Source organism: Hippocampus zosterae, chromosome 9 (assembly GCF_025434085.1).
Source record: "Hippocampus zosterae strain Florida chromosome 9, ASM2543408v3, whole genome shotgun sequence".
In the NCBI taxonomy this organism is placed as follows: Eukaryota; Metazoa; Chordata; class Actinopteri; order Syngnathiformes; family Syngnathidae; genus Hippocampus; species Hippocampus zosterae.
In genome coordinates, this window is record NC_067459.1 from 1,499,987 (window position 1) to 1,788,344 (window position 288,358).

Below are 288,358 nucleotides of genomic sequence, written 5' to 3' on the forward strand. Positions count from 1 at the left end.
TGCATTTAAAGCAATAAAAACTGAAAATGAGTGTCACGCCTAAACCAAAGGACTTATGCACACATTTCAACATGTATTTAGTTCAGGTTGACCTCCTGAAGCCTAAATCACCATTAATTTGACTACACAACTTATTCCTATGAAGATACATTCAAAGTAAAAAAACGGGCTCAACTCGGACTGAAAGTGCATTTAAAGCAATAAAAACTGAAAATGAGTGTCATGCCTAAACCAAAGGACTTATGCACACATTTCAACATGTATTTAGTTCAGGTTGACGTCCTGAAGCCTAAATGAGCATTAATTTGACTACACAACTTATTCCTATGAAGATACATTCAAAGTAAAAAAACGGGCTCAACTCGGACTGAAAGTGCATTTAAAGCAATAAAAACTGAAAATGAGTGTCACGCCTAAACCAAAGGACTTATGCACACAATTCAACATGTATTTAGTTCAGGTTGACCTCCTGAAGCCTAAATGAGCATTAATTTGACTACACAACTCATTCCTATGAAGGTACATTCAAAGTCACAAAACGTGCTCAACTAGGCCTGAAAGTGCATTTAAAGCAATAAAAACTGAAAATGAGTGTCACGCCTAAACCAAAGGACTTATGCACACATTTCAACATGTATTTAGTTCAGGTTGACCTCCTGAAGCCTAAATCACCATTAATTTGACTACACAACTCATTCCTATGAAGGTACATTCAAAGTCACAAAACGTGCTCAACTAGGCCTGAAAGTGCATTTAAAGCAATAAAAACTCAAAATGAGTGTCACGCCTAAACCAAAGGACTTATGCACACATTTCAACATGTATGTAGTTCAGGTTGACCTCCTGAAGCCTAAATGAGCATTAATTTGACTACACAACTCATTCCTATGAAGGTACATTCAAAGTCACAAAACGTGCTCAACTAGGCCTGAAAGTGCATTTAAAGCAATAAAAACTCAAAATGAGTGTCACGCCTAAACCAAAGGACTTATGCACACATTTCAACATGTATTTAGTTCAGGTTGACCTGCTGAAGCCTAAATCACCATTAATTTGACTACACAACTTAATCCTATGAAGATACATTCAAAGTAAAAAAACGGGCTCAACTCGGACTGAAAGTGCATTTAAAGCAATAAAAACTGAAAATGAGTGTCACGCCTAAACCAAAGGACTTATGCACACATTTCAACATTTATTTAGTTCAGGTTGACCTCCTGAAGCCTAAATCACCATTAATTTGACTACACAACTTATTCCTATGAAGATACATTCAAAGTAAAAAAACGTGCTCTACTCGGCCTGAAAATGCATTTAAAGCAATAAAAACTCAAAATGAGTGTCACGCCTAAACCAAAGGCCTTATGCACACATTTCAACATGTATTTAGTTCAGGTTGACCTCCTGAAGCCTAAATGAGCATTAATTTGACTACACAACTCATTCCTATGAAGGAACATTCAAAGTCACAAAACGTGCTCAACTAGGCCTGAAAGTGCATTTAAAGCAATAAAAACTGAAAATGAGTGTCACGCCTAAACCAAAGGCCTTATGCACACATTTTAACATGTATTTAGTTCAGGTTGCCCTCCTGAAGCCTAAATCACCATTAATTTGACTACACAACTCATTCCTATGAAGGTACATTCAAAGTCACAAAACGTGCTCAACGAGGCCTGAAAGTGCATTTAAAGCAATAAAAACTGAAAATGAGTGTCACGCCTAAACCAAAGGACTTATGCACACATTTCAACATGTATTTAGTTCAGGTTGACCTCCTGAAGCCTAAATGAGCATTAATTTGACTACACAACTCATTCCTATGAAGGAACATTCAAAGTCACAAAACGTGCTCAACTAGGCCTGAAAGTGCATTTAAAGCAATAAAAACTGAAAATGAGTGTCACGCCTAAACCAAAGGACTTATGCACACATTTCAACATGTATTTAGTTCAGGTTGACCTCCTGAAGCCTAAATCACCATTAATTTGACTACACAACTTATTCCTATGAAGACACATTCAAAGTAAAAAAACGGGCTCAACTCGGACTGAAAGTGCATTTAAAGCAATAAAAACTGAAAATGAGTGTCACGCCAAAACCAAAGGACTTATGCACACATTTCAACATGTATTTAGTTCAGGTTGACCTCCTGAAGCCTAAATGAGCATTAATTTGACTACACAACTCATTCCTATGAAGGTACATTCAAAGTCACAAAACGTGCTCAACGAGGCCTGAAAGTGCATTTAAAGCAATAAAAACTGAAAATGAGTGTCACGCCTAAACCAAAGGACTTATGCACACATTTCAACATGTATTTAGTTCAGGTTGACCTCCTGAAGCCTAAATGAGCATTAATTTGACTACACAACTCATTCCTATGAAGGAACATTCAAAGTCACAAAACGTGCTCAACTAGGCCTGAAAGTGCATTTAAAGCAATAAAAACTGAAAATGAGTGTCACGCCTAAACCAAAGGACTTATGCACACATTTCAACATGTATTTAGTTCAGGTTGACCTCCTGAAGCCTAAATCACCATTAATTTGACTACACAACTTATTCCTATGAAGATACATTCAAAGTAAAAAAACGGGCTCAACTCGGACTGAAAGTGCATTTAAAGCAATAAAAACTGAAAATGAGTGTCACGCCTAAACCAAAGGACTTATGCACACATTTCAACATGTATTTAGTTCAGGTTGACGTCCTGAAGCCTAAATGAGCATTAATTTGCCTACACAACTTATTCCTATGAAGATACATTCAAAGTAAAAAAACGGGCTCAACTCGGACTGAAAGTGCATTTAAAGCAATAAAAACTGAAAATGAGTGTCACGCCTAAACCAAAGGACTTATGCACACAATTCAACATGTATTTAGTTCAGGTTGACCTCCTGAAGCCTAAATGAGCATTAATTTGACTACACAACTCATTCCTATGAAGGTACATTCAAAGTCACAAAACGTGCTCAACTAGGCCTGAAAGTGCATTTAAAGCAATAAAAACTGAAAATGAGTGTCACGCCTAAACCAAAGGACTTATGCACACATTTCAACATGTATTTAGTTCAGGTTGACCTCCTGAAGCCTAAATCACCATTAATTTGACTACACAACTCATTCCTATGAAGGTACATTCAAAGTCACAAAACGTGCTCAACTAGGCCTGAAAGTGCATTTAAAGCAATAAAAACTCAAAATGAGTGTCACGCCTAAACCAAAGGACTTATGCACACATTTCAACATGTATGTAGTTCAGGTTGACCTCCTGAAGCCTAAATGAGCATTAATTTGACTACACAACTCATTCCTATGAAGGTACATTCAAAGTCACAAAACGTGCTCAACTAGGCCTGAAAGTGCATTTAAAGCAATAAAAACTCAAAATGAGTGTCACGCCTAAACCAAAGGACTTATGCACACATTTCAACATGTATTTAGTTCAGGTTGACCTGCTGAAGCCTAAATCACCATTAATTTGACTACACAACTTAATCCTATGAAGATACATTCAAAGTAAAAAAACGGGCTCAACTCGGACTGAAAGTGCATTTAAAGCAATAAAAACTGAAAATGAGTGTCACGCCTAAACCAAAGGACTTATGCACACATTTCAACATTTATTTAGTTCAGGTTGACCTCCTGAAGCCTAAATCACCATTAATTTGACTACACAACTTATTCCTATGAAGATACATTCAAAGTAAAAAAACGTGCTCTACTCGGCCTGAAAATGCATTTAAAGCAATAAAAACTCAAAATGAGTGTCACGCCTAAACCAAAGGCCTTATGCACACATTTCAACATGTATTTAGTTCAGGTTGACCTCCTGAAGCCTAAATGAGCATTAATTTGACTACACAACTCATTCCTATGAAGGAACATTCAAAGTCACAAAACGTGCTCAACTAGGCCTGAAAGTGCATTTAAAGCAATAAAAACTGAAAATGAGTGTCACGCCTAAACCAAAGGCCTTATGCACACATTTTAACATGTATTTAGTTCGGGTTGACCTCCTGAAGCCTAAATCACCATTAATTTGACTACACAACTTATTCCTATGAAGATACATTCAAAGTAAAAAAACGGGCTCAACTCGGACTGAAAGTGCATTTAAAGCAATAAAAACTGAAAATGAGTGTCACGCCTAAACCAAAGGACTTATGCACACAATTCAACATGTATTTAGTTCAGGTTGACCTCCTGAAGCCTAAATGAGCATTAATTTGACTACACAACTCATTCCTATGAAGGTACATTCAAAGTCACAAAACGTGCTCAACTAGGCCTGAAAGTGCATTTAAAGCAATAAAAACTCAAAATGAGTGTCACGCCTAAACCAAAGGACTTATGCACACATTTCAACATGTATTTAGTTCAGGTTGACCTCCTGAAGCCTAAATCACCATTAATTTGACTACACAACTTAATCCTATGAAGATACATTCAAAGTAAAAAAACGGGCTCAACTCGGACTGAAAGTGCATTTAAAGCAATAAAAACTGAAAATGAGTGTCACGCCAAAACCAAAGGACTTATGCACACATTTCAACATGTATTTAGTTCAGGTTGACCTCCTGAAGCCTAAATGAGCATTTATTTGACTACACAACTCATTCCTATGAAGGTACATTCAAAGTCACAAAACGTGCTCAACTAGGCCTGAAAGTGCATTTAAAGCAATAAAAACTGAAAATGAGTGTCACGCCAAAACCAAAGGACTTATGCACACATTTCAACATGTATTTAGTTCAGGTTGACCTCCTGAAGCCTAAATGAGCATTAATTTGACTACACAACTCATTCCTATGAAGGTACATTCAAAGTCACAAAACGTGCTCAACGAGGCCTGAAAGTGCATTTAAAGCAATAAAAACTGAAAATGAGTGTCACGCCTAAACCAAAGGACTTATGCACACATTTCAACATGTATTTAGTTCAGGTTGACCTCCTGAAGCCTAAATGAGCATTAATTTGACTACACAACTCATTCCTATGAAGGAACATTCAAAGTCACAAAACGTGCTCAACTAGGCCTGAAAGTGCATTTAAAGCAATAAAAACTGAAAATGAGTGTCACGCCTAAACCAAAGGACTTATGCACACATTTCAACATGTATTTAGTTCAGGTTGACCTCCTGAAGCCTAAATCACCATTAATTTGACTACACAACTTATTCCTATGAAGATACATTCAAAGTAAAAAAACGGGCTCAACTCGGACTGAAAGTGCATTTAAAGCAATAAAAACTGAAAATGAGTGTCACGCCTAAACCAAAGGACTTATGCACACAATTCAACATGTATTTAGTTCAGGTTGACCTCCTGAAGCCTAAATGAGCATTAATTTGACTACACAACTCATTCCTATGAAGGTACATTCAAAGTCACAAAACGTGCTCAACTAGGCCTGAAAGTGCATTTAAAGCAATAAAAACTGAAAATGAGTGTCACGCCTAAACCAAAGGACTTATGCACACATTTCAACATGTATTTAGTTCAGGTTGACCTCCTGAAGCCTAAATCACCATTAATTTGACTACACAACTCATTCCTATGAAGGTACATTCAAAGTCACAAAACGTGCTCAACTAGGCCTGAAAGTGCATTTAAAGCAATAAAAACTCAAAATGAGTGTCACGCCTAAACCAAAGGACTTATGCACACATTTCAACATGTATGTAGTTCAGGTTGACCTCCTGAAGCCTAAATGAGCATTAATTTGACTACACAACTCATTCCTATGAAGGTACATTCAAAGTCACAAAACGTGCTCAACTAGGCCTGAAAGTGCATTTAAAGCAATAAAAACTCAAAATGAGTGTCACGCCTAAACCAAAGGACTTATGCACACATTTCAACATGTATTTAGTTCAGGTTGACCTCCTGAAGCCTAAATCACCATTAATTTGACTACACAACTTAATCCTATGAAGATACATTCAAAGTAAAAAAACGGGCTCAACTCGGACTGAAAGTGCATTTAAAGCAATAAAAACTGAAAATGAGTGTCACGCCTAAACCAAAGGACTTATGCACACATTTCAACATTTATTTAGTTCAGGTTGACCTCCTGAAGCCTAAATCACCATTAATTTGACTACACAACTTATTCCTATGAAGATACATTCAAAGTAAAAAAACGTGCTCTACTCGGCCTGAAAATGCATTTAAAGCAATAAAAACTCAAAATGAGTGTCACGCCTAAACCAAAGGCCTTATGCACACATTTCAACATGTATTTAGTTCAGGTTGACCTCCTGAAGCCTAAATGAGCATTAATTTGACTACACAACTCATTCCTATGAAGGAACATTCAAAGTCACAAAACGTGCTCAACTAGGCCTGAAAGTGCATTTAAAGCAATAAAAACTGAAAATGAGTGTCACGCCTAAACCAAAGGCCTTATGCACACATTTTAACATGTATTTAGTTCGGGTTGACCTCCTGAAGCCTAAATCACCATTAATTTGACTACACAACTTATTCCTATGAAGATACATTCAAAGTAAAAAAACGGGCTCAACTCGGACTGAAAGTGCATTTAAAGCAATAAAAACTGAAAATGAGTGTCACGCCTAAACCAAAGGACTTATGCACACAATTCAACATGTATTTAGTTCAGGTTGACCTCCTGAAGCCTAAATGAGCATTAATTTGACTACACAACTCATTCCTATGAAGGTACATTCAAAGTCACAAAACGTGCTCAACTAGGCCTGAAAGTGCATTTAAAGCAATAAAAACTCAAAATGAGTGTCACGCCTAAACCAAAGGACTTATGCACACATTTCAACATGTATTTAGTTCAGGTTGACCTCCTGAAGCCTAAATCACCATTAATTTGACTACACAACTTAATCCTATGAAGATACATTCAAAGTAAAAAAACGGGCTCAACTCGGACTGAAAGTGCATTTAAAGCAATAAAAACTGAAAATGAGTGTCACGCCTAAACCAAAGGACTTATGCACACATTTCAACATTTATTTAGTTCAGGTTGACCTCCTGAAGCCTAAATCACCATTAATTTGACTACACAACTCATTCCTATGAAGGTACATTCAAAGTCACAAAACGTGCTCAACTAGGGCTGAAAGTGCATTTAAAGCAATAAAATCTCAAAATGAGTTTCACGCCTAAATCAAAGGACTTATGCACACATTTCAACATGTATTTAGTTCAGGTTGACATCCTGAAGCCTAAATGAGCATTAATTTGACTACACAACTCATTCCTATGAAGGTACATTCAAAGTCACAAAACGTGCTCAACTAGGCCTGAAAGTGCATTTAAAGCAATAAAAACTCAAAATGAGTGTCACGCCTAAACCAAAGGCCTTATGCACACATTTTAACATGTATTTAGTTCGGGTTGACCTCCTGAAGCCTAAATCACCATTAATTTGACTACACAACTTATTCCTATGAAGATACATTCAAAGTAAAAAAACGGGCTCAACTCGGACTGAAAGTGCATTTAAAGCAATAAAAACTGAAAATGAGTGTCACGCCTAAACCAAAGGACTTATGCACACAATTCAACATGTATTTAGTTCAGGTTGACCTCCTGAAGCCTAAATGAGCATTAATTTGACTACACAACTCATTCCTATGAAGGTACATTCAAAGTCACAAAACGTGCTCAACTAGGCCTGAAAGTGCATTTAAAGCAATAAAAACTCAAAATGAGTGTCACGCCTAAACCAAAGGACTTATGCACACATTTCAACATGTATTTAGTTCAGGTTGACCTCCTGAAGCCTAAATCACCATTAATTTGACTACACAACTTAATCCTATGAAGATACATTCAAAGTAAAAAAACGGGCTCAACTCGGACTGAAAGTGCATTTAAAGCAATAAAAACTGAAAATGAGTGTCACGCCTAAACCAAAGGACTTATGCACACATTTCAACATTTATTTAGTTCAGGTTGACCTCCTGAAGCCTAAATCACCATTAATTTGACTACACAACTCATTCCTATGAAGGTACATTCAAAGTCACAAAACGTGCTCAACTAGGGCTGAAAGTGCATTTAAAGCAATAAAATCTCAAAATGAGTTTCACGCCTAAATCAAAGGACTTATGCACACATTTCAACATGTATTTAGTTCAGGTTGACATCCTGAAGCCTAAATGAGCATTAATTTGACTACACAACTCATTCCTATGAAGGTACATTCAAAGTCACAAAATGTGCTCAACTAGGCCTGAAAGTGCATTTAAAGCAATAAAAACTCAAAATGAGTGTCACGCCTAAACCAAAGGACTTATGCACACATTTCAACATGTATTTAGTTCAGATTGACCTCCTGAAGCCTAAATCACCATTAATTTGACTACACAACTCATTCCTATGAAGGTACATTCAAAGTCACAAAACGTGCTCAACTAGGCCTGAAAGTGCATTTAAAGCAATAAAAACTCAAAATGAGTGTCACGCCTAAACCAAAGGACTTATGCACACATTTCAACATGTATGTAGTTCAGGTTGACCTCCTGAAGCCTAAATCACCATTAATTTGACTACACAACTTAATCCTATGAAGATACATTCAAAGTAAAAAAACGGGCTCAACTCGGACTGAAAGTGCATTTAAAGCAATAAAAACTGAAAATGAGTGTCACGCCTAAACCAAAGGACTTATGCACACATTTCAACATTTATTTAGTTCAGGTTGACCTCCTGAAGCCTAAATCACCATTAATTTGACTACACAACTTATTCCTATGAAGATACATTCAAAGTAAAAAAACGTGCTCTACTCGGCCTGAAAATGCATTTAAAGCAATAAAAACTCAAAATGAGTGTCACGCCTAAACCAAAGGCCTTATGCACACATTTCAACATGTATTTAGTTCAGGTTGACCTCCTGAAGCCTAAATGAGCATTAATTTGACTACACAACTCATTCCTATGAAGGAACATTCAAAGTCACAAAACGTGCTCAACTAGGCCTGAAAGTGCATTTAAAGCAATAAAAACTGAAAATGAGTGTCACGCCTAAACCAAAGGCCTTATGCACACATTTTAACATGTATTTAGTTCGGGTTGACCTCCTGAAGCCTAAATCACCATTAATTTGACTACACAACTTATTCCTATGAAGATACATTCAAAGTAAAAAAACGGGCTCAACTCGGACTGAAAGTGCATTTAAAGCAATAAAAACTGAAAATGAGTGTCACGCCTAAACCAAAGGACTTATGCACACATTTCAACATGTATTTAGTTCAGGTTGACCTCCTGAAGCCTAAATCACCATTAATTTGACTACACAACTTAATCCTATGAAGATACATTCAAAGTAAAAAAACGGGCTCAACTCGGACTGAAAGTGCATTTAAAGCAATAAAAACTGAAAATGAGTGTCACGCCTAAACCAAAGGACTTATGCACACATTTCAACATGTATTTAGTTCAGGTTGACCTCCTGAAGCCTAAATGAGCATTTATTTGACTACACAACTCATTCCTATGAAGGTACATTCAAAGTCACAAAACGTGCTCAACTAGGCCTGAAAGTGCATTTAAAGCAATAAAAACTGAAAATGAGTGTCACGCCTAAACCAAAGGCCTTATGCACACATTTTAACATGTATTTAGTTCGGGTTGACCTCCTGAAGCCTAAATCACCATTAATTTGACTACACAACTTATTCCTATGAAGATACATTCAAAGTAAAAAAACGGGCTCAACTCGGACTGAAAGTGCATTTAAAGCAATAAAAACTGAAAATGAGTGTTACGCCTAAACCAAAGGACTTATGCACACAATTCAACATGTATTTAGTTCAGGTTGACCTCCTGAAGCCTAAATGAGCATTAATTTGACTACACAACTCATTCCTATGAAGGTACATTCAAAGTCACAAAACGTGCTCAACTAGGCCTGAAAGTGCATTTAAAGCAATAAAAACTCAAAATGAGTGTCACGCCTAAACCAAAGGACTTATGCACACATTTCAACATGTATTTAGTTCAGGTTGACTTCCTGAAGCCTAAATCACCATTAATTTGACTACACAACTTAATCCTATGAAGATACATTCAAAGTAAAAAAACGGGCTCAACTCGGACTGAAAGTGCATTTAAAGCAATAAAAACTGAAAATGAGTGTCACGCCTAAACCAAAGGACTTATGCACACATTTCAACATTTATTTAGTTCAGGTTGACCTCCTGAAGCCTAAATCACCATTAATTTGACTACACAACTCATTCCTATGAAGGTACATTCAAAGTCACAAAACGTGCTCAACTAGGGCTGAAAGTGCATTTAAAGCAATAAAATCTCAAAATGAGTTTCACGCCTAAATCAAAGGACTTATGCACACATTTCAACATGTATTTAGTTCAGGTTGACATCCTGAAGCCTAAATGAGCATTAATTTGACTACACAACTCATTCCTATGAAGGTACATTCAAAGTCACAAAACGTGCTCAACTAGGCCTGAAAGTGCATTTAAAGCAATAAAAACTCAAAATGAGTGTCACGCCTAAACCAAAGGCCTTATGCACACATTTTAACATGTATTTAGTTCGGGTTGACCTCCTGAAGCCTAAATCACCATTAATTTGACTACACAACTTATTCCTATGAAGATACATTCAAAGTAAAAAAACGGGCTCAACTCGGACTGAAAGTGCATTTAAAGCAATAAAAACTGAAAATGAGTGTCACGCCTAAACCAAAGGACTTATGCACACAATTCAACATGTATTTAGTTCAGGTTGACCTCCTGAAGCCTAAATGAGCATTAATTTGACTACACAACTCATTCCTATGAAGGTACATTCAAAGTCACAAAACGTGCTCAACTAGGCCTGAAAGTGCATTTAAAGCAATAAAAACTCAAAATGAGTGTCACGCCTAAACCAAAGGACTTATGCACACATTTCAACATGTATTTAGTTCAGGTTGACCTCCTGAAGCCTAAATCACCATTAATTTGACTACACAACTTAATCCTATGAAGATACATTCAAAGTAAAAAAACGGGCTCAACTCGGACTGAAAGTGCATTTAAAGCAATAAAAACTGAAAATGAGTGTCACGCCTAAACCAAAGGACTTATGCACACATTTCAACATTTATTTAGTTCAGGTTGACCTCCTGAAGCCTAAATCACCATTAATTTGACTACACAACTCATTCCTATGAAGGTACATTCAAAGTCACAAAACGTGCTCAACTAGGGCTGAAAGTGCATTTAAAGCAATAAAATCTCAAAATGAGTTTCACGCCTAAATCAAAGGACTTATGCACACATTTCAACATGTATTTAGTTCAGGTTGACATCCTGAAGCCTAAATGAGCATTAATTTGACTACACAACTCATTCCTATGAAGGTACATTCAAAGTCACAAAATGTGCTCAACTAGGCCTGAAAGTGCATTTAAAGCAATAAAAACTCAAAATGAGTGTCACGCCTAAACCAAAGGACTTATGCACACATTTCAACATGTATTTAGTTCAGATTGACCTCCTGAAGCCTAAATCACCATTAATTTGACTACACAACTCATTCCTATGAAGGTACATTCAAAGTCACAAAACGTGCTCAACTAGGCCTGAAAGTGCATTTAAAGCAATAAAAACTCAAAATGAGTGTCACGCCTAAACCAAAGGACTTATGCACACATTTCAACATGTATGTAGTTCAGGTTGACCTCCTGAAGCCTAAATCACCATTAATTTGACTACACAACTTAATCCTATGAAGATACATTCAAAGTAAAAAAACGGGCTCAACTCGGACTGAAAGTGCATTTAAAGCAATAAAAACTGAAAATGAGTGTCACGCCTAAACCAAAGGACTTATGCACACATTTCAACATTTATTTAGTTCAGGTTGACCTCCTGAAGCCTAAATCACCATTAATTTGACTACACAACTTATTCCTATGAAGATACATTCAAAGTAAAAAAACGTGCTCTACTCGGCCTGAAAATGCATTTAAAGCAATAAAAACTCAAAATGAGTGTCACGCCTAAACCAAAGGCCTTATGCACACATTTCAACATGTATTTAGTTCAGGTTGACCTCCTGAAGCCTAAATGAGCATTAATTTGACTACACAACTCATTCCTATGAAGGAACATTCAAAGTCACAAAACGTGCTCAACTAGGCCTGAAAGTGCATTTAAAGCAATAAAAACTGAAAATGAGTGTCACGCCTAAACCAAAGGCCTTATGCACACATTTTAACATGTATTTAGTTCGGGTTGACCTCCTGAAGCCTAAATCACCATTAATTTGACTACACAACTTATTCCTATGAAGATACATTCAAAGTAAAAAAACGGGCTCAACTCGGACTGAAAGTGCATTTAAAGCAATAAAAACTGAAAATGAGTGTCACGCCTAAACCAAAGGACTTATGCACACATTTCAACATGTATTTAGTTCAGGTTGACCTCCTGAAGCCTAAATCACCATTAATTTGACTACACAACTTAATCCTATGAAGATACATTCAAAGTAAAAAAACGGGCTCAACTCGGACTGAAAGTGCATTTAAAGCAATAAAAACTGAAAATGAGTGTCACGCCTAAACCAAAGGACTTATGCACACATTTCAACATGTATTTAGTTCAGGTTGACCTCCTGAAGCCTAAATGAGCATTTATTTGACTACACAACTCATTCCTATGAAGGTACATTCAAAGTCACAAAACGTGCTCAACTAGGCCTGAAAGTGCATTTAAAGCAATAAAAACTGAAAATGAGTGTCACGCCTAAACCAAAGGCCTTATGCACACATTTTAACATGTATTTAGTTCGGGTTGACCTCCTGAAGCCTAAATCACCATTAATTTGACTACACAACTTATTCCTATGAAGATACATTCAAAGTAAAAAAACGGGCTCAACTCGGACTGAAAGTGCATTTAAAGCAATAAAAACTGAAAATGAGTGTCACGCCTAAACCAAAGGACTTATGCACACAATTCAACATGTATTTAGTTCAGGTTGACCTCCTGAAGCCTAAATGAGCATTAATTTGACTACACAACTCATTCCTATGAAGGTACATTCAAAGTCACAAAACGTGCTCAACTAGGCCTGAAAGTGCATTTAAAGCAATAAAAACTCAAAATGAGTGTCACGCCTAAACCAAAGGACTTATGCACACATTTCAACATGTATTTAGTTCAGGTTGACTTCCTGAAGCCTAAATCACCATTAATTTGACTACACAACTTAATCCTATGAAGATACATTCAAAGTAAAAAAACGGGCTCAACTCGGACTGAAAGTGCATTTAAAGCAATAAAAACTGAAAATGAGTGTCACGCCTAAACCAAAGGACTTATGCACACATTTCAACATTTATTTAGTTCAGGTTGACCTCCTGAAGCCTAAATCACCATTAATTTGACTACACAACTTATTCCTATGAAGATACATTCAAAGTAAAAAAACGTGCTCTACTCGGCCTGAAAATGCATTTAAAGCAATAAAAACTCAAAATGAGTGTCACGCCTAAACCAAAGGCCTTATGCACACATTTCAACATGTTTTTAGTTCAGGTTGACCTCCTGAAGCCTAAATGAGCATTAATTTGACTACACAACTCATTCCTATGAAGGAACATTCAAAGTAAAAAAACGGGCTCAACTCGGACTGAAAGTGCATTTAAAGCAATAAAAACTGAAAATGAGTGTCACGCCAAAACCAAAGGACTTATGCACACATTTCAACATGTATTTAGTTCAGGTTGACCTCCTGAAGCCTAAATGAGCATTTATTTGACTACACAACTCATTCCTATGAAGGTACATTCAAAGTCACAAAACGTGCTCAACTAGGCCTGAAAGTGCATTTAAAGCAATAAAAACTCAAAATGAGTGTCACACCTAAACCAAAGGATTTATGCACACATTTCAACATGTATTTTGTTCAGGTTGACCTCCTGAAGCCTAAATGAGCATTTATTTGACTACACAACTCATTCCTATGAAGGTACATTCAAAGTCACAAAACGTGCTCAACGAGGCCTGAAAGTGCATTTAAAGCAATAAAAACTGAAAATGAGTGTCACGCCTAAACCAAAGGACTTATGCACACATTTCAACATGTATTTAGTTCAGGTTGACCTCCTGAAGCCTAAATGAGCATTAATTTGACTACACAACTCATTCCTATGAAGGAACATTCAAAGTCACAAAACGTGCTCAACTAGGCCTGAAAGTGCATTTAAAGCAATAAAAACTGAAAATGAGTGTCACGCCTAAACCAAAGGACTTATGCACACATTTCAACATGTATTTAGTTCAGGTTGACCTCCTGAAGCCTAAATCACCATTAATTTGACTACACAACTTATTCCTATGAAGCTACATTCAAAGTAAAAAAACGGGCTCAACTCGGACTGAAAGTGCATTTAAAGCAATAAAAACTGAAAATGAGTGTCACGCCTAAACCAAAGGACTTATGCACACATTTCAACATGTATTTAGTTCAGGTTGACCTCCTGAAGCCTAAATCACCATTAATTTGACTACACAACTTATTCCTATGAAGATACATTCAAAGTAAAAAAACGTGCTCTACTCGGCCTGAAAATGCATTTAAAGCAATAAAAACTCAAAATGAGTGTCACGCCTAAACCAAAGGCCTTATGCACACATTTCAACATGTATTTAGTTCAGGTTGACCTCCTGAAGCCTAAATGAGCATTAATTTGACTACACAACTCATTCCTATGAAGGAACATTCAAAGTAAAAAAACGGGCTCAACTCGGACTGAAAGTGCATTTAAAGCAATAAAAACTGAAAATGAGTGTCACGCCAAAACCAAAGGACTTATGCACACATTTCAACATGTATTTAGTTCAGGTTGACCTCCTGAAGCCTAAATGAGCATTTATTTGACTACACAACTCATTCCTATGAAGGTACATTCAAAGTCACAAAACGTGCTCAACTAGGCCTGAAAGTGCATTTAAAGCAATAAAAACTCAAAATGAGTGTCACGCCTAAACCAAAGGATTTATGCACACATTTCAACATGTATTTTGTTCAGGTTGACCTCCTGAAGCCTAAATGAGCATTTATTTGACTACACAACTCATTCCTATGAAGGTACATTCAAAGTCACAAAACGTGCTCAACTAGGCCTGAAAGTGCATTTAAAGCAATAAAAACTCAAAATGAGTGTCACGCCTAAACCAAACGACTTATGCACACATTTCAACATGTATTTAGTTCAGGTTGACCTCCTGAAGCCTAAATCACCATTAATTTGACTACACAACTTAATCCTATGAAGATACATTCAAAGTAAAAAAACGGGCTCAACTCGGACTGAAAGTGCATTTAAAGCAATAAAAACTGAAAATGAGTGTCACGCCTAAACCAAAGGACTTATGCACACATTTCAACATGTATTTAGTTCAGGTTGACCTCCTGAAGCCTAAATGAGCATTAATTTGACTACACAACTCATTCCTATGAAGGTACATTCAAAGTCACAAAACGTGCTCAACTAGGCCTGAAAGTGCATTTAAAGCAATAAAAACTGAAAATGAGTGTCACGCCTAAACCAAAGGCCTTATGCACACATTTTAACATGTATTTAGTTCGGGTTGACCTCCTGAAGCCTAAATCACCATTAATTTGACTACACAACTTATTCCTATGAAGATACATTCAAAGTAAAAAAACGGGCTCAACTCGGACTGAAAGTGCATTTAAAGCAATAAAAACTGAAAATGAGTGTCACGCCTAAACCAAAGGACTTATGCACACAATTCAACATGTATTTAGTTCAGGTTGACCTCCTGAAGCCTAAATGAGCATTAATTTGACTACACAACTCATTCCTATGAAGGTACATTCAAAGTCACAAAACGTGCTCAACTAGGCCTGAAAGTGCATTTAAAGCAATAAAAACTCAAAATGAGTGTCACGCCTAAACCAAAGGACTTATGCACACATTTCAACATGTATTTAGTTCAGGTTGACTTCCTGAAGCCTAAATCACCATTAATTTGACTACACAACTTAATCCTATGAAGATACATTCAAAGTAAAAAAACGGGCTCAACTCGGACTGAAAGTGCATTTAAAGCAATAAAAACTGAAAATGAGTGTCACGCCTAAACCAAAGGACTTATGCACACATTTCAACATTTATTTAGTTCAGGTTGACCTCCTGAAGCCTAAATCACCATTAATTTGACTACACAACTCATTCCTATGAAGGTACATTCAAAGTCACAAAACGTGCTTAACTAGGGCTGAAAGTGCATTTAAAGCAATAAAATCTCAAAATGAGTTTCACGCCTAAATCAAAGGACTTATGCACACATTTCAACATGTATTTAGTTCAGGTTGACATCCTGAAGCCTAAATGAGCATTAATTTGACTACACAACTCATTCCTATGAAGGTACATTCAAAGTCACAAAACGTGCTCAACTAGGCCTGAAAGTGCATTTAAAGCAATAAAAACTCAAAATGAGTGTCACGCCTAAACCAAAGGCCTTATGCACACATTTTAACATGTATTTAGTTCGGGTTGACCTCCTGAAGCCTAAATCACCATTAATTTGACTACACAACTTATTCCTATGAAGATACATTCAAAGTAAAAAAACGGGCTCAACTCGGACTGAAAGTGCATTTAAAGCAATAAAAACTGAAAATGAGTGTCACGCCTAAACCAAAGGACTTATGCACACAATTCAACATGTATTTAGTTCAGGTTGACCTCCTGAAGCCTAAATGAGCATTAATTTGACTACACAACTCATTCCTATGAAGGTACATTCAAAGTCACAAAACGTGCTCAACTAGGCCTGAAAGTGCATTTAAAGCAATAAAAACTCAAAATGAGTGTCACGCCTAAACCAAAGGACTTATGCACACATTTCAACATGTATTTAGTTCAGGTTGACCTCCTGAAGCCTAAATCACCATTAATTTGACTACACAACTTAATCCTATGAAGATACATTCAAAGTAAAAAAACGGGCTCAACTCGGACTGAAAGTGCATTTAAAGCAATAAAAACTGAAAATGAGTGTCACGCCTAAACCAAAGGACTTATGCACACATTTCAACATTTATTTAGTTCAGGTTGACCTCCTGAAGCCTAAATCACCATTAATTTGACTACACAACTCATTCCTATGAAGGTACATTCAAAGTCACAAAACGTGCTCAACTAGGGCTGAAAGTGCATTTAAAGCAATAAAATCTCAAAATGAGTTTCACGCCTAAATCAAAGGACTTATGCACACATTTCAACATGTATTTAGTTCAGGTTGACATCCTGAAGCCTAAATGAGCATTAATTTGACTACACAACTCATTCCTATGAAGGTACATTCAAAGTCACAAAATGTGCTCAACTAGGCCTGAAAGTGCATTTAAAGCAATAAAAACTCAAAATGAGTGTCACGCCTAAACCAAAGGACTTATGCACACATTTCAACATGTATTTAGTTCAGATTGACCTCCTGAAGCCTAAATCACCATTAATTTGACTACACAACTCATTCCTATGAAGGTACATTCAAAGTCACAAAACGTGCTCAACTAGGCCTGAAAGTGCATTTAAAGCAATAAAAACTCAAAATGAGTGTCACGCCTAAACCAAAGGACTTATGCACACATTTCAACATGTATGTAGTTCAGGTTGACCTCCTGAAGCCTAAATCACCATTAATTTGACTACACAACTTAATCCTATGAAGATACATTCAAAGTAAAAAAACGGGCTCAACTCGGACTGAAAGTGCATTTAAAGCAATAAAAACTGAAAATGAGTGTCACGCCTAAACCAAAGGACTTATGCACACATTTCAACATTTATTTAGTTCAGGTTGACCTCCTGAAGCCTAAATCACCATTAATTTGACTACACAACTTATTCCTATGAAGATACATTCAAAGTAAAAAAACGTGCTCTACTCGGCCTGAAAATGCATTTAAAGCAATAGAAACTCAAAATGAGTGTCACGCCTAAACCAAAGGCCTTATGCACACATTTCAACATGTATTTAGTTCAGGTTGACCTCCTGAAGCCTAAATGAGCATTAATTTGACTACACAACTCATTCCTATGAAGGAACATTCAAAGTCACAAAACGTGCTCAACTAGGCCTGAAAGTGCATTTAAAGCAATAAAAACTGAAAATGAGTGTCACGCCTAAACCAAAGGCCTTATGCACACATTTTAACATGTATTTAGTTCGGGTTGACCTCCTGAAGCCTAAATCACCATTAATTTGACTACACAACTTATTCCTATGAAGATACATTCAAAGTAAAAAAACGGGCTCAACTCGGACTGAAAGTGCATTTAAAGCAATAAAAACTGAAAATGAGTGTCACGCCTAAACCAAAGGACTTATGCACACATTTCAACATGTATTTAGTTCAGGTTGACCTCCTGAAGCCTAAATCACCATTAATTTGACTACACAACTTAATCCTATGAAGATACATTCAAAGTAAAAAAACGGGCTCAACTCGGACTGAAAGTGCATTTAAAGCAATAAAAACTGAAAATGAGTGTCACGCCTAAACCAAAGGACTTATGCACACATTTCAACATGTATTTAGTTCAGGTTGACCTCCTGAAGCCTAAATGAGCATTTATTTGACTACACAACTCATTCCTATGAAGGTACATTCAAAGTCACAAAACGTGCTCAACTAGGCCTGAAAGTGCATTTAAAGCAATAAAAACTGAAAATGAGTGTCACGCCTAAACCAAAGGCCTTATGCACACATTTTAACATGTATTTAGTTCGGGTTGACCTCCTGAAGCCTAAATCACCATTAATTTGACTACACAACTTATTCCTATGAAGATACATTCAAAGTAAAAAAACGGGCTCAACTCGGACTGAAAGTGCATTTAAAGCAATAAAAACTGAAAATGAGTGTCACGCCTAAACCAAAGGACTTATGCACACAATTCAACATGTATTTAGTTCAGGTTGACCTCCTGAAGCCTAAATGAGCATTAATTTGACTACACAACTCATTCCTATGAAGGTACATTCAAAGTCACAAAACGTGCTCAACTAGGCCTGAAAGTGCATTTAAAGCAATAAAAACTCAAAATGAGTGTCACGCCTAAACCAAAGGACTTATGCACACATTTCAACATGTATTTAGTTCAGGTTGACTTCCTGAAGCCTAAATCACCATTAATTTGACTACACAACTTAATCCTATGAAGATACATTCAAAGTAAAAAAACGGGCTCAACTCGGACTGAAAGTGCATTTAAAGCAATAAAAACTGAAAATGAGTGTCACGCCTAAACCAAAGGACTTATGCACACATTTCAACATTTATTTAGTTCAGGTTGACCTCCTGAAGCCTAAATCACCATTAATTTGACTACACAACTTATTCCTATGAAGATACATTCAAAGTAAAAAAACGTGCTCTACTCGGCCTGAAAATGCATTTAAAGCAATAAAAACTCAAAATGAGTGTCACGCCTAAACCAAAGGCCTTATGCACACATTTCAACATGTATTTAGTTCAGGTTGACCTCCTGAAGCCTAAATGAGCATTAATTTGACTACACAACTCATTCCTATGAAGGAACATTCAAAGTAAAAAAACGGGCTCAACTCGGACTGAAAGTGCATTTAAAGCAATAAAAACTGAAAATGAGTGTCACGCCAAAACCAAAGGACTTATGCACACATTTCAACATGTATTTAGTTCAGGTTGACCTCCTGAAGCCTAAATGAGCATTAATTTGACTACACAACTCATTCCTATGAAGGAACATTCAAAGTCACAAAACGTGCTCAACTAGGCCTGAAAGTGCATTTAAAGCAATAAAAACTGAAAATGAGTGTCACGCCTAAACCAAAGGCCTTATGCACACATTTCAACATGTATTTTGTTCAGGTTGACCTCCTGAAGCCTAAATGAGCATTTATTTGACTACACAACTCATTCCTATGAAGGTACATTCAAAGTCACAAAACGTGCTCAACGAGGCCTGAAAGTGCATTTAAAGCAATAAAAACTGAAAATGAGTGTCACGCCTAAACCAAAGGACTTATGCACACATTTCAACATGTATTTAGTTCAGGTTGACCTCCTGAAGCCTAAATGAGCATTAATTTGACTACACAACTCATTCCTATGAAGGAACATTCAAAGTCACAAAACGTGCTCAACTAGGCCTGAAAGTGCATTTAAAGCAATAAAAACTGAAAATGAGTGTCACGCCTAAACCAAAGGACTTATGCACACATTTCAACATGTATTTAGTTCAGGTTGACCTCCTGAAGCCTAAATCACCATTAATTTGACTACACAACTTATTCCTATGAAGCTACATTCAAAGTAAAAAAACGGGCTCAACTCGGACTGAAAGTGCATTTAAAGCAATAAAAACTGAAAATGAGTGTCACGCCTAAACCAAAGGACTTATGCACACATTTCAACATGTATTTAGTTCAGGTTGACCTCCTGAAGCCTAAATCACCATTAATTTGACTACACAACTTATTCCTATGAAGATACATTCAAAGTAAAAAAACGTGCTCTACTCGGCCTGAAAATGCATTTAAAGCAATAAAAACTCAAAATGAGTGTCACGCCTAAACCAAAGGCCTTATGCACACATTTCAACATGTATTTAGTTCAGGTTGACCTCCTGAAGCCTAAATGAGCATTAATTTGACTACACAACTCATTCCTATGAAGGAACATTCAAAGTAAAAAAACGGGCTCAACTCGGACTGAAAGTGCATTTAAAGCAATAAAAACTGAAAATGAGTGTCACGCCAAAACCAAAGGACTTATGCACACATTTCAACATGTATTTAGTTCAGGTTGACCTCCTGAAGCCTAAATGAGCATTTATTTGACTACACAACTCATTCCTATGAAGGTACATTCAAAGTCACAAAACGTGCTCAACTAGGCCTGAAAGTGCATTTAAAGCAATAAAAACTCAAAATGAGTGTCACGCCTAAACCAAAGGATTTATGCACACATTTCAACATGTATTTTGTTCAGGTTGACCTCCTGAAGCCTAAATGAGCATTTATTTGACTACACAACTCATTCCTATGAAGGTACATTCAAAGTCACAAAACGTGCTCAACTAGGCCTGAAAGTGCATTTAAAGCAATAAAAACTCAAAATGAGTGTCACGCCTAAACCAAACGACTTATGCACACATTTCAACATGTATTTAGTTCAGGTTGACCTCCTGAAGCCTAAATCACCATTAATTTGACTACACAACTTAATCCTATGAAGATACATTCAAAGTAAAAAAACGGGCTCAACTCGGACTGAAAGTGCATTTAAAGCAATAAAAACTGAAAATGAGTGTCACGCCTAAACCAAAGGACTTATGCACACATTTCAACATGTATTTAGTTCAGGTTGACCTCCTGAAGCCTAAATGAGCATTAATTTGACTACACAACTCATTCCTATGAAGGTACATTCAAAGTCACAAAACGTGCTCAACTAGGCCTGAAAGTGCATTTAAAGCAATAAAAACTCAAAATGAGTGTCACGCCTAAACCAAACGACTTATGCACACATTTCAACATGTATTTAGTTCAGGTTGACATTCTGAAGCCTAAATGAGCATTAATTTGACTACACAACTTATTCCTATGAAGATACATTCAAAGTAAAAAAACGGCTCAACTCGGACTGAAAGTGCATTTAAAGCAATAAAAACTGAAAATGAGTGTCACGCCTAAACCAAAGGACTTATGCACACATTTCAACATGTATTTAGTTCAGGTTGACCTCCTGAAGCCTAAATCACCATTAATTTGACTACACAACTTATTCCTATGAAGATACATTCAAAGTAAAAAAACGGGCTCAACTCGGACTGAAAGTGCATTTAAAGCAATAAAAACTGAAAATTAGTGTCACACCTAAACCAAAGGACTTATGCACACATTTCAACATGTATTTAGTTCAGGTTGACGTCCTGAAGCCTAAATGAGCATTAATTTGACTACACAACTTATTCCTATGAAGATACATTCAAAGTAAAAAAACGGGCTCAACTCGGACTGAAAGTGCATTTAAAGCAATAAAAACTGAAAATGAGTGTCACGCCTAAACCAAAGGACTTATGCACACATTTCAACATGTATTTAGTTCAGGTTGACCTCCTGAAGCCTAAATGAGCATTAATTTGACTACACAACTCATTCCTATGAAGGTACATTCAAAGTCACAAAACGTGCTCAACTAGGCCTGAAAGTGCATTTAAAGCAATAAAAACTCAAAATGAGTGTCACGCCTAAACCAAAGGACTTATGCACACATTTCAACATGTATTTAGTTCAGGTTGACCTCCTGAAGCCTAAATGAGCATTTATTTGACTACACAACTCATTCCTATGAAGGTACATTCAAAGTCACAAAACGTGCTCAACGAGGCCTGAAAGTGCATTTAAAGCAATAAAAACTGAAAATGAGTGTCACGCCTAAACCAAAGGACTTATGCACACATTTCAACATGTATTTAGTTCAGGTTGACCTCCTGAAGCCTAAATCACCATTAATTTGACTACACAACTCATTCCTATGAAGGTACATTCAAAGTCACAAAACGTGCTCAACTAGGCCTGAAAGTGCATTTAAAGCAATAAAAACTCAAAATGAGTGTCACGCCTAAACCAAAGGACTTATGCACACATTTCAACATGTATTTAGTTCAGGTTGACCTCCTGAAGCCTAAATCACCATTAATTTGACTACACAACTTAATCCTATGAAGATACATTCAAAGTAAAAAAACGGGCTCAACTTGGACTGAAAGTGCATTTAAAGCAATAAAAACTGAAAATGAGTGTCACGCCTAAACCAAAGGACTTATGCACACATTTCAACATTTATTTAGTTCAGGTTGACCTCCTGAAGCCTAAATCACCATTAATTTGACTACACAACTTATTCCTATGAAGATACATTCAAAGTAAAAAAACGTGCTCTACTCGGCCTGAAAATGCATTTAAAGCAATAAAAACTCAAAATGAGTGTCACGCCTAAACCAAAGGCCTTATGCACACATTTCAACATGTATTTAGTTCAGGTTGACCTCCTGAAGCCTAAATGAGCATTAATTTGACTACACAACTCATTCCTATGAAGGAACATTCAAAGTAAAAAAACGGGCTCAACTCGGACTGAAAGTGCATTTAAAGCAATAAAAACTGAAAATGAGTGTCACGCCAAAACCAAAGGACTTATGCACACATTTCAACATGTATTTAGTTCAGGTTGACCTCCTGAAGCCTAAATGAGCATTTATTTGACTACACAACTCATTCCTATGAAGGTACATTCAAAGTCACAAAACGTGCTCAACTAGGCCTGAAAGTGCATTTAAAGCAATAAAAACTCAAAATGAGTGTCACGCCTAAACCAAAGGATTTATGCACACATTTCAACATGTATTTTGTTCAGGTTGACCTCCTGAAGCCTAAATGAGCATTTATTTGACTACACAACTCATTCCTATGAAGGTACATTCAAAGTCACAAAACGTGCTCAACTAGGCCTGAAAGTGCATTTAAAGCAATAAAAACTCAAAATGAGTGTCACGCCTAAACCAAACGACTTATGCACACATTTCAACATGTATGTAGTTCAGGTTGACCTCCTGAAGCCTAAATCACCATTAATTTGACTACACAACTTAATCCTATGAAGATACATTCAAAGTAAAAAAACGGGCTCAACTCGGACTGAAAGTGCATTTAAAGCAATAAAAACTGAAAATGAGTGTCACGCCTAAACCAAAGGACTTATGCACACATTTCAACATTTATTTAGTTCAGGTTGACCTCCTGAAGCCTAAATCACCATTAATTTGACTACACAACTTATTCCTATGAAGATACATTCAAAGTAAAAAAACGTGCTCTACTCGGCCTGAAAATGCATTTAAAGCAATAGAAACTCAAAATGAGTGTCACGCCTAAACCAAAGGCCTTATGCACACATTTCAACATGTATTTAGTTCAGGTTGACCTCCTGAAGCCTAAATGAGCATTAATTTGACTACACAACTCATTCCTATGAAGGAACATTCAAAGTCACAAAACGTGCTCAACTAGGCCTGAAAGTGCATTTAAAGCAATAAAAACTGAAAATGAGTGTCACGCCTAAACCAAAGGCCTTATGCACACATTTTAACATGTATTTAGTTCGGGTTGACCTCCTGAAGCCTAAATCACCATTAATTTGACTACACAACTTATTCCTATGAAGATACATTCAAAGTAAAAAAACGGGCTCAACTCGGACTGAAAGTGCATTTAAAGCAATAAAAACTGAAAATGAGTGTCACGCCTAAACCAAAGGACTTATGCACACATTTCAACATGTATTTAGTTCAGGTTGACCTCCTGAAGCCTAAATCACCATTAATTTGACTACACAACTTAATCCTATGAAGATACATTCAAAGTAAAAAAACGGGCTCAACTCGGACTGAAAGTGCATTTAAAGCAATAAAAACTGAAAATGAGTGTCACGCCTAAACCAAAGGACTTATGCACACATTTCAACATGTATTTAGTTCAGGTTGACCTCCTGAAGCCTAAATGAGCATTTATTTGACTACACAACTCATTCCTATGAAGGTACATTCAAAGTCACAAAACGTGCTCAACTAGGCCTGAAAGTGCATTTAAAGCAATAAAAACTGAAAATGAGTGTCACGCCTAAACCAAAGGCCTTATGCACACATTTTAACATGTATTTAGTTCGGGTTGACCTCCTGAAGCCTAAATCACCATTAATTTGACTACACAACTTATTCCTATGAAGATACATTCAAAGTAAAAAAACGGGCTCAACTCGGACTGAAAGTGCATTTAAAGCAATAAAAACTGAAAATGAGTGTCACGCCTAAACCAAAGGACTTATGCACACAATTCAACATGTATTTAGTTCAGGTTGACCTCCTGAAGCCTAAATGAGCATTAATTTGACTACACAACTCATTCCTATGAAGGTACATTCAAAGTCACAAAACGTGCTCAACTAGGCCTGAAAGTGCATTTAAAGCAATAAAAACTCAAAATGAGTGTCACGCCTAAACCAAAGGACTTATGCACACATTTCAACATGTATTTAGTTCAGGTTGACTTCCTGAAGCCTAAATCACCATTAATTTGACTACACAACTTAATCCTATGAAGATACATTCAAAGTAAAAAAACGGGCTCAACTCGGACTGAAAGTGCATTTAAAGCAATAAAAACTGAAAATGAGTGTCACGCCTAAACCAAAGGACTTATGCACACATTTCAACATTTATTTAGTTCAGGTTGACCTCCTGAAGCCTAAATCACCATTAATTTGACTACACAACTTATTCCTATGAAGATACATTCAAAGTAAAAAAACGTGCTCTACTCGGCCTGAAAATGCATTTAAAGCAATAAAAACTCAAAATGAGTGTCACGCCTAAACCAAAGGCCTTATGCACACATTTCAACATGTATTTAGTTCAGGTTGACCTCCTGAAGCCTAAATGAGCATTAATTTGACTACACAACTCATTCCTATGAAGGAACATTCAAAGTAAAAAAACGGGCTCAACTCGGACTGAAAGTGCATTTAAAGCAATAAAAACTGAAAATGAGTGTCACGCCAAAACCAAAGGACTTATGCACACATTTCAACATGTATTTAGTTCAGGTTGACCTCCTGAAGCCTAAATGAGCATTAATTTGACTACACAACTCATTCCTATGAAGGAACATTCAAAGTCACAAAACGTGCTCAACTAGGCCTGAAAGTGCATTTAAAGCAATAAAAACTGAAAATGAGTGTCACGCCTAAACCAAAGGCCTTATGCACACATTTCAACATGTATTTTGTTCAGGTTGACCTCCTGAAGCCTAAATGAGCATTTATTTGACTACACAACTCATTCCTATGAAGGTACATTCAAAGTCACAAAACGTGCTCAACGAGGCCTGAAAGTGCATTTAAAGCAATAAAAACTGAAAATGAGTGTCACGCCTAAACCAAAGGACTTATGCACACATTTCAACATGTATTTAGTTCAGGTTGACCTCCTGAAGCCTAAATGAGCATTAATTTGACTACACAACTCATTCCTATGAAGGAACATTCAAAGTCACAAAACGTGCTCAACTAGGCCTGAAAGTGCATTTAAAGCAATAAAAACTGAAAATGAGTGTCACGCCTAAACCAAAGGACTTATGCACACATTTCAACATGTATTTAGTTCAGGTTGACCTCCTGAAGCCTAAATCACCATTAATTTGACTACACAACTTATTCCTATGAAGCTACATTCAAAGTAAAAAAACGGGCTCAACTCGGACTGAAAGTGCATTTAAAGCAATAAAAACTGAAAATGAGTGTCACGCCTAAACCAATGGACTTATGCACACATTTCAACATGTATTTAGTTCAGGTTGACCTCCTGAAGCCTAAATCACCATTAATTTGACTACACAACTTATTCCTATGAAGATACATTCAAAGTAAAAAAACGTGCTCTACTCGGCCTGAAAATGCATTTAAAGCAATAAAAACTCAAAATGAGTGTCACGCCTAAACCAAAGGCCTTATGCACACATTTCAACATGTATTTAGTTCAGGTTGACCTCCTGAAGCCTAAATGAGCATTAATTTGACTACACAACTCATTCCTATGAAGGAACATTCAAAGTAAAAAAACGGGCTCAACTCGGACTGAAAGTGCATTTAAAGCAATAAAAACTGAAAATGAGTGTCACGCCAAAACCAAAGGACTTATGCACACATTTCAACATGTATTTAGTTCAGGTTGACCTCCTGAAGCCTAAATGAGCATTTATTTGACTACACAACTCATTCCTATGAAGGTACATTCAAAGTCACAAAACGTGCTCAACTAGGCCTGAAAGTGCATTTAAAGCAATAAAAACTCAAAATGAGTGTCACGCCTAAACCAAAGGATTTATGCACACATTTCAACATGTATTTTGTTCAGGTTGACCTCCTGAAGCCTAAATGAGCATTTATTTGACTACACAACTCATTCCTATGAAGGTACATTCAAAGTCACAAAACGTGCTCAACTAGGCCTGAAAGTGCATTTAAAGCAATAAAAACTCAAAATGAGTGTCACGCCTAAACCAAACGACTTATGCACACATTTCAACATGTATTTAGTTCAGGTTGACCTCCTGAAGCCTAAATCACCATTAATTTGACTACACAACTTAATCCTATGAAGATACATTCAAAGTAAAAAAACGGGCTCAACTCGGACTGAAAGTGCATTTAAAGCAATAAAAACTGAAAATGAGTGTCACGCCTAAACCAAAGGACTTATGCACACATTTCAACATGTATTTAGTTCAGGTTGACCTCCTGAAGCCTAAATGAGCATTAATTTGACTACACAACTCATTCCTATGAAGGTACATTCAAAGTCACAAAACGTGCTCAACTAGGCCTGAAAGTGCATTTAAAGCAATAAAAACTCAAAATGAGTGTCACGCCTAAACCAAACGACTTATGCACACATTTCAACATGTATTTAGTTCAGGTTGACATTCTGAAGCCTAAATGAGCATTAATTTGACTACACAACTTATTCCTATGAAGATACATTCAAAGTAAAAAAACGGCTCAACTCGGACTGAAAGTGCATTTAAAGCAATAAAAACTGAAAATGAGTGTCACGCCTAAACCAAAGGACTTATGCACACATTTCAACATGTATTTAGTTCAGGTTGACCTCCTGAAGCCTAAATCACCATTAATTTGACTACACAACTTATTCCTATGAAGATACATTCAAAGTAAAAAAACGGGCTCAACTCGGACTGAAAGTGCATTTAAAGCAATAAAAACTGAAAATTAGTGTCACACCTAAACCAAAGGACTTATGCACACATTTCAACATGTATTTAGTTCAGGTTGACCTCCTGAAGCCTAAATGAGCATTAATTTGACTACACAACTTATTCCTATGAAGATACATTCAAAGTAAAAAAACGGGCTCAACTCGGACTGAAAGTGCATTTAAAGCAATAAAAACTGAAAATGAGTGTCACGCCTAAACCAAAGGACTTATGCACACATTTCAACATGTATTTAGTTCAGGTTGACCTCCTGAAGCCTAAATGAGCATTAATTTGACTACACAACTCATTCCTATGAAGGTACATTCAAAGTCACAAAACGTGCTCAACTAGGCCTGAAAGTGCATTTAAAGCAATAAAAACTCAAAATGAGTGTCACGCCTAAACCAAAGGACTTATGCACACATTTCAACATGTATTTAGTTCAGGTTGACCTCCTGAAGCCTAAATGAGCATTTATTTGACTACACAACTCATTCCTATGAAGGTACATTCAAAGTCACAAAACGTGCTCAACGAGGCCTGAAAGTGCATTTAAAGCAATAAAAACTGAAAATGAGTGTCACGCCTAAACCAAAGGACTTATGCACACATTTCAACATGTATTTAGTTCAGGTTGACCTCCTGAAGCCTAAATCACCATTAATTTGACTACACAACTCATTCCTATGAAGGTACATTCAAAGTCACAAAACGTGCTCAACTAGGCCTGAAAGTGCATTTAAAGCAATAAAAACTCAAAATGAGTGTCACGCCTAAACCAAAGGACTTATGCACACATTTCAACATGTATTTAGTTCAGGTTGACCTCCTGAAGCCTAAATCACCATTAATTTGACTACACAACTTAATCCTATGAAGATACATTCAAAGTAAAAAAACGGGCTCAACTTGGACTGAAAGTGCATTTAAAGCAATAAAAACTGAAAATGAGTGTCACGCCTAAACCAAAGGACTTATGCACACATTTCAACATTTATTTAGTTCAGGTTGACCTCCTGAAGCCTAAATCACCATTAATTTGACTACACAACTTATTCCTATGAAGATACATTCAAAGTAAAAAAACGTGCTCTACTCGGCCTGAAAATGCATTTAAAGCAATAAAAACTCAAAATGAGTGTCACGCCTAAACCAAAGGCCTTATGCACACATTTCAACATGTATTTAGTTCAGGTTGACCTCCTGAAGCCTAAATGAGCATTAATTTGACTACACAACTCATTCCTATGAAGGAACATTCAAAGTAAAAAAACGGGCTCAACTCGGACTGAAAGTGCATTTAAAGCAATAAAAACTGAAAATGAGTGTCACGCCAAAACCAAAGGACTTATGCACACATTTCAACATGTATTTAGTTCAGGTTGACCTCCTGAAGCCTAAATGAGCATTTATTTGACTACACAACTCATTCCTATGAAGGTACATTCAAAGTCACAAAACGTGCTCAACTAGGCCTGAAAGTGCATTTAAAGCAATAAAAACTCAAAATGAGTGTCACGCCTAAACCAAAGGATTTATGCACACATTTCAACATGTATTTTGTTCAGGTTGACCTCCTGAAGCCTAAATGAGCATTTATTTGACTACACAACTCATTCCTATGAAGGTACATTCAAAGTCACAAAACGTGCTCAACTAGGCCTGAAAGTGCATTTAAAGCAATAAAAACTCAAAATGAGTGTCACGCCTAAACCAAACGACTTATGCACACATTTCAACATGTATTTAGTTCAGGTTGACCTCCTGAAGCCTAAATCACCATTAATTTGACTACACAACTTAATCCTATGAAGATACATTCAAAGTAAAAAAACGGGCTCAACTCGGACTGAAAGTGCATTTAAAGCAATAAAAACTGAAAATGAGTGTCACGCCTAAACCAAAGGACTTATGCACACATTTCAACATGTATTTAGTTCAGGTTGACCTCCTGAAGCCTAAATGAGCATTAATTTGACTACACAACTCATTCCTATGAAGGTACATTCAAAGTCACAAAACGTGCTCAACTCGGACTGAAAGTGCATTTAAAGCAATAAAAACTGAAAATGAGTGTCACGCCTAAACCAAAGGACTTATGCACACATTTCAACATGTATTTAGTTTAGGTTGACCTCCTGAAGCCTAAATGAGCATTAATTTGACTACACAACTCATTCCTATGAAGGTACATTCAAAGTCACAAAACGTGCTCAACTAGGCCTGAAAGTGCATTTAAAGCAATAAAAACTCAAAATGAGTGTCACGCCTAAACCAAACGACTTATGCACACATTTCAACATGTATTTAGTTCAGGTTGACATTCTGAAGCCTAAATGAGCATTAATTTGACTACACAACTTATTCCTATGAAGATACATTCAAAGTAAAAAAACGGCTCAACTCGGACTGAAAGTGCATTTAAAGCAATAAAAACTGAAAATGAGTGTCACGCCTAAACCAAAGGACTTATGCACACATTTCAACATGTATTTAGTTCAGGTTGACCTCCTGAAGCCTAAATCACCATTAATTTGACTACACAACTTATTCCTATGAAGATACATTCAAAGTAAAAAAACGGGCTCAACTCGGACTGAAAGTGCATTTAAAGCAATAAAAACTGAAAATGAGTGTCACACCTAAACCAAAGGACTTATGCACACATTTCAACATGTATTTAGTTCAGGTTGACGTCCTGAAGCCTAAATGAGCATTAATTTGACTACACAACTTATTCCTATGAAGATACATTCAAAGTAAAAAAACGGGCTCAACTCGGACTGAAAGTGCATTTAAAGCAATAAAAACTGAAAATGAGTGTCACGCCTAAACCAAAGGACTTATGCACACATTTCAACATGTATTTAGTTCAGGTTGACCTCCTGAAGCCTAAATGAGCATTAATTTGACTACACAACTCATTCCTATGAAGGTACATTCAAAGTCACAAAACGTGCTCAACTAGGCCTGAAAGTGCATTTAAAGCAATAAAAACTCAAAATGAGTGTCACGCCTAAACCAAAGGACTTATGCACACATTTCAACATGTATTTAGTTCAGGTTGACCTCCTGAAGCCTAAATCACCATTAATTTGACTACACAACTTAATCCTATGAAGATACATTCAAAGTAAAAAAACGGGCTCAACTCGGACTGAAAGTGCATTTAAAGCAATAAAAACTGAAAATGAGTGTCACGCCTAAACCAAAGGACTTATGCACACATTTCAACATGTATTTAGTTCAGGTTGACCTCCTGAAGCCTAAATGAGCATTAATTTGACTACACAACTCATTCCTATGAAGGAACATTCAAAGTAAAAAAACGGGCTCAACTCGGACTGAAAGTGCATTTAAAGCAATAAAAACTGAAAATGAGTGTCACGCCAAAACCAAAGGACTTATGCACACATTTCAACATGTATTTAGTTCAGGTTGACCTCCTGAAGCCTAAATGAGCATTTATTTGACTACACAACTCATTCCTATGAAGGTACATTCAAAGTCACAAAACGTGCTCAACTAGGCCTGAAAGTGCATTTAAAGCAATAAAAACTGAAAATGAGTGTCACGCCTAAACCAAAGGACTTATGCACACATTTCAACATGTATTTAGTTCAGGTTGACCTCCTGAAGCCTAAATGAGCATTAATTTGACTACACAACTCATTCCTATGAAGGTACATTCAAAGTCACAAAACGTGCTCAACTAGGCCTGAAAGTGCATTTAAAGCAATAAAAACTCAAAATGAGTGTCACGCCTAAACCAAAGGACTTATGCACACATTTCAACATGTATTTAGTTCAGGTTGACCTCCTGAAGCCTAAATCACCATTAATTTGACTACACAACTTAATCCTATGAAGATACATTCAAAGTAAAAAAACGGGCTCAACTCGGACTGAAAGTGCATTTAAAGCAATAAAAACTGAAAATGAGTGTCACGCCTAAACCAAAGGACTTATGCACACATTTCAACATTTATTTAGTTCAGGTTGACCTCCTGAAGCCTAAATCACCATTAATTTGACTACACAACTCATTCCTATGAAGGTACATTCAAAGTCACAAAACGTGCTCAACTAGGGCTGAAAGTGCATTTAAAGCAATAAAATCTCAAAATGAGTTTCACGCCTAAATCAAAGGACTTATGCACACATTTCAACATGTATTTAGTTCAGGTTGACATCCTGAAGCCTAAATGAGCATTAATTTGACTACACAACTCATTCCTATGAAGGTACATTCAAAGTCACAAAATGTGCTCAACTAGGCCTGAAAGTGCATTTAAAGCAATAAAAACTCAAAATGAGTGTCACGCCTAAACCAAAGGACTTATGCACACATTTCAACATGTATTTAGTTCAGATTGACCTCCTGAAGCCTAAATCACCATTAATTTGACTACACAACTCATTCCTATGAAGGTACATTCAAAGTCACAAAACGTGCTCAACTAGGCCTGAAAGTGCATTTAAAGCAATAAAAACTCAAAATGAGTGTCACGCCTAAACCAAAGGACTTATGCACACATTTCAACATGTATGTAGTTCAGGTTGACCTCCTGAAGCCTAAATCACCATTAATTTGACTACACAACTTAATCCTATGAAGATACATTCAAAGTAAAAAAACGGGCTCAACTCGGACTGAAAGTGCATTTAAAGCAATAAAAACTGAAAATGAGTGTCACGCCTAAACCAAAGGACTTATGCACACATTTCAACATTTATTTAGTTCAGGTTGACCTCCTGAAGCCTAAATCACCATTAATTTGACTACACAACTTATTCCTATGAAGATACATTCAAAGTAAAAAAACGTGCTCTACTCGGCCTGAAAATGCATTTAAAGCAATAAAAACTCAAAATGAGTGTCACGCCTAAACCAAAGGCCTTATGCACACATTTCAACATGTATTTAGTTCAGGTTGACCTCCTGAAGCCTAAATGAGCATTAATTTGACTACACAACTCATTCCTATGAAGGAACATTCAAAGTCACAAAACGTGCTCAACTAGGCCTGAAAGTGCATTTAAAGCAATAAAAACTGAAAATGAGTGTCACGCCTAAACCAAAGGCCTTATGCACACATTTTAACATGTATTTAGTTCGGGTTGACCTCCTGAAGCCTAAATCACCATTAATTTGACTACACAACTTATTCCTATGAAGATACATTCAAAGTAAAAAAACGGGCTCAACTCGGACTGAAAGTGCATTTAAAGCAATAAAAACTGAAAATGAGTGTCACGCCTAAACCAAAGGACTTATGCACACATTTCAACATTTATTTAGTTCAGGTTGACCTCCTGAAGCCTAAATCACCATTAATTTGACTACACAACTCATTCCTATGAAGGTACATTCAAAGTCACAAAACGTGCTCAACTAGGGCTGAAAGTGCATTTAAAGCAATAAAATCTCAAAATGAGTTTCACGCCTAAATCAAAGGACTTATGCACACATTTCAACATGTATTTAGTTCAGGTTGACATCCTGAAGCCTAAATGAGCATTAATTTGACTACACAACTCATTCCTATGAAGGTACATTCAAAGTCACAAAACGTGCTCAACTAGGCCTGAAAGTGCATTTAAAGCAATAAAAACTCAAAATGAGTGTCACGCCTAAACCAAAGGCCTTATGCACACATTTTAACATGTATTTAGTTCGGGTTGACCTCCTGAAGCCTAAATCACCATTAATTTGACTACACAACTTATTCCTATGAAGATACATTCAAAGTAAAAAAACGGGCTCAACTCGGACTGAAAGTGCATTTAAAGCAATAAAAACTGAAAATGAGTGTCACGCCTAAACCAAAGGACTTATGCACACAATTCAACATGTATTTAGTTCAGGTTGACCTCCTGAAGCCTAAATGAGCATTAATTTGACTACACAACTCATTCCTATGAAGGTACATTCAAAGTCACAAAACGTGCTCAACTAGGCCTGAAAGTGCATTTAAAGCAATAAAAACTCAAAATGAGTGTCACGCCTAAACCAAAGGACTTATGCACACATTTCAACATGTATTTAGTTCAGGTTGACCTCCTGAAGCCTAAATCACCATTAATTTGACTACACAACTTAATCCTATGAAGATACATTCAAAGTAAAAAAACGGGCTCAACTCGGACTGAAAGTGCATTTAAAGCAATAAAAACTGAAAATGAGTGTCACGCCTAAACCAAAGGACTTATGCACACATTTCAACATTTATTTAGTTCAGGTTGACCTCCTGAAGCCTAAATCACCATTAATTTGACTACACAACTCATTCCTATGAAGGTACATTCAAAGTCACAAAACGTGCTCAACTAGGGCTGAAAGTGCATTTAAAGCAATAAAATCTCAAAATGAGTTTCACGCCTAAATCAAAGGACTTATGCACACATTTCAACATGTATTTAGTTCAGGTTGACATCCTGAAGCCTAAATGAGCATTAATTTGACTACACAACTCATTCCTATGAAGGTACATTCAAAGTCACAAAATGTGCTCAACTAGGCCTGAAAGTGCATTTAAAGCAATAAAAACTCAAAATGAGTGTCACGCCTAAACCAAAGGACTTATGCACACATTTCAACATGTATTTAGTTCAGATTGACCTCCTGAAGCCTAAATCACCATTAATTTGACTACACAACTCATTCCTATGAAGGTACATTCAAAGTCACAAAACGTGCTCAACTAGGCCTGAAAGTGCATTTAAAGCAATAAAAACTCAAAATGAGTGTCACGCCTAAACCAAAGGACTTATGCACACATTTCAACATGTATGTAGTTCAGGTTGACCTCCTGAAGCCTAAATCACCATTAATTTGACTACACAACTTAATCCTATGAAGATACATTCAAAGTAAAAAAACGGGCTCAACTCGGACTGAAAGTGCATTTAAAGCAATAAAAACTGAAAATGAGTGTCACGCCTAAACCAAAGGACTTATGCACACATTTCAACATTTATTTAGTTCAGGTTGACCTCCTGAAGCCTAAATCACCATTAATTTGACTACACAACTTATTCCTATGAAGATACATTCAAAGTAAAAAAACGTGCTCTACTCGGCCTGAAAATGCATTTAAAGCAATAAAAACTCAAAATGAGTGTCACGCCTAAACCAAAGGCCTTATGCACACATTTCAACATGTATTTAGTTCAGGTTGACCTCCTGAAGCCTAAATGAGCATTAATTTGACTACACAACTCATTCCTATGAAGGAACATTCAAAGTCACAAAACGTGCTCAACTAGGCCTGAAAGTGCATTTAAAGCAATAAAAACTGAAAATGAGTGTCACGCCTAAACCAAAGGCCTTATGCACACATTTTAACATGTATTTAGTTCGGGTTGACCTCCTGAAGCCTAAATCACCATTAATTTGACTACACAACTTATTCCTATGAAGATACATTCAAAGTAAAAAAACGGGCTCAACTCGGACTGAAAGTGCATTTAAAGCAATAAAAACTGAAAATGAGTGTCACGCCTAAACCAAAGGACTTATGCACACATTTCAACATGTATTTAGTTCAGGTTGACCTCCTGAAGCCTAAATCACCATTAATTTGACTACACAACTTAATCCTATGAAGATACATTCAAAGTAAAAAAACGGGCTCAACTCGGACTGAAAGTGCATTTAAAGCAATAAAAACTGAAAATGAGTGTCACGCCTAAACCAAAGGACTTATGCACACATTTCAACATGTATTTAGTTCAGGTTGACCTCCTGAAGCCTAAATGAGCATTTATTTGACTACACAACTCATTCCTATGAAGGTACATTCAAAGTCACAAAACGTGCTCAACTAGGCCTGAAAGTGCATTTAAAGCAATAAAAACTGAAAATGAGTGTCACGCCTAAACCAAAGGCCTTATGCACACATTTTAACATGTATTTAGTTCGGGTTGACCTCCTGAAGCCTAAATCACCATTAATTTGACTACACAACTTATTCCTATGAAGATACATTCAAAGTAAAAAAACGGGCTCAACTCGGACTGAAAGTGCATTTAAAGCAATAAAAACTGAAAATGAGTGTCACGCCTAAACCAAAGGACTTATGCACACAATTCAACATGTATTTAGTTCAGGTTGACCTCCTGAAGCCTAAATGAGCATTAATTTGACTACACAACTCATTCCTATGAAGGTACATTCAAAGTCACAAAACGTGCTCAACTAGGCCTGAAAGTGCATTTAAAGCAATAAAAACTCAAAATGAGTGTCACGCCTAAACCAAAGGACTTATGCACACATTTCAACATGTATTTAGTTCAGGTTGACTTCCTGAAGCCTAAATCACCATTAATTTGACTACACAACTTAATCCTATGAAGATACATTCAAAGTAAAAAAACGGGCTCAACTCGGACTGAAAGTGCATTTAAAGCAATAAAAACTGAAAATGAGTGTCACGCCTAAACCAAAGGACTTATGCACACATTTCAACATTTATTTAGTTCAGGTTGACCTCCTGAAGCCTAAATCACCATTAATTTGACTACACAACTTATTCCTATGAAGATACATTCAAAGTAAAAAAACGTGCTCTACTCGGCCTGAAAATGCATTTAAAGCAATAAAAACTCAAAATGAGTGTCACGCCTAAACCAAAGGCCTTATGCACACATTTCAACATGTATTTAGTTCAGGTTGACCTCCTGAAGCCTAAATGAGCATTAATTTGACTACACAACTCATTCCTATGAAGGAACATTCAAAGTAAAAAAACGGGCTCAACTCGGACTGAAAGTGCATTTAAAGCAATAAAAACTGAAAATGAGTGTCACGCCAAAACCAAAGGACTTATGCACACATTTCAACATGTATTTAGTTCAGGTTGACCTCCTGAAGCCTAAATGAGCATTAATTTGACTACACAACTCATTCCTATGAAGGAACATTCAAAGTCACAAAACGTGCTCAACTAGGCCTGAAAGTGCATTTAAAGCAATAAAAACTGAAAATGAGTGTCACGCCTAAACCAAAGGCCTTATGCACACATTTCAACATGTATTTTGTTCAGGTTGACCTCCTGAAGCCTAAATGAGCATTTATTTGACTACACAACTCATTCCTATGAAGGTACATTCAAAGTCACAAAACGTGCTCAACGAGGCCTGAAAGTGCATTTAAAGCAATAAAAACTGAAAATGAGTGTCACGCCTAAACCAAAGGACTTATGCACACATTTCAACATGTATTTAGTTCAGGTTGACCTCCTGAAGCCTAAATGAGCATTAATTTGACTACACAACTCATTCCTATGAAGGAACATTCAAAGTCACAAAACGTGCTCAACTAGGCCTGAAAGTGCATTTAAAGCAATAAAAACTGAAAATGAGTGTCACGCCTAAACCAAAGGACTTATGCACACATTTCAACATGTATTTAGTTCAGGTTGACCTCCTGAAGCCTAAATCACCATTAATTTGACTACACAACTTATTCCTATGAAGCTACATTCAAAGTAAAAAAACGGGCTCAACTCGGACTGAAAGTGCATTTAAAGCAATAAAAACTGAAAATGAGTGTCACGCCTAAACCAAAGGACTTATGCACACATTTCAACATGTATTTAGTTCAGGTTGACCTCCTGAAGCCTAAATCACCATTAATTTGACTACACAACTTATTCCTATGAAGATACATTCAAAGTAAAAAAACGTGCTCTACTCGGCCTGAAAATGCATTTAAAGCAATAAAAACTCAAAATGAGTGTCACGCCTAAACCAAAGGCCTTATGCACACATTTCAACATGTATTTAGTTCAGGTTGACCTCCTGAAGCCTAAATGAGCATTAATTTGACTACACAACTCATTCCTATGAAGGAACATTCAAAGTAAAAAAACGGGCTCAACTCGGACTGAAAGTGCATTTAAAGCAATAAAAACTGAAAATGAGTGTCACGCCAAAACCAAAGGACTTATGCACACATTTCAACATGTATTTAGTTCAGGTTGACCTCCTGAAGCCTAAATGAGCATTTATTTGACTACACAACTCATTCCTATGAAGGTACATTCAAAGTCACAAAACGTGCTCAACTAGGCCTGAAAGTGCATTTAAAGCAATAAAAACTCAAAATGAGTGTCACGCCTAAACCAAAGGATTTATGCACACATTTCAACATGTATTTTGTTCAGGTTGACCTCCTGAAGCCTAAATGAGCATTTATTTGACTACACAACTCATTCCTATGAAGGTACATTCAAAGTCACAAAACGTGCTCAACTAGGCCTGAAAGTGCATTTAAAGCAATAAAAACTCAAAATGAGTGTCACGCCTAAACCAAACGACTTATGCACACATTTCAACATGTATTTAGTTCAGGTTGACCTCCTGAAGCCTAAATCACCATTAATTTGACTACACAACTTAATCCTATGAAGATACATTCAAAGTAAAAAAACGGGCTCAACTCGGACTGAAAGTGCATTTAAAGCAATAAAAACTGAAAATGAGTGTCACGCCTAAACCAAAGGACTTATGCACACATTTCAACATGTATTTAGTTCAGGTTGACCTCCTGAAGCCTAAATGAGCATTAATTTGACTACACAACTCATTCCTATGAAGGTACATTCAAAGTCACAAAACGTGCTCAACTAGGCCTGAAAGTGCATTTAAAGCAATAAAAACTCAAAATGAGTGTCACGCCTAAACCAAACGACTTATGCACACATTTCAACATGTATTTAGTTCAGGTTGACATTCTGAAGCCTAAATGAGCATTAATTTGACTACACAACTTATTCCTATGAAGATACATTCAAAGTAAAAAAACGGCTCAACTCGGACTGAAAGTGCATTTAAAGCAATAAAAACTGAAAATGAGTGTCACGCCTAAACCAAAGGACTTATGCACACATTTCAACATGTATTTAGTTCAGGTTGACCTCCTGAAGCCTAAATCACCATTAATTTGACTACACAACTTATTCCTATGAAGATACATTCAAAGTAAAAAAACGGGCTCAACTCGGACTGAAAGTGCATTTAAAGCAATAAAAACTGAAAATTAGTGTCACACCTAAACCAAAGGACTTATGCACACATTTCAACATGTATTTAGTTCAGGTTGACGTCCTGAAGCCTAAATGAGCATTAATTTGACTACACAACTTATTCCTATGAAGATACATTCAAAGTAAAAAAACGGGCTCAACTCGGACTGAAAGTGCATTTAAAGCAATAAAAACTGAAAATGAGTGTCACGCCTAAACCAAAGGACTTATGCACACATTTCAACATGTATTTAGTTCAGGTTGACCTCCTGAAGCCTAAATGAGCATTAATTTGACTACACAACTCATTCCTATGAAGGTACATTCAAAGTCACAAAACGTGCTCAACTAGGCCTGAAAGTGCATTTAAAGCAATAAAAACTCAAAATGAGTGTCACGCCTAAACCAAAGGACTTATGCACACATTTCAACATGTATTTAGTTCAGGTTGACCTCCTGAAGCCTAAATGAGCATTTATTTGACTACACAACTCATTCCTATGAAGGTACATTCAAAGTCACAAAACGTGCTCAACGAGGCCTGAAAGTGCATTTAAAGCAATAAAAACTGAAAATGAGTGTCACGCCTAAACCAAAGGACTTATGCACACATTTCAACATGTATTTAGTTCAGGTTGACCTCCTGAAGCCTAAATCACCATTAATTTGACTACACAACTCATTCCTATGAAGGTACATTCAAAGTCACAAAACGTGCTCAACTAGGCCTGAAAGTGCATTTAAAGCAATAAAAACTCAAAATGAGTGTCACGCCTAAACCAAAGGACTTATGCACACATTTCAACATGTATTTAGTTCAGGTTGACCTCCTGAAGCCTAAATCACCATTAATTTGACTACACAACTTAATCCTATGAAGATACATTCAAAGTAAAAAAACGGGCTCAACTTGGACTGAAAGTGCATTTAAAGCAATAAAAACTGAAAATGAGTGTCACGCCTAAACCAAAGGACTTATGCACACATTTCAACATTTATTTAGTTCAGGTTGACCTCCTGAAGCCTAAATCACCATTAATTTGACTACACAACTTATTCCTATGAAGATACATTCAAAGTAAAAAAACGTGCTCTACTCGGCCTGAAAATGCATTTAAAGCAATAAAAACTCAAAATGAGTGTCACGCCTAAACCAAAGGCCTTATGCACACATTTCAACATGTATTTAGTTCAGGTTGACCTCCTGAAGCCTAAATCACCATTAATTTGACTACACAACTTATTCCTATGAAGATACATTCAAAGTAAAAAAACGGGCTCAACTCGGACTGAAAGTGCATTTAAAGCAATAAAAACTGAAAATTAGTGTCACACCTAAACCAAAGGACTTATGCACACATTTCAACATGTATTTAGTTCAGGTTGACGTCCTGAAGCCTAAATGAGCATTAATTTGACTACACAACTTATTCCTATGAAGATACATTCAAAGTAAAAAAACGGGCTCAACTCGGACTGAAAGTGCATTTAAAGCAATAAAAACTGAAAATGAGTGTCACGCCTAAACCAAAGGACTTATGCACACATTTCAACATGTATTTAGTTCAGGTTGACCTCCTGAAGCCTAAATGAGCATTAATTTGACTACACAACTCATTCCTATGAAGGTACATTCAAAGTCACAAAACGTGCTCAACTAGGCCTGAAAGTGCATTTAAAGCAATAAAAACTCAAAATGAGTGTCACGCCTAAACCAAAGGACTTATGCACACATTTCAACATGTATTTAGTTCAGGTTGACCTCCTGAAGCCTAAATGAGCATTTATTTGACTACACAACTCATTCCTATGAAGGTACATTCAAAGTCACAAAACGTGCTCAACGAGGCCTGAAAGTGCATTTAAAGCAATAAAAACTGAAAATGAGTGTCACGCCTAAACCAAAGGACTTATGCACACATTTCAACATGTATTTAGTTCAGGTTGACCTCCTGAAGCCTAAATCACCATTAATTTGACTACACAACTCATTCCTATGAAGGTACATTCAAAGTCACAAAACGTGCTCAACTAGGCCTGAAAGTGCATTTAAAGCAATAAAAACTCAAAATGAGTGTCACGCCTAAACCAAAGGACTTATGCACACATTTCAACATGTATTTAGTTCAGGTTGACCTCCTGAAGCCTAAATCACCATTAATTTGACTACACAACTTAATCCTATGAAGATACATTCAAAGTAAAAAAACGGGCTCAACTTGGACTGAAAGTGCATTTAAAGCAATAAAAACTGAAAATGAGTGTCACGCCTAAACCAAAGGACTTATGCACACATTTCAACATTTATTTAGTTCAGGTTGACCTCCTGAAGCCTAAATCACCATTAATTTGACTACACAACTTATTCCTATGAAGATACATTCAAAGTAAAAAAACGTGCTCTACTCGGCCTGAAAATGCATTTAAAGCAATAAAAACTCAAAATGAGTGTCACGCCTAAACCAAAGGCCTTATGCACACATTTCAACATGTATTTAGTTCAGGTTGACCTCCTGAAGCCTAAATGAGCATTAATTTGACTACACAACTCATTCCTATGAAGGAACATTCAAAGTAAAAAAACGGGCTCAACTCGGACTGAAAGTGCATTTAAAGCAATAAAAACTGAAAATGAGTGTCACGCCAAAACCAAAGGACTTATGCACACATTTCAACATGTATTTAGTTCAGGTTGACCTCCTGAAGCCTAAATGAGCATTTATTTGACTACACAACTCATTCCTATGAAGGTACATTCAAAGTCACAAAACGTGCTCAACTAGGCCTGAAAGTGCATTTAAAGCAATAAAAACTCAAAATGAGTGTCACGCCTAAACCAAAGGATTTATGCACACATTTCAACATGTATTTTGTTCAGGTTGACCTCCTGAAGCCTAAATGAGCATTTATTTGACTACACAACTCATTCCTATGAAGGTACATTCAAAGTCACAAAACGTGCTCAACTAGGCCTGAAAGTGCATTTAAAGCAATAAAAACTCAAAATGAGTGTCACGCCTAAACCAAACGACTTATGCACACATTTCAACATGTATTTAGTTCAGGTTGACCTCCTGAAGCCTAAATCACCATTAATTTGACTACACAACTTAATCCTATGAAGATACATTCAAAGTAAAAAAACGGGCTCAACTCGGACTGAAAGTGCATTTAAAGCAATAAAAACTGAAAATGAGTGTCACGCCTAAACCAAAGGACTTATGCACACATTTCAACATGTATTTAGTTCAGGTTGACCTCCTGAAGCCTAAATGAGCATTAATTTGACTACACAACTCATTCCTATGAAGGTACATTCAAAGTCACAAAACGTGCTCAACTCGGACTGAAAGTGCATTTAAAGCAATAAAAACTGAAAATGAGTGTCACGCCTAAACCAAAGGACTTATGCACACATTTCAACATGTATTTAGTTTAGGTTGACCTCCTGAAGCCTAAATGAGCATTAATTTGACTACACAACTCATTCCTATGAAGGTACATTCAAAGTCACAAAACGTGCTCAACTAGGCCTGAAAGTGCATTTAAAGCAATAAAAACTCAAAATGAGTGTCACGCCTAAACCAAACGACTTATGCACACATTTCAACATGTATTTAGTTCAGGTTGACATTCTGAAGCCTAAATGAGCATTAATTTGACTACACAACTTATTCCTATGAAGATACATTCAAAGTAAAAAAACGGCTCAACTCGGACTGAAAGTGCATTTAAAGCAATAAAAACTGAAAATGAGTGTCACGCCTAAACCAAAGGACTTATGCACACATTTCAACATGTATTTAGTTCAGGTTGACCTCCTGAAGCCTAAATCACCATTAATTTGACTACACAACTTATTCCTATGAAGATACATTCAAAGTAAAAAAACGGGCTCAACTCGGACTGAAAGTGCATTTAAAGCAATAAAAACTGAAAATGAGTGTCACACCTAAACCAAAGGACTTATGCACACATTTCAACATGTATTTAGTTCAGGTTGACGTCCTGAAGCCTAAATGAGCATTAATTTGACTACACAACTTATTCCTATGAAGATACATTCAAAGTAAAAAAACGGGCTCAACTCGGACTGAAAGTGCATTTAAAGCAATAAAAACTGAAAATGAGTGTCACGCCTAAACCAAAGGACTTATGCACACATTTCAACATGTATTTAGTTCAGGTTGACCTCCTGAAGCCTAAATGAGCATTAATTTGACTACACAACTCATTCCTATGAAGGTACATTCAAAGTCACAAAACGTGCTCAACTAGGCCTGAAAGTGCATTTAAAGCAATAAAAACTCAAAATGAGTGTCACGCCTAAACCAAAGGACTTATGCACACATTTCAACATGTATTTAGTTCAGGTTGACCTCCTGAAGCCTAAATCACCATTAATTTGACTACACAACTTAATCCTATGAAGATACATTCAAAGTAAAAAAACGGGCTCAACTCGGACTGAAAGTGCATTTAAAGCAATAAAAACTGAAAATGAGTGTCACGCCTAAACCAAAGGACTTATGCACACATTTCAACATGTATTTAGTTCAGGTTGACCTCCTGAAGCCTAAATGAGCATTAATTTGACTACACAACTCATTCCTATGAAGGAACATTCAAAGTAAAAAAACGGGCTCAACTCGGACTGAAAGTGCATTTAAAGCAATAAAAACTGAAAATGAGTGTCACGCCAAAACCAAAGGACTTATGCACACATTTCAACATGTATTTAGTTCAGGTTGACCTCCTGAAGCCTAAATGAGCATTTATTTGACTACACAACTCATTCCTATGAAGGTACATTCAAAGTCACAAAACGTGCTCAACTAGGCCTGAAAGTGCATTTAAAGCAATAAAAACTGAAAATGAGTGTCACGCCTAAACCAAAGGACTTATGCACACATTTCAACATGTATTTAGTTCAGGTTGACCTCCTGAAGCCTAAATGAGCATTAATTTGACTACACAACTCATTCCTATGAAGGTACATTCAAAGTCACAAAACGTGCTCAACTAGGCCTGAAAGTGCATTTAAAGCAATAAAAACTCAAAATGAGTGTCACGCCTAAACCAAAGGACTTATGCACACATTTCAACATGTATTTAGTTCAGGTTGACCTCCTGAAGCCTAAATCACCATTAATTTGACTACACAACTTAATCCTATGAAGATACATTCAAAGTAAAAAAACGGGCTCAACTCGGACTGAAAGTGCATTTAAAGCAATAAAAACTGAAAATGAGTGTCACGCCTAAACCAAAGGACTTATGCACACATTTCAACATTTATTTAGTTCAGGTTGACCTCCTGAAGCCTAAATCACCATTAATTTGACTACACAACTCATTCCTATGAAGGTACATTCAAAGTCACAAAACGTGCTCAACTAGGGCTGAAAGTGCATTTAAAGCAATAAAATCTCAAAATGAGTTTCACGCCTAAATCAAAGGACTTATGCACACATTTCAACATGTATTTAGTTCAGGTTGACATCCTGAAGCCTAAATGAGCATTAATTTGACTACACAACTCATTCCTATGAAGGTACATTCAAAGTCACAAAATGTGCTCAACTAGGCCTGAAAGTGCATTTAAAGCAATAAAAACTCAAAATGAGTGTCACGCCTAAACCAAAGGACTTATGCACACATTTCAACATGTATTTAGTTCAGATTGACCTCCTGAAGCCTAAATCACCATTAATTTGACTACACAACTCATTCCTATGAAGGTACATTCAAAGTCACAAAACGTGCTCAACTAGGCCTGAAAGTGCATTTAAAGCAATAAAAACTCAAAATGAGTGTCACGCCTAAACCAAAGGACTTATGCACACATTTCAACATGTATGTAGTTCAGGTTGACCTCCTGAAGCCTAAATCACCATTAATTTGACTACACAACTTAATCCTATGAAGATACATTCAAAGTAAAAAAACGGGCTCAACTCGGACTGAAAGTGCATTTAAAGCAATAAAAACTGAAAATGAGTGTCACGCCTAAACCAAAGGACTTATGCACACATTTCAACATTTATTTAGTTCAGGTTGACCTCCTGAAGCCTAAATCACCATTAATTTGACTACACAACTTATTCCTATGAAGATACATTCAAAGTAAAAAAACGTGCTCTACTCGGCCTGAAAATGCATTTAAAGCAATAAAAACTCAAAATGAGTGTCACGCCTAAACCAAAGGCCTTATGCACACATTTCAACATGTATTTAGTTCAGGTTGACCTCCTGAAGCCTAAATGAGCATTAATTTGACTACACAACTCATTCCTATGAAGGAACATTCAAAGTCACAAAACGTGCTCAACTAGGCCTGAAAGTGCATTTAAAGCAATAAAAACTGAAAATGAGTGTCACGCCTAAACCAAAGGCCTTATGCACACATTTTAACATGTATTTAGTTCGGGTTGACCTCCTGAAGCCTAAATCACCATTAATTTGACTACACAACTTATTCCTATGAAGATACATTCAAAGTAAAAAAACGTGCTCTACTCGGCCTGAAAATGCATTTAAAGCAATAAAAACTCAAAATGAGTGTCACGCCTAAACCAAAGGCCTTATGCACACATTTCAACATGTATTTAGTTCAGGTTGACCTCCTGAAGCCTAAATGAGCATTAATTTGACTACACAACTCATTCCTATGAAGGAACATTCAAAGTAAAAAAACGGGCTCAACTCGGACTGAAAGTGCATTTAAAGCAATAAAAACTGAAAATGAGTGTCACGCCAAAACCAAAGGACTTATGCACACATTTCAACATGTATTTAGTTCAGGTTGACCTCCTGAAGCCTAAATGAGCATTTATTTGACTACACAACTCATTCCTATGAAGGTACATTCAAAGTCACAAAACGTGCTCAACTAGGCCTGAAAGTGCATTTAAAGCAATAAAAACTGAAAATGAGTGTCACGCCTAAACCAAAGGACTTATGCACACATTTCAACATGTATTTAGTTCAGGTTGACCTCCTGAAGCCTAAATGAGCATTAATTTGACTACACAACTCATTCCTATGAAGGTACATTCAAAGTCACAAAACGTGCTCAACTAGGCCTGAAAGTGCATTTAAAGCAATAAAAACTCAAAATGAGTGTCACGCCTAAACCAAAGGACTTATGCACACATTTCAACATGTATTTAGTTCAGGTTGACCTCCTGAAGCCTAAATCACCATTAATTTGACTACACAACTTAATCCTATGAAGATACATTCAAAGTAAAAAAACGGGCTCAACTCGGACTGAAAGTGCATTTAAAGCAATAAAAACTGAAAATGAGTGTCACGCCTAAACCAAAGGACTTATGCACACATTTCAACATTTATTTAGTTCAGGTTGACCTCCTGAAGCCTAAATCACCATTAATTTGACTACACAACTCATTCCTATGAAGGTACATTCAAAGTCACAAAACGTGCTCAACTAGGGCTGAAAGTGCATTTAAAGCAATAAAATCTCAAAATGAGTTTCACGCCTAAATCAAAGGACTTATGCACACATTTCAACATGTATTTAGTTCAGGTTGACCTCCTGAAGCCTAAATGAGCATTTATTTGACTACACAACTCATTCCTATGAAGGAACATTCAAAGTCACAAAACGTGCTCAACTAGGCCTGAAAGTGCATTTAAAGCAATAAAAACTGAAAATGAGTGTCACGCCTAAACCAAAGGCCTTATGCACACATTTTAACATGTATTTAGTTCGGGTTGACCTCCTGAAGCCTAAATCACCATTAATTTGACTACACAACTTATTCCTATGAAGATACATTCAAAGTAAAAAAACGGGCTCAACTCGGACTGAAAGTGCATTTAAAGCAATAAAAACTGAAAATGAGTGTCACGCCTAAACCAAAGGACTTATGCACACATTTCAACATTTATTTAGTTCAGGTTGACCTCCTGAAGCCTAAATCACCATTAATTTGACTACACAACTCATTCCTATGAAGGTACATTCAAAGTCACAAAACGTGCTCAACTAGGGCTGAAAGTGCATTTAAAGCAATAAAATCTCAAAATGAGTTTCACGCCTAAATCAAAGGACTTATGCACACATTTCAACATGTATTTAGTTCAGGTTGACATCCTGAAGCCTAAATGAGCATTAATTTGACTACACAACTCATTCCTATGAAGGTACATTCAAAGTCACAAAACGTGCTCAACTAGGCCTGAAAGTGCATTTAAAGCAATAAAAACTCAAAATGAGTGTCACGCCTAAACCAAAGGCCTTATGCACACATTTTAACATGTATTTAGTTCGGGTTGACCTCCTGAAGCCTAAATCACCATTAATTTGACTACACAACTTATTCCTATGAAGATACATTCAAAGTAAAAAAACGGGCTCAACTCGGACTGAAAGTGCATTTAAAGCAATAAAAACTGAAAATGAGTGTCACGCCTAAACCAAAGGACTTATGCACACAATTCAACATGTATTTAGTTCAGGTTGACCTCCTGAAGCCTAAATGAGCATTAATTTGACTACACAACTCATTCCTATGAAGGTACATTCAAAGTCACAAAACGTGCTCAACTAGGCCTGAAAGTGCATTTAAAGCAATAAAAACTCAAAATGAGTGTCACGCCTAAACCAAAGGACTTATGCACACATTTCAACATGTATTTAGTTCAGGTTGACCTCCTGAAGCCTAAATCACCATTAATTTGACTACACAACTTAATCCTATGAAGATACATTCAAAGTAAAAAAACGGGCTCAACTCGGACTGAAAGTGCATTTAAAGCAATAAAAACTGAAAATGAGTGTCACGCCTAAACCAAAGGACTTATGCACACATTTCAACATTTATTTAGTTCAGGTTGACCTCCTGAAGCCTAAATCACCATTAATTTGACTACACAACTCATTCCTATGAAGGTACATTCAAAGTCACAAAACGTGCTCAACTAGGGCTGAAAGTGCATTTAAAGCAATAAAATCTCAAAATGAGTTTCACGCCTAAATCAAAGGACTTATGCACACATTTCAACATGTATTTAGTTCAGGTTGACATCCTGAAGCCTAAATGAGCATTAATTTGACTACACAACTCATTCCTATGAAGGTACATTCAAAGTCACAAAATGTGCTCAACTAGGCCTGAAAGTGCATTTAAAGCAATAAAAACTCAAAATGAGTGTCACGCCTAAACCAAAGGACTTATGCACACATTTCAACATGTATTTAGTTCAGATTGACCTCCTGAAGCCTAAATCACCATTAATTTGACTACACAACTCATTCCTATGAAGGTACATTCAAAGTCACAAAACGTGCTCAACTAGGCCTGAAAGTGCATTTAAAGCAATAAAAACTCAAAATGAGTGTCACGCCTAAACCAAAGGACTTATGCACACATTTCAACATGTATGTAGTTCAGGTTGACCTCCTGAAGCCTAAATCACCATTAATTTGACTACACAACTTAATCCTATGAAGATACATTCAAAGTAAAAAAACGGGCTCAACTCGGACTGAAAGTGCATTTAAAGCAATAAAAACTGAAAATGAGTGTCACGCCTAAACCAAAGGACTTATGCACACATTTCAACATTTATTTAGTTCAGGTTGACCTCCTGAAGCCTAAATCACCATTAATTTGACTACACAACTTATTCCTATGAAGATACATTCAAAGTAAAAAAACGTGCTCTACTCGGCCTGAAAATGCATTTAAAGCAATAAAAACTCAAAATGAGTGTCACGCCTAAACCAAAGGCCTTATGCACACATTTCAACATGTATTTAGTTCAGGTTGACCTCCTGAAGCCTAAATGAGCATTAATTTGACTACACAACTCATTCCTATGAAGGAACATTCAAAGTCACAAAACGTGCTCAACTAGGCCTGAAAGTGCATTTAAAGCAATAAAAACTGAAAATGAGTGTCACGCCTAAACCAAAGGCCTTATGCACACATTTTAACATGTATTTAGTTCGGGTTGACCTCCTGAAGCCTAAATCACCATTAATTTGACTACACAACTTATTCCTATGAAGATACATTCAAAGTAAAAAAACGGGCTCAACTCGGACTGAAAGTGCATTTAAAGCAATAAAAACTGAAAATGAGTGTCACGCCTAAACCAAAGGACTTATGCACACATTTCAACATGTATTTAGTTCAGGTTGACCTCCTGAAGCCTAAATCACCATTAATTTGACTACACAACTTAATCCTATGAAGATACATTCAAAGTAAAAAAACGGGCTCAACTCGGACTGAAAGTGCATTTAAAGCAATAAAAACTGAAAATGAGTGTCACGCCTAAACCAAAGGACTTATGCACACATTTCAACATGTATTTAGTTCAGGTTGACCTCCTGAAGCCTAAATGAGCATTTATTTGACTACACAACTCATTCCTATGAAGGTACATTCAAAGTCACAAAACGTGCTCAACTAGGCCTGAAAGTGCATTTAAAGCAATAAAAACTGAAAATGAGTGTCACGCCTAAACCAAAGGCCTTATGCACACATTTTAACATGTATTTAGTTCGGGTTGACCTCCTGAAGCCTAAATCACCATTAATTTGACTACACAACTTATTCCTATGAAGATACATTCAAAGTAAAAAAACGGGCTCAACTCGGACTGAAAGTGCATTTAAAGCAATAAAAACTGAAAATGAGTGTCACGCCTAAACCAAAGGACTTATGCACACAATTCAACATGTATTTAGTTCAGGTTGACCTCCTGAAGCCTAAATGAGCATTAATTTGACTACACAACTCATTCCTATGAAGGAACATTCAAAGTAAAAAAACGGGCTCAACTCGGACTGAAAGTGCATTTAAAGCAATAAAAACTGAAAATGAGTGTCACGCCTAAACCAAAGGACTTATGCACACATTTCAACATGTATTTAGTTCAGGTTGACCTCCTGAAGCCTAAATCACCATTAATTTGACTACACAACTTATTCCTATGAAGATACATTCAAAGTAAAAAAACGTGCTCTACTCGGCCTGAAAATGCATTTAAAGCAATAAAAACTGAAAATGAGTGTCACGCCTAAACCAAAGGCCTTATGCACACATTTCAACATGTATTTTGTTCAGGTTGACCTCCTGAAGCCTAAATGAGCATTTATTTGACTACACAACTCATTCCTATGAAGGTACATTCAAAGTCACAAAACGTGCTCAACGAGGCCTGAAAGTGCATTTAAAGCAATAAAAACTGAAAATGAGTGTCACGCCTAAACCAAAGGACTTATGCACACATTTCAACATGTATTTAGTTCAGGTTGACCTCCTGAAGCCTAAATGAGCATTAATTTGACTACACAACTCATTCCTATGAAGGAACATTCAAAGTCACAAAACGTGCTCAACTAGGCCTGAAAGTGCATTTAAAGCAATAAAAACTGAAAATGAGTGTCACGCCTAAACCAAAGGACTTATGCACACATTTCAACATGTATTTAGTTCAGGTTGACCTCCTGAAGCCTAAATCACCATTAATTTGACTACACAACTTATTCCTATGAAGCTACATTCAAAGTAAAAAAACGGGCTCAACTCGGACTGAAAGTGCATTTAAAGCAATAAAAACTGAAAATGAGTGTCACGCCTAAACCAAAGGACTTATGCACACATTTCAACATGTATTTAGTTCAGGTTGACCTCCTGAAGCCTAAATCACCATTAATTTGACTACACAACTTATTCCTATGAAGATACATTCAAAGTAAAAAAACGTGCTCTACTCGGCCTGAAAATGCATTTAAAGCAATAAAAACTCAAAATGAGTGTCACGCCTAAACCAAAGGCCTTATGCACACATTTCAACATGTATTTAGTTCAGGTTGACCTCCTGAAGCCTAAATGAGCATTAATTTGACTACACAACTCATTCCTATGAAGGAACATTCAAAGTAAAAAAACGGGCTCAACTCGGACTGAAAGTGCATTTAAAGCAATAAAAACTGAAAATGAGTGTCACGCCAAAACCAAAGGACTTATGCACACATTTCAACATGTATTTAGTTCAGGTTGACCTCCTGAAGCCTAAATGAGCATTTATTTGACTACACAACTCATTCCTATGAAGGTACATTCAAAGTCACAAAACGTGCTCAACTAGGCCTGAAAGTGCATTTAAAGCAATAAAAACTCAAAATGAGTGTCACGCCTAAACCAAAGGATTTATGCACACATTTCAACATGTATTTTGTTCAGGTTGACCTCCTGAAGCCTAAATGAGCATTTATTTGACTACACAACTCATTCCTATGAAGGTACATTCAAAGTCACAAAACGTGCTCAACTAGGCCTGAAAGTGCATTTAAAGCAATAAAAACTCAAAATGAGTGTCACGCCTAAACCAAACGACTTATGCACACATTTCAACATGTATTTAGTTCAGGTTGACCTCCTGAAGCCTAAATCACCATTAATTTGACTACACAACTTAATCCTATGAAGATACATTCAAAGTAAAAAAACGGGCTCAACTCGGACTGAAAGTGCATTTAAAGCAATAAAAACTGAAAATGAGTGTCACGCCTAAACCAAAGGACTTATGCACACATTTCAACATGTATTTAGTTCAGGTTGACCTCCTGAAGCCTAAATGAGCATTAATTTGACTACACAACTCATTCCTATGAAGGTACATTCAAAGTCACAAAACGTGCTCAACTAGGCCTGAAAGTGCATTTAAAGCAATAAAAACTCAAAATGAGTGTCACGCCTAAACCAAACGACTTATGCACACATTTCAACATGTATTTAGTTCAGGTTGACATTCTGAAGCCTAAATGAGCATTAATTTGACTACACAACTTATTCCTATGAAGATACATTCAAAGTAAAAAAACGGCTCAACTCGGACTGAAAGTGCATTTAAAGCAATAAAAACTGAAAATGAGTGTCACGCCTAAACCAAAGGACTTATGCACACATTTCAACATGTATTTAGTTCAGGTTGACCTCCTGAAGCCTAAATCACCATTAATTTGACTACACAACTTATTCCTATGAAGATACATTCAAAGTAAAAAAACGGGCTCAACTCGGACTGAAAGTGCATTTAAAGCAATAAAAACTGAAAATTAGTGTCACACCTAAACCAAAGGACTTATGCACACATTTCAACATGTATTTAGTTCAGGTTGACGTCCTGAAGCCTAAATGAGCATTAATTTGACTACACAACTTATTCCTATGAAGATACATTCAAAGTAAAAAAACGGGCTCAACTCGGACTGAAAGTGCATTTAAAGCAATAAAAACTGAAAATGAGTGTCACGCCTAAACCAAAGGACTTATGCACACATTTCAACATGTATTTAGTTCAGGTTGACCTCCTGAAGCCTAAATGAGCATTAATTTGACTACACAACTCATTCCTATGAAGGTACATTCAAAGTCACAAAACGTGCTCAACTAGGCCTGAAAGTGCATTTAAAGCAATAAAAACTCAAAATGAGTGTCACGCCTAAACCAAAGGACTTATGCACACATTTCAACATGTATTTAGTTCAGGTTGACCTCCTGAAGCCTAAATGAGCATTTATTTGACTACACAACTCATTCCTATGAAGGTACATTCAAAGTCACAAAACGTGCTCAACGAGGCCTGAAAGTGCATTTAAAGCAATAAAAACTGAAAATGAGTGTCACGCCTAAACCAAAGGACTTATGCACACATTTCAACATGTATTTAGTTCAGGTTGACCTCCTGAAGCCTAAATCACCATTAATTTGACTACACAACTCATTCCTATGAAGGTACATTCAAAGTCACAAAACGTGCTCAACTAGGCCTGAAAGTGCATTTAAAGCAATAAAAACTCAAAATGAGTGTCACGCCTAAACCAAAGGACTTATGCACACATTTCAACATGTATTTAGTTCAGGTTGACCTCCTGAAGCCTAAATCACCATTAATTTGACTACACAACTTAATCCTATGAAGATACATTCAAAGTAAAAAAACGGGCTCAACTTGGACTGAAAGTGCATTTAAAGCAATAAAAACTGAAAATGAGTGTCACGCCTAAACCAAAGGACTTATGCACACATTTCAACATTTATTTAGTTCAGGTTGACCTCCTGAAGCCTAAATCACCATTAATTTGACTACACAACTTATTCCTATGAAGATACATTCAAAGTAAAAAAACGTGCTCTACTCGGCCTGAAAATGCATTTAAAGCAATAAAAACTCAAAATGAGTGTCACGCCTAAACCAAAGGCCTTATGCACACATTTCAACATGTATTTAGTTCAGGTTGACCTCCTGAAGCCTAAATGAGCATTAATTTGACTACACAACTCATTCCTATGAAGGAACATTCAAAGTAAAAAAACGGGCTCAACTCGGACTGAAAGTGCATTTAAAGCAATAAAAACTGAAAATGAGTGTCACGCCAAAACCAAAGGACTTATGCACACATTTCAACATGTATTTAGTTCAGGTTGACCTCCTGAAGCCTAAATGAGCATTTATTTGACTACACAACTCATTCCTATGAAGGTACATTCAAAGTCACAAAACGTGCTCAACTAGGCCTGAAAGTGCATTTAAAGCAATAAAAACTCAAAATGAGTGTCACGCCTAAACCAAACGACTTATGCACACATTTCAACATGTATTTAGTTCAGGTTGACCTCCTGAAGCCTAAATCACCATTAATTTGACTACACAACTTAATCCTATGAAGATACATTCAAAGTAAAAAAACGGGCTCAACTCGGACTGAAAGTGCATTTAAAGCAATAAAAACTGAAAATGAGTGTCACGCCTAAACCAAAGGACTTATGCACACATTTCAACATGTATTTAGTTCAGGTTGACCTCCTGAAGCCTAAATGAGCATTAATTTGACTACACAACTCATTCCTATGAAGGTACATTCAAAGTCACAAAACGTGCTCAACTCGGACTGAAAGTGCATTTAAAGCAATAAAAACTGAAAATGAGTGTCACGCCTAAACCAAAGGACTTATGCACACATTTCAACATGTATTTAGTTTAGGTTGACCTCCTGAAGCCTAAATGAGCATTAATTTGACTACACAACTCATTCCTATGAAGGTACATTCAAAGTCACAAAACGTGCTCAACTAGGCCTGAAAGTGCATTTAAAGCAATAAAAACTCAAAATGAGTGTCACGCCTAAACCAAACGACTTATGCACACATTTCAACATGTATTTAGTTCAGGTTGACATTCTGAAGCCTAAATGAGCATTAATTTGACTACACAACTTATTCCTATGAAGATACATTCAAAGTAAAAAAACGGCTCAACTCGGACTGAAAGTGCATTTAAAGCAATAAAAACTGAAAATGAGTGTCACGCCTAAACCAAAGGACTTATGCACACATTTCAACATGTATTTAGTTCAGGTTGACCTCCTGAAGCCTAAATCACCATTAATTTGACTACACAACTTATTCCTATGAAGATACATTCAAAGTAAAAAAACGGGCTCAACTCGGACTGAAAGTGCATTTAAAGCAATAAAAACTGAAAATGAGTGTCACACCTAAACCAAAGGACTTATGCACACATTTCAACATGTATTTAGTTCAGGTTGACGTCCTGAAGCCTAAATGAGCATTAATTTGACTACACAACTTATTCCTATGAAGATACATTCAAAGTAAAAAAACGGGCTCAACTCGGACTGAAAGTGCATTTAAAGCAATAAAAACTGAAAATGAGTGTCACGCCTAAACCAAAGGACTTATGCACACATTTCAACATGTATTTAGTTCAGGTTGACCTCCTGAAGCCTAAATGAGCATTAATTTGACTACACAACTCATTCCTATGAAGGTACATTCAAAGTCACAAAACGTGCTCAACTAGGCCTGAAAGTGCATTTAAAGCAATAAAAACTCAAAATGAGTGTCACGCCTAAACCAAAGGACTTATGCACACATTTCAACATGTATTTAGTTCAGGTTGACCTCCTGAAGCCTAAATCACCATTAATTTGACTACACAACTTAATCCTATGAAGATACATTCAAAGTAAAAAAACGGGCTCAACTCGGACTGAAAGTGCATTTAAAGCAATAAAAACTGAAAATGAGTGTCACGCCTAAACCAAAGGACTTATGCACACATTTCAACATGTATTTAGTTCAGGTTGACCTCCTGAAGCCTAAATGAGCATTAATTTGACTACACAACTCATTCCTATGAAGGAACATTCAAAGTAAAAAAACGGGCTCAACTCGGACTGAAAGTGCATTTAAAGCAATAAAAACTGAAAATGAGTGTCACGCCAAAACCAAAGGACTTATGCACACATTTCAACATGTATTTAGTTCAGGTTGACCTCCTGAAGCCTAAATGAGCATTTATTTGACTACACAACTCATTCCTATGAAGGTACATTCAAAGTCACAAAACGTGCTCAACTAGGCCTGAAAGTGCATTTAAAGCAATAAAAACTGAAAATGAGTGTCACGCCTAAACCAAAGGACTTATGCACACATTTCAACATGTATTTAGTTCAGGTTGACCTCCTGAAGCCTAAATGAGCATTAATTTGACTACACAACTCATTCCTATGAAGGTACATTCAAAGTCACAAAACGTGCTCAACTAGGCCTGAAAGTGCATTTAAAGCAATAAAAACTCAAAATGAGTGTCACGCCTAAACCAAAGGACTTATGCACACATTTCAACATGTATTTAGTTCAGGTTGACCTCCTGAAGCCTAAATCACCATTAATTTGACTACACAACTTAATCCTATGAAGATACATTCAAAGTAAAAAAACGGGCTCAACTCGGACTGAAAGTGCATTTAAAGCAATAAAAACTGAAAATGAGTGTCACGCCTAAACCAAAGGACTTATGCACACATTTCAACATTTATTTAGTTCAGGTTGACCTCCTGAAGCCTAAATCACCATTAATTTGACTACACAACTCATTCCTATGAAGGTACATTCAAAGTCACAAAACGTGCTCAACTAGGGCTGAAAGTGCATTTAAAGCAATAAAATCTCAAAATGAGTTTCACGCCTAAATCAAAGGACTTATGCACACATTTCAACATGTATTTAGTTCAGGTTGACATCCTGAAGCCTAAATGAGCATTAATTTGACTACACAACTCATTCCTATGAAGGTACATTCAAAGTCACAAAATGTGCTCAACTAGGCCTGAAAGTGCATTTAAAGCAATAAAAACTGAAAATGAGTGTCACGCCTAAACCAAAGGACTTATGCACACATTTCAACATGTATTTAGTTCAGGTTGACCTCCTGAAGCCTAAATGAGCATTAATTTGACTACACAACTCATTCCTATGAAGGTACATTCAAAGTCACAAAACGTGCTCAACTCGGACTGAAAGTGCATTTAAAGCAATAAAAACTGAAAATGAGTGTCACGCCTAAACCAAAGGACTTATGCACACATTTCAACATGTATTTAGTTTAGGTTGACCTCCTGAAGCCTAAATGAGCATTAATTTGACTACACAACTTAATCCTATGAAGATACATTCAAAGTAAAAAAACGGGCTCAACTCGGACTGAAAGTGCATTTAAAGCAATAAAAACTGAAAATGAGTGTCACGCCTAAACCAAAGGACTTATGCACACATTTCAACATGTATTTAGTTCAGGTTGACCTCCTGAAGCCTAAATGAGCATTAATTTGACTACACAACTCATTCCTATGAAGGTACATTCAAAGTCACAAAACGTGCTCAACTCGGACTGAAAGTGCATTTAAAGCAATAAAAACTGAAAATGAGTGTCACGCCTAAACCAAAGGACTTATGCACACATTTCAACATGTATTTAGTTTAGGTTGACCTCCTGAAGCCTAAATGAGCATTAATTTGACTACACAACTCATTCCTATGAAGGTACATTCAAAGTCACAAAACGTGCTCAACTAGGCCTGAAAGTGCATTTAAAGCAATAAAAACTCAAAATGAGTGTCACGCCTAAACCAAACGACTTATGCACACATTTCAACATGTATTTAGTTCAGGTTGACATTCTGAAGCCTAAATGAGCATTAATTTGACTACACAACTTATTCCTATGAAGATACATTCAAAGTAAAAAAACGGCTCAACTCGGACTGAAAGTGCATTTAAAGCAATAAAAACTGAAAATGAGTGTCACGCCTAAACCAAAGGACTTATGCACACATTTCAACATGTATTTAGTTCAGGTTGACCTCCTGAAGCCTAAATCACCATTAATTTGACTACACAACTTATTCCTATGAAGATACATTCAAAGTAAAAAAACGGGCTCAACTCGGACTGAAAGTGCATTTAAAGCAATAAAAACTGAAAATGAGTGTCACACCTAAACCAAAGGACTTATGCACACATTTCAACATGTATTTAGTTCAGGTTGACGTCCTGAAGCCTAAATGAGCATTAATTTGACTACACAACTTATTCCTATGAAGATACATTCAAAGTAAAAAAACGGGCTCAACTCGGACTGAAAGTGCATTTAAAGCAATAAAAACTGAAAATGAGTGTCACGCCTAAACCAAAGGACTTATGCACACATTTCAACATGTATTTAGTTCAGGTTGACCTCCTGAAGCCTAAATGAGCATTAATTTGACTACACAACTCATTCCTATGAAGGTACATTCAAAGTCACAAAACGTGCTCAACTAGGCCTGAAAGTGCATTTAAAGCAATAAAAACTCAAAATGAGTGTCACGCCTAAACCAAAGGACTTATGCACACATTTCAACATGTATTTAGTTCAGGTTGACCTCCTGAAGCCTAAATCACCATTAATTTGACTACACAACTTAATCCTATGAAGATACATTCAAAGTAAAAAAACGGGCTCAACTCGGACTGAAAGTGCATTTAAAGCAATAAAAACTGAAAATGAGTGTCACGCCTAAACCAAAGGACTTATGCACACATTTCAACATGTATTTAGTTCAGGTTGACCTCCTGAAGCCTAAATGAGCATTAATTTGACTACACAACTCATTCCTATGAAGGAACATTCAAAGTAAAAAAACGGGCTCAACTCGGACTGAAAGTGCATTTAAAGCAATAAAAACTGAAAATGAGTGTCACGCCAAAACCAAAGGACTTATGCACACATTTCAACATGTATTTAGTTCAGGTTGACCTCCTGAAGCCTAAATGAGCATTTATTTGACTACACAACTCATTCCTATGAAGGTACATTCAAAGTCACAAAACGTGCTCAACTAGGCCTGAAAGTGCATTTAAAGCAATAAAAACTGAAAATGAGTGTCACGCCTAAACCAAAGGACTTATGCACACATTTCAACATGTATTTAGTTCAGGTTGACCTCCTGAAGCCTAAATGAGCATTAATTTGACTACACAACTCATTCCTATGAAGGTACATTCAAAGTCACAAAACGTGCTCAACTAGGCCTGAAAGTGCATTTAAAGCAATAAAAACTCAAAATGAGTGTCACGCCTAAACCAAAGGACTTATGCACACATTTCAACATGTATTTAGTTCAGGTTGACCTCCTGAAGCCTAAATCACCATTAATTTGACTACACAACTTAATCCTATGAAGATACATTCAAAGTAAAAAAACGGGCTCAACTCGGACTGAAAGTGCATTTAAAGCAATAAAAACTGAAAATGAGTGTCACGCCTAAACCAAAGGACTTATGCACACATTTCAACATTTATTTAGTTCAGGTTGACCTCCTGAAGCCTAAATCACCATTAATTTGACTACACAACTCATTCCTATGAAGGTACATTCAAAGTCACAAAACGTGCTCAACTAGGGCTGAAAGTGCATTTAAAGCAATAAAATCTCAAAATGAGTTTCACGCCTAAATCAAAGGACTTATGCACACATTTCAACATGTATTTAGTTCAGGTTGACATCCTGAAGCCTAAATGAGCATTAATTTGACTACACAACTCATTCCTATGAAGGTACATTCAAAGTCACAAAATGTGCTCAACTAGGCCTGAAAGTGCATTTAAAGCAATAAAAACTCAAAATGAGTGTCACGCCTAAACCAAAGGACTTATGCACACATTTCAACATGTATTTAGTTCAGATTGACCTCCTGAAGCCTAAATCACCATTAATTTGACTACACAACTCATTCCTATGAAGGTACATTCAAAGTCACAAAACGTGCTCAACTAGGCCTGAAAGTGCATTTAAAGCAATAAAAACTCAAAATGAGTGTCACGCCTAAACCAAAGGACTTATGCACACATTTCAACATGTATTTAGTTCAGGTTGACCTCCTGAAGCCTAAATCACCATTAATTTGACTACACAACTTAATCCTATGAAGATACATTCAAAGTAAAAAAACGGGCTCAACTCGGACTGAAAGTGCATTTAAAGCAATAAAAACTGAAAATGAGTGTCACGCCTAAACCAAAGGACTTATGCACACATTTCAACATTTATTTAGTTCAGGTTGACCTCCTGAAGCCTAAATCACCATTAATTTGACTACACAACTCATTCCTATGAAGGTACATTCAAAGTCACAAAACGTGCTCAACTAGGGCTGAAAGTGCATTTAAAGCAATAAAATCTCAAAATGAGTTTCACGCCTAAATCAAAGGACTTATGCACACATTTCAACATGTATTTAGTTCAGGTTGACATCCTGAAGCCTAAATGAGCATTAATTTGACTACACAACTCATTCCTATGAAGGTACATTCAAAGTCACAAAATGTGCTCAACTAGGCCTGAAAGTGCATTTAAAGCAATAAAAACTCAAAATGAGTGTCACGCCTAAACCAAAGGACTTATGCACACATTTCAACATGTATTTAGTTCAGATTGACCTCCTGAAGCCTAAATCACCATTAATTTGACTACACAACTCATTCCTATGAAGGTACATTCAAAGTCACAAAACGTGCTCAACTAGGCCTGAAAGTGCATTTAAAGCAATAAAAACTCAAAATGAGTGTCACGCCTAAACCAAAGGACTTATGCACACATTTCAACATGTATGTAGTTCAGGTTGACCTCCTGAAGCCTAAATCACCATTAATTTGACTACACAACTTAATCCTATGAAGATACATTCAAAGTAAAAAAACGGGCTCAACTCGGACTGAAAGTGCATTTAAAGCAATAAAAACTGAAAATGAGTGTCACGCCTAAACCAAAGGACTTATGCACACATTTCAACATTTATTTAGTTCAGGTTGACCTCCTGAAGCCTAAATCACCATTAATTTGACTACACAACTTATTCCTATGAAGATACATTCAAAGTAAAAAAACGTGCTCTACTCGGCCTGAAAATGCATTTAAAGCAATAAAAACTCAAAATGAGTGTCACGCCTAAACCAAAGGCCTTATGCACACATTTCAACATGTATTTAGTTCAGGTTGACCTCCTGAAGCCTAAATGAGCATTAATTTGACTACACAACTCATTCCTATGAAGGAACATTCAAAGTCACAAAACGTGCTCAACTAGGCCTGAAAGTGCATTTAAAGCAATAAAAACTGAAAATGAGTGTCACGCCTAAACCAAAGGCCTTATGCACACATTTTAACATGTATTTAGTTCGGGTTGACCTCCTGAAGCCTAAATCACCATTAATTTGACTACACAACTTATTCCTATGAAGATACATTCAAAGTAAAAAAACGGGCTCAACTCGGACTGAAAGTGCATTTAAAGCAATAAAAACTGAAAATGAGTGTCACGCCTAAACCAAAGGACTTATGCACACATTTCAACATGTATTTAGTTCAGGTTGACCTCCTGAAGCCTAAATCACCATTAATTTGACTACACAACTTAATCCTATGAAGATACATTCAAAGTAAAAAAACGGGCTCAACTCGGACTGAAAGTGCATTTAAAGCAATAAAAACTGAAAATGAGTGTCACGCCTAAACCAAAGGACTTATGCACACATTTCAACATGTATTTAGTTCAGGTTGACCTCCTGAAGCCTAAATGAGCATTTATTTGACTACACAACTCATTCCTATGAAGGTACATTCAAAGTCACAAAACGTGCTCAACTAGGCCTGAAAGTGCATTTAAAGCAATAAAAACTGAAAATGAGTGTCACGCCTAAACCAAAGGCCTTATGCACACATTTTAACATGTATTTAGTTCGGGTTGACCTCCTGAAGCCTAAATCACCATTAATTTGACTACACAACTTATTCCTATGAAGATACATTCAAAGTAAAAAAACGGGCTCAACTCGGACTGAAAGTGCATTTAAAGCAATAAAAACTGAAAATGAGTGTCACGCCTAAACCAAAGGACTTATGCACACAATTCAACATGTATTTAGTTCAGGTTGACCTCCTGAAGCCTAAATGAGCATTAATTTGACTACACAACTCATTCCTATGAAGGAACATTCAAAGTAAAAAAACGGGCTCAACTCGGACTGAAAGTGCATTTAAAGCAATAAAAACTGAAAATGAGTGTCACGCCTAAACCAAAGGACTTATGCACACATTTCAACATGTATTTAGTTCAGGTTGACCTCCTGAAGCCTAAATCACCATTAATTTGACTACACAACTTATTCCTATGAAGATACATTCAAAGTAAAAAAACGTGCTCTACTCGGCCTGAAAATGCATTTAAAGCAATAAAAACTGAAAATGAGTGTCACGCCTAAACCAAAGGCCTTATGCACACATTTCAACATGTATTTTGTTCAGGTTGACCTCCTGAAGCCTAAATGAGCATTTATTTGACTACACAACTCATTCCTATGAAGGTACATTCAAAGTCACAAAACGTGCTCAACGAGGCCTGAAAGTGCATTTAAAGCAATAAAAACTGAAAATGAGTGTCACGCCTAAACCAAAGGACTTATGCACACATTTCAACATGTATTTAGTTCAGGTTGACCTCCTGAAGCCTAAATGAGCATTAATTTGACTACACAACTCATTCCTATGAAGGAACATTCAAAGTCACAAAACGTGCTCAACTAGGCCTGAAAGTGCATTTAAAGCAATAAAAACTGAAAATGAGTGTCACGCCTAAACCAAAGGACTTATGCACACATTTCAACATGTATTTAGTTCAGGTTGACCTCCTGAAGCCTAAATCACCATTAATTTGACTACACAACTTATTCCTATGAAGCTACATTCAAAGTAAAAAAACGGGCTCAACTCGGACTGAAAGTGCATTTAAAGCAATAAAAACTGAAAATGAGTGTCACGCCTAAACCAAAGGACTTATGCACACATTTCAACATGTATTTAGTTCAGGTTGACCTCCTGAAGCCTAAATCACCATTAATTTGACTACACAACTTATTCCTATGAAGATACATTCAAAGTAAAAAAACGTGCTCTACTCGGCCTGAAAATGCATTTAAAGCAATAAAAACTCAAAATGAGTGTCACGCCTAAACCAAAGGCCTTATGCACACATTTCAACATGTATTTAGTTCAGGTTGACCTCCTGAAGCCTAAATGAGCATTAATTTGACTACACAACTCATTCCTATGAAGGAACATTCAAAGTAAAAAAACGGGCTCAACTCGGACTGAAAGTGCATTTAAAGCAATAAAAACTGAAAATGAGTGTCACGCCAAAACCAAAGGACTTATGCACACATTTCAACATGTATTTAGTTCAGGTTGACCTCCTGAAGCCTAAATGAGCATTTATTTGACTACACAACTCATTCCTATGAAGGTACATTCAAAGTCACAAAACGTGCTCAACTAGGCCTGAAAGTGCATTTAAAGCAATAAAAACTCAAAATGAGTGTCACGCCTAAACCAAAGGATTTATGCACACATTTCAACATGTATTTTGTTCAGGTTGACCTCCTGAAGCCTAAATGAGCATTTATTTGACTACACAACTCATTCCTATGAAGGTACATTCAAAGTCACAAAACGTGCTCAACTAGGCCTGAAAGTGCATTTAAAGCAATAAAAACTCAAAATGAGTGTCACGCCTAAACCAAACGACTTATGCACACATTTCAACATGTATTTAGTTCAGGTTGACCTCCTGAAGCCTAAATCACCATTAATTTGACTACACAACTTAATCCTATGAAGATACATTCAAAGTAAAAAAACGGGCTCAACTCGGACTGAAAGTGCATTTAAAGCAATAAAAACTGAAAATGAGTGTCACGCCTAAACCAAAGGACTTATGCACACATTTCAACATGTATTTAGTTCAGGTTGACCTCCTGAAGCCTAAATGAGCATTAATTTGACTACACAACTCATTCCTATGAAGGTACATTCAAAGTCACAAAACGTGCTCAACTAGGCCTGAAAGTGCATTTAAAGCAATAAAAACTCAAAATGAGTGTCACGCCTAAACCAAACGACTTATGCACACATTTCAACATGTATTTAGTTCAGGTTGACATTCTGAAGCCTAAATGAGCATTAATTTGACTACACAACTTATTCCTATGAAGATACATTCAAAGTAAAAAAACGGCTCAACTCGGACTGAAAGTGCATTTAAAGCAATAAAAACTGAAAATGAGTGTCACGCCTAAACCAAAGGACTTATGCACACATTTCAACATGTATTTAGTTCAGGTTGACCTCCTGAAGCCTAAATCACCATTAATTTGACTACACAACTTATTCCTATGAAGATACATTCAAAGTAAAAAAACGGGCTCAACTCGGACTGAAAGTGCATTTAAAGCAATAAAAACTGAAAATTAGTGTCACACCTAAACCAAAGGACTTATGCACACATTTCAACATGTATTTAGTTCAGGTTGACGTCCTGAAGCCTAAATGAGCATTAATTTGACTACACAACTTATTCCTATGAAGATACATTCAAAGTAAAAAAACGGGCTCAACTCGGACTGAAAGTGCATTTAAAGCAATAAAAACTGAAAATGAGTGTCACGCCTAAACCAAAGGACTTATGCACACATTTCAACATGTATTTAGTTCAGGTTGACCTCCTGAAGCCTAAATGAGCATTAATTTGACTACACAACTCATTCCTATGAAGGTACATTCAAAGTCACAAAACGTGCTCAACTAGGCCTGAAAGTGCATTTAAAGCAATAAAAACTCAAAATGAGTGTCACGCCTAAACCAAAGGACTTATGCACACATTTCAACATGTATTTAGTTCAGGTTGACCTCCTGAAGCCTAAATGAGCATTTATTTGACTACACAACTCATTCCTATGAAGGTACATTCAAAGTCACAAAACGTGCTCAACGAGGCCTGAAAGTGCATTTAAAGCAATAAAAACTGAAAATGAGTGTCACGCCTAAACCAAAGGACTTATGCACACATTTCAACATGTATTTAGTTCAGGTTGACCTCCTGAAGCCTAAATCACCATTAATTTGACTACACAACTCATTCCTATGAAGGTACATTCAAAGTCACAAAACGTGCTCAACTAGGCCTGAAAGTGCATTTAAAGCAATAAAAACTCAAAATGAGTGTCACGCCTAAACCAAAGGACTTATGCACACATTTCAACATGTATTTAGTTCAGGTTGACCTCCTGAAGCCTAAATCACCATTAATTTGACTACACAACTTAATCCTATGAAGATACATTCAAAGTAAAAAAACGGGCTCAACTTGGACTGAAAGTGCATTTAAAGCAATAAAAACTGAAAATGAGTGTCACGCCTAAACCAAAGGACTTATGCACACATTTCAACATTTATTTAGTTCAGGTTGACCTCCTGAAGCCTAAATCACCATTAATTTGACTACACAACTTATTCCTATGAAGATACATTCAAAGTAAAAAAACGTGCTCTACTCGGCCTGAAAATGCATTTAAAGCAATAAAAACTCAAAATGAGTGTCACGCCTAAACCAAAGGCCTTATGCACACATTTCAACATGTATTTAGTTCAGGTTGACCTCCTGAAGCCTAAATGAGCATTAATTTGACTACACAACTCATTCCTATGAAGGAACATTCAAAGTAAAAAAACGGGCTCAACTCGGACTGAAAGTGCATTTAAAGCAATAAAAACTGAAAATGAGTGTCACGCCAAAACCAAAGGACTTATGCACACATTTCAACATGTATTTAGTTCAGGTTGACCTCCTGAAGCCTAAATGAGCATTTATTTGACTACACAACTCATTCCTATGAAGGTACATTCAAAGTCACAAAACGTGCTCAACTAGGCCTGAAAGTGCATTTAAAGCAATAAAAACTCAAAATGAGTGTCACGCCTAAACCAAACGACTTATGCACACATTTCAACATGTATTTAGTTCAGGTTGACCTCCTGAAGCCTAAATCACCATTAATTTGACTACACAACTTAATCCTATGAAGATACATTCAAAGTAAAAAAACGGGCTCAACTCGGACTGAAAGTGCATTTAAAGCAATAAAAACTGAAAATGAGTGTCACGCCTAAACCAAAGGACTTATGCACACATTTCAACATGTATTTAGTTCAGGTTGACCTCCTGAAGCCTAAATGAGCATTAATTTGACTACACAACTCATTCCTATGAAGGTACATTCAAAGTCACAAAACGTGCTCAACTCGGACTGAAAGTGCATTTAAAGCAATAAAAACTGAAAATGAGTGTCACGCCTAAACCAAAGGACTTATGCACACATTTCAACATGTATTTAGTTTAGGTTGACCTCCTGAAGCCTAAATGAGCATTAATTTGACTACACAACTCATTCCTATGAAGGTACATTCAAAGTCACAAAACGTGCTCAACTAGGCCTGAAAGTGCATTTAAAGCAATAAAAACTCAAAATGAGTGTCACGCCTAAACCAAACGACTTATGCACACATTTCAACATGTATTTAGTTCAGGTTGACATTCTGAAGCCTAAATGAGCATTAATTTGACTACACAACTTATTCCTATGAAGATACATTCAAAGTAAAAAAACGGCTCAACTCGGACTGAAAGTGCATTTAAAGCAATAAAAACTGAAAATGAGTGTCACGCCTAAACCAAAGGACTTATGCACACATTTCAACATGTATTTAGTTCAGGTTGACCTCCTGAAGCCTAAATCACCATTAATTTGACTACACAACTTATTCCTATGAAGATACATTCAAAGTAAAAAAACGGGCTCAACTCGGACTGAAAGTGCATTTAAAGCAATAAAAACTGAAAATGAGTGTCACACCTAAACCAAAGGACTTATGCACACATTTCAACATGTATTTAGTTCAGGTTGACGTCCTGAAGCCTAAATGAGCATTAATTTGACTACACAACTTATTCCTATGAAGATACATTCAAAGTAAAAAAACGGGCTCAACTCGGACTGAAAGTGCATTTAAAGCAATAAAAACTGAAAATGAGTGTCACGCCTAAACCAAAGGACTTATGCACACATTTCAACATGTATTTAGTTCAGGTTGACCTCCTGAAGCCTAAATGAGCATTAATTTGACTACACAACTCATTCCTATGAAGGTACATTCAAAGTCACAAAACGTGCTCAACTAGGCCTGAAAGTGCATTTAAAGCAATAAAAACTCAAAATGAGTGTCACGCCTAAACCAAAGGACTTATGCACACATTTCAACATGTATTTAGTTCAGGTTGACCTCCTGAAGCCTAAATCACCATTAATTTGACTACACAACTTAATCCTATGAAGATACATTCAAAGTAAAAAAACGGGCTCAACTCGGACTGAAAGTGCATTTAAAGCAATAAAAACTGAAAATGAGTGTCACGCCTAAACCAAAGGACTTATGCACACATTTCAACATGTATTTAGTTCAGGTTGACCTCCTGAAGCCTAAATGAGCATTAATTTGACTACACAACTCATTCCTATGAAGGAACATTCAAAGTAAAAAAACGGGCTCAACTCGGACTGAAAGTGCATTTAAAGCAATAAAAACTGAAAATGAGTGTCACGCCAAAACCAAAGGACTTATGCACACATTTCAACATGTATTTAGTTCAGGTTGACCTCCTGAAGCCTAAATGAGCATTTATTTGACTACACAACTCATTCCTATGAAGGTACATTCAAAGTCACAAAACGTGCTCAACTAGGCCTGAAAGTGCATTTAAAGCAATAAAAACTGAAAATGAGTGTCACGCCTAAACCAAAGGACTTATGCACACATTTCAACATGTATTTAGTTCAGGTTGACCTCCTGAAGCCTAAATGAGCATTAATTTGACTACACAACTCATTCCTATGAAGGTACATTCAAAGTCACAAAACGTGCTCAACTAGGCCTGAAAGTGCATTTAAAGCAATAAAAACTCAAAATGAGTGTCACGCCTAAACCAAAGGACTTATGCACACATTTCAACATGTATTTAGTTCAGGTTGACCTCCTGAAGCCTAAATCACCATTAATTTGACTACACAACTTAATCCTATGAAGATACATTCAAAGTAAAAAAACGGGCTCAACTCGGACTGAAAGTGCATTTAAAGCAATAAAAACTGAAAATGAGTGTCACGCCTAAACCAAAGGACTTATGCACACATTTCAACATTTATTTAGTTCAGGTTGACCTCCTGAAGCCTAAATCACCATTAATTTGACTACACAACTCATTCCTATGAAGGTACATTCAAAGTCACAAAACGTGCTCAACTAGGGCTGAAAGTGCATTTAAAGCAATAAAATCTCAAAATGAGTTTCACGCCTAAATCAAAGGACTTATGCACACATTTCAACATGTATTTAGTTCAGGTTGACATCCTGAAGCCTAAATGAGCATTAATTTGACTACACAACTCATTCCTATGAAGGTACATTCAAAGTCACAAAATGTGCTCAACTAGGCCTGAAAGTGCATTTAAAGCAATAAAAACTGAAAATGAGTGTCACGCCTAAACCAAAGGACTTATGCACACATTTCAACATGTATTTAGTTCAGGTTGACCTCCTGAAGCCTAAATGAGCATTAATTTGACTACACAACTCATTCCTATGAAGGTACATTCAAAGTCACAAAACGTGCTCAACTCGGACTGAAAGTGCATTTAAAGCAATAAAAACTGAAAATGAGTGTCACGCCTAAACCAAAGGACTTATGCACACATTTCAACATGTATTTAGTTTAGGTTGACCTCCTGAAGCCTAAATGAGCATTAATTTGACTACACAACTTAATCCTATGAAGATACATTCAAAGTAAAAAAACGGGCTCAACTCGGACTGAAAGTGCATTTAAAGCAATAAAAACTGAAAATGAGTGTCACGCCTAAACCAAAGGACTTATGCACACATTTCAACATGTATTTAGTTCAGGTTGACCTCCTGAAGCCTAAATGAGCATTAATTTGACTACACAACTCATTCCTATGAAGGTACATTCAAAGTCACAAAACGTGCTCAACTCGGACTGAAAGTGCATTTAAAGCAATAAAAACTGAAAATGAGTGTCACGCCTAAACCAAAGGACTTATGCACACATTTCAACATGTATTTAGTTTAGGTTGACCTCCTGAAGCCTAAATGAGCATTAATTTGACTACACAACTCATTCCTATGAAGGTACATTCAAAGTCACAAAACGTGCTCAACTAGGCCTGAAAGTGCATTTAAAGCAATAAAAACTCAAAATGAGTGTCACGCCTAAACCAAACGACTTATGCACACATTTCAACATGTATTTAGTTCAGGTTGACATTCTGAAGCCTAAATGAGCATTAATTTGACTACACAACTTATTCCTATGAAGATACATTCAAAGTAAAAAAACGGCTCAACTCGGACTGAAAGTGCATTTAAAGCAATAAAAACTGAAAATGAGTGTCACGCCTAAACCAAAGGACTTATGCACACATTTCAACATGTATTTAGTTCAGGTTGACCTCCTGAAGCCTAAATCACCATTAATTTGACTACACAACTTATTCCTATGAAGATACATTCAAAGTAAAAAAACGGGCTCAACTCGGACTGAAAGTGCATTTAAAGCAATAAAAACTGAAAATGAGTGTCACACCTAAACCAAAGGACTTATGCACACATTTCAACATGTATTTAGTTCAGGTTGACGTCCTGAAGCCTAAATGAGCATTAATTTGACTACACAACTTATTCCTATGAAGATACATTCAAAGTAAAAAAACGGGCTCAACTCGGACTGAAAGTGCATTTAAAGCAATAAAAACTGAAAATGAGTGTCACGCCTAAACCAAAGGACTTATGCACACATTTCAACATGTATTTAGTTCAGGTTGACCTCCTGAAGCCTAAATGAGCATTAATTTGACTACACAACTCATTCCTATGAAGGTACATTCAAAGTCACAAAACGTGCTCAACTAGGCCTGAAAGTGCATTTAAAGCAATAAAAACTCAAAATGAGTGTCACGCCTAAACCAAAGGACTTATGCACACATTTCAACATGTATTTAGTTCAGGTTGACCTCCTGAAGCCTAAATCACCATTAATTTGACTACACAACTTAATCCTATGAAGATACATTCAAAGTAAAAAAACGGGCTCAACTCGGACTGAAAGTGCATTTAAAGCAATAAAAACTGAAAATGAGTGTCACGCCTAAACCAAAGGACTTATGCACACATTTCAACATGTATTTAGTTCAGGTTGACCTCCTGAAGCCTAAATGAGCATTAATTTGACTACACAACTCATTCCTATGAAGGAACATTCAAAGTAAAAAAACGGGCTCAACTCGGACTGAAAGTGCATTTAAAGCAATAAAAACTGAAAATGAGTGTCACGCCAAAACCAAAGGACTTATGCACACATTTCAACATGTATTTAGTTCAGGTTGACCTCCTGAAGCCTAAATGAGCATTTATTTGACTACACAACTCATTCCTATGAAGGTACATTCAAAGTCACAAAACGTGCTCAACTAGGCCTGAAAGTGCATTTAAAGCAATAAAAACTGAAAATGAGTGTCACGCCTAAACCAAAGGACTTATGCACACATTTCAACATGTATTTAGTTCAGGTTGACCTCCTGAAGCCTAAATGAGCATTAATTTGACTACACAACTCATTCCTATGAAGGTACATTCAAAGTCACAAAACGTGCTCAACTAGGCCTGAAAGTGCATTTAAAGCAATAAAAACTCAAAATGAGTGTCACGCCTAAACCAAAGGACTTATGCACACATTTCAACATGTATTTAGTTCAGGTTGACCTCCTGAAGCCTAAATCACCATTAATTTGACTACACAACTTAATCCTATGAAGATACATTCAAAGTAAAAAAACGGGCTCAACTCGGACTGAAAGTGCATTTAAAGCAATAAAAACTGAAAATGAGTGTCACGCCTAAACCAAAGGACTTATGCACACATTTCAACATTTATTTAGTTCAGGTTGACCTCCTGAAGCCTAAATCACCATTAATTTGACTACACAACTCATTCCTATGAAGGTACATTCAAAGTCACAAAACGTGCTCAACTAGGGCTGAAAGTGCATTTAAAGCAATAAAATCTCAAAATGAGTTTCACGCCTAAATCAAAGGACTTATGCACACATTTCAACATGTATTTAGTTCAGGTTGACATCCTGAAGCCTAAATGAGCATTAATTTGACTACACAACTCATTCCTATGAAGGTACATTCAAAGTCACAAAATGTGCTCAACTAGGCCTGAAAGTGCATTTAAAGCAATAAAAACTCAAAATGAGTGTCACGCCTAAACCAAAGGACTTATGCACACATTTCAACATGTATTTAGTTCAGATTGACCTCCTGAAGCCTAAATCACCATTAATTTGACTACACAACTCATTCCTATGAAGGTACATTCAAAGTCACAAAACGTGCTCAACTAGGCCTGAAAGTGCATTTAAAGCAATAAAAACTCAAAATGAGTGTCACGCCTAAACCAAAGGACTTATGCACACATTTCAACATGTATGTAGTTCAGGTTGACCTCCTGAAGCCTAAATCACCATTAATTTGACTACACAACTTAATCCTATGAAGATACATTCAAAGTAAAAAAACGGGCTCAACTCGGACTGAAAGTGCATTTAAAGCAATAAAAACTGAAAATGAGTGTCACGCCTAAACCAAAGGACTTATGCACACATTTCAACATTTATTTAGTTCAGGTTGACCTCCTGAAGCCTAAATCACCATTAATTTGACTACACAACTTATTCCTATGAAGATACATTCAAAGTAAAAAAACGTGCTCTACTCGGCCTGAAAATGCATTTAAAGCAATAAAAACTCAAAATGAGTGTCACGCCTAAACCAAAGGCCTTATGCACACATTTCAACATGTATTTAGTTCAGGTTGACCTCCTGAAGCCTAAATGAGCATTAATTTGACTACACAACTCATTCCTATGAAGGAACATTCAAAGTCACAAAACGTGCTCAACTAGGCCTGAAAGTGCATTTAAAGCAATAAAAACTGAAAATGAGTGTCACGCCTAAACCAAAGGCCTTATGCACACATTTTAACATGTATTTAGTTCGGGTTGACCTCCTGAAGCCTAAATCACCATTAATTTGACTACACAACTTATTCCTATGAAGATACATTCAAAGTAAAAAAACGGGCTCAACTCGGACTGAAAGTGCATTTAAAGCAATAAAAACTGAAAATGAGTGTCACGCCTAAACCAAAGGACTTATGCACACATTTCAACATGTATTTAGTTCAGGTTGACCTCCTGAAGCCTAAATCACCATTAATTTGACTACACAACTTAATCCTATGAAGATACATTCAAAGTAAAAAAACGGGCTCAACTCGGACTGAAAGTGCATTTAAAGCAATAAAAACTGAAAATGAGTGTCACGCCTAAACCAAAGGACTTATGCACACATTTCAACATGTATTTAGTTCAGGTTGACCTCCTGAAGCCTAAATGAGCATTTATTTGACTACACAACTCATTCCTATGAAGGTACATTCAAAGTCACAAAACGTGCTCAACTAGGCCTGAAAGTGCATTTAAAGCAATAAAAACTGAAAATGAGTGTCACGCCTAAACCAAAGGCCTTATGCACACATTTTAACATGTATTTAGTTCGGGTTGACCTCCTGAAGCCTAAATCACCATTAATTTGACTACACAACTTATTCCTATGAAGATACATTCAAAGTAAAAAAACGGGCTCAACTCGGACTGAAAGTGCATTTAAAGCAATAAAAACTGAAAATGAGTGTCACGCCTAAACCAAAGGACTTATGCACACAATTCAACATGTATTTAGTTCAGGTTGACCTCCTGAAGCCTAAATGAGCATTAATTTGACTACACAACTCATTCCTATGAAGGTACATTCAAAGTCACAAAACGTGCTCAACTAGGCCTGAAAGTGCATTTAAAGCAATAAAAACTCAAAATGAGTGTCACGCCTAAACCAAAGGACTTATGCACACATTTCAACATGTATTTAGTTCAGGTTGACCTCCTGAAGCCTAAATCACCATTAATTTGACTACACAACTTAATCCTATGAAGATACATTCAAAGTAAAAAAACGGGCTCAACTCGGACTGAAAGTGCATTTAAAGCAATAAAAACTGAAAATGAGTGTCACGCCTAAACCAAAGGACTTATGCACACATTTCAACATTTATTTAGTTCAGGTTGACCTCCTGAAGCCTAAATCACCATTAATTTGACTACACAACTTATTCCTATGAAGATACATTCAAAGTAAAAAAACGTGCTCTACTCGGCCTGAAAATGCATTTAAAGCAATAAAAACTCAAAATGAGTGTCACGCCTAAACCAAAGGCCTTATGCACACATTTCAACATGTATTTAGTTCAGGTTGACCTCCTGAAGCCTAAATGAGCATTAATTTGACTACACAACTCATTCCTATGAAGGAACATTCAAAGTAAAAAAACGGGCTCAACTCGGACTGAAAGTGCATTTAAAGCAATAAAAACTGAAAATGAGTGTCACGCCAAAACCAAAGGACTTATGCACACATTTCAACATGTATTTAGTTCAGGTTGACCTCCTGAAGCCTAAATGAGCATTTATTTGACTACACAACTCATTCCTATGAAGGTACATTCAAAGTCACAAAACGTGCTCAACTAGGCCTGAAAGTGCATTTAAAGCAATAAAAACTCAAAATGAGTGTGACACCTAAACCAAAGGATTTATGCACACATTTCAACATGTATTTTGTTCAGGTTGACCTCCTGAAGCCTAAATGAGCATTTATTTGACTACACAACTCATTCCTATGAAGGTACATTCAAAGTCACAAAACGTGCTCAACGAGGCCTGAAAGTGCATTTAAAGCAATAAAAACTGAAAATGAGTGTCACGCCTAAACCAAAGGACTTATGCACACATTTCAACATGTATTTAGTTCAGGTTGACCTCCTGAAGCCTAAATGAGCATTAATTTGACTACACAACTCATTCCTATGAAGGAACATTCAAAGTCACAAAACGTGCTCAACTAGGCCTGAAAGTGCATTTAAAGCAATAAAAACTGAAAATGAGTGTCACGCCTAAACCAAAGGACTTATGCACACATTTCAACATGTATTTAGTTCAGGTTGACCTCCTGAAGCCTAAATCACCATTAATTTGACTACACAACTTATTCCTATGAAGCTACATTCAAAGTAAAAAAACGGGCTCAACTCGGACTGAAAGTGCATTTAAAGCAATAAAAACTGAAAATGAGTGTCACGCCTAAACCAAAGGACTTATGCACACATTTCAACATGTATTTAGTTCAGGTTGACCTCCTGAAGCCTAAATCACCATTAATTTGACTACACAACTTATTCCTATGAAGATACATTCAAAGTAAAAAAACGTGCTCTACTCGGCCTGAAAATGCATTTAAAGCAATAAAAACTCAAAATGAGTGTCACGCCTAAACCAAAGGCCTTATGCACACATTTCAACATGTATTTAGTTCAGGTTGACCTCCTGAAGCCTAAATGAGCATTAATTTGACTACACAACTCATTCCTATGAAGGAACATTCAAAGTAAAAAAACGGGCTCAACTCGGACTGAAAGTGCATTTAAAGCAATAAAAACTGAAAATGAGTGTCACGCCAAAACCAAAGGACTTATGCACACATTTCAACATGTATTTAGTTCAGGTTGACCTCCTGAAGCCTAAATGAGCATTTATTTGACTACACAACTCATTCCTATGAAGGTACATTCAAAGTCACAAAACGTGCTCAACTAGGCCTGAAAGTGCATTTAAAGCAATAAAAACTCAAAATGAGTGTCACGCCTAAACCAAAGGATTTATGCACACATTTCAACATGTATTTTGTTCAGGTTGACCTCCTGAAGCCTAAATGAGCATTTATTTGACTACACAACTCATTCCTATGAAGGTACATTCAAAGTCACAAAACGTGCTCAACTAGGCCTGAAAGTGCATTTAAAGCAATAAAAACTCAAAATGAGTGTCACGCCTAAACCAAACGACTTATGCACACATTTCAACATGTATTTAGTTCAGGTTGACCTCCTGAAGCCTAAATCACCATTAATTTGACTACACAACTTAATCCTATGAAGATACATTCAAAGTAAAAAAACGGGCTCAACTCGGACTGAAAGTGCATTTAAAGCAATAAAAACTGAAAATGAGTGTCACGCCTAAACCAAAGGACTTATGCACACATTTCAACATGTATTTAGTTCAGGTTGACCTCCTGAAGCCTAAATGAGCATTAATTTGACTACACAACTCATTCCTATGAAGGTACATTCAAAGTCACAAAACGTGCTCAACTAGGCCTGAAAGTGCATTTAAAGCAATAAAAACTCAAAATGAGTGTCACGCCTAAACCAAACGACTTATGCACACATTTCAACATGTATTTAGTTCAGGTTGACATTCTGAAGCCTAAATGAGCATTAATTTGACTACACAACTTATTCCTATGAAGATACATTCAAAGTAAAAAAACGGCTCAACTCGGACTGAAAGTGCATTTAAAGCAATAAAAACTGAAAATGAGTGTCACGCCTAAACCAAAGGACTTATGCACACATTTCAACATGTATTTAGTTCAGGTTGACCTCCTGAAGCCTAAATCACCATTAATTTGACTACACAACTTATTCCTATGAAGATACATTCAAAGTAAAAAAACGGGCTCAACTCGGACTGAAAGTGCATTTAAAGCAATAAAAACTGAAAATGAGTGTCACACCTAAACCAAAGGACTTATGCACACATTTCAACATGTATTTAGTTCAGGTTGACGTCCTGAAGCCTAAATGAGCATTAATTTGACTACACAACTTATTCCTATGAAGATACATTCAAAGTAAAAAAACGGGCTCAACTCGGACTGAAAGTGCATTTAAAGCAATAAAAACTGAAAATGAGTGTCACGCCTAAACCAAAGGACTTATGCACACATTTCAACATGTATTTAGTTCAGGTTGACCTCCTGAAGCCTAAATGAGCATTAATTTGACTACACAACTCATTCCTATGAAGGTACATTCAAAGTCACAAAACGTGCTCAACTAGGCCTGAAAGTGCATTTAAAGCAATAAAAACTCAAAATGAGTGTCACGCCTAAACCAAAGGACTTATGCACACATTTCAACATGTATTTAGTTCAGGTTGACCTCCTGAAGCCTAAATGAGCATTTATTTGACTACACAACTCATTCCTATGAAGGTACATTCAAAGTCACAAAACGTGCTCAACGAGGCCTGAAAGTGCATTTAAAGCAATAAAAACTGAAAATGAGTGTCACGCCTAAACCAAAGGACTTATGCACACATTTCAACATGTATTTAGTTCAGGTTGACCTCCTGAAGCCTAAATCACCATTAATTTGACTACACAACTCATTCCTATGAAGGTACATTCAAAGTCACAAAACGTGCTCAACTAGGCCTGAAAGTGCATTTAAAGCAATAAAAACTCAAAATGAGTGTCACGCCTAAACCAAAGGACTTATGCACACATTTCAACATGTATTTAGTTCAGGTTGACCTCCTGAAGCCTAAATCACCATTAATTTGACTACACAACTTAATCCTATGAAGATACATTCAAAGTAAAAAAACGGGCTCAACTCGGACTGAAAGTGCATTTAAAGCAATAAAAACTGAAAATGAGTGTCACGCCTAAACCAAAGGACTTATGCACACATTTCAACATTTATTTAGTTCAGGTTGACCTCCTGAAGCCTAAATCACCATTAATTTGACTACACAACTTATTCCTATGAAGATACATTCAAAGTAAAAAAACGTGCTCTACTCGGCCTGAAAATGCATTTAAAGCAATAAAAACTCAAAATGAGTGTCACGCCTAAACAGAAGGCCTTATGCACACATTTCAACATGTATTTAGTTCAGGTTGACCTCCTGAAGCCTAAATGAGCATTAATTTGACTACACAACTCATTCCTATGAAGGAACATTCAAAGTAAAAAAACGGGCTCAACTCGGACTGAAAGTGCATTTAAAGCAATAAAAACTGAAAATGAGTGTCACGCCAAAACCAAAGGACTTATGCACACATTTCAACATGTATTTAGTTCAGGTTGACCTCCTGAAGCCTAAATGAGCATTTATTTGACTACACAACTCATTCCTATGAAGGTACATTCAAAGTCACAAAACGTGCTCAACTAGGCCTGAAAGTGCATTTAAAGCAATAAAAACTGAAAATGAGTGTCACGCCTAAACCAAAAGACTTATGCACACATTTCAACATGTATTTAGTTCAGGTTGACCTCCTGAAGCCTAAATCACCATTAATTTGACTACACAACTTATTCCTATGAAGATACATTCAAAGTAAAAAAACGTGCTCTACTCGGCCTGAAAATGCATTTAAAGCAATAAAAACTCAAAATGAGTGTCACGCCTAAACCAAAGGCCTTATGCACACATTTCAACATGTATTTAGTTCAGGTTGACCTCCTGAAGCCTAAATGAGCATTAATTTGACTACACAACTCATTCCTATGAAGGAACATTCAAAGTAAAAAAACGGGCTCAACTCGGACTGAAAGTGCATTTAAAGCAATAAAAACTGAAAATGAGTGTCACGCCAAAACCAAAGGACTTATGCACACATTTCAACATGTATTTAGTTCAGGTTGACCTCCTGAAGCCTAAATGAGCATTTATTTGACTACACAACTCATTCCTATGAAGGTACATTCAAAGTCACAAAACGTGCTCAACTAGGCCTGAAAGTGCATTTAAAGCAATAAAAACTCAAAATGAGTGTCACGCCTAAACCAAAGGATTTATGCACACATTTCAACATGTATTTTGTTCAGGTTGACCTCCTGAAGCCTAAATGAGCATTTATTTGACTACACAACTCATTCCTATGAAGGTACATTCAAAGTCACAAAACGTGCTCAACTAGGCCTGAAAGTGCATTTAAAGCAATAAAAACTCAAAATGAGTGTCACGCCTAAACCAAACGACTTATGCACACATTTCAACATGTATTTAGTTCAGGTTGACCTCCTGAAGCCTAAATCACCATTAATTTGACTACACAACTTAATCCTATGAAGATACATTCAAAGTAAAAAAACGGGCTCAACTCGGACTGAAAGTGCATTTAAAGCAATAAAAACTGAAAATGAGTGTCACGCCTAAACCAAAGGACTTATGCACACATTTCAACATGTATTTAGTTCAGGTTGACCTCCTGAAGCCTAAATGAGCATTAATTTGACTACACAACTCATTCCTATGAAGGTACATTCAAAGTCACAAAACGTGCTCAACTAGGCCTGAAAGTGCATTTAAAGCAATAAAAACTGAAAATGAGTGTCACGCCTAAACCAAAGGCCTTATGCACACATTTTAACATGTATTTAGTTCGGGTTGACCTCCTGAAGCCTAAATCACCATTAATTTGACTACACAACTTATTCCTATGAAGATACATTCAAAGTAAAAAAACGGGCTCAACTCGGACTGAAAGTGCATTTAAAGCAATAAAAACTGAAAATGAGTGTCACGCCTAAACCAAAGGACTTATGCACACAATTCAACATGTATTTAGTTCAGGTTGACCTCCTGAAGCCTAAATGAGCATTAATTTGACTACACAACTCATTCCTATGAAGGTACATTCAAAGTCACAAAACGTGCTCAACTAGGCCTGAAAGTGCATTTAAAGCAATAAAAACTCAAAATGAGTGTCACGCCTAAACCAAAGGACTTATGCACACATTTCAACATGTATTTAGTTCAGGTTGACTTCCTGAAGCCTAAATCACCATTAATTTGACTACACAACTTAATCCTATGAAGATACATTCAAAGTAAAAAAACGGGCTCAACTCGGACTGAAAGTGCATTTAAAGCAATAAAAACTGAAAATGAGTGTCACGCCTAAACCAAAGGACTTATGCACACATTTCAACATTTATTTAGTTCAGGTTGACCTCCTGAAGCCTAAATCACCATTAATTTGACTACACAACTCATTCCTATGAAGGTACATTCAAAGTCACAAAACGTGCTCAACTAGGGCTGAAAGTGCATTTAAAGCAATAAAATCTCAAAATGAGTTTCACGCCTAAATCAAAGGACTTATGCACACATTTCAACATGTATTTAGTTCAGGTTGACATCCTGAAGCCTAAATGAGCATTAATTTGACTACACAACTCATTCCTATGAAGGTACATTCAAAGTCACAAAACGTGCTCAACTAGGCCTGAAAGTGCATTTAAAGCAATAAAAACTCAAAATGAGTGTCACGCCTAAACCAAAGGCCTTATGCACACATTTTAACATGTATTTAGTTCGGGTTGACCTCCTGAAGCCTAAATCACCATTAATTTGACTACACAACTTATTCCTATGAAGATACATTCAAAGTAAAAAAACGGGCTCAACTTGGACTGAAAGTGCATTTAAAGCAATAAAAACTGAAAATGAGTGTCACGCCTAAACCAAAGGACTTATGCACACAATTCAACATGTATTTAGTTCAGGTTGACCTCCTGAAGCCTAAATGAGCATTAATTTGACTACACAACTCATTCCTATGAAGGTACATTCAAAGTCACAAAACGTGCTCAACTAGGCCTGAAAGTGCATTTAAAGCAATAAAAACTCAAAATGAGTGTCACGCCTAAACCAAAGGACTTATGCACACATTTCAACATGTATTTAGTTCAGGTTGACCTCCTGAAGCCTAAATCACCATTAATTTGACTACACAACTTAATCCTATGAAGATACATTCAAAGTAAAAAAACGGGCTCAACTCGGACTGAAAGTGCATTTAAAGCAATAAAAACTGAAAATGAGTGTCACGCCTAAACCAAAGGACTTATGCACACATTTCAACATTTATTTAGTTCAGGTTGACCTCCTGAAGCCTAAATCACCATTAATTTGACTACACAACTCATTCCTATGAAGGTACATTCAAAGTCACAAAACGTGCTCAACTAGGGCTGAAAGTGCATTTAAAGCAATAAAATCTCAAAATGAGTTTCACGCCTAAATCAAAGGACTTATGCACACATTTCAACATGTATTTAGTTCAGGTTGACATCCTGAAGCCTAAATGAGCATTAATTTGACTACACAACTCATTCCTATGAAGGTACATTCAAAGTCACAAAATGTGCTCAACTAGGCCTGAAAGTGCATTTAAAGCAATAAAAACTCAAAATGAGTGTCACGCCTAAACCAAAGGACTTATGCACACATTTCAACATGTATTTAGTTCAGATTGACCTCCTGAAGCCTAAATCACCATTAATTTGACTACACAACTCATTCCTATGAAGGTACATTCAAAGTCACAAAACGTGCTCAACTAGGCCTGAAAGTGCATTTAAAGCAATAAAAACTCAAAATGAGTGTCACGCCTAAACCAAAGGACTTATGCACACATTTCAACATGTATGTAGTTCAGGTTGACCTCCTGAAGCCTAAATCACCATTAATTTGACTACACAACTTAATCCTATGAAGATACATTCAAAGTAAAAAAACGGGCTCAACTCGGACTGAAAGTGCATTTAAAGCAATAAAAACTGAAAATGAGTGTCACGCCTAAACCAAAGGACTTATGCACACATTTCAACATTTATTTAGTTCAGGTTGACCTCCTGAAGCCTAAATCACCATTAATTTGACTACACAACTTATTCCTATGAAGATACATTCAAAGTAAAAAAACGTGCTCTACTCGGCCTGAAAATGCATTTAAAGCAATAAAAACTCAAAATGAGTGTCACGCCTAAACCAAAGGCCTTATGCACACATTTCAACATGTATTTAGTTCAGGTTGACCTCCTGAAGCCTAAATGAGCATTAATTTGACTACACAACTCATTCCTATGAAGGAACATTCAAAGTCACAAAACGTGCTCAACTAGGCCTGAAAGTGCATTTAAAGCAATAAAAACTGAAAATGAGTGTCACGCCTAAACCAAAGGCCTTATGCACACATTTTAACATGTATTTAGTTCGGGTTGACCTCCTGAAGCCTAAATCACCATTAATTTGACTACACAACTTATTCCTATGAAGATACATTCAAAGTAAAAAAACGGGCTCAACTCGGACTGAAAGTGCATTTAAAGCAATAAAAACTGAAAATGAGTGTCACGCCTAAACCAAAGGACTTATGCACACATTTCAACATGTATTTAGTTCAGGTTGACCTCCTGAAGCCTAAATCACCATTAATTTGACTACACAACTTAATCCTATGAAGATACATTCAAAGTAAAAAAACGGGCTCAACTCGGACTGAAAGTGCATTTAAAGCAATAAAAACTGAAAATGAGTGTCACGCCTAAACCAAAGGACTTATGCACACATTTCAACATGTATTTAGTTCAGGTTGACCTCCTGAAGCCTAAATGAGCATTTATTTGACTACACAACTCATTCCTATGAAGGTACATTCAAAGTCACAAAACGTGCTCAACTAGGCCTGAAAGTGCATTTAAAGCAATAAAAACTGAAAATGAGTGTCACGCCTAAACCAAAGGCCTTATGCACACATTTTAACATGTATTTAGTTCGGGTTGACCTCCTGAAGCCTAAATCACCATTAATTTGACTACACAACTTATTCCTATGAAGATACATTCAAAGTAAAAAAACGGGCTCAACTCGGACTGAAAGTGCATTTAAAGCAATAAAAACTGAAAATGAGTGTCACGCCTAAACCAAAGGACTTATGCACACAATTCAACATGTATTTAGTTCAGGTTGACCTCCTGAAGCCTAAATGAGCATTAATTTGACTACACAACTCATTCCTATGAAGGTACATTCAAAGTCACAAAACGTGCTCAACTAGGCCTGAAAGTGCATTTAAAGCAATAAAAACTCAAAATGAGTGTCACGCCTAAACCAAAGGACTTATGCACACATTTCAACATGTATTTAGTTCAGGTTGACTTCCTGAAGCCTAAATCACCATTAATTTGACTACACAACTTAATCCTATGAAGATACATTCAAAGTAAAAAAACGGGCTCAACTCGGACTGAAAGTGCATTTAAAGCAATAAAAACTGAAAATGAGTGTCACGCCTAAACCAAAGGACTTATGCACACATTTCAACATTTATTTAGTTCAGGTTGACCTCCTGAAGCCTAAATCACCATTAATTTGACTACACAACTTATTCCTATGAAGATACATTCAAAGTAAAAAAACGTGCTCTACTCGGCCTGAAAATGCATTTAAAGCAATAAAAACTCAAAATGAGTGTCACGCCTAAACCAAAGGCCTTATGCACACATTTCAACATGTATTTAGTTCAGGTTGACCTCCTGAAGCCTAAATGAGCATTAATTTGACTACACAACTCATTCCTATGAAGGAACATTCAAAGTAAAAAAACGGGCTCAACTCGGACTGAAAGTGCATTTAAAGCAATAAAAACTGAAAATGAGTGTCACGCCAAAACCAAAGGACTTATGCACACATTTCAACATGTATTTAGTTCAGGTTGACCTCCTGAAGCCTAAATGAGCATTAATTTGACTACACAACTCATTCCTATGAAGGAACATTCAAAGTCACAAAACGTGCTCAACTAGGCCTGAAAGTGCATTTAAAGCAATAAAAACTGAAAATGAGTGTCACGCCTAAACCAAAGGCCTTATGCACACATTTCAACATGTATTTTGTTCAGGTTGACCTCCTGAAGCCTAAATGAGCATTTATTTGACTACACAACTCATTCCTATGAAGGTACATTCAAAGTCACAAAACGTGCTCAACGAGGCCTGAAAGTGCATTTAAAGCAATAAAAACTGAAAATGAGTGTCACGCCTAAACCAAAGGACTTATGCACACATTTCAACATGTATTTAGTTCAGGTTGACCTCCTGAAGCCTAAATGAGCATTAATTTGACTACACAACTCATTCCTATGAAGGAACATTCAAAGTCACAAAACGTGCTCAACTAGGCCTGAAAGTGCATTTAAAGCAATAAAAACTGAAAATGAGTGTCACGCCTAAACCAAAGGACTTATGCACACATTTCAACATGTATTTAGTTCAGGTTGACCTCCTGAAGCCTAAATCACCATTAATTTGACTACACAACTTATTCCTATGAAGCTACATTCAAAGTAAAAAAACGGGCTCAACTCGGACTGAAAGTGCATTTAAAGCAATAAAAACTGAAAATGAGTGTCACGCCTAAACCAAAGGACTTATGCACACATTTCAACATGTATTTAGTTCAGGTTGACCTCCTGAAGCCTAAATCACCATTAATTTGACTACACAACTTATTCCTATGAAGATACATTCAAAGTAAAAAAACGTGCTCTACTCGGCCTGAAAATGCATTTAAAGCAATAAAAACTCAAAATGAGTGTCACGCCTAAACCAAAGGCCTTATGCACACATTTCAACATGTATTTAGTTCAGGTTGACCTCCTGAAGCCTAAATGAGCATTAATTTGACTACACAACTCATTCCTATGAAGGAACATTCAAAGTAAAAAAACGGGCTCAACTCGGACTGAAAGTGCATTTAAAGCAATAAAAACTGAAAATGAGTGTCACGCCAAAACCAAAGGACTTATGCACACATTTCAACATGTATTTAGTTCAGGTTGACCTCCTGAAGCCTAAATGAGCATTTATTTGACTACACAACTCATTCCTATGAAGGTACATTCAAAGTCACAAAACGTGCTCAACTAGGCCTGAAAGTGCATTTAAAGCAATAAAAACTCAAAATGAGTGTCACGCCTAAACCAAAGGATTTATGCACACATTTCAACATGTATTTTGTTCAGGTTGACCTCCTGAAGCCTAAATGAGCATTTATTTGACTACACAACTCATTCCTATGAAGGTACATTCAAAGTCACAAAACGTGCTCAACTAGGCCTGAAAGTGCATTTAAAGCAATAAAAACTCAAAATGAGTGTCACGCCTAAACCAAACGACTTATGCACACATTTCAACATGTATTTAGTTCAGGTTGACCTCCTGAAGCCTAAATCACCATTAATTTGACTACACAACTTAATCCTATGAAGATACATTCAAAGTAAAAAAACGGGCTCAACTCGGACTGAAAGTGCATTTAAAGCAATAAAAACTGAAAATGAGTGTCACGCCTAAACCAAAGGACTTATGCACACATTTCAACATGTATTTAGTTCAGGTTGACCTCCTGAAGCCTAAATGAGCATTAATTTGACTACACAACTCATTCCTATGAAGGTACATTCAAAGTCACAAAACGTGCTCAACTAGGCCTGAAAGTGCATTTAAAGCAATAAAAACTCAAAATGAGTGTCACGCCTAAACCAAACGACTTATGCACACATTTCAACATGTATTTAGTTCAGGTTGACATTCTGAAGCCTAAATGAGCATTAATTTGACTACACAACTTATTCCTATGAAGATACATTCAAAGTAAAAAAACGGCTCAACTCGGACTGAAAGTGCATTTAAAGCAATAAAAACTGAAAATGAGTGTCACGCCTAAACCAAAGGACTTATGCACACATTTCAACATGTATTTAGTTCAGGTTGACCTCCTGAAGCCTAAATCACCATTAATTTGACTACACAACTTATTCCTATGAAGATACATTCAAAGTAAAAAAACGGGCTCAACTCGGACTGAAAGTGCATTTAAAGCAATAAAAACTGAAAATTAGTGTCACACCTAAACCAAAGGACTTATGCACACATTTCAACATGTATTTAGTTCAGGTTGACGTCCTGAAGCCTAAATGAGCATTAATTTGACTACACAACTTATTCCTATGAAGATACATTCAAAGTAAAAAAACGGGCTCAACTCGGACTGAAAGTGCATTTAAAGCAATAAAAACTGAAAATGAGTGTCACGCCTAAACCAAAGGACTTATGCACACATTTCAACATGTATTTAGTTCAGGTTGACCTCCTGAAGCCTAAATGAGCATTAATTTGACTACACAACTCATTCCTATGAAGGTACATTCAAAGTCACAAAACGTGCTCAACTAGGCCTGAAAGTGCATTTAAAGCAATAAAAACTCAAAATGAGTGTCACGCCTAAACCAAAGGACTTATGCACACATTTCAACATGTATTTAGTTCAGGTTGACCTCCTGAAGCCTAAATGAGCATTTATTTGACTACACAACTCATTCCTATGAAGGTACATTCAAAGTCACAAAACGTGCTCAACGAGGCCTGAAAGTGCATTTAAAGCAATAAAAACTGAAAATGAGTGTCACGCCTAAACCAAAGGACTTATGCACACATTTCAACATGTATTTAGTTCAGGTTGACCTCCTGAAGCCTAAATCACCATTAATTTGACTACACAACTCATTCCTATGAAGGTACATTCAAAGTCACAAAACGTGCTCAACTAGGCCTGAAAGTGCATTTAAAGCAATAAAAACTCAAAATGAGTGTCACGCCTAAACCAAAGGACTTATGCACACATTTCAACATGTATTTAGTTCAGGTTGACCTCCTGAAGCCTAAATCACCATTAATTTGACTACACAACTTAATCCTATGAAGATACATTCAAAGTAAAAAAACGGGCTCAACTCGGACTGAAAGTGCATTTAAAGCAATAAAAACTGAAAATGAGTGTCACGCCTAAACCAAAGGACTTATGCACACATTTCAACATTTATTTAGTTCAGGTTGACCTCCTGAAGCCTAAATCACCATTAATTTGACTACACAACTTATTCCTATGAAGATACATTCAAAGTAAAAAAACGTGCTCTACTCGGCCTGAAAATGCATTTAAAGCAATAAAAACTCAAAATGAGTGTCACGCCTAAACCAAAGGCCTTATGCACACATTTCAACATGTATTTAGTTCAGGTTGACCTCCTGAAGCCTAAATGAGCATTAATTTGACTACACAACTCATTCCTATGAAGGAACATTCAAAGTAAAAAAACGGGCTCAACTCGGACTGAAAGTGCATTTAAAGCAATAAAAACTGAAAATGAGTGTCACGCCAAAACCAAAGGACTTATGCACACATTTCAACATGTATTTAGTTCAGGTTGACCTCCTGAAGCCTAAATGAGCATTTATTTGACTACACAACTCATTCCTATGAAGGTACATTCAAAGTCACAAAACGTGCTCAACTAGGCCTGAAAGTGCATTTAAAGCAATAAAAACTCAAAATGAGTGTCACGCCTAAACCAAAGGATTTATGCACACATTTCAACATGTATTTTGTTCAGGTTGACCTCCTGAAGCCTAAATGAGCATTTATTTGACTACACAACTCATTCCTATGAAGGTACATTCAAAGTCACAAAACGTGCTCAACTAGGCCTGAAAGTGCATTTAAAGCAATAAAAACTCAAAATGAGTGTCACGCCTAAACCAAACGACTTATGCACACATTTCAACATGTATTTAGTTCAGGTTGACCTCCTGAAGCCTAAATCACCATTAATTTGACTACACAACTTAATCCTATGAAGATACATTCAAAGTAAAAAAACGGGCTCAACTCGGACTGAAAGTGCATTTAAAGCAATAAAAACTGAAAATGAGTGTCACGCCTAAACCAAAGGACTTATGCACACATTTCAACATGTATTTAGTTCAGGTTGACCTCCTGAAGCCTAAATGAGCATTAATTTGACTACACAACTCATTCCTATGAAGGTACATTCAAAGTCACAAAACGTGCTCAACTCGGACTGAAAGTGCATTTAAAGCAATAAAAACTGAAAATGAGTGTCACGCCTAAACCAAAGGACTTATGCACACATTTCAACATGTATTTAGTTTAGGTTGACCTCCTGAAGCCTAAATGAGCATTAATTTGACTACACAACTCATTCCTATGAAGGTACATTCAAAGTCACAAAACGTGCTCAACTAGGCCTGAAAGTGCATTTAAAGCAATAAAAACTCAAAATGAGTGTCACGCCTAAACCAAACGACTTATGCACACATTTCAACATGTATTTAGTTCAGGTTGACATTCTGAAGCCTAAATGAGCATTAATTTGACTACACAACTTATTCCTATGAAGATACATTCAAAGTAAAAAAACGGCTCAACTCGGACTGAAAGTGCATTTAAAGCAATAAAAACTGAAAATGAGTGTCACGCCTAAACCAAAGGACTTATGCACACATTTCAACATGTATTTAGTTCAGGTTGACCTCCTGAAGCCTAAATCACCATTAATTTGACTACACAACTTATTCCTATGAAGATACATTCAAAGTAAAAAAACGGGCTCAACTCGGACTGAAAGTGCATTTAAAGCAATAAAAACTGAAAATGAGTGTCACACCTAAACCAAAGGACTTATGCACACATTTCAACATGTATTTAGTTCAGGTTGACGTCCTGAAGCCTAAATGAGCATTAATTTGACTACACAACTTATTCCTATGAAGATACATTCAAAGTAAAAAAACGGGCTCAACTCGGACTGAAAGTGCATTTAAAGCAATAAAAACTGAAAATGAGTGTCACGCCTAAACCAAAGGACTTATGCACACATTTCAACATGTATTTAGTTCAGGTTGACCTCCTGAAGCCTAAATGAGCATTAATTTGACTACACAACTCATTCCTATGAAGGTACATTCAAAGTCACAAAACGTGCTCAACTAGGCCTGAAAGTGCATTTAAAGCAATAAAAACTCAAAATGAGTGTCACGCCTAAACCAAAGGACTTATGCACACATTTCAACATGTATTTAGTTCAGGTTGACCTCCTGAAGCCTAAATCACCATTAATTTGACTACACAACTTAATCCTATGAAGATACATTCAAAGTAAAAAAACGGGCTCAACTCGGACTGAAAGTGCATTTAAAGCAATAAAAACTGAAAATGAGTGTCACGCCTAAACCAAAGGACTTATGCACACATTTCAACATGTATTTAGTTCAGGTTGACCTCCTGAAGCCTAAATGAGCATTAATTTGACTACACAACTCATTCCTATGAAGGAACATTCAAAGTAAAAAAACGGGCTCAACTCGGACTGAAAGTGCATTTAAAGCAATAAAAACTGAAAATGAGTGTCACGCCAAAACCAAAGGACTTATGCACACATTTCAACATGTATTTAGTTCAGGTTGACCTCCTGAAGCCTAAATGAGCATTTATTTGACTACACAACTCATTCCTATGAAGGTACATTCAAAGTCACAAAACGTGCTCAACTAGGCCTGAAAGTGCATTTAAAGCAATAAAAACTGAAAATGAGTGTCACGCCTAAACCAAAGGACTTATGCACACATTTCAACATGTATTTAGTTCAGGTTGACCTCCTGAAGCCTAAATGAGCATTAATTTGACTACACAACTCATTCCTATGAAGGTACATTCAAAGTCACAAAACGTGCTCAACTAGGCCTGAAAGTGCATTTAAAGCAATAAAAACTCAAAATGAGTGTCACGCCTAAACCAAAGGACTTATGCACACATTTCAACATGTATTTAGTTCAGGTTGACCTCCTGAAGCCTAAATCACCATTAATTTGACTACACAACTTAATCCTATGAAGATACATTCAAAGTAAAAAAACGGGCTCAACTCGGACTGAAAGTGCATTTAAAGCAATAAAAACTGAAAATGAGTGTCACGCCTAAACCAAAGGACTTATGCACACATTTCAACATTTATTTAGTTCAGGTTGACCTCCTGAAGCCTAAATCACCATTAATTTGACTACACAACTCATTCCTATGAAGGTACATTCAAAGTCACAAAACGTGCTCAACTAGGGCTGAAAGTGCATTTAAAGCAATAAAATCTCAAAATGAGTTTCACGCCTAAATCAAAGGACTTATGCACACATTTCAACATGTATTTAGTTCAGGTTGACATCCTGAAGCCTAAATGAGCATTAATTTGACTACACAACTCATTCCTATGAAGGTACATTCAAAGTCACAAAATGTGCTCAACTAGGCCTGAAAGTGCATTTAAAGCAATAAAAACTCAAAATGAGTGTCACGCCTAAACCAAAGGACTTATGCACACATTTCAACATGTATTTAGTTCAGATTGACCTCCTGAAGCCTAAATCACCATTAATTTGACTACACAACTCATTCCTATGAAGGTACATTCAAAGTCACAAAACGTGCTCAACTAGGCCTGAAAGTGCATTTAAAGCAATAAAAACTCAAAATGAGTGTCACGCCTAAACCAAAGGACTTATGCACACATTTCAACATGTATGTAGTTCAGGTTGACCTCCTGAAGCCTAAATCACCATTAATTTGACTACACAACTTAATCCTATGAAGATACATTCAAAGTAAAAAAACGGGCTCAACTCGGACTGAAAGTGCATTTAAAGCAATAAAAACTGAAAATGAGTGTCACGCCTAAACCAAAGGACTTATGCACACATTTCAACATTTATTTAGTTCAGGTTGACCTCCTGAAGCCTAAATCACCATTAATTTGACTACACAACTTATTCCTATGAAGATACATTCAAAGTAAAAAAACGTGCTCTACTCGGCCTGAAAATGCATTTAAAGCAATAAAAACTCAAAATGAGTGTCACGCCTAAACCAAAGGCCTTATGCACACATTTCAACATGTATTTAGTTCAGGTTGACCTCCTGAAGCCTAAATGAGCATTAATTTGACTACACAACTCATTCCTATGAAGGAACATTCAAAGTCACAAAACGTGCTCAACTAGGCCTGAAAGTGCATTTAAAGCAATAAAAACTGAAAATGAGTGTCACGCCTAAACCAAAGGCCTTATGCACACATTTTAACATGTATTTAGTTCGGGTTGACCTCCTGAAGCCTAAATCACCATTAATTTGACTACACAACTTATTCCTATGAAGATACATTCAAAGTAAAAAAACGGGCTCAACTCGGACTGAAAGTGCATTTAAAGCAATAAAAACTGAAAATGAGTGTCACGCCTAAACCAAAGGACTTATGCACACATTTCAACATGTATTTAGTTCAGGTTGACCTCCTGAAGCCTAAATCACCATTAATTTGACTACACAACTTAATCCTATGAAGATACATTCAAAGTAAAAAAACGGGCTCAACTCGGACTGAAAGTGCATTTAAAGCAATAAAAACTGAAAATGAGTGTCACGCCTAAACCAAAGGACTTATGCACACATTTCAACATGTATTTAGTTCAGGTTGACCTCCTGAAGCCTAAATGAGCATTTATTTGACTACACAACTCATTCCTATGAAGGTACATTCAAAGTCACAAAACGTGCTCAACTAGGCCTGAAAGTGCATTTAAAGCAATAAAAACTGAAAATGAGTGTCACGCCTAAACCAAAGGCCTTATGCACACATTTTAACATGTATTTAGTTCGGGTTGACCTCCTGAAGCCTAAATCACCATTAATTTGACTACACAACTTATTCCTATGAAGATACATTCAAAGTAAAAAAACGGGCTCAACTCGGACTGAAAGTGCATTTAAAGCAATAAAAACTGAAAATGAGTGTCACGCCTAAACCAAAGGACTTATGCACACAATTCAACATGTATTTAGTTCAGGTTGACCTCCTGAAGCCTAAATGAGCATTAATTTGACTACACAACTCATTCCTATGAAGGTACATTCAAAGTCACAAAACGTGCTCAACTAGGCCTGAAAGTGCATTTAAAGCAATAAAAACTCAAAATGAGTGTCACGCCTAAACCAAAGGACTTATGCACACATTTCAACATGTATTTAGTTCAGGTTGACCTCCTGAAGCCTAAATCACCATTAATTTGACTACACAACTTAATCCTATGAAGATACATTCAAAGTAAAAAAACGGGCTCAACTCGGACTGAAAGTGCATTTAAAGCAATAAAAACTGAAAATGAGTGTCACGCCTAAACCAAAGGACTTATGCACACATTTCAACATTTATTTAGTTCAGGTTGACCTCCTGAAGCCTAAATCACCATTAATTTGACTACACAACTTATTCCTATGAAGATACATTCAAAGTAAAAAAACGTGCTCTACTCGGCCTGAAAATGCATTTAAAGCAATAAAAACTCAAAATGAGTGTCACGCCTAAACCAAAGGCCTTATGCACACATTTCAACATGTATTTAGTTCAGGTTGACCTCCTGAAGCCTAAATGAGCATTAATTTGACTACACAACTCATTCCTATGAAGGAACATTCAAAGTAAAAAAACGGGCTCAACTCGGACTGAAAGTGCATTTAAAGCAATAAAAACTGAAAATGAGTGTCACGCCAAAACCAAAGGACTTATGCACACATTTCAACATGTATTTAGTTCAGGTTGACCTCCTGAAGCCTAAATGAGCATTTATTTGACTACACAACTCATTCCTATGAAGGTACATTCAAAGTCACAAAACGTGCTCAACTAGGCCTGAAAGTGCATTTAAAGCAATAAAAACTCAAAATGAGTGTCACACCTAAACCAAAGGATTTATGCACACATTTCAACATGTATTTTGTTCAGGTTGACCTCCTGAAGCCTAAATGAGCATTTATTTGACTACACAACTCATTCCTATGAAGGTACATTCAAAGTCACAAAACGTGCTCAACGAGGCCTGAAAGTGCATTTAAAGCAATAAAAACTGAAAATGAGTGTCACGCCTAAACCAAAGGACTTATGCACACATTTCAACATGTATTTAGTTCAGGTTGACCTCCTGAAGCCTAAATGAGCATTAATTTGACTACACAACTCATTCCTATGAAGGAACATTCAAAGTCACAAAACGTGCTCAACTAGGCCTGAAAGTGCATTTAAAGCAATAAAAACTGAAAATGAGTGTCACGCCTAAACCAAAGGACTTATGCACACATTTCAACATGTATTTAGTTCAGGTTGACCTCCTGAAGCCTAAATCACCATTAATTTGACTACACAACTTATTCCTATGAAGCTACATTCAAAGTAAAAAAACGGGCTCAACTCGGACTGAAAGTGCATTTAAAGCAATAAAAACTGAAAATGAGTGTCACGCCTAAACCAAAGGACTTATGCACACATTTCAACATGTATTTAGTTCAGGTTGACCTCCTGAAGCCTAAATCACCATTAATTTGACTACACAACTTATTCCTATGAAGATACATTCAAAGTAAAAAAACGTGCTCTACTCGGCCTGAAAATGCATTTAAAGCAATAAAAACTCAAAATGAGTGTCACGCCTAAACCAAAGGCCTTATGCACACATTTCAACATGTATTTAGTTCAGGTTGACCTCCTGAAGCCTAAATGAGCATTAATTTGACTACACAACTCATTCCTATGAAGGAACATTCAAAGTAAAAAAACGGGCTCAACTCGGACTGAAAGTGCATTTAAAGCAATAAAAACTGAAAATGAGTGTCACGCCAAAACCAAAGGACTTATGCACACATTTCAACATGTATTTAGTTCAGGTTGACCTCCTGAAGCCTAAATGAGCATTTATTTGACTACACAACTCATTCCTATGAAGGTACATTCAAAGTCACAAAACGTGCTCAACTAGGCCTGAAAGTGCATTTAAAGCAATAAAAACTCAAAATGAGTGTCACGCCTAAACCAAAGGATTTATGCACACATTTCAACATGTATTTTGTTCAGGTTGACCTCCTGAAGCCTAAATGAGCATTTATTTGACTACACAACTCATTCCTATGAAGGTACATTCAAAGTCACAAAACGTGCTCAACTAGGCCTGAAAGTGCATTTAAAGCAATAAAAACTCAAAATGAGTGTCACGCCTAAACCAAACGACTTATGCACACATTTCAACATGTATTTAGTTCAGGTTGACCTCCTGAAGCCTAAATCACCATTAATTTGACTACACAACTTAATCCTATGAAGATACATTCAAAGTAAAAAAACGGGCTCAACTCGGACTGAAAGTGCATTTAAAGCAATAAAAACTGAAAATGAGTGTCACGCCTAAACCAAAGGACTTATGCACACATTTCAACATGTATTTAGTTCAGGTTGACCTCCTGAAGCCTAAATGAGCATTAATTTGACTACACAACTCATTCCTATGAAGGTACATTCAAAGTCACAAAACGTGCTCAACTAGGCCTGAAAGTGCATTTAAAGCAATAAAAACTCAAAATGAGTGTCACGCCTAAACCAAACGACTTATGCACACATTTCAACATGTATTTAGTTCAGGTTGACATTCTGAAGCCTAAATGAGCATTAATTTGACTACACAACTTATTCCTATGAAGATACATTCAAAGTAAAAAAACGGCTCAACTCGGACTGAAAGTGCATTTAAAGCAATAAAAACTGAAAATGAGTGTCACGCCTAAACCAAAGGACTTATGCACACATTTCAACATGTATTTAGTTCAGGTTGACCTCCTGAAGCCTAAATCACCATTAATTTGACTACACAACTTATTCCTATGAAGATACATTCAAAGTAAAAAAACGGGCTCAACTCGGACTGAAAGTGCATTTAAAGCAATAAAAACTGAAAATGAGTGTCACACCTAAACCAAAGGACTTATGCACACATTTCAACATGTATTTAGTTCAGGTTGACGTCCTGAAGCCTAAATGAGCATTAATTTGACTACACAACTTATTCCTATGAAGATACATTCAAAGTAAAAAAACGGGCTCAACTCGGACTGAAAGTGCATTTAAAGCAATAAAAACTGAAAATGAGTGTCACGCCTAAACCAAAGGACTTATGCACACATTTCAACATGTATTTAGTTCAGGTTGACCTCCTGAAGCCTAAATGAGCATTAATTTGACTACACAACTCATTCCTATGAAGGTACATTCAAAGTCACAAAACGTGCTCAACTAGGCCTGAAAGTGCATTTAAAGCAATAAAAACTCAAAATGAGTGTCACGCCTAAACCAAAGGACTTATGCACACATTTCAACATGTATTTAGTTCAGGTTGACCTCCTGAAGCCTAAATGAGCATTTATTTGACTACACAACTCATTCCTATGAAGGTACATTCAAAGTCACAAAACGTGCTCAACGAGGCCTGAAAGTGCATTTAAAGCAATAAAAACTGAAAATGAGTGTCACGCCTAAACCAAAGGACTTATGCACACATTTCAACATGTATTTAGTTCAGGTTGACCTCCTGAAGCCTAAATCACCATTAATTTGACTACACAACTCATTCCTATGAAGGTACATTCAAAGTCACAAAACGTGCTCAACTAGGCCTGAAAGTGCATTTAAAGCAATAAAAACTCAAAATGAGTGTCACGCCTAAACCAAAGGACTTATGCACACATTTCAACATGTATTTAGTTCAGGTTGACCTCCTGAAGCCTAAATCACCATTAATTTGACTACACAACTTAATCCTATGAAGATACATTCAAAGTAAAAAAACGGGCTCAACTCGGACTGAAAGTGCATTTAAAGCAATAAAAACTGAAAATGAGTGTCACGCCTAAACCAAAGGACTTATGCACACATTTCAACATTTATTTAGTTCAGGTTGACCTCCTGAAGCCTAAATCACCATTAATTTGACTACACAACTTATTCCTATGAAGATACATTCAAAGTAAAAAAACGTGCTCTACTCGGCCTGAAAATGCATTTAAAGCAATAAAAACTCAAAATGAGTGTCACGCCTAAACAGAAGGCCTTATGCACACATTTCAACATGTATTTAGTTCAGGTTGACCTCCTGAAGCCTAAATGAGCATTAATTTGACTACACAACTCATTCCTATGAAGGAACATTCAAAGTAAAAAAACGGGCTCAACTCGGACTGAAAGTGCATTTAAAGCAATAAAAACTGAAAATGAGTGTCACGCCAAAACCAAAGGACTTATGCACACATTTCAACATGTATTTAGTTCAGGTTGACCTCCTGAAGCCTAAATGAGCATTTATTTGACTACACAACTCATTCCTATGAAGGTACATTCAAAGTCACAAAACGTGCTCAACTAGGCCTGAAAGTGCATTTAAAGCAATAAAAACTCAAAATGAGTGTCACGCCTAAACCAAAGGATTTATGCACACATTTCAACATGTATTTTGTTCAGGTTGACCTCCTGAAGCCTAAATGAGCATTTATTTGACTACACAACTCATTCCTATGAAGGTACATTCAAAGTCACAAAACGTGCTCAACTAGGCCTGAAAGTGCATTTAAAGCAATAAAAACTCAAAATGAGTGTCACGCCTAAACCAAACGACTTATGCACACATTTCAACATGTATTTAGTTCAGGTTGACCTCCTGAAGCCTAAATCACCATTAATTTGACTACACAACTTAATCCTATGAAGATACATTCAAAGTAAAAAAACGGGCTCAACTCGGACTGAAAGTGCATTTAAAGCAATAAAAACTGAAAATGAGTGTCACGCCTAAACCAAAGGACTTATGCACACATTTCAACATGTATTTAGTTCAGGTTGACCTCCTGAAGCCTAAATGAGCATTAATTTGACTACACAACTCATTCCTATGAAGGTACATTCAAAGTCACAAAACGTGCTCAACTAGGCCTGAAAGTGCATTTAAAGCAATAAAAACTCAAAATGAGTGTCACGCCTAAACCAAACGACTTATGCACACATTTCAACATGTATTTAGTTCAGGTTGACATTCTGAAGCCTAAATGAGCATTAATTTGACTACACAACTTATTCCTATGAAGATACATTCAAAGTAAAAAAACGGCTCAACTCGGACTGAAAGTGCATTTAAAGCAATAAAAACTGAAAATGAGTGTCACGCCTAAACCAAAGGACTTATGCACACATTTCAACATGTATTTAGTTCAGGTTGACCTCCTGAAGCCTAAATCACCATTAATTTGACTACACAACTTATTCCTATGAAGATACATTCAAAGTAAAAAAACGGGCTCAACTCGGACTGAAAGTGCATTTAAAGCAATAAAAACTGAAAATGAGTGTCACACCTAAACCAAAGGACTTATGCACACATTTCAACATGTATTTAGTTCAGGTTGACGTCCTGAAGCCTAAATGAGCATTAATTTGACTACACAACTTATTCCTATGAAGATACATTCAAAGTAAAAAAACGGGCTCAACTCGGACTGAAAGTGCATTTAAAGCAATAAAAACTGAAAATGAGTGTCACGCCTAAACCAAAGGACTTATGCACACATTTCAACATGTATTTAGTTCAGGTTGACCTCCTGAAGCCTAAATGAGCATTAATTTGACTACACAACTCATTCCTATGAAGGTACATTCAAAGTCACAAAACGTGCTCAACTAGGCCTGAAAGTGCATTTAAAGCAATAAAAACTCAAAATGAGTGTCACGCCTAAACCAAAGGACTTATGCACACATTTCAACATGTATTTAGTTCAGGTTGACCTCCTGAAGCCTAAATCACCATTAATTTGACTACACAACTTAATCCTATGAAGATACATTCAAAGTAAAAAAACGGGCTCAACTCGGACTGAAAGTGCATTTAAAGCAATAAAAACTGAAAATGAGTGTCACGCCTAAACCAAAGGACTTATGCACACATTTCAACATGTATTTAGTTCAGGTTGACCTCCTGAAGCCTAAATGAGCATTAATTTGACTACACAACTCATTCCTATGAAGGAACATTCAAAGTAAAAAAACGGGCTCAACTCGGACTGAAAGTGCATTTAAAGCAATAAAAACTGAAAATGAGTGTCACGCCAAAACCAAAGGACTTATGCACACATTTCAACATGTATTTAGTTCAGGTTGACCTCCTGAAGCCTAAATGAGCATTTATTTGACTACACAACTCATTCCTATGAAGGTACATTCAAAGTCACAAAACGTGCTCAACTAGGCCTGAAAGTGCATTTAAAGCAATAAAAACTCAAAATGAGTGTCACACCTAAACCAAAGGATTTATGCACACATTTCAACATGTATTTAGTTCAGGTTGACCTCCTGAAGCCTAAATGAGCATTAATTTGACTACACAACTCATTCCTATGAAGGTACATTCAAAGTCACAAAACGTGCTCAACTAGGCCTGAAAGTGCATTTAAAGCAATAAAAACTCAAAATGAGTGTCACGCCTAAACCAAAGGACTTATGCACACATTTCAACATGTATTTAGTTCAGGTTGACCTCCTGAAGCCTAAATCACCATTAATTTGACTACACAACTTAATCCTAAGAAGATACATTCAAAGTAAAAAAACGGGCTCAACTCGGACTGAAAGTGCATTTAAAGCAATAAAAACTGAAAATGAGTGTCACGCCTAAACCAAAGGACTTATGCACACATTTCAACATTTATTTAGTTCAGGTTGACCTCCTGAAGCCTAAATCACCATTAATTTGACTACACAATTTATTCCTATGAAGATACATTCAAAGTAAAAAAACGTGCTCTACTCGGCCTGAAAATGCATTTAAAGCAATAAAAACTCAAAATGAGTGTCACGCCTAAACCAAAGGCCTTATGCACACATTTCAACATGTATTTAGTTCAGGTTGACCTCCTGAAGCCTAAATGAGCATTAATTTGACTACACAACTCATTCCTATGAAGGAACATTCAAAGTAAAAAAACGGGCTCAACTCGGACTGAAAGTGCATTTAAAGCAATAAAAACTGAAAATGAGTGTCACGCCAAAACCAAAGGACTTATGCACACATTTCAACATGTATTTAGTTCAGGTTGACCTCCTGAAGCCTAAATGAGCATTTATTTGACTATACAACTCATTCCTATGAAGGTACATTCAAAGTCACAAAACGTGCTCAACTAGGCCTGAAAGTGCATTTAAAGCAATAAAAACTCAAAATGAGTGTCACACCTAAACCAAAGGATTTATGCACACATTTCAACATGTATTTTGTTCAGGTTGACCTCCTGAAGCCTAAATCACCATTAATTTGACTACACAACTCATTCCTATGAAGATACATTCAAAGTAAAAAAACGGGCTCAACTCGGACTGAAAGTGCATTTAAAGCAATAAAAACTGAAAATGAGTGTCACGCCTAAACCAAAGGACTTATGCACACATTTCAACATGTATTTAGTTCAGGTTGACCTCCTGAAGCCTAAATGAGCATTAATTTGACTACACAACTCATTCCTATGAAGGTACATTCAAAGTCACAAAACGTGCTCAACTAGGCCTGAAAGTGCATTTAAAGCAATAAAAACTCAAAATGAGTGTCACGCCAAAACCAAAGGACTTATGCACACATTTCAACATGTATTTAGTTCAGGTTGACCTCCTGAAGCCTAAATGAGCATTTATTTGACTACACAACTCATTCCTATGAAGGTACATTCAAAGTCACAAAACGTGCTCAACTAGGCCTGAAAGTGCATTTAAAGCAATAAAAACTCAAAATGAGTGTCACACCTAAACCAAAGGATTTATGCACACATTTCAACATGTATTTAGTTCAGGTTGACCTCCTGAAGCCTAAATGAGCATTAATTTGACTACACAACTCATTCCTATGAAGGTACATTCAAAGTCACAAAACGTGCTCAACTAGGCCTGAAAGTGCATTTAAAGCAATAAAAACTCAAAATGAGTGTCACGCCTAAACCAAAGGACTTATGCACACATTTCAACATGTATTTAGTTCAGGTTGACCTCCTGAAGCCTAAATGAGCATTTATTTGACTACACAACTTAATCCTAAGAAGATACATTCAAAGTAAAAAAACGGGCTCAACTCGGACTGAAAGTGCATTTAAAGCAATAAAAACTGAAAATGAGTGTCACGCCTAAACCAAAGGACTTATGCACACAGTTCAACATTTATTTAGTTCAGGTTGACCTCCTGAAGCCTAAATCACCATTAATTTGACTACACAACTTATTCCTATGAAGATACATTCAAAGTAAAAAAACGTGCTCTACTCGGCCTGAAAATGCATTTAAAGCAATAAAAACTGAAAATGAGTGTCACGCCTAAACCAAAGGCCTTATGCACACATTTCAACATGTATTTAGTTCAGGTTGACCTCCTGAAGCCTAAATGAGCATTAATTTGACTACACAACTCATTCCTATGAAGGAACATTCAAAGTAAAAAAACGGGCTCAACTCGGACTGAAAGTGCATTTAAAGCAATAAAAACTGAAAATGAGTGTCACGCCAAAACCAAAGGACTTATGCACACATTTCAACATGTATTTAGTTCAGGTTGACCTCCTGAAGCCTAAATGAGCATTTATTTGACTACACAACTCATTCCTATGAAGGTACATTCAAAGTCACAAAACGTGCTCAACTAGGCCTGAAAGTGCATTTAAAGCAATAAAAACTCAAAATGAGTGTCACACCTAAACCAAAGGATTTATGCACACATTTCAACATGTATTTTGTTCAGGTTGACCTCCTGAAGCCTAAATGAGCATTTATTTGACTACACAACTCATTCCTATGAAGGTACATTCAAAGTCACAAAACGTGCTCAACTAGGCCTGAAAGTGCATTTAAAGCAATAAAAACTGAAAATGAGCGTCACGCCTAAACCAAAGGACTTATGCACACATTTCAACATGTATTTAGTTCAGGTTGACCTCCTGAAGCCTAAATCACCATTAATTTGACTACACAACTTAATCCTATGAAGATACATTCAAAGTAAAAAAACGGGCTCAACTCGGACTGAAAGTGCATTTAAAGCAATAAAAACTGAAAATGAGTGTCACGCCAAAACCAAAGGACTTATGCACACATTTCAACATGTACTGTATTTAGTTCAGGTTGACCTCCTGAAGCCTAAATGAGCATTAATTTGACTACACAACTCATTCCTATGAAGGTACATTCAAAGTCACAAAACGTGCTCAACTAGGCCTGAAAGTGCATTTAAAGCAATAAAAACTCAAAATGAGTGTCACGCCTAAACCAAACGACTTATGCACACATTTCAACATGTATTTAGTTCAGGTTGACATTCTGAAGCCTAAATGAGCATTAATTTGACTACACAACTTATTCCTATGAAGATACATTCAAAGTAAAAAAACGGCTCAACTCGGACTGAAAGTGCATTTAAAGCAATAAAAACTGAAAATGAGTGTCACGCCTAAACCAAAGGACTTATGCACACATTTCAACATGTATTTAGTTCAGGTTGACCTCCTGAAGCCTACATCACCATTAATTTGACTACACAACTTATTCCTATGAAGATACATTCAAAGTAAAAAAACGGGCTCAACTCGGACTGAAAGTGCATTTAAAGCAATAAAAACTGAAAATGAGTGTCACGCCTAAACCAAAGGACTTATGCACACATTTCAACATGTATTTAGTTCAGGTTGACCTCCTGAAGCCTACATCACCATTAATTTGACTACACAACTTATTCCTATGAAGATACATTCAAAGTAAAAAAACGGGCTCAACTCGGACTGAAAGTGCATTTAAAGCAATAAAAACTGAAAATGAGTGTCACGCCTAAACCAAAGGACTTATGCACACATTTCAACATGTATTTAGTTCAGGTTGACGTCCTGAAGCCTAAATGAACATTAATTTGACTACACAACTTATTCCTATGAAGATACATTCAAAGTAAAAAAAAGTGCTCTACTCGGCCTGAAAATGCATTTAAAGCAATAAAAACTCAAAATGAGTGTCACGCCTAAACCAAAGGCCTTATGCACACATTTCAACATGTATTTAGTTCAGGTTGACCTCCTGAAGCCTAAATGAGCATTAATTTGGCTACACAACTCATTCCTATGAAGGAACATTCAAAGTAAAAAAACGGGCTCAACTCGGACTGAAAGTGCATTTAAAGCAATAAAAACTGAAAATGAGTGTCACGCCAAAACCAAAGGACTTATGCACACATTTCAACATGTATTTAGTTCAGGTTGACATTCTGAAGCCTAAATGAGCATTGTTTTGTCTATACAACTCATTCCTATGAAGGTACATTCAAAGTCACAAAACGTGCTCAACTAGGCCTGAAAGTGCATTTAAAGCAATAAAATCTCAAAATGAGTGTCACGCCTAAACCAAAGGACTTATGCACACATTTCAACATGTATTTAGTTCAGGTTGACATTCTGAAGCCTAAATCACCATTAATTTGACTACACAACTTATTCCTATGAAGATACATTCAAAGTAAAAAAACGGGCTCAACTCGGACTGAAAGTGCATTTAAAGCAATAAAAACTGAAAATGAGTGTCACGCCTAAACCAAAGGACTTATGCACACATTTCAACATGTATTTAGTTCAGGTTGACGTCCTGAAGCCTAAATGAGCATTAATTTGACTACACAACTTATTCCATTGAAGATACGTTCAAAGTAAAAAAACGTGCTCTACTAGGCCTGAAAGTGCATTTAAAGCAATAAAAATTCATAATGAGTGTCTCGCCTAAACCAAAGGACTTATGCACACATTTCAACATGTATTTAGTTCAGGTTGACGTCCTGAAAGCCTAAATGAGCATTAATTTGACTACACAACTTATTCCTATGAAGATACATTCAAAGTAAAAAAACGTGCTCTACTCGGCCTGAAAATGCATTTAAAGCAATAAAAACTCAAAATGAGTGTCACGCCTAAACCAAAGGCCTTATGCACACATTTCAACTTGTATTTAGTTCAGGTTGACCTCCTGAAGCCTAAATCACCATTAATTTGACTACACAACTTAATCCTATGAAGATACATTCAAAGTAAAAAAACGGGCTCAACTCGGACTGAAAGTGCATTTAAAGCAATAAAAACTGAAATTGAGTGTCACGCCTAAACCAAAGGACTTATGCTCACATTTCAACATGTATTTAGTTCAGGTTGACCTCCTGAAGCTTAAATCACCATTAATTTTACTACACAACTTATTCCTATGAAGATACATTCAAAGTAAAAAAACGGGCTCAACTCGGACTGAAAGTGCATTTAAAGCAATAAAAACTGAAAATGAGTGTCACGCCTAAACCAAAGGACTTATGCACACATTTCAACATGTATTTAGTTCAGGTTGACCTCCTGAAGCCTAAATGAGTATAATTTGACTACACAACTCATTCCTATGAAGGTACATTAAAAGTCACAAAACGTGCTCTACTCGGCCTGAAAATGCATTTAAAGCAATAAAAACTCAAAATGAGTGTCGCGCCTAAACCAAAGGCCTTACGCACACATTTCAACATGTATTTAGTTCAGGTTGACCTTCTGAAGCCTAAATGAGCATTAATTTGACTACACAACTCATTCCTATGAAGGAACATTCAAAGTAAAAAAACGGGCTCAACTCGGACTGAAAGTGCATTTAAAGCAATAAAAACTGAAAATGAGTGTCACGCCTAAACCAAAGGACTTATGCACACATTTCAACATGTATTTAGTTCAGGTTGACCTCCTGAAGCCTAAATGAGCATTAATTTGACTACACAACTCATTCCTATGAAGGTACATTCAAAGTCACAAAACGTGCTCAACTAGGCCTGAAAGTGCATTTAAAGCAATAAAAACTCAAAATGAGTGTCACGCCTAAACCAAAGGACTTATGCACACATTTCAACATGTATTTAGTTCAGGTTGACATTCTGAAGCCTAAATGAGCATTAATTTGACTACACAACTCATTCCTATGAAGGTACATTCAAAGTCACAAAACGTGCTCAACTAGGCCTGAAAGTGCATTTAAAGCAATAAAATCTCAAAATGAGTGTCACGCCTAAATCAAAGGACTTATGCACACATTTCAACATGTATTTAGTTTAGGTTGACCTCCTGAAGCCTAAATGAGCATTAATTTGATCACACAACTCATTCCCATGAAGATACAATCAAAGTCAGTAAGTGCCCTGCTCTGTCTGAAAATGCATTTGAATCAATAAAAACTAAAATTGAGTGTCACGCCTAAACCAAAGGACTTATACACACATTTCAACATGTATTCAGTTCAGGTTGACATTCTGAAGCCTAAATGAGCATTAATTTGACTACACAACTCATTCCTATGAAGGTACATTCAAAGTCACAAAACGTGCTCAACTAGGCCTGAAAGTGCATTTAAAGCAATAAAAACTCAAAATGAGTGTCACGCCTAAACCAAAGGACTTATGCACACATTTCAACATGTATTTAGTTCAGGTTGACCTCCTGAAGCCTAAATCACCATTAATTTGACTACACAACTTAATCCTATGAAGATACATTCAAAGTAAAAAAACGGGCTCAACTCGGACTGAAAGTGCATTTAAAGCAATAAAAACTGAAAATGAGTGTCACGCCTAAACCAAAGGACTTATGCACACATTTCAACATGTATTTAGTTCAGGTTGACCTCCTGAAGCCTAAATGAGCATTAATTTGACTATACAACTCATTCCTATGAAGGAACATTCAAAGTAAAAAAACGGGCTCAACTCGGACTGAAAGTGCATTTAAAGCAATAAAAACTGAAAATGAGTGTCACGCCTAAACCAAAGGACTTATGCACACATTTCAACATGTATTTAGTTCAGGTTGACCTCCTGAAGCCTAAATGAGTATAATTTGACTACACAACTCATTCCTATGAAGGTACATTAAAAGTCACAAAACGTGCTCAACTAGGCCTGAAAGTGCATTTAAAGCAATAAAAACTCAAAATGAGTGTCACGCCTATACCAAAGGACTTATGCACACATTTCAACATGTATTTAGTTCAGGTTGACATTCTGAAGCCTAAATGAGCATTAATTTGATCACAGAACTCATTCCTATGAAGATACATTCAAACTCAGAAACGTGCTCTACTCGGCCTGAAAATGCATTTAAAGCAATAAAAACTCAAAATGAGTGTCACGCCTAAACCAAAGGACTTATGCACACATTTCAACATGTATTTAGTTCAGGTTGACCTCCTGAAGCCTAAATGAGCATTAATTTGACTACACAACTCATTCCTATGAAGATACATTCAAAGTAAAAAAACGTGCTCTACTCGGCCTGAAAATGCATTTAAAGCAATAAAAACTCAAATTGAGTGTCACGACTAAACCAAAGGACTTATACACACATTTCAACATGTATTTAGTTCAGGTTGACATTCTGAAGCCTAAATGAGCATTAATTTGACTACACAACTCATTCCTATGAAGGAACATTCAAAGTAAAAAAACGGGCTCAACTCGGCCTGAAAGTGCATTTAAAGCAATAAAATCTCAAAATGAGTTTCACGCCTAAATCAAAGGACTTATACACACATTTCAACATGTATTTAGTTTAGGTTGACCTCCTGAAGCCTAAATGAGCATTAATTTGATCACACAACTCATTCCCATGAAGATACATTCAAAGTCAGTAAGTGCCCTGCTCTGTCTGAAAATGCATTTGAATCAATAAAAACTAAAATTGAGTGTCATGCCTAAACCAAAGGACGTCTGCACACATTTCAACGTCTAAAGTGTTGTTTCCGATGCCTGCTAGTGTATGTGTGCGTGCGTGTGTGAGAGTGTGTAAGTGTGTGCGTGTGTTTGTGTGTTTGTGTGGGTGCGTGCGTGTGTGTGTTGTGCGCACCCCCCCCCCCCAAAAAAAAAGAACTGTATTCGGATAAAAATGACGAATTACTCAGAGGTTTTAACTTTTGCTTGCACTTGATTTGTTCTGACACCGACGACGTCCACCAATGACAGCCCGAGTGGATCTAGCCCACGTGGTGTGAGAGCAGGGGGAGGTGAAAAGATGCAAAGCCTAGGTGATTGGCTGTGCATCTTTCAGTCTTCCACGTGGGTTAGTCTTTGATCTTCAATCAGTGTCCAAATGTTGTTTACATGCGTAGCGTGTGCGGATGTGTGTGCCTCTCATGAGTTTGTGTGTGTGTTTGCGCGCGCGTGATCGTGTGCCCATACATGTGTGAGTGTTTCTTTGATCTAAATCATCGTTGGCGTGTTGTTTACGATACGTGCTCGTCTGTGCGTACGTTTGTGTGAGTGTGTGTGCGTGCGTTTGTGTGTGTGCTTGCTGCGTGCTGGCGCGCTCGGAAGCGTGTGTGTCACAAAGAAAGAGAGGGAGCGGGATCGCTGGCCTGTATGTACTCTATGTGAAACACACAGGACATTTGTAATTTCGTCCCTTTCACATTTTTTGGCTTTTTTAAAAATAAAACTTATTTTCATCAATGGTTCATAATGAGTGTCACGCCTAGACCAAATGACTTATGCACACATTTCAACATTTATTTAGTTCAGGTTGACCTCCTGAAGCCTAAATGAGCATTAATTTGACTACACAACTCATTCCTATGAAGGTACATTCAAAGTCACAAAACGTGCTCAACTAGGCCTGAAAGTGCTTTTAAAGCAATAAAAACTCAAAATGAGTGTCACGCCTAAACCAAAGGACTTATGCACACATTTCAACATGTATTTAGTTCAGGTTGACCTCCCGAAGCCTAAATCACCATTAATTTGATCACACAACTCATTCCTATGAAGATACATTCAAACTCAGAAACGTGCTCTACTCGGCCTGAAAATGCATTTAAAGCAATAAAAACTCAAAATGAGTGTCACGCCTAAACCAAAGGACTTATGCACACATTTCAACATGTATTTAGTTCAGGTTGACATTCTGAAGCCTAAATGAGCATTAATTTGACTACACAACTTATTCCTATGAAGATACATTCAAAGTAAAAAAACGGGCTCAACTCGGACTGAAAGTGCATTTAAAGCAATAAAAACTCAAAATGAGTGTCACGCCTAAACCAAAGGACTTCTGCACACATTTCAACATGTATTCAGTTCAGGTTGACCTCCTGAAGCCTAAATGAGCATTTATTTGACTACACAACTCATTCCTATGAAGGTACATTCAAAGTCACAAAACGTGCTCAACTAGGCCTGAAAGTGCATTTAAAGCAATAAAAACTAAAATTGAGTGTCACACCAAAACCAAAGGACTTATGCACACATTTCAACATGTATTTAGTTCAGGTTGACCTCCTGAAGCCTAAATGAGCATTTATTTGACTACACAACTCATTCCTATGAAGGTACATTCAAAGTCACAAAACGTGCTCAACTAGGCCTGAAAGTGCATTTAAAGCAATAAAAACTAAAAATGAGTGTCACACCTAAACCAAAGGATTTATGCACACATTTCAACATGTATTTAGTTCAGGTTGACATTCTGAAGCCTAAATGAGCATTGTTTTGTCTATACAACTCATTCCTATGAAGGTACATTCAAAGTCACAAAACGTGCTCAACTAGGCCTGAAAGTGCATTTAAAGCAATAAAATCTCAAAATGAGTTTCACGCCTAAATCAAAGGACTTATGCACACATTTCAACATGTATTTAGTTTAGGTTGACCTCCTGAAGCCTAAATGAGCATTAATTTGATCACACAACTCATTCCCATGAAGATACATTCAAAGTCAGTAAGTGCCCTGCTCTGTCTGAAAATGCATTTGAATCAATAAAAACTAAAATTGAGTGTCATGCCTAAACCAAAGGACGTCTGCACACATTTCAACGTCTAAAGTGTTGTTTCCGATGCCTGCTAGTGTATGTGTGCGTGCGTGTGTGAGAGTGTGTAAGTGTGTGCGTGTGTTTGTGTGTGTTAGTGTGGTGCGTGCGTGTGTGTGTTGTGCGCACCCCCCCCCCAAAAAAAAGTACTGTATTCGGATAAAAATGACGAATTACTCAAAGGTTTTAACTTTTGCTTGCACTTGATTTGTTCTGACACCGACGACGTCCACCAATGACAGCCCGAGTGGATCTAGCCCACGTGGTGTGAGAGCAGGGGGAGGTGAAAAGATGCAAAGCCTAGGTGATTGGCTGTGCATCTTTCAGTCTTCCACGTGGGTTAGTCTTTGATCTTCAATCAGTGTCCAAATGTTGTTTACATGCGTAGCGTGTGCGGATGTGTGTGCCTCTCATGAGTTTGTGTGTGTGTTTGCGCGCGCGTGATCGTGTGCCCATACATGTGTGAGTGTTTCTTTGATCTAAATCATCGTTGGTGTGTTGTTTACGATACGTGCTCGTCTGTGCGTACGTTTGTGTGAGTGTGTGTGCGTGCGTTTGTGTGTGTGCTTGCTGCGTGCTGGCGCGCTCGGAAGCGTGTGTGTCACAAAGAAAGAGAGGGAGCGGGATCGCTGGCCTGTATGTACTCTATGTGAAACACACAGGACATTTGTAATTTCGTCCCTTTCACATTTTTTGGCTTTTTTAAAAATAAAACTTATTTTCATCAATGGTTCATAATGAGTGTCACGCCTAGACCAAATGACTTATGCACACATTTCAACATTTATTTAGTTCAGGTTGACCTCCTGAAGCCTAAATGAGCATTAATTTGACTACACAACTCATTCCTATGACGGTACATTCAAAGTCACAAAACGTGCTCAACTAGGCCTGAAAGTGCATTTAAAGCAATAAAAACTCAAAATGAGTGTCACGCCTAAACCAAAGGACTTATGCACACATTTCAACATGTATTTAGTTCAGGTTGACCTCCTGAAGCCTAAATCACCATTAATTTGACTACACAACTTAATCCTATGAAGATACATTCAAAGTAAAAAAACGGGCTCAACTCGGACTGAAAGTGCATTTAAAGCAATAAAAACTGAAAATGAGTGTCACGCCTAAACCAAAGGACTTATGCACACATTTCAACATGTATTTAGTTCAGGTTGACCTCCTGAAGCCTAAATGAGCATTAATTTGACTATACAACTCATTCCTATGAAGGAACATTCAAAGTAAAAAAACGGGCTCAACTCGGACTGAAAGTGCATTTAAAGCAATAAAAACTGAAAATGAGTGTCACGCCTAAACCAAAGGACTTATGCACACATTTCAACATGTATTTAGTTCAGGTTGACCTCCTGAAGCCTAAATGAGTATAATTTGACTACACAACTCATTCCTATGAAGGTACATTAAAAGTCACAAAACGTGCTCAACTAGGCCTGAAAGTGCATTTAAAGCAATAAAAACTCAAAATGAGTGTCACGCCTAAACCAAAGGACTTATGCACACATTTCAACATGTATTTAGTTCAGGTTGACATTCTGAAGCCTAAATGAGCATTAATTTGATCACAGAACTCATTCCTATGAAGATACATTCAAACTCAGAAACGTGCTCTACTCGGCCTGAAAATGCATTTAAAGCAATAAAAACTCAAAATGAGTGTCACGCCTAAACCAAAGGACTTATGCACACATTTCAACATGTATTTAGTTCAGGTTGACCTCCTGAAGCCTAAATGAGCATTAATTTGACTACACAACTCATTCCTATGAAGGTACATTCAAAGTCACAAAACGTGCTCAACTAGGCCTGAAAGTGCATTTAAAGCAATAAAATCTCAAAATGAGTGTCACGCCTAAATCAAAGGACTTATGCACACATTTCAACATGTATTTAGTTTAGGTTGACCTCCTGAAGCCTAAATGAGCATTAATTTGATCACACAACTCATTCCAAGATACAATCAAAGTCAGTAAGTGCCCTGCTCTGTCTGAAAATGCATTTGAATCAATAAAAACTAAAATTGAGTGTCACGCCTAAACCAAAGGACTTATACACACATTTCAACATGTATTCAGTTCAGGTTGACATTCTGAAGCCTAAATGAGCATTAATTTGACTACACAACTCATTCCTATGAAGGTACATTCAAAGTCACAAAACGTGCTCAACTAGGCCTGAAAGTGCATTTAAAGCAATAAAAACTCAAAATGAGTGTCACGCCTAAACCAAAGGACTTATGCACACATTTCAACATGTATTTAGTTCAGGTTGACCTCCTGAAGCCTAAATCACCATTAATTTGACTACACAACTTAATCCTATGAAGATACATTCAAAGTAAAAAAACGGGCTCAACTCGGACTGAAAGTGCATTTAAAGCAATAAAAACTGAAAATGAGTGTCACGCCTAAACCAAAGGACTTATGCACACATTTCAACATGTATTTAGTTCAGGTTGACCTCCTGAAGCCTAAATGAGCATTAATTTGACTATACAACTCATTCCTATGAAGGAACATTCAAAGTAAAAAAACGGGCTCAACTCGGACTGAAAGTGCATTTAAAGCAATAAAAACTGAAAATGAGTGTCACGCCTAAACCAAAGGACTTATGCACACATTTCAACATGTATTTAGTTCAGGTTGACCTCCTGAAGCCTAAATGAGTATAATTTGACTACACAACTCATTCCTATGAAGGTACATTAAAAGTCACAAAACGTGCTCAACTAGGCCTGAAAGTGCATTTAAAGCAATAAAAACTCAAAATGAGTGTCACGCCTAAACCAAAGGACTTATGCACACATTTCAACATGTATTTAGTTCAGGTTGACATTCTGAAGCCTAAATGAGCATTAATTTGATCACAGAACTCATTCCTATGAAGATACATTCAAACTCAGAAACGTGCTCTACTCGGCCTGAAAATGCATTTAAAGCAATAAAAACTCAAAATGAGTGTCACGCCTAAACCAAAGGACTTATGCACACATTTCAACATGTATTTAGTTCAGGTTGACCTCCTGAAGCCTAAATGAGCATTAATTTGACTACACAACTCATTCCTATGAAGGTACATTCAAAGTCACAAAACGTGCTCAACTAGGCCTGAAAGTGCATTTAAAGCAATAAAATCTCAAAATGAGTGTCACGCCTAAATCAAAGGACTTATGCACACATTTCAACATGTATTTAGTTTAGGTTGACCTCCTGAAGCCTAAATGAGCATTAATTTGATCACACAACTCATTCCCATGAAGATACATTCAAAGTCAGTAAGTGCCCTGCTCTGTCTGAAAATGCATTTGAATCAATAAAAACTAAAATTGAGTGTCATGCCTAAACCAAATGACGTCTGCACACATTTCAACGTCTAAAGTGTATATGTGCGTGCGTGTGTGAGAGTGTGTAAGTGTGTGCGTGTGTTTGTGTGTGTTTGTGTGGGTGCGTGCGTGTGTGTGTGTGTTGTGCGCACCCCCCCCCCCCAAAAAAAGTACTGTATTCGGATAAAAATGACGAATTACTCAGAGGTTTTAACTTTTGCTTGCACTTGATTTGTTCTGACACCGACGACGTCCACCAATGACAGCCCGAGTGGATCTAGCCCACGTGGTGTGAGAGCAGGGGGAGGTGAAAAGATGCAAAGCCTAGGTGATTGGCTGTGCATCTTTCAGTCTTCCACGTGGGTTAGTCTTTGATCTTCAATCAGTGTCCAAATGTTGTTTACATGCGTAGCGTGTGCGGATGTGTGTGCCTCTCATGAGTTTGTGTGTGTGTTTGCGCGCGCGTGATCGTGTGCCCATACATGTGTGAGTGTTTCTTTGATCTAAATCATCGTTGGTGTGTTGTTTACGATACGTGCTCGTCTGTGCGTACGTTTGTGTGAGTGTGTGTGCGTGCGTTTGTGTGTGTGCTTGCTGCGTGCTGGCGCGCTCGGAAGCGTGTGTGTCACAAAGAAAGAGAGGGAGCGGGATCGCTGGCCTGTATGTACTCTATGTGAAACACACAGGACATTTGTAATTTCGTCCCTTTCACATTTTTTGGCTTTTTTAAAAATAAAACTTATTTTCATCAATGGTTCATAATGAGTGTCACGCCTAGACCAAATGACTTATGCACACATTTCAACATTTATTTAGTTCAGGTTGACCTCCTGAAGCCTAAATGAGCATTAATTTGACTACACAACTCATTCCTATGACGGTACATTCAAAGTCACAAAACGTGCTCAACTAGGCCTGAAAGTGCATTTAAAGCAATAAAAACTCAAAATGAGTGTCACGCCTAAACCAAAGGACTTATGCACACATTTCAACATGTATTTAGTTCAGGTTGACCTCCTGAAGCCTAAATCACCATTAATTTGACTACACAACTTAATCCTATGAAGATACATTCAAAGTAAAAAAACGGGCTCAACTCGGACTGAAAGTGCATTTAAAGCAATAAAAACTGAAAATGAGTGTCACGCCTAAACCAAAGGACTTATGCACACATTTCAACATGTATTTAGTTCAGGTTGACCTCCTGAAGCCTAAATGAGCATTAATTTGACTATACAACTCATTCCTATGAAGGAACATTCAAAGTAAAAAAACGGGCTCAACTCGGACTGAAAGTGCATTTAAAGCAATAAAAACTGAAAATGAGTGTCACGCCTAAACCAAAGGACTTATGCACACATTTCAACATGTATTTAGTTCAGGTTGACCTCCTGAAGCCTAAATGAGTATAATTTGACTACACAACTCATTCCTATGAAGGTACATTAAAAGTCACAAAACGTGCTCAACTAGGCCTGAAAGTGCATTTAAAGCAATAAAAACTCAAAATGAGTGTCACGCCTAAACCAAAGGACTTATGCACACATTTCAACATGTATTTAGTTCAGGTTGACATTCTGAAGCCTAAATGAGCATTAATTTGATCACAGAACTCATTCCTATGAAGATACATTCAAACTCAGAAACGTGCTCTACTCGGCCTGAAAATGCATTTAAAGCAATAAAAACTCAAAATGAGTGTCACGCCTAAACCAAAGGACTTATGCACACATTTCAACATGTATTTAGTTCAGGTTGACCTCCTGAAGCCTAAATGAGCATTAATTTGACTACACAACTCATTCCTATGAAGGTACATTCAAAGTCACAAAACGTGCTCAACTAGGCCTGAAAGTGCATTTAAAGCAATAAAATCTCAAAATGAGTGTCACGCCTAAATCAAAGGACTTATGCACACATTTCAACATGTATTTAGTTTAGGTTGACCTCCTGAAGCCTAAATGAGCATTAATTTGATCACACAACTCATTCCAAGATACAATCAAAGTCAGTAAGTGCCCTGCTCTGTCTGAAAATGCATTTGAATCAATAAAAACTAAAATTGAGTGTCACGCCTAAACCAAAGGACTTATACACACATTTCAACATGTATTCAGTTCAGGTTGACATTCTGAAGCCTAAATGAGCATTAATTTGACTACACAACTCATTCCTATGAAGGTACATTCAAAGTCACAAAACGTGCTCAACTAGGCCTGAAAGTGCATTTAAAGCAATAAAAACTCAAAATGAGTGTCACGCCTAAACCAAAGGACTTATGCACACATTTCAACATGTATTTAGTTCAGGTTGACCTCCTGAAGCCTAAATCACCATTAATTTGACTACACAACTTAATCCTATGAAGATACATTCAAAGTAAAAAAACGGGCTCAACTCGGACTGAAAGTGCATTTAAAGCAATAAAAACTGAAAATGAGTGTCACGCCTAAACCAAAGGACTTATGCACACATTTCAACATGTATTTAGTTCAGGTTGACCTCCTGAAGCCTAAATGAGCATTAATTTGACTATACAACTCATTCCTATGAAGGAACATTCAAAGTAAAAAAACGGGCTCAACTCGGACTGAAAGTGCATTTAAAGCAATAAAAACTGAAAATGAGTGTCACGCCTAAACCAAAGGACTTATGCACACATTTCAACATGTATTTAGTTCAGGTTGACCTCCTGAAGCCTAAATGAGTATAATTTGACTACACAACTCATTCCTATGAAGGTACATTAAAAGTCACAAAACGTGCTCAACTAGGCCTGAAAGTGCATTTAAAGCAATAAAAACTCAAAATGAGTGTCACGCCTAAACCAAAGGACTTATGCACACATTTCAACATGTATTTAGTTCAGGTTGACATTCTGAAGCCTAAATGAGCATTAATTTGATCACAGAACTCATTCCTATGAAGATACATTCAAACTCAGAAACGTGCTCTACTCGGCCTGAAAATGCATTTAAAGCAATAAAAACTCAAAATGAGTGTCACGCCTAAACCAAAGGACTTATGCACACATTTCAACATGTATTTAGTTCAGGTTGACCTCCTGAAGCCTAAATGAGCATTAATTTGACTACACAACTCATTCCTATGAAGGTACATTCAAAGTCACAAAACGTGCTCAACTAGGCCTGAAAGTGCATTTAAAGCAATAAAATCTCAAAATGAGTGTCACGCCTAAATCAAAGGACTTATGCACACATTTCAACATGTATTTAGTTTAGGTTGACCTCCTGAAGCCTAAATGAGCATTAATTTGATCACACAACTCATTCCCATGAAGATACAATCAAAGTCAGTAAGTGCCCTGCTCGGTCTGAAAATGCATTTGAATCAATAAAAACTAAAATTGAGTGTCACGCCTAAACCAAAGGACTTATACACACATTTCAACATGTATTCAGTTCAGGTTGACATTCTGAAGCCTAAATGAGCATTGTTTTGTCTATACAACTCATTCCTATGAAGGTACATTCAAAGTCACAAAACGTGCTCAACTAGGCCTGAAAGTGCATTTAAAGCAATAAAATCTCAAAATGAGTGTCACGCCTAAATCAAAGGACTTATGCACACATTTCAACATGTATTTAGTTTAGGTTGACCTCCTGAAGCCTAAATGAGCATTAATTTGATCACACAACTCATTCCCATGAAGATACAATCAAAGTCAGTAAGTGCCCTGCTCTGTCTGAAAATGCATTTGAATCAATAAAAACTAAAATTGAGTGTCATGCCTAAACCAAAGGACGTCTGCACACATTTCAACGTCTAAAGTGTTGTTTCCGATGCCTGCTAGTGTATGTGTGCGTGCGTGTGTGAGAGTGTGTAAGTGTGTGCGTGTGTTTGTGTGGGTGCGTGCGTGTGTGTGTTGTGCGCACCCCCCCCCCAAAAAAGTACTGTATTCGGATAAAAATGACGAATTACTCAGAGGTTTTAACTTTTGCTTGCACTTGATTTGTTCTGACACCGACGACGTCCACCAATGACAGCCCGAGTGGATCTAGCCCACGTGGTGTGAGAGCAGGGGGAGGTGAAAAGATGCAAAGCCTAGGTGATTGGCTGTGCATCTTTCAGTCTTCCACGTGGGTTAGTCTTTGATCTTCAATCAGTGTCCAAATGTTGTTTACATGCGTAGCGTGTGCGGATGTGTGTGCCTCTCATGAGTTTGTGTGTGTGTTTGCGCGCGCGTGATCGTGTGCCCATACATGTGTGAGTGTTTCTTTGATCTAAATCATCGTTGGTGTGTTGTTTACGATACGTGCTCGTCTGTGCGTACGTTTGTGTGAGTGTGTGTGCGTGCGTTTGTGTGTGTGCTTGCTGCGTGCTGGCGCGCTCGGAAGCGTGTGTGTCACAAAGAAAGAGAGGGAGCGGGATCGCTGGCCTGTATGTACTCTATGTGAAACACACAGGACATTTGTAATTTCGTCCCTTTCACATTTTTTGGCTTTTTTAAAAATAAAACTTATTTTCATCAATGGTTCATAATGAGTGTCACGCCTAGACCAAATGACTTATGCACACATTTCAACATTTATTTAGTTCAGGTTGACCTCCTGAAGCCTAAATGAGCATTAATTTGACTACACAACTCATTCCTATGAAGGTACATTCAAAGTCACAAAACGTGCTCAACTAGGCCTGAAAGTGCTTTTAAAGCAATAAAAACTCAAAATGAGTGTCACGCCTAAACCAAAGGAATTATGCACACATTTCAACATGTATTTAGTTCAGGTTGACCTCCCGAAGCCTAAATCACCATTAATTTGATCACACAACTCATTCCTATGAAGATACATTCAAACTCAGAAACGTGCTCTACTCGGCCTGAAAATGCATTTAAAGCAATAAAAACTGAAAATGAGTGTCACGCCTAAACCAAAGGACTTATGCACACATTTCAACATGTATTTAGTTCAGGTTGACATTCTGAAGCCTAAATGAGCATTAATTTGACTACACAACTTATTCCTATGAAGATACATTCAAAGTAAAAAAACGGGCTCAACTCGGACTGAAAGTGCATTTAAAACAATAAAAACTCAAAATGAGTTTCACGCCTAAACCAAAGGACTTCTGCACACATTTCAACATGTATTCAGTTCAGGTTGACCTCCTGAAGCCTAAATGAGCATTTATTTGACTACACAACTCATTCCTATGAAGGTACATTCAAAGTCACAAAACGTGCTCAACTAGGCCTGAAAGTGCATTTAAAGCAATAAAAACTAAAATTGAGTGTCACACCAAAACCAAAGGACTTATGCACACATTTCAACATGTATTTAGTTCAGGTTGACCTCCTGAAGCCTAAATGAGCATTTATTTGACTACACAACTCATTCCTATGAAGGTACATTCAAAGTCACAAAACGTGCTCAACTAGGCCTGAAAGTGCATTTAAAGCAATAAAAACTAAAAATGAGTGTCACACCTAAACCAAAGGATTTATGCACACATTTCAACATGTATTTAGTTCAGGTTGACATTCTGAAGCCTAAATGAGCATTGTTTTGTCTATACAACTCATTCCTATGAAGGTACATTCAAAGTCACAAAACGTGCTCAACTAGGCCTGAAAGTGCATTTAAAGCAATAAAATCTCAAAATGAGTTTCACGCCTAAATCAAAGGACTTATGCACACATTTCAACATGTATTTAGTTTAGGTTGACCTCCTGAAGCCTAAATGAGCATTAATTTGATCACACAACTCATTCCCATGAAGATACATTCAAAGTCAGTAAGTGCCCTGCTCTGTCTGAAAATGCATTTGAATCAATAAAAACTAAAATTGAGTGTCATGCCTAAACCAAAGGACGTCTGCACACATTTCAACGTCTAAAGTGTTGTTTCCGCTAGTGTATGTGTGCGTGCGTGTGTGAGAGTGTGTAAGTGTGTGCGTGTGTTTGTGTGTGTTTGTGTGGGTGCGTGCGTGTGTGTGTGTGTTGTGCGCACCCCCCCCCCCCAAAAAAAGTACTGTATTCGGATAAAAATGACGAATTACTCAGAGGTTTTAACTTTTGCTTGCACTTGATTTGTTCTGACACCGACGACGTCCACCAATGACAGCCCGAGTGGATCTAGCCCACGTGGTGTGAGAGCAGGGGGAGGTGAAAAGATGCAAAGCCTAGGTGATTGGCTGTGCATCTTTCAGTCTTCCACGTGGGTTAGTCTTTGATCTTCAATCAGTGTCCAAATGTTGTTTACATGCGTAGCGTGTGCGGATGTGTGTGCCTCTCATGAGTTTGTGTGTGTGTTTGCGCGCGCGTGATCGTGTGCCCATACATGTGTGAGTGTTTCTTTGATCTAAATCATCGTTGGTGTGTTGTTTACGATACGTGCTCGTCTGTGCGTACGTTTGTGTGAGTGTGTGTGCGTGCGTTTGTGTGTGTGCTTGCTGCGTGCTGGCGCGCTCGGAAGCGTGTGTGTCACAGAGAAAGAGAGGGAGCGGGATCGCTGGCCTGTATGTACTCTATGTGAAACACACAGGACATTTGTAATTTCGTCCCTTTCACATTTTTTGGCTTTTTTAAAAATAAAACTTATTTCATCAATGGTTCATAATGAGTGTCACGCCTAGACCAAATGACTTATGCACACATTTCAACATTTATTTAGTTCAGTTTGACCTCCTGAAGCCTAAATGAGCATTAATTTGACAACACAACTCATTCCTATGAAGGTACATTCAAAGTCACAAAACGTGCTCAACTAGGCCTGAAAGTGCATTTAAAGCAATAAAAAACTCAAAAATGAGTGTCACGCCTAAACCAAAGGACTTATGCACACATTTCAACATGTATTTAGTTCAGGTTGACCTCCTGAAGACTAAATCACCATTAATTTGACTACACAATTTATTCCTATGAAGATACATTCAAAGTAAAAAAACGGGCTCAACTCGGACTGAAAGTGCATTTAAAGCAATAAAAACTGAAAATGAGTGTCACGCCTAAACCAAAGGACTTATGCACACATTTCAACATGTATTTAGTTCAGGTTGACCTCCTGAAGCCTAAATGAGCATTAATTTGACTACACAACTTATTCCTATGAAGGAACATTCAAAGTAAAAAAACGGGCTCAACTCGGACTGAAAGTGCATTTAAAGCAATAAAAACTGAAAATGAGTGTCACGCCTAAACCAAAGGACTTATGCACACATTTCAACATGTATGTAGTTCAGGTTGACCTCCTGAAGCCTAAATGAGCATTAATTTGACTACACAACTCATTCCTATGAAGGTACATTCAAAGTCACAAAACGTGCTCAACTAGGCCTGAAAGTGCATTTAAAGCAATAAAAACTCAAAATGAGTGTCACGCCTAAACCAAAGGACTTATGCACACATTTCAACATGTATTTAGTTCAGGTTGACCTCCTGAAGCCTAAATCACCATTAATTTGACTACACAACTTAATCCTATGAAGATACATTCAAAGTAAAAAAACGGGCTCAACTCGGACTGAAAGTGCATTTAAAGCAATAAAAACTGAAAATGAGTGTCACGCCTAAACCAAAGGACTTATGCACACATTTCAACATTTATTTAGTTCAGGTTGACCTCCTGAAGCCTAAATCACCATTAATTTGACTACACAACTTATTCCTATGAAGATACATTCAAAGTAAAAAAACGTGCTCTACTCGGCCTGAAAATGCATTTAAAGCAATAAAAACTCAAAATGAGTGTCACGCCTAAACCAAAGGCCTTATGCACACATTTCAACATGTATTTAGTTCAGGTTGACCTCCTGAAGCCTAAATGAGCATTAATTTGACTACACAACTCATTCCTATGAAGGAACATTCAAAGTCACAAAACGTGCTCAACTAGGCCTGAAAGTGCATTTAAAGCAATAAAAACTGAAAATGAGTGTCACGCCTAAACCAAAGGACTTATGCACACATTTCAACATGTATTTAGTTCAGGTTGACCTCCTGAAGCCTAAATCACCATTAATTTGACTACACAACTTATTCCTATGAAGATACATTCAAAGTAAAAAAAACGGGCTCAACTCGGACTGAAAGTGCATTTAAAGCAATAAAAACTGAAAATGAGTGTCACGCCTAAACCAAAGGACTTATGCACACATTTCAACATGTATTTAGTTCAGGTTGACGTCCTGAAGCCTAAATGAGCATTAATTTGACTACACAACTTATTCCTATGAAGATACATTCAAAGTAAAAAAACGGGCTCAACTCGGACTGAAAGTGCATTTAAAGCAATAAAAACTGAAAATGAGTGTCACGCCTAAACCAAAGGACTTATGCACACATTTCAACATGTATGTAGTTCAGGTTGACCTCCTGAAGCCTAAATGAGCATTAATTTGACTACACAACTCATTCCTATGAAGGTACATTCAAAGTCACAAAACGTGCTCAACTAGGCCTGAAAGTGCATTTAAAGCAATAAAAACTCAAAATGAGTGTCACGCCTAAACCAAAGGACTTATGCACACATTTCAACATGTATTTAGTTCAGGTTGACCTCCTGAAGCCTAAATCACCATTAATTTGACTACACAACTTAATCCTATGAAGATACATTCAAAGTAAAAAAACGGGCTCAACTCGGACTGAAAGTGCATTTAAAGCAATAAAAACTGAAAATGAGTGTCACGCCTAAACCAAAGGACTTATGCACACATTTCAACATTTATTTAGTTCAGGTTGACCTCCTGAAGCCTTAATCACCATTAATTTGACTACACAACTTATTCCTATGAAGATACATTCAAAGTAAAAAAACGTGCTCTACTCGGCCTGAAAATGCATTTAAAGCAATAAAAACTCAAAATGAGTGTCGCGCCTAAACCAAAGGACTTATGCACACATTTCAACATGTATTTAGTTCAGGTTGACATTCTGAAGCCTAAATGAGCATTAATTTGATCACAGAACTCATTCCTATGAAGATACATTCAAACTCAGAAACGTGCTCTACTCGGCCTGATAATGCATTTAAAGCAATAAAAACTCAAAATGAGTGTCACGCCTAAACCAAAGGACTTATGCACACATTTCAACATGTATTTAGTTCAGGTTGACCTCCTAAAGCCTAAATCACCATTAATTTGATCACACAACTCATTCCTATGAAGATACATTCAAACTCAGAAACGTGCTCTACTCGGCCTGAAAATGCATTTAAAGCAATAAAAACTCAAAATGAGTGTCACGCCTAAACCAAAGGACTTATGCACACATTTCAACATGTATTTAGTTCAGGTTGACCTCCTGAAGCCTAAATGAGCATTTATTTGACTACACAACTCATTCCTATGAAGGTACATTCAAAGTCACAAAACGTGCTCAACTAGGCCTGAAAGTGCATTTAAAGCAATAAAAACTCAAATTGAGTGTCACACCAAAACCAAAGGACTTATGCTCACATTTCAACATGTATTTAGTTCAGGTTTACCTCCTGAAGCCTAAATGAGCATTAATTTGACTACACAACTCATTCCTATGAAGGAACATTCAAAGTAAAAAAACGGGCTCAACTCGGACTGAAAGTGCATTTAAAGCAATAAAAACTGATAATGAGTGTCACGCCTAAACCAAAGGACTTATGCCGCGGTGAATATGTTGGAACGCGGCGCGCGTAAATAGAAGCGGCTGGAGGTACCGGGGGCGAAGCCCGCCCCGGCCCGGAGGCCGAGTTAAAAAAAATAATAATCCCCGTTCAGTCTCAATGGCGGGGTGCGGGCCGGCCCGGCGGCGAGTGCGGCGGGCAGCAGGCCTCTTGGACAGGTTGAGAGATAAAAAAATAATAATTACCGTTCAGTCTCAATGGCAGGGTGCGGGCCGGCCCGGCGGCGATTGCGGCGGGCAGCAGGCCTCTTGGACAGGTTGAGAGATAAAAAAATAATAATTCCCATGCAGTCTCAATGGCGGGGTGCGGGCCGGGGAATAGGCCTCTTGGCCGGGGTGAATAGTGTTGGAACACGGCCCGCGGAAATAGTAGCGGCTGGAGGTACCGGGGGCGATGCCCGCCCCGGGCCGGCGGCCAAGTTAAAAAAATAAATAATCCCCGTTCAGTCTCAATGGCAGGGTGCGGGCCGGCCCGGCGGCGAGTGCGGCGGGCAGCAGGCCTCTTGGACAGGTTGAGAGATAAAAAAATAATAATTCCCGTGCAGTCTCAATGGCGGGGTGCGGGCCGGGGAATAGGCCTCTTGGCCGGGGTGAATAGTGTTGGAACACGGCCCGCGGAAATAGTAGCGGCTGGAGGTACCGGGGGCGATGCCCGCCCCGGCCCGGCGGCCAAGTTAAAAAAATAAATAATCCCCGTTCAGTCTCAATGGCAGGGTGCGGGCCGGCCCGGCGGCGATTGCGGCGGGCAGCAGGCCTCTTGGACAGGTTGAGAGATAAAAAAATAATAATTCCCATGCAGTCTCAATGGCGGGGTGCGGGCCGGGGAATAGGCCTCTTGGCCGGGGTGAATATGTTGGAACGCGGCGCGCGTAAATAGAAGCGGCTGGAGGTACCGGGGGCGAAGCCCGCCCCGGCCCGGAGGCCGAGTTAAAAAAAATAAATAATCCCCGTTCAGTCTCAATGGCAGGGTGCGGGCCGGCCCGGCGGCGAGTGCGGTGGGCAGCAGGCCTCTTGGACAGGTTGAGAGATAAAAAAATAATAATTCCCGTGCAGTCTCAATGGCAGGGTGCGGGCCGGGGAATAGGCCTCTTGGCCGGGGTTAATAGTGTTGGAACACGGCCCGCGGAAATAGTAGCGGCTGGAGGTACCGGGGGCGATGCCCGCCCCGGGCCGGCGGCCAAGTTAAAAAAATAAATAATCCCCGTTCAGTCTCAATGGCAGGGTGCGGGCCGGCCCGGCGGCGATTGCGGCGGGCAGCAGGCCTCTTGGACAGGTTGAGAGATAAAAAAATAATAATTCCCGTGCAGTCTCAATGGCGGGGTGCGGGCCGGGGAATAGGCCTCTTGGCCGGGGTGAATAGTGTTGGAACACGGCCCGCGGAAATAGTAGCGGCTGGAGGTACCGGGGGCGATGCCCGCCCCGGCCCGGCGGCCAAGTTAAAAAAATAAATAATCCCCGTTCAGTCTCAATGGCAGGGTGCGGGCCGGCCCGGCGGCGATTGCGGCGGGCAGCAGGCCTCTTGGACAGGTTGAGAGATAAAAAAATAATAATTCCCATGCAGTCTCAATGGCGGGGTGCGGGCCGGGGAATAGGCCTCTTGGCCGGGGTGAATAGTGTTGGAACACGGCCCGCGGAAATAGTAGCGGCTGGAGGTACCGGGGGCGATGCCCGCCCCGGGCCGGCGGCCAAGTTAAAAAAATAAATAATCCCCGTTCAGTCTCAATGGCAGGGTGCGGGCCGGCCCGGCGGCGATTGCGGCGGGCAGCAGGCCTCTTGGACAGGTTGAGAGATAAAAAAATAATAATTCCCGTGCAGTCTCAATGGCGGGGTGCGGGCCGGCCCGGCGGACGAGTGTGGCCGGGGAATAGGCCTCTTGGCCGGGGTGAATAGTGTTGGAACACGGCCCGCGGAAATAGTAGCGGCTGGAGGTACCGGGGGCGATGCCCGCCCCGGCCCGGCGGCCAAGTTAAAAAAATAAATAATCCCCGTTCAGTCTCAATGGCAGGGTGCGGGCCGGCCCGGCGGCGATTGCGGCGGGCAGCAGGCCTCTTGGACAGGTTGAGAGATAAAAAAATAATAATTCCCATGCAGTCTCAATGGCGGGGTGCGGGCCGGGGAATAGGCCTCTTGGCCGGGGTGAATATGTTGGAACGCGGCGCGCGTAAATAGAAGCGGCTGGAGGTACCGGGGGCGAAGCCCGCCCCGGCCCGGAGGCCGAGTTAAAAAAAATAAATAATCCCCGTTCAGTCTCAATGGCAGGGTGCGGGCCGGCCCGGCGGCGAGTGCGGTGGGCAGCAGGCCTCTTGGACAGGTTGAGAGATAAAAAAATAATAATTCCCGTGCAGTCTCAATGGCGGGGTGCGGGCCGGGGAATAGGCCTCTTGGCCGGGGTTAATAGTGTTGGAACACGGCCCGCGGAAATAGTAGCGGCTGGAGGTACCGGGGGCGATGCCCGCCCCGGGCCGGCGGCCAAGTTAAAAAAATAAATAATCCCCGTTCAGTCTCAATGGCAGGGTGCGGGCCGGCCCGGCGGCGATTGCGGCGGGCAGCAGGCCTCTTGGACAGGTTGAGAGATAAAAAAATAATAATTCCCGTGCAGTCTCAATGGCGGGGTGCGGGCCGGGGAATAGGCCTCTTGGCCGGGGTGAATAGTGTTGGAACACGGCCCGCGGAAATAGTAGCGGCTGGAGGTACCGGGGGCGATGCCCGCCCCGGGCCGGCGGCCAAGTTAAAAAAATAAATAATCCCCGTTCAGTCTCAATGGCAGGGTGCGGGCCGGCCCGGCGGCGATTGCGGCGGGCAGCAGGCCTCTTGGACAGGTTGAGAGATAAAAAAATAATAATTCCCGTGCAGTCTCAATGGCGGGGTGCGGGCCGGCCCGGCGGACGAGTGTGGCCGGGGAATAGGCCTCTTGGCCGGGGTGAATAGTGTTGGAACACGGCCCGCGGAAATAGTAGCGGCTGGAGGTACCGGGGGCGATGCCCGCCCCGGCCCGGCGGCCAAGTTAAAAAAATAAATAATCCCCGTTCAGTCTCAATGGCAGGGTGCGGGCCGGCCCGGCGGCGATTGCGGCGGGCAGCAGGCCTCTTGGACAGGTTGAGAGATAAAAAAATAATAATTCCCATGCAGTCTCAATGGCGGGGTGCGGGCCGGGGAATAGGCCTCTTGGCCGGGGTGAATATGTTGGAACGCGGCGCGCGTAAATAGAAGCGGCTGGAGGTACCGGGGGCGAAGCCCGCCCCGGCCCGGAGGCCGAGTTAAAAAAAATAAATAATCCCCGTTCAGTCTCAATGGCAGGGTGCGGGCCGGCCCGGCGGCGAGTGCGGTGGGCAGCAGGCCTCTTGGACAGGTTGAGAGATAAAAAAATAATAATTCCCGTGCAGTCTCAATGGCGGGGTGCGGGCCGGGGAATAGGCCTCTTGGCCGGGGTTAATAGTGTTGGAACACGGCCCGCGGAAATAGTAGCGGCTGGAGGTACCGGGGGCGATGCCCGCCCCGGGCCGGCGGCCAAGTTAAAAAAATAAATAATCCCCGTTCAGTCTCAATGGCAGGGTGCGGGCCGGCCGGCGGCGATTGCGGCGGGCAGCAGGCCTCTTGGACAGGTTGAGAGATAAAAAAATAATAATTCCCGTGCAGTCTCAATGGCGGGGTGCGGGCCGGGGAATAGGCCTCTTGGCCGGGGTGAATAGTGTTGGAACACGGCCCGCGGAAATAGTAGCGGCTGGAGGTACCGGGGGCGATGCCCGCCCCGGCCCGGCGGCCAAGTTAAAAAAATAAATAATCCCCGTTCAGTCTCAATGGCAGGGTGCGGGCCGGCCCGGCGGCGATTGCGGCGGGCAGCAGGCCTCTTGGACAGGTTGAGAGATAAAAAAATAATAATTCCCATGCAGTCTCAATGGCGGGGTGCGGGCCGGGGAATAGGCCTCTTGGCCGGGGTGAATAGTGTTGGAACACGGCCCGCGGAAATAGTAGCGGCTGGAGGTACCGGGGGCGATGCCCGCCCCGGGCCGGCGGCCAAGTTAAAAAAATAAATAATCCCGTTCAGTCTCAATGGCAGGGTGCGGGCCGGCCCGGCGGCGATTGCGGCGGGCAGCAGGCCTCTTGGACAGGTTGAGAGATAAAAAAATAATAATTCCCGTGCAGTCTCAATGGCGGGGTGCGGGCCGGCCCGGCGGACGAGTGTGGCCGGGGAAGAGGCCTCTTGGCTGGGGTGAATATGTTGGAACGCGGCGCGCGTAAATAGAAGCGGCTGGAGGTACCGGGGGCGAAGCCCGCCCCGGCCCGGAGGCCGAGTTAAAAAAAATAATAATCCCCGTTCAGTCTCAATGGCGGGGTGCGGGCCGGCCCGGCGGCGAGTGCGGCGGGCAGCAGGCCTCTTGGACAGGTTGAGAGATAAAAAAATAATAATTCCCGTGCAGTCTCAATGACGGGGTGCGGGCCGGGGAATAGGCCTCTTGGCCGGGGTGAATAGTGTTGGAACACGGCCCGCGGAAATAGTAGCGGCTGGAGGTACCGGGGGCGATGCCCGCCCCGGCCCGGCGGCCAAGTTAAAAAAATAAATAATCCCCGTTCAGTCTCAATGGCAGGGTGCGGGCCGGCCCGGCGGCGATTGCGGCGGGCAGCAGGCCTCTTGGACAGGTTGAGAGATAAAAAAATAATAATTCCCATGCAGTCTCAATGGCGGGGTGCGGGCCGGGGAATAGGCCTCTTGGCCGGGGTGAATATGTTGGAACGCGGCGCGCGTGAATAGAAGCGGCTGGAGGTACCGGGGGCGAAGCCCGCCCCGGCCCGGAGGCCGAGTTAAAAAAAATAAATAATCCCGTTCAGTCTCAATGGCAGGGTGCGGGCCGGCCCGGCGGCGAGTGCGGCGGGCAGCAGGCCTCTTGGACAGGTTGAGAGATAAAAAAATAATAATTCCCGTGCAGTCTCAATGGCGGGGTGCGGGCCGGGGAATAGGCCTCTTGGCCGGGGTGAATAGTGTTGGAACACGGCCCGCGGAAATAGTAGCGGCTGGAGGTACCGGGGGCGATGCCCGCCCCGGGCCGGCGGCCAAGTTAAAAAAATAAATAATCCCCGTTCAGTCTCAATGGCAGGGTGCGGGCCGGCCCGGCGGCGATTGCGGCGGGCAGCAGGCCTCTTGGACAGGTTGAGAGATATAAAAATAATAATTCCCGTGCAGTCTCAATGGCGGGGTGCGGGCCGGCCCGGCGGACGAGTGTGGCCGGGGAAGAGGCCTCTTGGCCGGGGTGAATATGTTGGAACGCGGCGCGCGTAAATAGAAGCGGCTGGAGGTACCGGGGGCGGAGCCCGCCCCGGCCCGGAGGCCGAGTTAAAAAAAATAATAATCCCCATTCAGTCTCAATGGCGGGGTGCGGGCCGGCCCGGCGGCGAGTGCGGCGGGCAGCATGCCTCTTGGACAGGTTGAGAGATAAAAAAATAATAATTCCCGTGCAGTCTCAATGGCGGGGTGCGGGCCGGGGAATAGGCCTCTTGGCCCGGGTGAATAGTGTTGGAACACGGCCCGCGGAAATAGTAGCGGCTGGAGGTACCGGGGGCGATGCCCGCCCCGGCCCGGCGGCCAAGTTAAAAAAATAAATAATCCCGTTCAGTCTCAATGGCAGGGTGCGGGCCGGCCCGGCGGCGATTGCGGCGGGCATCAGGCCTCTTGGACAGGTTGAGAGATAAAAAAATAATAATTCCCGTGCAGTCTCAATGGCGGGGTGCGGGCCGGGGAATAGGCCTCTTGGCCGGGGTGAATAGTGTTGGAACACGGCCCGCGGAAATAGTAGCGGCTGGAGGTACCGGGGGCGATGCCCGCCCCGGCCCGGCGGCCAAGTTAAAAAAATAAATAATCCCCGTTCAGTCTCAATGGCAGGGTGCGGGCCGGCCCGGCGGCGAGTGCGGCGGGCAGCAGGCCTCTTGGACAGGTTGAGAGATAAAAAAATAATAATTCCCGTGCAGTCTCAATGACGGGGTGCGGGCCGGGGAATAGGCCTCTTGGCCGGGGTGAATAGTGTTGGAACACGGCCCGCGGAAATAGTAGCGGCTGGAGGTACCGGGGGCGATGCCCGCCCCGGCCCGGCGGCCAAGTTAAAAAAATAAATAATCCCCGTTCAGTCTCAATGGCAGGGTGCGGGCCGGCCCGGCGGCGATTGCGGCGGGCAGCAGGCCTCTTGGACAGGTTGAGAGATAAAAAAATAATAATTCCCATGCAGTCTCAATGGCGGGGTGCGGGCCGGGGAATAGGCCTCTTGGCCGGGGTGAATATGTTGGAACGCGGCGCGCGTAAATAGAAGCGGCTGGAGGTACCGGGGGCGAAGCCCGCCCCGGCCCGGAGGCCGAGTTAAAAAAAATAAATAATCCCGTTCAGTCTCAATGGCAGGGTGCGGGCCGGCCCGGCGGCGAGTGCGGCGGGCAGCAGGCCTCTTGGACAGGTTGAGAGATAAAAAAATAATAATTCCCGTGCAGTCTCAATGGCGGGGTGCGGGCCGGGGAATAGGCCTCTTGGCCGGGGTGAATAGTGTTGGAACACGGCCCGCGGAAATAGTAGCGGCTGGAGGTACCGGGGGCGATGCCCGCCCCGGGCCGGCGGCCAAGTTAAAAAAATAAATAATCCCCGTTCAGTCTCAATGGCAGGGTGCGGGCCGGCCCGGCGGCGATTGCGGCGGGCAGCAGGCCTCTTGGACAGGTTGAGAGATAAAAAAATAATAATTCCCGTGCAGTCTCAATGGCGGGGTGCGGGCCGGGGAATAGGCCTCTTGGCCGGGGTGAATAGTGTTGGAACACGGCCCGCGGAAATAGTAGCGGCTGGAGGTACCGGGGGCGATGCCCGCCCCGGCCCGGCGGCCAAGTTAAAAAAATAAATAATCCCGTTCAGTCTCAATGGCAGGGTGCGGGCCGGCCCGGCGGCGATTGCGGCGGGCATCAGGCCTCTTGGACAGGTTGAGAGATAAAAAAATAATAATTCCCGTGCAGTCTCAATGGCGGGGTGCGGGCCGGGGAATAGGCCTCTTGGCCGGGGTGAATAGTGTTGGAACACGGCCCGCGGAAATAGTAGCGGCTGGAGGTACCGGGGGCGATGCCCGCCCCGGCCCGGCGGCCAAGTTAAAAAAATAAATAATCCCCGTTCAGTCTCAATGGCAGGGTGCGGGCCGGCCCGGCGGCGATTGCGGCGGGCAGCAGGCCTCTTGGACAGGTTGAGAGATAAAAAAATAATAATTCCCATGCAGTCTCAATGGCGGGGTGCGGGCCGGGGAATAGGCCTCTTGGCCGGGGTGAATATGTTGGAACGCGGCGCGCGTAAATAGAAGCGGCTGGAGGTACCGGGGGCGAAGCCCGCCCCGGCCCGGAGGCCGAGTTAAAAAAAATAAATAATCCCCGTTCAGTCTCAATGGCAGGGTGCGGGCCGGCCCGGCGGCGAGTGCGGCGGGCAGCAGGCCTCTTGGACAGGTTGAGAGATAAAAAAATAATAATTCCCGTGCAGTCTCAATGGCGGGGTGCGGGCCGGGGAATAGGCCTCTTGGCCGGGGTGAATAGTGTTGGAAGACGGCCCGCGGAAATAGTAGCGGCTGGAGGTACCGGGGGCGATGCCCGCCCCGGGCCGGCGGCCAAGTTAAAAAAATAAATAATCCCCGTTCAGTCTCAATGGCAGGGTGCGGGCCGGCCCGGCGGACGAGTGTGGCCAGGGAAGAGGCCTCTTGGCCGGGGTGAATATGTTGGAACGCGGCGCGCGTAAATAGAAGCGGCTGGAGGTACCGGGGGCGAAGCCCGCCCCGGCCCGGAGGCCGAGTTAAAAAAAATAATAATCCCCGTTCAGTCTCAATGGCTGGGTGCTGGCCGGCCCGGCGGCGAGTGCGGCGGGCAGCAGGCCTCTTGGACAGGTTGAGAGATAAAAAAATAATAATTCCCGTGCAGTCTCAATGGCGGGGTGCGGGCCGGGGAATAGGCCTCTTGGCCGGGGTGAATAGTGTTGGAACACGGCCCGCGGAAATAGTAGCGGCTGGAGGTACCGGGGGCGATGCCCGCCCCGGCCCGGCGGCCAAGTTAAAAAAATAAATAATCCCCGTTCAGTCTCAATGGCAGGGTGCGGGCCGGCCCGGCGGCGATTGCGGCGGGCAGCAGGCCTCTTGGACAGGTTGAGAGATAAAAAAATAATAATTCCCATGCAGTCTCAATGGCGGGGTGCGGGCCGGGGAATAGGCCTCTTGGCCGGGGTGAATAGTGTTGGAACACGGCCCGCGGAACTAGTAGCGGCTGGAGGTACCGGGGGCGATGCCCGCCCCGGGCCGGCGGCCAAGTTAAAAAAATAAATAATCCCCGTTCAGTCTCAATGGCAGGGTGCGGGCCGGCCCGGCGGCGATTGCGGCGGGCAGCAGGCCTCTTGGACAGGTTGAGAGATAAAAAAATAATAATTCCCGTGCAGTCTCAATGGCGGGGTGCGGGCCGGGGAATAGGCCTCTTGGCCGGGGTGAATAGTGTTGGAACACGGCCCGCGGAAATAGTAGCGGCTGGAGGTACCGGGGGGCGATGCCCGCCCCGGGCCGGCGGCCAAGTTAAAAAAATAAATAATCCCCGTTCAGTCTCAATGGCAGGGTGCGGGCCGGCCCGGCGGCGATTGCGGCGGGCAGCAGGCCTCTTGGACAGGTTGAGAGATATAAAAATAATAATTCCCGTGCAGTCTCAATGGCGGGGTGCGGGCCGGCCCGGCGGACGAGTGTGGCCGGGGAAGAGGCCTCTTGGCCGGGGTGAATATGTTGGAACGCGGCGCGCGTAAATGGAAGCGGCTGGAGGTACCGGGGGCGAAGCCCGCCCCGGCCCGGAGGCCGAGTTAAAAAAAATAATAATCCCCGTTCAGTCTCAATGGCGGGGTGCGGGCCGGCCCGGCGGCGAGTGCGGCGGGCAGCAGGCCTCTTGGACAGGTTGAGAGATAAAAAAATAATAATTCCCGTGCAGTCTCAATGGCGGGGTGCGGGCCGGGGAATAGGCCTCTTGGCCGGGGTGAATAGTGTTGGAACACGGCCCGCGGAAATAGTAGCGGCTGGAGGAACCGGGGGCGATGCCCGCCCCGGCCCGGCGGCCAAGTTAAAAAAATAAATAATCCCCGTTCAGTCTCAATGGCAGGGTGCGGGCCGGCCCGGCGGCGATTGCGGCGGGCAGCAGGCCTCTTGGACAGGTTGAGAGATAAAAAAATAATAATTCCCATGCAGTCTCAATGGCGGGGTGCGGGCCGGGGAATAGGCCTCTTGGCCGGGGTGAATAGTGTTGGAACACGGCCCGCGGAAATAGTAGCGGCTGGAGGTACCGGGGGCGATGCCCGCCCCGGGCCGGCGGCCAAGTTAAAAAAATAAATAATCCCCGTTCAGTCTCAATGGCAGGGTGCGGGCCGGCCCGGCGGCGATTGCGGCGGGCAGCAGGCCTCTTGGACAGGTTGAGAGATATAAAAATAATAATTCCCGTGCAGTCTCAATGGCGGGGTGCGGGCCGGGGAATAGGCCTCTTGGCCGGGGTGAATAGTGTTGGAACACGGCCCGCGGAAATAGTAGCGGCTGGAGGTACCGGGGGCGATGCCCGCCCCGGCCCGGCGGCCAAGTTAAAAAAATAAATAATCCCCGTTCAGTCTCAATGGCAGGGTGCGGGCCGGCCCGGCGGCGATTGCGGCGGGCAGCAGGCCTCTTGGACAGGTTGAGAGATAAAAAAATAATAATTCCCATGCAGTCTCAATGGCGGGGTGCGGGCCGGGGAATAGGCCTCTTGGCTGGGGTGAATAGTGTTGGAACACGGCCCGCGGAAATAGTAGCGGCTGGAGGTACCGGGGGCGATGCCCGCCCCGGGCCGGCGGCCAAGTTAAAAAAATAAATAATCCCCGTTCAGTCTCAATGGCAGGGTGCGGGCCGGCCCGGCGGCGATTGCGGCGGGCAGCAGGCCTCTTGGACAGGTTGAGAGATATAAAAATAATAATTCCCGTGCAGTCTCAATGGCGGGGTGCGGGCCGGCCCGGCGGACGAGTGTGGCCGGGGAAGAGGCCTCTTGGCCGGGGTGAATATGTTGGAACGCGGCGCGCGTAAATAGAAGCGGCTGGAGGTACCGGGGGCGAAGCCCGCCCCGGCCCGGAGGCCGAGTTAAAAAAAATAATAATCCCCGTTCAGTCTCAATGGCGGGGTGCGGGCCGGCCCGGCGGCGAGTGCGGCGGGCAGCAGGCCTCTTGGACAGGTTGAGAGATAAAAAAATAATAATTCCCGTGCAGTCTCAATGGCGGGGTGCGGGCCGGGGAATAGGCCTCTTGGCCGGGGTGAATAGTGTTGGAACACGGCCCGCGGAAATAGTAGCGGCTGGAGGTACCGGGGGCGATGCCCGCCCCGGCCCGGCGGCCAAGTTAAAAAAATAAATAATCCCCGTTCAGTCTCAATGGCAGGGTGCGGGCCGGCCCGGCGGCGATTGCGGCGGGCAGCAGGCCTCTTGGACAGGTTGAGAGATAAAAAAATAATAATTCCCATGCAGTCTCAATGGCGGGGTGCGGGCCGGGGAATAGGCCTCTTGGCCGGGGTGAATATGTTGGAACGCGGCGCGCGTAAATAGAAGCGGCTGGAGGTACCGGGGGCGAAGCCCGCCCCGGCCCGGAGGCCGAGTTAAAAAAAATAAATAATCCCGTTCAGTCTCAATGGCAGGGTGCGGGCCGGCCCGGCGGCGAGTGCGGCGGGCAGCAGGCCTCTTGGACAGGTTGAGAGATAAAAAAATAATAATTCCCGTGCAGTCTCAATGGCGGGGTGCGGGCCGGGGAATAGGCCTCTTGGCCGGGGTGAATAGTGTTGGAACACGGCCCGCGGAAATAGTAGCGGCTGGAGGAACCGGGGGCGAAGCCCGCCCCGGGCCGGCGGCCAAGTTAAAAAAAATAATAATCCCTTTCAGTCTCAATGGCGGGGTGCGGGCCGGCCCGGCGGACGAGTGTGGCCGGGGAAGAGGCCTCTTGGCCGGGGTGAATATGTTGGAACGCGGCGCGCGTAAATAGAAGCGGCTGGCGAAGCCCGCCCCGGCCCGGAGGCCGAGTAAAAAAAAATAATAATCCCCGTTCAGTCTCAATGGCGGGGTGCGGGCCGGCCCGGCGGCGAGTGCGGCGGGCAGCAGGCCTCTTGGACAGGTTGAGAGATAAAAAAATAATAATTCCCGTGCAGTCTCAATGGCGGGGTGCGGGCCGGGGAATAGGCCTCTTGGCCGGGGTGAATAGTGTTGGAACACGGCCCGCGGAAATAGTAGCGGCTGGAGGTACCGGGGGCGATGCCCGCCCCGGGCCGGCGGCCAAGTTAAAAAAATAAATAATCCCCGTTCAGTCTCAATGGCAGGGTGCGGGCCGGCCCGGCGGCGATTGCGGCGGGCAGCAGGCCTCTTGGACAGGTTGAGAGATATAAAAATAATAATTCCCGTGCAGTCTCAATGGCGGGGTGCGGGCCGGCCCGGCGGACGAGTGTGGCCGGGGAAGAGGCCTCTTGGCCGGGGTGAATATGTTGGAACGCGGCGCGCGTAAATAGAAGCGGCTGGAGGTACCGGGGGCGGAGCCCGCCCCGGCCCGGAGGCCGAGTTAAAAAAAATAATAATCCCCGTTCAGTCTCAATGGCGGGGTGCGGGCCGGCCCGGCGGCGAGTGCGGCGGGCAGCATGCCTCTTGGACAGGTTGAGAGATAAAAAAATAATAATTCCCGTGCAGTCTCAATGGCGGGGTGCGGGCCGGGGAATAGGCCTCTTGGCCCGGGTGAATAGTGTTGGAACACGGCCCGCGGAAATAGTAGCGGCTGGAGGTACCGGGGGCGATGCCCGCCCCGGCCCGGCGGCCAAGTTAAAAAAATAAATAATCCCCGTTCAGTCTCAATGGCAGGGTGCGGGCCGGCCCGGCGGCGATTGCGGCGGGCAGCAGGCCTCTTGGACAGGTTGAGAGATAAAAAAATAATAATTCCCATGCAGTCTCAATGGCGGGGTGCGGGCCGGGGAATAGGCCTCTTGGCCGGGGTGAATAGTGTTGGAACACGGCCCGCGGAAATAGTAGCGGCTGGAGGTACCGGGGGCGATGCCCGCCCCGGGCCGGCGGCCAAGTTAAAAAAATAAATAATCCCCGTTCAGTCTCAATGGCAGGGTGCGGGCCGGCCCGGCGGCGATTGCGGCGGGCAGCAGGCCTCTTGGACAGGTTGAGAGATAAAAAAATAATAATTCCCGTGCAGTCTCAATGGCGGGGTGCGGGCCGGGGAATAGGCCTCTTGGCCGGGGTGAATATGTTGGAACGCGGCGCGCGTAAATAGAAGCGGCTGGAGGTACCGGGGGCGAAGCCCGCCCCGGGCCGGCGGCCAAGTTAAAAAAAATAATAATCCCGTTCAGTCTCAATGGCTGTCACGTTGAGCCCGAGGCGATGAGGAATCGCCTCGTGCACAACAGAAAAAAAAAGAGGTGGATCCCCGGAGAAGCAGACAACGAAAAGATCTTGTGAGAACAAAGGGGTTTTTAATAAAGAACAAAAGGAGCCCGAACAGGGAAAACGGTAACAGAAAACGCTGGTCAAATAAGGACCAGGAAAAAATAAGGAAGACAACTGAAAACGCTCGCGAAACGATAAAGGGCGAGGAACAACCGAGATAACAATCTGATCACTATAAGAAGTACGCGAATGATTGAGGCCGTAAGGCAATAGGGCAGCGAGAAATAGTCGAACGACGAGAATAGCAAATCGAGAGCAATGGCACGGTAAGGAATTCTCCGGCAGTGAGATGACTGCCGGAGTCGCCTAATAAAGGCACGTAATCAGCCCGAAATAACGGGCAGGTGTGCCGAACAGGTGGCGGGAGAACCCGCCACCTGCTGGCGAGCACGCGACGTGACAGTACCCCCCCCTCAATGGACGCCTCCCGGCGGACTACCCGGTTTGGACAGATGAGCAGTGTGGAAGTCGCGCAGAAGGGACGGGTCAAGGATCCAGGAGCGAGGCACCCATTGCCGCTCCTCCGGCCCGTAGCCCTCCCAATCGACCAGGTACTGGAAGCCCTTGCCCCTGCGCCGAGAGTCCAGGATGGCACGAACCGTGTACACCGGGTCCCCGTCGACCACCCGCGGGGGCGGCGGCGGAGCGGGAGGGGGCGCCAAGGCGCTGGAAGACACAGGCTTGAGCAGGGAGACGTGGAACACGGGGTGGACCTTCATGGAGGCCGGCAGCCGGAGCCTGACCGCGACGGGGCTGATGACGGCCTCGACCTCGAACGGGCCAGCGAATCGGGGCCCCAGTTTGGCAGACGAGCCGGCCAGGCGAAGATCCCTCGTAGCCAGCCACACCTTCTCTCCCACCGCATATGAGGGCGCCGGGCGCCGACGACGATCAGCGATCCGCCGGTTCCGGGACGCAGTGCGGGACAACGCAGCCCGGGCCTCCCTCCACACGTGATGGGCCCGCTTAAGGTGGCGCTGCACGGAAGGGACCTCCACCAGCCCCTCCTGGGACGGGAACAGCGGTGGCTGGTAGCCGTAGGCCGTCATGAACGGCGACCTGCCTGTAGCGGAGGAGACGAGAGTGTTGTGGGCGTATTCCACCCAGGGCAGGTGGTCGGCCCAGGATGCCGGACGGTGGAGACAAACACAGCGGAGGGCCGCCCCCAGATCCTGGTTGGCGCGCTCAGCCTGCCCATTGGACTGAGGGTGGTATCCCGAGGTCAGGCTGGCCGTAGCTCCGAGGGACCGGCAGAACCGCTTCCAGACGCGGGACACAAACTGGGGCCCCCGATCCGATACGATGTCCGCCGGAATGCCGTGGAGACGGAAGACGTGCTGGATGAGGAGGTTGGCGGTCTCCAGCGCCGACGGCAACTTGGACAAGGGCACAAAGTGAGCGGCCTTGGAGAAGCGGTCCACGATCGTGAGCACGACCGTCCGGCCCCGGGAAGGCGGTAGGCCCGTGACGAAGTCCACGGCGATGTGAGACCACGGGCGAGGAGGAATGGGCAGCGGCTGGAGCAGTCCTGCCGGAGGTTGGTGTGACGACTTGCCGCAGGCGCAGGAGGTGCAGGCCTTGACGAACTCCGTCGCGTCGTGGCGGAGCTCCGGCCACCAGAAACGCTGGGCGACGAGCTGCACAGTCCGGTTCACCCCGGGATGACACGCCACCTTGGATCCGTGACCCCACTGCAGGACCTCTGAACGAAGGGCAGGAGGCACGAACAGCCTCCCCGCTGGGCACCCTGCCGGCACCTGCACCCCCACCAGAGCGGACTGGACCCGCTGTTCAACCTCCCACTGGACGGCCCCCACTATGCACTGGGTCGGGAGGATGGTCTCCGGGGAATGGTCCCACCCCGCAGGTTCGTGGAGCCGGGAAAGGGCGTCAGGCTTAGTGTTCTTAGACCCGGGGGAGTAGGTGAGGACGAAGTCGAACCTGGTGAGGAAGAGGGCCCACCGGGCCTGACGGGCGTTAAGTCTTTTTGCGGAGCGGAGATATGCAAGGTTCTTATGGTCGGTGTAAACAGTAAAGGGTTCCTTAGCCCCCTCGAGCCAGTGCCGCCACTCCTGTAAGGCGGTTACCACAGCCAACAGTTCCCGGTTGCCCACGTCGTAGTTGGACTCGGCGGCACTGAGTCGGCGGGAGAAGAAGGCGCAGGGGTGCAGCTTCTGGTCGACTGGGGAGCGTTGGGACAGCACCGCACCCACCCCTGAATCCGAGGCGTCCACCTCTACGACGAACGGGTGGTCAGGGTCAGGATGTTGCAGAACCGGGGGACTAGTGAACGCCGCCTTAAGACGCGCGAACGCCGCATCCGCGGCAGGGTCCCACTTAAAAGGGATTTTGACCGAGGTAAGGCGGGTTAGGGGAAGCGCCATCTGGCTGTAACCCCGGATAAAGCGTCTATAGAAATTGGCGAACCCCAAGAAACGCTGCAGTTCCTTGCGGTTGGACGGGACCGGCCAGTTAGTGACCGCACGCGTCTTAATGGGGTCCGCCCGTAGCTTGCCCTGTTCTATAATGAACCCCAGGAAGGAGATGACGGGAACATGGAACTCACACTTTTCTGCCTTGACGAAGAGCCGGTTCTCGAGCAAACGTTGTAGCACCAGCCGAACATGTTGCTGGTGCTCATGCAGAGAACGAGAAAAAATTAAAATGTCGTCAAGATAAACAAAACAGAAGATGTTGATCATGTCCCGGAGCACGTCATTAATGAGGTTTTGGAAGACGGCAGGTGCGTTTGTGAGGCCAAAAGGCATGACGAGATATTCGAAATGGCCCAGGGGGGTCTTAAACGCGGTTTTCCACTCGTCGCCCTCTCGGATGCGAACCAAGTGGTACGCGCTGCGTAAGTCTAATTTTGAGAATATGGTGGCTGATTGCAATGGGGCGAAGGCGGAGTCCAACAAGGGTAGCGGGTATCTATTTTTAATTGTAATTTCATTTAGTCCACGATAGTCTACGCAGGGTCGTAGGGACTTATCCTTCTTCCCTACGAAGAAGAAACCCGCCCCTAACGGTGAGCGTGATGGTCTGATGAGACCTGCAGCGAGCGAGCTGTTAATATACTCCGTTAACGCCTCACGCTCGGGATGGGATACCTGATACAGACGCGAGGTTGGCAACGGAGCGCCCGCCTGCAGGTCTATCGCGCAATCGTAGGGGCGGTGTGGGGGCAAGGAGCGCGCGCGATCCTCGCTAAAGACCTCCCCAAGGTCCCGATAGCACTCCGGCACTCCGTCAAGGCAGATCTCCTCGGGGGGCGTGACGCGTTCGTGCCTCCCGACGGCTGACTGCAGGCAGTGCTGGTAACAATAAGGGCTCCAGCTATCGATAGCGGGGCGCGCCCATGAGATCACCGGGTTATGCGTCTGGAGCCAGGGTAAACCGAGGATGATCGGGGCGTTCCGGGACCGCATAACATAAAAACGACGATGCTCAATATGATTACCGGATAGTGAAAGCTTTAACGGCTCCGTTCGATGCGTTACCACCGCCAGGAGGCGCCCATCCAGATCACGCACCCGCTTCGCCACGACCAACTCCTCTAAAAAGCACCCCAGTTCGGACGCGAGATTAGTGTCCATTAAACAATCATCTGCTCCCGAATCCACCAGGGCCCGAACCCGTCTTGACCGGGACTCGCCGAATACCTCCGCCTCGAGCTCGAGTCTATTAGGGTGTCCTGGTCGCTTATCGACTCGCCTAGACTCGGAGGGTGACGCGCGAGGTCGTGACTCACAGTAATCGGGAGGAGCGTGGAAAGACGATCCCGGATAGCTGGTTGTGGCGCGGGAGGGTGGTTGTGCGCCGTCAGGTGTAGCATGGTCCCGGCGACGGCGCCTTCCTTCCTCCGCGCCACCGTCTTTGCCGCCCAACTGCATCGGCTCCTCCGCGGATGCTGTCTCCCGGCCCCGGGAGTGCTCGCCGTGCCCCCGATATTCCTCACGGTAAGGGAGACGTCGAGACGGGTACCGATCACCTCCTCGCTCCCGACCCCGTTCCCTCAGGCGATTGTCCATAAGGAGGGAGAGGTCGATCAGCTCCTCCAAGTCCGTGCTGTGATCGCGAGTAGCCAGCTCGTCCTTGAGCTGAGTGTTGAGACCCCGGCGAAACAGTCCACACAGGGCCCGATCGTCGTACCCGCTCTGCGCGGCCAGGATCCGGAACTCGATGGAGTAGTCAGCGACCGAACGCCTGCCCTGCTGCAGGGCGAGCAGCCGCCCCTCCGCCTCTCTGCCCCGCACGGGATGGTGGAACACCCGACGGAAGGCTGCCACGAAGTCAGAATAGGAGGTGCGGAGATTCGGCTTTGCGTCGCTGGTCGCGATTGCCCACGATGCCGCCGGACCTGTCAAGAGACTCATGATATAGGCCACCTTGGCGGCGTCAGTAGCGTAGGCGGACGGCTGTTGGTCAAATATTAGCGAGCAATTGTGTAGGAAGTGTCCACACTGCCCGTGTTCACCCCCGTAGCGAGGGGGGTGTGGAAGCGAGGGCTCCCTCGACATAGTAGGGTACGAGGAGGGAGCCTCCGGGGTGGTAGGACGAAGCCCGGAAGGTGGTCTTCGTTCCTCCACCCGAATAAGGCGAGGTTCGAGATCATCGAACCGATGAGCCAGCATGGAGACCGCGCCGTTGAGTTCCGTAAGGGCTTGGCGGTGCTGACTCATTTGCCGCTCTTGTCGAGCAAGAGCGGACAAGATCTTTTCGGCGTCTGCGGGATCCATGGTGGCCGGAGAATTCTGTCACGTTGAGCCCGAGGCGATGAGGAATCGCCTCGTGCACAACAGAAAAAAAAAGAGGTGGATCCCCGGAGAAGCAGACAACGAAAAGATCTTGTGAGAACAAAGGGGTTTTTAATAAAGAACAAAAGGAGCCCGAACAGGGAAAACGGTAACAGAAAACGCTGGTCAAATAAGGACCAGGAAAAAATAAGGAAGACAACTGAAAACGCTCGCGAAACGATAAAGGGCGAGGAACAACCGAGATAACAATCTGATCACTATAAGAAGTACGCGAATGATTGAGGCCGTAAGGCAATAGGGCAGCGAGAAATAGTCGAACGACGAGAATAGCAAATCGAGAGCAATGGCACGGTAAGGAATTCTCCGGCAGTGAGATGACTGCCGGAGTCGCCTAATAAAGGCACGTAATCAGCCCGAAATAACGGGCAGGTGTGCCGAACAGGTGGCGGGAGAACCCGCCACCTGCTGGCGAGCACGCGACGTGACAATGGCGGGGTGCGGGCCGGCCCGGCGGACGAGTGTGGCCGGGGAAGAGGCCTCTTGGCCGGGGTGAATATGTTGGAACGCGGCGCGCGTAAATAGAAGCGGCTGGCGAAGCCCGCCCCGGCCCGGAGGCCGAGTAAAAAAAAATAATAATCCCCGTTCAGTCTCAATGGCGGGGTGCGGGCCGGCCCGGCGGCGAGTGCGGCGGGCAGCAGGCCTCTTGGACAGGTTGAGAGATAAAAAAATAATAATTCCCGTGCAGTCTCAATGGCGGGGTGCGGGCCGGGGAATAGGCCTCTTGGCCGGGGTGAATAGTGTTGGAACACGGCCCGCGGAAATAGTAGCGGCTGGAGGTACCGGGGGCGATGCCCGCCCCGGCCCGGCGGCCAAGTTAAAAAAATAAATAATCCCCGTTCAGTCTCAATGGCAGGGTGCGGGCCGGCCCGGCGGCGATTGCGGCGGGCAGCAGGCCTCTTGGACAGGTTGAGAGATAAAAAAATAATAATTCCCATGCAGTCTCAATGGCGGGGTGCGGGCCGGGGAATAGGCCTCTTGGCCGGGGTGAATATGTTGGAACGCGGCGCGCGTAAATAGAAGCGGCTGGAGGTACCGGGGGCGAAGCCCGCCCCGGGCCGGCGGCCAAGTTAAAAAAAATAATAATCCCCGTTCAGTCTCAATGGCGGGGTGCGGGCCGGCCCGGCGGCGAGTGCGGCGGGCAGCAGGCCTCTTGGACAGGTTGAGAGATAAAAAAATAATAATTCCCATGCAGTCTCAATGGCGGGGTGCGGGCCGGCCCGGCGGCGATTGCGGCGGGAAGCAGGCCTCTTGGACAGGTTGAGAGATAAAAAAATAATAATTCCCGTGCAGTCTCAATGGCGGGGTGCGGGCCGGCCCGGCGGACGAGTGTGGCCGGGGAAGAGGCCTCTTGGCGAATGGTGAATATGTTGGAACGCGGCGCGCGTAAATAGAAGCGGCTGGAGGTACCGGGGTCGAAGCCCGCCCCGGCCCGGAGGCCGAGTTAAAAAAAATAATAATCCCCGTTCAGTCTCAATGGCGGGGTGCGGGCCGGCCCGGCGGCGAGTGCGGCGGGCAGCAGGCCTCTTGGACAGGTTGAGAGATAAAAAAATAATAATTCCCGTGCAATGCCTGGGTGCGGGCCGGGGAATACGCCTCTTGGGTGAATAATGTTGGAACACGGCCCGCGGAAATTGTAGCGGCTGGAGGTACCGGGGGCGATGCCCGCCCCGGCCCGGCGGCCAAGTTAAAAAAATAAATAATCCCCGTTCAGTCTCAATGGCAGGGTGCGGGCCGGCCCGGCGGCGATTGCGGCGGGCAGCAGGCCTCTTGGACAGGTTGAGAGATAAAAAAATAATAATTCCCATGCAGTCTCAATGGCGGGGTGCGGGCCGGGGAATAGGCCTCTTGGCCGGGGTGAATAGTGTTGGAACACGGCCCGCGGAAATAGTAGCGGCTGGAGGTACCGGGGGCGATGCCCGCCCCGGGCCGGCGGCCAAGTTAAAAAAATAAATAATCCCCGTTCAGTCTCAATGGCAGGGTGCGGGCCGGCCCGGCGGACGAGTGTGGCCGGGGAAGAGGCCTCTTGGCCGGGGTGAATATGTTGGAACGCGGCGCGCGTAAATAGAAGCGGCTGAAGGTACCGGGGTCGAAGCCCGCCCCGGCCCGGAGGCCGAGTTAAAAAAAAAAATAATCCCCGTTCAGTCTCAATGGCGGGGTGCGGGCCGGCCCGGCGGCGAGTGCGGCGGGCAGCAGACCTCTTGGACAGGTTGAGAGATAAAAAAATAATAATTCCCGTGCAGTCTCACTGCCTGGGTGCGGGCCGGGGAATACGCCTCTTGGCCGGGGTGAATAGTGTTGGAACACGGCCCGCGGAAATTGTAGCGGCTGGAGGTACCGGGGGCGATGCCCGCCCCGGGCCGGCGGCCAAGTTAAAAAAATAAATAATCCCCGTTCAGTCTCAATGGCAGGGTGCGGGCCGGCCCGGCGGCGATTGCGGCGGGCAGCAGGCCTCTTGGACAGGTTGAGAGATAAAAAAATAATAATTCCCATGCAGTCTCAATGGCGGGGTGCGGGCCGGGGAATAGGCCTCTTGGCCGGGGTGAATAGTGTTGGAACACGGCCCGCGGAAATAGTAGCGGCTGGAGGTACCGGGGGCGATGCCCGCCCCGGGCCGGCGGCCAAGTTAAAAAAATAAATAATCCCCGTTCAGTCTCAATGGCAGGGTGCGGGCCGGCCCGGCGGCGATTGCGGCGGGCAGCAGGCCTCTTGGACAGGTTGAGAGATATAAAAATAATAATTCCCGTGCAGTCTCAATGGCGGGGTGCGGGCCGGCCCGGCGGACGAGTGTGGCCGGGGAAGAGGCCTCTTGGCCGGGGTGAATATGTTGGAACGCGGCGCGCGTAAATAGAAGCGGCTGGAGGTACCGGGGGCGAAGCCCGCCCCGGCCCGGAGGCCGAGTTAAAAAAAATAATAATCCCCGTTCAGTCTCAATGGCGGGGTGCGGGCCGGCCCGGCGGCGAGTGCGGCGGGCAGCAGGCCTCTTGGACAGGTTGAGAGATAAAAAAATAATAATTCCCGTTCAGTCTCAATGGCAGGGTGCGGGCCGGCCCGGCGGCGATTGCGGCGGGCAGCAGGCCTCTTGGACAGGTTGAGAGATAAAAAAATAATAATTCCCATGCAGTCTCAATGGCGGGGTGCGGGCCGGGGAATAGGCCTCTTGGCCGGGGTGAATTGTGTTGGAACACGGCCCGCGGAAATAGTAGCGGCTGGAGGTACCGGGGGCGATGACCGCCCCGGGCCGGCGGCCAAGTTAAAAAAATAAATAATCCCCGTTCAGTCTCAATGGCAGGGTGCGGGCCGGCCCGGCGGCGAGCAGCAGGCCTCTTGGACAGGTTGAGAGATAAAAAAATAATAATTCCCGTGCAGTCTCAATGGCGGGGTGCGGGCCGGGGAAGAGGCCTCTTGGCCGGGGTGAATAGTGTTGGAACACAGCCCGCGGAAATAGTAGCGGCTGGAGGTACCGGGGGCGATGCCCGCCCCGGCCCGGCGGCCAAGTTAAAAAAATAAATAATCCCCGTTCAGTCTCAATGGCAGGGTGCGGGGCGGGCCGGCGGCGATTGCGGCGGGCAGCAGGCCTCTTGGACAGGTTGAGAGATAAAAAAATAATAATTCCCATGCAGTCTCAATGGCGGGGTGCGGGCCGGGGAATAGGCCTCTTGGCCGGGGTGAATATGTTGGAACGCGGCGCGCGTAAATAGAAGCGGCTGGAGGTACCGGGGGCGAAGCCCGCCCCGGCCCGGAGGCCGAGTTAAAAAAAATAAATAATCCCCGTTCAGTCTCAATGGCAGGGTGCGGGCCGGCCCGGCGGCGAGTGCGGCGGGCAGCAGGCCTCTTGGACAGGTTGAGAGATAAAAAAATAATAATTCCCGTGCAGTCTCAATGGCGGGGTGCGGGCCAGGGAATAGGCCTCTTGGCCGGGGTGAATAGTGTTGGAACACGGCCCGCGGAAATAGTAGCGGCTGGAGGTACCGGGGGCGATGCCCGCCCCGGCCCGGCGGCCAAGTTAAAAAAATAAATAATCCCGTTCAGTCTCAATGGCAGGGTGCGGGCCGGCCCGGCGGCGATTGCGGCGGGCAGCAGGCCTCTTGGACAGGTTGAGAGATAAAAAAATAATAATTCCCATGCAGTCTCAATGGCGGGGTGCGGGCCGGGGAATAGGCCTCTTGGCCGGGGTGAATAGTGTTGGAACACGGCCCGCGGAAATAGTAGCGGCTGGAGGTACCGGGGGCGAGGCCCGCCCCGGGCCGGCGGCCAAGTTAAAAAAATAAATAATCCCCGTTCAGTCTCAATGGCAGGGTGCGGGCCGGCCCGGCGGCGATTGCGGCGGGCAGCAGGCCTCTTGGACAGGTTGAGAGATAAAAAAATAATAATTCCCATGCAGTCTCAATGGCGGGGTGCGGGCCGGGGAATAGGCCTCTTGGCCGGGGTGAATAGTGTTGGAACACGGCCCGCGGAAATAGTAGCGGCTGGAGGTACCGGGGGCGATGCCCGCCCCGGGCCGGCGGCCAAGTTAAAAAAATAAATAATCCCCGTTCAGTCTCAATGGCAGGGTGCGGGCCGGCCCGGCGGCGATTGCGGCGGGCAGCAGGCCTCTTGGACAGGTTGAGAGATAAAAAAATAATAATTCCCATGCAGTCTCAATGGCGGGGTGCGGGCCGGGGAATAGGCCTCTTGGCCGGGGTGAATAGTGTTGGAACACGGCCCGCGGAAATAGTAGCGGCTGGAGGTACCGGGGGCGATGCCCGCCCCGGGCCGGCGGCCAAGTTAAAAAAATAAATAATCCCCGTTCAGTCTCAATGGCAGGGTGCGGGCCGGCCCGGCGGCGATTGCGGCGGGCAGCAGGCCTCTTGGACAGGTTGAGAGATATAAAAATAATAATTCCCGTGCAGTCTCAATGGCGGGGTGCGGCGCGGCCCGGCGGACGAGTGTGGCCGGGGAAGAGGCCTCTTGGCCGGGGTGAATATGTTGGAACGCGGCGCGCGTAAATAGAAGCGGCTGGAGGTACCGGGGGCCAAGCCCGCCCCGGCCCGGAGGCCGAGTTAAAAAAAAAAAAAATCCCCGTTCAGTCTCAATGGCGGGGTGCGGGCCGGCCCGGCGGCGAGTGCGGCGGGCAGCAGGCCTCTTGGACAGGTTGAGAGATAAAAAAATAATAATTCCCGTGCAGTCTCAATGACGGGGTGCGGGCCGGCCCGGCGGACGAGTGTGGCCGGGGAAGAGGCCTCTTGGCCGGGGTGAATATGTTGGAACGCGGCGCGCGTAAATACAAGCGGCTGGAGGTACCGGGGGCGAAGCCCGCCCGGCCCGGAGGCCGAGTTAAAAAAAATAATAATCCCCGTTCAGTCTCAATGGCGGGGTGCGGGCCGGCCCGGCGGCGAGTGCGGCGGGCAGCAGGCCTCTTGGACAGGTTGAGAGATAAAAAAATAATAATTCCCGTTCAGTCTCAATGGCAGGGTGCGGGCCGGCCCGGCGGCGATTGCGGCGGGCAGCAGGCCTCTTGGACAGGTTGAGAGATAAAAAAATAATAATTCCCATGCAGTCTCAATGGCGGGGTGCGGGCCGGGGAATAGGCCTCTTGGCCGGAGTGAATTGTGTTGGAACACGGCCCGCGGAAATAGTAGCGGCTGGAGGTACCGGGGGCGATGCCCGCCCCGGCCCGGCGGCCAAGTTAAAAAAATAAATAATCCCCGTTCAGTCTCAATGGCAGGGTGCGGGCCGGCCCGGCGGCGATTGCGGCGGGCAGCAGGCCTCTTGGACAGGTTGGGAGATAAAAAAATAATAATTCCCGTGCAATCTCAATGGCGGGGTGCGGGCCGGCCCGGCGGACGAGTGTGGCCGGGGAAGAGGCCTCTTGGCCGGGGTGAATATGTTGGAACGCGGCGCGCGTAAATAGAAGCGGCTGGAGGTACCGGGGGCGAAGCCCGCCCCGGCCCGGAGGCCGAGTTAAAAAAAAAAAAATCCCCGTTCAGTCTCAATGGCGGGGTGCGGGCCGGCCCGGCGGCGAGTGCGGCGGGCAGCAGGCCTCTTGGACAGGTTGAGAGATAAAAAAATAATAATTCCCATGCAGTCTCAATGGCGGGGTGCGGGCCGGGGAATAGGCCTCTTGGCCGGGGTGAATAGTGTTGGAACACGGCCCGCGGAAATAGTAGCGGCTGGAGGTACCGGGGGCGATGCCCGCCCCGGGCCGGCGGCCAAGTTAAAAAAATAAATAATCCCCGTTCAGTCTCAATGGCAGGGTGCGGGCCGGCCCGGCGGCGATTGCGGCGGGCAGCAGGCCTCTTGGACAGGTTGAGAGATAAAAAAATAATAATTCCCATGCAGTCTCAATGGCAGGGTGCGGGCCGGCCCGGCGGCGATTGCGGCGGGCAGCAGGCCTCTTGGACAGGTTGAGAGATAAAAAAATAATAATTCCCATGCAGTCTCAATGGCGGGGTGCGGGCCGGGGAATAGGCCTCTTGGCCGGGGTGAATAGTGTTGGAACACGGCCCGCGGAAATAGTAGCGGCTGGAGGTACCGGGGGCGATGCCCGCCCCGGGCCGGCGGCCAAGTTAAAAAAATAAATAATCCCCGTTCAGTCTCAATGGCAGGGTGCGGGCCGGCCCGGCGGCGATTGCGGCGGGCAGCAGGCCTCTTGGACAGGTTGAGAGATATAAAAATAATAATTCCCGTGCAGTCTCAATGGCGGGGTGCGGGCCGGCCCGGCGGACGAGTGTGGCCGGGGAAGAGGCCTCTTGGCCGGGGTGAATATGTTGGAACGCGGCGCGCGTAAATAGAAGCGGCTGGAGGTACCGGGGGCGAAGCCCGCCCCGGCCCGGAGGCCGAGTTAAAAAAAATAATAATCCCCGTTCAGTCTCAATGGCGGGGTGCGGGCCGGCCCGGCGGCGAGTGCGGCGGGCAGCAGGCCTCTTGGACAGGTTGAGAGATAAAAAAATAATAATTCCCGTGCAGTCTCAATGACGGGGTGCGGGCCGGCCCGGCGGACGAGTGTGGCCGGGGAAGAGGCCTCTTGGCCGGGGTGAATATGTTGGAACGCGGCGCGCGTAAATAGAAGCGGCTGGAGGTACCGGGGGCGAAGCCCGCCCCGGCCCGGAGGCCGAGTTAAAAAAAATAATAATCCCCGTTCAGTCTCAATGGCGGGGTGCGGGCCGGCCCGGCGGCGACTGCGGCGGGCAGCAGGCCTCTTGGACAGGTTGAGAGATAAAAAAATAATAATTCCCGTTCAGTCTCAATGGCAGGGTGCGGGCCGGCCCGGCGGCGATTGCGGCGGGCAGCAGGCCTCTTGGACAGGTTGAGAGATAAAAAAATAATAATTCCCATGCAGTCTCAATGGCGGGGTGCGGGCCGGGGAATAGGCCTCTTGGCCGGGGTGAATTGTGTTGGAACACGGCCCGCGGAAATAGTAGCGGCTGGAGGTACCGGGGGCGATGCCCGCCCCGGGCCGGCGGCCAAGTTAAAAAAATAAATAATCCCCGTTCAGTCTCAATGGCAGGGTGCGGGCCGGTCCGGCGGCGAGTGCGGCGGGCAGCAGGCCTCTTGGACAGGTTGAGAGATAAAAAAATAATAATTCCCGTGCAGTCTCAATGGCGGGGTGCGGGCCGGGGAAGAGGCCTCTTGGCCGGGGTGAATAGTGTTGGAACACGGCCCGCGGAAATAGTAGCGGCTGGAGGTACCGGGGGCGATGCCCGCCCCGGCCCGGCGGCCAAGTTAAAAAAATAAATAATCCCCGTTCAGTCTCAATGGCAGGGTGCGGGGCGGGCCGGCGGCGATTGCGGCGGGCAGCAGGCCTCTTGGACAGGTTGAGAGATAAAAAAATAATAATTCCCATGCAGTCTCAATGGCGGGGTGCGGGCCGGGGAATAGGCCTCTTGGCCGGGGTGAATATGTTGGAACGCGGCGCGCGTAAATAGAAGCGGCTGGAGGTACCGGGGGCGAAGCCCGCCCCGGCCCGGAGGCCTAGTTAAAAAAAATAAATAATCCCCGTTCAGTCTCAATGGCAGGGTGCGGGCCGGCCCGGCGGCGAGTGCGGCGGGCAGCAGGCCTCTTGGACAGGTTGAGAGATAAAAAAATAATAATTCCCGTGCAGTCTCAATGGCGGGGTGCGGGCCGGGGAATAGGCCTCTTGGCCGGGGTGAATAGTGTTGGAACACGGCCCGCGGAAATAGTAGCGGCTGGAGGTACCGGGGGCGATGCCCGCCCCGGCCCGGCGGCCAAGTTAAAAAAATAAATAATCCCGTTCAGTCTCAATGGCAGGGTGCGGGCCGGCCCGGCGGCGATTGCGGCGGGCAGCAGGCCTCTTGGACAGGTTGAGAGATAAAAAAATAATAATTCCCATGCAGTCTCAATGGCGGGGTGCGGGCCGGGGAAGAGGCCTCTTGGCCGGGGTGAATAGTGTTGGAACACGGCCCGCGGAAATAGTAGCGGCTGGAGGTACCGGGGGCGATGCCCGCCCCGGGCCGGCGGCCAAGTTAAAAAAATAAATAATCCCCGTTCAGTCTCAATGGCAGGGTGCGGGCCGGCCCGGCGGCGATTGCGGCGGGCAGCAGGCCTCTTGGACAGGTTGAGAGATAAAAAAATAATAATTCCCATGCAGTCTCAATGGCGGGGTGCGGGCCGGGGAATAGGCCTCTTGGCCGGGGTGAATAGTGTTGGAACACGGCCCGCGGAAATAGTAGCGGCTGGAGGTACCGGGGGCGATGCCCGCCCCGGGCCGACGGCCAAGTTAAAAAAATAAATAATCCCCGTTCAGTCTCAATGGCAGGGTGCGGGCCGGCCCGGCGGCGATTGCGGCGGGCAGCAGGCCAATTGGACAGGTTGAGAGATAAAAAAATAATAATTCCCATGCAGTCTCAATGGCGGGGTGCGGGCCGGGGAATAGGCCTCTTGGCCGGGGTGAATAGTGTTGGAACACGGCCCGCGGAAATAGTAGCGGCTGGAGGTACCGGGGGCGATGCTCGCCCCGGGCCGGCGGCCAAGTTAAAAAAATAAATAATCCCCGTTCAGTCTCAATGGTAGGGTGCGGGCCGGCCCGGCGGCGATTGCGGCGGGCAGCAGGCCTCTTGGACAGGTTGAGAGATATAAAAATAATAATTCCCGTGCAGTCGCAATGGCAGGGTGCGGGCCGGCCCGGCGGCGATTGCGGCGGGCAGCAGGCCTCTTGGACAGGTTGAGAGATAAAAAAATAATAATTCCCATGCAGTCTCAATGGCGGGGTGCGGGCCGGGGAATAGGCCTCTTGGCCGGGGTGAATAGTGTTGGAACACGGCCCGCGGAAATAGTAGCGGCTGGAGGTACCGGGGGCGATGCCCGCCCCGGGCCGGCGGCCAAGTTAAAAAAATAAATAATCCCCGTTCAGTCTCAATGGCAGGGTGCGGGCCGGCCCGGCGGCGATTGCGGCGGGCAGCAGGCCTCTTGGACAGGTTGAGAGATAAAAAAATAATAATTCCCATGCATTCTCAATGGCGGGGTGCGGCCCGGGGAATAGGCCTCTTGGCCGGGGTGAATAGTGTTGGAACACGGCCCGCGGAAATAGTAGCGGCTGGAGGTACCGGGGGCGATGCCCGCCCCGGGCCGGCGGCCAAGTTAAAAAAATAAATAATCCCCGTTCAGTCTCAATGGCAGGGTGCGGGCCGGCCCGGCGGCGATTGCGGCGGGCAGCAGGCCTCTTGGACAGGTTGAGAGATATAAAAATAATAATTCCCGTGCAGTCTCAATGGCGGGGTGCGGGCCGGCCCGGCGGACGAGTGTGGCCGGGGTGAATATGTTGGAACGCGGCGCGCGTAAATAGAAGCGGCTGGAGGTACCGGGGGCGAAGCCCGCCCGGCCCGGAGGCCGAGTTAAAAAAAATAATAATCCCCGTTCAGTCTCAATGGCGAGGTGCGGGCCGGCCCGGCGGCGAGTGCGGTGGGCAGCAGGCCTCTTGGACAGGTTGAGAGATAAAAAAATAATAATTCCCGTTCAGTCTCAATGGCAGGGTGCGGGCCGGCCCGGCGGCGATTGCGGCGGGCAGCAGGCCTCTTGGACAGGTTGAGAGATAAAAAAATAATAATTCCCATGCAGTCTCAATGGCGGGGTGCGGGCCGGGGAATAGGCCTCTTGGCCGGAGTGAATTGTGTTGGAACACGGCCCGCGGAAATAGTAGCGGCTGGAGGTACCGGGGGCGATGCCCGCCCCGGGCCGGCGGCCAAGTTAAAAAAATAAATAATCCCCGTTCAGTCTCAATGGCAGGGTGCGGGCCGGCCCGGCGGCGAGTGCGGCGGGCAGCAGGCCTCTTGGACAGGTTGAGAGATAAAAAAATAATAATTCCCGTGCAGTCTCAATGGCGGGGTGCGGGCCAGGGAAGAGGCCTCTTGGCCGGGGTGAATAGTGTTGGAACACGGCCCGCGGAAATAGTAGCGGCTGGAGGTACCGGGGGCGATGCCCGCCCCGGCCCGGCGGCCAAGTTAAAAAAATAAATAATCCCCGTTCAGTCTCATTGGCAGGGTGCGGGCCGGCCCGGCGGCGATTGCGGCGGGCAGCAGGCCTCTTGGACAGGTTGAGAGATAAAAAAATAATAATTCCCATGCAGTCTCAATGGCGGGGTGCGGGCCGGGGAATAGGCCTCTTGGCCGGGGTGAATATGTTGGAACGCGGCGCGCGTAAATAGAAGCGGCTGGAGGTACCGGGGGCGAAGCCCGCCCCGGCCCGGAGGCCGAGTTAAAAAAAATAAATAATCCCCGTTCAGTCTCAATGGCAGGGTGCGGGCCGGCCCGGCGGCGAGTGCGGCGGGCAGCAGGCCTCTTGGACAGGTTGAGAGATAAAAAAATAATAATTCCCGTGCAGTCTCAATGGCGGGGTGCGGGCCGGGGAATAGGCCTCTTGGCCGGGGTGAATAGTGTTGGAACACGGCCCGCGGAAATAGTAGCGGCTGGAGGTACCGGGGGCGATGCCCGCCCCGGCCCAGCGGCCAAGTTAAAAAAATAAATAATCCCGTTCAGTCTCAATGGCAGGGTGCGGGCCGGCCCGGCGGCGATTGCGGCGGGCAGCAGGCCTCTTGGACAGGTTGAGAGATAAAAAAATAATAATTCCCATGCAGTCTCAATGGCGGGGTGCGGGCTGGGGAAGAGGCCTCTTGGCCGGGGTGAATAGTGTTGGAACACGGCCCGCGGAAATAGTAGCGGCTGGAGGTACCGGGGGCGATGCCCGCCCCGGGCCGGCGGCCAAGTTAAAAAAATAAATAATCCCCGTTCAGTCTCAATGGCAGGGTGCGGGCCGGCCCGGCGGCGATTGCGGCGGGCAGCAGGCCTCTTGGACAGGTTGAGAGATAAAAAAATAATAATTCCCGTGCAGTCTCAATGGCGGGGTGCGGGCCGGCCCGGCGGACGAGTGTGGCCGGGGAAGAGGCCTCTTGGCCGGGGTGAATATGTTGGAACGCGGCGCGCGTAAATAGAAGCGGCTGGAGGTACCGGGGGCGAAGCCCGCCCCGGCCCGGAGGCCGAGTTAAAAAAAATAATAATCCCCGTTCAGTCTCAATGGCGGGGTGCGGGCCGGCCCGGCGGCGAGTGCGGCGGGCAGCAGGCCTCTTGGACAGGTTGAGAGATAAAAAAATAATAATTCCCGTGCAGCCTCAATGGCGGCGTGCGGGCCGGGGAATAGGCCTCTTGGCCGGGGTGAATAGTGTTGGAACACGGCCCGCGGAAATAGTAGCGGCTGGAGGTACCGGGGGCGATGCCCTCCCCGGCCCGGCGGCCAAGTTAAAAAAATAAATAATCCCCGTTCAGTCTCAATGGCAGGGTGCGGGCCGGCCCGGCGGCGATTGCGGCGGGCAGCAGGCCTCTTGGACAGGTTGAGAGATAAAAAAATAATAATTCCCATGCAGTCTCAATGGCGGGGTGCGGGCCGGGGAATAGGCCTCTTGGCCGGGGTGAATAGTGTTGGAACACGGCCCGCGGAAATAGTAGCGGCTGGAGGTACCGGGGGCGATGCCCGCCCCGGCCCGGCGGCCAAGTTAAAAAAATAAATAATCCCCGTTCAGTCTCAATGGCAGGGTGCGGGCCGGCCCGGCGGCGATTGCGGCGGGCAGCAGGCCTCTTGGACAGGTTGAGAGATAAAAAAATAATAATTCCCATGCAGTCTCAATGGCGGGGTGCGGGCCGGGGAATAGGCCTCTTGGCCGGGGTGAATAGTGTTGGAACACGGCCCGCGGAAATAGTAGCGGCTGGAGGTACCGGGGGCGATGCTCGCCCCGGGCCGGCGGCCAAGTTAAAAAAATAAATAATCCCCGTTCAGTCTCAATGGTAGGGTGCGGGCCGGCCCGGCGGCGATTGCGGCGGGCAGCAGGCCTCTTGGACAGGTTGAGAGATATAAAAATAATAATTCCCGTGCAGTCGCAATGGCAGGGTGCGGGCCGGCCCGGCGGCGATTGCGGCGGGCAGCAGGCCTCTTGGACAGGTTGAGAGATAAAAAAATAATAATTCCCATGCAGTCTCAATGGCGGGGTGCGGGCCGGGGAATAGGCCTCTTGGCCGGGGTGAATAGTGTTGGAACACGGCCCGCGGAAATAGTAGCGGCTGGAGGTACCGGGGGCGATGCCCGCCCCGGGCCGGCGGCCAAGTTAAAAAAATAAATAATCCCCGTTCAGTCTCAATGGCAGGGTGCGGGCCGGCCCGGCGGCGATTGCGGCGGGCAGCAGGCCTCTTGGACAGGTTGAGAGATAAAAAAATAATAATTCCCATGCATTCTCAATGGCGGGGTGCGGCCCGGGGAATAGGCCTCTTGGCCGGGGTGAATAGTGTTGGAACACGGCCCGCGGAAATAGTAGCGGCTGGAGGTACCGGGGGCGATGCCCGCCCCGGGCCGGCGGCCAAGTTAAAAAAATAAATAATCCCCGTTCAGTCTCAATGGCAGGGTGCGGGCCGGCCCGGCGGCGATTGCGGCGGGCAGCAGGCCTCTTGGACAGGTTGAGAGATATAAAAATAATAATTCCCGTGCAGTCTCAATGGCGGGGTGCGGGCCGGCCCGGCGGACGAGTGTGGCCGGGGTGAATATGTTGGAACGCGGCGCGCGTAAATAGAAGCGGCTGGAGGTACCGGGGGCGAAGCCCGCCCGGCCCGGAGGCCGAGTTAAAAAAAATAATAATCCCCGTTCAGTCTCAATGGCGAGGTGCGGGCCGGCCCGGCGGCGAGTGCGGTGGGCAGCAGGCCTCTTGGACAGGTTGAGAGATAAAAAAATAATAATTCCCGTTCAGTCTCAATGGCAGGGTGCGGGCCGGCCCGGCGGCGATTGCGGCGGGCAGCAGGCCTCTTGGACAGGTTGAGAGATAAAAAAATAATAATTCCCATGCAGTCTCAATGGCGGGGTGCGGGCCGGGGAATAGGCCTCTTGGCCGGAGTGAATTGTGTTGGAACACGGCCCGCGGAAATAGTAGCGGCTGGAGGTACCGGGGGCGATGCCCGCCCCTGGCCGGCGGCCAAGTTAAAAAAATAAATAATCCCCGTTCAGTCTCAATGGCAGGGTGCGGGCCGGCCCGGCGGCGAGTGCGGCGGGCAGCAGGCCTCTTGGACAGGTTGAGAGATAAAAAAATAATAATTCCCGTGCAGTCTCAATGGCGGGGTGCGGGCCGGGGAAGAGGCCTCTTGGCCGGGGTGAATAGTGTTGGAACACGGCCCGCGGAAATAGTAGCGGCTGGAGGTACCGGGGGCGATGCCCGCCCCGGCCCGGCGGCCAAGTTAAAAAAATAAATAATCCCCGTTCAGTCTCATTGGCAGGGTGCGGGCCGGCCCGGCGGCGATTGCGGCGGGCAGCAGGCCTCTTGGACAGGTTGAGAGATAAAAAAATAATAATTCCCATGCAGTCTCAATGGCGGGGTGCGGGCCGGGGAATAGGCCTCTTGGCCGGGGTGAATATGTTGGAACGCGGCGCGCGTAAATAGAAGCGGCTGGAGGTACCGGGGGCGAAGCCCGCCCCGGCCCGGAGGCCGAGTTAAAAAAAATAAATAATCCCCGTTCAGTCTCAATGGCAGGGTGCGGGCCGGCCCGGCGGCGAGTGCGGCGGGCAGCAGGCCTCTTGGACAGGTTGAGAGATAAAAAAATAATAATTCCCGTGCAGTCTCAATGGCGGGGTGCGGGCCGGGGAATAGGCCTCTTGGCCGGGGTGAATAGTGTTGGAACACGGCCCGCGGAAATAGTAGCGGCTGGAGGTACCGGGGGCGATGCCCGCCCCGGCCCAGCGGCCAAGTTAAAAAAATAAATAATCCCGTTCAGTCTCAATGGCAGGGTGCGGGCCGGCCCGGCGGCGATTGCGGCGGGCAGCAGGCCTCTTGGACAGGTTGAGAGATAAAAAAATAATAATTCCCATGCAGTCTCAATGGCGGGGTGCGGGCCGGGGAAGAGGCCTCTTGGCCGGGGTGAATAGTGTTGGAACACGGCCCGCGGAAATAGTAGCGGCTGGAGGTACCGGGGGCGATGCCCGCCCCGGGCCGGCGGCCAAGTTAAAAAAATAAATAATCCCCGTTCAGTCTCAATGGCAGGGTGCGGGCCGGCCCGGCGGCGATTGCGGCGGGCAGCAGGCCTCTTGGACAGGTTGAGAGATAAAAAAATAATAATTCCCGTGCAGTCTCAATGGCGGGGTGCGGGCCGGCCCGGCGGACGAGTGTGGCCGGGGAAGAGGCCTCTTGGCCGGGGTGAATATGTTGGAACGCGGCGCGCGTAAATAGAAGCGGCTGGAGGTACCGGGGGCGAAGCCCGCCCCGGCCCGGAGGCCGAGTTAAAAAAAATAATAATCCCCGTTCAGTCTCAATGGCGGGGTGCGGGCCGGCCCGGCGGCGAGTGCGGCGGGCAGCAGGCCTCTTGGACAGGTTGAGAGATAAAAAAATAATAATTCCCGTGCAGCCTCAATGGCGGGGTGCGGGCCGGGGAATAGGCCTCTTGGCCGGGGTGAATAGTGTTGGAACACGGCCCGCGGAAATAGTAGCGGCTGGAGGTACCGGGGGCGATGCCCTCCCCGGCCCGGCGGCCAAGTTAAAAAAATAAATAATCCCCGTTCAGTCTCAATGGCAGGGTGCGGGCCGGCCCGGCGGCGATTGCGGCGGGCAGCAGGCCTCTTGGACAGGTTGAGAGATAAAAAAATAATAATTCCCATGCAGTCTCAATGGCGGGGTGCGGGCCGGGGAATAGGCCTCTTGGCCGGGGTGAATAGTGTTGGAACACGGCCCGCGGAAATAGTAGCGGCTGGAGGTACCGGGGGCGATGCCCGCCCCGGCCCGGCGGCCAAGTTAAAAAAATAAATAATCCCCGTTCAGTCTCAATGGCAGGGTGCGGGCCGGCCCGGCGGCGATTGCGGCGGGCAGCAGGCCTCTTGGACAGGTTGAGAGATAAAAAAATAATAATTCCCATACAGTCTCAATGGCGGGGTGCGGGCCGGGGAATAGGCCTCTTGGCCGGGGTGAATAGTGTTGGAACACGGCCCGCGGAAATAGTAGGGGCTGGAGGTACCGGGGGGCGATGCCCGCCCCGGGCCGGCGGCCAAGTTAAAAAAATAAATAATCCCCGTTCAGTCTCAATGGCAGGGTGCGGGCCGGCCCGGCGGCGATTGCGGCGGGCAGCAGGCCTCTTGGACAGGTTGAGAGATAAAAAAATAATAATTCCCATGCAGTCTCAATGCCGGGGTGCGGGCCGGGGTATAGGCCTCTTGGCCGGGGTGAATAGTGTTGGAACACGGCCCGCGGAAATAGTAGCGGCTGGAGGTACCGGGGGCGATGCCCGCCCGGGCCGGCGGCCAAGTTAAAAAAATAAATAATCCCCGTTCAGTCTCAATGGCAGGGTGCGGGCCGGCCCGGCGGCGATTGCGGCGGGCAGCAGGCCTCTTGGACAGGTTGAGAGATAAAAAAATAATAACTCCCGTGCAGTCTCAATGGCGGGGTGCGGGCCGGCCCGGCGGACGAGTGTGGCCGGGGAAGAGGCCTCTTGGCCGGGGTGAATATGTTGGAACGCGCCGCGCGTAAACAGAAGCGGCTGGAGGTACCGGGGGCGAAGCCCGCCCCGGCCCGGAGGCCGAGTTAAAAAAAATAATAATCCCCGTTCAGTCTCAATGGCGGGGTGCGGGCCGGCCCGGCGGCGATTGCGGCGGGCAGCAGGCCTCTTGGACAGGTTGAGAGATAAAAAAATAATAATTCCCATGCAGTCTCAATGGCGGGGTGCGGGCCGGGGAATAGGCCTCTTGGCCGGGGTGAATAGTGTTGGAACACGGCCCGCGGAAATAGTAGCGGCTGGAGGTACCGGGGGCGATGCCCGCCCCGGCCCGGCGGCCAAGTTAAAAAAATAAATAATCCCCGTTCAGTCTCAATGGCAGGGTGCGGGCCGGCCCGGCGGCGATTGCGGCGGGCAGCAGGCCTCTTGGACAGGTTGAGAGATAAAAAAATAATAATTCCCATGCAGTCTCAATGGCGGGGTGCGGGCCGGGGAATAGGCCTCTTGGCCGGGGTGAATATGTTGGAACGCGGCGCGCGTAAATAGAAGCGGCTGGAGGTACCGGGGGCGAAGCCCGCCCCGGCCCGGAGGCCGAGTTAAAAAAAATAATAATCCCCTTTCAGTCTCAATGGCGGGGTGCGGGCCGGCCCGGCGGCGATTGCGGCGGGCAGCAGGCCTCTTGGACAGGTTGAGAGATAAAAAAATAATAATTCCCATGCAGTCTCAATGGCGGGGTGCGGGCCGGCCCGGCGGCGATTGCGGCGGGCAGCAGGCCTCTTGGACAGGTTGAGAGATAAAAAAATAATAATTCCCGTGCAGTCTCAATGGCGGGGTGCCGGCCGGGGAATAGGCCTCTTGGCCGGGGTGAATAGTGTTGGAACACGGCCCGCGGAAATAGTAGCGGCTGGAGGTACCGGGGGCGATGCCCGCCCCGGGCCGGCGGCCAAGTTAAAAAAATAAATAATCCCCGTTCAGTCTCAATGGCAGGGTGCGGGCCGGCCCGGCGGCGATTGCGGCGGGCAGCAGGCCTCTTGGACAGGTTGAGAGATAAAAAAATAATAATTCCCATGCAGTCTCAATGGCGGGGTGCGGGCCGGGGAATAGGCCTCTTGGCCGGGGTGAATAGTGTTGGAACACGGCCCGCGGAAATAGTAGCGGCTGGAGGTACCGGGGGCGATGCCCGCCCCGGGCCGGCGGCCAAGTTAAAAAAATAAATAATCCCCGTTCAGTCTCAATGGTAGGGTGCGGGCCGGCCCGGCGGCGATTGCGGCGGGCAGCAGGCCTCTTGGACAGGTTGAGAGATATAAAAATAATAATTCCCGTGCAGTCTCAATGGCAGGGTGCGGGCCGGGGAATAGGCCTCTTGGCCGGGGTGAATAGTGTTGGAACACGGCCCGCGGAAATAGTAGCGGCTGGAGGTACCGGGGGCGATGCTCGCCCCGGGCCGGCGGCCAAGTTAAAAAAATAAATAATCCCCGTTCAGTCTCAATGGCAGGGTGCGGGCCGGCCCGGCGGCGATTGCGGCGGGCAGCAGGCCTCTTGGACAGGTTGAGAGATATAAAAATAATAATTCCCGTGCAGTCTCAATGGCAGGGTGCGGGCCGGCCCGGCGGCGATTGCGGCGGGCAGCAGGCCTCTTGGACAGGTTTAGAGATAAAAAAATAATAATTCCCATGCATTCTCAATGGCGGGGTGCGGCCCGGGGAATAGGCCTCTTGGCCGGGGTGAATAGTGTTGGAACACGGCCCGCGGAAATAGTAGCGGCTGGAGGTACCGGGGGCGATGCCCGCCCCGGGCCGGCGGCCAAGTTAAAAAAATAAATAATCCCCGTTCAGTCTCAATGGCAGGGTGCGGGCCGGCCCGGCGGCGATTGCGGCGGGCAGCAGGCCTCTTGGACAGGTTGAGAGATATAAAAATAATAATTCCCGTGCAGTCTCAATGGCGGGGTGCGGGCCGGCCCGGCGGACGAGTGTGGCCGGGGTGAATATGTTGGAACGCGGCGCGCGTAAATAGAAGCGGCTGGAGGTACCGGGGGCGAAGCCCGCCCGGCCCGGAGGCCGAGTTAAAAAAAATAATAATCCCCGTTCAGTCTCAATGGCGGGGTGCGGGCCGGCCCGGCGGCGAGTGCGGTGGGCAGCAGGCCTCTTGGACAGGTTGAGAGATAAAAAAATAATAATTCCCGTTCAGTCTCAATGGCAGGGTGCGGGCCGGCCCGGCGGCGATTGCGGCGGGCAGCAGGCCTCTTGGACAGGTTGAGAGATAAAAAAATAATAATTCCCATGCAGTCTCAATGGCGGGGTGCGGGCCGGGGAATAGGCCTCTTGGCCGGAGTGAATTGTGTTGGAACACGGCCCGCGGAAATAGTAGCGGCTGGAGGTACCGGGGGCGATGCCCGCCCCGGGCCGGCGGCCAAGTTAAAAAAATAAATAATCCCCGTTCAGTCTCAATGGCAGGGTGCGGGCCGGCCCGGCGGCGAGTGCGGCGGGCAGCAGGCCTCTTGGACAGGTTGAGAGATAAAAAAATAATAATTCCCGTGCAGTCTCAATGGCGGAGTGCGGGCCGGCCCGGCGGACGAGTGTGGCCGGGGAAGAGGCCTCTTGGCCGGGGTGAATATGTTGGAACGCGGCGCGCGTAAATAGAAGCGGCTGGAGGTACCGGGGGCGAAGCCCGCCCCGGCCCGGAGGCCGAGTTAAAAAAAATAATAATCCCCGTTCAGTCTCAATGGCGGGGTGCGGGCCGGCCCGGCGGCGATTGCGGCGGGCAGCAGGCCTCTTGGACAGGTTGAGAGATAAAAAAATAATAATTCCCATGCAGTCTCAATGGCGGGGTGCGGGCCGGGGAATAGGCCTCTTGGCCGGGGTGAATAGTGTTGGAACACGGCCCGCGGAAATAGTAGCGGCTGGAGGTACCGGGGGCGATGCCCGCCCCGGGCCGGCGGGCAAGTTAAAAAAAATAAATAATCCCCGTTCAGTCTCAATGGCAGGGTGCGGGCCGGCCCGGCGGCGGTTGCGGCGGGCAGCAGGCCTCTTGGACAGGTTGAGAGATAAAAAAATAATAATTCCCGTGCAGTCTCAATGGCGGGGTGCGGGCCGGGGAATAGGCCTCTTGGCCGGGGTGAATATGTTGGAACGCGGCGCGCGTAAATAGAAGCGGCTGGAGGTACCGGGGGCGAAGCCCGCCCCGGCCCGGAGGCCGAGTTAAAAAAAATAATAATCCCCTTTCAGTCTCAATGGCGGGGTGCGGGCCGGCCCGGCGGCGATTGCGGCGGGCAGCAGGCCTCTTGGACAGGTTGAGAGATAAAAAAATAATAATTCCCATGCAGTCTCAATGGCGGGGTGCGGGCCGGCCCGGCGGCGATTGCGGCGGGCAGCAGGCCTCTTGGACAGGTTGAGAGATAAAAAAATAATAATTCCCGTGCAGTCTCAATGGCGGGGTGCCGGCCGGGGAATAGGCCTCTTGGCCGGGGTGAATAGTGTTGGAACACGGCCCGCGGAAATAGTAGCGGCTGGAGGTACCGGGGGCGATGCCCGCCCCGGGCCGGCGGCCAAGTTAAAAAAATAAATAATCCCCGTTCAGTCTCAATGGCGGGGTGCGGGCCGGCCCGGCGGCGATTGCGGCGGGCAGCAGGCCTCTTGGACAGGTTGAGAGATAAAAAAATAATAATTCCCGTGCAGTCTCAATGGCGGGGTGCCGGCCGGGGAATAGGCCTCTTGGCCGGGGTGAATAGTGTTGGAACACGGCCCGCGGAAATAGTAGCGGCTGGAGGTACCGGGGGCGATGCCCGCCCCGGCCCGGCGGCCAAGTTAAAAAAATAAATAATCCCGTTCAGTCTCAATGGCAGGGTGCGGGCCGGCCCGGCGGCGATTGCGGCGGGCAGCAGGCCTCTTGGACAGGTTGAGAGATAAAAAAATAATAATTCCCATGCAGTCTCAATGGCGGGGTGCGGGCCGGGGAAGAGGCCTCTTGGCCGGGGTGAATAGTGTTGGAACACGGCCCGCGGAAATAGTAGCGGCTGGAGGTACCGGGGGCGATGCCCGCCCCGGGCCGGCGGCCAAGTTAAAAAAATAAATAATCCCCGTTCAGTCTCAATGGCAGGGTGCGGGCCGGCCCGGCGGCGATTGCGGCGGGCAGCAGGCCTCTTGGACAGGTTGGGAGATAAAAAAATAATAATTCCCGTGCAATCTCAATGGCGGGGTGCGGGCCGGCCCGGCGGACGAGTGTGGCCGGGGAAGAGGCCTCTTGGCTGGGGTGAATATGTTGGAACGCGGCGCGCGTAAATAGAAGCGGCTGGAGGTACCGGGGGCGAAGCCCGCCCCGGCCCGGAGGCCGAGTTAAAAAAAATAATAATCCCCTTTCAGTCTCAATGGCGGGGTGCGGGCCGGCCCGGCGGCGATTGCGGCGGGCAGCAGGCCTCTTGGACAGGTTGAGAGATAAAAAAATAATAATTCCCATGCAGTCTCAATGGCGGGGTTCGGGCCGGCCCGGCGGCGATTGCGGCGGGCAGCAGGCCTCTTGGACAGGTTGAGAGATAAAAAAATAATAATTCCCGTGCAGTCTCAATGGCGGGGTGCCGGCCGGGGAATAGGCCTCTTGGCCGGGGTGAATAGTGTTGGAACACGGCCCGCGGAAATAGTAGCGGCTGGAGGTACCGGGGGCGATGCCCGCCCCGGGCCGGCGGCCAAGTTAAAAAAATAAATAATCCCCGTTCAGTCTCAATGGCAGGGTGCGGGCCGGCCCGGCGGCGAGTGCGGCGGGCAGCAGGCCTCTTGGACAGGTTGAGAGATAAAAAAATAATAATTCCCGTGCAGTCTCAATGGCGGGGTGCGGGCCGGGGAATAGGCCTCTTGGCCGGGGTGAATAGTGTTGGAACACGGCCCGCGGAAATAGTAGCGGCTGGAGGTACCGGGGGCGATGCCCGCCCCGGCCCGGCGGCCAAGTTAAAAAAATAAATAATCCCGTTCAGTCTCAATGGCAGGGTGCGGGCCGGCCCGGCGGCGATTGCGGCGGGCAGCAGGCCTCTTGGACAGGTTGAGAGATATAAAAATAATAATTCCCGTGCAGTCTCAATGGCAGGGTGCGGGCCGGGGAATAGGCCTCTTGGCCGGGGTGAATAGTGTTGGAACACGGCCCGCGGAAATAGTAGCGGCTGGAGGTACCGGGGGCGATGCTCGCCCCGGGCCGGCGGCCAAGTTAAAAAAATAAATAATCCCCGTTCAGTCTCAATGGCAGGGTGCGGGCCGGCCCGGCGGCGATTGCGGCGGGCAGCAGGCCTCTTGGACAGGTTGAGAGATATAAAAATAATAATTCCCGTGCAGTCTCAATGGCAGGGTGCGGGCCGGCCCGGCGGCGATTGCGGCGGGCAGCAGGCCTCTTGGACAGGTTTAGAGATAAAAAAATAATAATTCCCATGCAGTCTCAATGGCGGGGTGCGGGCCGGGGAATAGGCCTCTTGGCCGGGGTGAATAGTGTTGGAACACGGCCCGCGGAAATAGTAGCGGCTGGAGGTACCGGGGGCGATGCCCGCCCCGGGCCGGCGGCCAAGTTAAAAAAATAAATAATCCCCGTTCAGTCTCAATGGCAGGGTGCGGGCCGGCCCGGCGGCGATTGCGGCGGGCAGCAGGCCTCTTGGACAGGTTGAGAGATAAAAAAATAATAATTCCCATGCATTCTCAATGGCGGGGTGCGGCCCGGGGAATAGGCCTCTTGGCCGGGGTGAATAGTGTTGGAACACGGCCCGCGGAAATAGTAGCGGCTGGAGGTACCGGGGGCGATGCCCGCCCCGGGCCGGCGGCCAAGTTAAAAAAATAAATAATCCCCGTTCAGTCTCAATGGCAGGGTGCGGGCCGGCCCGGCGGCGATTGCGGCGGGCAGCAGGCCTCTTGGACAGGTTGAGAGATATAAAAATAATAATTCCCGTGCAGTCTCAATGGCGGGGTGCGGGCCGGCCCGGCGGACGAGTGTGGCCGGGGTGAATATGTTGGAACGCGGCGCGCGTAAATAGAAGCGGCTGGAGGTACCGGGGGCGAAGCCCGCCCGGCCCGGAGGCCGAGTTAAAAAAAATAATAATCCCCGTTCAGTCTCAATGGCGGGGTGCGGGCCGGCCCGGCGGCGAGTGCGGTGGGCAGCAGGCCTCTTGGACAGGTTGAGAGATAAAAAAATAATAATTCCCGTTCAGTCTCAATGGCAGGGTGCGGGCCGGCCCGGCGGCGATTGCGGCGGGCAGCAGGCCTCTTGGACAGGTTGAGAGATAAAAAAATAATAATTCCCATGCAGTCTCAATGGCGGGGTGCGGGCCGGGGAAGAGGCCTCTTGGCCGGGGTGAATAGTGTTGGAACGCGGCGCGCGTAAATAGAAGCGGCTGGAGGTACCGGGGGCGATGCCTGCCCCGGCCCGGAGGCCGAGTTAAAAAAAATAAATAATCCCCGTTCAGTCTCAATGGCAGGGTGCGGGCCGGCCCGGCGGCGAGTGCGGCGGGCAGCAGGCCTCTTGGACAGGTTGAGAGATAAAAAAATAATAATTCCCGTGCAGTCTCAATGGCGGGGTGCGGGCCGGGGAATAGGCCTCTTGGCCGGGGTGAATAGTGTTGGAACACGGCCCGCGGAAATAGTAGCGGCTGGAGGTACCGGGGGCGATGCCCGCCCCGGCCCGGCGGCCAAGTTAAAAAAATAAATAATCCCGTTCAGTCTCAATGGCAGGGTGCGGGCCGGCCCGGCGGCGATTGCGGCGGGCAGCAGGCCTCTTGGACAGGTTGAGAGATAAAAAAATAATAATTCCCATGCAGTCTCAATGGCGGGGTGCGGGCCGGGGAAGAGGCCTCTTGGCCGGGGTGAATAGTGTTGGAACACGGCCCGCGGAAATAGTAGCGGCTGGAGGTACCGGGGGCGATGCCCGCCCCGGGCCGGCGGCCAAGTTAAAAAAATAAATAATCCCCGTTCAGTCTCAATGGCAGGGTGCGGGCCGGCCCGGCGGCGATTGCGGCGGGCAGCAGGCCTCTTGGACAGGTTGGGAGATAAAAAAATAATAATTCCCGTGCAATCTCAATGGCGGGGTGCGGGCCGGCCCGGCGGACGAGTGTGGCCGGGGAAGAGGCCTCTTGGCTGGGGTGAATATGTTGGAACGCGGCGCGCGTAAATAGAAGCGGCTGGAGGTACCGGGGGCGAAGCCCGCCCCGGCCCGGAGGCCGAGTTAAAAAAAATAATAATCCCCTTTCAGTCTCAATGGCGGGGTGCGGGCCGGCCCGGCGGCGATTGCGGCGGGCAGCAGGCCTCTTGGACAGGTTGAGAGATAAAAAAATAATAATTCCCATGCAGTCTCAATGGCGGGGTGCGGGCCGGGGAATAGGCCTCTTGGCCGGGGTGAATAGTGTTGGAACACGGCCCGCGGAAATAGTAGCGGCTGGAGGTACCGGGGGCGATGCCCGCCCCGGGCCGGCGGCCAAGTTAAAAAAATAAATAATCCCCATTCAGTCTCAATGGCAGGGTGCGGGCCGGCCCGGCGGCGATTGCGGCGGGCAGCAGGCCTCTTGGACAGGTTGAGAGATAAAAAAATAATAATTCCCGTGCAGTCTCAATGGCGGGGTGCGGGCCGGCCCGGCGGACGAGTGTGGCCGGGGAAGAGGCCTCTTGGCCGGGGTGAATATGTTGGAACGCGGCGCGCGTAAATAGAAGCGGCTGGAGGTACCGGGGGCGAAGCCCGCCCCGGCCCGGAGGCCGAGTTAAAAAAAATAATAATCCCCGTTCAGTCTCAATGGCGGGGTGCGGGCCGGCCCGGCGGCGAGTGCGGCGGGCAGCAGGCCTCTTGGACAGGTTGAGAGATAAAAAAATAATAATTCCCGTGCAGTCTCAATGGCGGGGTGCGGGCCGGGGAATAGGCCTCTTGGCCGGGGTGAATAGTGTTGGAACACGGCCCGCGGAAATAGTAGCGGCTGGAGGTACCGGGGGCGATGCCCGCCCCGGCCCGGCGGCCAAGTTAAAAAAATAAATAATCCCCGTTCAGTCTCAATGGCAGGGTGCGGGCCGGCCCGGCGGCGATTGCGGCGGGCAGCAGGCCTCTTGGACAGGTTGAGAGATAAAAAAATAATAATTCCCATGCAGTCTCAATGGCGGGGTGCGGGCCGGGGAATAGGCCTCTTGGCCGGGGTGAATAGTGTTGGAACACGGCCCGCGGAAATAGTAGCGGCTGGAGGTACCGGGGGCGATGCCCGCCCCGGCCCGGCGGCCAAGTTAAAAAAAATAAATAATCCCCGTTCAGTCTCAATGGCGGGGTGCGGGCCGGCCCGGCGGCGATTGCGGCGGGCAGCAGGCCTCTTGGACAGGTTGAGAGATAAAAAAATAATAATTCCCATGCAGTCTCAATGGCGGGGTGCGGGCCGGCCCAGCGGCGTTTGCGGCGGGCAGCAGGCCTCTTGGACAGGTTGAGAGATAAAAAAATAATAATTCCCGTGCAGTCTCAATGGCGGGGTGCCGGCCGGGGAATAGGCCTCTTGGCCGGGGTGAATAGTGTTGGAACACGGCCCGCGGAAATAGTAGCGGCTGGAGGTACCGGGGGCGATGCCCGCCCCGGGCCGGCGGCCAAGTTAAAAAAATAAATAATCCCCGTTCAGTCTCAATGGCAGGGTGCGGGCCGGCCCGGCGGCGATTGCGGCGGGCAGCAGGCCTCTTGGACAGGTTGAGAGATAAAAAAATAATAATTCCCGTGCAGTCTCAATGGCGGGGTGCGGGCCGGCCCGGCGGACGAGTGTGGCCGGGGAAGAGGCCTCTTGGCCGGGGTGAATATGTTGGAACGCGGCGCGCGTAAATAGAAGAGGCTGGAGGTACCGGGGGCGAAGCCCGCCCCGGCCCGGAGGCCGAGTTAAAAAAAATAATAATCCCCGTTCAGTCTCAATGGCGGGGTGCGGGCCGGCCCGGCGGCGATTGCGGCGGGCAGCAGGCCTCTTGGACAGGTTGAGAGATAAAAAAATAATAATTCCCATGCAGTCTCAATGGCGGGGTGCGGGCCGGGGAATAGGCCTCTTGGCCGGGGTGAATAGTGTTGGAACACGGCCCGCGGAAATAGTAGCTGCTGGAGGTACCGGGGGCGATGCCCGCCCCGGGCCGGCGGCCAAGTTAAAAAAATAAATAATCCCCGTTCAGTCTCAATGGCAGGGTGCGGGCCGGCCCGGCGGCGATTGCGGCGGGCAGCAGGCCTCTTGGACAGGTTGAGAGATAAAAAAATAATAATTCCCGTGCAGTCTCAATGGCGGGGTGCGGGCCGGCCCGGCGGACGAGTGTGGCCGGGGAAGAGGCCTCTTGGCCGGGGTGAATATGTTGGAACGCGGCGCGCGTAAATAGAAGCGGCTGGAGGTACCGGGGGCGAAGCCCGCCCCGGCCCGGAGGCCGAGTTAAAAAAAATAATAATCCCCGTTCAGTCTCAATGGCGGGGTGCGGGCCGGCCCGGCGGCGAGTGCGGCGGGCAGCAGGCCTCTTGGACAGGTTGAGAGATAAAAAACTAATAATTCCCGTGCAGTCTCAATGGCGGGGTGCGGGCCGGGGAATAGGCCTCTTGGCCGGGGTGAATAGTGTTGGAACACGGCCCGCGGAAATAGTAGCGGCTGGAGGTACCGGGGGCGATGCCCGCCCCGGCCCGGCGGCCAAGTTAAAAAAAATAAATAATCCCCGTTCAGTCTCAATGGCAGGGTGCGGGCCGGCCCGGCGGCGATTGCGGCGGGCAGCAGTTCTCTTGGACAGGTTGAGAGATAAAAAAATAATAATTCCCATGCAGTCTCAATGGCGGGGTGCGGGCCGGGGAATAGGCCTCTTGGCCGGGGTGAATAGTGTTGGAACACGGCCCGCGGAAATAGTAGCGGCTGGAGGTACCGGGGGCGATGCCCGCCCCGGGCCGGCGGCCAAGTTAAAAAAATAAATAATCCCCGTTCAGTCTTAATGGCAGGGTGCGGGCCGGCCCGGCGGCGAGTGCGGCGGGCAGCAGGCCTCTTGGACAGGTTGAGAGATAAAAAAATAATAATTCCCGTGCAGTCTCAATGGCGGGGTGCGGGCCGGGGAAGAGGCCTCTTGGCCGGGGTGAATAGTGTTGGAACACGGCCCGCGGAAATAGTAGCGGCTGGAGGTACCGGGGGCGATGCCCGCCCCGGCCCGGCGGCCAAGTTAAAAAAATAAATAATCCCCGTTCAGTCTCAATGGCAGGGTGCGGGCCGGCCCGGCGGCGATTGCGGCGGGCAGCAGGCCTCTTGGACAGGTTGAGAGATAAAAAAATAATAATTCCCATGCAGTCTCAATGGCGGGGTGCGGGCCGGGGAATAGGCCTCTTGGCCGGGGTGAATAGTGTTGGAACACGGCCCGCGGAAATAGTAGCGGCTGGAGGTACCGGGGGCGATGCCCGCCCCGGGCCGGCGGCCAAGTTAAAAAAATAAATAATTCCCGTTCAGTCTCAATGGCAGGGTGCGGGCCGGCCCGGCGGCGATTGCGGCGGGCAGCAGGCCTCTTGGACAGGTTGAGAGATAAAAAAATAATAATTCCCGTGCAGTCTCAATGGCGGGGTGCGGGCCGGCCCGGCGGACGAGTGTGGCCGGGGAAGAGGCCTCTTGGCCGGGGTGAATATGTTGGAACGCAGCGCGCGTAAATAGAAGCGGCTGGAGGTACCGGGGGCGAAGCCCGCCCCGGCCCGGAGGCCGAGTTAAAAAAAAATAATAATCCCCGTTCAGTCTCAATGGCGGGGTGCGGGCCGGCCCGGCGGCGAGTGCGGCGGGCAGCAGGCCTCTTGGACAGGTTGAGAGATAAAAAAATAATAATTCCCGTTCAGTCTCAATGGCAGGGTGCGGGCCGGCCCGGCGGCGATTGCGGCGGGCAGCAGGCCTCTTGGACAGGTTGAGAGATAAAAAAATAATAATTCCCATGCAGTCTCAATGGCGGGGTGCGGGCCGGGGAATAGGCCTCTTGGCCGGGGTGAATAGTGTTGGAACACGGCCCGCGGAAATAGTAGCGGCTGGAGGTACCGGGGGCGATGCCCGCCCCGGGCCGGCGGCCAAGTTAAAAAAATAAATAATCCCCGTTCAGTCTCAATGGCAGGGTGCGGGCCGGCCCGGCGGCGAGTGCGGCGGGCAGCCGGCCTCTTGGACAGGTTGAGAGATAAAAAAATAATAATTCCCGTGCAGTCTCAATGGCGGGGTGCGGGCCGGGGAAGAGGCCTCTTGGCCGGGGTGAATAGTGTTGGAACACGGCCCGCGGAAATAGTAGCGGCTGGAGGTACCGGGGGCGATGCCCGCCCCGGCCCGGCGGCCAAGTTAAAAAAATAAATAATCCCCGTTCAGTCTCAATGGCAGGGTGCGGGCCGGCCCGGCGACGATTGCGGCGGGCAGCAGGCCTCTTGGACAGGTTGAGAGATAAAAAAATAATAATTCCCATGCAGTCTCAAAGGCGGGGTGCGGGCCGGGGAATAGGCCTCTTGGCCGGGGTGAATATGTTGGAACGCGGCGCGCGTAAATAGAAGCGGCTGGAGGTACCGGGGGCGAAGCCCGCCCCGGCCCGGAGGCCGAGTTAAAAAAAATAAATAATCCCCGTTCAGTCTCAATGGCAGGGTGCGGGCCGGCCCGGCGGCGAGTGCGGCGGGCAGCAGGCCTCTTGGACAGGTTGAGAGATAAAAAAATAATAATTCCCGTGCAGTCTCAATGGCGGGGTGCGGGCCGGGGAATAGGCCTCTTGGCCGGGGTGAATAGTGTTGGAACACGGCCCGCGGAAATAGTAGCGGCTGGAGGTACCGGGGGCGATGCCCGCCCCGGCCCGGCGGCCAAGTTAAAAAAATAAATAATCCCGTTCAGTCTCAATGGCAGGGTGCGGGCCGGCCCGGCGGCGATTGCGGCGGGCAGCAGGCCTCTTGGACAGGTTGAGAGATAAAAAAATAATAATTCCCATGCAGTCTCAATGGCGGGGTGCGGGCCGGGGAAGAGGCCTCTTGGCCGGGGTGAATAGTGTTGGAACACGGCCCGCGGAAATAGTAGCGGCTGGAGGTACCGGGGGCGATGCCCGCCCCGGGCCGGCGGCCAAGTTAAAAAAATAAATAATCCCCGTTCAGTCTTAATGGCAGGGTGCGGGCCGGCCCGGCGGCGATTGCGGCGGGCAGCAGGCCTCTTGGACAGGTTGGGAGATAAAAAAATAATAATTCCCGTGCAATCTCAATGGCGGGTGCGGGCCGGCCCGGCGGACGAGTGTGGCCGGGGAAGAGGCCTCTTGGCTGGGGTGAATATGTTGGAACGCGGCGCGCGTAAATAGAAGCGGCTGGAGGTACCGGGGGCGATGCCCGCCCCGGCCCGGCGGCCAAGTTAAAAAAATAAATAATCCCCGTTCAGTCTCAATGGCAGGGTGCGGGCCGGCCCGGCGGCGATTGCGGCGGGCAGCAGGCCTCTTGGACAGGCTGAGAGATAAAAAAATAATAATTCCCATGCAGTCTCAATGGCGGGGTGCGGGCCGGGGAATAGGCCTCTTGGCCGGGGTGAATATGTTGGAACGCGGCGCGCGTAAATAGAAGCGGCTGGAGGTACCGGGGGCGAAGCCCGCCCCGGCCCGGAGGCCGAGTTAAAAAAAATAATAATCCCCTTTCAGTCTCAATGGCGGGGTGCGGGCCGGCCCGGCGGCGATTGCGGCGGGCAGCAGGCCTCTTGGACAGGTTGAGAGATAAAAAAATAATAATTCCCATGCAGTCTCAATGGCGGGGTGCGGGCCGGGGAATAGGCCTCTTGGCCGGGGTGAATAGTGTTGGAACACGGCCCGCGGAAATAGTAGCGGCTGGAGGTACCGGGGGCGATGCCCGCCCCGGGCCGGCGGCCAAGTTAAAAAAATAAATAATCCCCATTCAGTCTCAATGGCAGGGTGCGGGCCGGCCCGGCGGCGATTGCGGCGGGCAGCAGGCCTCTTGGACAGGTTGAGAGATGAAAAAATAATAATTCCCGTGCAGTCTCAATGGCGGGGTGCGGGCCGGCCCGGCGGACGAGTGTGGCCGGGGAAGAGGCCTCTTGGCCGGGGTGAATATGTTGGAACGCGGCGCGCGTAAATAGAAGCGGCTGGAGGTACCGGGGGCGAAGCCCGCCCTGGCCCGGAGGCCGAAATAAAAAAAATAATAATCCCCGTTCAGTCTCAATGGCGGGGTGCGGGCCGGCCCGGCGGCGAGTGCGGCGGGCAGCAGGCCTCTTGGACAGGTTGAGAGATAAAAAAATAATAATTCCCGTGCAGTCTCAATGGCGGGGTGCGGGCCGGGGAATAGGCCTCTTGGCCGGGGTGAATAGTGTTGGAACACGGCCCGCGGAAATAGTAGCGGCTGGAGGTACCGGGGGCGATGCCCGCCCCGGCCCGGCGGCCAAGTTAAAAAAATAAATAATCCCCGTTCAGTCTCAATGGCAGGGTGCGGGCCGGCCCGGCGGCGATTGCGGCGGGCAGCAGGCCTCTTGGACAGGTTGAGAGATAAAAAAATAATAATTCCCATGCAGTCTCAATGGCGGGGTGCGGGCCGGGGAATAGGCCTCTTGAATAGTGTTGGAACACGGCCCGCGGAAATAGTAGCGGCTGGAGGTACCGGGGGCGATGCCCGCCCCGGCCCGGCGGCCAAGTTAAAAAAATAAATAATCCCCGTTCAGTCTCAATGGCAGGGTGCGGGCCGGCCCGGCGGCGATTGCGGCGGGCAGCAGGCCTCTTGGACAGGTTGAGAGATAAAAAAATAATAACTCCCGTGCAGTCTCAATGGCGGGGTGCGGGCCGGGGAATAGGCCTCTTGGCCGGGGTGAATAGTGTTGGAACACGGCCCGCGGAAATAGTAGCGGCTGGAGGTACCGGGGGCGATGCCCGCCCCGGCCCGGCGGCCAAGTTAAAAAAAATAAATAATCCCCGTTCAGTCTCAATGGCGGGGTGCGGGCCGGCCCGGCGGCGATTGCGGCGGGCAGCAGGCCTCTTGGACAGGTTGAGAGATAAAAAAATAATAATTCCCATGCAGTCTCAATGGCGGGGTGCGGGCCGGCCCGGCGGCGATTGCGGCGGGCAGCAGGCCTCTTGGACAGGTTGAGAGATAAAAAAATAATAATTCCCGTGCAGTCTCAATGGCGGGGTGCGGGCCGGCCCGGCGGCGATTGCGGCGGGCAGCAGGCCTCTTGGACAGGTTGAGAGATAAAAAAATAATAATTCCCGTGCAGTCTCAATGGCGGGGTGCGGGCCGGCCCGGCGGACGAGTGTGGCCGGGGAAGAGGCCTCTTGGCCGGGGTGAATATGTTGGAACGCGGCGCGCGTAAATAGAAGCGGCTGGAGGTACCGGGGGCGAAGCCCGCCCCGGCCCGGAGGCCGAGTTAAAAAAAATAATAATCCCCGTTCAGTCTCAATGGCGGGGTGCGGGCCGGCCCGGCGGCGAGTGCGGCGGGCAGCAGGCCTCTTGGACAGGTTGAGAGATAAAAAAATAATAATTCCCGTGCAGTCTCAATGGCGGGGTGCGGGCCGGGGAATAGGCCTCTTGGCCGGGGTGAATAGTGTTGGAACACGGCCCGCGGAAATAGTAGCGGCTGGAGGTACCGGGGGCGATGCCCGCCCCGGCCCGGCGGCCAAGTTAAAAAAATAAATAATCCCCGTTCAGTCTCAATGGCAGGGTGCGGGCCGGCCCGGCGGCGATTGCGGCGGGCAGCAGGCCTCTTGGACAGGTTGAGAGATAAAAAAATAATAATTCCCATGCAGTCTCAATGGCGGGGTGCGGGCCGGGGAATAGGCCTCTTGGCCGGGGTGAATAGTGTTGGAACACGGCCCGCGGAAATAGTAGCGGCTGGAGGTACCGGGGGCGATGCCCGCCCCGGCCCGGCGGCCAAGTTAAAAAAAATAAATAATCCCCGTTCAGTCTCAATGGCGGGGTGCGGGCCGGCCCGGCGGCGATTGCGGCGGGCAGCAGGCCTCTTGGACAGGTTGAGAGATAAAAAAATAATAATTCCCATGCAGTCTCAATGGCGGGGTGCGGGCCGGCCCAGCGGCGTTTGCGGCGGGCAGCAGGCCTCTTGGACAGGTTGAGAGATAAAAAAATAATAATTCCCGTGCAGTCTCAATGGCGGGGTGCCGGCCGGGGAATAGGCCTCTTGGCCGGGGTGAATAGTGTTGGAACACGGCCCGCGGAAATAGTAGCGGCTGGAGGTACCGGGGGCGATGCCCGCCCCGGGCCGGCGGCCAAGTTAAAAAAATAAATAATCCCCGTTCAGTCTCAATGGCAGGGTGCGGGCCGGCCCGGCGGCGATTGCGGCGGGCAGCAGGCCTCTTGGACAGGTTGAGAGATAAAAAAATAATAATTCCCGTGCAGTCTCAATGGCGGGGTGCGGGCCGGCCCGGCGGACGAGTGTGGCCGGGGAAGAGGCCTCTTGGCCGGGGTGAATATGTTGGAACGCGGCGCGCGTAAATAGAAGAGGCTGGAGGTACCGGGGGCGAAGCCCGCCCCGGCCCGGAGGCCGAGTTAAAAAAAATAATAATCCCCGTTCAGTCTCAATGGCGGGGTGCGGGCCGGCCCGGCGGCGATTGCGGCGGGCAGCAGGCCTCTTGGACAGGTTGAGAGATAAAAAAATAATAATTCCCATGCAGTCTCAATGGCGGGGTGCGGGCCGGGGAATAGGCCTCTTGGCCGGGGTGAATAGTGTTGGAACACGGCCCGCGGAAATAGTAGCTGCTGGAGGTACCGGGGGCGATGCCCGCCCCGGGCCGGCGGCCAAGTTAAAAAAATAAATAATCCCCGTTCAGTCTCAATGGCAGGGTGCGGGCCGGCCCGGCGGCGATTGCGGCGGGCAGCAGGCCTCTTGGACAGGTTGAGAGATAAAAAAATAATAATTCCCGTGCAGTCTCAATGGCGGGGTGCGGGCCGGCCCGGCGGACGAGTGTGGCCGGGGAAGAGGCCTCTTGGCCGGGGTGAATATGTTGGAACGCGGCGCGCGTAAATAGAAGCGGCTGGAGGTACCGGGGGCGAAGCCCGCCCCGGCCCGGAGGCCGAGTTAAAAAAAATAATAATCCCCGTTCAGTCTCAATGGCGGGGTGCGGGCCGGCCCGGCGGCGAGTGCGGCGGGCAGCAGGCCTCTTGGACAGGTTGAGAGATAAAAAACTAATAATTCCCGTGCAGTCTCAATGGCGGGGTGCGGGCCGGGGAATAGGCCTCTTGGCCGGGGTGAATAGTGTTGGAACACGGCCCGCGGAAATAGTAGCGGCTGGAGGTACCGGGGGCGATGCCCGCCCCGGCCCGGCGGCCAAGTTAAAAAAAATAAATAATCCCCGTTCAGTCTCAATGGCAGGGTGCGGGCCGGCCCGGCGGCGATTGCGGCGGGCAGCAGTTCTCTTGGACAGGTTGAGAGATAAAAAAATAATAATTCCCATGCAGTCTCAATGGCGGGGTGCGGGCCGGGGAATAGGCCTCTTGGCCGGGGTGAATAGTGTTGGAACACGGCCCGCGGAAATAGTAGCGGCTGGAGGTACCGGGGGCGATGCCCGCCCCGGGCCGGCGGCCAAGTTAAAAAAATAAATAATCCCCGTTCAGTCTTAATGGCAGGGTGCGGGCCGGCCCGGCGGCGAGTGCGGCGGGCAGCAGGCCTCTTGGACAGGTTGAGAGATAAAAAAATAATAATTCCCGTGCAGTCTCAATGGCGGGGTGCGGGCCGGGGAAGAGGCCTCTTGGCCGGGGTGAATAGTGTTGGAACACGGCCCGCGGAAATAGTAGCGGCTGGAGGTACCGGGGGCGATGCCCGCCCCGGCCCGGCGGCCAAGTTAAAAAAATAAATAATCCCCGTTCAGTCTCAATGGCAGGGTGCGGGCCGGCCCGGCGGCGATTGCGGCGGGCAGCAGGCCTCTTGGACAGGTTGAGAGATAAAAAAATAATAATTCCCATGCAGTCTCAATGGCGGGGTGCGGGCCGGGGAATAGGCCTCTTGGCCGGGGTGAATAGTGTTGGAACACGGCCCGCGGAAATAGTAGCGGCTGGAGGTACCGGGGGCGATGCCCGCCCCGGGCCGGCGGCCAAGTTAAAAAAATAAATAATTCCCGTTCAGTCTCAATGGCAGGGTGCGGGCCGGCCCGGCGGCGATTGCGGCGGGCAGCAGGCCTCTTGGACAGGTTGAGAGATAAAAAAATAATAATTCCCGTGCAGTCTCAATGGCGGGGTGCGGGCCGGCCCGGCGGACGAGTGTGGCCGGGGAAGAGGCCTCTTGGCCGGGGTGAATATGTTGGAACGCAGCGCGCGTAAATAGAAGCGGCTGGAGGTACCGGGGGCGAAGCCCGCCCCGGCCCGGAGGCCGAGTTAAAAAAAAATAATAATCCCCGTTCAGTCTCAATGGCGGGGTGCGGGCCGGCCCGGCGGCGAGTGCGGCGGGCAGCAGGCCTCTTGGACAGGTTGAGAGATAAAAAAATAATAATTCCCGTTCAGTCTCAATGGCAGGGTGCGGGCCGGCCCGGCGGCGATTGCGGCGGGCAGCAGGCCTCTTGGACAGGTTGAGAGATAAAAAAATAATAATTCCCATGCAGTCTCAATGGCGGGGTGCGGGCCGGGGAATAGGCCTCTTGGCCGGGGTGAATAGTGTTGGAACACGGCCCGCGGAAATAGTAGCGGCTGGAGGTACCGGGGGCGATGCCCGCCCCGGGCCGGCGGCCAAGTTAAAAAAATAAATAATCCCCGTTCAGTCTCAATGGCAGGGTGCGGGCCGGCCCGGCGGCGAGTGCGGCGGGCAGCCGGCCTCTTGGACAGGTTGAGAGATAAAAAAATAATAATTCCCGTGCAGTCTCAATGGCGGGGTGCGGGCCGGGGAAGAGGCCTCTTGGCCGGGGTGAATAGTGTTGGAACACGGCCCGCGGAAATAGTAGCGGCTGGAGGTACCGGGGGCGATGCCCGCCCCGGCCCGGCGGCCAAGTTAAAAAAATAAATAATCCCCGTTCAGTCTCAATGGCAGGGTGCGGGCCGGCCCGGCGACGATTGCGGCGGGCAGCAGGCCTCTTGGACAGGTTGAGAGATAAAAAAATAATAATTCCCATGCAGTCTCAAAGGCGGGGTGCGGGCCGGGGAATAGGCCTCTTGGCCGGGGTGAATATGTTGGAACGCGGCGCGCGTAAATAGAAGCGGCTGGAGGTACCGGGGGCGAAGCCCGCCCCGGCCCGGAGGCCGAGTTAAAAAAAATAAATAATCCCCGTTCAGTCTCAATGGCAGGGTGCGGGCCGGCCCGGCGGCGAGTGCGGCGGGCAGCAGGCCTCTTGGACAGGTTGAGAGATAAAAAAATAATAATTCCCGTGCAGTCTCAATGGCGGGGTGCGGGCCGGGGAATAGGCCTCTTGGCCGGGGTGAATAGTGTTGGAACACGGCCCGCGGAAATAGTAGCGGCTGGAGGTACCGGGGGCGATGCCCGCCCCGGCCCGGCGGCCAAGTTAAAAAAATAAATAATCCCGTTCAGTCTCAATGGCAGGGTGCGGGCCGGCCCGGCGGCGATTGCGGCGGGCAGCAGGCCTCTTGGACAGGTTGAGAGATAAAAAAATAATAATTCCCATGCAGTCTCAATGGCGGGGTGCGGGCCGGGGAAGAGGCCTCTTGGCCGGGGTGAATAGTGTTGGAACACGGCCCGCGGAAATAGTAGCGGCTGGAGGTACCGGGGGCGATGCCCGCCCCGGGCCGGCGGCCAAGTTAAAAAAATAAATAATCCCCGTTCAGTCTTAATGGCAGGGTGCGGGCCGGCCCGGCGGCGATTGCGGCGGGCAGCAGGCCTCTTGGACAGGTTGGGAGATAAAAAAATAATAATTCCCGTGCAATCTCAATGGCGGGTGCGGGCCGGCCCGGCGGACGAGTGTGGCCGGGGAAGAGGCCTCTTGGCTGGGGTGAATATGTTGGAACGCGGCGCGCGTAAATAGAAGCGGCTGGAGGTACCGGGGGCGATGCCCGCCCCGGCCCGGCGGCCAAGTTAAAAAAATAAATAATCCCCGTTCAGTCTCAATGGCAGGGTGCGGGCCGGCCCGGCGGCGATTGCGGCGGGCAGCAGGCCTCTTGGACAGGCTGAGAGATAAAAAAATAATAATTCCCATGCAGTCTCAATGGCGGGGTGCGGGCCGGGGAATAGGCCTCTTGGCCGGGGTGAATATGTTGGAACGCGGCGCGCGTAAATAGAAGCGGCTGGAGGTACCGGGGGCGAAGCCCGCCCCGGCCCGGAGGCCGAGTTAAAAAAAATAATAATCCCCTTTCAGTCTCAATGGCGGGGTGCGGGCCGGCCCGGCGGCGATTGCGGCGGGCAGCAGGCCTCTTGGACAGGTTGAGAGATAAAAAAATAATAATTCCCATGCAGTCTCAATGGCGGGGTGCGGGCCGGGGAATAGGCCTCTTGGCCGGGGTGAATAGTGTTGGAACACGGCCCGCGGAAATAGTAGCGGCTGGAGGTACCGGGGGCGATGCCCGCCCCGGGCCGGCGGCCAAGTTAAAAAAATAAATAATCCCCATTCAGTCTCAATGGCAGGGTGCGGGCCGGCCCGGCGGCGATTGCGGCGGGCAGCAGGCCTCTTGGACAGGTTGAGAGATAAAAAAATAATAATTCCCGTGCAGTCTCAATGGCGGGGTGCGGGCCGGCCCGGCGGACGAGTGTGGCCGGGGAAGAGGCCTCTTGGCCGGGGTGAATATGTTGGAACGCGGCGCGCGTAAATAGAAGCGGCTGGAGGTACCGGGGGCGAAGCCCGCCCTGGCCCGGAGGCCGAAATAAAAAAAATAATAATCCCCGTTCAGTCTCAATGGCGGGGTGCGGGCCGGCCCGGCGGCGAGTGCGGCGGGCAGCAGGCCTCTTGGACAGGTTGAGAGATAAAAAAATAATAATTCCCGTGCAGTCTCAATGGCGGGGTGCGGGCCGGGGAATAGGCCTCTTGGCCGGGGTGAATAGTGTTGGAACACGGCCCGCGGAAATAGTAGCGGCTGGAGGTACCGGGGGCGATGCCCGCCCCGGCCCGGCGGCCAAGTTAAAAAAATAAATAATCCCCGTTCAGTCTCAATGGCAGGGTGCGGGCCGGCCCGGCGGCGATTGCGGCGGGCAGCAGGCCTCTTGGACAGGTTGAGAGATAAAAAAATAATAATTCCCATGCAGTCTCAATGGCGGGGTGCGGGCCGGGGAATAGGCCTCTTGAATAGTGTTGGAACACGGCCCGCGGAAATAGTAGCGGCTGGAGGTACCGGGGGCGATGCCCGCCCCGGCCCGGCGGCCAAGTTAAAAAAATAAATAATCCCCGTTCAGTCTCAATGGCAGGGTGCGGGCCGGCCCGGCGGCGATTGCGGCGGGCAGCAGGCCTCTTGGACAGGTTGAGAGATAAAAAAATAATAACTCCCGTGCAGTCTCAATGGCGGGGTGCGGGCCGGGGAATAGGCCTCTTGGCCGGGGTGAATAGTGTTGGAACACGGCCCGCGGAAATAGTAGCGGCTGGAGGTACCGGGGGCGATGCCCGCCCCGGCCCGGCGGCCAAGTTAAAAAAAATAAATAATCCCCGTTCAGTCTCAATGGCGGGGTGCGGGCCGGCCCGGCGGCGATTGCGGCGGGCAGCAGGCCTCTTGGACAGGTTGAGAGATAAAAAAATAATAATTCCCATGCAGTCTCAATGGCGGGGTGCGGGCCGGCCCGGCGGCGATTGCGGCGGGCAGCAGGCCTCTTGGACAGGTTGAGAGATAAAAAAATAATAATTCCCGTGCAGTCTCAATGGCGGGGTGCCGGCCGGGGAATAGGCCTCTTGGCCGGGGTGAATAGTGTTGGAACACGGCCCGCGGAAATAGTAGCGGCTGGAGGTACCGGGGGCGATGCCCGCCCCGGGCCGGCGGCCAAGTTAAAAAAATAAATAATCCCCGTTCAGTCTCAATGGCAGGGTGCGGGCCGGCCCGGCGGCGATTGCGGCGGGCAGCAGGCCTCTTGGACAGGTTGAGAGATAAAAAAATAATAATTCCCATGCAGTCTCAATGGCGGGGTGCGGGCCGGGGAAGAGGCCTCTTGGCCGGGGTGAATAGTGTTGGAACACGGCCCGCGGAAATAGTAGCGGCTGGAGGTACCGGGGGCGATGCCCGCCCCGGGCCGGCGGCCAAGTTAAAAAAATAAATAATCCCCGTTCAGTCTTAATGGCAGGGTGCGGGCCGGCCCGGCGGCGATTGCGGCGGGCAGCAGGCCTCTTGGACAGGTTGGGAGATAAAAAAATAATAATTCCCGTGCAATCTCAATGGCGGGGTGCGGGCCGGCCCGGCGGACGAGTGTGGCCGGGGAAGAGGCCTCTTGGCTGGGGTGAATATGTTGGAACGCGGCGCGCGTAAATAGAAGCGGCTGGAGGTACCGGGGGCGATGCCCGCCCCGGCCCGGCGGCCAAGTTAAAAAAATAAATAATCCCCTTTCAGTCTCAATGGCGGGGTGCGGGCCGGCCCGGCGGCGATTGCGGCGGGCAGCAGGCCTCTTGGACAGGCTGAGAGATAAAAAAATAATAATTCCCATGCAGTCTCAATGGCGGGGTGCGGGCCGGGGAATAGGCCTCTTGGCCGGGGTGAATATGTTGGAACGCGGCGCGCGTAAATAGAAGCGGCTGGAGGTACCGGGGGCGAAGCCCGCCCCGGCCCGGAGGCCGAGTTAAAAAAAATAATAATCCCCTTTCAGTCTCAATGGCGGGGTGCGGGCCGGCCCGGCGGCGATTGCGGCGGGCAGCAGGCCTCTTGGACAGGTTGAGAGATAAAAAAATAATAATTCCCATGCAGTCTCAATGGCGGGGTGCGGGCCGGGGAATAGGCCTCTTGGCCGGGGTGAATAGTGTTGGAACGCGGCGCGCGTAAATAGTAGCGGCTGGAGGTACCGGGGGCGATGCCCGCCCCGGGCCGGCGGCCAAGTTAAAAAAATAAATAATCCCCATTCAGTCTCAATGGCAGGGTGCGGGCCGGCCCGGCGGCGATTGCGGCGGGCAGCAGGCCTCTTGGACAGGTTGAGAGATAAAAAAATAATAATTCCCGTGCAGTCTCAATGGCGGGGTGCGGGCCGGCCCGGCGGACGAGTGTGGCCGGGGAAGAGGCCTCTTGGCCGGGGTGAATATGTTGGAACGCGGCGCGCGTAAATAGAAGCGGCTGGAGGTACCGGGGGCGAAGCCCGCACTGGCCCGGAGGCCGAAATAAAAAAAATAATAATCCCCGTTCAGTCTCAATGGTGGGGTGCGGGCCGGCCCGGCGGCGAGTGCGGCGGGCAGCAGGCCTCTTGGACAGGTTGAGAGATAAAAAAATAATAATTCCCGTGCAGTCTCAATGGCGGGGTGCGGGCCGGGGAATAGGCCTCTTGGCCGGGGTGAATAGTGTTGGAACACGGCCCGCGGAAATAGTAGCGGCTGGAGGTACCGGGGGCGATGCCCGCCCCGGCCCGGCGGCCAAGTTAAAAAAATAAATAATCCCCGTTCAGTCTCAATGGCAGGGTGCGGGCCGGCCCGGCGGCGATTGCGGCGGGCAGCAGGCCTCTTGGACAGGTTGAGAGATAAAAAAATAATAATTCCCATGCAGTCTCAATGGCGGGGTGCGGGCCGGGGAATAGGCCTCTTGGCCGGGGTGAATAGTGTTGGAACACGGCCCGCGGAAATAGTAGCGGCTGGAGGTACCGGGGGCGATGCCCGCCCCGGCCCGGCGGCCAAGTTAAAAAAATAAATAATCCCCGTTCAGTCTCAATGGCAGGGTGCGGGCCGGCCCGGCGGCGATTGCGGCGGGCAGCAGGCCTCTTGGACAGGTTGAGAGATAAAAAAATAATAATTCCCGTGCAGTCTCAATGGCGGGGTGCCGGCCGGGGAATAGGCCTCTTGGCCGGGGTGAATAGTGTTGGAACACGGCCCGCGGAAATAGTAGCGGCTGGAGGTACCGGGGGCGATGCCCGCCCTGGGCCGGCGGCCAAGTTAAAAAAATAAATAATCCCCGTTCAGTCTCAATGGCAGGGTGCGGGCCGGCCCGGCGGCGATTGCGGCGGGCAGCAGGCCTCTTGGACAGGTTGAGAGATAAAAAAATAATAATTCCCGTGCAGTCTCAATGGCGGGGTGCGGGCCGGCCCGGCGGACGAGTGTGGCCGGGGAAGAGGCCTCTTGGCCGGGGTGAATATGTTGGAACACGGCCCGCGGAAATAGTAGCGGCTGGAGGTACCGGGGGCGATGCCCACCCCGGGCCGGCGGCCAAGTTAAAAAAATAAATAATCCCCGTTCAGTCTCAATGGCAGGGTGCGGGCCGGCCCGGCGGCGATTGCGGCGGGCAGCAGGCCTCTTGGACAGGTTGAGTGATAAAAAAATAATAATTTCCGTGCAGTCTCAATGGCGGGGTGCGGGCCGGCCCGGCGGACGAGTGTGGCCGGGGAAGAGGCCTCTTGGCCGGGGTGAATATGTTGGAACGCGGCGCGCGTAAATAGAAGCGGCTGGAGGTACCGGGGGCGAAGCCCGCCCCGGCCCGGAGGCCGAGTTAAAAAAAATAATAATCCCCGTTCAGTCTCAATGGCGGGGTGCGGGCCGGCCCGGCGGCGAGTGCGGCGGGCAGCAGGCCTCTTGGACAGGTTGAGAGATAAAAAAATAATAATTCCCGTGCAGTCTCAATGGCGGGGTGCGGGCCGGGGAATAGGCCTCTTGGCCGGGGTGAATAGTGTTGGAACACGGCCCGCGGAAATAGTAGCGGCTGGAGGTACCGGGGGCGATGCCCGCCCCGGCCCGGCGGCCAAGTTAAAAAAAATAAATAATCCCCGTTCAGTCTCAATGGCAGGGTGCGGGCCGGCCCGGCGGCGATTGCGGCGGGCAGCAGTTCTCTTGGACAGGTTGAGAGATAAAAAAATAATAATTCCCGTGCAGTCTCAATGGCGGGGTGCGGGCCGGGGAATAGGCCTCTTGGCCGGGGTGAATAGTGTTGGAACACGGCCCGCGGAAATAGTAGCGGCTGGAGGTACCGGGGGCGATGCCCGCCCCGGGCCGGCGGCCAAGTTAAAAAAATAAATAATCCCCGTTCAGTCTCAATGGCAGGGTGCGGGCCGGCCCGGCGGCGATTGCGGCGGGCAGCAGGCCTCTTGGACAGGTTGAGAGATAAAAAAATAATAACTCCCGTGCAGTCTCAATGGCGGGGTGCGGGCCGGCCCGGCGGAAGAGTGTGGCCGGGGAAGAGGCCTCTTGGCCGGGGTGAATATGTTGGAACGCGCCGCGCGTAAACAGAAGCGGCTGGAGGTACCGGGGGCGAAGCCCGCCCCGGCCCGGAGGCCGAGTTAAAAAAAATAATAATCCCCGTTCAGTCTCAATGGCGGGGTGCGGGCCGGCCCGGCGGCGATTGCGGCGGGCAGCAGGCCTCTTGGACAGGTTGAGAGATAAAAAAATAATAATTCCCATGCAGTCTCAATGGCGGGGTGCGGGCCGGGGAATAGGCCTCTTGGCCGGGGTGAATAGTGTTGGAACCGGGGGCGATGCCCGCCCCGGGCCGGCGGCCAAGTTAAAAAAATAAATAATCCCCGTTCAGTCTCAATGGCAGGGTGCGGGCCGGCCCGGCAGCGATTGCGGCGGGCAGCAGGCCTCTTGGACAGGTTGAGTGATAAAAAAATAATAATTCCCGTGCAGTCTCAATGGCGGGGTGCGGGCCGGCCCGGCGGACGAGTGTGGCCGGGGAAGAGGCCTCTTGGCCGGAGTGAATATGTTGGAACGCGGCGCGCGTAAATAGAAGCGGCTGGAGGTACCGGGGGCGAAGCCCGCCCCGGCCCGGAGGCCGAGTTAAAAAAAATAATAATCCCCGTTCAGTCTCAATGGCGGGGTGCGGGCCGGCCCGGCGGCGAGTGCGGCGGGCAGCAGGCCTCTTGGACAGGTTGAGAGATAAAAAAATAATAATTCCCGTGCAGTCTCAATGGCGGGGTGCGGGCCGGGGAATAGGCCTCTTGGCCGGGGTGAATAGTGTTGGAACACGGCCCGCGGAAATAGTAGCGGCTGGAGGTACCGGGGGCGATGCCCGCCCCGGCCCGGCGGCCAAGTTAAAAAAAATAAATAATCCCCGTTCAGTCTCAATGGCAGGGTGCGGGCCGGCCCGGCGGCGATTGCGGCGGGCAGCAGTTCTCTTGGACAGGTTGAGAGATAAAAAAATAATAATTCCCGTGCAGTCTCAATGGCGGGGTGCGGGCCGGCCCGGCGGACGAGTGTGGCCGGGGAAGACGCCTCTTGGCCGGGGTGAATATGTTGGAACGCGGCGCGCGTAAATAGAAGCGGCTGGAGGTACCGGGGGCGAAGCCCGACCCGGCCCGGAGGCCGAGTTAAAAAAAATAATAATCCCCGTTCAGTCTCAATGGCGGGGTGCGGGCCGGCCCGGCGGCGAGTGCGGCGGGCAGCAGGCCTCTTGGACAGGTTGAGAGATAAAAAAATAATAATTCCCGTGCAGTCTCAATGGCGGGGTGCGGGCCGGGGAATAGGCCTCTTGGCCGGGGTGAATAGTGTTGGAACACGGCCCGCGGAAATAGTAGCGGCTGGAGGTACCGGGGGCGATGCCCGCCCCGGCCCGGCGGCCAAGTTAAAAAAATAAATAATCCCCGTTCAGTCTCAATGGCAGGGTGCGGGCCGGGCCCGGCGATTGCGGCGGGCAGCAGGCCTCTTGGACAGGTTGAGAGATAAAAAAATAATAATTCCCATGCAGTCTCAATGGCGGGGTGCGGGCCGGGGAATAGGCCTCTTGGCCGGGGTGAATAGTGTTGGAACACGGCCCGCGGAAATAGTAGCGGCTGGAGGTACCGGGGGCGATGCCCGCCCCGGCCCGGCGGCCAAGTTAAAAAAATAAATAATCCCCGTTCAGTCTCAATGGCAGGGTGCGGGCCGGCCCGGCGGCGATTGCGGCGGGCAGCAGGCCTCTTGGACAGGTTGAGAGATAAAAAAATAATAATTCCCATACAGTCTCAATGGCGGGGTGCGTGCCGGGGAATAGGCCTCTTGGCCGGGGTGAATAGTGTTGGAACACGGCCCGCGGAAATAGTAGCGGCTGGAGGTACCGGGGGCGATGCCCGCCCCGGGCCGGCGGCCAAGTTAAAAAAATAAATAATCCCCGTTCAGTCTCAATGGCAGGGTGCGGGCCGGCCCGGCGGCAATTGCGGCGGGCAGCAGGCCTCTTGGACAGGTTGAGAGATAAAAAAATAATAATTCCCATGCAGTCTCAATGGCGGGGTGCGGGCCGGGGAATAGGCCTCTTGGCCGGGGTGAATAGTGTTGGAACACGGCCCGCGGAAATAGTAGCGGCTGGAGGTACCGGGGGCGATGCCCGCCCCGGGCCGGCGGCCAAGTTAAAAAAATAAATAATCCCCGTTCAGTCTCAATGGCAGGGTGCGGGCCGGCCCGGCGGCGATTGCGGCGGGCAGCAGGCCTCTTGGACAGGTTGAGAGATAAAAAAATAATAACTCCCGTGCAGTCTCAATGGCGGGGTGCGGGCCGGCCCGGCGGACGAGTGTGGCCGGGGAAGAGGCCTCTTGGCCGGGGTGAATATGTTGGAACGCGCCGCGCGTAAACAGAAGCGGCTGGAGGTACCGGGGGCGAAGCCCGCCCCGGCCCGGAGGCCGAGTTAAAAAAAATAATAATCCCCGTTCAGTCTCAATGGCGGGGTGCGGGCCGGCCCGGCGGCGATTGCGGCGGGCAGCAGGCCTCTTGGACAGGTTGAGAGATAAAAAAATAATAATTCCCATGCAGTCTCAATGGCGGGGTGCGGGCCGGGGAATAGGCCTCTTGGCCGGGGTGAATAGTGTTGGAACACGGCCCGCGGAAATAGTAGCGGCTGGAGGTACCGGGGGCGATGCCCGCCCCGGCCCGGCGGCCAAGTTAAAAAAATAAATAATCCCCGTTCAGTCTCAATGGCAGGGTGCGGGCCGGCCCGGCGGCGATTGCGGCGGGCAGCAGGCCTCTTGGACAGGTTGAGAGATAAAAAAATAATAATTCCCATGCAGTCTCAATGGCGGGGTGCGGGCCGGGGAATAGGCCTCTTGGCCGGGGTGAATAGTGTTGGAACACGGCCCGCGGAAATAGTAGCGGCTGGAGGTACCGGGGGCGATGCCCGCCCCGGGCCGGCGGCCAAGTTAAAAAAATAAATAATCCCCGTTCAGTCTCAATGGCAGGGTGCGGGCCGGCCCGGCGGCGATTGCGGCGGGCAGCAGGCCTCTTGGACAGGTTGAGAGATAAAAAAATAATAACTCCCGTGCAGTCTCAATGGCGGGGTGCGGGCCGGCCCGGCGGACGAGTGTGGCCGGGGAAGAGGCCTCTTGGCCGGGGTGAATATGTTGGAACGCGCCGCGCGTAAACAGAAGCGGCTGGAGGTACCGGGGGCGAAGCCCGCCCCGGCCCGGAGGCCGAGTTAAAAAAAATAATAATCCCCGTTCAGTCTCAATGGCGGGGTGCGGGCCGGCCCGGCGGCGATTGCGGCGGGCAGCAGGCCTCTTGGACAGGTTGAGAGATAAAAAAATAATAATTCCCATGCAGTCTCAATGGCGGGGTGCGGGCCGGGGAATAGGCCTCTTGGCCGGGGTGAATAGTGTTGGAACACGGCCCGCGGAAATAGTAGCGGCTGGAGGTACCGGGGGCGATGCCCGCCCCGGCCCGGCGTCCAAGTTAAAAAAATAAATAATCCCCGTTCAGTCTCAATGGCAGGGTGCGGGCCGGCCCGGCGGCGATTGCGGCGGGCAGCAGGCCTCTTGGACAGGTTGAGAGATAAAAAAATAATAATTCCCATGCAGTCTCAATGGCGGGGTGCGGGCCGGGGAATAGGCCTCTTGGCCGGGGTGAATATGTTGGAACGCGGCGCGCGTAAATAGAAGCGGCTGGAGGTACCGGGGGCGAAGCCCGCCCCGGCCCGGAGGCCGAGTTAAAAAAAATAATAATCCCCTTTCAGTCTCAATGGCGGGGTGCGGGCCGGCCCGGCGGCGATTGCGGCGGGCAGCAGGCCTCTTGGACAGGTTGAGAGATAAAAAAATAATAATTCCCATGCAGTCTCAATGGCGGGGTGCGGGCCGGCCCGGCGGCGATTGCGGCGGGCAGCAGGCCTCTTGGACAGGTTGAGAGATAAAAAAATAATAATTCCCGTGCAGTCTCAATGGCGGGGTGCGGGCCGGGGAATAGGCCTCTTGGCCGGGGTGAATAGTGTTGGAACACGGCCCGCGGAAATAGTAGCGGCTGGAGGTACCGGGGGCGATGCCCGCCCCGGCCCGGCGGCCAAGTTAAAAAAATAAATAATCCCCGTTCAGTCTCAATGGCAGGGTGCGGGCCGGCCCGGCGGCGATTGCGGCGGGCAGCAGACCTCTTGGACAGGTTGAGAGATAAAAAAATAATAATTCCCATGCAGTCTCAATGGCGGGGTGCGGGCCGGGGAATAGGCCTCTTGGCCGGGGTGAATAGTGTTGGAACACGGCCCGCGGAAATAGTAGCGGCTGGAGGTACCGGGGGCGATGCCCGCCCCGGCCCGGCGGCCAAGTTAAAAAAATAAATAATCCCCGTTCAGTCTCAATGGCAGGGTGCGGGCCGGCCCGGCGGCGATTGCGGCGGGCAGCAGGCCTCTTGGACAGGTTGAGAGATAAAAAAATAATAATTCCCATGCAGCCTCAATGGCGGGGTGCGGGCCGGCCCGGCGGCGATTGCGGCGGGCAGCAGGCCTCTTGGACAGGTTGAGAGATAAAAAAATAATAATTCCCGTGCAGTCTCAATGGCGGGGTGCCGGCCGGGGAATAGGCCTCTTGGCCGGGGTGAATAGTGTTGGAACACGGCCCGCGGAAATAGTAGCGGCTGGAGGTACCGGGGGCGATGCCCGCCCCGGGCCGGCGGCCAAGTTAAAAAAATAAATAATCCCCGTTCAGTCTCAATGGCAGGGTGCGGGCCGGCCCGGCGGCGATTGCGGCGGGCAGCAGGCCTCTTGGACAGGTTGAGAGATAAAAAAATACTAATTCCCATGCAGTCTCAATGGCGGGGTGCGGACCGGGGAATAGGCCTCTTGGCCGGGGTGAATAGTGTTGGAACACGGCCCGCGGAAATAGTAGCGGCTGGAGGTACCGGGGGCGATGCCCGCCCCGGGCCGGTGGCCAAGTTAAAAAAATAAATAATCCCCGTTCAGTCTCAATGGCAGGGTGCGGGCCGGCCCGGCGGCGATTGCGGCGGGCAGCAGGCCTCTTGGACAGGTTGAGAGATAAAAAAATAATAATTCCCGTGCAGTCTCAATGGCGGGGTGCGGGCCGGCCCGGCGGACGAGTGTGGCCGGGGAAGAGGCCTCTTGGCCGGGGTGAATATGTTGGAACGCGGCGCGCGTAAATAGAAGCGGCTGGAGGTACCGGGGGCGAAGCCCGCCCCGGCCCGGAGGCCGAGTTAAAAAAAATAATAATCCCCGTTCAGTCTCAATGGCGGGGTGCGGGCCGGCCCGGCGGCGATTGCGGCGGGCAGCAGGCCTCTTGGACAGGTTGAGAGATAAAAAAATAATAATTCCCATACAGTCTCAATGGCGGGGTGCGTGCCGGGGAATAGGCCTCTTGGCCGGGGTGAATAGTGTTGGAACACGGCCCGCGGAAATAGTAGCGGCTGGAGGTACCGGGGGCGATGCCCGCCCCGGGCCGGCGGCCAAGTTAAAAAAATAAATAATCCCCGTTCAGTCTCAATGGCAGGGTGCGGGCCGGCCCGGCGGCAATTGCGGCGGGCAGCAGGCCTCTTGGACAGGTTGAGAGATAAAAAAATAATAATTCCCATGCAGTCTCAATGGCGGGGTGCGGGCCGGGGAATAGGCCTCTTGGCCGGGGTGAATAGTGTTGGAACACGGCCCGCGGAAATAGTAGCGGCTGGAGGTACCGGGGGCGATGCCCGCCCCGGGCCGGCGGCCAAGTTAAAAAAATAAATAATCCCCGTTCAGTCTCAATGGCAGGGTGCGGGCCGGCCCGGCGGCGATTGCGGCGGGCAGCAGGCCTCTTGGACAGGTTGAGAGATAAAAAAATAATAACTCCCGTGCAGTCTCAATGGCGGGGTGCGGGCCGGCCCGGCGGACGAGTGTGGCCGGGGAAGAGGCCTCTTGGCCGGGGTGAATATGTTGGAACGCGCCGCGCGTAAACAGAAGCGGCTGGAGGTACCGGGGGCGAAGCCCGCCCCGGCCCGGAGGCCGAGTTAAAAAAAAAAATAATCCCCGTTCAGTCTCAATGGCGGGGTGCGGGCCGGCCCGGCGGCGATTGCGGCGGGCAGCAGGCCTCTTGGACAGGTTGAGAGATAAAATAATAATAATTCCCATGCAGTCTCAATGGCGGGGTGCGGGCCGGGGAATAGGCCTCTTGGCCGGGGTGAATAGTGTTGGAACACGGCCCGCGGAAATAGTAGCGGCTGGAGGTACCGGGGGCGATGCCCGCCCCGGCCCGGCGGCCAAGTTAAAAAAATAAATAATCCCCGTTCAGTCTCAATGGCAGGGTGCGGGCCGGCCCGGCGGCGATTGCGGCGGGCAGCAGGCCTCTTGGACAGGTTGAGAGATAAAAAAATAATAATTCCCATGCAGTCTCAATGGCGGGGTGCGGGCCGGGGAATAGGCCTCTTGGCCGGGGTGAATAGTGTTGGAACACGGCCCGCGGAAATAGTAGCGGCTGGAGGTACCGGGGGCGATGCCCGCCCCGGGCCGGCGGCCAAGTTAAAAAAATAAATAATCCCCGTTCAGTCTCAATGGCAGGGTGCGGGCCGGCCCGGCGGCGATTGCGGCGGGCAGCAGGCCTCTTGGACAGGTTGAGAGATAAAAAAATAATAACTCCCGTGCAGTCTCAATGGCGGGGTGCGGGCCGGCCCGGCGGACGAGTGTGGCCGGGGAAGAGGCCTCTTGGCCGGGGTGAATATGTTGGAACGCGCCGCGCGTAAACAGAAGCGGCTGGAGGTACCGGGGGCGAAGCCCGCCCCGGCCCGGAGGCCGAGTTAAAAAAAATAATAATCCCCGTTCAGTCTCAATGGCGGGGTGCGGGCCGGCCCGGCGGCGATTGCGGCGGGCAGCAGGCCTCTTGGACAGGTTGAGAGATAAAAAAATAATAATTCCCATGCAGTCTCAATGGCGGGGTGCGGGCCGGGGAATAGGCCTCTTGGCCGGGGTGAATAGTGTTGGAACACGGCCCGCGGAAATAGTAGCGGCTGGAGGTACCGGGGGCGATGCCCGCCCCGGCCCGGCGGCCAAGTTAAAAAAATAAATAATCCCCGTTCAGTCTCAATGGCAGGGTGCGGGCCGGCCCGGCGGCGATTGCGGCGGGCAGCAGGCCTCTTGGACAGGTTGAGAGATAAAAAAATAATAATTCCCATGCAGTCTCAATGGCGGGGTGCGGGCCGGGGAATAGGCCTCTTGGCCGGGGTGAATATGTTGGAACGCGGCGCGCGTAAATAGAAGCGGCTAGAGGTACCGGGGGCGAAGCCCGCCCCGGCCCGGAGGCCGAGTTAAAAAAAATAATAATCCCCTTTCAGTCTCAATGGCGGGGTGCGGGCCGGCCCGGCGGCGATTGCGGCGGGCAGCAGGCCTCTTGGACAGGTTGAGAGATAAAAAAATAATAATTCCCATGCAGTCTCAATGGCGGGGTGCGGGCCGGCCCGGCGGCGATTGCGGCGGGCAGCAGGCCTCTTGGACAGGTTGAGAGATAAAAAAATAATAATTCCCGTGCAGTCTCAATGGCGGGGTGCGGGCCGGGGAATAGGCCTCTTGGCCGGGGTGAATAGTGTTGGAACACGGCCCGCGGAAATAGTAGCGGCTGGAGGTACCGGGGGCGATGCCCGCCCCGGCCCGGCGGCCAAGTTAAAAAAATAAATAATCCCCGTTCAGTCTCAATGGCAGGGTGCGGGCCGGCCCGGCGGCGATTGCGGCGGGCAGCAGACCTCTTGGACAGGTTGAGAGATAAAAAAATAATAATTCCCATGCAGTCTCAATGGCGGGGTGCGGGCCGGGGAATAGGCCTCTTGGCCGGGGTGAATAGTGTTGGAACACGGCCCGCGGAAATAGTAGCGGCTGGAGGTACCGGGGGCGATGCCCGCCCCGGCCCGGCGGCCAAGTTAAAAAAATAAATAATCCCCGTTCAGTCTCAATGGCAGGGTGCGGGCCGGCCCGGCGGCGATTGCGGCGGGCAGCAGGCCTCTTGGACAGGTTGAGAGATAAAAAAATAATAATTCCCATGCAGCCTCAATGGCGGGGTGCGGGCCGGCCCGGCGGCGATTGCGGCGGGCAGCAGGCCTCTAGGACAGGTTGAGAGATAAAAAAATAATAATTCCCGTGCAGTCTCAATGGCGGGGTGCCGGCCGGGGAATAGGCCTCTTGGCCGGGGTGAATAGTGTTGGAACACGGCCCGCGGAAATAGTAGCGGCTGGAGGTACCGGGGGCGATGCCCGCCCCGGGCCGGCGGCCAAGTTAAAAAAATAAATAATCCCCGTTCAGTCTCAATGGCAGGGTGCGGGCCGGCCCGGCGGCGATTGCGGCGGGCAGCAGGCCTCTTGGACAGGTTGAGAGATAAAAAAATACTAATTCCCATGCAGTCTCAATGGCGGGGTGCGGACCGGGGAATAGGCCTCTTGGCCGGGGTGAATAGTGTTGGAACACGGCCCGCGGAAATAGTAGCGGCTGGAGGTACCGGGGGCGATGCCCGCCCCGGGCCGGTGGCCAAGTTAAAAAAATAAATAATCCCCGTTCAGTCTCAATGGCAGGGTGCGGGCCGGCCCGGCGGCGATTGCGGCGGGCAGCAGGCCTCTTGGACAGGTTGAGAGATAAAAAAATAATAATTCCCGTGCAGTCTCAATGGCGGGTTGCGGGCCGGCCCGGCGGACGAGTGTGGCCGGGGAAGAGGCCTCTTGGCCGGGGTGAATATGTTGGAACGCGGCGCGCGTAAATAGAAGCGGCTGGAGGTACCGGGGGCGAAGCCCGCCCCGGCCCGGAGGCCGAGTTAAAAAAAATAATAATCCCCGTTCAGTCTCAATGGCGGGGTGCGGGCCGGCCCGGCGGCGATTGCGGCGGGCAGCAGGCCTCTTGGACAGGTTGAGAGATAAAAAAATAATAATTCCCATGCATTCTCAATGGCGGGGTGCGGGCCGGGGAATAGGCCTCTTGGCCGGGGTGAATAGTGTTGGAACACGGCCCGCGGAAATAGTAGCGGCTGGAGGTACCGGGGGCGATGCCCGCCCCGGGCCGGCGGCCAAGTTAAAAAAATAAATAATCCCCGTTCAGTCTCAATGGCAGGGTGCGGGCCGGCCCGGCGGCGGTTGCGGCGGGCAGCAGGCCTCTTGGACAGGTTGAGAGATAAAAAAATAATAATTCCCGTGCAGTCTCAATGGCGGGGTGCGGGCCGGCCCGGCGGACGAGTGTGGCCGGGGAAGAGGCCTCTTGGCCGGGGTGAATATGTTGGAACGCGGCGCGCGTAAATAGAAGCGGCTGGAGGTACCGGGGGCGAAGCCCGCCCCGGCCCGGAGGCCGAGTTAAAAAAAATAATAATCCCCGTTCAGTCTCAATGGCGGGGTGCGGGCCGGCCCGGCGGCGAGTGCGGCGGGCAGCAGGCCTCTTGGACAGGTTGAGAGATAAAAAAATAATAATTCCCGTGCAGTCTCAATGGCGGGGTGCGGGCCGGGGAATAGGCCTCTTGGCCGGGGTGAATAGTGTTGGAACACGGCCCGCGGAAATAGTAGCGGCTGGAGGTACCGGGGGCGATGCCCGCCCCGGCCCGGCGGCCAAGTTAAAAAAAATAAATAATCCCCGTTCAGTCTCAATGGCAGGGTGCGGGCCGGCCCGGCGGCGATTGCGGCGGGCAGCAGTTCTCTTGGACAGGTTGAGAGATAAAAAAATAATAATTCCCATGCAGTCTCAATGGCGGGGTGCGGGCCGGTGAATAGGCCTCTTGGCCGGGGTGAATAGTGTTGGAACACGGCCCGCGGAAATAGTAGCGGCTGGAGGTACCGGGGGCGATGCCCGCCCCGGGCCGGCGGCCAAGTTAAAAAAATAAATAATCCCCGTTCAGTCTCAATGGCAGGGTGCGGGCCGGCCCGGCGGCGATTGCGGCGGGCAGCAGGCCTCTTGGACAGGTTGAGAGATAAAAAAATAATAATTCCCGTGCAGTCTCAATGGCGGGGTGCGGGCCGGCCCGGCGGACGAGTGTGGCCGGGGAAGAGGCCTCTTGGCCGGGGTGAATATGTTGGAACGCGGCGCGCGTAAATAGAAGCGGCTGGAGGTACCGGGGGCGAAGCCCGCCCCGGCCCGGAGGCCGAGTTAAAAAAAATAATAATCCCCGTTCAGTCTCAATGGCGGGGTGCGGGCCGGCCCGGCGGCGATTGCGGCGGGCAGCAGGCCTCTTGGACAGGTTGAGAGATAAAAAAATAATAATTCCCATGCATTCTCAATGGCGGGGTGCGGGCCGGGGAATAGGCCTCTTGGCCGGGGTGAATAGTGTTGGAACACGGCCCGCGGAAATAGTAGCGGCTGGAGGTACCGGGGGCGATGCCCGCCCCGGGCCGGCGGCCAAGTTAAAAAAATAAATAATCCCCGTTCAGTCTCAATGGCAGGGTGCGGGCCGGCCCGGCGGCGGTTGCGGCGGGCAGCAGGCCTCTTGGACAGGTTGAGAGATAAAAAAATAATAATTCCCGTGCAGTCTCAATGGCGGGGTGCGGGCCGGCCCGGCGGACGAGTGTGGCCGGGGAAGAGGCCTCTTGGCCGGGGTGAATATGTTGGAACGCGGCGCGCGTAAATAGAAGCGGCTGGAGGTACCGGGGGCGAAGCCCGCCCCGGCCCGGAGGCCGAGTTAAAAAAAATAATAATCCCCGTTCAGTCTCAATGGCGGGGTGCGGGCCGGCCCGGCGGCGAGTGCGGCGGGCAGCAGGCCTCTTGGACAGGTTGAGAGATAAAAAAATAATAATTCCCGTGCAGTCTCAATGGCGGGGTGCGGGCCGGGGAATAGGCCTCTTGGCCGGGGTGAATAGTGTTGGAACACGGCCCGCGGAAATAGTAGCGGCTGGAGGTACCGGGGGCGATGCCCGCCCCGGCCCGGCGGCCAAGTTAAAAAAATAAATAATCCCCGTTCAGTCTCAATGGCAGGGTGCGGGCCGGCCCGGCGGCGATTGCGGCGGGCAGCAGGCCTCTTGGACAGGTTGAGAGATAAAAAAATAATAATTCCCATGCAGTCTCAATGGCGGGGTGCGGGCCGGGGAATAGGCCTCTTGGCCGGGGTGAATATGTTGGAACGCGGCGCGCGTAAATAGAAGCGGCTGGAGGTACCGGGGGCGAAGCCCGCCCCGGCCCGGAGGCCGAGTTAAAAAAAATAATAATCCCCTTTCAGTCTCAATGGCGGGGTGCGGGCCGGCCCGGCGGCGATTGCGGCGGGCAGCAGGCCTCTTGGACAGGTTGAGAGATAAAAAAATAATAATTCCCATGCAGTCTCAATGGCGGGGTGCGGGCCGGCCCGGCGGCGATTGCGGCGGGCAGCAGGCCTCTTGGACAGGTTGAGAGATAAAAAAATAATAATTCCCGTGCAGTCTCAATGGCGGGGTGCGGGCCGGGGAATAGGCCTCTTGGCCGGGGTGAATAGTGTTGGAACACGGCCCGCGGAAATAGTAGCGGCTGGAGGTACCGGGGGCGATGCCCGCCCCGGCCCGGCGGCCAAGTTAAAAAAATAAATAATCCCCGTTCAGTCTCAATGGCAGGGTGCGGGCCGGCCCGGCGGCGATTGCGGCGGGCAGCAGACCTCTTGGACAGGTTGAGAGATAAAAAAATAATAATTCCCATGCAGTCTCAATGGCGGGGTGCGGGCCGGGGAATAGGCCTCTTGGCCGGGGTGAATAGTGTTGGAACACGGCCCGCGGAAATAGTAGCGGCTGGAGGTACCGGGGGCGATGCCCGCCCCGGCCCGGCGGCCAAGTTAAAAAAATAAATAATCCCCGTTCAGTCTCAATGGCAGGGTGCGGGCCGGCCCGGCGGCGATTGCGGCGGGCAGCAGGCCTCTTGGACAGGTTGAGAGATAAAAAAATAATAATTCCCATGCAGCCTCAATGGCGGGGTGCGGGCCGGCCCGGCGGCGATTGCGGCGGGCAGCAGGCCTCTAGGACAGGTTGAGAGATAAAAAAATAATAATTCCCGTGCAGTCTCAATGGCGGGGTGCCGGCCGGGGAATAGGCCTCTTGGCCGGGGTGAATAGTGTTGGAACACGGCCCGCGGAAATAGTAGCGGCTGGAGGTACCGGGGGCGATGCCCGCCCCGGGCCGGCGGCCAAGTTAAAAAAATAAATAATCCCCGTTCAGTCTCAATGGCAGGGTGCGGGCCGGCCCGGCGGCGATTGCGGCGGGCAGCAGGCCTCTTGGACAGGTTGAGAGATAAAAAAATACTAATTCCCATGCAGTCTCAATGGCGGGGTGCGGACCGGGGAATAGGCCTCTTGGCCGGGGTGAATAGTGTTGGAACACGGCCCGCGGAAATAGTAGCGGCTGGAGGTACCGGGGGCGATGCCCGCCCCGGGCCGGTGGCCAAGTTAAAAAAATAAATAATCCCCGTTCAGTCTCAATGGCAGGGTGCGGGCCGGCCCGGCGGCGATTGCGGCGGGCAGCAGGCCTCTTGGACAGGTTGAGAGATAAAAAAATAATAATTCCCGTGCAGTCTCAATGGCGGGTTGCGGGCCGGCCCGGCGGACGAGTGTGGCCGGGGAAGAGGCCTCTTGGCCGGGGTGAATATGTTGGAACGCGGCGCGCGTAAATAGAAGCGGCTGGAGGTACCGGGGGCGAAGCCCGCCCCGGCCCGGAGGCCGAGTTAAAAAAAATAATAATCCCCGTTCAGTCTCAATGGCGGGGTGCGGGCCGGCCCGGCGGCGATTGCGGCGGGCAGCAGGCCTCTTGGACAGGTTGAGAGATAAAAAAATAATAATTCCCATGCATTCTCAATGGCGGGGTGCGGGCCGGGGAATAGGCCTCTTGGCCGGGGTGAATAGTGTTGGAACACGGCCCGCGGAAATAGTAGCGGCTGGAGGTACCGGGGGCGATGCCCGCCCCGGGCCGGCGGCCAAGTTAAAAAAATAAATAATCCCCGTTCAGTCTCAATGGCAGGGTGCGGGCCGGCCCGGCGGCGGTTGCGGCGGGCAGCAGGCCTCTTGGACAGGTTGAGAGATAAAAAAATAATAATTCCCGTGCAGTCTCAATGGCGGGGTGCGGGCCGGCCCGGCGGACGAGTGTGGCCGGGGAAGAGGCCTCTTGGCCGGGGTGAATATGTTGGAACGCGGCGCGCGTAAATAGAAGTGGCTGGAGGTACCGGGGGCGAAGCCCGCCCCGGCCCGGAGGCCGAGTTAAAAAAAATAATAATCCCCGTTCAGTCTCAATGGCGGGGTGCGGGCCGGCCCGGCGGCGAGTGCGGCGGGCAGCAGGCCTCTTGGACAGGTTGAGAGATAAAAAAATAATAATTCCCGTGCAGTCTCAATGGCGGGGTGCGGGCCGGGGAATAGGCCTCTTGGCCGGGGTGAATAGTGTTGGAACACGGCCCGCGGAAATAGTAGCGGCTGGAGGTACCGGGGGCGATGCCCGCCCCGGCCCGGCGGCCAAGTTAAAAAAAATAAATAATCCCCGTTCAGTCTCAATGGCAGGGTGCGGGCCGGCCCGGCGGCGATTGCGGCGGGCAGCAGTTCTCTTGGACAGGTTGAGAGATAAAAAAATAATAATTCCCATGCAGTCTCAATGGCGGGGTGCGGGCCGGTGAATAGGCCTCTTGGCCGGGGTGAATAGTGTTGGAACACGGCCCGCGGAAATAGTAGCGGCTGGAGGTACCGGGGGCGATGCCCGCCCCGGGCCGGCGGCCAAGTTAAAAAAATAAATAATCCCCGTTCAGTCTCAATGGCAGGGTGCGGGCCGGCCCGGCGGCGATTGCGGCGGGCAGCAGGCCTCTTGGACAGGTTGAGAGATAAAAAAATAATAATTCCCGTGCAGTCTCAATGGCGGGGTGCGGGCCGGCCCGGCGGACGAGTGTGGCCGGGGAAGAGGCCTCTTGGCCGGGGTGAATATGTTGGAACGCGGCGCGCGTAAATAGAAGCGGCTGGAGGTACCGGGGGCGAAGCCCGCCCCGGCCCGGAGGCCGAGTTAAAAAAAATAATAATCCCCGTTCAGTCTCAATGGCGGGGTGCGGGCCGGCCCGGCGGCGATTGCGGCGGGCAGCAGGCCTCTTGGACAGGTTGAGAGATAAAAAAATAATAATTCCCATGCATTCTCAATGGCGGGGTGCGGGCCGGGGAATAGGCCTCTTGGCCGGGGTGAATAGTGTTGGAACACGGCCCGCGGAAATAGTAGCGGCTGGAGGTACCGGGGGCGATGCCCGCCCCGGGCCGGCGGCCAAGTTAAAAAAATAAATAATCCCCGTTCAGTCTCAATGGCAGGGTGCGGGCCGGCCCGGCGGCGGTTGCGGCGGGCAGCAGGCCTCTTGGACAGGTTGAGAGATAAAAAAATAATAATTCCCGTGCAGTCTCAATGGCGGGGTGCGGGCCGGCCCGGCGGACGAGTGTGGCCGGGGAAGAGGCCTCTTGGCCGGGGTGAATATGTTGGAACGCGGCGCGCGTAAATAGAAGCGGCTGGAGGTACCGGGGGCGAAGCCCGCCCCGGCCCGGAGGCCGAGTTAAAAAAAATAATAATCCCCGTTCAGTCTCAATGGCGGGGTGCGGGCCGGCCCGGCGGCGAGTGCGGCGGGCAGCAGGCCTCTTGGACAGGTTGAGAGATAAAAAAATAATAATTCCCGTGCAGTCTCAATGGCGGGGTGCGGGCCGGGGAATAGGCCTCTTGGCCGGGGTGAATAGTGTTGGAACACGGCCCGCGGAAATAGTAGCGGCTGGAGGTACCGGGGGCGATGCCCGCCCCGGCCCGGCGGCCAAGTTAAAAAAAAATAAATAATCCCCGTTCAGTCTCAATGGCAGGGTGCGGGCCGGCCCGGCGGCGATTGCGGCGGGCAGCAGTTCTCTTGGACAGGTTGAGAGATAAAAAAATAATAATTCCCATGCAGTCTCAATGGCGGGGTGCGGGCCGGTGAATAGGCCTCTTGGCCGGGGTGAATAGTGTTGGAACACGGCCCGCGGAAATAGTAGCGGCTGGAGGTACCGGGGGCGATGCCCGCCCCGGGCCGGCGGCCAAGTTAAAAAAATAAATAATCCCCGTTCAGTCTCAATGGCAGGGTGCGGGCCGGCCCGGCGGCGATTGCGGCGGGCAGCAGGCCTCTTGGACAGGTTGAGAGATAAAAAAATAATAATTCCCGTGCAGTCTCAATGGCGGGGTGCGGGCCGGCCCGGCGGACGAGTGTGGCCGGGGAAGAGGCCTCTTGGCCGGGGTGAATATGTTGGAACGCGGCGCGCGTAAATAGAAGCGGCTGGAGGTACCGGGGGCGAAGCCCGCCCCGGCCCGGAGGCCGAGTAAAAAAAAATAATAATCCCCGTTCAGTCTCAATGGCGGGGTGCGGGCCGGCCCGGCGGCGAGTGCGGCGGGCAGCAGGCCTCTTGGACAGGTTGAGAGATAAAAAAATAATAATTCCCGTGCAGTCTCAATGGCGGGGTGCGGGCCGGGGATTAGGCCTCTTAGCCGGGGTGAATAGTGTTGGAACACGGCCCGCGGAAATAGTAGCGGCTGGAGGTACCGGGGGCGTTGCCCGCCCCGGCCCGGCGGCCAAGTTAAAAAAATAAATAATCCCCGTTCAGTCTCAATGGCAGGGTGCGGGCCGGCCCGGCGGCGATTGCGGCGGGCAGCAGGCCTCTTGGACAGGTTGAGAGATAAAAAAATAATAATTCCCATGCAGTCTCAATGGCGGGGTGCGGGCCGGGGAATAGGCCTCTTGGCCGGGGTGAATAGTGTTGGAACACGGCCCGCGGAAATAGTAGCGGCTGGAGGTACCGGGGGCGATGCCCGCCCCGGCCCGGCGGCCAAGTTAAAAAAATAAATAATCCCCGTTCAGTCTCAATGGCAGGGTGCGGGCCGGCCCGGCGGCGATTGCGGCGGGCAGCAGGCCTCTTGGACAGGTTGAGAGATAAAAAAATAATAATTCCCATACAGTCTCAATGGCGGGGTGCGGGCCGGGGAATAGGCCTCTTGGCCGGGGTGAATAGTGTTGGAACACGGCCCGCGGAAATAGTAGCGGCTGGAGGTACCGGGGGCGATGCCCGCCCCGGGCCGGCGGCCAAGTTAAAAAAATAAATAATCCCCGTTCAGTCTCAATGGCAGGGTGCGGGCCGGCCCGGCGGCGATTGCGGCGGGCAGCAGGCCTCTTGGACAGGTTGAGAGATAAAAAAATAATAACTCCCGTGCAGTCTCAATGGCGGGGTGCGGGCCGGGGAATAGGCCTCTTGGCCGGGGTGAATATGTTGGAACGCGGCGCGCGTAAATAGAAGCGGCTGGAGGTACCGGGGGCGAAGTCCGCCCCGGCCCGGAGGCCGAGTTAAAAAAAATAATAATCCCCTTTCAGTCTCAATGGCGGGGTGCGGGCCGGCCCGGCGGCGATTGCGGCGGGCAGCAGGCCTCTTGGACAGGTTGAGAGATAAAAAAATAATAATTCCCATGCAGTCTCAATGGCGGGGTGCGGGCTGGCCCGGCGGCGATTGCGGCGGGCAGCAGGCCTCTTGGACAGGTTGAGAGATAAAAAAAAAATAATTCCCGTGCAGTCTCAATGGCGGGGTGCGGGCCGGGGAATAGGCCTCTTGGCCGGGGTGAATAGTGTTGGAACACGGCCCGCGGAAATAGTAGCGGCTGGAGGTACCGGGGGCGATGCCCGCCCCGGCCCGGCGGCCAAGTTAAAAAAAATAAATAATCCCCGTTCAGTCTCAATGGCGGGGTGCGGGCCGGCCCGGCGGCGATTGCGGCGGGCAGCAGGCCTCTTGGACAGGTTGAGAGATAAAAAAATAATAATTCCCATGCAGTCTCAATGGCGGGGTGCGGGCCGGCCCGGCGGCGATTGCGGCGGGCAGCAGGCCTCTTGGACAGGTTGAGAGATAAAAAAATAATAATTCCCGTGCAGTCTCAATGGCGGGGTGCCGGCCGGGGAATAGGCCTCTTGGCCGGGGTGAATAGTGTTGGAACACGGCCCGCGGAAATAGTAGCGGCTGGAGGTACCGGGGGCGATGCCCCCCCCGGGCCGGCGGCCAAGTTAAAAAAATAAATAATCCCCGTTCAGTCTCAATGGCAGGGTGCGGGCCGGCCCGGCGGCGATTGCGGCGGGCAGCAGGCCTCTTGGACAGGTTGAGAGATAAAAAAATAATAATTCCCATGCAGTCTCAATGGCGGGGTGCGGGCCGGGGAATAGGCCTCTTGGCCGGGGTGAATAGTGTTGGAACACGGCCCGCGGAAATAGTAGCGGCTGGAGGTACCGGGGGCGATGCCCGCCCCGGGCCGGCGGCCAAGTTAAAAAAATAAATAATCCCCGTTCAGTCTCAATGGCAGGGTGCGGGCCGGCCCGGCGGCGATTGCGGCGGGCAGCAGGCCTCTTGGACAGGTTGAGAGATAAAAAAATAATAATTCCCGTGCAGTCTCAATGGCGGGGTGCGGGCCGGCCCGGCGGACGAGTGTGGCCGGGGAAGAGGCCTCTTGGCCGGGGTGAATATGTTGGAACGCGGCGCGCGTAAATAGAAGCGGCTGGAGGTACCGGGGGCAAAGCCCGCCCCGGCCCGGAGGCCGAGTTAAAAAAAATAATAATCCCCGTTCAGTCTCAATGGCGGGGTGCGGGCCGGCCCGGCGGCGATTGCGGCGGGCAGCAGGCCTCTTGGACAGGTTGAGAGATAAAAAAATAATAATTCCCATGCAGTCTCAATGGCGGGGTGCGGGCCGGGGAATAGGCCTCTTGGCCGGGGTGAATAGTGTTGGAACACGGCCCGCGGAAATAGTAGCGGCTGGAGGTACCGGGGGCGATGCCCCCCCCGGGCCGGCGGCCAAGTTAAAAAAATAAATAATCCCCGTTCAGTCTCAATGGCAGGGTGCGGGCCGGCCCGGCGGCGATTGCGGCGGGCAGCAGGCCTCTTGGACAGGTTGAGAGATAAAAAAATAATAATTCCCGTGCAGTCTCAATGGCGGGGTGCGGGCCGGCCCGGCGGACGAGTGTGGCCGGGGAAGAGGCCTCTTGGCCGGGGTGAATATGTTGGAACGCGGCGCGCGTAAATAGAAGCGGCTGGAGGTACCGGGGGCGAAGCCCGCCCCGGCCCGGAGGCCGAGTTAAAAAAAATAATAATCCCCGTTCAGTCTCAATGGCGGGGTGCGGGCCGGCCCGGCGGCGAGTGCGGCGGGCAGCAGGCCTCTTGGACAGGTTGAGAGATAAAAAAATAATAATTCCCGTGCAGTCTCAATGGCGGGGTGCGGGCCGGGGAATAGGCCTCTTGGCCGGGGTGAATAGTGTTGGAACACGGCCCGCGGAAATAGTAGCGGCTGGAGGTACCGGAGGCGATGCCCGCCCCGGCCCGGCGGCCAAGTTAAAAAAAATAAATAATCCCCGTTCAGTCTCAATGGCAGGGTGCGGGCCGGCCCGGCGGCGATTGCGGCGGGCAGCAGTTCTCTTGGACAGGTTGAGAGATAAAAAAATAATAATTCCCATGCAGTCTCAATGGCGGGGTGCGGGCCGGGGAATAGGCCTCTTGGCCGGGGTGAATAGTGTTGGAACACGGTCCGCGGAAATAGTAGCGGCTGGAGGTACCGGGGGCGATGCCCGCCCCGGGCCGGCGGCCAAGTTAAAAAAATAAATAATCCCTGTTCAGTCTCAATGGCAGGGTGCGGGTCGGCCCGGCGGCGATTGCGGCGGGCAGCAGGCCTCTTGGACAGGTTGAGAGATAAAAAAATAATAATTCCCGTGCAGTCTCAATGGCGGGGTGCGGGCCGGCCCGGCGGACGAGTGTGGCCGGGGAAGAGGCCTCTTGGCCGGGGTGAATATGTTGGAACACGGTCCGCGGAAATAGTAGCGGCTGGAGGTACCGGGGGCGATGCCCGCCCCGGCCCGGAGGCCGAGTTAAAAAAAATAATAATCCCCGTTCAGTCTCAATGGCGGGGTGCGGGCCGGCCCGGCGGCGATTGCGGCGGGCAGCAGGCCTCTTGGACAGGTTGAGAGATAAAAAATTAATAATTCCCATGCAGTCTCAATGGCGGGGTGCGGGCCGGGGAATAGGCCTCTTGGCCGGGGTGAATAGTGTTGGAACACGGCCCGCGGAAATAGTAGCGGCTGGAGGTACCGGGGGCGATGCCCGCCCCGGGCCGGCGGCCAAGTTAAAAAAATAAATAATCCCCGTTCAGTCTCAATGGCAGGGTGCGGGCCGGCCCGGCGGCGATTGCGGCGGGCAGCAGGCCTCTTGGACAGGTTGAGAGATAAAAAAATAATAATTCCCATGCAGTCTCAATGGCGGGGTGCGGGCCGGGCAATAGGCCTCTTGGCCGGGGTGAATAGTGTTGGAACACGGCCCGCGGAAATAGTAGCGGCTGGAGGTACCGGGGGCGATGCCCGCCCCGGGCCGGCGGCCAAGTTAAAAAAATAAATAATCCCCGTTCAGTCTCAATGGCAGGGTGCGGGCCGGCCCGGCGGCGATTGCGGCGGGCAGCAGGCCTCTTGGACAGGTTGAGAGATAAAAAAATAATAATTCCCGTGCAGTCTCAATGGCGGGGTGCGGGCCGGCCCGGCGGACGAGTGTGGCCGGGGAAGAGGCCTCTTGGCCGGGGTGAATATGTTGGAACGCGGCGCGCGTAAATAGAAGCGGCTGGAGGTACCGGGGTCGAAGCCTGCCCCGGCCCGGAGGCTGAGTTAAAAAAAATAATAATCCCCGTTCAGTCTCAATGGCGGGGTGCGGGCCGGCCCGGCGGCGAGTGCGGCGGGCAGCAGACCTCTTGGACAGGTTGAGAGATAAAAAAATAATAATTCCCGTGCAGTCTCAATGCCTGGGTGCGGGCCGGGGAATACGCCTCTTGGCCGGGGTGAATAGTGTTGGAACACGGCCCGCGGAAATTGTAGCGGCTGGAGGTACCGGGGGCGATGCCCGCCCCGGCCCGGCGGCCAAGTTAAAAAAATAAATAATCCCCGTTCAGTCTCAATGGCAGGGTGCGGGCCGGCCCGGCGGCGATTGCGGCGGGCAGCAGGCCTCTTGGACAGGTTGAGAGATAAAAAAATAATAATTCCCATGCAGTCTCAATGGCGGGGTGCGGGCCGGGGAATAGGCCTCTTGGCCGGGGTGAATAGTGTTGGAACACGGCCCGCGGAAATAGTAGCGGCTGGAGGTACCGGGGGCGATGCCCGCCCCGGGCCGGCGGCCAAGTTAAAAAAATAAATAATCCCCGTTCGGTCTCAATGGCAGGGTGCGGGCCGGCCCGGCGGCGATTGCGGCGGGCAGCAGGCCTCTTGGACAGGTTGAGAGATATAAAAATAATAATTCCCGTGCAGTCTCAATGGCGGGGTGCGGGCCGGCCCGGCGGACGAGTGTGGCCGGGGAAGAGGCCTCTTGGCCGGGGTGAATATGTTGGAACGCGGCGCGCGTAAATAGAAGCGGCTGGAGGTACCGGGGGCGAAGCCCGCCCCGGCCCGGAGGCCGAGTTAAAAAAAATAATAATCCCCGTTCAGTCTCAATGGCGGGGTGCGGGCCGGCCCGGCGGCGAGTGCGGCGGGCAGCAGGCCTCTTGGACAGGTTGAGAGATAAAAAAATAATAATTCCCGTTCAGTCTCAATGGCATGGTGCGGGCCGGCCCGGCGGCGATTGCGGCGGGCAGCAGGCCTCTTGGACAGGTTGAGAGATAAAAAAATAATAATTCCCATGCAGTCTCAATGGCGGGGTGCGGGCCGGGGAATAGGCCTCTTGGCCGGGGTGAATAGTGTTGGAACACGGCCCGCGGAAATAGTAGCGGCTGGAGGTACCGGGGGCGATGCCCGCCCCGGGGCGGCGGCCAAGTTAAAAAAATAAATAATCCCCGTTCAGTCTCAATGGCAGGGTGCGGGCCGGCCCGGCGGCGAGTGCGGCGGGCAGCAGGCCTCTTGGACAGGTTGAGAGATAAAAAAATAATAATTCCCGTGCAGTCTCAATGGCGGGGTGCGGGCCGGGGAATAGGCCTCTTGGCCGGGGTGAATAGTGTTGGAACACGGCCCGCGGAAATAGTAGCGGCTGGAGGTACCGGGGGCGATGCCCGCCCCGGCCCGGCGGCCAAGTTAAAAAAATAAATAATCCCCGTTCAGTCTCAATGGCAGGGTGCGGGCCGGCCCGGCGGCGATTGCGGCGGGCAGCAGGCCTCTTGGACAGGTTGAGAGATAAAAAAATAATAATTCCCATGCAGTCTCAATGGCGGGGTGTGGGCCGGGGAATAGGCCTCTTGGCCGGGGTGAATATGTTGGAACGCGGCGCGCGTAAATAGAAGCGGCCGGAGGTACCGGGGGCGAAGCCCGCCCCGGCCCGGAGGCCGAGTTAAAAAAATAAATAATCCCCGTTCAGTCTCAATGGCAGGGTGCGGGCCGGCCCGGCGGCGAGTGCGGCGGGCAGCAGGCCTCTTGGACAGGTTGAGAGATAAAAAAATAATAATTCCCGTGCAGTCTCAATGGCGGGGTGCGGGCCGGGGAATAGGCCTCTTGGCCGGGGTGAATAGTGTTGGAACACGGCCCGCGGAAATAGTAGCGGCTGGAGGTACCGGGGGCGATGCCCGCCCCGGCCCGGCGGCCAAGTTAAAAAAATAAATAATCCCGTTCAGTCTCAATGGCAGGGTGCGGGCCGGCCCGGCGGCGATTGCGGCGGGCAGCAGGCCTCTTGGACAGGTTGAGAGATAAAAAAATAATAATTCCCATGCAGTCTCAATGGCGGGGTGCGGGCCGGGGAAGAGGCCTCTTGGCCGGGGTGAATAGTGTTGGAACACGGCCCGCGGAAATAGTAGCGGCTGGAGGTACCGGGGGCGATGCCCGCCCCGGGCCGGCGGCCAAGTTAAAAAAATAAATAATCCCCGTTCAGTCTCAATGGCAGGGTGCGGGCCGGCCCGGCGGCGATTGCGGCGGGCAGCAGGCCTCTTGGACAGGTTGGGAGATAAAAAAATAATAATTCCCGTGCAATCTCAATGGCGGGGTGCGGGCCGGCCCGGCGGACGAGTGTGGCCGGGGAAGAGGCCTCTTGGCCGGGGTGAATATGTTGGAACGCGCGCGCGTAAATAGAAGCGGCTGGAGGTACCGGGGGCGAAGCCCGCCCCGGCCCGGAGGCCGAGTTAAAAAAAATAATAATCCCCGTTCAGTCTCAATGGCGGGGTGCGGGCCGGCCCGGCGGCGAGTGCGGCGGGCAGCAGGCCTCTTGGACAGGTTGAGAGATAAAAAAATAATAATTCCCGTGCAGTCTCAATGGCGGGGTGCGGGCCGGCCCGGCGGAGGAGTGTGGCCGGGGAATAGGCCTCTAGGCCGGGGTGAATGGTGTTGGAACACGGCCCGCGGAAATAGTAGCGGCTGGAGGTACCGGGGGCGGCTGGAGGTACCGGGGGCGAAGCCCGCCCCGGCCCGGAGGCCGAGTTAAAAAAAATAATAATCCCCGTTCAGTCTCAATGGCGGGGTGCGGGCCGGCCCGGCGGCGAGTGCGGCGGGCAGCAGGCCTCTTGGACAGGTTGAGAGATAAAAAAAATAATAATGCCCGTTCAGTCTCAATGGCAGGGTGCGGGCCGGCCCAGCGGCGAGTGCGGCGGGCAGCAGGCCTCTTGGACAGGTTGAGAGATAAAAAAATAATAATCCCCGTTCAGTCGGGCCGGCCCGGCGGCGATTGCGGCGGGCAGCAGGCCTCTTGGACAGTTTGAGAGATAAAAAAAATAATAATTCCCGTGCAGTCTCAATGGCGGGGTGCGGGCAGGCCTGGCGGCGAGTGCGGCGGGCAGCAGGCCTCTTGGACAGGTTGAGAGATAAAAAAAAAAAAAATTCCCGTGCAGTCTCAATGGCGGGGTGCGGGCCGGCCCGGCGGACGAGTGTGGCCGGGGAAGAGGCCTCTTGGACAGGTTGAGAGATAAAAAAATAATAATTCCCGTGCAGTCTCAATGGCGGGGTGCGGGCCGGCCCGGCGGACGAGTGTGGCCGGGGAAGAGGCCTCTTGGCCGGGGCTGATATGTTGGAACTCGGCGCGCGTAAATAGAAGCGGCTGGAGGTACCGGGGGCGAAGCCCGCCCCGGCCCGGCGGCCAAGTTAAAAAAATAATAATTCCCGTGCAGTCTCAATGGCGGGGTGCGGGGCGGGGAATAGGCCTCTTGGCCGGGGTGAATAGTGTTGGAACACGGCCCGCGGAAATAGTAGCGGCTGGAGGTACCGGGGGCGATGCCCGCCCCGGCCCGGCGGCCAAGTTAAAAAAATAAATAATACACGTTCAGTCTCAATGGCAGGGTGCGGGCCGGCCCGGCGGCGATTGCGGCGGGCAGCAGGCCTCTTGGACAGGTTGAGAGATAAAAAAATAATAATTCCCATGCAGTCTCAATGGCGGGGTGCGGGCCGGGGAATAGGCCTCTTGGCCGGGGTGAATAGTGTTGGAACACGGCCCGCGGAAATAGTAGCGGCTGGAGGTACCGGGGGCGATGCCCGCCCCGGGCCGGCGGCCAAGTTAAAAAAATAAATAATCCCTGTTCAGTCTCAATGGCAGGGTGCGGGCCGGCCCGGCGGCGATTGCGGCGGGCAGCAGGCCTCTTGGACAGGTTGAGAGATAAAAAAATAAGAATTCCCATGCAGTCTCAATGGCGGGGTGCGGGCCGGCCCGGCGGACAAGTGTGGCCGGGGAAGAGGTCTCTTGGCCGGGGTGAATAGTGTTGGAACGCGGCCCGCGGAAATAGTAGCGTCTGGAGGTACCGGGGGCGAAGCCCGCCCCGGCCCGGCGGCCAAGTTAAAAAAATAAATAATTCCGTTCAGTCTCAATGGCGGGGTGCGGCCGGCCCGGCGGCGATTGCGGCGGGCAGCAGTTCTCTTGGACAGGTTGAGAGATAAAAAAATAATAATTCCCATGCAGTCTCAATGGCGGGGTGCAGGCCGGCCCGGCGGCGAGTGCGGCGGGCAGCAGGCCTCTTGGACAGGTTGACAGATAAAAAAATAATAATTCCCGTGCAGTCTCAATGGCGGGGTGCGGGCCGGCCCGGCGGACGAGTGTGGCCGGGGAAGAGGCCTCTTGGCCGGGGTGAATATGTTGGAACGCGGCGCGCGTAAATAGAAGCGGCTGGAGGTACCGGGGGCGAAGCCCGCCCCGGCCCGGCGGCCCAGTTAAAAAAAATAATAATCCCCGTTCAGTCTCAATGGCGGGGTGCGGGCCGGCCCGGCGGCGAGTGCGGCGGGCAGCAGGCCTCTTGGACAGGTTGAGAGATAAAAAAATAATAATTCCCGTGCAGTCTCAATGGCGGGGTGCGGGCCGGGGAATAGGCCTCTTGGCCGGGGTGAATAGTGTTGGAACACGGCCCGCGGAAATAGTAGCGGCTGGAGGTACCGGGGGCGATGCCCGCCCCGGGCCGGCCGCCAAGTTAAAAAAATAAATAATCCCTTCAGTTTCAATGGCAGGGTGCGGGCCGGCCCGGTGGCCGAGTGTGGCCGGGGAAGAGGCCTCTTGAACGGGGTTAATAGTGTTGGAACGCGGCCCGCGGAAATAGTAGCTTCTGGAGGTACCGGGGGCGAAGCCCGCCCCGGCCCGGCGGCCGAGTTAAAAAAAATAATAATTCCGTTCAGTCTCAATGGCGGGGTGCGGGCCGGCCCGGCGGCGATTGCGGCGGGCAGCAGTTCTCTTGGACAGGTTGAGAGATAAAAAAATAATAATTCCCATGCATTCTCAATGGCGGGGTGCGGGCCGGCCCGGCGGCGAGTGCGGCGGGCAGCAGGCCTCTTGGACAGGTTGAGAGATAAAAAAATAATAATTCCCGTGCAGTCTCAATGGCGGGGTGCGGGCCGGCCCGGCGGACGAGTGTGGCCGGGGAAGAGGCCTCTTGGCCGGGGTGAATATGTTGGAACTCGGCGCGCGTAAATAGAAGCGGCTGGAGGTACCGGGGGCGAAGCCCGCCCCGGCCCGGCGGCCGAGTTAAAAAAAATAATAATCCCCGTTCAGTCTCAATGGCGGGGTGCGGGCCGGCCCGGCGGCGATTGCGGCGGGCAGCAGTTCTCTTGGACAGGTTGAGAGATAAAAAAATAATAATTCCCATGCAGTCTCAATGGCGGGGTGCGGGCCGGCCCGGCGGCGAGTGCGGCGGGCAGCAGGCCTCTTGGACAGGTTGAGAGATAAAAAAATAATAATTCCCGTGCAGTCTCAATGGCGGGGTGCGGGCCGGCCCGGCGGCGAGTGCGGCGGGCAGCAGGCCTCTTGGACAGGTTGAGAGATAAAAAAAATAATAATTCCCGTGCAGTCTCAATGGCGGGGTGCGGGCCGGGGAATAGGCCTCTTGGCCGGGGTGAATAGTGTTGGAACACGGCCCGCGGAAATAGTAGCGGCTGGAGGTACCGGGGGCGATGCCCGCCCCGGCCCGGCGGCCAAGTTAAAAAAATAAATAATACACGTTCAGTCTCAATGGCAGGGTGCGGGCCGGCCCGGCGGCGATTGCGGCGGGCAGCAGGCCTCTTGGACAGGTTGAGAGATAAAAAAATAAGAATTCCCATGCAGTCTCAATGGCGGGGTGCGGGCCGGCCCGGCGGACGAGTGTGGCCGGGGAAGAGGCCTCTTGGCCGGGGTGAATAGTGTTGGAACGCGGCCCGCGGAAATAGTAGCGTCTGGAGGTACCAGGGGCGAAGCCCGCCCCGGCGCGGTGGCCAAGTTAAAAAAATAAATAATTCCGTTCAGTCTCAATGGCGGGGTGCGGCCGGCCCGGCGGCGATTGCGGCGGGCAGCAGTTCTCTTGGACAGGTTGAGAGATAAAAAAATAATAATTCCCATGCAGTCTCAATGGCGGGGTGCGGGCCGGCCCGGCGGCGAGTGCGGCGGGCAGCAGGCCTCTTGGACAGGTTGAGAGATAAAAAAATAATAATTCCCGTGCAGTCTCAATGGCGGGGTGCGGGCCGGCCCGGCGGACGAGTGTGGCCGGGGAAGAGGCCTCTTGGCCGGGGTGAATATGTTGGAACGCGGCGCGCGTAAATAGAAGCGGCTGGAGGTACCGGGGGCGAAGCCCGCCCCGGCCCGGCGGCCGAGTTTAAAAAAATAATAATCCCCGTTCAGTCTCAATGGCGGGGTGCGGGCCGGCCCGGCGGCGAGTGCGGCGGGCAGCAGGCCTCTTGGACAGGTTGAGAGATAAAAAAAATAATAATTCCCGTGCAGTCTCAATGTTGGGGTGCAGGCCGGGGAATAGGCCTCTTGGCCGGGGTGAATAGTGTTGGAACACGGCCCGCGGAAATAGTAGCGGCTGGAGGTACCGGGGGCGATGCCCGCCCCGGCCCGGCGGCCAAGTTAAAAAAATAAATAATCCCCGTTCAGTCTCAATGGCAGGGTGCGGGCCGGCCCGGCGGCGATTGCGGCGGGCAGCAGGCCTCTTGGACAGGTTGAGAGATAAAAAAATAATAATTCCCATGCAGTCTCAATGGCGGGGTGAGGGCCGGCCCGGCGGACGAGTGTGGCCGGGGAAGAGGCCTCTTGGCCGGGGTGAATAGTGTTGGAACGCGGCCCGCGGAAATAGTAGCGGCTGGAGGTACCGGGGGCGAAGCCCGCCCCGGCCCGGCGGCCAAGTTAAAAAAATAAATAATCCCGTTCAGTCTCAATGGCAGGGTGCGGGCCGGCCCGGTGGCCGAGTGTGGCCGTGGAAGAGGCCTCTTGGCCGGGGTTAATAGTGTTGGAACGCGGCCCGCGGAAATAGTAGCGTCTGGAGGTACCGGGGGCGAAGCCCGCCCCGGCCCGGCGGCCGAGTTAAAAAAAATAATAATTCCGTTTAGTCTCAATGGCGGGGTGCGGGCCGGCCCGGCGGCGACTGCGGCGGGCAGCAGTTCTCTTGGACAGGTTGAGAGATAAAAAAATAATAATTCCCGTGCAGTCTCAATGGCGGGGATCGGGCCGGCCCGGCGGACGAGTGTGGCCGGGGAAGAGGCCTCTTGGCCGGTGTGAATATGTTGGAACGCGGCGCGCGTAAATAGAAGCGGCTGGAGGTACCGGGGGCGAAGCCCGCCCCGGCCCGGCGGCCGAGTTAAAAAAAATAATAATCCCCGTTCAGTCTCAATGGCGGGGTGCGGGCCGGCCCGGCCGCGATTGCGGCGGGCAGCAGGCCTCTTGGACAGGTTGAGAGATAAAAAAATAATAATTCCCATGCAGTCTCAATGGCGGGGTGCGGGCCGGCCCGGCGGCGAGTGCAGCGGGCAGCAGGCCTCGTGGACAGGTTGAGAGATAAAAAAATAATAATTCCCGTGCAGTCTCAATGGCGGGGTGCGGGCCTGCCCGGCGGCGAGTGCGGCGGGCAGCAGGCCTCTTGGACAGGTTGAGAGATAAAAAAATAATAATTCCCGTGCAGTCTCAATGGCGGGGTGCGGGCCGGCCCGGCGGACGAGTGTGGCCGGGGAAGAGGCCTCTTGGCCGGGGTGAATAGTGTTGGAACGCGGCCCGCGGAAATAGTAGCGGCTGGAGGTACCGGGGGTGATGCCCGCCCCGGCCCGGCGGCCAAGTTGAAAAAATAAATAATTCCCGTTCAGTCTCAATGGCAGGGTGCGGGCCGGCCCGGCGGCGATTGCGGCGGGCAGCAGGCCTCTTGGACAGGTTGAGAGATAAAAAAATAATAATTCCCGTGCAGTCTCAATGGCGGGGTGCGGGCCGGCCCGGAGGACGAGTGTGGCCGGGGAAGAGGCCTCTTGGCCCGGGTTAATAGTGTTGGAACGCGGCCCGCGGAAATAGTAGCGGCTGGAGGTACCGGGGGCGAAGCCCGCCCCGGCCCGGCGGCCGAGTTAAAAAAAATAATAATTCCCGTGCAGTCTCAATGGCGGGGTGCGGGCCGGCCCGGCGGCGATTGCGGCGGGCAGCAGGCCTCTTGGACAGGTTGAGAGATGAAAAAATAATAATTCCCATGCAGTCTCAATGGCGGGGTGCGGGCCGGCCCGGCGGCGAGTGTGGCCGGGGAAGAGGCCTCTTGGCCGGGGTGAATAGTGTTGGAACGCGGCCCGCGGAAATAGTAGCGGCTGGAGGTACCGGGGGGTACACAACTCATTCCTATGAAGATACATTCAAACTCAGAAACGTGCTCTACTCGGCCTGAAAATGCATTTAAAGCAATAAAAACTCAAAATGAGTGTCACGCCTAAACCAAAGGACTTATGCACACATTTCAACATGTATTTAGTTCAGGTTGACATTCTGAAGCCTAAATGAGCATTAATTTGACTACACAACTTATTCCTATGAAGATACATTCAAAGTAAAAAAACGGGCTCAACTCGGACTGAAAGTGCATTTAAAGCAATAAAAACTCAAAATGAGTGTCACGCCTAAACCAAAGGACTTATGCACACATTTCAACATGTATTTAGTTCAGGTTGTCCTCCTAAAGCCTAAATGAGCATTTATTTGACTCCACAACTCATTCCTATGAAGGTACATTCAAAGTCACAAAACGTGCTCAACTAGGGCTGAAAGTGCATTTAAAGCAATAAAAACTCAAATTGAGTGTCACACCAAAACCAAAGGACTTATTCACACATTTCAACATGTATTTAGTTCAGGTTGACCTCCTGAAGCCTAAATGAGCATTTATTTGACTACACAACTCATTCCTATGAAGGTACATTCAAAGTCACAAAACGTGCTCAACTAGGCCTGAAAGTGCATTTGATGCAATAAAAACTCAAAATGAGTGTCACACCTAAACCAAAGGATTTATGCACACATTTCAACATGTATTTTGTTCAGCTTGACCTCCTGAAGCCTAAATGAGCATTAATTTGACTACACAACTCATTCCTATGAAGGTACATTCAAAGTCACAAAACGTGCTCAACTAGGCCTGAAAATGCATTTAAAGCAATAAAAACTCAAAATGAGTGTCACGCCTAAACCAAAGGACTTATGCACACATTTCAACATGTATTTAGTTCAGGTTGACCTCCTGAAGCCTAAATCACCATTAATTTGATCACACGACACATTCCTATGAAGACACATTCAAACTCAGAAACGTGCTCTACTCGGCCTGAAAATGCATTTAAAGCAATAAAAACTCAAAATGAATGTCACACCTAAACCAAAGGACTTATGCACACATTTCAACATGTATTTAGTTCAGGTTGACCTCCTGAAGCCTAAATGAGCATTTATTTGACTACACAACTCATTCCTATGAAGGTACATTCAAAGTCACAAAACGTGCTCAACTAGGCCTGAAAGTGCATTTAAAGCAATAAAAACTCAAAATGAGTGTCACGCCTAAACCAAAGGACTTATGCACACATTTCAACATGTATTTAGTTCAGGTTGACCTCCTGAAGCCTAAATCACCATTAATTTGACTACACAACTTATTCCTATGAAGATACATTCAAAGTAAAAAAACGGGCTCAACTCGGACTGAAAGTGCATTTAAAGCAATAAAAACTGAAAATGAGTGTCACGCCTAAACCAAAGGACTTATGCACACATTTCAACATGTATTTAGTTCAGGTTGACGTCCTGAAGCCTAAATGAGCATTAATTTGACTACACAACTTATTCCTATGAAGATACATTCAAAGTAAAAAAACGTGCTCTACTCGGCCTGAAAATGCATTTAAAGCAATAAAAACTCAAAATGAGTGTCGCGCCTAAACCAAAGGCCTTATGCACACATTTCAACATGTATTTAGTTCAGGTTGACCTCCTGAAGCCTAAATGAGCATTAATTTGACTACACAACTTATTCCTATGAAGGAACATTCAAAGTAAAAAAACGGGCTCAACTCGGACTGAAAGTGCATTTAAAGCAATAAAAACTGAAAATGAGTGTCACGCCTAAACCAAAGGACTTATGCACACATTTCAACATGTATTTAGTTCAGGTTGACCTCCTGAAGCCTAAATGAGCATTAATTTGACTACACAACTCATTCCTATGAAGGTACATTCAAAGTCACAAAACGTGCTCAACTAGGCCTGAAAGTGCATTTAAAGCAATAAAAACTCAAAATGAGTGTCACGCCTAAACCAAAGGACTTATGCACACATTTCAACATGTATTTAGTTCAGGTTGACATTCTGAAGCCTAAATGAGCATTAATTTGACTACACAACTTATTCCTATGAAGATACATTCAAAGTAAAAAAACGGCTCAACTCGGACTGAAAGTGCATTTAAAGCAATAAAAACTGAAAATGAGTGTCACGCCTAAACCAAAGGACTTATGCACACATTTCAACATGTATTTAGTTCAGGTTGACCTCCTGAAGCCTAAATGAGCATTAATTTGACTACACAACTCATTCCTATGAAGGTACATTCAAAGTCACAAAACGTGCTCAACTAGGCCTGAAAGTGCATTTAAAGCAATAAAAACTCAAAATGAGTGTCACGCCTAAACCAAAGGACTTATGCACACATTTCAACATGTATTTAGTTCAGGTTGACCTCCTGAAGCCTAAATCACCATTAATTTGACTACACAACTTAATCCTATGAAGATACATTCAAAGTAAAAAAACGGGCTCAACTCGGACTGAAAGTGCATTTAAAGCAATAAAAACTGAAAATGAGTGTCACGCCTAAACCAAAGGACTTATGCACACATTTCAACATGTATTTAGTTCAGGTTGACGTCCTGAAGCCTAAATGAGCATTAATTTGACTACACAACTTATTCCTATGAAGATACATTCAAAGTAAAAAAACGTGCTCGACTCGGCCTGAAAATGCATTTAAAGTAATAAAAACTCAAAATGAGTGTCACGCCTAAACCAAAGGCCTTATGCACACATTTCAACATGTATTTAGTTCAGGTTGACCTCCTGAAGCCTAAATGAGCATTAATTTGACTACACAACTCATTCCTATGAAGGAACATTCAAAGTAAAAAAACGGGCTCAACTCGGACTGAAAGTGCATTTAAAGCAATAAAAACTGAAAATGAGTGTCACGCCTAAATCAAAGGACTTATACACACATTTCAACATGTATTTAGTTTAGGTTGACCTCCTGAAGCCTAAATGAGCATTAATTTGATCACACAACTCATTCCCATGAAGATACATTCAAAGTCAGTAAGTGCCCTGCTCTGTCTGAAAATGCATTTGAATCAATAAAAACTAAAATTGAGTGTCATGCCTAAACCAAAGGACGTCTGCACACATTTCAACGTCTAAAGTGTTGTTTCCGATGCCTGCTAGTGTATGTGTGCGTGCGTGTGTGAGAGTGTGTAAGTGTGTGCGTGTGTTTGTGTGTGTTTGTGTGGGTGCGTGCGTGTGTGTTGTGCGCACCCCCCCCCCCCCCAAAAAAAAGTACTGTGTTCGGATAAAAATGACGAATTACTCAGAGGTTTTAACTTTTGCTTGCACTTGATTTGTTCTGACACCGACGACGTCCACCAATGACAGCCCGAGTGGATCTAGCCCACGTGGTGTGAGAGCAGGGGGAGGTGAAAAGATGCAAAGCCTAGGTGATTGGCTGTGCATCTTTCAGTCTTCCACGTGGGTTAGTCTTTGATCTTCAATCAGTGTCCAAATGTTGTTTACATGCGTAGCGTGTGCGGATGTGTGTGCCTCTCATGAGTTTGTGTGTGTGTTTGCGCGCGCGTGATCGTGTGCCCATACATGTGTGAGTGTTTCTTTGATCTAAATCATCGTTGGTGTGTTGTTTACGATACGTGCTCGTCTGTGCGTACGTTTGTGTGAGTGTGTGTGCGTGCGTTTGTGTGTGTGCTTGCTGCGTGCTGGCGCGCTCGGAAGCGTGTGTGTCACAGAGAAAGAGAGGGAGCGGGATCGCTGGCCTGTATGTACTCTATGTGAAACACACAGGACATTTGTAATTTCGTCCCTTTCACATTTTTTGGCTTTTTTAAAAATAAAACTTATTTTCATCAATGGTTCATAATGAGTGTCACGCCTAGACCAAATGACTTATGCACACATTTCAACATTTATTTAGTTCAGGTTGACCTCCTGAAGCCTAAATGAGCATTAATTTGACTACACAACTCATTCCTATGAAGGTACATTCAAAGTCACAAAACGTGCTCAACTAGGCCTGAAAGTGCATTTAAAGCAATAAAAACTCAAAATGAGTGTCACGCCTAAACCAAAGGACTTATGCACACATTTCAACATGTATTTAGTTCAGGTTGACGTCCTGAAGCCTAAATGAGCATTAATTTGACTACACAACTTATTCCTATGAAGATACATTCAAAGTAAAACAACGGGCTCAACTCGGACTGAAAGTGCATTTAAAGCAATAAAAACTGAAAATGAGTGTCACGCCTAAACCAAAGGACTTATGCACACATTTCAACATGTATTTAGTTCAGGTTGACCTCCTGAAGCCTAAATGAGCATTAATTTGACTACACAACTCATTCCTATGAAGGTACATTCAAAGTCACAAAACGTGCTCAACTAGGCCTGAAAGTGCATTTAAAGCAATAAAAACTCAAAATGAGTGTCACGCCTAAACCAAAGGACTTATGCACACATTTCAACATGTATTTAGTTCAGGTTGACATTCTGAAGCCTAAATGAGCATTAATTTGACTAAACAACTTATTCCTATGAAGATACATTCAAAGTAAAAAAACGGCTCAACTCGGACTGAAAGTGCATTTAAAGCAATAAAACCTGAAAATGAGTGTCACGCCTAAACCAAAGGACTTATGCACACATTTCAACATGTATTTAGTTCAGGTTGACCTCCTGAAGCCTAAATGAGCATTAATTTGACTACACAACTCATTCCTATGAAGGTACATTCAAAGTCACAAAACGTGCTCAACTAGGCCTGAAAGTGCATTTAAAGCAATAAAAACTCAAAATGAGTGTCACGCCTAAACCAAAGGACTTATGCACACATTTCAACATGTATTTAGTTCAGGTTGACGTCCTGAAGCCTAAATGAGCATTAATTTGACTACACAACTCATTCCTATGAAGGTACATTCAAAGTCACAAAACGTGCTCAACTAGGCCTGAAAGTGCATTTAAAGCAATAAAAACTCAAAATGAGTGTCACGCCTAAACCAAAGGACTTATGCACACATTTCAACATGTATTTAGTTCAGGTTGACCTCCTGAAGCCTAAATCACCATTAATTTGACTACACAACTCATTCCTATGAAGGAACATTCAAAGTAAAAAAACGGGCTCAACTCGGACTGAAAGTGCATTTAAAGCAATAAAAACTGAAAATGAGTGTCACGCCTAAACCAAAGGACTTATGCACACATTTCAACATGTATTTAGTTCAGGTTGACCTCCTGAAGCCTAAATGAGTATAATTTGACTACACAACTCATTCCTATGAAGGTACATTAAAAGTCACAAAACGTGCTCAACTAGGCCTGAAAGTGCATTTAAAGCAATAAAAACTCAAAATGAGTGTCACGCCTAAACCAAAGGACTTATGCACACATTTCAACATGTATTTAGTTCAGGTTGACATTCTGAAGCCTAAATGAGCATTAATTTGATCACACAACTCATTCCTATGAAGATACATTCAAACTCAGAAACGTGCTCTACTCGGCCTGAAAATGCATTTAAAGCAATAAAAACTCAAAATGAGTGTCACGCCTAAACCAAAGGACTTATGCACACATTTCAACATGTATTTAGTTCAGGTTGACCTCCTGAAGCCTAAATGAGCATTAATTTGACTACACAACTAATTCCTATGAAGATACATTCAAAGTAAAAAAACGTGCTCTACTCGGCCTGAAAATGCATTTAAAGCAATAAAAACTCAAATTGAGTGTCACGCCTAAACCAAAGGACTTATACACACATTTCAACATGTATTTAGTTCAGGTTGACATTCTGAAGCCTAAATGAGCATTATTTTGTCTATACAACTCATTCCTATGAAGGTACATTCAAAGTCACAAAACGTGCTCAACTAGGCCTGAAAGTGCATTTAAAGCAATAAAATCTCAAAATGAGTTTCACGCCTAAATCAAAGGACTTATGCACACATTTCAACATGTATTTAGTTTAGGTTGACCTCCTGAAGCCTAAATGAGCATTAATTTGATCACACAACTCATTCCCATGAAGATACATTCAAAGTCAGTAAGTGCCCTGCTCTGTCTGAAAATGCATTTGAATCAATAAAAACTAAAATTGAGTGTCATGCCTAAACCAAAGGACGTCTGCACACATTTCAACGTCTAAAGTATTGTTTCCGATGCCTGCTAGTGTATGTGTGCGTGCGTGTGTGAGAGTGTGTAAGTGTGTGCGTGTGTTTGTGTGGGTTTGTGTGGGTGCGTGCGTGTGTGTGTGCGTGTGTGTGTTGTGCGCACCCCCCCCCCCAAAAAAAAGTACTGTATTCGGATAAAAATGACGAATTACTCAGAGGTTTTAACTTTTGCTTGCACTTGATTTGTTCTGACACCGACGACGTCCACCAATGACAGCCCGAGTGGATCTAGCCCACGTGGTGTGAGAGCAGGGGGAGGTGAAAAGATGCAAAGCCTAGGTGATTGGATGTGCATCTTTCAGTCTTCCACGTGGGTTAGTCTTTGATCTTCAATCAGTGTCCAAATGTTGTTTACCTGCGTAGCGTGTGCGGATGTGTGTGCCTCTCATGAGTTTGTGTGTGTGTTTGCGCGCGCGTGATCGTGTGCCCATACATGTGTGAGTGTTTCTTTGATCTAAATCATCGTTGGTGTGTTGTTTACGATACGTCCTCGTCTGTGCGTACGTTTGTGTGAGTGTGTGTGCGTGCGTTTGTGTGTGTGCTTGCTGCGTGCTGGCGCTTCGGAAGCGTGTGTGTCACAGAGAAAGAGAGGGAGCGGGATCGCTGGCCTGTATGTACTCTATGTGAAACACACAGGACATTTGTAATTTCGTCCCTTTCACATTTTTTGGCTTTTTTAAAAATAAAACTTATTTTCATCAATGGTTCATAATGAGTGTCACGCCTAGACCAAATGACTTATGCACACATTTCAACATTTATTTAGTTCAGGTTGACCTCCTGAAGCCTAAATGAGCATTAATTTGACTACACAACTCATTCCTATGAAGGTACATTCAAAGTCACAAAACGTGCTCAACTAGGCCTGAAAGTGCATTTAAAGCAATAAAAACTCAAAATGAGTGTCACGCCTAAACCAAAGGACTTATGCACACATTTCAACATGTATTTAGTTCAGGTTGACCTCCTGAAGCCTAAATCACCATTAATTTGACTACACAACTTATTCCTATGAAGATACATTCAAAGTAAAAAAACGGCTCAACTCGTACTGAAAGTGCATTTAAAGCAATAAAAACTGAAAATGAGTGTCACGCCTAAACCAAAGGACTTATGCACACATTTCAACATGTATTTAGTTCAGGTTGACGTCCTGAAGCCTAAATGAGCATTAATTTGACTACACAACTTATTCCTATGAAGATACATTCAAAGTAAAAAAACGGCTCAACTCGGACTGAAAGTGCATTTAAAGCAATAAAAACTGAAAATGAGTGTCACGCCTAAACCAAAGGACTTATGCACACATTTCAACATGTATTTAGTTCAGGTTGACCTCCTGAAGCCTAAATGAGCATTAATTTGACTACACAACTCATTCCTATGAAGGTACATTCAAAGTCACAAAACGTGCTCAACTAGGCCTGAAAGTGCATTTAAAGCAATAAAAACTCAAAATGAGTGTCACGCCTAAACCAAAGGACTTATGCACACATTTCAACATGTATTTAGTTCAGGTTGACCTCCTGAAGCCTAAATCACCATTAATTTGACTACACAACGTATTCCTATGAAGATACATTCAAAGTAAAAAAACGTGCTCTACTCGGCCTGAAAATGCATTTAAAGCAATAAAAACTCAAAATGAGTGTCACGCCTAAACCAAAGGCCTTATGCACACATTTCAACATGTATTTAGTTCAGGTTGACCTCCTGAAGCCTAAATGAGCATTAATTTGACTACACAACTCATTCCTATGAAGGAACATTCAAAGTAAAAAAACGGGCTCAACTCGGACTGAAAGTGCATTTAAAGCAATAAAAACTGAAAATGAGTGTCACGCCTAAACCAAAGGACTTATGCACACATTTCAACATGTATTTAGTTCAGGTTGACCTCCTGAAGCCTAAATGAGTATAATTTGACTACACAACTCATTGCTATGAAGGTACATTAAAAGTCACAAAACGTGCTCAACTAGGCCTGAAAGTGCATTTAAAGCAATAAAAACTCAAAATGAGTGTCACGCCTAAACCAAAGGACTTATGCACACATTTCAACATGTATTTAATTCAGGTTGACATTCTGAAGCCTTAATGAGCATTAATTTGATCACACAACTCATTCCTATGAAGATACATTCAAACTCAGAAACTTGCTCTACTCGGCCTGAAAATGCATTTAAAGCAATAAAAACTCAAAATGAGTGTCACGCCTAAACCAAAGGACTTATGCACACATTTCAAAATGTATTTAGTTCAGGTTGACATTCTGAAGCCTAAATGAGCATTAATTTGACTACACAACTTATTCCTATGAAGATACATTCAAAGTAAAAAAACGGGCTCAACTCGGACTGAAAGTGCATTTAAAGCAATAAAAACTCAAAATGAGTGTCACGCCTAAACCAAAGGACTTATGCACACATTTCAACATGTATTTAGTTCAGGTTGACCTCCTGAAGCCTAAATGAGCATTTATTTGACTACACAACTCATTCCTATGAAGGTACATTCAAAGTCACAAAACGTGCTCAACTAGGCCTGAAAGTGCATTTAAAGCAATAAAAACTCAAATTGAGTGTCACACCAAAACCAAAGGACTTATGCACACATTTCAACATGTATTTAGTTCAGGTTGACCTCCTGAAGCCTAAATGAGCATTTATTTGACTACACAACTCATTCCTATGAAGGTACATTCAAAGTCACAAAACGTGCTCAACTAGGCCTGAAAGTGCATTTAAAGCAATAAAAACTCAAAATGAGTGTCAGACCTAAACCAAAGGATTTATGCACACATTTCAACATGTATTTTGTTCAAGTTGACCTCCTGAAGCCTAAATGAGCATTAATTTGACTACACATCCCATTCCTTTGAAGATACATTCAAAGTAAAAAAACCTGCTCTACTCGGCCTGAAAATGCATTTAAAGCAATAAAAACTCAAATTGAGTGTCACACCTAAACCAAAGGATTTATGCACACATTTCAACATGTATTTAGTTCAGGTTGACCTCCTGAAGCCTAAATGAGCATTTATTTGACTACACAACTCATTCCTATGAAGGTACATTCAAAGTCACAAAACGTGCTCAACTAGGCCTGAAAGTGCATTTAAAGCAATAAAAACTGAAAATGAGTGTCACGCCTAAACCAAAGGACTTATGCACACATTTCAACATGTATTTAGTTCAGGTTGACCTCCTGAAGCCTAAATCACCATTAATTTGATCACACAACTCATTCCTATGAAGACACATTCAAACTCAGAAACGTGCTCTACTCGGCCTGAAAATGCATTTAAAGCAATAAAAACTCAAAATGAGTGTCACACCTAAACCAAAGGACTTATGCACACATTTCAACATGTATTTAGTTCAGGTTGACCTCCTGAAGCCTAAATGAGCATTTATTTGACTACACAACTCATTCCTATGAAGGTACATTCAAAGTCACAAAACGTGCTCAACTAGGCCTGAAAATGCATTTAAAGCAATAAAAACTCAAAATGAGTGTCACGCCTAAACCAAAGGACTTATGCACACATTTCAACATGTATTTAGTTCAGGTTGACCTCCTGAAGCCTAAATGAGCATTAATTTGACTACACAACTTATTCCTATGAAGGAACATTCAAAGTAAAAAAACGGGCTCAACTCGGACTGAAAGTGCATTTAAAGCAATAAAAACTGAAAATGAGTGTCACGCCTAAACCAAAGGACTTATGCACACATTTCAACATGTATTTAGTTCAGGTTGACCTCCTGAAGCCTAAATGAGCATTAATTTGACTACACAACTCATTCCTATGAAGGTACATTCAAAGTCACAAAACGTGCTCAACTAGGCCTGAAAGTGCATTTAAAGCAATAAAAACTCAAAATGAGTGTCACGCCTAAACCAAAGGACTTATGCACACATTTCAACATGTATTTAGTTCAGGTTGACCTCCTGAAGCCTAAATCACCATTAATTTGACTACACAACTTAATCCTATGAAGATACATTCAAAGTAAAAAAACGGGCTCAACTCGGACTGAAAGTGCATTTAAAGCAATAAAAACTGAAAATGAGTGTCACGCCTAAACCAAAGGACTTATGCACACATTTCAACATGTATTTAGTTCAGGTTGACGTCCTGAAGCCTAAATGAGCATTAATTTGACTACACAACTTATTCCTATGAAGGAACATTCAAAGTAAAAAAACGTGCTCTACTCGGCCTGAAAATGCATTTAAAGCAATAAAAACTCAAAATGAGTGTCGCGCCTAAACCAAAGGCCTTATGCACACATTTCAACATGTATGTAGTTCAGGTTGACCTCCTGAAGCCTAAATGAGCATTAATTTGACTACACAACTTATTCCTATGAAGGAACATTCAAAGTAAAAAAACGGGCTCAACTCGGACTGAAAGTGCATTTAAAGCAATAAAAACTGAAAATGAGTGTCACGCCTAAACCAAAGGACTTATGCACACATTTCAACATGTATTTAGTTCAGGTTGACCTCCTGAAGCCTAAATGAGCATTAATTTGACTACACAACTCATTCCTATGAAGGTACATTCAAAGTCACAAAACGTGCTCAACTAGGCCTGAAAGTGCATTTAAAGCAATAAAAACTCAAAATGAGTGTCACGCCTAAACCAAAGGACTTATGCACACATTTCAACATGTATTTAGTTCAGGTTGACATTCTGAAGCCTAAATGAGCATTAATTTGACTACACAACTCATTCCTATGAAGGTACATTCAAAGTCACAAAACGTGCTCAACTAGGCCTGAAAGTGCATTTAAAGCAATAAAAACTCAAAATGAGTGTCACGCCTAAACCAAAGGACTTATGCACACATTTCAACATGTATTTAGTTCAGGTTGACCTCCTGAAGCCTAAATGAGCATTAATTTGACTACACAACTCATTCCTATGAAGGTACATTCAAAGTCAAAAAACGTGCTCAACTAGGCCTGAAAGTGCATTTAAAGCAATAAAATCTCAAAATGAGTTTCACGCCTAAATCAAAGGACTTATGCACACATTTCAACATGTATTTAGTTTAGGTTGACCTCCTGAAGCCTAAATGAGCATTAATTTGATCACACAACTCATTCCCATGAAGATACATTCAAAGTCAGTAAGTGCCCTGCTCTGTCTGAAAATGCATTTGAATCAATAAAAACTAAAATTGAGTGTCATGCCTAAACCAAAGGACGTCTGCACACATTTCAACGTCTAAAGTATTGTTTCCGATGCCTGCTAGTGTATGTGTGCGTGCGTGTGTGAGAGTGTGTAAGTGTGTGCGTGTGTTTGTGTGGGTTTGTGTGGGTGCGTGCGTGTGTGTGTGCGTGTGTGTGTTGTGCGCACCCCCCCCAAAAAAAAAGTACTGTATTCGGATAAAAATGACGAATTACTCAGAGGTTTTAACTTTTGCTTGCACTTGATTTGTTCTGACACCGACGACGTCCACCAATGACAGCCCGAGTGGATCTAGCCCACGTGGTGTGAGAGCAGGGGGAGGTGAAAAGATGCAAAGCCTAGGTGATTGGATGTGCATCTTTCAGTCTTCCACGTGGGTTAGTCTTTGATCTTCAATCAGTGTCCAAATGTTGTTTACCTGCGTAGCGTGTGCGGATGTGTGTGCCTCTCATGAGTTTGTGTGTGTGTTTGCGCGCGCGTGATCGTGTGCCCATACATGTGTGAGTGTTTCTTTGATCTAAATCATCGTTGGTGTGTTGTTTACGATACGTCCTCGTCTGTGCGTACGTTTGTGTGAGTGTGTGTGCGTGCGTTTGTGTGTGTGCTTGCTGCGTGCTGGCGCTTCGGAAGCGTGTGTGTCACAGAGAAAGAGAGGGAGCGGGATCGCTGGCCTGTATGTACTCTATGTGAAACACACAGGACATTTGTAATTTCGTCCCTTTCACATTTTTTGGCTTTTTTAAAAATAAAACTTATTTTCATCAATGGTTCATAATGAGTGTCACGCCTAGACCAAATGACTTATGCACACATTTCAACATTTATTTAGTTCAGGTTGACCTCCTGAAGCCTAAATGAGCATTAATTTGACTACACAACTCATTCCTATGAAGGTAGATTCAAAGTCACAAAACGTGCTCAACTAGGCCTGAAAGTGCATTTAAAGCAATAAAAACTCAAAATGAGTGTCACGCCTAAACCAAAGGACTTATGCACACATTTCAACATGTATTTAGTTCAGGTTGACCTCCTGAAGCCTAAATCACCATTAATTTGACTACACAACTTATTCCTATGAAGATACATTCAAAGTAAAAAAACGGCTCAACTCGTACTGAAAGTGCATTTAAAGCAATAAAAACTGAAAATGAGTGTCACGCCTAAACCAAAGGACTTATGCACACATTTCAACATGTATTTAGTTCAGGTTGACGTCCTGAAGCCTAAATGAGCATTAATTTGACTACACAACTTATTCCTATGAAGATACATTCAAAGTAAAAAAACGGCTCAACTCGGACTGAAAGTGCATTTAAAGCAATAAAAACTGAAAATGAGTGTCACGCCTAAACCAAAGGACTTATGCACACATTTCAACATGTATTTAGTTCAGGTTGACCTCCTGAAGCCTAAATGAGCATTAATTTGACTACACAACTCATTCCTATGAAGGTACATTCAAAGTCACAAAACGTGCTCAACTAGGCCTGAAAGTGCATTTAAAGCAATAAAAACTCAAAATGAGTGTCACGCCTAAACCAAAGGACTTATGCACACATTTCAACATGTATTTAGTTCAGGTTGACCTCCTGAAGCCTAAATCACCATTAATTTGACTACACAACGTATTCCTATGAAGATACATTCAAAGTAAAAAAACGTGCTCTACTCGGCCTGAAAATGCATTTAAAGCAATAAAAACTCAAAATGAGTGTCACGCCTAAACCAAAGGCCTTATGCACACATTTCAACATGTATTTAGTTCAGGTTGACCTCCTGAAGCCTAAATGAGCATTAATTTGACTACACAACTCATTCCTATGAAGGAACATTCAAAGTAAAAAAACGGGCTCAACTCGGACTGAAAGTGCATTTAAAGCAATAAAAACTGAAAATGAGTGTCACGCCTAAACCAAAGGACTTATGCACACATTTCAACATGTATTTAGTTCAGGTTGACCTCCTGAAGCCTAAATGAGTATAATTTGACTACACAACTCATTCCTATGAAGGTACATTAAAAGTCACAAAACGTGCTCAACTAGGCCTGAAAGTGCATTTAAAGCAATAAAAACTCAAAATGAGTGTCACGCCTAAACCAAAGGACTTATGCACACATTTCAACATGTATTTAATTCAGGTTGACATTCTGAAGCCTTAATGAGCATTAATTTGATCACACAACTCATTCCTATGAAGATACATTCAAACTCAGAAACGTGCTCTACTCGGCCTGAAAATGCATTTAAAGCAATAAAAACTCAAAATGAGTGTCACGCCTAAACCAAAGGACTTATGCACACATTTCAAAATGTATTTAGTTCAGGTTGACATTCTGAAGCCTAAATGAGCATTAATTTGACTACAGAACTTATTCCTATGAAGATACATTCAAAGTAAAAAAACGGGCTCAACTCGGACTGAAAGTGCATTTAAAGCAATAAAAACTCAAAATGAGTGTCACGCCTAAACCAAAGGACTTATGCACACATTTCAACATGTATTTAGTTCAGGTTGACCTCCTGAAGCCTAAATGAGCATTTATTTGACTACACAACTCATTCCTATGAAGGTACATTCAAAGTCACAAAACGTGCTCAACTAGGCCTGAAAGTGCATTTAAAGCAATAAAAACTCAAATTGAGTGTCACACCAAAACCAAAGGACTTATGCACACATTTCAACATGTATTTAGTTCAGGTTGACCTCCTGAAGCCTAAATGAGCATTTATTTGACTACACAACTCATTCCTATGAAGGTACATTCAAAGTCACAAAACGTGCTCAACTAGGCCTGAAAGTGCATTTAAAGCAATAAAAACTCAAAATGAGTGTCAGACCTAAACCAAAGGATTTATGCACACATTTCAACATGTATTTTGTTCAAGTTGACCTCCTGAAGCCTAAATGAGCATTAATTTGACTACACATCCCATTCCTTTGAAGATACATTCAAAGTAAAAAAACCTGCTCTACTCGGCCTGAAAATGCATTTAAAGCAATAAAAACTCAAAATGAGTGTCACACCTAAACCAAAGGACTTATGCACACATTTCAACATGTATTTAGTTCAGGTTGACCTCCTGAAGCCTAAATGAGCATTTATTTGACTACACAACTCATTCCTATGAAGGTACATTCAAAGTCACAAAACGTGCTCAACTAGGCCTGAAAATGCATTTAAAGCAATAAAAACTCAAAATGAGTGTCACGCCTAAACCAAAGGACTTATGCACACATTTCAACATGTATTTAGTTCAGGTTGACCTCCTGAAGCCTAAATGAGCATTAATTTGACTACACAACTTATTCCTATGAAGGAACATTCAAAGTAAAAAAACGGGCTCAACTCGGACTGAAAGTGCATTTAAAGCAATAAAAACTGAAAATGAGTGTCACGCCTAAACCAAAGGACTTATGCACACATTTCAACATGTATTTAGTTCAGGTTGACCTCCTGAAGCCTAAATGAGCATTAATTTGACTACACAACTCATTCCTATGAAGGTACATTCAAAGTCACAAAACGTGCTCAACTAGGCCTGAAAGTGCATTTAAAGCAATAAAAACTCAAAATGAGTGTCACGCCTAAACCAAAGGACTTATGCACACATTTCAACATGTATTTAGTTCAGGTTGACCTCCTGAAGCCTAAATCACCATTAATTTGACTACACAACTTAATCCTATGAAGATACATTCAAAGTAAAAAAACGGGCTCAACTCGGACTGAAAGTGCATTTAAAGCAATAAAAACTGAAAATGAGTGTCACGCCTAAACCAAAGGACTTATGCACACATTTCAACATGTATTTAGGTCAGGTTGACGTCCTGAAGCCTAAATGAGCATTAATTTGACTACACAACTTATTCCTATGAAGGAACATTCAAAGTAAAAAAACGTGCTCTACTCGGCCTGAAAATGCATTTAAAGCAATAAAAACTCAAAATGAGTGTCGCGCCTAAACCAAAGGCCTTATGCACACATTTCAACATGTATGTAGTTCAGGTTGACCTCCTGAAGCCTAAATGAGCATTAATTTGACTACACAACTTATTCCTATGAAGGAACATTCAAAGTAAAAAAACGGGCTCAACTCGGACTGAAAGTGCATTTAAAGCAATAAAAACTGAAAATGAGTGTCACGCCTAAACCAAAGGACTTATGCACACATTTCAACATGTATTTAGTTCAGGTTGACCTCCTGAAGCCTAAATGAGCATTAATTTGACTACACAACTCATTCCTATGAAGGTACATTCAAAGTCACAAAACGTGCTCAACTAGGCCTGAAAGTGCATTTAAAGCAATAAAAACTCAAAATGAGTGTCACGCCTAAACCAAAGGACTTATGCACACATTTCAACATGTATTTAGTTCAGGTTGACATTCTGAAGCCTAAATGAGCATTAATTTGACTACACAACTCATTCCTATGAAGGTACATTCAAAGTCACAAAACGTGCTCAACTAGGCCTGAAAGTGCATTTAAAGCAATAAAAACTCAAAATGAGTGTCACGCCTAAACCAAAGGACTTATGCACACATTTCAACATGTATTTAGTTCAGGTTGACCTCCTGAAGCCTAAATGAGCATTAATTTGACTACACAACTCATTCCTATGAAGGTACATTCAAAGTCAAAAAACGTGCTCAACTAGGCCTGAAAGTGCATTTAAAGCAATAAAATCTCAAAATGAGTTTCACGCCTAAATCAAAGGACTTATGCACACATTTCAACATGTATTTAGTTTAGGTTGACCTCCTGAAGCCTAAATGAGCATTAATTTGATCACACAACTCATTCCCATGAAGATACATTCAAAGTCAGCAAGTGCCCTGCTCTGTCTGAAAATGCATTTGAATCAATAAAAACTAAAATTGAGTGTCATGCCTAAACCAAAGGACGTCTGCACACATTTCAACGTCTAAAGTGTTGTTTCCGATGCCTGCTAGTGTATGTGTGCGTGTGTGTGTGAGAGTGTGTAAGTGTGTGCGTGTGTTTGTGTGTGTTTGTGTGGGTGCGTGCGTGTGTGTGTTGTGCGCACCCCCCCCCCCCAAAAAAGTACTGTATTCGGATAAAAATGACGAATTACTCAGAGGTTTTAACTTTTGCTTGCAGTTGATTTGTTCTGACACCGACGACGTCCACCAATGACAGCCCGAGTGGATCTAGCCCACGTGGTGTGAGAGCAGGGGGAGGTGAAAAGATGCAAAGCCTAGGTGATTGGCTGTGCATCTTTCAGTCTTCCACGTGGTTAGTCTTTGATCTTCAATCAGTGTCCAAATGTTGTTTACATGCCCAGCGTGTGCGGATGTGTGTGCCTCTCATGAGTTTGTGTGTGTGTTTGCCCGCGCGTGATCGTGTGCCCATACATGTGTGAGTGTTTCTTTTATCTAAATCATCGTTGGAGTGTTGTTTACGATACGTGCTCGTCTGTGCGTACGTTTGTGTGAGTGTGTGTGCGTGCGTTTGTGTGTGTGCTTGCTGCGTGCTGGCGCGCTCGGAAGCGTGTGTGTCACAGAGAAAGAGAGGGAGCGGGATCGCTGGCCTGTATGTACTCTATGTGAAACACACAGGACATTTGTAATTTCGTCCCTTTCACATTTTTTGGCTTTTTTAAAAATAAAACTTATTTCATCAATGGTTCATAATGAGTGTCACGCCTAGACCAAATGACTTATGCACACATTTCAACATTTATTTAGTTCAGGTTGACCTCCTGAAGCCTAAATGAGCATTTATTTGGCTACACAACTCATTCCTATGAAGGTACATTCAAAGTCACAAAACGTGCTCAACTAGGCCTGAAAGTGCATTTAAAGCAATAAAAACTCAAAATGATTGTCACGCCTAAACCAAAGGACTTATGCACACATTTCAACATGTATTTAGTTCAGGTTGACCTCCTGAAGCCTAAATCACCATTAATTTGACCACACAACTTAGTCCTATGAAGATACATTCAAAGTAAAAAAACGGGCTCAACTCGGACTGAAAGTGCATTTAAAGCAATAAAAACTGAAAATGAGTGTCACGCCTAAACCAAAGGACTTATGCACACATTTCAACATGTATTTAGTTCAGGTTGACCTCCTGAAGCCTAAATGAGCATTAATTTGACTACACAACTCATTCCTATGAAGGTACATTCAAAGTAAAAAAACGTGCTCAACTAGGCCTGAAAGTGCATTTAAAGCAATAAAAACTCAAAATGATTGTCACACCTAAACCAAAGGACTTATGCACACATTTCAACATGTATTTAGTTCAGGTTGACCTCCTGAAGCCTAAATGAGTATAATTTGACTACACAACTCATTCCTATGAAGGTACATTAAAAGTCACAAAACGTGCTCAACTAGGCCTGAAAGTGCATTTAAAGCAATAAAAACTCAAAATGAGTGTCACGCCTAAACCAAAGGACTTATGCACACATTTCAACATGTATTTAGTTCGGGTTGACCTCCTGAAGCCTAAATGAGCATTAATTTGACTACACAACTCATTCCTATGAAGATACATTCAAAGTCACAAAACGTGCTCAACTAGGCCTGAAAGTGCATTTAAAGCAATAAAAACTCAAAATGAGTGTCACGCCTAAACCAAAGGACTTATGCACACATTTCAACATGTATTTAGTTCAGGTTGACCTCCTGAAGCCTAAATGAGTATAATTTGACTACACAACTCATTCCTATGAAGGTACATTCAAAGTCACAAAACGTGCTCAACTAGGCCTGAAAGTGCATTTAAAGCAATAAAAACTCAAAATGAGTGTCACGCCTAAACCAAAGGACTTATGCACACATTTCAACATGTATTTAGTTCAGGTTGACATTCTGAAGCCTAAATGAGCATTAATTTGATCACACAACTCATTCCTATGAAGATACTTTCAAACTCAGAAACGTGCTCTACTCGGCCTGAAAATGCATTTAAAGCAATAAAAACTCAAAATGAGTGTCACGCCTAAACCAAAGGACTTATGCACACATTTCAACATGTATTTAGTTCAGGTTGACCTCCTGAAGCCTAAATGAGCATTAATTTGACTACACAACTCATTCCAATGAAGATACATTCAAAGTAAAAAAAACGTGCTCTACTCGGCCTGAAAATGCATTTAAAGCAATAAAAACTCAAATTGAGTGTCACGCCTAAACCAAAGGACTTATACACACATTTCAACATGTATTTAGTTCAGGTTGACATTCTGAAGCCTAAATGAGCATTATTTTGTCTATACAACTCATTCCTATGAAGGTACATTCAAAGTCACAAAACGTGCTCAACTAGGCCTGAAAGTGCATTTAAAGCAATAAAATCTCAAAATGAGTTTCACGCCTAAATCAAAGGACTTATGCACACATTTCAACATGTATTTAGTTCAGGTTGACATTCTGAAGCCTAAATGAGCATTATTTTGTCTATACAACTCATTCCTATGAAGGTACATTCAAAGTCACAAAACGTGCTCAACTAGGCCTGAAAGTGCATTTAAAGCAATAAAAACTGAAAATGAGTGTCACGCCTAAACCAAAGGACTTATGCACACATTTCAACATGTATTTAGTTCAGGTTGACCTTCTGAAGCCTAAATGAGCATTAATTTGACTACACAACTCATTCCTATGAAGGAACATTCAAAGTAAAAAAACGGGCTCAACTCGGACTGAAAGTGCATTTAAAGCAATAAAAACTGAAAATGAGTGTCACGCCTAAACCAAAGGACTTATGCACACATTTCAACATGTATTTAGTTCAGGTTGACATTCTGAAGCCTAAATGAGCATTAATTTGACTACACAACTTATTCCTATGAAGATACATTCAAAGTAAAAAAACGGGCTCAACTCGGACTGAAAGTGCATTTAAAGCAATAAAAACTCAAAATGAGTGTCACGCCTAAACCAAAGGACTTATGCACACATTTCAACATGTATTTAGTTCAGGTTGACCTCCTGAAGTCTAAATGAGCATTTATTTGACTACACAACTCATTCCTATGAAGGTACATTCAAAGTCACAAAACGTGCTCAACTAGGCCTGAAAGTGCATTTAAAGCAATAAAAACTCAAATTGAGTGTCACACCAAAACCAAAGGACTTATGCACACATTTCAACATGTATTTAGTTCAGGTTGACCTCCTGAAGCCTAAATGAGCATTTATTTGACTACACAACTCATTCCTATGAAGGTACATTCAAAGTCACAAAACGTGCTCAACTAGGCCTGAAAGTGCATTTAAAGCAATAAAAACTCAAAATGAGTGTCAGACCTAAACCAAAGGATTTATGCACACATTTCAACATGTATTTTGTTCAAGTTGACCTCCTGAAGCCTAAATGAGCATTAATTTGACTACACATCCCATTCCTTTGAAGATACATTCAAAGTAAAAAAACCTGCTCTACTCGGCCTGAAAATGCATTTAAAGCAATAAAAACTCAAATTGAGTGTCACACCTAAACCAAAGGATTTATGCACACATTTCAACATGTATTTAGTTCAGGTTGACCTCCTGAAGCCTAAATGAGCATTTATTTGACTACACAACTCATTCCTATGAAGGTACATTCAAAGTCACAAAACGTGCTCAACTAGGCCTGAAAGTGCATTTAAAGCAATAAAAACTCAAAATGAGTGTCACGCCTAAACCAAAGGACTTATGCACACATTTCAACATGTATTTAGTTCAGGTTGACCTCCTGAAGCCTAAATCACCATTAATTTGATCACACAACTCATTCCTATGAAGACACATTCAAACTCAGAAACCTGCTCTACTCGGCCTGAAAATGCATTTAAAGCAATAAAAACTCAAAATGAGTGTCACACCTAAACCAAAGGACTTATGCACACATTTCAACATGTATTTAGTTCAGGTTGACCTCCTGAAGCCTAAATGAGCATTTATTTGACTACACAACTCATTCCTATGAAGGTACATTCAAAGTCACAAAACGTGCTCAACTAGGCCTGAAAGTGCATTTAAAGCAATAAAAACTCAAAATGAGTGTCACGCCTAAACCAAAGGACTTATGCACACATTTCAACATGTATTTAGTTCAGGTTGACCTCCTGAAGCCTAAATGAGCATTAATTTGACTGCACAACTTATTCCTATGAAGGAACATTCAAAGTAAAAAAACGGGCTCAACTCGGACTGAAAGTGCATTTAAAGCAATAAAAACTGAAAATGAGTGTCACGCCTAAACCAAAGGACTTATGCACACATTTCAACATGTATTTAGTTCAGGTTGACCTCCTGAAGCCTAAATGAGCATTAATTTGACTACACAACTCATTCCTATGAAGGTACATTCAAAGTCACAAAACGTGCTCAACTAGGCCTGAAAGTGCATTTAAAGCAATAAAAACTCAAAATGAGTGTCACGCCTAAACCAAAGGACTTATGCACACATTTCAACATGTATTTAGTTCAGGTTGACCTCCTGAAGCCTAAATCACCATTAATTTGACTACACAACTTAATCCTATGAAGATACATTCAAAGTAAAAAAACGGGCTCAACTCGGACTGAAAGTGCATTTAAAGCAATAAAAACTGAAAATGAGTGTCACGCCTAAACCAAAGGACTTATGCACACATTTCAACATGTATTTAGTTCAGGTTGATTTCCTGAAGCCTAAATGGGCATTAATTTGACTACACAACTTATTCCTATGAAGGAACATTCAAAGTAAAAAAACGTGCTCTACTCGGCCTGAAAATGCATTTAAAGCAATAAAAACTCAAAATGAGTGTCGCGCCTAAACCAAAGGCCTTATGCACACATTTCAACATGTATGTAGTTCAGGTTGACCTCCTGAAGCCTAAATGAGCATTAATTTGACTACACAACTTATTCCTATGAAGGAACATTCAAAGTAAAAAAACGGGCTCAACTCGGACTGAAAGTGCATTTAAAGCAATAAAAACTGAAAATGAGTGTCACGCCTAAACCAAAGGACTTATGCACACATTTCAACATGTATTTAGTTCAGGTTGACCTCCTGAAGCCTAAATGAGCATTAATTTGACTACACAACTCATTCCTATGAAGGTACATTCAAAGTCACAAAACGTGCTCAACTAGGCCTGAAAGTGCATTTAAAGCAATAAAAACTCAAAATGAGTGTCACGCCTAAACCAAAGGACTTATGCACACATTTCAACATGTATTTAGTTCAGGTTGACATTCTGAAGCCTAAATGAGCATTAATTTGACTACACAACTCATTCCTATGAAGGTACATTCAAAGTCACAAAACGTGCTCAACTAGGCCTGAAAGTGCATTTAAAGCAATAAAAACTCAAAATGAGTGTCACGCCTAAACCAAAGGACTTATGCACACATTTCAACATGTATTTAGTTCAGGTTGACCTCCTGAAGCCTAAATGAGCATTAATTTGACTACACAACTCATTCCTATGAAGGTACATTCAAAGTCACAAAACGTGCTCAACTAGGCCTGAAAGTGCATTTAAAGCAATAAAATCTCAAAATGAGTTTCACGCCTAAATCAAAGGACTTATGCACACATTTCAACATGTATTTAGTTTAGGTTGACCTCCTGAAGCCTAAATGAGCATTAATTTGATCACACAACTCATTCCCATGAAGATACATTCAAAGTCAGCAAGTGCCCTGCTCTGTCTGAAAATGCATTTGAATCAATAAAAACTAAAATTGAGTGTCATGCCTAAACCAAAGGACGTCTGCACACATTTCAACGTCTAAAGTGTTGTTTCCGATGCCTGCTAGTGTATGTGTGCGTCCGTGTGTGAGAGTGTGTAAGTGTGTGCGTGTGTTTGTGTGTGTTTGTGTGGGTGCGTGCGTGTGTGTTGTGCGCACCCCCCCCCCCCACCCCCAAAAAAGTACTGTATTCGGATAAAAATGACGAATTACTCAGAGGTTTTAACTTTTGCTTGCAGTTGATTTGTTCTGACACCGACGACGTCCACCAATGACAGCCCGAGTGGATCTAGCCCACGTGGTGTGAGAGCAGGGGGAGGTGAAAAGATGCAAAGCCTAGGTGATTGGCTGTGCATCTTTCAGTCTTCCACGTGGTTAGTCTTTGATATTCAATCAGTGTCCAAATGTTGTTTACATGCGTAGCGTGTGCGGATGTGTGTGCCTCTCATGAGTTTGTGTGTGTGTTTGCGCGCGCGTGATCGTGTGCCCATACATGTGTGAGTGTTTCTTTGATCTAAATCATCGTTGGTGTGTTGTTTACGATACGTGCTCGTCTGTGCGTACGTTTGTGTGAGTGTGTGTGCGTGCGTTTGTGTGTGTGCTTGCTGCGTGCTGGCGCGCTCGGAAGCGTGTGTGTCACAGAGAAAGAGAGGGAGCGGGATCGCTGGCCTGTATGTACTCTATGTGAAACACACAGGACTTTTGTAATTTCGTCCCTTTCACATTTTTTGGCTTTTTTAAAAATAAAACTTATTTTCATCAATGGTTCATAATGAGTGTCACGCCTAGACCAAATGACTTATGCACACATTTCAACATTTATTTAGTTCAGGTTGACCTCCTGAAGCCTAAATGAGCATTAATTTGACTACACAACTCATTCCTATGAAGGTACATTCAAAGTCACAAAACGTGCTCAACTAGGCCTGAAAGTGCATTTAAAGCAATAAAAACTCAAAATGAGTGTCACGCCTAAACCAAAGGACTTATGCACACATTTCAACATGTATTTAGTTCAGGTTGACATTCTGAAGCCTAAATGAGCATTAATTTCACTACACAACTTATTCCTATGAAGATACATTCAAAGTAAAAAAACGGGCTCAACTCGGACTGAAAGTGCATTTAAAGCAATAAAAACTGAAAATGAGTGTCACGCCTAAACCAAAGGACTTATGCACACATTTCAACATGTATTTAGTTCAGGTTGACCTCCTGAAGCCTAAATGAGCATTAATTTGACGACACAACTCATTCCTATGAAGGTACATTCAAAGTCACAAAACGTGCTCAACTAGGCCTGAAAGTGCATTTAAGGCAATAAAAACTCAAAATGAGTGTCACGCCTAAACCAAAGGACTTATGCACACATTTCAACATGTATTTAGTTCAGGTTGACATTCTGAAGCCTAAATGAGCATTAATTTGACTACACAACTTATTCCTATGAAGATACATTCAAAGTAAAAAAACGGCTCAACTCGGACTGAAAGTGCATTTAAAGCAATAAAAACTGAAAATGAGTGTCACGCCTAAACCAAAGGACTTATGCACACATTTCAACATGTATTTAGTTCAGGTTGACCTCCTGAAGCCTAAATGAGCATTAATTTGACTACACAACTTATTTCTATGAAGGAACATTCAAAGTAAAAAAACGTGCTCTACTCGGCCTGAAAATGCATTTAAAGCAATAAAAACTCAAAATGAGTGTCGCGCCTAAACCAAAGGCCTTATGCACACATTTCAACATGTATGTAGTTCAGGTTGACCTCCTGAAGCCTAAATGAGCATTAATTTGACTACACAACTTATTTCTATGAAGGAACATTCAAAGTAAAAAAACGGGCTCAACTCGGACTGAAAGTGCATTTAAAGCAATAAAAACTGAAAATGAGTGTCACGCCTAAACCAAAGGACTTATGCACACATTTCAACATGTATTTAGTTCAGGTTGACCTCCTGAAGCCTAAATGAGCATTAATTTGACTACACAACTCATTCCTATGAAGGTACATTCAAAGTCACAAAACGTGCTCAACTAGGCCTGAAAGTGCATTTAAAGCAATAAAAACTCAAAATGAGTGTCACGCCTAAACCAAAGGACTTATGCACACATTTCAACATGTATTTAGTTCAGGTTGACATTCTGAAGCCTAAATGAGCATTAATTTGACTACACAACTCATTCCTATGAAGGTACATTCAAAGTCACAAAACGTGCTCAACTAGGCCGGAAAGTGCATTTAAAGCAATAAAAACTCAAAATGAGTGTCACGCCTAAACCAAAGGACTTATGCACACATTTCAACATGTATTTAGTTCAGGTTGACCTCCTGAAGCCTAAATGAGCATTAATTTGACTACACAACTCATTCCTATGAAGGTACATTCAAAGTCACAAAACGTGCTCAACTAGGCCTGAAAGTGCATTTAAAGCAATAAAATCTCAAAATGAGTTTCACGCCTAAATCAAAGGACTTATGCACACATTTCAACATGTATTTAGTTTAGGTTGACCTCCTGAAGCCTAAATGAGCATTAATTTGATCACACAACTCATTCCCATGAAGATACATTCAAAGTCAGCAAGTGCCCTGCTCTGTCTGAAAATGCATTTGAATCAATAAAAACTAAAATTGAGTGTCATGCCTAAACCAAAGGACGTCTGCACACATTTCAACGTCTAAAGTGTTGTTTCCGATGCCTGCTAGTGTATGTGTGCGTGCGTGTGTGAGAGTGTGTAAGTGTGTGCGTGTGTTTGTGTGTGTTTGTGTGGGTGCGTGCGTGTGTGTTGTGCGCACCCCCCCCCCCAAAAAAAGTACTGTATTCGGATAAAAATGACGAATTACTCAGAGGTTTTAACTTTTGCTTGCAGTTGATTTGTTCTGACACCGACGACGTCCACCAATGACAGCCCGAGTGGATCTAGCCCACGTGGTGTGAGAGCAGGGGGAGGTGAAAAGATGCAAAGCCTAGGTGATTGGCTGTGCATCTTTCAGTCTTCCACGTGGTTAGTCTTTGATCTTCAATCAGTGTCCAAATGTTGTTTACATGCCCAGCGTGTGCGGATGTGTGTGCCTCTCATGAGTTTGTGTGTGTGTTTGCGCGCGCGTGATCGTGTGCCCATACATGTGTGAGTGTTTCTTTGATCTAAATCATCGTTGGTGTGTTGTTTACGATACGTGCTCGTCTGTGCGTACGTTTGTGTGAGTGTGTGTGCGTGCGTTTGTGTGTGTGCTTGCTGCGTGCTGGCGCGCTCGGAAGCGTGTGTGTCACAGAGAAAGAGAGGGAGCGGGATCGCTGGCCTGTATGTACTCTATGTGAAACACACAGGACATTTGTAATTTCGTCCCTTTCACATTTTTTGGCTTTTTTAAAAATAAAACTTATTTCATCAATGGTTCATAATGAGTGTCACGCCTAGACCAAATGACTTATGCACACATTTCAACATTTATTTAGTTCAGGTTGACCTCCTGAAGCCTAAATGAGCATTTATTTGACTACACAACTCATTCCTATGAAGGTACATTCAAAGTCACAAAACGTGCTCAACTAGGCCTGAAAGTGCATTTAAAGCAATAAAAACTCAAAATGATTGTCACGCCTAAACCAAAGGACTTATGCACACATTTCAACATGTATTTAGTTCAGGTTGACCTCCTGAAGCCTAAATCACCATTAATTTGACTACACAACTTATTCCTATGAAGATACATTCAAAGTAAAAAAACGGGCTCAACTCGGACTGAAAGTGCATTTAAAGCAATAAAAACTGAAAATGAGTGTCACGCCTAAACCAAAGGACTTATGCACACATTTCAACATGTATTTAGTTCAGGTTGACGTCCTGAGGCCTAAATGAGCATTAATTTGACTACACAACTTATTCCTATGAAGGAACATTCAAAGTAAAAAAACGTGCTCTACTCGGCCTGAAAATGCATTTAAAGCAATAAAAACTCAAAATGAGTGTCGCGCCTAAACCAAAGGCCTTATGCACACATTTCAACATGTATGTAGTTCAGGTTGACCTCCTGAAGCCTAAATGAGCATTAATTTGACTACACAACTTATTCCTATGAAGGAACATTCAAAGTAAAAAAACGGGCTCAACTCGGACTGAAAGTGCATTTAAAGCAATAAAAACTGAAAATGAGTGTCACGCCTAAACCAAAGGACTTATGCACACATTTCAACATGTATTTAGTTCAGGTTGACCTCCTGAAGCCTAAATGAGCATTAATTTGACTACACAACTCATTGCTATGAAGGTACATTCAAAGTCACAAAACGTGCTCAACTAGGCCTGAAAGTGCATTTAAAGCAATAAAAACTCAAAATGAGTGTCACGCCTAAACCAAAGGACTTATGCACACATTTCAACATGTATTTAGTTCAGGTTGACATTCTGAAGCCTAAATGAGCATTAATTTGACTACACAACTCATTCCTATGAAGGTACATTCAAAGTCACAAAATGTGCTCAACTAGGCCTGAAAGTGCATTTAAAGCAATAAAAACTCAAAATGAGTGTCACGCCTAAACCAAAGGACTTATGCACACATTTCAACATGTATTTAGTTCAGGTTGACCTCCTGAAGCCTAAATCACCATTAATTTGACCACACAACTTAGTCCTATGAAGATACATTCAAAGTAAAAAAACGGGCTCAACTCGGACTGAAAGTGCATTTAAAGCAATAAAAACTCAAAATGAGTGTCACGCCTAAACCAAAGGCCTTATGCACACATTTCAACATGTATTTAGTTCAGGTTGACCTCCTGAAGCCTAAATGAGCATTAATTTGACTACACAACTCATTCCTATGAAGGAACATTCAAAGTAAAAAAACGGGCTCAACTCGGACTGAAAGTGCATTTAAAGCAATAAAAACTGAAAATGAGTGTCACGCCTAAACCAAAGGACTTATGCACACATTTCAACATGTATTTAGTTCAGGTTGACCTCCTGAAGCCTAAATGAGTATAATTTGACTACACAACTCATTCCTATGAAGGTACATTAAAAGTCACAAAACGTGCTCAACTAGGCCTGAAAGTGCATTTAAAGCAATACAAACTCAAAATGAGTGTCACGCCTAAACCAAAGGACTTATGCACACATTTCAACATGTATTTAGTTCAGGTTGACATTCTGAAGCCTAAATGAGCATTAATTTGATCACACAACTCATTCCTATGAAGATACATTCAAACTCAGAAACGTGCTCTACTCGGCCTGAAAATGCATTTAAAGCAATAAAAACTCAAAATGAGTGTCACGCCTAAACCAAAGGACTTATGCACACATTTCAACATGTATTTAGTTCAGGTTGACCTCCTGAAGCCTAAATGAGCATTAATTTGACTACACAACTCATTCCTATGAAGATACATTCAAAGTAAAAAAACGTGCTCTACTCGGCCTGAAAATGCATTTAAAGCAATAAAAACTCAAATTGAGTGTCATGCCTAAACCAAAGGACTTATACACACATTTCAACATGTACTTAGGTTGACATTCTGAAGCCTAAATGAGCATTATTTTGTCTATACAACTCATTCCTATGAAGGTACATTCAAAGTCACAAAACGTGCTCAACTAGGCCTGAAAGTGCATTTAAAGCAATAAAATCTCAAAATGAGTTTCACGCCTAAATCAAAGGACTTATGCACACATTTCAACATGTATTTAGTTTAGGTTGACCTCCTGAAGCCTAAATGAGGATTAATTTGATCACACAACTCATTCCCATGAAGATACATTCAAATTCAGTAAGTGCCCTGCTCTGTCTGAAAATGCATTTGAATCAGTAAAAACTAAAATTGAGTGTCATGCCTAAACCAAAGGACGTCTGCACACATTTCAACGTCTAAAGTGTTGTTTCCGATGCCTGCTAGTGTGTGTGTGCGTGCGTGTGTGAGAGTGTGTAAGTGTGTGCGTGTGTTTGTGTGTGTTTGTGTGGGTGCGTGCGTGTGTGTGTTGTGCGCACCCCCCGCCCAAAAAAAAAGTACTGTATTCGGATAAAAATGACGAATTACTCAGAGGTTTTAACTTTTGCTTGCACTTGATTTGTTCTGACACCGACGACGTCCACCAATGACAGCCCGAGTGGATCTAGCCCACGTGGTGTGAGAGCAGGGGGAGGTGAAAAGATGCAAAGCCTAGGTGATTGGCTGTGCATCTTTCAGTCTTCCACGTGGGTTAGTCTTTGATCTTCAATCAGTGTCCAAATGTTGTTTACATGCGTAGCGTGTGCGGATGTGTGTGCCTCTCATGAGTTTGTGTGTGTGTTTGCGCGCGCGTGATCGTGTGCCCATACATGTGTGAGTGTTTCTTTGATCTAAATCATCGTTGGTGTGTTGTTTACGATACGTGCTCGTCTGTGCGTACGTTTGTGTGAGTGTGTGTGCGTGCGTTTGTGTGTGTGCTTGCTGCGTGCTGGCGCGCTCGGAAGCGTGTGTGTCACAGAGAAAGAGAGGGAGCGGGATCGCTGGCCTGTATGTACTCTATGTGAAACACACAGGACTTTTGTAATTTCGTCCCTTTCACATTTTTTGGCTTTTTTAAAAATAAAACTTATTTTCATCAATGGTTCATAATGAGTGTCACGCCTAGACCAAATGACTTATGCACACATTTCAACATTTATTTAGTTCAGGTTGACCTCCTGAAGCCTAAATGAGCATTAATTTGACTACACAACTCATTCCTATGAAGGTACATTCAAAGTCACAAAACGTGCTCAACTAGGCCTGAAAGTGCATTTAAAGCAATAAAAACTCAAAATGAGTGTCACGCCTAAACCAAAGGACTTATGCACACATTTCAACATGTATTTAGTTCAGGTTGACTTCCTGAAGCCTAAATCACCCTTAATTTGACTACACAACTTATTCCTATGGGCGGCCCGGTAGTCCAGTGGTTAGCACGTCGGCTTCACAGTGCAGAGGTACCGGGTTCGATTCCAGCTCCGGCCTCCCTGTGTGGAGTTTGCATGTTCTCCCCGGGCCTGCGTGGGTTTTCTCCGGGTGCTCCGGTTTCCTCCCACATTCCAAAAACATGCGTGGCAGGCTGATTGAACACTCTAAATTGTTCCTAGGTGTGAGTGTGAGTGCGAATGGTTGTTCGTCTCTGTGTGCCCTGCGATTGGCTGGCAACCGATTCAGGGTGTCCCCCGCCTACTGCCCGGAGACAGCTGGGATAGGCTCCAGCACCCCCCGCGACCCTAATGAGGATCAAGCGGTTCGGAAGATGAATGAATGAATGAACTTATTCCTATGAAGATACATTCAAAGTAAAAAAACGGGCTCAACTCGGACTGAAAGTGCATTTAAAGCAATAAAAACTGAAAATGAGTGTCACGCCTAAACCAAAGGACTTATGCACACATTTCAACATGTATTTAGTTCAGGTTGACCTCCTGAAGCCTAAATGAGCATTAATTTGACTACACAACTCATTCCTATGAAGGAACATTCAAAGTAAAAAAACGGGCTCAACTCGGACTGAAAGTGCATTTAAAGCAATAAAAACTGAAAATGAGTGTCACGCCTAAACCAAAGGACTTATGCACACATTTCAACATGTATTTAGTTCAGGTTGACCTCCTGAAGCCTAAATGAGTATAATTTGACTACACAACTCATTCCTATGAAGGTACATTAAAAGTCACAAAACGTGCTCAACTAGGCCTGAAAGTGCATTTAAAGCAATACAAACTCAAAATGAGTGTCACGCCTAAACCAAAGGACTTATGCACACATTTCAACATGTATTTAGTTCAGGTTGACATTCTGAAGCCTAAATGAGCATTAATTTGATCACACAACTCATTCCTATGAAGATACATTCAAACTCAGAAACGTGCTCTACTCGGCCTGAAAATGCATTTAAAGCAATAAAAACTCAAAATGAGTGTCACGCCTAAACCAAAGGACTTATGCACACATTTCAACATGTATTTAGTTCAGGTTGACCTCCTGAAGCCTAAATGAGCATTAATTTGACTACACAACTCATTCCTATGAAGATACATTCAAAGTAAAAAAACGTGCTCTACTCGGCCTGAAAATGCATTTAAAGCAATAAAAACTCAAATTGAGTGTCATGCCTAAACCAAAGGACTTATACACACATTTCAACATGTACTTAGGTTGACATTCTGAAGCCTAAATGAGCATTATTTTGTCTATACAACTCATTCCTATGAAGGTACATTCAAAGTCACAAAACGTGCTCAACTAGGCCTGAAAGTGCATTTAAAGCAATAAAATCTCAAAATGAGTTTCACGCCTAAATCAAAGGACTTATGCACACATTTCAACATGTATTTAGTTTAGGTTGACCTCCTGAAGCCTAAATGAGGATTAATTTGATCACACAACTCATTCCCATGAAGATACATTCAAATTCAGTAAGTGCCCTGCTCTGTCTGAAAATGCATTTGAATCAGTAAAAACTAAAATTGAGTGTCATGCCTAAACCAAAGGACGTCTGCACACATTTCAACGTCTAAAGTGTTGTTTCCGATGCCTGCTAGTGTGTGTGTGCGTGCGTGTGTGAGAGTGTGTAAGTGTGTGCGTGTGTTTGTGTGTGTTTGTGTGGGTGCGTGCGTGTGTGTGTTGTGCGCACCCCCCGCCCAAAAAAAAAGTACTGTATTCGGATAAAAATGACGAATTACTCAGAGGTTTTAACTTTTGCTTGCACTTGATTTGTTCTGACACCGACGACGTCCACCAATGACAGCCCGAGTGGATCTAGCCCACGTGGTGTGAGAGCAGGGGGAGGTGAAAAGATGCAAAGCCTAGGTGATTGGCTGTGCATCTTTCAGTCTTCCACGTGGGTTAGTCTTTGATCTTCAATCAGTGTCCAAATGTTGTTTACATGCGTAGCGTGTGCGGATGTGTGTGCCTCTCATGAGTTTGTGTGTGTGTTTGCGCGCGCGTGATCGTGTGCCCATACATGTGTGAGTGTTTCTTTGATCTAAATCATCGTTGGTGTGTTGTTTACGATACGTGCTCGTCTGTGCGTACGTTTGTGTGAGTGTGTGTGCGTGCGTTTGTGTGTGTGCTTGCTGCGTGCTGGCGCGCTCGGAAGCGTGTGTGTCACAGAGAAAGAGAGGGAGCGGGATCGCTGGCCTGTATGTACTCTATGTGAAACACACAGGACTTTTGTAATTTCGTCCCTTTCACATTTTTTGGCTTTTTTAAAAATAAAACTTATTTTCATCAATGGTTCATAATGAGTGTCACGCCTAGACCAAATGACTTATGCACACATTTCAACATTTATTTAGTTCAGGTTGACCTCCTGAAGCCTAAATGAGCATTAATTTGACTACACAACTCATTCCTATGAAGGTACATTCAAAGTCACAAAACGTGCTCAACTAGGCCTGAAAGTGCATTTAAAGCAATAAAAACTCAAAATGAGTGTCACGCCTAAACCAAAGGACTTATGCACACATTTCAACATGTATTTAGTTCAGGTTGACTTCCTGAAGCCTAAATCACCCTTAATTTGACTACACAACTTATTCCTATGGGCGGCCCGGTAGTCCAGTGGTTAGCACGTCGGCTTCACAGTGCAGAGGTACCGGGTTCGATTCCAGCTCCGGCCTCCCTGTGTGGAGTTTGCATGTTCTCCCCGGGCCTGCGTGGGTTTTCTCCGGGTGCTCCGGTTTCCTCCCACATTCCAAAAACATGCGTGGCAGGCTGATTGAACACTCTAAATTGTTCCTAGGTGTGAGTGTGAGTGCGAATGGTTGTTCGTCTCTGTGTGCCCTGCGATTGGCTGGCAACCGATTCAGGGTGTCCCCCGCCTACTGCCCGGAGACAGCTGGGATAGGCTCCAGCACCCCCCGCGACCCTAATGAGGATCAAGCGGTTCGGAAGATGAATGAATGAATGAACTTATTCCTATGAAGATACATTCAAAGTAAAAAAACGGGCTCAACTCGGACTGAAAGTGCATTTAAAGCAATAAAAACTGAAAATGAGTGTCACGCCTAAACCAAAGGACTTATGCACACATTTCAACATGTATTTAGTTCAGGTTGACCTCCTGAAGCCTAAATGAGCATTAATTTGACTACACAACTCATTCCTATGAAGGTACATTCAAAGTCACAAAACGTGCTCAACTAGGCCTGAAAGTGCATTTAAGGCAATAAAAACTCAAAATGAGTGTCACGCCTAAACCAAAGGACTTATGCACACATTTCAACATGTATTTAGTTCAGGTTGACATTCTGAAGCCTAAATGAGCATTAATTTGACTACACAACTTATTCCTATGAAGATACATTCAAAGTAAAAAAACGGCTCAACTCGGACTGAAAGTGCATTTAAAGCAATAAAAACTGAAAATGAGTGTCACGCCTAAACCAAAGGACTTATGCACACATTTCAACATGTATTTAGTTCAGGTTGACCTCCTGAAGCCTAAATGAGCATTAATTTGACTACACAACTTATTTCTATGAAGGAACATTCAAAGTAAAAAAACGTGCTCTACTCGGCCTGAAAGTACATTTAAAGCAATAAAAACTCAAAATGAGTGTCACGCCTAAACCAAAGGACTTATGCACACATTTCAACATGTATTTAGTTCAGGTTGACCTCCTGAAGCCTAAATGAGTATAATTTGACTACACAACTCATTCCTATGAAGGTACATTAAAAGTCACAAAACGTGCTCAACTAGGCCTGAAAGTGCATTTAAAGCAATAAAAACTCAAAATGAGTGTCACGCCTAAACCAAAGGACTTATGCACACATTTCAACATGTATTTAGTTCAGGTTGACCTCCTGAAGCCTAAATGAGCATTAATTTGACTACACAACTCATTCCTATGAAGGTACATTCAAAGTCACAAAACGTGCTCAACTAGGCCTGAAAGTGCATTTAAAGCAATAAAAACTGAAAATGAGTGTCACGCCTAAACCAAAGGACTTATGCACACATTTCAACATGTATTTAGTTCAGGTTGACGTCCTGAAGCCTAAATGAGCATTAATTTGACTACACAACTTATTCCTATGAAGATACATTCAAAGTAAAAAAACGGCTCAACTCGGACTGAAAGTGCATTTAAAGCAATAAAAACTCAAAATGAGTGTCACGCCTAAACCAAAGGCCTTATGCACACATTTCAACATGTATTTAGTTCAGGTTGACCTTCTGAAGCCTAAATGAGCATTAATTTGACTACACAACTCATTCCTATGAAGGAACATTCAAAGTAAAAAAACGGGCTCAACTCGGACTGAAAGTGCATTTAAAGCAATAACAACTGAAAATGAGTGTCACGCCTAAACCAAAGGACGTATGCACACATTTCAACATGTATTTAGTTCAGGTTGACCTCCTGAAGCCTAAATGAGCATTTATTTGACTACACAACTCATTCCTATGAAGGTACATTCAAAGTCACAAAACGTGCTCAACTAGGCCTGAAAGTGCATTTAAAGCAATAAAAACTCAAATTGAGTGTCACACCAAAACCAAAGGACTTATGCACACATTTCAACATGTATTTAGTTCAGGTTGACCTCCTGAAGCCTAAATGAGCATTTATTTGACTACACAACTCATTCCTATGAAGGTACATTCAAAGTCACAAAACGTGCTCAACTAGGCCTGAAAGTGCATTTAAAGCAATAAAAACTCAAAATGAGTGTCACACCTAAACCAAAGGATTTATGCACACATTTCAACATGTATTTTGTTCAGGTTGACCTCCTGAAGCCTAAATGAGCATTAATTTGACTACACATCCAATTCCTTTGAAGATACATTCAAAGTAAAAAAACCTGCTCTACTCGGCCTGAAAATGCATTTAAAGCAATAAAAACTCAAATTGAGTGTCACACCTAAACCAAAGGATTTATGCACACATTTCAACATGTATTTAGTTCAGGTTGACCTCCTGAAGCCTAAATGAGCATTTATTTGACTACACAACTCATTCCTATGAAGGTACATTCAAAGTCACAAAACGTGCTCAACTAGGCTTGAAAGTGCATTTAAAGCAATAAAAACTCAAAATGAGTGTCACGCCTAAACCAAAGGACTTATGCACACATTTCAACATGTATTTAGTTCAGGTTGACATTCTGAAGCCTAAATGAGCATTAATTTGACTACACAACTTATTCCTATGAAGATACATTCAAAGTAAAAAAACGGCTCAACTCGGACTGAAAGTGCATTTAAAGCAATAAAAACTCAAAATGAGTGTCACGCCTAAACCAAAGGACTTATGCACACATTTCAACATGTATTTAGTTCAGGTTGACATTCTGAAGCCTAAATGAGCATTAATTTGACTACACAACTTATTCCTATGAAGATACATTCAAAGTAAAAAAACGGCTCAACTCGGACTGAAAGTGCATTTAAAGCAATAAAAACTCAAAATGAGTGTCACGCCTAAACCAAAGGCCTTATGCACACATTTCAACATGTATTTAGTTCAGGTTGACCTCCTGAAGCCTAAATGAGCATTAATTTGACTACACAACTCATTCCTATGAAGCTACATTCAAAGTCACAAAACGTGCTCAACTAGGCCTGAAAGTGCATTTAAAGCAATAAAAACTCAAAATGAGTGTCACGCCTAAACCAAAGGACTTATGCACACATTTCAACATGTATTTAGTTCAGGTTGACATTCTGAAGCCTAAATGAGCATTAATTTGACTACACAACTTATTCCTATGAAGATACATTCAAAGTAAAAAAACGGCTCAACTCGGACTGAAAGTGCATTTAAAGCAATAAAAACTGAAAATGAGTGTCACGCCTAAACCAAAGGACTTATGCACACATTTCAACATGTATTTAGTTCAGGTTGACCTCCTGAAGCCTAAATGAGTATAATTTGACTACACAACTCATTCCTATGAAGGTACATTAAAAGTCACAAAACGTGCTCAACTAGGCCTGAAAGTGCATTTAAAGCAATAAAAACTCAAAATGAGTGTCACGCCTAAACCAAAGGACTTATGCACACATTTCAACATGTATTTAATTCAGGTTGACATTCTGAAGCCTTAATGAGCATTAATTTGATCACACAACTCATTCCTATGAAGATACATTCAAACTCAGAAACGTGCTCTACTCGGCCTGAAAATGCATTTAAAGCAATAAAAACTCAAAATGAGTGTCACGCCTAAACCAAAGGACTTATGCACACATTTCAACATGTATTTAGTTCAGGTTGACCTCCTGAAGCCTAAATGAGCATTAATTTGACTACACAACTCATTCCTATGAAGGTACATTCAAAGTCACAAAACGTGCTCAACTAGGCCTGAAAGTGCATTTAAAGCAATAAAAACTGAAAATGAGTGTCACGCCTAAACCAAAGGACTTATGCACACATTTCAACATGTATTTAGTTCAGGTTGACGTCCTGAAGCCTAAATGAGCATTAATTTGACTACACAACTTATTCCTATGAAGATACATTCAAAGTAAAAAAACGGCTCAACTCGGACTGAAAGTGCATTTAAAGCAATAAAAACTCAAAATGAGTGTCACGCCTAAACCAAAGGCCTTATGCACACATTTCAACATGTATTTAGTTCAGGTTGACCTTCTGAAGCCTAAATGAGCATTAATTTGACTACACAACTCATTCCTATGAAGGAACATTCAAAGTAAAAAAACGGGCTCAACTCGGACTGAAAGTGCATTTAAAGCAATAACAACTGAAAATGAGTGTCACGCCTAAACCAAAGGACGTATGCACACATTTCAACATGTATTTAGTTCAGGTTGACCTCCTGAAGCCTAAATGAGCATTTATTTGACTACACAACTCATTCCTATGAAGGTACATTCAAAGTCACAAAACGTGCTCAACTAGGCCTGAAAGTGCATTTAAAGCAATAAAAACTCAAATTGAGTGTCACACCAAAACCAAAGGACTTATGCACACATTTCAACATGTATTTAGTTCAGGTTGACCTCCTGAAGCCTAAATGAGCATTTATTTGACTACACAACTCATTCCTATGAAGGTACATTCAAAGTCACAAAACGTGCTCAACTAGGCCTGAAAGTGCATTTAAAGCAATAAAAACTCAAAATGAGTGTCACACCTAAACCAAAGGATTTATGCACACATTTCAACATGTATTTTGTTCAGGTTGACCTCCTGAAGCCTAAATGAGCATTTATTTGACTACACAACTCATTCCTATGAAGGTACATTCAAAGTCACAAAACGTGCTCAACTAGGCCTGAAAGTGCATTTAAAGCAATAAAAACTCAAATTGAGTGTCACACCAAAACCAAAGGACTTATGCACACATTTCAACATGTATTTAGTTCAGGTTGACCTCCTGAAGCCTAAATGAGCATTTATTTGACTACACAACTCATTCCTATGAAGGTACATTCAAAGTCACAAAACGTGCTCAACTAGGCCTGAAAGTGCATTTAAAGCAATAAAAACTCAAATTGAGTGTCACACCTAAACCAAAGGATTTATGCACACATTTCAACATGTATTTTGTTCAGGTTGACCTCCTGAAGCCTAAATGAGCATTAATTTGACTACACATCCCATTCCTTTGAAGATACATTCAAAGTAAAAAAACCTGCTCTACTCGGCCTGAAAATGCATTTAAAGCAATAAAAACTCAAATTGAGTGTCACACCTAAACCAAAGGATTTATGCACACATTTCAACATGTATTTAGTTCAGGTTGACCTCCTGAAGCCTAAATGAGCATTTATTTGACTACACAACTCATTCCTATGAAGGTACATTCAAAGTCACAAAACGTGTTCAACTAGGCCTGAAAGTACATTTAAAGCAATAAAAACTCAAAATGAGTGTCACGCCTAAACCAAAGGACTTATGCACACATTTCAACATGTATTTAGTTCAGGTTGACCTCCTGAAGCCTAAATGAGTATAATTTGACTACACAACTCATTCCTATGAAGGTACATTAAAAGTCACAAAACGTGCTCAACTAGGCCTGAAAGTGCATTTAAAGCAATAAAAACTCAAAATGAGTGTCACGCCTAAACCAAAGGACTTATGCACACATTTCAACATGTATTTAGTTCAGGTTGACCTCCTGAAGCCTAAATGAGCATTAATTTGACTACACAACTCATTCCTATGAAGGTACATTCAAAGTCACAAAACGTGCTCAACTAGGCCTGAAAGTGCATTTAAAGCAATAAAAACTGAAAATGAGTGTCACGCCTAAACCAAAGGACTTATGCACACATTTCAACATGTATTTAGTTCAGGTTGACGTCCTGAAGCCTAAATGAGCATTAATTTGACTACACAACTTATTCCTATGAAGATACATTCAAAGTAAAAAAACGGCTCAACTCGGACTGAAAGTGCATTTAAAGCAATAAAAACTCAAAATGAGTGTCACGCCTAAACCAAAGGCCTTATGCACACATTTCAACATGTATTTAGTTCAGGTTGACCTTCTGAAGCCTAAATGAGCATTAATTTGACTACACAACTCATTCCTATGAAGGAACATTCAAAGTAAAAAAACGGGCTCAACTCGGACTGAAAGTGCATTTAAAGCAATAACAACTGAAAATGAGTGTCACGCCTAAACCAAAGGACGTATGCACACATTTCAACATGTATTTAGTTCAGGTTGACCTCCTGAAGCCTAAATGAGCATTTATTTGACTACACAACTCATTCCTATGAAGGTACATTCAAAGTCACAAAACGTGCTCAACTAGGCCTGAAAGTGCATTTAAAGCAATAACAACTCAAATTGAGTGTCACACCAAAACCAAAGGACTTATGCACACATTTCAACATGTATTTAGTTCAGGTTGACCTCCTGAAGCCTAAATGAGCATTTATTTGACTACACAACTCATTCCTATGAAGGTACATTCAAAGTCACAAAACGTGCTCAACTAGGCCTGAAAGTGCATTTAAAGCAATAAAAACTCAAAATGAGTGTCACACCTAAACCAAAGGATTTATGCACACATTTCAACATGTATTTTGTTCAGGTTGACCTCCTGAAGCCTAAATGAGCATTAATTTGACTACACATCCAATTCCTTTGAAGATACATTCAAAGTAAAAAAACCTGCTCTACTCGGCCTGAAAATGCATTTAAAGCAATAAAAACTCAAATTGAGTGTCACACCTAAACCAAAGGATTTATGCACACATTTCAACATGTATTTAGTTCAGGTTGACCTCCTGAAGCCTAAATGAGCATTTATTTGACTACACAACTCATTCCTATGAAGGTACATTCAAAGTCACAAAACGTGCTCAACTAGGCCTGAAAGTGCATTTAAAGCAATAAAAACTCAAAATGAGTGTCACGCCTAAACCAAAGGACTTATGCACACATTTCAACATGTATTTAGTTCAGGTTGACATTCTGAAGCCTAAATGAGCATTAATTTGACTACACAACTTATTCCTATGAAGATACATTCAAAGTAAAAAAACGGCTCAACTCGGACTGAAAGTGCATTTAAAGCAATAAAAACTCAAAATGAGTGTCACGCCTAAACCAAAGGACTTATGCACACATTTCAACATGTATTTAGTTCAGGTTGACATTCTGAAGCCTAAATGAGCATTAATTTGACTACACAACTTATTCCTATGAAGATACATTCAAAGTAAAAAAACGGCTCAACTCGGACTGAAAGTGCATTTAAAGCAATAAAAACTCAAAATGAGTGTCACGCCTAAACCAAAGGCCTTATGCACACATTTCAACATGTATTTAGTTCAGGTTGACCTCCTGAAGCCTAAATGAGCATTAATTTGACTACACAACTCATTCCTATGAAGCTACATTCAAAGTCACAAAACGTGCTCAACTAGGCCTGAAAGTGCATTTAAAGCAATAAAAACTCAAAATGAGTGTCACGCCTAAACCAAAGGACTTATGCACACATTTCAACATGTATTTAGTTCAGGTTGACATTCTGAAGCCTAAATGAGCATTAATTTGACTACACAACTTATTCCTATGAAGATACATTCAAAGTAAAAAAACGGCTCAACTCGGACTGAAAGTGCATTTAAAGCAATAAAAACTGAAAATGAGTGTCACGCCTAAACCAAAGGACTTATGCACACATTTCAACATGTATTTAGTTCAGGTTGACCTCCTGAAGCCTAAATGAGTATAATTTGACTACACAACTCATTCCTATGAAGGTACATTAAAAGTCACAAAACGTGCTCAACTAGGCCTGAAAGTGCATTTAAAGCAATAAAAACTCAAAATGAGTGTCACGCCTAAACCAAAGGACTTATGCACACATTTCAACATGTATTTAATTCAGGTTGACATTCTGAAGCCTTAATGAGCATTAATTTGATCACACAACTCATTCCTATGAAGATACATTCAAACTCAGAAACGTGCTCTACTCGGCCTGAAAATGCATTTAAAGCAATAAAAACTCAAAATGAGTGTCACGCCTAAACCAAAGGACTTATGCACACATTTCAACATGTATTTAGTTCAGGTTGACCTCCTGAAGCCTAAATGAGCATTAATTTGACTACACAACTCATTCCTATGAAGGTACATTCAAAGTCACAAAACGTGCTCAACTAGGCCTGAAAGTGCATTTAAAGCAATAAAAACTGAAAATGAGTGTCACGCCTAAACCAAAGGACTTATGCACACATTTCAACATGTATTTAGTTCAGGTTGACGTCCTGAAGCCTAAATGAGCATTAATTTGACTACACAACTTATTCCTATGAAGATACATTCAAAGTAAAAAAACGGCTCAACTCGGACTGAAAGTGCATTTAAAGCAATAAAAACTCAAAATGAGTGTCACGCCTAAACCAAAGGCCTTATGCACACATTTCAACATGTATTTAGTTCAGGTTGACCTTCTGAAGCCTAAATGAGCATTAATTTGACTACACAACTCATTCCTATGAAGGAACATTCAAAGTAAAAAAACGGGCTCAACTCGGACTGAAAGTGCATTTAAAGCAATAACAACTGAAAATGAGTGTCACGCCTAAACCAAAGGACGTATGCACACATTTCAACATGTATTTAGTTCAGGTTGACCTCCTGAAGCCTAAATGAGCATTTATTTGACTACACAACTCATTCCTATGAAGGTACATTCAAAGTCACAAAACGTGCTCAACTAGGCCTGAAAGTGCATTTAAAGCAATAAAAACTCAAATTGAGTGTCACACCAAAACCAAAGGACTTATGCACACATTTCAACATGTATTTAGTTCAGGTTGACCTCCTGAAGCCTAAATGAGCATTTATTTGACTACACAACTCATTCCTATGAAGGTACATTCAAAGTCACAAAACGTGCTCAACTAGGCCTGAAAGTGCATTTAAAGCAATAAAAACTCAAAATGAGTGTCACACCTAAACCAAAGGATTTATGCACACATTTCAACATGTATTTTGTTCAGGTTGACCTCCTGAAGCCTAAATGAGCATTAATTTGACTACACATCCAATTCCTTTGAAGATACATTCAAAGTAAAAAAACCTGCTCTACTCGGCCTGAAAATGCATTTAAAGCAATAAAAACTGAAAATGAGTGTCACGCCTAAACCAAAGGACTTATGCACACATTTCAACATGTATTTAGTTCAGGTTGACCTCCTGAAGCCTAAATGAGCATTAATTTGACTACACAACTCATTCCTATGAAGCTACATTCAAAGTCACAAAACGTGCTCAACTAGGCCTGAAAGTGCATTTAAAGCAATAAAAACTCAAAATGAGTGTCACGCCTAAACCAAAGGACTTATGCACACATTTCAACATGTATTTAGTTCAGGTTGACCTCCTGAAGCCTAAATGAGCATTAATTTGACTACACAACTCATTCCTATGAAGGTACATTCAAAGTCACAAAACGTGCTCAACTTGGCCTGAAAGTGCATTTAAAGCAATAAAAACTCAAAATGAGTGTCACGCCTAAACCAAAGGACTTATGCACACATTTCAACATGTATTTAGTTCAGGTTGACCTCCTGAAGCCTAAATCACCATTAATTTGACTACACAACTTATTCCTATGAAGATACATTTGAAGTAAAAAAACGGGCTCAACTCGGACTGAAAGTGCATTTAAAGCAATAAAAACTGAAAATGAGTGTCACGCCTAAACCAAAGGACTTATGCACACATTTCAACATGTATTTAGTTCAGGTTGACCTCCTGAAGCCTAAATCACCATTAATTTGACTACACAACTTATTCCTATGAAGATACATTCAAAGTAAAAAAACGGCTCAACTCGGACTGAAAGTGCATTTAAAGCAATAAAAACTCAAAATGAGTGTCACGCCTAAACCAAAGGCCTTATGCACACATTTCAACATGTATTTAGTTCAGGTTGACCTTCTGAAGCCTAAATGAGCATTAATTTGACTACACAACTCATTCCTATGAAGGAACATTCAAAGTAAAAAAACGGGCTCAACTCGGACTGAAAGTGCATTTAAAGCAATAACAACTGAAAATGAGTGTCACGCCTAAACCAAAGGACTTATGCACACATTTCAACATGTATTTAGTTCAGGTTGACCTCCTGAAGCCTAAATGAGTATAATTTGACTACACAACTCATTCCTATGAAGGTACATTAAAAGTCACAAAACGTGCTCAACTAGGCCTGAAAGTGCATTTAAAGCAATAAAAACTCAAAATGAGTGTCACGCCTAAACCAAAGGACTTATGCACACATTTCAACATGTATTTAGTTCAGGTTGACATTCTGAAGCCTAAATGAGCATTAATTTGATCACACAACTCATTCCTATGAAGATACATTCATACTCAGAAACGTGCTCTACTCGGCCTGAAAATGCATTTAAAGCAATAAAAACTCAAATTGAGTGTCACGCCTAAACCAAAGGACTTATACACACATTTCAACATGTATTTAGTTCAGGTTGACTCCTGAAGCCTAAATGAGCATTAATTTGACTACACAACTTATTCCTATGAAGGAACATTCAAAGTAAAAAAACGGGCTCAACTCGGACTGAAAGTGCATTTAAAGCAATAAAAACTGAAAATGAGTGTCACGCCTAAACCAAAGGACTTATGCACACATTTCAACATGTATTTAGTTCAGGTTGACCTCCTGAAGCCTAAATGAGCATTTATTTGACTACACAACTCATTCCTATGAAGGTACATTCAAAGTCACAAAACGTGCTCAACTAGGCCTGAAAGTGCATTTAAAGCAATAAAAACTCAAATTGAGTGTCACACCAAAACCAAAGGACTTATGCACACATTTCAACATGTATTTAGTTCAGGTTGACCTCCTGAAGCCTAAATGAGCATTTATTTGACTACACAACTCATTCCTATGAAGGTACATTCAAAGTCACAAAACGTGCTCAACTAGGCCTGAAAGTGCATTTAAAGCAATAAAAACTCAAAATGAGTGTCACACCTAAACCAAAGGATTTATGCACACATTTCAACATGTATTTTGTTCAGGTTGACCTCCTGAAGCCTAAATGAGCATTAATTTGACTACACATCCAATTCCTTTGAAGATACATTCAAAGTAAAAAAACCTGCTCTACTCGGCCTGAAAATGCATTTAAAGCAATAAAAACTCAAATTGAGTGTCACACCTAAACCAAAGGATATATGCACACATTTCAACATGTATTTAGTTCAGGTTGACCTCCTGAAGCCTAAATGAGCATTTATTTGACTACACAACTCATTCCTATGAAGGTACATTCAAAGTCACAAAACGTGCTCAACTAGGCCTGAAAGTGCATTTAAAGCAATAAAAACTCAAAATGAGTGTCACGCCTAAACCAAAGGACTTATGCACACATTTCAACATGTATTTAGTTCAGGTTGACATTCTGAAGCCTAAATGAGCATTAATTTGACTACACAACTTATTCCTATGAAGATACATTCAAAGTAAAAAAACGGCTCAACTCGGACTGAAAGTGCATTTAAAGCAATAAAAACTCAAAATGAGTGTCACGCCTAAACCAAAGGACTTATGCACACATTTCAACATGTATTTAGTTCAGGTTGACATTCTGAAGCCTAAATGAGCATTAATTTGACTACACAACTTATTCCTATGAAGATACATTCAAAGTAAAAAAACGGCTCAACTCGGACTGAAAGTGCATTTAAAGCAATAAAAACTCAAAATGAGTGTCACGCCTAAACCAAAGGCCTTATGCACACATTTCAACATGTATTTAGTTCAGGTTGACCTTCTGAAGCCTAAATGAGCATTAATTTGACTACACAACTCATTCCTATGAAGGAACATTCAAAGTAAAAAAATGGGCTCAACTCGGACTGAAAGTGCATTTAAAGCAATAACAACTGAAAATGAGTGTCACACCTAAACCAAAGGACTTATGCACACATTTCAACATGTATTTAGTTCAGGTTGACCTCCTGAAGCCTAAATGAGTATAATTTGACTACACAACTCATTCCTATGAAGGTACATTAAAAGTCACAAAACGTGCTCAACTAGGCCTGAAAGTGCATTTAAAGCAATAAAAACTCAAAATGAGTGTCACGCCTAAACCAAAGGACTTATGCACACATTTCAACATGTATTTAGTTCAGGTTGACATTCTGAAGCCTAAATGAGCATTAATTTGATCACACAACTCATTCCTATGAAGATACATTCATACTCAGAAACGTGCTCTACTCGGCCTGAAAATGCATTTAAAGCAATAAAAACTCAAATTGAGTGTCACGCCTAAACCAAAGGACTTATACACACATTTCAACATGTATTTAGTTCAGGTTGACCTCCTGAAGCCTAAATGAGCATTAATTTGACTACACAACTTATTCCTATGAAGGAACATTCAAAGTAAAAAAACGGGCTCAATTCGGACTGAAAGTGCATTTAAAGCAATAAAAACTGAAAATGAGTGTCACGCCTAAACCAAAGGACTTATGCACACATTTCAACATGTATTTAGTTCAGGTTGACCTCCTGAAGCCTAAATGAGCATTAATTTGACTACACAACTCATTCCTATGAAGGTACATTCAAAGTCACAAAACGTGCTCAACTAGGCCTGAAAGTGCATTTAAAGCAATAAAAACTCAAAATGAGTGTCACGCCTAAACCAAAGGACTTATGCACACATTTCAACATGTATTTAGTTCAGGTTGACCTCCTGAAGCCTAAATCACCATTAATTTGACTACACAACTTATTCCTATGAAGATACATTCGAAGTAAAAAAACGGGCTCAACTCGGACTGAAAGTGCATTTAAAGCAATAAAAACTGAAAATGAGTGTCACGCCTAAACCAAAGGACTTATGCACACATTTCAACATGTATTTAGTTCAGGTTGACCTCCTGAAGCCTAAATCACCATTAATTTGACTACACAACTTATTCCTATGAAGATACATTCAAAGTAAAAAAACGGCTCAACTCGGACTGAAAGTGCATTTAAAGCAATAAAAACTCAAAATGAGTGTCACGCCTAAACCAAAGGCCTTATGCACACATTTCAACATGTATTTAGTTCAGGTTGACCTTCTGAAGCCTAAATGAGCATTAATTTGACTACACAACTCATTCCTATGAAGGAACATTCAAAGTAAAAAAACGGGCTCAACTCGGACTGAAAGTGCATTTAAAGCAATAACAACTGAAAATGAGTGTCACGCCTAAACCAAAGGACTTATGCACACATTTCAACATGTATTTAGTTCAGGTTGACCTCCTGAAGCCTAAATGAGTATAATTTGACTACACAACTCATTCCTATGAAGGTACATTAAAAGTCACAAAACGTGCTCAACTAGGCCTGAAAGTGCATTTAAAGCAATAAAAACTCAAAATGAGTGTCACGCCTAAACCAAAGGACTTATGCACACATTTCAACATGTATTTAGTTCAGGTTGACATTCTGAAGCCTAAATGAGCATTAATTTGATCACACAACTCATTCCTATGAAGATACATTCATACTCAGAAACGTGCTCTACTCGGCCTGAAAATGCATTTAAAGCAATAAAAACTCAAATTGAGTGTCACGCCTAAACCAAAGGACTTATACACACATTTCAACATGTATTTAGTTCAGGTTGACCTCCTGAAGCCTAAATGAGCATTAATTTGACTACACAACTTATTCCTATGAAGGAACATTCAAAGTAAAAAAACGGGCTCAATTCGGACTGAAAGTGCATTTAAAGCAATAAAAACTGAAAATGAGTGTCACGCCTAAACCAAAGGACTTATGCACACATTTCAACATGTATTTAGTTCAGGTTGACCTCCTGAAGCCTAAATGAGCATTAATTTGACTACACAACTCATTCCTATGAAGGAACATTCAAAGTAAAAAAACGGGCTCAACTCGGACTGAAAGTGCATTTAAAGCAATAACAACTGAAAATGAGTGTCACGCCTAAACCAAAGGACTTATGCACACATTTCAACATGTATTTAGTTCAGGTTGACCTCCTGAAGCCTAAATGAGCATTAATTTGACTACACAACTCATTCCTATGAAGGTACATTCAAAGTCACAAAACGTGCTCAACTAGGCCTGAAAGTGCATTTAAAGCAATAAAAACTCAAAATGAGTGTCACGCCTAAACCAAAGGACTTATGCACACATTTCAACATGTATTTAGTTCAGGTTGACCTCCTGAAGCCTAAATCACCATTAATTTGACTACACAACTTATTCCTATGAAGATACATTCGAAGTAAAAAAACGGGCTCAACTCGGACTGAAAGTGCATTTAAAGCAATAAAAACTGAAAATGAGTGTCACGCCTAAACCAAAGGACTTATGCACACATTTCAACATGTATTTAGTTCAGGTTGACCTCCTGAAGCCTAAATCACCATTAATTTGACTACACAACTTATTCCTATGAAGATACATTCAAAGTAAAAAAACGGCTCAACTCGGACTGAAAGTGCATTTAAAGCAATAAAAACTCAAAATGAGTGTCACGCCTAAACCAAAGGCCTTATGCACACATTTCAACATGTATTTAGTTCAGGTTGACCTTCTGAAGCCTAAATGAGCATTAATTTGACTACACAACTCATTCCTATGAAGGAACATTCAAAGTAAAAAAACGGGCTCAACTCGGACTGAAAGTGCATTTAAAGCAATAACAACTGAAAATGAGTGTCACGCCTAAACCAAAGGACTTATGCACACATTTCAACATGTATTTAGTTCAGGTTGACCTCCTGAAGCCTAAATGAGTATAAATTGACTACACAACTCATTCCTATGAAGGTACATTAAAAGTCACAAAACGTGCTCAACTAGGCCTGAAAGTGCATTTAAAGCAATAAAAACTCAAAATGAGTGTCACGCCTAAACCAAAGGACTTATGCACACATTTCAACATGTATTTAGTTCAGGTTGACATTCTGAAGCCTAAATGAGCATTAATTTGATCACACAACTCATTCCTATGAAGATACATTCATACTCAGAAACGTGCTCTACTCGGCCTGAAAATGCATTTAAAGCAATAAAAACTCAAATTGAGTGTCACGCCTAAACCAAAGGACTTATACACACATTTCAACATGTATTTAGTTCAGGTTGACCTCCTGAAGCCTAAATGAGCATTAATTTGACTACACAACTTATTCCTATGAAAGAACATTCAAAGTAAAAAAACGGGCTCAATTCGGACTGAAAGTGCATTTAAAGCAATAAAAACTGAAAATGAGTGTCACGCCTAAACCAAAGGACTTATGCACACATTTCAACATGTATTTAGTTCAGGTTGACCTCCTGAAGCCTAAATGAGCATTAATTTGACTACACAACTCATTCCTATGAAGGAACATTCAAAGTAAAAAAACGGGCTCAACTCGGACTGAAAGTGCATTTAAAGCAATAACAACTGAAAATGAGTGTCACGCCTAAACCAAAGGACTTATGCACACATTTCAACATGTATTTAGTTCAGGTTGACCTCCTGAAGCCTAAATGAGTATAATTTGACTACACAACTCATTCCTATGAAGGTACATTAAAAGTCACAAAACGTGCTCAACTAGGCCTGAAAGTGCATTTAAAGCAATAAAAACTCAAAATGAGTGTCACGCCTAAACCAAAGGACTTATGCACACATTTCAACATGTATTTAGTTCAGGTTGACATTCTGAAGCCTAAATGAGCATTAATTTGATCACACAACTCATTCCTATGAAGATACATTCATACTCAGAAACGTGCTCTACTCGGCCTGAAAATGCATTTAAAGCAATAAAAACTCAAATTGAGTGTCACGCCTAAACCAAAGGACTTATACACACATTTCAACATGTATTTAGTTCAGGTTGACCTCCTGAAGCCTAAATGAGCATTAATTTGACTACACAACTTATTCCTATGAAGGAACATTCAAAGTAAAAAAACGGGCTCAATTCGGACTGAAAGTGCATTTAAAGCAATAAAAACTGAAAATGAGTGTCACGCCTAAACCAAAGGACTTATGCACACATTTCAACATGTATTTAGTTCAGGTTGACCTCCTGAAGCCTAAATGAGCATTAATTTGACTACACAACTCATTCCTATGAAGCTACATTCAAAGTCACAAAACGTGCTCAACTAGGCCTGAAAGTGCATTTAAAGCAATAAAAACTCAAAATGAGTGTCACGCCTAAACCAAAGGACTTATGCACACATTTCAACATGTATTTAGTTCAGGTTGACATTCTGAAGCCTAAATGAGCATTAATTTGACTACACAACTTATTCCTATGAAGATACATTCAAAGTAAAAAAACGGCTCAACTCGGACTGAAAGTGCATTTAAAGCAATAAAAACTGAAAATGAGTGTCACGCCTAAACCAAAGGACTTATGCACACATTTCAACATGTATTTAGTTCAGGTTGACCTCCTGAAGCCTAAATGAGCATTAATTTGACTACACAACTCATTCCTATGAAGGTACATTCAAAGTCACAAAACGTGCTCAACTAGGCCTGAAAGTGCATTTAAAGCAATAAAAACTCAAAATGAGTGTCACGCCTAAACCAAAGGACTTATGCACACATTTCAACATGTATTTAGTTCAGGTTGACCTCCTGAAGCCTAAATCACCATTAATTTGACTACACAACTTATTCCTATGAAGATACATTCGAAGTAAAAAAACGGGCTCAACTCGGACTGAAAGTGCATTTAAAGCAATAAAAACTGAAAATGAGTGTCACGCCTAAACCAAAGGACTTATGCACACATTCCAACATGTATTTAGTTCAGGTTGACCTCCTGAAGCCTAAATCACCATTAATTTGATCACACAACTCATTCCTATGAAGACACATTCAAACTCAGAAACGTGCTCTCCTCGGCCTGAAAATGCATTTAAAGCAATAAAAACTCAAAAGGAGTGTCACACCTAGACCAAATGACTTATGCACACATTTCAACATTTATTTAGTTCAGGTTGACCTCCTGAAGCCTAAATGAGCATTAATTTGACTACACAACTCATTCCTATGAAGGTACATTCAAAGTCACAAAACGTGCTCAACTAGGCCTGAAAGTGCATTTAAAGCAATAAAAACTCAAAATGAGTGTCACGCCTAAACCAAAGGACTTATGCACACATTTCAACATGTATTTAGTTCAGGTTGACATTCTGAAGCCTAAATGAGCATTAATTTGACTACACAACTTATTCCTATGAAGATACATTCAAAGTAAAAAAACGGGCTCAACTCGGACTGAAAGTGCATTTAAAGCAATAAAAACTGAAAATGAGTGTCACGCCTAAACCAAAGGACTTATGCACACATTCCAACATGTATTTAGTTCAGGTTGACCTCCTGAAGCCTAAATGAGCATTAATTTGACTACACAACTTATTCCTATGAAGGAACATTCAAAGTAAAAAAACGGGCTCAACTAAGACTGAAAGTGCATTTAAAGCAATAAAAACTGAAAATGAGTGTCACGCCTAAACCAAAGGACTTATGCACACATTTCAAGATGTATTTAGTTCAGGTTGACCTCCTGAAGCCTAAATGAGCATTAATTTGACTACACAACTCATTCCTATGAAGGTACATTCAAAGTCACAAAACGTGCTCAACTAGGCCTGAAAGTGCATTTAAAGCAATAAAAACTCAAAATGAGTGTCACGCCTAAACCAAAGGACTTATGCACACATTTCAACATGTATTTAGTTCAGGTTGACATTCTGAAGCCTAAATGAGCATTAATTTGACTACACAACTTATTCCTATGAAGATACATTCAAAGTAAAAAAACGGCTCAACTCGGACTGAAAGTGCATTTAAAGCAATAAAAACTGAAAATGAGTGTCACGCCTAAACCAAAGGACTTATGCACACATTTCAACATGTATTTAGTTCAGGTTGACCTCCTGAAGCCTAAATGAGTATAATTTGACTACACAACTCATTCCTATGAAGGTACATTAAAAGTCACAAATCGTGCTCAACTAGGCCTGAAAGTGCATTTAAAGCAATAAAAACTCAAAATGAGTGTCACGCCTAAACCAAAGGACTTATGCACACATTTCAACATGTATTTAGTTCAGGTTGACATTCTAAAGCCTAAATGAGCATTAATTTGATCACAGAACTCATTCCTATGAAGATACATTCAAACTCAGAAACGTGCTCTACTCGGCCTGAAAATGCATTTAAAGCAATAAAAACTCAAAATGAGTGTCACGCCTAAACCAAAGGACTTATGCACACATTTCAACATGTATTTAGTTCAGGTTGACCTCCTGAAGCCTAAATGAGCATTAATTTGACTACACAACTCATTCCTATGAAGATACATTCAAAGTAATAAAACGTGCTCTACTCGGCCTGAAAATGCATTTAAAGCAATAAAAACTCAAATTGAGTGTCACGCCTAAACCAAAGGACTTATACACACATTTCAACATGTATTTAGTTCAGGTTGACATTCTGAAGCCTAAATGAGCATTATTTTGTCTATACAACTCATTCCTATGAAGGTACATTCAAAGTCACAAAACGTGCTCAACTAGGCCTGAAAGTGCATTTAAAGCAATAAAATCTCAAAATGAGTTTCACGCCTAAATCAAAGGACTTATGCACACATTTCAACATGTATTTAGTTTAGGTTGACCTCCTGAAGCCTAAATGAGCATTAATTTGATCACACAACTCATTCCCATGAAGATACATTCAAAGTCAGTAAGTGCCCTGCTCTGTCTGAAAATGCATTTGAATCAATAAAAACTAAAATTGAGTGTCATGCCTAAACCAAAGGACGTCTGCACACATTTCAACGTCTAAAGTGTTGTTTCCGATTCCTGCTAGTGTATGTGTGCGTGCGTGTGTGAGAGTGTGTAAGTGTGTGCGTGTGTTTGTGTGTGTTTGTGTGGGTGCGTGCGTGTGTGTGTTGTGCGCACCCCCCCCCCAAAAAAAGTACTGTATTCGGATAAAAATGACGAATTACTCAGAGGTTTTAACTTTTGCTTGCACTTGATTTGTTCTGACACCGACGACGTCCACCAATGACAGCCCGAGTGGATCTAGCCCACGTGGTGTGAGAGCAGGGGGAGGTGAAAAGATGCAAAGCCTAGGTGATTGGCTGTGCATCTTTCAGTCTTCCACGTGGGTTAGTCTTTGATCTTCAATCAGTGTCCAAATGTTGTTTACATGCGTAGCGTGTGCGGATGTGTGTGCCTCTCATGAGTTTGTGTGTGTGTTTGCGCGCGCGTGATCGTGTGCCCATACATGTGTGAGTGTTTCTTTGATCTAAATCATCGTTGGTGTGTTGTTTACGATACGTGCTCGTCTGTGCGTACGTTTGTGTGAGTGTGTGTGCGTGCGTTTGTGTGTGTGCTTGCTGCGTGCTGGCGCGCTCGGAAGCGTGTGTGTCACAAAGAAAGAGAGGGAGCGGGATCGCTGGCCTGTATGTACTCTATGTGAAACACACAGGACATTTGTAATTTCGTCCCTTTCACATTTTTTGGCTTTTTTAAAAATAAAACTTATTTTCATCAATGGTTCATAATGAGTGTCACGCCTAGACCAAATGACTTATGCACACATTTCAACATTTATTTAGTTCAGGTTGACCTCCTGAAGCCTAAATGAGCATTAATTTGACTACACAACTCATTCCTATGAAGGTACATTCAAAGTCACAAAACGTGCTCAACTAGGCCTGAAAGTGCTTTTAAAGCAATAAAAACTCAAAATGAGTGTCACGCCTAAACCAAAGGACTTATGCACACATTTCAACATGTATTTAGTTCAGGTTGACCTCCTGAAGCCTAAATCACCATTAATTTGATCACACAACTCATTCCTATGAAGATACATTCAAACTCAGAAACGTGCTCTACTCGGCCTGAAAATGCATTTAAAGCAATAAAAACTCAAAATGAGTGTCACGCCTAAACCAAAGGACTTATGCACACATTTCAACATGTATTTAGTTCAGGTTGACATTCTGAAGCCTAAATGAGCATTAATTTGACTACACAACTCATTCCTATGAAGGTACATTCAAAGTCACAAAACGTGCTCAACTAGGCCTGAAAGTGCATTTAAAGCAATAAAAACTCAAAATGAGTGTCACACCTAAACCAAAGGATTTATGCACACATTTCAACATGTATTTTGTTCAGGTTGACCTCCTGAAGCCTAAATGAGCATTAATTTGACTACACATCCCATTCCTTTGAAGATACATTCAAAGTAAAAAAACGTGCTCTACTCGGCCTGAAAATGCATTTAAAGCAATAAAAACTCAAATTGAGTGTCACACCTAAACCAAAGGATTTATGCACACATTTCAACATGTATTTAGTTCAGGTTGACCTCCTAAGCCTAAATGAGCATTTATTTGACTACACAACTCATTCCTATGAAGGTACATTCAAAGTCACAAAACGTGCTCAACTAGGCCTGAAAGTGCATTTAAAGCAATAAAAACTCAAAATGAGTGTCACGCCTAAACCAAAGGACTTATGCACACATTTCAACATGTATTTAGTTCAGGTTGACCTCCTGAAGCCTAAATCACCATTAATTCGATCACACAACTCATTCCTATGAAGACACATTCAAACTCAGAAACGTGCTCTACTCGGCCTGAAAATGCATTTAAAGCAATAAAAACTCAAAATGAGTGTCACACCTAGACCAAATGACTTATGCACACATTTCAACATTTATTTAGTTCAGGTTGACCTCCTGAAGCCTAAATGAGCATTAATTTGACTACACAACTCATTCCTATGAAGGTACATTCAAAGTCACAAAACGTGCTCAACTAGGCCTGAAAGTGCATTTAAAGCAATAAAAACTCAAAAATGAGTGTCACGCCTAAACCAAAGGACTTATGCACACATTTCAACATGTATTTAGTTCAGGTTGACCTCCTGAAGCCTAAATCACCATTAATTTGACTACACAACTTATTCCTATGAAGATACATTCAAAGTAAAAAAACGGGCTCAACTCGGACTGAAAGTGCATTTAAAGCAATAAAAACTGAAAATGAGTGTCACGCCTAAACCGAAGGACTTATGCACACATTCCAACATGTATTTAGTTCAGGTTGACCTCCTGAAGCCTAAATGAGCATTAATTTGACTACACAACTTATTCCTATGAAGGAACATTCAAAGTAAAAAAACGGGCTCAACTCGGACTGAAAGTGCATTTAAAGCAATAAAAACTGAAAATGAGTGTCACGCCTAAACCAAAGGACTTATGCACACATTTCAACATGTATTTAGTTCAGGTTGACCTCCTGAAGCCTAAATGAGCATTAATTTGACTACACAACTCATTCCTATGAAGGTACATTCAAAGTCACAAAACGTGCTCAACTAGGCCTGAAAGTGCATTTAAAGCAATAAAAACTCAAAATGAGTGTCACGCCTAAACCAAAGGACTTATGCACACATTTCAACATGTATTTAGTTCAGGTTGACATTCTGAAGCCTAAATGAGCATTAATTTGACTACACAACTTATTCCTATGAAGATACATTCAAAGTAAAAAAACGTGCTCTACTCGGCCTGAAAATGCATTTAAAGCAATAAAAACTCAAAATGAGTGTCACGCCTAAACCAAAGGACTTATGCACACATTTCAACATGTATTTAGTTCAGGTTGACCTCCTGAAGCCTAAATGAGCATTAATTTGACTACACAACTCATTCCTATGAAGGTACATTCAAAGTCACAAAACGTGCTCAACTAGGCCTGAAAGTGCATTTAAAGCAATAAAAACTCAAAATGAGTGTCACGCCTAAACCAAAGGACTTATGCACACATTTCAACATGTATTTAGTTCAGGTTGACGTCCCGAAGCCTAAATGAGCATTAATTTGATCACACAACTCATTCCTATGAAGATACATTCAAACTCAGAAACGTGCTCTACTCGGCCTGAAAATGCATTTAAAGCAATAAAAACACAAAATGAGTGTCACGCCTAAACCAAAGGACTTATGCACACATTTCAACATGTATTTAGTTCAGGTTGACCTCCTGAAGCCTAAATGAGCATTAATTTGACTACACAACTCATTCCTATGAAGGTACATTCAAAGTCACAAAACGTGCTCAACTAGGCCTGAAAGTGCATTTAAAGCAATAAAAACTCAAAATGAGTGTCACGCCTAAACCAAAGGACTTATGCACACATTTCAACATGTATTTAGTAAAGTTGACCTCCTGAAGCCTAAATCACCATTAATTTGACTACACAACTTAATCCTATGAAGATACATTCAAAGTAAAAAAACGGGCTCAACTCGGACTGAAAGTGCATTTAAAGCAATAAAAACTGAAAATGAGTGTCACGCCTAAACCAAAGGACTTATGCACACATTTCAACATGTATTTAGTTCAGGTTGACCTCCTGAAGCCTAAATGAGCATTTATTTGACTACACAACTCATTCCTATGAAGGTACATTCAAAGTCACAAAACGTGCTCAATCAACTAGGCCTGAAAGTGCATTTAAAGCAATAAAAACTCAAAATGAGTGTCACGCCTAAACCAAAGGACTTATGCACACATTTCAACATGTATTTAGTTCAGGTTGACCTCCTGAAGCCTAAATCACCATTAATTTGATCACACAACTCATTCCTATGAAGATACATTCAAACTCAGAAACGTGCTCAACTAGGCCTGAAAATGCTTTAAAACAATAAAAACTCAAATTGAGCGTCACGCCTAAACCAAAGGACTTATGCACACATTTCAACATGTATTTAGTTCAGGTTGACCTCCTGAAGCCTAAATCACCATTAATTTGATCACACAACTCATTCCTATGAAGACACATTCAAACTCAGAAACGTGCTCTCCTCGGCCTGAAAATGCATTTAAAGCAATAAAAACTCAAAAGGAGTGTCACACCTAGACCAAATGACTTATGCACACATTTCAACATTTATTTAGTTCAGGTTGACCTCCTGAAGCCTAAATGAGCATTAATTTGACTACACAACTCATTCCTATGAAGGTACATTCAAAGTCACAAAACGTGCTCAACTAGGCCTGAAAGTGCATTTAAAGCAATAAAAACTCAAAATGAGTGTCACGCCTAAACCAAAGGACTTATGCACACATTTCAACATGTATTTAGTTCAGGTTGACATTCTGAAGCCTAAATGAGCATTAATTTGACTACACAACTTATTCCTATGAAGATACATTCAAAGTAAAAAAACGGGCTCAACTCGGACTGAAAGTGCATTTAAAGCAATAAAAACTGAAAATGAGTGTCACGCCTAAACCAAAGGACTTATGCACACATTTCAACATGTATTTAGTTCAGGTTGACCTCCTGAAGCCTAAATGAGCATTAATTTGACTACACAACTCATTCCTATGAAGGTACATTCAAAGTCACAAAACGTGCTCAACTAGGCCTGAAAGTGCATTTAAAGCAATAAAAACTCAAAATGAGTGTCACGCCTAAACCAAAGGACTTATGCACACATTTCAACATGTATTTAGTTCAGGTTGACGTCCCGAAGCCTAAATGAGCATTAATTTGATCACACAACTCATTCCTATGAAGATACATTCAAACTCAGAAACGTGCTCTACTCGGCCTGAAAATGCATTTAAAGCAATAAAAACTCAAAATGAGTGTCACGCCTAAACCAAAGGACTTATGCACACATTTCAACATGTATTTAGTTCAGGTTGACCTCCTGAAGCCTAAATGAGCATTAATTTGACTACACAACTCATTCCTATGAAGGTACATTCAAAGTCACAAAACGTGCTCAACTAGGCCTGAAAGTGCATTTAAAGCAATAAAAACTCAAAATGAGTGTCACGCCTAAACCAAATGACTTATGCACACATTTCAACATGTATTTAGTAAAGTTGACCTCCTGAAGCCTAAATCACCATTAATTTGACTACACAACTTAATCCTATGAAGATACATTCAAAGTAAAAAAACGGGCTCAACTCGGACTGAAAGTGCATTTAAAAGCAATAAAAACTGAAAATGAGTGTCACGCCTAAACCAAAGGACTTATGCACACATTTCAACATGTATTTAGTTCAGGTTGACCTCCTGAAGCCTAAATGAGCATTTATTTGACTACACAACTCATTCCTATGAAGGTACATTCAAAGTCACAAAACGTGCTCAATCAACTAGGCCTGAAAGTGCATTTAAAGCAATAAAAACTCAAAATGAGTGTCACGCCTAAACCAAAGGACTTATGCACACATTTCAACATGTATTTAGTTCAGGTTGACCTCCTGAAGCCTAAATCACCATTAATTTGATCACACAACTCATTCCTATGAAGATACATTCAAACTCAGAAACGTGCTCAACTAGGCCTGAAAATGCTTTAAAACAATAAAAACTCAAATTGAGCGTCACGCCTAAACCAAAGGACTTATGCACACATTTCAACATGTATTTAGTTCAGGTTGACCTCCTGAAGCCTAAATCACCATTAATTTGATCACACAACTCATTCCTATGAAGACACATTCAAACTCAGAAACGTGCTCTCCTCGGCCTGAAAATGCATTTAAAGCAATAAAAACTCAAAAGGAGTGTCACACCTAGACCAAATGACTTATGCACACATTTCAACATTTATTTAGTTCAGGTTGACCTCCTGAAGCCTAAATGAGCATTAATTTGACTACACAACTCATTCCTATGAAGGTACATTCAAAGTCACAAAACGTGCTCAACTAGGCCTGAAAGTGCATTTAAAGCAATAAAAACTCAAAATGAGTGTCACGCCTAAACCAAAGGACTTATGCACACATTTCAACATGTATTTAGTTCAGGTTGACATTCTGAAGCCTAAATGACCATTAATTTGACTACACAACTTATTCCTATGAAGATACATTCAAAGTAAAAAAACGGGCTCAACTCGGACTGAAAGTGCATTTAAAGCAATAAAAACTGAAAATGAGTGTCACGCCTAAACCAAAGGACTTATGCACACATTCCAACATGTATTTAGTTCAGGTTGACCTCCTGAAGCCTAAATGAGCATTAATTTGACTACACAACTTATTCCTATGAAGGAACATTCAAAGTAAAAAAACGGGCTCAACTCGGACTGAAAGTGCATTTAAAGCAATAAAAACTGAAAATGAGTGTCACGCCTAAACCAAAGGACTTATGCACACATTTCAAGATGTATTTAGTTCAGGTTGACCTCCTGAAGCCTAAATGAGCATTAATTTGACTACACAACTCATTCCTATGAAGGTACATTCAAAGTCACAAAACGTGCTCAACTAGGCCTGAAAGTGCATTTAAAGCAATAAAAACTCAAAATGAGTGTCACGCCTAAACCAAAGGACTTATGCACACATTTCAACATGTATTTAGTTCAGGTTGACATTCTGAAGCCTAAATGAGCATTAATTTGACTACACAACTTATTCCTATGAAGATACATTCAAAGTAAAAAAACGGCTCAACTCGGACTGAAAGTGCATTTAAAGCAATAAAAACTGAAAATGAGTGTCACGCCTAAACCAAAGGACTTATGCACACATTTCAACATGTATTTAGTTCAGGTTGACCTCCTGAAGCCTAAATGAGCATTAATTTGACTACACAACTCATTCCTATGAAGGTACATTCAAAGTCACAAAACGTGCTCAACTAGGCCTGAAAGTGCATTTAAAGCAATAAAAACTCAAAATGAGTGTCACGCCTAAACCAAAGGACTTATGCACACATTTCAACATGTATTTAGTTCAGGTTGACCTCCTGAAGCCTAAATCACCATTAATTCGATCACACAACTCATTCCTATGAAGACACATTCAAACTCAGAAACGTGCTCTACTCGGCCTGAAAATGCATTTAAAGCAATAAAAACTCAAAATGAGTGTCACACCTAGACCAAATGACTTATGCACACATTTCAACATTTATTTAGTTCAGGTTGACCTCCTGAAGCCTAAATGAGCATTAATTTGACTACACAACTCATTCCTATGAAGGTACATTCAAAGTCACAAAACGTGCTCAACTAGGCCTGAAAGTGCATTTAAAGCAATAAAAACTCAAAAATGAGTGTCACGCCTAAACCAAAGGACTTATGCACACATTTCAACATGTATTTAGTTCAGGTTGACCTCCTGAAGCCTAAATCACCATTAATTTGACTACACAACTTATTCCTATGAAGATACATTCAAAGTAAAAAAACGGGCTCAACTCGGACTGAAAGTGCATTTAAAGCAATAAAAACTGAAAATGAGTGTCACGCCTAAACCGAAGGACTTATGCACACATTCCAACATGTATTTAGTTCAGGTTGACCTCCTGAAGCCTAAATGAGCATTAATTTGACTACACAACTTATTCCTATGAAGGAACATTCAAAGTAAAAAAACGGGCTCAACTCGGACTGAAAGTGCATTTAAAGCAATAAAAACTGAAAATGAGTGTCACGCCTAAACCAAAGGACTTATGCACACATTTCAACATGTATTTAGTTCAGGTTGACCTCCTGAAGCCTAAATGAGCATTAATTTGACTACACAACTCATTCCTATGAAGGTACATTCAAAGTCACAAAACGTGCTCAACTAGGCCTGAAAGTGCATTTAAAGCAATAAAAACTCAAAATGAGTGTCACGCCTAAACCAAAGGACTTATGCACACATTTCAAAATGTATTTAGTTCAGGTTGACGTCCTGAAGCCTAAATGAGCATTAATTTGACTACACAACTTATTCCTATGAAGATACATTCAAAGTAAAAAAACGTGCTCTACTCGGCCTGAAAATGCATTTAAAGCAATAAAAACTCAAAATGAGTGTCACGCCTAAACCAAAGGCCTTATGCACACATTTCATCGTGTATTTAGTTCAGGTTGACCTCCTGAAGCCTAAATGAGCATTAATTTGACTACACAACTCATTCCTATGAAGGTACATTCAAAGTCACAAAACGTGCTCAACTAGGCCTGAAAGTGCATTTAAAGCAATAAAAACTCAAAATGAGTGTCACGCCTAAACCAAAGGACTTATGCACACATTTCAACATGTATTTAGTTCAGGTTGACCTCCTGAAGCCTAAATGAGCATTTATTTGACTACACAACTCATTCCTATGAAGGTACATTCAAAGTCACAAAACGTGCTCAACTAGGCCTGAAAGTGCATTTAAAGCAATAAAAACTCAAAATGAGTGTCACGCCTAAACCAAAGGACTTATGCACACATTTCAACATGTATTTAGTTCAGGTTGACCTCCTGAAGCCTAAATCACCATTAATTTGATCACACAACTCATTCCTATGAAGATACATTCAAACTCAGAAACGTGCTCAACTAGGCCTGAAAATGCTTTAAAACAATAAAAACTCAAATTGAGCGTCACGCCTAAACCAAAGGACTTATGCACACATTTCAACATGTATTTAGTTCAGGTTGACCTCCTGAAGCCTAAATCACCATTAATTTGATCACACAACTCATTCCTATGAAGACACATTCAAACTCAGAAACGTGCTCTCCTCGGCCTGAAAATGCATTTAAAGCAATAAAAACTCAAAAGGAGTGTCACACCTAGACCAAATGACTTATGCACACATTTCAACATTTATTTAGTTCAGGTTGACCTCCTGAAGCCTAAATGAGCATTAATTTGACTACACAACTCATTCCTATGAAGGTACATTCAAAGTCACAAAACGTGCTCAACTAGGCCTGAAAGTGCATTTAAAGCAATAAAAACTCAAAATGAGTGTCACGCCTAAACCAAAGGACTTATGCACACATTTCAACATGTACAGTATTTAGTTCAGGTTGACATTCTGAAGCCTAAATGAGCATTAATTTGACTACACAACTTATTCCTATGAAGATACATTCAAAGTAAAAAAACGGGCTCAACTCGGACTGAAAGTGCATTTAAAGCAATAAAAACTGAAAATGAGTGTCACGCCTAAACCAAAGGACTTATGCACACATTCCAACATGTAGTTAGTTCAGGTTGACCTCCTGAAGCCTAAATGAGCATTAATTTGACTACACAACTTATTCCTATGAAGGAACATTCAAAGTAAAAAAACGGGCTCAACTCGGACTGAAAGTGCATTTAAAGCAATAAAAACTGAAAATGAGTGTCACGCCTAAACCAAAGGACTTATGCACACATTTCAAGATGTATTTAGTTCAGGTTGACCTCCTGAAGCCTAAATGAGCATTAATTTGACTACACAACTCATTCCTATGAAGGTACATTCAAAGTCACAAAACGTGCTCAACTAGGCCTGAAAGTGCATTTAAAGCAATAAAAACTCAAAATGAGTGTCACGCCTAAACCAAAGGACTTATGCACACATTTCAACATGTATTTAGTTCAGGTTGACATTCTGAAGCCTAAATGAGCATTAATTTGACTACACAACTTATTCCTATGAAGATACATTCAAAGTAAAAAAACGGCTCAACTCGGACTGAAAGTGCATTTAAAGCAATAAAAACTGAAAATGAGTGTCACGCCTAAACCAAAGGACTTATGCACACATTTCAACATGTATTTAGTTCAGGTTGACCTCCTGAAGCCTAAATGAGTATAATTTGACTACACAACTCATTCCTATGAAGGTACATTAAAAGTCACAAATCGTGCTCAACTAGGCCTGAAAGTGCATTTAAAGCAATAAAAACTCAAAATGAGTGTCACGCCTAAACCAAAGGACTTATGCACACATTTCAACATGTATTTAGTTCAGGTTGACATTCTAAAGCCTAAATGAGCATTAATTTGATCACAGAACTCATTCCTATGAAGATACATTCAAACTCAGAAACATGCTCTACTCGGCCTGAAAATGCATTTAAAGCAATAAAAACTCAAAATGAGTGTCACGCCTAAACCAAAGGACTTATGCACACATTTCAACATGTATTTAGTTCAGGTTGACCTCCTGAAGCCTAAATGAGCATTAATTTGACTACACAACTCATTCCTATGAAGATACATTCAAAGTAATAAAACGTGCTCTACTCGGCCTGAAAATGCATTTAAAGCAATAAAAACTCAAATTGAGTGTCACGCCTAAACCAAAGGACTTATACACACATTTCAACATGTATTTAGTTCAGGTTGACATTCTGAAGCCTAAATGAGCATTGTTTTGTCTATACAACTCATTCCTATGAAGGTACATTCAAAGTCACAAAACGTGCTCAACTAGGCCTGAAAGTGCATTTAAAGCAATAAAATCTCAAAATGAGTTTCACGCCTAAATCAAAGGACTTATGCACACATTTCAACATGTATTTAGTTTAGGTTGACCTCCTGAAGCCTAAATGAGCATTAATTTGATCACACAACTCATTCCCATGAAGATACATTCAAAGTCAGTAAGTGCCCTGCTCTGTCTGAAAATGCATTTGAATCAATAAAAACTAAAATTGAGTGTCATGCCTAAACCAAAGGACGTATGCACACATTTCAACGTCTAAAGTGTTGTTTCCGATTCCTGCTAGTGTATGTGTGCGTGCGTGTGTGAGAGTGTGTAAGTGTGTGCGTGTGTTTGTGTGTGTTTGTGTGGGTGCGTGCGTGTGTGTGTGTTGTGCGCACCCCCCCCCCCCCAAAAAAGTACTGTATTCGGATAAAAATGACGAATTACTCAGAGGTTTTAACTTTTGCTTGCACTTGATTTGTTCTGACACCGACGACGTCCACCAATGACAGCCCGAGTGGATCTAGCCCACGTGGTGTGAGAGCAGGGGGAGGTGAAAAGATGCAAAGCCTAGGTGATTGGCTGTGCATCTTTCAGTCTTCCACGTGGGTTAGTCTTTGATCTTCAATCAGTGTCCAAATGTTGTTTACATGCGTAGCGTGTGCGGATGTGTGTGCCTCTCATGAGTTTGTGTGTGTGTTTGCGCGCGCAGGATCGTGTGCCCATACATGTGTGAGTGTTTCTTTGATCTAAATCATCGTTGGTGTGTTGTTTACGATACGTGCTCGTCTGTGCGTACGTTTGTGTGAGTGTGTTTGCGTGCGTTTGTGTGTGTGCTTGCTGCGTGCTGGCGCGCTCGGAAGCGTGTGTGTCACAAAGAAAGAGAGGGAGCGGGATCGCTGGCCTGTATGTACTCTATGTGAAACACACAGGACATTTGTAATTTCGTCCCTTTCACATTTTTTGGCTTTTTTAAAAATAAAACTTATTTTCATCAATGGTTCATAATGAGTGTCACGCCTAGACCAAATGACTTATGCACACATTTCAACATTTATTTAGTTCAGGTTGACCTCCTGAAGCCTAAATGAGCATTAATTTGACTACACAACTCATTCCTATGAAGGTACATTCAAAGTCACAAAACGTGCTCAACTAGGCCTGAAAGTGCTTTTAAAGCAATAAAAACTCAAAATGAGTGTCACGCCTAAACCAAAGGACTTATGCACACATTTCAACATGTATTTAGTTCAGGTTGACCTCCTGAAGCCTAAATCACCATTAATTTGATCACACAACTCATTCCTATGAAGATACATTCAAACTCAGAAACGTGCTCTACTCGGCCTGAAAATGCATTTAAAGCAATAAAAACTCAAAATGAGTGTCACGCCTAAACCAAAGGACTTATGCACACATTTCAACATGTATTTAGTTCAGGTTGACATTCTGAAGCCTAAATGAGCATTAATTTGACTACACAACTCATTCCTATGAAGGTACATTCAAAGTCACAAAACGTGCTCAACTAGGCCTGAAAGTGCATTTAAAGCAATAAAAACTCAAAATGAGTGTCACACCTAAACCAAAGGATTTATGCACACATTTCAACATGTATTTTGTTCAGGTTGACCTCCTGAAGCCTAAATGAGCATTAATTTGACTACACATCCCATTCCTTTGAAGATACATTCAAAGTAAAAAAACGTGCTCTACTCGGCCTGAAAATGCATTTAAAGCAATAAAAACTCAAATTGAGTGTCACACCTAAACCAAAGGATTTATGCACACATTTCAACATGTATTTAGTTCAGGTTGACCTCCTAAGCCTAAATGAGCATTTATTTGACTACACAACTCAATCCTATGAAGGTACAATCAAAGTCACAAAACGTGCTCAACTAGGCCTGAAAGTGCATTTAAAGCAATAAAAACTCAAAATGAGTGTCACGCCTAAACCAAAGGACTTATGCACACATTTCAACATGTATTTAGTTCAGGTTGACCTCCTGAAGCCTAAATCACCATTAATTCGATCACACAACTCATTCCTATGAAGACACATTCAAACTCAGAAACGTGCTCTACTCGGCCTGAAAATGCATTTAAAGCAATAAAAACTCAAAATGAGTGTCACACCTAGACCAAATGACTTATGCACACATTTCAACATTTATTTAGTTCAGGTTGACCTCCTGAAGCCTAAATGAGCATTAATTTGACTACACAACTCATTCCTATGAAGGTACATTCAAAGTCACAAAACGTGCTCAACTAGGCCTGAAAGTGCATTTAAAGCAATAAAAACTCAAAAATGAGTGTCACGCCTAAACCAAAGGACTTATGCACACATTTCAACATGTATTTAGTTCAGGTTGACCTCCTGAAGCCTAAATCACCATTAATTTGACTACACAACTTATTCCTATGAAGATACATTCAAAGTAAAAAAACGGGCTCAACTCGGACTGAAAGTGCATTTAAACCAATAAAAACTGAAAATGAGTGTCACGCCTAAACCGAAGGACTTATGCACACATTCCAACATGTATTTAGTTCAGGTTGACCTCCTGAAGCCTAAATGAGCATTAATTTGACTACACAACTTATTCCTATGAAGGAACATTCAAAGTAAAAAAACGGGCTCAACTCGGACTGAAAGTGCATTTAAAGCAATAAAAACTGAAAATGAGTGTCACGCCTAAACCAAAGGACTTATGCACACATTTCAACATGTATTTAGTTCAGGTTGACCTCCTGAAGCCTAAATGAGCATTAATTTGACTACACAACTCATTCCTATGAAGGTACATTCAAAGTCACAAAACGTGCTCAACTAGGCCTGAAAGTGCATTTAAAGCAATAAAAACTCAAAATGAGTGTCACGCCTAAACCAAAGGACTTATGCACACATTTCAAAATGTATTTAGTTCAGGTTGACGTCCTGAAGCCTAAATGAGCATTAATTTGACTACACAACTTATTCCTATGAAGATACATTCAAAGTAAAAAAACGTGCTCTACTCGGCCTGAAAATGCATTTAAAGCAATAAAAACTCAAAATGAGTGTCACGCCTAAACCAAAGGCCTTATGCACACATTTCATCATGTATTTAGTTCAGGTTGACCTCCTGAAGCCTAAATGAGCATTAATTTGACTACACAACTCATTCCTATGAAGGTACATTCAAAGTCACAAAACGTGCTCAACTAGGCCTGAAAGTGCATTTAAAGCAATAAAAACTCAAAATGAGTGTCACGCCTAAACCAAAGGACTTATGCACACATTTCAACATGTATTTAGTTCAGGTTGACGTCCCGAAGCCTAAATGAGCATTAATTTGATCACACAACTCATTCCTATGAAGATACATTCAAACTCAGAAACGTGCTCTACTCGGCCTGAACATGCATTTAAAGCAATAAAAACTCAAAATGAGTGTCACGCCTAAACCAAAGGACTTATGCACACATTTCAACATGTATTTAGTTCAGGTTGACCTCCTGAAGCCTAAATGAGCATTAATTTGACTACACAACTCATTCCTATGAAGGTACATTCAAAGTCACAAAACGTGCTCAACTAGGCCTGAAAGTGCATTTAAAGCAATAAAAACTCAAAATGAGTGTCACGCCTAAACCAAAGGACTTATGCACACATTTCAACATGTATTTAGTAAAGTTGACCTCCTGAAGCCTAAATCACCATTAATTTGACTACACAACTTAATCCTATGAAGATACATTCAAAGTAAAAAAACGGGTTCAACTCGGACTGAAAGTGCATTTAAAGCAATAAAAACTGAAAATGAGTGTCACGCCTAAACCAAAGGACTTATGCACACATTTCAACATGTATTTAGTTCAGGTTGACCTCCTGAAGCCTAAATGAGCATTTATTTGACTACACAACTCATTCCTATGAAGGTACATTCAAAGTCACAAAACGTGCTCAATCAACTAGGCCTGAAAGTGCATTTAAAGCAATAAAAACTCAAAATGAGTGTCACGCCTAAACCAAAGGACTTATGCACACATTTCAACATGTATTTAGTTCAGGTTGACCTCCTGAAGCCTAAATCACCATTAATTTGATCACACAACTCATTCCTATGAAGATACATTCAAACTCAGAAACGTGCTCAACTAGGCCTGAAAATGCTTTAAAACAATAAAAACTCAAATTGAGCGTCACGCCTAAACCAAAGGACTTATGCACACATTTCAACATGTATTTAGTTCAGGTTGACCTCCTGAAGCCTAAATCACCATTAATTTGATCACACAACTCATTCCTATGAAGACACATTCAAACTCAGAAAGGTGCTCTCCTCGGCCTGAAAATGCATTTAAAGCAATAAAAACTCAAAAGGAGTGTCACACCTAGACCAAATGACTTATGCACACATTTCAACATTTATTTAGTTCAGGTTGACCTCCTGAAGCCTAAATGAGCATTAATTTGACTACACAACTCATTCCTATGAAGGTACATTCAAAGTCACAAAACGTGCTCAACTAGGCCTGAAAGTGCATTTAAAGCAATAAAAACTCAAAATGAGTGTCACGCCTAAACCAAAGGACTTATGCACACATTTCAACATGTATTTAGTTCAGGTTGACATTCTGAAGCCTAAATGAGCATTAATTTGACTACACAACTTATTCCTATGAAGATACATTCAAAGTAAAAAAACGGGCTCAACTCGGACTGAAAGTGCATTTAAAGCAATAAAAACTGAAAATGAGTGTCACGCCTAAACCAAAGGACTTATGCACACATTCCAACATGTATTTAGTTCAGGTTGACCTCCTGAAGCCTAAATGAGCATTAATTTGACTACACAACTTATTCCTATGAAGGAACATTCAAAGTAAAAAAACGGGCTCAACTCGGACTGAAAGTGCATTTAAAGCAATAAAAACTGAAAATGAGTGTCACGCCTAAACCAAAGGACTTATGCACACATTTCAAGATGTATTTAGTTCAGGTTGACCTCCTGAAGCCTAAATGAGCATTAATTTGACTACACAACTCATTCCTATGAAGGTACATTCAAAGTCACAAAACGTGCTCAACTAGGCCTGAAAGTGCATTTAAAGCAATAAAAACTCAAAATGAGTGTCACGCCTAAACCAAAGGACTTATGCACACATTTCAACATGTATTTAGTTCAGGTTGACATTCTGAAGGCTAAATGAGCATTAATTTGACTACACAACTTATTCCTATGAAGATACATTCAAAGTAAAAAAACGGCTCAACTCGGACTGAAAGTGCATTTAAAGCAATAAAAACTGAAAATGAGTGTCACGCCTAAACCAAAGGACTTATGCACACATTTCAACATGTATTTAGTTCAGGTTGACCTCCTGAAGCCTAAATGAGCATTAATTTGACTACACAACTCATTCCTATGAAGGTACATTCAAAGTCACAAAACGTGCTCAACTAGGCCTGAAAGTGCATTTAAAGCAATAAAAACTCAAAATGAGTGTCACGCCTAAACCAAAGGACTTATGCACACATTTCAACATGTATTTAGTTCAGGTTGACCTCCTGAAGCCTAAATCACCATTAATTCGATCACACAACTCATTCCTATGAAGACACATTCAAACTCAGAAACGTGCTCTACTCGGCCTGAAAATGCATTTAAAGCAATAAAAACTCAAAATGAGTGTCACACCTAGACCAAATGACTTATGCACACATTTCAACATTTATTTAGTTCAGGTTGACCTCCTGAAGCCTAAATGAGCATTAATTTGACTACACAACTCATTCCTATGAAGGTACATTCAAAGTCACAAAACGTGCTCAACTAGGCCTGAAAGTGCATTTAAAGCAATAAAAACTCAAAAATGAGTGTCACGCCTAAACCAAAGGACTTATGCACACATTTCAACATGTATTTAGTTCAGGTTGACCTCCTGAAGCCTAAATGAGCATTAATTTGACTACACAACTCATTCCTATGAAGGTACATTCAAAGTCACAAAACGTGCTCAACTAGGCCTGAAAGTGCATTTAAAGCAATAAAAACTCAAAATGAGTGTCACGCCTAAACCAAAGGACTTATGCACACATTTCAAAATGTATTTAGTTCAGGTTGACGTCCTGAAGCCTAAATGAGCATTAATTTGACTACACAACTTATTCCTATGAAGATACATTCAAAGTAAAAAAACGTGCTCTACTCGGCCTGAAAATGCATTTAAAGCAATAAAAACTCAAAATGAGTGTCACGCCTAAACCAAAGGCCTTATGCACACATTTCATCATGTATTTAGTTCAGGTTGACCTCCTGAAGCCTAAATGAGCATTAATTTGACTACACAACTCATTCCTATGAAGGTACATTCAAAGTCACAAAACGTGCTCAACTAGGCCTGAAAGTGCATTTAAAGCAATAAAAACTCAAAATGAGTGTCACGCCTAAACCAAAGGACTTATGCACACATTTCAACATGTATTTAGTTCAGGTTGACGTCCCGAAGCCTAAATGAGCATTAATTTGATCACACAACTCATTCCTATGAAGATACATTCAAACTCAGAAACGTGCTCTACTCGGCCTGAAAATGCATTTAAAGCAATAAAAACTCAAAATGAGTGTCACGCCTAAACCAAAGGACTTATGCACACATTTCAACATGTATTTAGTTCAGGTTGACCTCCTGAAGCCTAAATGAGCATTAATTTGACTACACAACTCATTCCTATGAAGATACATTCAAAGTAAAAAAACGTGCTCTACTCGGCCTGAAAATGCATTTAAAGCAATAAAAACTCAAATTGAGTGTCACGCCTAAACCAAAGGACTTATACACACATTTCAACATGTATTTAGTTCAGGTTGACATTCTGAAGCCTAAATGAGCATTATTTTGTCTATACAACTCATTCCTATGAAGGTACATTCAAAGTCACAAAACGTGCTCAACTAGGCCTGAAGGTGCATTTAAAGCAATAAAATCTCAAAATGAGTTTCACGCCTAAATCAAAGGACTTATGCACACATTTCAACATGTATTTAGTTTAGGTTGACCTCCTGAAGCCTAAATGAGCATTAATTTGATCACACAACTCATTCCCATGAAGATACATTCAAAGTCAGTAAGTGCCCTGCTCTGTCTGAAAATGCATTTGAATCAATAAAAACTAAAATTGAGTGTCATGCCTAAACCAAAGGACGTCTGCACACATTTCAACGTCTAAAGTGTTGTTTCCGATGCCTGCTAGTGTATGTGTGCGTGCGTGTGTGAGAGTGTGTAAGTGTGTGCGTGTGTTTGTGTGTGTTTGTGTGGGTGCGTGCGTGTGTGAGCGTGTGTGTGTTGTGCGCACCCCCCCCCCCCCAAAAAAAGTACTGTATTCGGATAAAAATGACGAATGACTCAGAGGTTTTAACTTTTGCTTGCACTTGATTTGTTCTGACACCGACGACGTCCACCAATGACAGCCCGAGTGGATCTAGCCCACGTGGTGTGAGAGCAGGGGGAGGTGAAAAGATGCAAAGCCTAGGTGATTGGCTGTGCATCTTTCAGTCTTCCACGTGGGTTAGTCTTTGATCTTCAATCAGTGTCCAAATGTTGTTTACATGCGTAGCGTGTGCGGATGTGTGTGCCTCTCATGAGTTTGTGTGTGTGTTTGCGCGCGCGTGATCGTGTGCCCATACATGTGTGAGTGTTTCTTTGATCTAAATCATCGTTGGTGTGTTGTTTACGATACGTGCTCGTCTGTGCGTACGTTTGTGTGAGTGTGTGTGCGTGCGTTTGTGTGTGTGCTTGCTGCGTGCTGGCGCGCTCGGAAGCGTGTGTGTCACAGAGAAAGAGAGGGAGCGGGATCGCTGGCCTGTATGTACTCTATGTGAAACAGACAGGACATTTGTAATTTCGTCCCTTTCACATTTTTTGGGTTTTTTAAAAATAAAACTTATTTTCATCAATGGTTCATAATGAGTGTCACGCCTAGACCAAATGACTTATGCACACATTTCAACATTTATTTAGTTCAGGTTGAGCTCCTGAAGCCTAAATGAGCATTAATTTGACTACACAACTCATTCCTATGAAGGTACATTCAAAGTCACAAAACGTGCTCAACTAGGCCTGAAAGTGCATTTAAAGCAATAAAAACTGAAAATGAGTGCCACGCCTAAACCAAAGGACTTATGCACACATTTCAACATGTATTTAGTTCAGGTTGACCTCCTGAAGCCTAAATCACCATTAATTTGATCACACAACTCATTCCTATGAAGACACATTCAAACTCAGAAACGTGCTCTACTCGGCCTGAAAATGCATTTAAAGCAATAAAAACTCAAAATGAGTGTCACACCTAAACCAAAGGACTTATGCACACATTTCAACATGTATTTAGTTCAGGTTGACCTCCTAAAGCCTAAATGAGCATTTATTTGACTACACAACTCATTCCTATGAAGGTACATTCAAAGTCACAAAACGTGCTCAACTAGGCCTGAAAGTGCATTTAAAGCAATAAAAACTCAAAATGAGTGTAACGCCTAAACCAAAGGACTTATGCTCACATTTCAACATGTATTTAGTTCAGGTTGACCTCCTGAAGCCTAAATCACCATTAATTTGACTACACAACTTATTCCTATGAAGATACATTCAAAGTAAAAAAACGTGCTCTACTCGGCCTGAAAATGCATTTAAAGCAATAAAAACTCAAAATGAGTGTCGCGCCTAAACCAAAGGCCTTATGCACACATTTCAACATGTATTTAGTTCAGGTTGACCTCCTGAAGCCTAAATGAGCATTAATTTGACTACACAACTTATTCCTATGAAGGAACATTCAAAGTAAAAAAACGGGCTCAACTCGGACTGAAAGTGCATTTAAAGCAATAAAAACTCAAAATGAGTGTCACGCCTAAACCAAAGGACTTATGCACACATTTCAACATGTATTTAGTTCAGGTTGACATTCTGAAGCCTAAATGAGCATTAATTTGACTACACAACTTATTCCTATGAAGATACATTCAAAGTAAAAAAACGGCTCAACTCGGACTGAAAGTGCATTTAAAGCAATAAAAACTGAAAATGAGTGTCACGCCTAAACCAAAGGACTTATGCACACATTTCAACATGTATTCAGTTCAGGTTGACGTCCTGAAGCCTAAATGAGCATTAATTTGACTACACAACTTATTCCTATGAAGATACATTCAAAGTAAAAAAACGTGCTCAACTAGGCCTGAAAGTGCATTTAAAGCAATAAAAACTCAAAATGACTGTCACGCCCAAACCAAAGGACTTATGCACACATTTCAACATGTATTTAGTTCAGGTTGACATTCTGAAGCCTAAATGAGCATTAATTTGACTACACAACTTATTCCTATGAAGATACATTCAAAGTAAAAAAACGGCTCAACTCGGACTGAAAGTGCATTTAAAGCAATAAAAACTGAAAATGAGTGTCACGCCTAAACCAAAGGACTTATGCACACATTTCAACATGTATTTAGTTCAGGTTGACCTCCTGAAGCCTAAATCACCATTAATTTGATCACACAACTCATTCCTATGAAGACACATTCAAACTCAGAAACGTGCTCTACTCGGCCTGAAAATGCATTTAAAGCAATAAAAACTCAAAATGAGTGTCACACCTAGACCAAATGACTTATGCACACATTTCAACATTTATTTAGTTCAGGTTGAGCTCCTGAAGCCTAAATGAGCATTAATTTGACTACACAACTCATTCCTATGAAGGTACATTCAAAGTCACAAAACGTGCTCAACTAGGCCTGAAAGTGCATTTAAAGCAATAAAAACTCAAAAATGAGTGTCACGCCTAAACCAAAGGACTTATGCACACATTTCAACATGTATTTAGTTCAGGTTGACCTCCTGAAGCCTAAATCACCATTAATTTGACTACACAACTTATTCTATGAAGATACATTCAAAGTTAAAAAACGGGCTCAACTCGGACTGAAAGTGCATTTAAAGCAATAAAAACTGAAAATGAGTGTCACGCCTAAACCAAAGGACTTATGCACACATTCCAACATGTATTTAGTTCAGGTTGACCTCCTGAAGCCTAAATGAGCATTAATTTGACTACACAACTTATTCCTATGAAGGAACATTCAAAGTAAAAAAACGGGCTCAACTCGGACTGAAAGTGCATTTAAAGCAATAAAAACTGAAAATGAGTGTCACGCCTAAACCAAAGGACTTATGCACACATTTCAACATGTATTTAGTTCAGGTTGACCTCCTGAAGCCTAAATGAGCATTAATTTGACTACACAACTCATTCCTATGAAGGTACATTCAAAGTCACAAAACGTGCTCAACTAGGCCTGAAAGTGCATTTAAAGCAATAAAAACTCAAAATGAGTGTCACGCCTAAACCAAAGGACTTATGCACACATTTCAACATGTATTTAGTTCAGGTTGACATTCTGAAGCCTAAATGAGCATTAATTTGACTACACAACTTATTCCTATGAAGATACATTCAAAGTAAAAAAACGGCTCAACTCGGACTGAAAGTGCATTTAAAGCAATAAAAACTGAAAATGAGTGTCACGCCTAAACCAAAGGACTTATGCACACATTTCAACATGTATTTAGTTCAGGTTGACCTCCTGAAGCCTAAATGAGCATTAATTTGACTACACAACTCATTCCTATGAAGGTACATTCAAAGTCACAAAACCTGCTCAACTAGGCCTGAAAGTGCATTTAAAGCAATAAAAACTCAAAATGAGTGTCACGCCTAAACCAAAGGACTTATGCACACATTTCAACATGTATTTAGTTCAGGTTGACCTCCTGAAGCCTAAATCACCATTAATTTGACTACACAACTTAATCCTATGAAGATACATTCAAAGTAAAAAAACGGGCTCAACTCGGACTGAAAGTGCATTTAAAGCAATAAAAACTGAAAATGAGTGTCACGCCTAAACCAAAGGACTTATGCACACATTTCAACATGTATTTAGTTCAGGTTGACGTCCTGAAGCCTAAATGAGCATTAATTTGACTACACAACTTATTCCTATGAAGATACATTCAAAGTAAAAAAATGTGCTCTACTCGGCCTGAAAATGCATTTAAAGCAATAAAAACTCAAAATGAGTGTCACGCCTAAACCAAAGGCCTTATGCACACATTTCAACATGTATTTAGTTCAGGTTGACCTCCTGAAGCCTAAATGAGCATTAATTTGACTACACAACTCATTCCTATGAAGGAACATTCAAAGTAAAAAAACGGGCTCAACTCGGACTGAAAGTGCATTTAAAGCAATAAAAACTGAAAATGAGTGTCACGCCTAAACCAAAGGACTTATGCACACATTTCAACATGTATTTAGTTCAGGTTGACCTCCTGAAGCCTAAATGAGTATAATTTGACTACACAACTCATTCCTATGAAGGTACATTAAAAGTCACAAAACGTGCTCAACTAGGCCTGAAAGTGCATTTAAAGCAATAAAAACTCAAAATGAGTGTCACACCTAAACCAAAGGACTTATGCACACATTTCAACATGTATTTAGTTCAGGTTGACATTCTGAAGCCTAAATGAGCATTAATTTGATCACAGAACTCATTCCTATGAAGATACATTCAAACTCAGAAACGTGCTCTACTCGGCCTGAAAATGCATTTAAAGCAATAAAAACTCAAAATGAGTGTCACGCCTAAACCAAAGGACTTATGCACACATTTCAACATGTATTTAGTTCAGGTTGACCTCCTGAAGCCTAAATGAGCATTAATTTGACTACACAACTCATTCCTATGAAGATACATTCAAAGTAAAAAAACGTGCTCTACTCGGCCTGAAAATGCATTTAAAGCAATAAAAACTCAAATTGAGTGTCACGCCTAAACCAAAGGACTTATACACACATTTCAACATGTATTTAGTTCAGGTTGACATTCTGAAGCCTAAATGAGCATTGTTTTGTCTATACAACTCATTCCTATGAAGGTACATTCAAAGTCACAAAACGTGCTCAACTAGGCCTGAAAGTGCATTTAAAGCAATAAAATCTCAAAATCAGTTTCACGCCTAAATCAAAGGACTTATGCACACATTTCAACATGTATTTAGTTTAGGTTGACCTCCTGAAGCCTAAATGAGCATTAATTTGATCACACAACTCATTCCCATGAAGATACATTCAAAGTCAGTAAGTGCCCTGCTCTGTCTGAAAATGCATTTGAATCAATAAAAACTAAAATTGAGTGTCATGCCTAAACCAAAGGACGTCTGCACACATTTCAACGTCTAAAGTGTTGTTTCCGATGCCTGCTAGTGTATGTGTGCGTGCGTGTGTGAGAGTGTGTGCGTGTGTTTGTGTGGGTTTGTGTGGGTGCATGCGTGTGTGTGTTGTGCGCACCCCCCCCCCCCCCAAAAAGTACTGTATTCGGATAAAAATGACGAATTACTCAGAGGTTTTAACTTTTGCTTGCACTTGATTTGTTCTGACACCGACGACGTCCACCAATGACAGCCCGAGTGGATCTAGCCCACGTGGTGTGAGAGCAGGGGGAGGTGAAAAGATGCAAAGCCTAGGTGATTGGCTGTGCATCTTTCAGTCTTCCACGTGGGTTAGTCTTTGATCTTCAATCAGTGTCCAAATGTTGTTTACATGCGTAGCGTGTGCGGATGTGTGTGCCTCTCATGAGTTTGTGTGTGTGTTTGCGCGCGCGTGATCGTGTGCCCATACATGTGTGAGTGTTTCTTTGATCTAAATCTTCGTTGGTGTGTTGTTTACGATACGTGCTCGTCTGTGCGTACGTTTGTGTGAGTGTGTGTGCGTGCGTTTGTGTGTGTGCTTGCTGCGTGCTGGCGCGCTCGGAAGCGTGTGTGTCACAAAGAAAGAGAGGGAGCGGGATCGCTGGCCTGTATGTACTCTATGTGAAACACACAGGACATTTGTAATTTCGTCCCTTTCACATTTTTTGGCTTTTTTAAAAATAAAACTTATTTTCATCAATGGTTCATAATGAGTGTCACGCCTAGACCAAATGACTTATGCACACATTTCAACATTTATTTAGTTCAGGTTGACCTCCTGAAGCCTAAATGAGCATTAATTTGACTACACAACTCATTCCTATGAAGGTACATTCAAAGTCACAAAACGTGCTCAACTAGGCCTGAAAGTGCTTTTAAAGCAATAAAAACTCAAAATGAGTGTCACGCCTAAACCAAAGGACTTATGCACACATTTCAACATGTATTTAGTTCAGGTTGACCTCCTGAAGCCTAAATCACCATTAATTTGATCACACAACTCATTCCTATGAAGATACATTCAAACTCAGAAACGTGCTCTACTCGGCCTGAAAATGCATTTAAAGCAATAAAAACTCAAAATGAGTGTCACACCTAAACCAAAGGACTTATGCACACATTTCAACATGTATTTAGTTCAGGTTGACATTCTGAAGCCTAAATGAGCATTAATTTGACTACACAACTTATTCCTATGAAGATACATTCAAAGTAAAAAAACGGGCTCAACTCGGACTGAAAGTGCATTTAAAGCAATAAAAACTCAAAATGAGTGTCACGCCTAAACCAAAGGACTTATGCACACATTTCAACATGTATTTAGTTCAGGTTGACCTCCTGAAGCCTAAATGAGCATTTATTTGACTACACAACTCATTCCTATGAAGGTACATTCAAAGTCACAAAACGTGCTCAACTAGGCCTGAAAATGCATTTAAAGCAATAAAAACTCAAATTGAGTGTCACACCAAAACCAAAGGACTTATGCACACATTTCAACATGTATTTAGTTCAGGTTGACCTCCTGAAGCCTAAATGAGCATTTATTTGACTACACAACTCATTCCTATGAAGGTACATTCAAAGTCACAAAACGTGCTCAACTAGGCCTGAAAGTGCATTTAAAGCAATAAAAACTCAAAATGAGTGTCACACCTAAACCAAAGGATTTATGCACACATTTCAACATGTATTTTGTTCAGGTTGACCTCCTGAAGCCTAAATGAGCATTAATTTGACTACACATCCCATTCCTTTGAAGATACATTCAAAGTAAAAAAACGTGCTCTACTCGGCCTGAAAATGCATTTAAAGCAATAAAAACTCAAATTGAGTGTCACACCTAAACCAAAGGATTTATGCACACATTTCAACATGTATTTAGTTCAGGTTGACCTCCTGAAGCCTAAATGAGCATTTATTTGACTACACAACTCATTCCTATGAAGGTACATTCAAAGTCACAAAACGCGCTCAACTAGGCCTGAAAGTGCATTTAAAGCAATAAAAACTCAAAATGAGTGTCACGCCTAAACCAAAGGACTTATGCACACATTTCAACATGTATTTAGTTCAGGTTGACCTCCTGAAGCCGAAATCACCATTAATTTGATCACACAACTCATTCCTATGAAGACACATTCAAACTCAGAAACGTGCTCTCCTCGGCCTGAAAATGCATTTAAAGCAATAAAAACTCAAAAGGAGTGTCACACCTAGACCAAATGACTTATGCACACATTTCAACATTTATTTAGTTCAGGTTGACCTCCTGAAGCCTAAATGAGCATTAATTTGACTACACAACTCATTCCTATGAAGATACATTCAAAGTAAAAAAACGTGCTCTACTCGGCCTGAAAATGCATTTAAAGCAATAAAAACTCAAATTGAGTGTCACGCCTAAACCAAAGGACTTATACACACATTTCAACATTTATTTAGTTCAGGTTGACATTCTGAAGCCTAAATGAGCATTGTTTTGTCTATACAACTCATTCCTATGAAGGTACATTCAAAGTCACAAAACGTGCTCAACTAGGCCTGAAAGTGCATTTAAAGCAATAAAATCTCAAAATGAGTTTCACGCCTAAATCAAAGGACTTATGCACACATTTCAACATGTATTTAGTTTAGGTTGACCTCCTGAAGCCTAAATGAGCATTAATTTGATCACACAACTCATTCCCATGAAGATACATTCAAAGTCAGTAAGTGCCCTGCTCTGTCTGAAAATGCATTTGAATCAATAAAAACTAAAATTGAGTGTCATGCCTAAACCAAAGGACGTCTGCACACATTTCAACGTCTAAAGTGTTGTTTCCGATGCCTGCTAGTGTATGTGTGCGTGCGTGTGTGAGAGTGTGTAAGTGTGTGCGTGTGTTTGTGTGGGTTTGTGTGGGTGCGTGCGTGTGTGTGTGTTGTGCGCACCCCCCCCCCAAAAAAGTACTGTATTCGGATAAAAATGACGAATTACTCAGAGGTTTTAACTTTTGCTTGCACTTGATTTGTTCTGACACCGACGACGTCCACCAATGACAGCCCGAGTGGATCTAGCCCACGTGGTGTGAGAGCAGGGGGAGGTGAAAAGATGCAAAGCCTAGGTGATTGGCTGTGCATCTTTCAGTCTTCCACGTGGGTTAGTCTTTGATCTTCAATCAGTGTCCAAATGTTGTTTACATGCGTAGCGTGTGCGGATGTGTGTGCCTCTCATGAGTTTGGGTGTGTGTTTGCGCGCGCGTGATCGTGTGCCCATACATGTGTGAGTGTTTCTTTGATCTAAATCATCGTTGGTGTGTTGTTTACGATACGTGCTCGTCTGTGCGTACGTTTGTGTGAGTGTGTGTGCGTGCGTTTGTGTGTGTGCTTGCTGCGTGCTGGCGCGCTCGGAAGCGTGTGTGTCACAAAGAAAGAGAGGGAGCGGGATCGCTGGCCTGTATGTACTCTATGTGAAACACACAGGACATTTGTAATTTCGTCCCTTTCACATTTTTTGGCTTTTTTAAAAATAAAACTTATTTTCATCAATGGTTCATAATGAGTGTCACGCCTAGACCAAATGACTTATGCACACATTTCAACATTTATTTAGTTCAGGTTGACCTCCTGAAGCCTAAATGAGCATTAATTTGACTACACAACTCATTCCTATGAAGGTACATTCAAAGTCACAAAACGTGCTCAACTAGGCCTGAAAGTGCTTTTAAAGCAATAAAAACTCAAAATGAGTGTCACGCCTAAACCAAAGGACTTATGCACACATTTCAACATGTATTTAGTTCAGGTTGACATTCTGAAGCCTAAATGAGCATTAATTTGACTACACAACTTATTCCTATGAAGATACATTCAAAGTAAAAAAACGGGCTCAACTCGGACTGAAAGTGCATTTAAAGCAATAAAAACTCAAAATGAGTGTCACGCCTAAACCAAAGGACTTATGCACACATTTCAACATGTATTTAGTTCAGGTTGACCTCCTGAAGCCTAAATGAGCATTTATTTGACTACACAACTCATTCCTATGAAGGTACATTCAAAGTCACAAAACATGCTCAACTAGGCCTGAAAGTGCATTTAAAGCAATAAAAACTCAAATTGAGTGTCACACCAAAACCAAAGGACTTATGCACACATTTCAACATGTATTTAGTTCAGGTTGACCTCCTGAAGCCTAAATGAGCATTTATTTGACTACACAACTCATTCCTATGAAGGTACATTCAAAGTCACAAAACGTGCTCAACTAGGCCTGAAAGTGCATTTAAAGCAATAAAAACTCAAAATGAGTGTCACACCTAAACCAAAGGATTTATGCACACATTTCAACATGTATTTTGTTCAGGTTGACCTCCTGAAGCCTAAATGAGCATTAATTTGACTACACATCCCATTCCTTTGAAGATACATTCAAAGTAAAAAAACGTGCTCTACTCGGCCTGAAAATGCATTTAAAGCAATAAAAACTCAAATTGAGTGTCACACCTAAACCAAAGGATTTATGCACACATTTCAACATGTATTTAGTTCAGGTTGACCTCCTGAAGCCTAAATGAGCATTTATTTGACTACACAACTCATTCCTATGAAGGTACATTCAAAGTCACAAAACGCGCTCAACTAGGCCTGAAAGTGCATTTAAAGCAATAAAAACTCAAAATGAGTGTCACGCCTAAACCAAAGGACTTATGCACACATTTCAACATGTATTTAGTTCAGGTTGACCTCCTGAAGCCTAAATCACCATTAATTTGATCACACAACTCATTCCTATGAAGACACATTCAAACTCAGAAACGTGCTCTCCTCGGCCTGAAAATGCATTTAAAGCAATAAAAACTCAAAAGGAGTGTCACACCTAGACCAAATGACTTATGCACACATTTCAACATTTATTTAGTTCAGGTTGACCTCCTGAAGCCTAAATGAGCATTAATTTGACTACACAACTCATTCCTATGAAGGTACATTCAAAGTCACAAAACGTGCTCAACTAGGCCTGAAAGTGCATTTAAAGCAATAAAAACTCAAAATGAGTGTCACGCCTAAACCAAAGGACTTATGCACACATTTCAACATGTATTTAGTTCAGGTTTACATTCTGAAGCCTAAATGAGCATTAATTTGACTACACAACTTATTCCTATGAAGATACATTCAAAGTAAAAAAACGGGCTCAACTCGGACTGAAAGTGCATTTAAAGCAATAAAAACTGAAAATGAGTGTCACGCCTAAACCAAAGGACTTATGCACACATTCCAACATGTATTTAGTTCAGGTTGACCTCCTGAAGCCTAAATGAGCATTAATTTGACTACACAACTTATTCCTATGAAGGAACATTCAAAGTAAAAAAACGGGCTCAACTCGGACTGAAAGTGCATTTAAAGCAATAAAAACTGAAAATGAGTGTCACGCCTAAACCAAAGGACTTATGCACACATTTCAACATGTATTTAGTTCAGGTTGACCTCCTGAAGCCTAAATGAGCATTAATTTGACTACACAACTCATTCCTATGAAGGTACATTCAAAGTCACAAAACGTGCTCAACTAGGCCTGAAAGTGCATTTAAAGCAATAAAAACTCAAAATGAGTGTCACGCCTAAACCAAAGGACTTATGCACACATTTCAACATGTATTTAGTTCAGGTTGACATTCTGAAGCCTAAATGAGCATTAATTTGACTACACAACTTATTCCTATGAAGATACATTCAAAGTAAAAAAACGGCTCAACTCGGACTGAAAGTGCATTTAAAGCAATAAAAACTGAAAATGAGTGTCACGCCTAAACCAAAGGACTTATGCACACATTTCAACATGTATTTAGTTCAGGTTGACCTCCTGAAGCCTAAATGAGTATAATTTGACTACACAACTCATTCCTATGAAGGTACATTAAAAGTCACAAATCGTGCTCAACTAGGCCTGAAAGTGCATTTAAAGCAATAAAAACTCAAAATGAGTGTCACGCCTAAACCAAAGGACTTATGCACACATTTCAACATGTATTTAGTTCAGGTTGACATTCTGAAGCCTAAATGAGCATTAATTTGATCACAGAACTCATTCCTATGAAGATACATTCAAATTCAGAAACGTGCTCTACTCGGCCTGAAAATGCATTTAAAGCAATAAAAACTCAAAATGAGTGTCACGCCTAAACCAAAGGACTTATGCACACATTTCAACATGTATTTAGTTCAGGTTGACATTCTGAAGCCTAAATGAGCATTAATTTGATCACAGAACTCATTCCTATGAAGATACATTCAAACTCAGAAACGTGCTCTACTCGGCCTGAAAATGCATTTAAAGCAATAAAAACTCAAAATGAGTGTCACGCCTAAACCAAAGGACTTATGCACACATTTCAACATGTATTTAGTTCAGGTTGACCTCCTGAAGCCTAAATGAGCATTAATTTGACTACACAACTCATTCCTATGAAGATACATTCAAAGTAAAAAAACGTGCTCTACTCGGCCTGAAAATGCATTTAAAGCAATAAAAACTCAAATTGAGTGTCACGCCTAAACCAAAGGACTTATACACACATTTCAACATGTATTTAGTTCAGGTTGACATTCTGAAGCCTAAATGAGCATTGTTTTGTCTATACAACTCATTCCTATGAAGGTACATTCAAAGTCACAAAACGTGCTCAACTAGGCCTGAAAGTGCATTTAAAGCAATAAAATCTCAAAATGAGTTTCACGCCTAAATCAAAGGACTTATGCACACATTTCAACATGTATTTAGTTTAGGTTGACCTCCTGAAGCCTAAATGAGCATTAATTTGATCACACAACTCATTCCCATGAAGATACATTCAAAGTCAGTAAGTGCCCTGCTCTGTCTGAAAATGCATTTGAATCAATAAAAACTAAAATTGAGTGTCATGCCTAAACCAAAGGACGTCTGCACACATTTCAACGTCTAAAGTGTTGTTTCCGATTCCTGCTAGTGTATGTGTGCGTGCGTGTGTGAGAGTGTGTAAGTGTGTGCGTGTGTTTGTGTGTGTTTGTGTGGGTGCGTGCGTGTGTGTGTTGTGCGCACCCCCCCCCCCCAAAAAAGTACTGTATTCGGATAAAAATGACGAATTACTCAGAGGTTTTAACTTTTGCTTGCACTTGATTTGTTCTGACACCGACGACGTCCACCAATGACAGCCCGAGTGGATCTAGCCCACGTGGTGTGAGAGCAGGGGGAGGTGAAAAGATGCAAAGCCTAGGTGATTGGCTGTGCATCTTTCAGTCTTCCACGTGGGTTAGTCTTTGATCTTCAATCAGTGTCCAAATGTTGTTTACATGCGTAGCGTGTGCGGATGTGTGTGCCTCTCATGAGTTTGTGTGTGTGTTTGCGCGCGCGTGATCGTGTGCCCATACATGTGTGAGTGTTTCTTTGATCTAAATCATCGTTGGCGTGTTGTTTACGATACGTGCTCGTCTGTGCGTACGTTTGTGTGAGTGTGTGTGCGTGCGTTTGTGTGTGTGCTTGCTGCGTGCTGGCGCGCTCGGAAGCGTGTGTGTCACAAAGAAAGAGAGGGAGCGGGATCGCTGGCCTGTATGTACTCTATGTGAAACACACAGGACATTTGTAATTTCGTCCCTTTCACATTTTTTGGCTTTTTTAAAAATAAAACTTATTTTCATCAATGGTTCATAATGAGTGTCACGCCTAGACCAAATGACTTATGCACACATTTCAACATTTATTTAGTTCAGGTTGACCTCCTGAAGCCTAAATGAGCATTAATTTGACTACACAACTCATTCCTATGAAGGTACATTCAAAGTCACAAAACGTGCTCAACTAGGCCTGAAAGTGCTTTTAAAGCAATAAAAACTCAAAATGAGTGTCACGCCTAAACCAAAGGACTTATGCACACATTTCAACATGTATTTAGTTCAGGTTGACCTCCTGAAGCCTAAATCACCATTAATTTGATCACACAACTCATTCCTATGAAGATACATTCAAACTCAGAAACGTGCTCTACTCGGCCTGAAAATGCATTTAAAGCAATAAAAACTCAAAATGAGTGTCACGCCTAAACCAAAGGACTTATGCACACATTTCAACATGTATTTAGTTCAGGTTGACATTCTGAAGCCTAAATGAGCATTAATTTGACTACACAACTTATTCCTATGAAGATACATTCAAAGTAAAAAAACGGGCTCAACTCGGACTGAAAGTGCATTTAAAGCAATAAAAACTCAAAATGAGTGTCACGCCTAAACCAAAGGACTTATGCACACATTTCAACATGTATTTAGTTCAGGTTGACCTCCTGAAGCCTAAATGAGCATTTATTTGACTACACAACTCATTCCTATGAAGGTACATTCAAAGTCACAAAACGTGCTCAACTAGGCCTGAAAGTGCATTTAAAGCAATAAAAACTCAAAATAAGTGTCACACCAAAACCAAAGGATTTATGCACACATTTCAACATGTATTTTGTTCAGGTTGACCTCCTGAAGCCTAAATGAGCATTAATTTGACTACACATCCCATTCCTTTGAAGATACATTCAAAGTAAAAAAACGTGCTCTACTCGGCCTGAAAATGCATTTAAAGCAATAAAAACTCAAATTGAGTGTCACACCTAAACCAAAGGATTTATGCACACATTTCAACATGTATTTAGTTCAGGTTGACCTCCTGAAGCCTAAATGAGCATTTATTTGACTACACAACTCATTCCTATGAAGGTACATTCAAAGTCACAAAACGTGCTCAACTAGGCCTGAAAGTGCATTTAAAGCAATAAAAACTCAAAATGAGTGTCACGCCTAAACCAAAGGACTTATGCACACATTTCAACATGTATTTAGTTCAGGTTGACCTCCTGAAGCCTAAATCACCATTAATTCGATCACACAACTCATTCCTATGAAGACACATTCAAACTCAGAAACGTGCTCTACTCGGCCTGAAAATGCATTTAAAGCAATAAAAACTCAAAATGAGTGTCACACCTAGACCAAATGACTTATGCACACATTTCAACATTTATTTAGTTCAGGTTGACCTCCTGAAGCCTAAATGAGCATTAATTTGACTACACAACTCATTCCTATGAAGGTACATTCAAAGTCACAAAACGTGCTCAACTAGGCCTGAAAGTGCATTTAAAGCAATAAAAACTCAAAAATGAGTGTCACGCCTAAACCAAAGGACTTATGCACACATTTCAACATGTATTTAGTTCAGGTTGACCTCCTGAAGCCTAAATCACCATTAATTTGACTACACAACTTATTCCTATGAAGATACATTCAAAGTAAAAAAACGGGCTCAACTCGGACTGAAAGTGCATTTAAAGCAATAAAAACTGAAAATGAGTGTCACGCCTAAACCAAAGGACTTATGCACACTTTCCAACATGTATTTAGTTCAGGTTGACCTCCTGAAGCCTAAATGAGCATTAATTTGACCACACAACTTATTCCTATGAAGGAACATTCAAAGTAAAAAAACGGGCTCAACTCGGACTGAAAGTGCATTTAAAGCAATAAAAACTGAAAATGAGTGTCACGCCTAAACCAAAGGACTTATGCACACATTTCAACATGTATTTAGTTCAGGTTGACCTCCTGAAGCCTAAATGAGCATTAATTTGACTACACAACTCATTCCTATGAAGGTACATTCAAAGTCACAAAACGTGCTCAACTAGGCCTGAAAGTGCATTTAAAGCAATAAAAACTCAAAATGAGTGTCACGCCTAAACCAAAGGACTTATGCACACATTTCAACATGTATTTAGTTCAGGTTGACGTCCTGAAGCCTAAATGAGCATTAATTTGACTACACAACTTATTCCTATGAAGATACATTCAAAGTAAAAAAACGTGCTCTACTCGGCCTGAAAATGCATTTAAAGCAATAAAAACTCAAAATGAGTGTCACGCCTAAACCAAAGGCCTTATGCACACATTTCATCATGTATTTAGTTCAGGTTGACCTCCTGAAGCCTAAATGAGCAATAATTTGACTACACAACTCATTCCTATGAAGGAACATTCAAAGTAAAAAAACGGGCTCAACTCGGACTGAAATTGCATTTAAAGCAATAAAAACTGAAAATGAGTGTCACGCCTAAACCAAAGGACTTATGCACACATTTCAACATGTATTTAGTTCAGGTTGACCTCCTGAAGCCTAAATGAGTATAATTTGACTACACAACTCATTCCTATGAAGGTACATTAAAAGTCACAAAACGTGCTCAACTAGGCCTGAAAGTGCATTTAAAGCAATAAAAACTCAAAATGAGTGTCACGCCTAAACCAAAGGACTTATGCACACATTTCAACATGTATTTAGTTCAGGTTGACCTCCTGAAGCCTAAATCACCATTAATTCGATCACACAACTCATTCCTATGAAGACACATTCAAACTCAGAAACGTGCTCTACTCGGCCTGAAAATGCATTTAAAGCAATAAAAACTCAAAATGAGTGTCACACCTAGACCAAATGACTTATGCACACATTTCAACATTTATTTGGTTCAGGTTGACCTCCTGAAGCCTAAATGAGCATTAATTTGACTACACAACTCATTCCTATGAAGGTACATTCAAAGTCACAAAACGTGCTCAACTAGGCCTGAAAGTGCATTTAAAGCAATAAAAACTCAAAAATGAGTGTCACGCCTAAACCAAAGGACTTATGCACACATTTCAACATGTATTTAGTTCAGGTTGACCTCCTGAAGCCTAAATCACCATTAATTTGACTACACAACTTATTCCTATGAAGATACATTCAAAGTAAAAAAACGGGCTCAACTCGGACTGAAAGTGCATTTAAAGCAATAAAAATTGAAAATGAGTGTCACGCCTAAACCAAAGGACTTATGCACACATTCCAACATGTATTTAGTTCAGGTTGACCTCCTGAAGCCTAAATGAGCATTAATTTGACTACACAACTTATTCCTATGAAGGAACATTCAAAGTAAAAAAACGGGCTCAACTCGGACTGAAAGTGCATTTAAAGCAATAAAAACTCAAAATGAGTGTCACGCCTAAACCAAAGGACTTATGCACACATTTCAACATGTATTTAGTTCAGGTTGACCTCCTGAAGCCTAAATGAGCATTAATTTGACTACACAACTCATTCCTATGAAGGTACATTCAAAGTCACAAAACGTGCTCAACTAGGCCTGAAAGTGCATTTAAAGCAATAAAAACTCAAAATGAGTGTCACGCCTAAACCAAAGGACTTATGCACACATTTCAACATGTATTTAGTTCAGGTTGACGTCCCGAAGCCTAAATGAGCATTAATTTGACTACACAACTTATTCCTATGAAGATACATTCA